This window comes from Hermetia illucens, chromosome 3 (genome assembly GCF_905115235.1).
Source record: "Hermetia illucens chromosome 3, iHerIll2.2.curated.20191125, whole genome shotgun sequence".
NCBI lineage: Eukaryota > Metazoa > Arthropoda > Insecta > Diptera > Stratiomyidae > Hermetia > Hermetia illucens.
In genome coordinates this window covers 175810954-176099311 of record NC_051851.1, presented here as the reverse complement: position 1 = coordinate 176099311, position 288358 = coordinate 175810954, and the positions used below count along the sequence as shown (strand labels likewise).

The 288358-nt window shown below is 43.5% G+C and overlaps 3 protein-coding genes and 1 long non-coding RNA gene across 10 annotated transcripts; 2 read left to right on the top strand and 2 right to left on the bottom strand.

Annotated features, from left to right (window-relative positions):
* Positions 1-24113: 24113 nt before the first annotated feature.
* LOC119652200 lies at positions 24114-25088 on the bottom strand. The gene has a single exon (XM_038056141.1). It carries the CDS (start codon positions 25086-25088, stop codon positions 24114-24116), a length of 975 nt encoding a protein of 324 aa, XP_037912069.1.
* A 57823-nt stretch (positions 25089-82911) lies between these two features.
* LOC119653207 lies at positions 82912-83241 on the bottom strand. Its single transcript, XR_005249650.1, has 2 exons — positions 83101-83241; positions 82912-83034 (listed from the first exon to the last, which is right to left on the bottom strand). It is a non-coding gene; the product is annotated as an uncharacterized LOC119653207 (long non-coding RNA).
* A 10906-nt stretch (positions 83242-94147) lies between these two features.
* Positions 94148-95038, top strand: LOC119652462. Its single transcript, XM_038056629.1, has 3 exons — positions 94148-94389; positions 94449-94621; positions 94682-95038. Exons 1-3 carry the CDS (start codon positions 94153-94155, stop codon positions 95019-95021), a joined length of 750 nt encoding a protein of 249 aa, XP_037912557.1. The 5' UTR covers positions 94148-94152; the 3' UTR covers positions 95022-95038.
* Positions 95039-108838: 13800 nt separating this feature from the next.
* On the top strand, positions 108839-284794 carry LOC119650646 (phosphatidylcholine:ceramide cholinephosphotransferase 1-like). 7 transcript variants are annotated; one of them, XM_038053576.1, is made up of 8 exons: positions 108839-109006; positions 186631-186660; positions 259208-259352; positions 267485-267695; positions 268552-268826; positions 275928-276106; positions 276693-276743; positions 284001-284794. In XM_038053576.1, exons 1-8 carry the CDS (start codon positions 108965-108967, stop codon positions 284154-284156), a joined length of 1089 nt encoding a protein of 362 aa, XP_037909504.1. In that variant the 5' UTR covers positions 108839-108964; the 3' UTR covers positions 284157-284794. The 7 variants fall into 7 exon arrangements, with proteins under 7 accessions (XP_037909504.1, XP_037909508.1, XP_037909507.1 ...); XM_038053575.1 differs by lacking the exon at positions 108839-109006 and adding an exon at positions 120842-122318; XM_038053580.1 differs by lacking the exon at positions 186631-186660 and having other exon boundaries at positions 108840-109006.
* Positions 284795-288358: the final 3564 nt, after the last annotated feature.

Below are 288358 nucleotides of genomic sequence, written 5' to 3'. Positions count from 1 at the left end.
CGTTTATGGCTCGTCGAACTTCCTCTTCGGTAATATCCGCAAAATTCATACCAGGCGTTTGCATGGCGGGTCTCTTCGGCGGTGATCCACTCAGCATGCTGGGCGGGTAACCCCCAAAGTCAACCCCGATACTCTTTCGCTTCCGTCACCGAAAACTGCACTGTCTGGACGCTCTGTTGGGATTTGTTGAGAGATCTGAAAAAGTTCCGCTGGTTCCTCGCGTATGTTACATTCTGGACACGTCTGGAATAATTTTCGCCATACCGTCGTAACCGACTGCATATGACAGACAGTTTCTGTTTTAGTGTGTCCAGAATTTCAACTACGGGTGTCTCAATGGGGATGGCATAGTTCCGGTAAACCCTCTGCGCTATGCCAGTGCTGATCTGAATCAGTCTAGCAATGTCCTACCTTAGTGAGTCCCGCCGACGTTCCAGACGAATTTTCCATAGTGGATCTTTTTGGTCACTCAAACCAATAACACGAAAGCGAATCTTCTGATTGTGCAATCTGACAGCCGTAACTGCACCACAATACACAAGTGATTGTAGTTGCAGCAGCGACATGTCAGCACACAGCCGAGACGCCATCTCATCATTGATTTGAGATAGAATTCCCGGAGTTGCTGATGATGCATAGAGCCTGGGAATACCTGGTCTATGCAAAGGATCCATATCCGAGAATTCTATACACGCTCTTGGGAATTCGTCTCGAACCTCAGCGGAAAGCCCAGCTGGACGATGGAGAGGAGTGCTTCGGCAAGTACTGAAACTGTTACCTGCAGTGCGGAGTGGTGTTGTTGATATCGCCGCCTCTGGCCCCATCGACTCTCGGTTACCAGTTTCCCCGATAACGTCCAACACACTCCCTGACGGTGGCCGGGATTGTGTCGCTGCGAGTAATAAAGCGGTACTCGATCTGCAACTCGCTTCACAGCCACGTGCGCAAATTGCGGGAAACGCTCGACGAATCTTTGGTGCAATAAGGGGCGGTAAGATGGTGTACCCGCCCTCGCCGTTGTTTCGTAGTAGGAGCAGATGATGAAGAGGTTCATGTCTTCACTCCATTTCATCCGCTGCCTACGCGAACCTGCTAAAGTGGTCGCTACAGATTGTGGCGAAACAGCCGCAGCAGGCGGAGCTGTGCTCCTAGCCATCGTGGCGCCTAGACGTCGAACTGCCCCACGACTAGCGGTTTCGACGCCGTGCTGTCCATTACGAGAGCCCGACCAAGCCAAACGACTCCCGCCAGTTATCCGTACCGAACCTCAAATTTCTCCTTCTTCTCATTGGATCGATTTGCATTTTATATTTGCATTTGATGGTATCAACCCGATGACGTCCGCTAGCCTACTGAAAAATCCTCCATCCGAGGGACAAGTTCCCTACGCAACATCGGATGCGCAACGAAGTTCTGGCGTTTATCCTACAGTCGCTACATTAGCACCACCGCACGCTTCCTCCTGTGTATCATCAACGCTCGCCACCGCTGAACCGCAGGCCCTTTCGACCTCATGTCGTCCGAGCGGCCCCCAATTGAACGTCGCCTCGCCACCGAAACAGCTGTTCGTGTCAAGGCTAGCGTACTCCACTACGCCCGACGAAATTCTGGCCTATATCAGAAGCAAAAGCAGCTCAACTTTGTCACCTCTTTCCTGTGTGAAGCTGACGAAGGATGGCTCTTCTGACAGAGTGATAGCTTCCTTCAAAGTGACATATCCCCATGACTTCGATGCTATCGTCCAATCCTCATTTTGGCCACAGGGGGTCTTCGTAAAGCCTTATCAGAGGTCTAAGATTCGTGAAAATTTCCGACCCGCCCGCCTGCCTCGCCGAACTTGAATGATACCAATAACTATACGCTATTTTATCAAAATGTCGAGGGTCTAAGGACCAAGCTGTCGGATTTCAAACTGTCTTCCTTAGCATTCCAACATCATGTCATCTGCATTTCTGAAACCTGGCTGGATGGCAGGATTTTAGATTCTGAGCTCCTCGAAGGTTACTCTGTGTTTCGTTGTGACAGAGACTGCGTTGCGCTTGGCAAGATAACTGGCGGAGGTGCCCTAGTAGCTGTTAAGTCCCCTCTCCGTGCCGAAATCATCTTTTCCTCCTCCTCCTCCTCCTACGATTCTGTTACCATACGTGTCCTTCCACCAAACGTATGTCCCTTTATCATATCGGGTGTATATTTTCCCTGCCTAAGCCCGCCTTCTCTGTACGAGGATTTCTTCAACAGATTATCAGAGGCCCTAACCGTTTTGTTTCCTTCACTTCCTTTCATCCTCTGTGGTGACTTTAATCTTCCTATGCTCTCCTGGCCCGTTACACCTGGCCCTCCCTCCCTCCCTAATAACTCGACCCACCCATCCCTTCCTCTATCCACTTTCATGTACACCTGTAGGGCCCTCCAATTTAACCTTTCTAGAAACCAATTAGATCGCACTCTTGACCTTGTCCTCTCTAACCTTCCTGTACGTTATCTTTCCCAATCCCTTCATACTCCGTCTTACGTTGCTCCTGACGCCCATCATCCTGCTCTCGAGTTCGATGTTCAGATATCCCGACTCCATTCTCCTGTCGCTCGCAAGCATGCCAAGTTCAACTTTCGCAAGGCGAACTTCGACGTCTGAACTCAGCCCTGGCGTCAATCAACTGGGTCCCAATGCTCTCTCCATTTACATGTGATCAAGCACTCAACACTTTCTATACCATTTTATCTAATCTTCTTCCTTGTTACGTTCCCTCCTCTCCTAACTGCTTACGCTCTTACCCCGTCTGGTTCACCACTGAAATTCACAGAAAACTACGTCAAAAACAGACTGCGAGAAAGAAGTTCCTGTCTTCTAGAAACGTTGCTGACTTAGTTTTTTTCAAATCCCTTCGTTCCTCGGTCAAATCTTTAATATGTAAGTCCAGACACGAATATTTGTCCAGCGTGGAAGACTCACTAAAGAGCGGAAATCTGAAACATTTTTGGTCCCGCATTCGCAACTCCCGCTGCCCCGCCCAGTTATCCCCTCCGTCCATTAAATTCTCTAGCTTCTCAGCTAACTCCCCCTAACTATCTTGTGATTTACTCTGCCGCTACTTTTCGTCAGTCTATGTTCCTCCTCCTTCCTCCGAATCCCTCCCGATAGTAGATGTAGCCTGCCCAGCATCGCCTACCATTCCCCTTCTTACTCCTATCCTTGTCGAATACCTCATTGGCGAACTTGATGCCAAGGTCGGACCTGGCTACGATGGTCTTCCGAACCTCTTTTCGATCAAAACTGGTAAGTCCATCTCCCTTCCCCTATCTCTTATTTTCAACAAAAGCCTTGAAGAGAATCATTTTCCCAGCTTGTGGAAAGAGGCTCTCATTATCCCCATTCACAAAAGTGGCGATCGTTCACTTGCCGAGAATTACCGTCCCATTTCCCTCCTCTCCTTCTGTTCGAAAATCCTGGAAAGATATGTCAGCGACTGGTTGTCCGCCCACTTTGGCCAACACATAGTGAAAGAACAACACGGCTTCGTTAAACGTAGGTCCACTGCCTCCAACCTGCTTGACTTTACCAACTTTGTCGCCAAATGTCTAAATTCACGGCAAGAAGTGCATACCATTTACACTGACTTCGCGAAAGCCTTCGACACTCTAAATCACAAGATACTTCTATCCAAACTCTCGTCCCTAAAAGTTCCCACACCCCTTGTTTTATGGCTTGCCTCTTACCTTTCCAACCGATCCTGCCGCGTCTCTTTTGACGGCTGTACTTCCCGCTCCTTCTCCCTCTCTTCTGGCGTCCCACAGGGGTCTATTCTGGGTCCTTTGCTATTTTTATTTTTTATTAACGACCTTCCTCCCCTCCTTACTTGTCCCTGTTTGCTCTATGCAGACCACCTTAAGCTGTTTTCCGCTATATCGTCGCCTATGGACTGTGTTTTCCTTCAGAATAACCTGGACACTCTGGTTCGTTGGTGCTCGACTAATGGTTTAGCGCTAAACGTCAGAAAGTGTCACTCTATGTGCTACTCCCTAAAATCCTCACCCACTTTTTTCTCCTACTCGCTTAACGGACATTCCTTATCCTGCTTAAATTCCACTCAAGACCTCGGAGTCATTTTCGACAATGAGCTCCGCTTTGACACCCATTGCCTCGATGTCATCAATCGAGCAGCAAAATTGTCAGGCTTTATTCTTCGCTCCTCCTCTGATTTTGACTCCATTCAACCCTCCTTAGCTCTCTTCAATTCCCTTGTGAGGAACACCCTCGAGTATTGCTCCGTGATCTGGTCACCCACTCGTAACTGTGAATGTCTTGCCCTTGAAAATGTACAACGTAAATTCACCCATTCGCTCTTCTTTAAGAAAAGCTTCCCTAGTGTGGATTACCCCTCCCGCCTCCGCTTTCTAAACCTTCCCTTCCTACAACAGCGTAGTTCCTATCTGGATCTATGCACATTCTTTAAACTTTCCTCGGGCCTGATGGACTGCTCCGCCGCTGACGAGATCACCTGCCGTCCTGCGTCTTATAACACACGTGGCGCAGATATTTTCAACGTGCCTTTCACGGAGCTCGAAGTCTAGTTTCATTCCCCGATTCCCAGGCTTTGCCGAAATTATAATGCAAAACAGCTTGGTCCTTTTAACTTCCCTGCTTTAAGTAGTTTTAAACGAAGGATAAGTTTTTTGCTTTCTCCTCCTCCTGAGGACAATAATTAATTGGAATTCTTTCTGTTTGTTGTCCGTTAATTAAATAAATACCTAATTGCCAGGTTGAGGGATAGCTTCCTCAGTGAGTAATCTGCAAGACTACAAAGTTCTTGCACTTTCCTCACCTACCCCCTGAGACGCTGCTCTGGCGTACAGCCATTCAGACTGAAGCTATCAATTCCTCCTTCTTTCACAACCGAGCTTGGGACCAGCTTCGGCGGAGTTTGACTTATTTATATTATTATAATTGCCCACCCACTCACATGCATATTGTCTAACTCGTCCCCATTCCTTTTTTATTCTCGTAGCTTTCCTCCTGGATCCTCCACTGATACCATCAAGTAAAAAACTGAGCTATTGAGTCCTTTCCATAGGAAAACCTCCGGTGGTCAAAAGTGCGTCAAATCCTTTAACCATTGTGCCATTGTGTGGTGAGTATCCTAGCTCCAACTATGGATTGTCACAGCTACCACATCTCCACATCCATCATTGACGTGGTATCGATATAAATCTGACAATAATGATGATGTTGATGATGACGGTGTTCAAATCCTTTTGATGGATGAGATATTGGGTTTCATCCGTTACCTTCATTCAAGGAGGATGAACTGTAGATAAGAAAGATTGAAGCATTTATGATGCTATTGTGGGGCTGTTTGCAACGGAATCAAATAGACCAAGCCCGAAGTGTGTGGTTCCACGTAGTTTAGTTAAATTAATGGTAATCAGTAATTTTTTTACTACATTCCGAATTCAAGTTTACTACCTAATAAATCCCCCAATGACATATACAGAAATCCCTATCGAACTCCATACTCATCTTCGGAAAAAGGATAGACAAAACTTTTCGCTCCTTCTGTACATGTGATTGAAGAAGCTTTAAACCCAATTGTGACTTAGCCTTTGTGAAATCTTTTTGATAATCCAAACTATATCTGAACTTTTTCTGTTCCCTACACTATTTTACGATTACGACAAAACTTCCATTGAAATCGTAAATAATTTACACAAAGGGACATCAGACTTTCTTACGACCCTCCAAAGACGACAATAAAACAAAATTCGCTCAGCAGTTAATTTGTATTCATGATATTGTTTTCAATTGTAGGAGTTTTCATTGTCCCAGGCACTAACCCAATGCAGAAAGGATGCTTCCAATTAAAGTCCGCGAAAGTACCGAAATAAAGCATTGCTTTCTCGGCTTCCCTCTTTCATCACAACATGAATGATTCTCTTGCACAATGGGAGGGATCCTCAGCAGTCCAACATTGACAGCCTTTATAACAAAACAAAAAGTGTCCAGCATAAAAGGCAGAAAATCTCCCGGCACTACTCTTCCACTACACCCCCCCCCCCCCCCAATCCACTCGATTGCGTCGCTTCTTTGGTTCGCCTGTCACCTCTCAAAGAGCCGTGATTATATATCCTTTCTGCAGGACTCGCCGGATGGCTTGCTGAATGTAGCGAACGTTTCGACTATTAATGAGGAGAAAACTTTATCACGACATAATGAAACGAATGACGTTATGTCGCTCCACTCATTCATTCTTGTTCCTTGCCAGGTCGTCCTTTCTCCATGGGGTAGTTTGCAACTTTCCCGTGCTTCGTCTCAATTACCCGATACTGCAAATGGCCTGGTAATTACACGAAATTAATAAAATTTACAAATTGATTTAATGACGACCGAAATCGATTAATGACAGACCAAGGACGGTGGAGGGGGTGAGAAGGACTCTACAGCACCATGAAGAGAAGGACAATACGGGAGGACCTAAAAGGATTTTTCGAAATTACTTTAAAATTTCCAAACGACTTGAAATATCTGATCTAACTACAGGAAAAGGACATTAATGCAATGCTATAGCGGCGTAATATCCACGAATAGTTGCAGTAATGAAATACGTCTTAATGAAATTCGAACTGAAATCCAGGACCTCCGGCATATAGTGGACTTGATGAAGATAATTCCGGGCTCTTTGAAAGCAACTCCGGAATGGGAATGATACGAATTTCAATAAGCGAAATTCCATTAGTCATGGCCGAATTTTCCAGCGATATGGAAAAGGATATAGCATTTTCCACAAATGGAGTTTTGATGTTATGATTTATGACGAAAGTAATGGAAACTTTCATCAGCATTAATCAGAAAACATATCAGAACCGAATTTACAATTTGTTGACTTTTAGGCTGTTTGACGAGTTGTTTCGTAATGGATATTTACGGATGTAAAACGTGGCGTATCGGTAATTGAAAGTGGCACCCAATGTGGGTTATTGCAAATCGATTTAAATATGCAATTTTTCAAGAGTTTTTGTCTAATTTGGATTATTACGACTTCTGTAATATAATGAAAATAGGAGATGCAATGAAACATAGGAGAACTAGGCGGCCAAACGACCAGCTTGAGTATCTTATGTTTTATTACAAATTGCGCCCAACGTGGGTCATTTCTGAATTGTCGGTTCCCTTCAATATGTGAGACGAACAGGGAGTTAAGGCATTTAGTGTTGCGGTCCCTTCTCCAAGGAAACGAACCCTTAAATTTTTTTGGGAGCGCGCAACGAGAACAGTGTGACTTGTACGCTTCGACCTCTGCGCTCCGAAAGTCAGAAAAATCACGAATAGTGGTTATCTGGATAGGGAAAATTGCCCGCATGATCTCGGGTCTTAAACTACGACGCGGGGTTTCCACCAGTTTAGCCTCCTTAGGTGGTTGATGGAGTCTGGATACCAACCGACAGATGTCTTTACAAAACTCCGCGAAAGGTTCTCGGTGTTTTTGAGTCCGGCTCGGGATTCGTTTCCCAGAAATCAATGTCTGGCAAACAATCCCGGAGAGCGTTCAGAAGACCTAGACACTGAGCGTCTGCCGAAATTCCTAATACCAATCCCCCGCTTCTCCAGTAAATAATATATAGGAATATTCCAATAATCGCGAAAAGTTCCGTTGTAGAGTCGAATGTGTCTAAGATTCGAGCCTGAAAGGAACTCGTCGATGGGCGAAGATCCCTCGAACCCGTCACCTCTTAGGTCGCAAGAGTTCAGAATATGAGAATCTTTTTCCGACGACATTGTTCCTCGAGTACCACCTGACGAACTAGTTGGGAGAATTAGATGAGCAATGGCTGGACTAAACTTTGCAAGGTTTCTTAAGCATGAAAGAGTGCTGCTCATCGTCCAACACCTCCTTAACAAACAAAGTCAGCGTCGACATCAACCCGGCTTTCAGGTACGATACCGACCGCAATTCCGACGTGTCATATCAAACGGTCCTTTAACGTGGGTCGCTGTTCCAGAAGTTCCTCGTCAGTTGCCGTCTGTCGGCGGATAGGCGGAGTCTTTGAATGTGACTGAAGTCCAGCACTGTCCTTTGACCACCTAAATTTCCAATGTTTCATTACAAATTAGCATCCCCCACGGACATTCCCAAGAGATCCACCAGTCACATCTTGTTGCCGAAAATCCTTATGGATGAGAGCAACCTTTTTAAATTCCTGTGCCTACAAGAATCCAGGATCCCTATGGAAAACTGGGTGATGCTACTATTTCCTAGGGATATAGGGGGACTATCTGAGGAACCGCCTCCTGCTCACGTCGGGGGTGGCACGGGGATCCATCCTAGGGCTGGACTTCTGGAACGCTACAAATGGTAGTCTACTTAAACTCATCATGCCAGAAGAGTCGTGCCAGGTCGGTTATGCAGATGATGTCGCGGCCCTTATTGCCGGAAGCACTGTCGAAAACTCGCAAAGCAGATTTGGCATATTAATGCGACAGGTAAGCGGTTGGATGACCACTCAAGGTTTCAATCTTGCACTTAAAAAAACGAAGTAGTAATCCTAACTAAAAAGAGAATTCCGACCCTGCGTCCCATATAGTTCGGATATTTGGTAATAGAGTCAAAACCAACGATAAAGTACCTTGGACTGACTCTGGAGCTGGAGTTTCGGCGTTAAGTAGATTAATGGCAAATACTGGGGGTCCTTCGTCTAGCAGGCGACGTCTCCTGATAAGTCCAATGCAGTTTGTCCTGTTCTTGGCAAGGGAGTATATCGTAAGCGTCACGTGCAAGTAGAGAGACGAGGAGTTTTGTGGGTGGCGTCTGCGTATCGCACTGTCTCTGAACCGACCGTGATGGTGATCGCGGGAGTGATATCTGCTGCGCGTCTTGCTGAGAAGCGTAAAGCATATGCAAGTGCAGGGGAGAATAGCCAAGAGAGGTGCTCGTGAAGAACGGCAGCACACCTTAGATGAGTGGCAACTCACCGTCACGCCGTCGAGCTTCATAAGGAATTTTTGCTGTGCCTTTCCACCTATGGCATAGTGGAAGGTCGACGATGTAGTTCAAGGTTATAACACAATATTTTTCACCGATCTGTGTGGCCGACGTGCGAGTATTCAGCCGCTAAGTGACACGGTCTTCCACGATACTCCCGTGTGTAGCAAGCTGCGTTACTAGCGATACTGAAAGCCTGTCAGTAGGCCGGGCATGATCCGAGCCCTAGCTTTACATAGCTGCCCGAAAGCGTGGGGTAGCGTAAAAACTCGCTGAAAATTCAACGGCACTACTGAAGCCACCTTTCTGGTTATTCAAGATTCCGACCAATTTGCCAGGCTGGATTCCACTCTAGACAGTATTTCGGAGGGCGGAAACGTTATAATCTACTCGCACTACTTAACAGCCGCTAACTTCAGGTGGCGAATGTTTATCTCCCGTACCAAATCCAGGAGGGTTTATTATTTCATATTAGAATCCGATCACGAAGGCGTTTAACCAGACACCCACAATACGGGAAAAGGGGAGATCCTACAAAGATATTTCTGGTAGTAGGTTGGAGAAGCTTCCACAGGCTAGTTCCAAGCAACCGGCTGGATTCTGCTCCACTGTCCGTTCAACAATAATCACGGTTGTAGGAAATGCTCTGTATTGTTAATTAGGTTACTTGGAGCGACCCTGCCTAGCCTATTGGGTCAGCTTCAATTCCTGGTGCAATTTACCTTCAAAAGAGATATTCGCGTCCACTTGATGCGTAAAGTATTTTAAAAGTTGACCACAATGTTGTCCTGGAAATTGGACCTCCTGGTGTCCGAGAGGCAATCACCCGACGAGGGAACAGATAAGTTCGTAAAAAGCCTGGGAGATAAGGGGATTTGGATGGGATAGACATTTGTTGACGAATTTGAGGGCATGATGGGCTAGGACTGTGTCGATGCGGGGCGTTTGACAGTAGACGTGGAGGATCTGGTTGGAGATGTATTTGGAGCGATTTTCGTTTTTGTAGATGTTGGAGCAACGACGTAGGTTTCTGCGTTCTTTGAGATGGAGTCGGTCGATTTGGTAAGGGGAACTGTCAGACCAGAAGATGCAGCCGAAAATGAGGAGGAGACAGATAAGCTGCTTGTAGCAAAACAGCTTGACTTTCGGAGGCTGCTGTATTTCAGGATTGGGTAAAGGGATTCGAATGCACCAGTTGCACGGGTTAGTACCTTCGTGGTATGTGGGAGGTGGGATAGACGGGAATTCATTGTCACGCCGAGGTAGGCAACTTCCTTTACGGTTGCAATTGCTGCATTGTGGGTTTTCTGGGAAAGGGTTGATATGTTGCTCCTTATTTTCGGCGTCATCTTTGCGTTACAGCAGAATACGATAGTCTCGCATTTCTGCGGATTCAAGGATAGTTTCCAAGGGGTGAAGTACTGTTCAGTATATACAATATTGTTGCAAATTACAACGAAATTGATTCGTAGTTTAGGCCCAAAATTGACACGTTTACGTTCCTCAGAATTTGGCATACGTAAAGAGGTTTCGTTTATATCATAGTTGGCAGTTATCTTTCTCTTCTATAGCCTTTGCCCAATTCAATAGCGGGATCGTTTCATCAAGACCGAATGCGTCATTTTTCTCGGTTACAGATTGGTTGAAGCAGAGCCAAGATGGTCTTAAATCAGCATCTTGCGTATCAACTCGTGTTGTTCAGGCTGCTCCAATTGCCGTGATGCACATTCGTGAGTATAATATTGGCATCCCTATGTTATAGGAACCCTAGACAATCCATGGCTGGGTCAGAGGCTTCCCTGCGGAGATAAGAGAGTGCACTGCTAGGAGGTCGGTCAAGCTAGCTTTGTCATATATGATACGCGTTTAGATTGCGTTTGCGTTGAGAGTCTCACTAGTGAGTAGGCGTGTATATCTCAATCACTGGTCATCGGTGCGGTGGTTTTACGAAAGTATATACAGTCAATCTACAGCCCACTTTGGGAGTTTATTGCATACCTGGGTGAGGTGGTTCCGTCCTTTCCCGACACACTATTCACTCTATGCATGGACTCGAATACGGTCTCCCCTATTGGCATAGCACAATTGTCCACGGCACATATTTTCACCGTGCTATACGGAGAAGGAAACTTTTATTTGAAACGCTTTTGAAGCTGATTTTGTATTGTTTAAATGTTAGGTCAAATGCATGAAGGTCTGAGAGCCTGAGGGAGAGAATCCAAAGGGCCCACCGTCAAAGTGTTATCAATCCTCCTGTCGATGTTGACCAACTTACACCTACAATCAAGGTGTTTCGTCATATAAAGAGCTGTTGAGGCAGTCAAAGGAAGAAGACTGGAAGGGTCTCCTTGGTAAGCATTTTTGGAAAGGCTCTACCTGATATGCAAGGTGAACGACGAGATTTTGCTGACGTGGCGTGATTACCTTATCGGAAAAACCGTTTCCGAGATCCGAGCTTCGGCGTCTCTTGGCAATTGCGTTAAAGAGGGGAGAGATTCTTATTCTACAGTGTTGCGAGACCGAAGAGAGCATGGTGAGCGTGAGATGACTGGTGAGGTATTCAAAACCATCTGGCGGGCCACCTTATCTCATGTTCAGTGTTTGCATGATTAATGTTCACAGGAGAGCTACTTTCCTGCTTTTTGGATAACTGCGATGGTTGTTGTGCTCCTGAAGTCGCCAGAGAAAGATACGGGTAATTCTAGGGTGTATAGGGCTATATCTGTTCTCCCGACCTTTGCAAAGTCCTGAAGAAGATTATAACCCAGTGATTGCGAGTGAAAACGTCCCATCTGGTGTCGGACAGACGTTAAGGCTTACCAACTGGCAGATCTACCAACGACGCCCGGATAGCACTCTGAGAACATACCTTGTAGGAGAAGTCCTGGAGGATCTGCTTTCGGCTGGTCTATTTGCGTTTAGAACCCTTGTGGGCGTTTCATAGTGGCTGTGGTTGTGCCCAAATCTCGAACAAACATCATTGTGGACTCAAGCGTGAAAGTCTGCTGTACAACTCGGGCCGCTTACCTGTTAATTGCAGCAAAGGTTGTAGATAGACCTCGCATCCACTGATATGTATCCTGGGCCTGCACTCCGTATAAACTAGTACCATGTTGTCATTGAAGGCAGGGCTCTGATTGTAGTCTCCGAACCATTTCGTGTCTGAAAACGATCATGGCATTATGCCTACATGGCCAGTACTCGTTGAATCCCCAGGATCTTCATTAAAACTTTACTGGTTACTTCTTAGGTGGGAGTGCAAATATTTGCAAAATTCTGGCGGTTGCAATTTGCTTTTAGTTATCCATTATTTCTTCAACTCCCCCGAATAATGAGTGCGTTAAGTGTGTTAGGGATTATGGGAAAATTATGTAGAAAATACACTTCAAAAAAGCGCGTGCTTTGCGAAATAAAGGAATCTGTCCTGCGTTTTCGTACGCGCACTATTCTATCGGCATTGCACTAGTATAGGCAGATCACTTGGTGGTCTAATCGGGTGATTAAGGCAGGCAACTTCAGCAATAAAAGTCCTTGGTTTCAATCTCACTTGTGGCAGCCTCTGGAACTCTCGACCTGACTCAAAAAAGGATAATAACTCCCGCCGCACACAATGGTGATCATATTGTCAACTAGTCTACGCCTTCATTGTCTGAGAATGTAGATGAACTTAGGGATGCTATTGAAAATGCTAATTCCTCTTTATGAATCAAATCTTTCGGAAAGCCAGGCAGAGTTCAGGAACGCTGAGATGATTTGATCAAGTTGAGAATCCAGTCTGAAATTACCGATGTGACTGGGGACGAATGATATGAACTTGAATCCTGGTACTGTTCCTAGACTTACTTACGGTTGTGTCATACCTGGGAGCAAAAAATGTTGTTAATAAGAATGACTATGATGCCATTTTTTTTTTTTTGGGAGTAGGGTAGGTGAATGCGTTTACGCACAGAGTGTTGGACTCCCGCAACAGCACGCTGGCGGACTACCAGCTAAACACCTCCCTGTCATCAGAGAACTAGCCTGGAACCGTTTGACACATTACTTCGGGCTAGCCCTCCCGCTCTCCCGGCTTTGGGAGCCTTCAAGTCAGGGAATTCCCTTCACCAACGGGAGGGGAGAGGAGGGGAGGAAGGGAGTTGTTAGTTCAGGGAACCCCTTACCGTCCGATCCCTCTGCCGGTCGAGTTCAATCTTCTCCGTAGTAAGAAGAGCGCGAACATAATACGCAATACGATTCCAGCGGCCAGCGCTCTTCAGCATCTCTCTGACAATGTTGTCTGGAGAGAGCTCCCCTGTGTCTGCATAAAGCTGCTGACGGAGGCCGTCCCACCTCTCGCAAGACAAAAAGGTGTGTTCAGCGTCATCCGCCACTCTACTGCAGAACACACAATCAGGAGATCGCGCCTTCCCAACCCTGTGCAGGTAAGACTGAAAACCTCCATGCCCACTTAGAAGTTGGGTAAGGAAGTAATCAATCTCACCGTGCTTTCTGTTCAACCAATCATCTAATTTGTTGATTAGCCGCGCAGTCCACTTGCCCCTTAGCTCATTTTGCCATGAAGGTTGCCACTCGTTAAGGGTGCGTTGACGTTCTTCACGGGCAACCACTTCTCTTAAGTTTTCGCCTTTACGGCGATAGATAGCTTGGCGCTCCTTGGCAAGGAGGGCAACGGGGATCACTCCCGCAATCACCATCACAGCTGGTCCGGAGACTGTGCGATAAGCAGACGGCACTCGCAAAGCTCCCCGCCTCTGCACTTGAGCGAGGCGTTTACGATGCACCTCCTTGTTAAAGGCATCAGCCCATACCTCCGCACCATATAGAAGGACGGACTGCGTTGCTCCCATGAGGAGACGTCTCCTAGTTGATATAGGGCCGCCGACATTCGCCATTAGCTGACTCACGGCCGCGACTCCTGCTGCAGCCCTGTTCGCGGCTGCTTTGATTTGCTCGAAGAAGCTCATCTTCGAGTCGAGCATTAAACCAAGGTATTTAATCGCTGGTTTTGACTCTATAGTCAACTCGCCGATCGATATGGGACGCAAGGTCGGGATTCTCCTTCTGGTCAGGATGACTACTTCGGTTTTTTCCAGCGCAAGGTTGAAACCGTGAGCAGTCATCCATCCGCTTACCCGTCGCATCAATATGCCAAGTCTGCTTTGCGCCTGTTCCACAGTGCGTCCGACAACAAGTGCCGCAACGTCGTCTGCATAACCGACCAGGCGCGACGCTTCGGGCATATCGAGTCTCAGCAGACTATCGTAGGAAGCGCTCCAGAGGTCCGGCCCTAGGATGAATCCCTGCGCTACTCCCGACATGATTTCCATCCTCCTCTGGCACTCTAGCGTCTCATAGAGCAGGGAGCGGTCTTTCAGATAATCCCTCAATATCCGCAAGAGATAGCTTGGCACGTGAAAGGAGTTCTCTAGTGTGCCTAGCATATCTGTCCATCTTACGGAATTGAAAGCATTTCTGACATCAAGCGTTATGAGGAGCACTATCCGTCGAGATCGGCGGCTGTGTGCCCCGGCTCGATTAAACGCATCTACGACCTCCATAACAGCATCCACTGTAGATTTCCCTGTTCTAAACCCGAACTGCCTTGCGGATAAGTCCCCGGCAGCACGGATCGCTTCAGCGAGTCTACCCCTGATGAGCTTCTCGAGCACTTTTCCGGCCATGTCAAGCATACACATCGGTCGGCATGCAGACGGGAGCTCCGGGTCTCCTTTACCCTTACTGATCAACGCGAGTGTGGCCACTTTCCAGCGACAAGGAAAAATGCCCTCCTTCAAGCACCCGTTGAACGCTTCGAGCAGCAATTCTGGCCGTTGGCGGAACATCAGTTTGTAAACTTCCGCCGGGATGCCATCAGGACCTGGCGCCTTCCCGTTTTTCATAGTGAGAACCGCTTCTTCGAGTTCTCCCATTGTGAAAAGGGGACAATCCACGACGCTTTCCGCGCTATTTACATCAACCCGTACAGGGTGTCTGGGGAACAATGCCCGCAAAATGCGGTCCATCTGGTCAGTGCTCAATATGCAGGGCTTCCGCAGAGCCCCGATTTTCCGAGTGACAAGCTTATAGCCAAGTCCCCTCGGGTCATCATTCACCTCATTAACAAGATTTTGCCAGCCGCGAGCTTTGCTTTTATTTACAACACTGCGGAGTCTCCTTTTTGCTGATCTATATTGTGCCTTTATGGCACATGCATCCTCGTTGGCGTACAAACGTTGTACCAAACGGCGAAGCTTATGACACTCCCTCCGAAGGTCGGCAATTTCCGCCGTCCACCAGTACATAGAAGGCTTGTCGCGCCTGGGGCCTCTCCGGGGCATGGAAGCCTCACACGCCGTCGTTATCAGATTCATCCCTGAATTTACGACGGTGTTAGCTGCGACACCACCACCCCCCGGAGTGCCCCCCAGCGCGGCCCTACCTGCTCCAAGAGCTTCGACGAACCTTCCGATGTTCACCCTCGCGACATTCCACACGCAGAGAGAACGTCGGGTTGGTGCTCGCCGGGAAGTAGCGTCAAACACCTCGAACGCAATGTACTGATGATCACTTGTCGAGAAGTTTTCTAGGACTCGCCACCCGTCCACCGATGATGCCAGAGATTCCGACGCAAAAGTGATGTCAGGAATGCTTCCTTCACAACCTGGGCGCCGAAACGTTGGCGTGGATCCGGTGTTTAAAATTACGAGCCCCATTTCCAGAATGCGTTTCCCTCTGGAGTCTGATTGAGGCATGCCCCATTCAAGAGCCCTGGCATTAAAATCACCGCCAACCACGATTCGTCCCTCCGTGCTCGAAACGACGTCCTCCAGAGCATCAAGCCAGCGCTGAAAGTCCGGAATCGACTCATTCGGTGTCAGGTAAACGCTAAAAACGTTACCCCTAAACACCGGATTCAGACAAATCCGTCCCCCCGGCCTTCGGCAGGAACACGAAGTCGAACGTCGTCCCGAACCCAGATGGCAGCGGTGCCCGATAAGTCGAGATACCATGAGGACGGGTCCTAGGACGGTTCCAAGACTTACTTACGATTGTGTCATACCTGGGAACAAAAAATGTTGGTGATAGGAATGATTATGGTGCCATTTACAGGATTATTAGATTAGAAACCCCAGCCATCAGTGATTAGCAATTGACTCACCACCTCTTCCAGCTAAAGGAACTACAATGATTTCTCCTTTCGCCTGTTCATCTGAACTTGATTTTGGCTTCGACATTCCATTGAACTCGTCCACGTCCATTGGGTTAGCGTCACCTCCTTTCATGGTATCTACATAAAAATAAGCTCTTTCTAAAATGGTTATTCCATTTTGTTGTCTTATGTGATTTGGAAACTTCCACAAGTTCCAGCTTTTATGAATATATATCCCCACTCCGCATCGCAGCCCATTACCAAACTGAAACCAACAATCAACTAATGCCGCAAATAAATTCACTTCATACAAAATATTACAATGTGAATGCTGCGGAGTTCCAGCCAACATTACTGAGCATTGCCACACACATTACACAAAACGACTACACAAAACTTCTCGAAAACTTCGTACAAGCATTTGCTTAAAATCCCCATTTGCCTTTCTTAAACATCTATGACCCCACTTTCCATATGAACGTTATCCTTCTTTCTGTGTTTACCGACTTTATTACACTTACGAGTGTTTTTCAAGTGATCATCATTTGCCTCCAGTGTACTGTTTGCATAATTAGAAATGCATCCTAAGTTTCCTTTTCGACTCTCATATTGCAAAGTTAATCCTGCTCTGCTGTGCTGAGCGTTAGCCCGTCCTTGCTTCCTTCGGTCCCAGTCCTGGTCTCAAGTCCTGTGTTTCGGGGTTGCTAATGCTCACAGAAAACTACCGCATGGATAGTGACTATGTAATTTCAGTTGTTCCTTGAGTTCTTTGCCGTCATCCTTGTCAACTTTGTCTCTGAACAGTTTTGGAAATAGTCCTCGTTCCACAAGTTAGCAAAAGGGCTGTTGGGAAAATGCTCAAATCCAGTCTTCAAGTTTGCAACCGTCAATGTTTCCCATGTTGCTGATTTAGTACGCGCGCGAGGTTTGTTGGACTGTTCGTCCTTTTTTGTCTGTTAATCCTATATTGCTTGGGTTGTAAAGCAGAACAAGGATAACCAGTTCCCTTTAGCTAAATGAATTTGAGCGGTAATGACGCTTTGGCTGCAAAGTGGAATGAGTGACAGTTGGGCTAAACAAGTAATTTTAGATTAAAAAGTTGCTGGCTTCGGAATACTGCAATATTAATGAATGTTTACCGGTCACAAGCTCTACGACTCCTAGCTCTATATCCGCACAATATCTAGGGAACGTTTGAAGCAGTATTCTGTCCCCAAATTCAGGGACGGTATTTAAACATTTCAAACCACGTCACTGTCTAAATTGTAGGATCAAAACTCGTCTGACCCCACGTTAGCTTAAGACATGGAGGGTTTTCATCTCTATCCCCTCATACTGATCTCTACATGGTTTTATTCTGCGCACATACTCCACAGTTGATCTTAAATAAAATCTACAATTTTGGACATAAATTTAGTTGAATTTAAAGTTTTTCCAAGCTCTCACCCCTTTCGAGAGAAAGAATTCTAAATGACTCAGTAAACGTTTCATATATTTCGGTAGTCTATGAATGTATACGTAAAAGGATGCGCTATTGCTGGGAGATATCAGAAGATGGAGGAGGTCGATGGAGCCACCGGTTTTGTTAAAGCAAAGGAACTTCCAGTCATGGACATTTTACGTGGATAAATTTACGTGACATCTATGGAAATCACAAGCTAATATTCACATGAAATTTCAATGAAGAGGTAGCTTTTCGATGTTGAAATTGGGAAAAATAAAATTCGGGAGGCGGATCACGTGGACCCGTAGTGAAAATACATAATTTGTTGCTACTAGGGGAGCAGATCTCTCTTTATTATCTTTTTCTGTCCTGACAACTGTTATTAGATTTGGATAAAAAGAAAGTAAAGGGTGCATTATTGCAAGAAAACTCTTGAATATATTCATCCTTCTATCTATGAATATATTCAAACTCCTCTCCCGGAGCGACATCCAACAGCCTCTACCATTACCGTGTGAACTATGACAGTTGGTATCACTCTTTTATTTGGCGGCCTCTCACCGTACGGGGATAAGCCTGAAAGCTGATATGTACTCATTGTCACCCCTCTTCCATTGTATCTGACTTCTGTACTTCAGATGGACAGCCTGCTGATATTGGCACCACTAGGTCGCACTCAAACATTGGAGGTTCATCAGCTATAACATTGCTAACAATTTCTGTCCCTAGTTTTCCTGAGTACCACCGGGCATACTCTGTTGGAAGTGTCCTTTCTGCCGAAAGCATTCATGCTCTCCAAAGAAACCTCATATGCTTCCTCATATCAAGGAGAAGTCGGCTTTCGTTATCCTCATCTATGAAGTCAACGAAAGATAGCTCAAAGTAGTAAGCTCCGACGATTCCAACGCAGTTGTTAATCCTTCCTGCCGAAAGATGCGTTTATCAAACCTTATGAGCACATCAGTTCATGGGTGAAATATCGAGTTAGTCGACCTGGATAGCTGCGCTCCTCCAAATTTAGTTTGCGACGGAGATGCAAGAAACATTTGTCATAAGCATGCAGAAAGTAAGTTACCGAGCTTTCGGAAATCATACTAATTTTACTCATTTTACTGATACACTGATACTACTGATAAAAAATTTGCGACGCCGCCAATTCCGCTCGATTGATCCTTCCCCACTTTTATCAGGTTTTCCACAATAGTCTCCTTCTCAAAGTAACCTCATGATTTACTTGGTCTTACCTCACTGATGTATCACTATGCATTCTCTTCTTTTTCTACTCGTCATCTGTTTTGGGCCACCCGTTATCCCCCCTCACCCTTGCCTTGAAAGAGTTCTTCATTGACAATCACCTGGACCTGGTTTTGATGGACTTCCTAGTTTCTCTCTACTAAATGCAGAACATTTTGCATTCTCTCGGCAAGATATGCTGAAATCTATCATTGTCACTGCCAACGACGATTGCCTCCCGCAACCACTGCGATCACATGGACCACTGAAAGAACTCCTAGAAACACGCATTGGTAAACCACCCGCTAATTCGACACTCAAGAGTGGCTTGTTATATATCACCCTCTCTTAAATCTACCCTTCCCTTTCCTCCTGGTTTTGGTAGCAAAATCTACTTCAGTAGATTCAGAAATTCAGTGTATTAGATACCACACAGGAAACACCCTTCCACCATGCGTGATACAAATGCCTGACCTTAATAGCCTTAGCTTCTGGGCTTTATTTGACCCCAGAAATTTGTTATGTCCAATACATCCACTGATCATCGTTCTTGTCCATAACTTCAGAGGCAGACAAGATATCCTGCTTGATCATGAGCTTAGATCCAACCTCCCCCTGGGAGGGAAAAGGGGTCGTAATTAATTTCAAGGAACGTCGCGCCCTACAGAGGAGACTGCAGAGTCGGAGAAGGATACCTTCTACGAGGCAGTAGAAAGAACCCTCGAAGCCTGTCCCAGATATGATATCAAAATCATACTTGGGGATTTTAACAGCCAAGTAGGGAAGGAGCCCGTATTCAGGCGATACGTTGGCTCCCATAGCTTACACGAAAAAACAAATGATAACGGACTGCGGACTATTCAATTAGCAGGGTCAGACGAAATGGTTGTTGGAAGTACCTGGTTTGCGCGGAAAGCGGTCCACAAACATACGTGGGCCTCTCCAGACGGGACCACTTTCAACCAAATTGACCACGTGTTGATCGAACGCCGCCACCTCTCAGCCTTGATGAATGTCAGAACATATAGGGGGGCCAATATAGACTCGGATCACTATCTCGTTGGCATGGTGCTCCGAGCTCGAATAACAATACCACCTAGAATCCCCTCTGACAATCAGGTGAGAGTGAACACTGAAGCCATCCACAACACAACCCTCCGCGACACCTATAAGAGGGAAATGGATGCCGCAATAACCGCAGTCAATAGAGGACCTGGAGATGAAGCATCAACTAATGATCTTCACAACCACCTGAAGAACGTTATCATGGATACGGCTACAAATATACTTGGCCCCAGCCGCAAAAGGAGTCGGAACGGCTGGTTTGACGATGAATGTAAGCTAGCAACGGAACGGAAGAATGCTGCATACCGAGTAATGTTGCATTCTCAAAGAACGCGGGCACGCGCAGAGACTTATCACGAACTCCGTCGAGCGGAGAAGCGACTTCACAGACGGAAAGAGGAAGCCTGGGAGAACCAACAAGTCAGTGAACTAGAAAAATACAGGGAGCAACCGCACCAGGTGCGGAAGTTTTACCAACAAGTCAGCAGGATGAAGCCTTATACACCTCGATGCTCATCCTACCGAGACAAAGAGGGTAATTTGATTTCCGACAGACATATTGGAGCGATGGGTTGAGTAATTTGGTGAGCTACTGAACAACCAGAACATCGGCGAGTTGGAGGTCCCGCCAGCTGAAGACGACGGACACATACTGCCACCACCAAGTTTAGGAGAAACAGTCCGTGCAATTCATCGGCTAAAAAATCATAAGTCGCCAGGAGCCGATGGAATTACAGCCGAATTGGTTAAATATGGAGGCGACCAGTTACACCAAGTGGTTCATCAACTTGTGCTCAAGGTGTAGAACAGCGAATCAATGCCTGACTATTAGCAACGAGGCATTATCTGTCTCATACATAAAAAGGGAGATATCACACAGTGCAGCAATTATAGAGGTATCACGTTGCTGAGTACCATCTATAAGATATTCTCCACTATCTTGTTAGGCCGGATAGCCCCATACGCCCAGAACATCATTGGCCCATACCAAAGAGGCTTCACTCCAGGCAAATCAGCGACAGATCAGATTTTCTCTGTGCGGCAAGCGATGAAAAAACTGTTGGAATATGGACACCATCTGTTCATCGACTTTAAAGCCGCCTATGATAGCATAGCCAGGGTAAAACTGTACACGGCCATGAGAGAATTCGGTATCCCGACGAAATTAATAAGACTGACTAGGCTGACCATGAACAATGTGCGAGGCCAGATAAAAGCAGCAGGATCACTCTCAAGACCATTCGACATCAACAACGGTCTACGACAAGGGGATGCGCTATCATGCGTCCTCTTTAACCTGGCCCTCGAGAAAGTGATCCGTGATGCCGAGGTAAATGCAAGAGGTACGATCCTCTTCAAGTCCACCCAACTACTGGCCTATGCTGACGATATCGACATCATGGGAAGAACCACCCGAGGTGTACAAACTGCCTTCATCCAGATTGAGCAGGCGGCAATCGAAGCGAGATCTTCGGCTACACATCAGTGAAGGCAAGACAAAATATATGGTGGCAACGTCAGCACCGAAGACGAATTAACCAACAACATCAAACCGCACTGGTCAAACACAAACACGAAGAAGAATAAGGATAGGAGAATACAACTTTGAGACCGTTGACAATTTCTCCTATCTAGGGTCGAAAATCACAACCGATAACAACCACGATGATGAAATCCGCGCACGGTTGTTGTCAGCCAACAGAGCCTATTTCAGCTTACAAAGACTGTTCCGCTCGAAACGTCTCACCATAGGGTCAAAGCTCTTACTGTACAAGACTATGATCTTGCCAGTCCTCATGTATTCCTCGGAAACTTGGGTTCTTAGCAAGAAAAATTGCGAACTCTTGGCCACGTTCGAGAGAAGAATCCTCTGAAGAATTTTTGGCCCCCTACATGAGGATGGACGATTCCGTAACCTACACAATGACGAAATCTACGAGCGATACCATGACCGTCAGGTTGTGGATAAAATCCGGCTCAATAGGTTACGGTGGGCGGGTCACTTAATCCGTATGGATGTGGATGATCCCACCCGCAAAGTCTATAAGGGCAATATCTATGGTAGAAAAAGAAGACGAGGCAGACCCTCCCTAAGATGGAGCGATGGCGTGGGTCAGGACGCCAGACAGCTTTTAGGGATATCGAATTGGTGGACCTCGGCGCAAAACCGGGATGTCTGGAGTTCCTTATTAAGGCAGGCCTAGACCGGATACCGGTTGTTGCGCCGTGTGTGACTTAAAGCGAAGGCAATATGCCACACTTTGCAGGAGGTCTCAGGCTTCCTCTCGAGTGTCGTGGTAATGTCGATTGCCCTTGACGAGTAGTTGATTGGTTTGTGTTGCAGCCACTCGGGTCCGTTCCACCACAAGCCGCTTTTGAGGAGCTAAGAAGCAGTCACTCCACGTGACACTATGTCCGCCGGGTTCTACTCTGTATCGACGTGCCTCCATTGACTAGAGTTGCTCGTAGCCTGGATTTTGCTCACCCTATTTACGACGAACGTTTTCCACCTGGCTGGGTGATTACTCAACCAAGCGAGGACAATGGTCGAATCCGTCCAGTAAAATGCAGCTGTGTCGGCAGGGAATTTGCAGGCTCGCTTCACGATTGATGAAACAATCTGCATAGTAGGACGGCACCGTTCAATTCTAGCCGGGGTACTGACTGTACCTTTAAAGGTGCCACTTTCGTCTCAGTCAGCCACAACCTTTGGATAAATATCTTGCTAACTATTATGATGGGCTGGATCCAACCAAGTGGATCGAATAATCTTGCAGCATTGGATGTAATTATTCGTTTCGTAACTGGCTCATTCGCTGAGATGTAAGGCAGTTTCACTTTAAAGGTGAATATGCCGTCTCTAGGAATCCATTGCAAACCCAATGTCTTGACGGTATTCTCTAGATTGATGTCGACTACGTCAGACGTTTCCCGGTCAGCGGTGTTTACATGCTTCAGAACCTCCTCATAATTCGTGAACCATTTACGAATGCTAAATCCAGCTTTTTTGAGAACGGTCACGATATCGTTTTGCAATTTCGCTGCACTTTCTATGGTCGAGGATCCGGTCAGCAAGCCATCTATATTGAAGTCCTTTTTGATGCTTTCACTTGCTGATGGCGACGTGAATTGCTTGTCTTCAGCGACCTGTTGTAGTGTACGTGTTGCTTGGAAAGGAGCACTGGCGGTGCCATAAGTAACTGTGTTTAGCCGGTAGTGCCTTATTGGACCTTGGGGTTCTGGTCTCCAAACAATTCGCAGTAAGTCGCAGTCTCGACTGTCGACCCCACGTCCAGATATTCCGCCCAATTCCAGATATTCCTTTAGGAATGCATTGTACTGTGCTTTGAGCTCTGGATTCCGTTCGAGTTTTGTCTCTGTCTGGCGGAGGCGTATGATAGCGTCTTTTAATGACGGATGCAGCATGATCGAGGGGTTCATGTCAGGCTTAATCGGCAGTCTGACTATGTGTCGGCCTGACGTTGGATCCCTCTTAGTAGTTCGGATGAACTGCCTCTCGCAGTTTGCTTCCTCTTGGGTGAGGATTCGCTCTTGTGGCAACTCTTCCTGTTCCCATAAATTTCGTATGTCAGCATCTAGCTGTTCGATGCTAACCATACTAATGGAAGGTTCTGCTTCTCGTGTTACTTGGTTGACAGGCCCGGACAGGATCCAACCGATTTTGGTTTTTTGAGCCACAACTTTGGTATGCTTTATCCGGATTACACCATTTTCCAATAGACCGTCATAAACGTCAGCACCCAGGAGGACGTCGATCTTCCCCGGAATGTGATACTATGAGTCGGCTAAATCCTCCTGTCTCAATTCAGCTATCCTACATGGTGTCTTGGACTGGGGAATCTTGTCCGTTATATGTGTTACTACGAAAAAAGATAAGTTGAAACATCTTGTCGATCATTTCTCTTTGCATTGAGCAGATTTCGCTCCCTTGCTGCTCGTTGAATGACTCCCGATGCCGCTGATTGTCAGATTTGTCGCTCGACGTGGTAGCCGTAAGAGTTGCGCCGCAGCTTCACTGATGAACGAACGCTGGGACCCTTGATCAACTAATGCACGCAAAAGGATGAATGTGCCTTGGCTGTCCTTTACTAGAATCCTTGCTGTAGCCAATAGAACAGCCGAAATGTCGACGCCACTGTTGATAGCATTCAGCGATGAGACTTGTTGCTGTGGATTCGGCAAAGTTGAAGATGCAGCTCTATTCGACGATGCTTGGTGTAACATTGAGTTATGCTTTTTTTCCACACTGTTTGCACCTTTTGCGTGATGGGCAGTTCCTGGCTGGATGAGCCTCGTGCAAGCAATTGTAGCACAGCCGCAAAGATGCTACCAGCTCTCCTCGTTTGGCTATGTCCGAGTTAAAAAATGTGTCGCATTGGGAAATTCGATGATCGACCTGGCATACTCGGCAGACGGCTCCTGCTGCTTGTACTGAGTGTGCCCCTACTCTCACCGTCTTGCGTTGGGTAATCTGCACTGCTTCCAGTATTGTGAACCGTTGATACAAGAAGGTCGTGAATTGTTCCAAAGTTGGTATCTCGTTCGAAGAACCAATAAATTTCTGCCATTCAGAATTACTTTCAGTGTCCAATTTTTGTTGTAGGATGTAAACCATGATTAAGTCGACTAAATCTGCTCCCAATGATTCAGTATTGGCACGGAATTGCTCGGTCGTGTCCAATATGCGCTTGTGACATATCGCACTAGCTGGAGTGCTGGTCGGTAAACTCCATATGCCCTTCATGTAGGCATTCCCGATGGCCCTCTTGTTATCGTATCCTTCCTTCAGGAACTTCCATGCTGCCGCATAATTATTCTCTGTTAGAGTGAGGTGGCGTATCAATTGTTCTGCCTCGCCGTTGACCGACGCACGGAGATATTGAAGCTTCTGCACACCATTTAACTTGTTGTTGTCGTGCACCATGACCTTGAATAAGTCATGGAATGCTGCCCACTGAGTGTAGTCGCCGCCGTAGCTGGGTATTTTAATCCTTTCCAGCCTGCATCTGGAGCCTCTTGAACTACTGGACGTTGACTGCTGTCCGCAGCTATGTAACCGGCAATATTTTGACGGAATACCACCGAACATTCGCCCCAGACATCCTCGACCTCCTCGTACTCTTTCATATACTGCGCAAACAGTGCGGCATCCTGAGCCCTCATAGTCTTCACCCTGCCGTGCAAGGCTTCGCAGTTCGCCCATGCTCGCTTTAGCGTCTCCTCTCGATATTGAAAATATTGTAGGTTGTATCGCGTCCTCGAATCCTTCTTGAAGTTCCGAATCAGACGAAGAACCTCCTCTAGATTGTGTCGTTGCTCGCTGACTACGTTTGTTGTGGATGCTGAACCTCCTTGCTCTGCCTGTCCCGGAGCCATTGTATTATGCGGTAGTATCGACGAATAACTGAATGTATAGGATATCTGAAACTATTGGCTCGACCAGATATCCGGCTCGAAGGACCATGTACTAACGGGCAATCCTTAAATTGGTATCTATATCAACAATTCTTAAATTTCTACCAGTATCGCGAGAACTCCGTCAGTCGGTATCTCTTTTATTTGCCGCCCTCTCATCGTCTCGGAATAAGCCTGAAAGGTTATCTGTAACCGCTGCCACCTCACCCCCATCCTTCCATTGTATCCGACTTCTGTACTTCAGATGAGCAGCCTGCCGTTATTGGTCCCACTGAGTCGCACCCAAACATCAGCTATAACATTGCCTATAATTTTTGTCCTTAGTTTCCCTGAGTATCACCGGTTGGAAGTGGTCTTTCTCCAGAAAGCATTCTCGCTCGCCCATGAAATACATATATTGCCTCACATCAAAGAGAAGTTAGCTTACGTTATTCTCACATATGAAGTTAATTAAAGACGGCTGCACCCTGTAAGTGTTTTCATCAAAGTAGGAAACCGGTTATCCCCTCTCACCCTTGCCTTGAATGATTTCTTCATTGACAATCATGATGCCCATGTCGGACCTGGTTCTGATGGACTTCGTAGTTTCTCTCGACTAAATACTGAATTTTTCGCACCCCCTCGGCTAAATATGCTGAAATCTAGCTTTGTCGCTGCCAACGACTATTGCCTCCCGCAACAACTGCCATCGCATGGACTACCTAAAGGACTCCGAGAAATCCATAAATGGACCACCTGCTAGTTGGTCACTCAGAAGTTGCTTGCTGGGTATCTCTCTCTCTCTTGAATCTGCCGATGTATGAGGCGGGGCAATATGTAGAGGTCACGCTGAATAGTGTGGAGGTTTTGATAGAAAAATCTACTTCAGCCTTTCCACTGCACAGGAAACACCCTTCCACCATGCATGATGCAAACGTCTGGCCTTAACAGCCAACTTGTGGGCCTTATTCGAAACTCCGTCCCATCGCAGAAACTTGTTATGTCCAATACCTGCATTGATCAATCTTCGTTCTTGTTAATAACTCCAGAGGCTGCCAAGGTGTCCTGCTTGATCATTAACTAAGACGCAACCTCCCCCTGGTGGTCGCGAATACGTCATTTGAGGGGATTCCCGTGCGTCCTTAGTTCATTATACCTTTGAAGACCGCGAAATTTTCACGGTCAGTACCTTAGTCCTGGAGGTTTCTAGAAATTTTAATGAAAAAAGAGGGGTAGCAGGTGAGGTCACACAATTTTCATCCTGGGCTCTTATGATTTTTAACCTGGGTCCAATTTTTCTGTGCTTTTGGCACCCCGGGCCCAGACTATATCTACGGTGTTGGATGGGAATACTCACTAGTCGTTGTCAGTTAAATTATCACCTGGAGAAGCTGCGAACACTGTCTGCAAGTTGTCAGATTCTGATACGTGAGTGATGAAATCCAGAGTGAGTTAAGGCACCTGGGAGAATATTTAATACCACATGCTAAGTTGAATCGCCAGAAAGGAATGAACCTTTCCAAATTCATGCCCTTTATAGGCTTGATCACGTGACTCAACGTATCAAAAGAGTTGCGTGGACGGACTGCAGAATAGACACGAAGCAGACTTAACATATTGATGCATCGGGTAAACGGATGGATGACTATTCATAGCTTCCGCCTTGCGCTGAAAAAACCCGAAATAGTAATCTTGACCAAAATGAGAGCCTCGACCCGACGTCCAATATCGATCATGGGTTGATTGTAGACGGTTACGTATCCTCAGTTAATTCTCGAATTAAAAATAAGCTTTTCGAAGGAGCTCTAAGTCGACTTATGACGAATCTTGAGGCCGCGGAATCCATCAGGAACGATCTCCTTATGAGTACAACGAAATCCGTTCTGCACTACGAGGTATAGTCTGATATCCTTGTCAATAGGATATACCTTATGCTGAGGAACGCTGGCAGATGGAGTCGCATTACGTATTACGTTCGGATTCTTCTATTTGCAAATAATGAATGGAAGTCAGGATGTTCTCTGATGTTCTGCTTGCCCTCTCCCGTTGCCGGCCGTGATTCAGTAGGCGAATGCTCCAAAGGCCTAATCAGGGCGATCAGACCCGAGTCTGCACGGGGACTCATCTGAAGTGGCGAATTGGTCACGAAACCTTACCAGGGGTATACTGGTACCATGGGAACCGGGAATGCCCCTGGACTCACATACTTCGGGTGAACTCCTTTTGTATGTGAGGACAGCTCGGTTATTTGTGGTTGGCCCCCCTAGTGGGAGTTTCATGGTGGTTGTGGTTATGCTCAAGCGAGAAGAGACCTTCGGGCCTCGACGTGGTGTTGCCTATCAACACGGGTGCCGTACTCCATAGTTCGGTAGAGATTTAGGTAATTCTTGCATCCACCAGTATGAATGCTAAGCCATGCACTTGGCACAGACTGGTACCGTTGTTGCTTGTCTCATCGGGGCTCTGATTGTGGTCACAAAATCAATCCGTGTCTGAAGAGAACCGTAGGATTTAAGTCTCACGACAGGTGCCTACGTAAAACACCATGGGCTTCACTGCCCTCTCCCGTTAATAAAAAAAAAATACGTATCTTGAGTGGAGGTGTTCAGTTGATAGTCCAATAGCTTGACATTACGGAAATTTAACTCGCTATTCTTAAACGCATTTAATTACCTCACCTAGGCGTAGGGATGTTTCCAGAGCCCTTTTTAGTATTCAGATCAGCAATCATGATCACAAGGAAACCTCTCCTGAACTGCTTGTTATCGTTTCATTAAAAGCATCCTTCTCCACTATATCAGAAATCTCCATTGGTACGATGACCCTAGCGTGGACCGAAATGTTACAGTTCAGATACAAACATAAACCAGCTCCAAGGAAAAGGGAGCGCGCGTTGCGATAGCCATCAGCAAGATTTCTGACAGCAAATTGAGGTCAATTACCACAAGACTTTCCGGAGTACAAAAGCATATTACCGCAAGGCTAAGAGAAATATTTTGCAGAGTCTCTCCTCCACCTTGTCGTGGTGAGAATGTTCAGTAAGGAGGATCCTCCAATAAACCAAAGGTGACATCTGAAGCTTAAGCGGTAATCAAAACCTCAAGTAAGGTGCAGCTGCCATGCCAATAGATAAATTGTCACAGGGGTTAAGATCTGGCCGTGAATAGCGAACCCTGGGTACCAGGGACTCCCAGTTTCAGCTAGAATTATCTCGATAAAATGGCCCATGGCAGTCAACTATGAAAAATTAAATACTAAACACTCGATGAGATGATTGAGGGAATAGAGGGTCTGCCTCCCAATCTTGTTGCTCTGGGTTCGGATTCCAGTCGTTATGGGTGTCCGTGTGCGCTTTGCGTTTGTTCCGCTGCTGTAAGCTTATCATTTACACAGCGATAAATGTGATGATAGCAAAACTAAAGTATAGTCTGACTATGTGGATACTCACCAAGGAGTGGCCAGGAAACTCTAGGCCTAGGATCAAACTCTACGCTTATTCAAGTGAGAACCAATCCAGTTGAGGCCCAGTCCTTAACGGACAAGCCGAAGCAGTCCCGTTCTGTCAGTACTCCTGACCTCAGGCTCCGGTCGGCCACACCTGCTGAGACTGAAGTCTTTCCCGTCTTCGCAGCAAATAGCCTGCGCCCAAGCCGTAAGTAAAACAATATCTCCATGCAAAACAGCTCCAGGCGAACCGCCTTCGTGCAAACCGCTTCCTGGTAAACTGTTTTCGGGCAAAGTGCCAATATTGAAGGGAAAGAATCGTCCAGGGCATCTGTGATTAAGGACAACCCAAAACAGCAGCGGTTTTATGACAATCCCAACTCTTCGGCTCAGATGGTTGTAAAGAGGGTTCAGCTAGTAACGGAGAAGTCTTCATTTGTAGCAAACGCTATCGAAAATGATGGATGGGTCTTGTATGACGGCGCCAATATAACCGGTTACGATACTGAGCAGTTTTGGAGAAAACTCCTCCTAGACTGCATCCTTGCAAGGGATTAAACTTCGCTTTAAGTCCGTAGGTGTATTCTGTATAATGTTGCCGATAAATTTTAACGGAGGTAGGAACGAATGGCTCAGACAGGATTACTCCTCCTTCAACAACGTGTGGTAGGGTGTGCGACTAACTTTGGAGAGGGTTTCTGAGATGCCATCGTTTAGAAGTGCTTTCTCTGGCTTCCGAAGGAGGAGGGTAGTGGTGTTTTACTCCTGACACAACTTAATGTCCAGAATAACTTCAGCACCTCCACCTGGATGCTGTTAGACAGCAAAACAGGAGAAAGAAACGATAGCCCTGAAACATTTCTCACTATCGGCGTTCATGAACTGGATATTAAGAAGGTTCAGGAATAAACGCGCTACCGGCTCTACTACGAGCTTGGAACCATCATAATTCAAGTGTCGGCTCCTAAAACCATCTGGGTGGCATTTCCGGACACTGCTACTCTCATCTGTGAGTGGAGAATACCAAACGATGTCAGACTCTCGGATGACAGGCGCATTGATTGCGTAATGGCCATGGATCCACCTCTTCCATTTCGATACACATATAAGAAAAATTGGACGTCGTACAAAACAGAACTGAGCACTCGAGTTACAATCTCTGGTAGCTGCAACAAATCCATTGCTGGAATTGAGAAAACAACCCAGATAATCATAATTTGCATGAGAGAGGCTTTCCAAAAGAGCTGACCACTCAAAACACTACAGAAGGGTAAAACACCATGATGACACTCGGATTTGGGGAACCGGGGAAAACGACAGGAGTGGTCCTTAACTGAGCTCTAAAGTCTGAAGTTGATAATATATTATCCCCGTTGATTGACGTTAAGGTTGGGTTGAGACCATCAAAGTTGCCCTTTCGGAAGTTGAACTTGAGAACATTACCCGTAGTTTGGGCGTCTGAACGGGGAAGCTCGGCATAAATTCAAGTAGGGAGTGGTGAGCGTCAGTTTTGACATAGAGTGATGGGCGAGGAAAAAGAGGAGTTTGGAAAGAAGATATCGAGTAGGCTGCCCAAGAAATTTTCTAAGGTATTAAAATTCAGCGCAGAACAAGTGTTCATGAAGAAAGGGAGCAGATGGGTAGATTGGAAGAGGTTGTGGGAAGCAATAGGAAGGCTAGTACAACTAGACCAATTGAGTATTGGTAGGTTAAAAATGTCCGTAGAGGAAGAAAGGAAGGGAAGGGAATTCGATAGTAAAGAGTTCTGACAAGCTGTCAAACAATTAGTTCTTCGTGCAGATGGGTAGAGCTAGCACTGGGGATGTAGATACAAGATGCAATAAACTAATGGGAGTTAGGTAGGGAGACATGAAGGGCAAAACAATCATATGGTGAGCCAGAGGAGGAAAAGACGAGTTCAGTGCAGAGTTGATTTTTAATTTAAATTTGGACCCCACTAGCAGTGGATGAATACCTTTCGGGGAGCTCAGAACTTAGTATATTATCATCAAGCCAGGTTTCAGAAAAAGGTCGAGGAACTGTATGGAAATCAAATTATTCATGCCATCAAATCATAGCTCTAAATGGTGAAATTGGACCTGGCGGAAGATAAGATCCATAATGCTATATGCCGCTTCCGTCTGGGCGTGCGCAGTGGAAAACACAGTGACCAATAGCGCTAAGGATGTGCAATGCATGTAGGACCATATCTGGTGAGGCAGTGTGCGTCATCGCAGGGATGATTCCCTTGGATCTTCTAGTGAATGAGGCACACTGTCTTCACCAGAGAAGGGGGCGAACCCAGCCAAAGTGACTGCGTGCTTCCGGAAAGCCACTAGGAAGGAGCTCTACGGGAGATGGCAGCAATGGTGGGATAATTTTAGAAAAGGTCACTGGCCCCATGCACTGATCCCGTGGGTTGAGCGGAAGCCTGGAGAATTAAATTACCACCTAAAACAGTTCCTAACGGGAGACGATGGATACAGGAAGTATTTCCATTGCTTCATTCATTGTCCAAGATTCGCGATTGAAAGAGGACCAAGTTAACATGGAAATACCATATCCAAAAACGATATCAGAAATTCTGCAAATTTCTCTGGTGAAGCAGAACAGGGATGGGTAAGACTTTCATTAAAGTGGATTCATTGTATGCTTATATATAACACGATAAAACCGACATTGACAGCAGGAAGCTGCTGACGCAGAAACAGAGATTGGGTTGTCTAAGTATTACTGGAGCAATGAGTAGTACGCCGACTGAGGAACTGAAAGCTATCCTAAATCTACCCCTCTTTCATTTGAAAGTGAAACGGGAAGTAGCCAATCATACCAATACCATTAGCGCGTAGAAAGGCGGCCAATTATAAGGTCATGCGTCCATCTGGAAATTCCTTCGCAAATATCAGATGACACTGATGCGCGCCGAATAAAAGGTTTCCAAATTCGCGGTTGAAAAGACGTACTCCGTCGTAGCAAAAGAGAATAATGGTCCATAAATCGGCCAGAGCCTTTTGAGATTACAGCCTTAATAATCAGGAAGGAGTCATGGAAGTCGGACCGGGCGCGGTCTTTTCGGAAAATCCGGGTATGGAACTGGTTCAAGCCCTCGGAAAAGCGACGACTGTAACCCAGGCGGAGATATATGCCATTTTATCGGTAGTAGAAGAATGTTCGCGGTAAAAATGGAGGGGTTGCAACATTTGAATCTGTTCCAATAGCCGGGCAGCATTATCAGCACTAAATAGGAGCCAGGAGACTCAAACGTCGCTAGTAATGAAGGAACTGACAGACTGGCTCGCCAAGGGTCTAGATGCAAAATGTTGGGGCCAGAACCAGCTTGTGGGATCCAGCCATCCACTGTCAAGTCCGCTCTGAAGGGAGAAATTGCAAGGATTCACGCCACTGAATGGAGAAATTTGAACTTTTACAGGCAGGTGAAAATCCTTCCGAAGGAACGCCCGGTATTTTTGGTGTCCCTTAAAAAGTGGAACATGAAAACCCAAGTAAGGTTTTCAACAGGACACTGTTCCTTCAATTACCGCATAGAAAAAATTAGAGTGGTGGTCTCGGCTATGTGCAGCCAATGTGAGGAGGAGGAAGAGATGGCCTTGCGTTTCGTATGCGGCTTTCTCAGACCTCGCACGAAGATTCGTTGGTAAGGTTTTCTTCAAAAAAGTGTCTACGCGTTCTCTGGCTCTGGAAAATTTTCTCAGATTCGCAAAAGGCTATGAACGTCGTAGGCGAGAGCTCATTGAATAGACGACCCAACAGGGTGATGTGAGGTACCTTGATTCGGAGGTAACAAAAATCGCGGTCTTATTTATCCCCGGGTTAAGTTAAGTTAAAAACTCTCTAGATAAATCAACGTGAAAGGCAAAGTGCACCTCACACCCCTTAGTTCCAGATTCTGCTATTACTAGCCCTGTCCGTCCCCCTATTTACTTTATTTCATTGCATTTATATTATTTGCAGCCCCAATTCAATTAAAAGGCTCAATTTCCTCCCCCATTAATTTAAAGGGAAACCCAAAAATACATTCAATAAAAGCCAAAACGAAAATCAACATAAAAATTCGATGGACCCAGCATTAATGTTAATTTGCTTCGTAATTTGGTTAATTAAATTTATTTCATTGGTTTTATATAAATTATGACTTTGTCACTCGCCTCTTTGACTATCCTCCCATATCAAGGTGCATTCTGCCCATTGTCTGTAGCTCTCTGTCCAAATAATAATAAATTACAATTGTATCGCATAAATTAATGTATCTGTGGACTCATGTATTTCGGTATATTTATACATGACCCATAAATTAAGGCATGTAGCCCGGTTTGGTTTGCTTGACTCATGAGAGCAGACAGGATAAGGGAGCATAAAACGTAAGCGAAACAGATGCAGCAGTTTACCTTTTGGATTATCATGGAATGCACAAAATACGATAAGGGCAGACAGGATGCTCCTCGGAAATCTTACTGAAAACCCAAGACCAGGGTTACAGGAAAGTGTTTGAAATCTACCACTCACAGCAGGAGGCGTCCGGAACAGCGCACCTAAAATCATTAGCTCTGGAGGGGGACAGAAAAAGAAACTGCATATCCTCGTATCCTTTTAACACTTTTTCTTTAAAAGCTGAACTTCCATCCCTTAAAAAGTGCACCGAAATAATTTATTGCAGGCACAATTCAGGCTACTTTCCCGAAGCAGGTTACAATGGTATTTCACAGAAAGTTTTCGCACAGTTTTTGAACACTCTCCGTGGAGAGTTACAAATTAAAGCTACATATCGGGTACATAGCTCCCCCGTGTAACGTGCATATGTATCCGAATACCGTCAGGACAAATGGAATCCAGAGGAGTAGTGAACCACATTTGCTGTTTGCCAACGTGAAAATCCGCGTCGACGACGACAATGCCGTATCTGTGCGAAGCTACCACCCCATCTAGCTGGGATAGCTACTTTGCCCTTTACTGGACATGAAAGGTAATTTATCAAAACTTGGTCAACCGGCAAAACCATTAAGGCTGCTCTTTCATTTCGGATCCGGTATGGCTTAAAGTTGCTCCTCGAGGTACTAATTAAAATCAGGACAATAAATACCTTAAAGGTATCGTTTAATTGCACTTGTGTCCTTCCTAGCTTCCTAGACTTTCAGGGAGAGGAAATTACTATCCAACCACCATGAGCTATTGCAATCGATGAATGTGAAAATTTTTCGATAAGAAAGGGTAAGTTTGTCGGTAGTGTCCTGGAAGAAACGACAAGAAATTGGATGTCTGGATGTAGGGGTTGTGTTTGCTGAAAAGTTAGTTTTTTCAGAAGTCTTGATTTACTTCTGTTGCTGACAAACCCGCAGGACTTTGCGACAGTTTTGCTCGTCCTGAACGCATAGCACTCAGTTGATAGTGGAGTTTGCAATGCATCCGAAAGAAACTTCTTCTGGGGGAAAGTTCCGTTTGAAATCAGGTGGAAGGAAACAGCAAATCAGACGTGAGTGGTTTTTTCAAACTGAAGGTGAGAGAAAAAATAATCGAGTAGTGTTCATGGACACTATAGATAGCAGTTTTTCGTTGACTCCACAGGAACAACATTTTTAGGGAAGATTAGGTTCCATTCGGGTTGGTTGCAATATCCTAACTCATTGCCGCAATTCAAACACCTAGAATGAGCGGTATATGCAAGACCAGGTCTATCCCCTCCCCTGGTTCAGTCCTTGACATAACGTCCCCAATATTATCCAAGGCCTGCTCTACCTTACACCAACACCACGCAGTTTCTTCCGATGCACACTGTACACTTCCCAGTCACCCATCCGGGTAAATCACGCTTTTCTACCACTTAGCTTTCACGTCCTGCATTTCTCCCAACAAACAGGACCTCCCACAAAGGAAATTTATTACTTTGCCGGAAGAAAGATGCATTCACGTGTCTATGTATTTTTCACCTAACAACCCTCTGCACCGATTCAATGCATTGCAGTCAAGGAATTCCTCTGCAACTGCCATCCGTCGTCCTTTTTTTTTACAATACAGGGAACAGTTTGCACATGTTTCATATTGGTATCAAGTCCTGTTGGCAGCAATGAAGTTTTCACGACGATAGTCAAACACAAGTGAAATCGCAACCATCTTGTTTTAAATTGATTGAGAATATGAAAAGTTGTGTGCACACTTCAAGGGGGATGCATCGCCCGCGAGGGTGAAATATGAGAAAAGTAATTGATAAAGAATTCCGTATTTGCCGGATTTACGCTTGATATTTCAAATGGAACGTAGAATATATGGCGCCAGGAGCAAACAAATACACACTTCAAGTGGAAAGTGGCACCAACTTGTTAAGGTCCCATATTCATTTTCTCAAAAGCGAGTATCTGTTAGCACTTTCAAATCTAGGATAGATAGAAATCTGACAGATATTCATGACTCTGGTACCATAAAGGCCACGGACATAGGTTATAAGCCTTTTCATAGAAAAGGTAGTCGAATAGCTCCGCATTCATTTTCGGATTTCGAGATCAACCCTTAGAAATCTATTGACTCTCCCAGCGGAAAATCGTAAATAATAAATACTATCTCCCCCTCGGACACCACCTTGTAGTGGTGGGGAAGCCTCTGGTAGTTTACTGCTACGCTAAGGGTGTCAAAAAGCACATGAAGATGGAAACAAAGGATTGTAACTTTCTAAGTGGTAAGAAGTCGTAGACTTCGTATCCACCCGCGACTTTGAGAAATCAGGTTATGGCCGTGGCGCGGATTTTGGAGACCTCACCAGGTTAATGTTCCCCCACGGAGAATTCAGTGGAAGACAAGCTCTCCGCTTCAGTGGAAAATCTACACCCGTTGTCTACGGCGTGGTCAACCAGAAAGGATAGTACAGCAACTCCCTGGAACCCTGACTACAGTCGGCCTGCCGGTCGACACTGTTGTCAAACTCTTCCAAAAAACGGGCTCGCAGAAAGAAACTGCAGCTGCAAAGGAGAAGGAACTACAGGCTTGCCGGTCAGAAACTCCTTCTCTGTCTCTACCAGGAAAAGCGAAAAATGTGGAAAATGTGAATGCAATTGGTCTTTCCGGTATGTAGAAGCAGATCCATGCCAGTTGGCCCCATTCATCCCAGTTGACGACGACGGAAGGCACTGCGAAAGAAGGGGAACCTACATAAGAGCTCGTCAAATTGGCCTGCAGCATGCCAAAGCCTGTTCGTATTTACTGACGGCAAAGCCAGCAAAGTTGTCGATATATGTTTCTGGTTCAATTGCCATGGGTTCGTTTTAACAAAATCTGTGGTATTGGATTAGTCAAGGGGATTAGGATCTTCTTCGATGAAAAATCATTGAAGTTTCTGATGTCAAAATTATTGGAAGCAACCGTGCTGAGATAATTCTGTTCCCAGGAGGAGGAGGAGTTCCCTAGGAGACTAAGGACTCCTTTGACGATAGAAAACCAATTGGAAACTCTGAACACTGAACACTTTTAGAGTCCTTTGAAGAATTTCCCGAAGCCAACGCGGTAAAACGGTTTTATGGTGAAACCGAGAATTACAAAGACGCAGTAAATCAATCAGACGACTTCTTAGTCGTGCTTGCGAAAGCAATAAGGAAGAAAACTGGTTAGACTTCCGGAACTCACAGCGTCAATACTCCTCTAGAGCATACTGCAAAGAACTGGAAGGTAAAAGGGAGACTTTCAGACTGAGCAGAGCCATTAATAAGGATGATTGGGCCATGTTTGATTCTCTGAGAAAACCGGATGGTACTTTCACGAACTCCACAGTTAAGTCTATGCACACTCTCCCGGAAGTACATCATCCGGGAGAAAGATAATTTGAAATCCAAAGAACATACAACATCAACTAACATCATTTTTGCTGAAAGGTTTGGAGAGACCGGTTAAGCATCACATTCATGGGAAGTCACTTAGATTGCACTCGGTTAATGAAAATCAACATTTTTACCAGCGGGGAAAGTCCTGTGAGTTTGCTCTTCAGATCTATGCGGGAAACAACGGATGCTGGGGATCCAGTTCTTACAATGTCTGCCGATTCCCGGGTCCCCATACATCTGTTTGGTAGAAAAAAACTTATCCTGAAACATGAAGAGAACTGGGGGGCCCCAGAGAATGCATCCCAGGATATACGGAAGTCTTTTACACCAATGGCTCAAAAACAAGAGCCGGAGCCTACCTCTCGCTTTTCTCTTGGGACAATATACAACGGTCTTTCAGGCTGAAGTGTATGCCATCGTAACGGCGACAGCCTGGTTAATTGACGAGCGGTTAAAGGGCAGGCGCATCGCAATCTGTAGCGATAGTCTGCATTGAGCAGTCCTTTAATTACTTCAAAAATCCTTCTGGGATGTAGAAATGTATTGAACTCCAGTTCTAGATTCAATACGGTGAAATTACTCAGGGTACCCAGTCTTTGTCGTGTAGAGGAAATTAACATCTTGGATGTTTTAGCAAAAGAGGGGTCTGCCACCTGACATTCATACTGAACGAGTGCTCCCCATGTTTGAGTACGTTATGGGGTCCCTCGTATGGGGCTGTATCGGCTTCCCGAAGGCATAAGTCCTCACCAGAACGGTGGTATAAACTTTAAGTTCCTCAGGGGTGTGCCCCGCCTGTGACGAGACGGTGGAGGTGACCTTAATTTGGGCACGGTCTCCCGTGGTAGGCGTAACAATCCGGTCCCCACAAGGCCGTCTCTTTTGTGGAGGACTAGGTCGCCAAAGAGTCAACGGTTCTTCCCGTACACCAGCTGAGCAGGGTTTGCAGCAAACTTTTCGCGAGCGGCTGTACTAAGGCCAAACAAAATGAAAGACAAGACCTGTGACCAGCGTGCAAAGTGAATCTTCAAGCATCCCATTGGACTGCGGATGATATGTATTTGCCCCGAGTTTTCTGTCCTCAGGAGTTTTCTGAGCTCCGAGAAGAGAGTAGAATCAACACCAAAGCGTGAAATACACTCTCGACGGAGAGCCTCAGCAGATGACGGGGTTGTTATGCCCTTCAGAGGTATTGCCTCAGGCACCGCCTAAACCGATCGATGATGTCTAGGCAATACTTGTAGTCGTGCGAGTCTAGCAAAGGACCTATACTGTCGAGGCGTATAGTATAGAAGCACCTTGTCGACATAGGGAAGACAACTGCTTGCTTCCTAGCATGTCTAATGACTTTAAACTTTTGGCATGCGATACATTCTCTGACCCACGTCCACGTCTTTGTTTATGGGCGGCCAAAAATACTTGCTAAAGACTAGCTGATTCATTGTCCGAATGCCAACGTGTGCAAGTTCGTGCACAAAGCGAAACACTAGGTCCGTTTTCAGAGATCTCGCAGTAGGTAAAGGAATAATAATAATCGTTGGCGCAGCAATCCAAGTGGATCAGCGCCTTGAAGTGTGTTAGAGCACTTCATTCAAAACCGTAACGATACACTACAGGATTACAATACCCTATAGGAGCTAATGTGGTCAGCATTGCGCTCGCCCGAGATTATTACCCTAATTGACTCACGTACTCAATCACAGCTGAGTCGACTGGTATCCGACGTCAACTGACGATACAAACTCCACTGTCACCAGTGAGATTTTAACCACGACCTTCCGTATGACCTCCTTGCGCTCTAACCTCTCAGCTATTGGGACACGATAGAGGAATGTGAGCCGAATACAGATATCTTCTTTAACTTATATTTGGAGACCGATTGGAGGCTTTGAAGAACCGCGTCATCTTTCTGGTCCACGATGATTACCGAAAACTCGACTGCAGCTGGGATGTTGATCTTGGAGATTCGGGACAAATCGTCAGCGACTAGGTTGCCTTTACCGGGCACATCTTGGATGTCCGATGTGACCTGGCTGATGTAAGTTAAGAGGCAATGCATTGTCGTGATTTTGCCGAAAGGCAAAAGTCGGAGAATTATGGTCCATTAACAAGGTGAACGACCTGCTTTCGAGGGAATATCGGAAGTGCTTAATACACAGCTACGCGGCTAATAATTAATGATCGTATCCGCAGTAATTCCGTCAAGCGGGATTCAACTGTATTGAGAAGAAACCCAACGGTTGCCGGCTTTGATTCACGCTTTGGTAAAGAACAGCGCCTACTGCTGACGCCTACGTTAAGTTATTCCTGGTGATGAGCGACGAGGCAGGAAACGACGATAGAAGTTTGCCATGCCCAAGAACCTTCTAAGGTCTTTAACCGTCTTTGACAGCGGAAATTTTGCGGTCGCCTCTACTTTGACTGGGTCGGGTTAAATGCCGTCAGGGGTTATGGAATCGCCAAGAAACTTTACCTGCTATTGGGGAAATGGGAACCCTGATGTCAACCAAAATGAACCGCCACGAAAAGGCCCTATATAAGCAAAGACTTACGTCTACTTGCCTGTAGCCATAAGTTTCTATGAGCGTGGAGTCGAGTGCCGCTCATTTTAGCTGTTGGAGAAGTGGTTTGCTGGGTCTAGAGACAGGGAGGACCGATACTTCCGCGACTGTGTTCACTAGATAATTGCATTCGCTAAGGGGGTCGAATACTGTAATGTGATGTGTTACTGCGCTTCGGATAGACGTTGAGCCGGCAAGGCCCACTTCACAGGACATCGATTACTCCGTGTGAAGTAGCCTCTTGCTTTTAAAATCGGCCGCGTGGCAGGCTACGTCTTCTTCCAGTGCGCCCAGTATCGCTCCACCACACATTTAAGAATCATGTTGACAACATTCAATTCGGTGCCACCATCTGTAGAAACCCGGATTCCTAGACATGCAAATTAATCAACGCCTTCGATGCTCCTCTCATAAATATTGATAGGGAGGGTGCGCTGAGCCGTTAGACTGAGAACTTTGGTTTTGTTGGTGTTTAACTTCAGTCCAACTCTACTTGCCTTTCTTTCCAAATCCAGAGTCATTTGGCGAAAAGGCATTACCCTGTGAGGGAACAAACAGAAGTCATCAGTATACTCGAGGTGTTTGAGGAAAGATAGCATCGCCCATTAAACCCCTCCATGTAATGACATAAATGGGATAGAGGGTTGCCAGAAGACGATCCTAAGTGGTCAAAGACGACGAAAAAGAGAGAGCTCTCCCAAAAACCGAAAAAATTGACGAAATTTACTGTGAAGGTCAGCTTAAAGCTCCGCTGAGATGTACGGTGAGACGCAGTCTTCGAGGTTCTCTACCTGCCTTGGTATGAACAGGGCATTATATAGGAAATTGAGAGTTTTGAGATTTGAGAGTTTTGCGAGGTTAGAGAAGAATAGGCAAACAGGAAGTTTTCACGTCAAAGAAAAAGTTCAGCGAAAATTCAGGTTAGAGTAAATTCAAATCAATAAACAAAAAAGTAATAAGCGTCTCAGGGGTAGATGAGGAAAGTACAGGAACCCACAAAGTGCGGCAGCGGATTACGTGGATCGAGGAGATGAGCCGCTTTATTGACCACCCTTGCTAAGAAACAAAGGCGGGGCAGTGCAACATCTTACCGCCCCTTGTTGCACCAGAGATTTGTCGAGCTTTCCTCGCAATTCGGGCACGTGACTGTGCAGCCAATCGCAGACTAACGCCGATTTATTACTTGCAACGACACAATCCCGGCCACCACCAGGGAGGGTGTTCAACGTGAAGTCATTGCATAAACTGGTGACAAAGAATCGATGGGGGCAGAGGTGGCGACATCAATAACACCACGCCGCACTGCGGGCAACAGTTTTAATATGCGACGAAGCACTCTTCTTCGCCGTCCGACTGAGTTCGTCACGAATTCTAAAGAGCGTGTATAGAATTTTCGGTAATCGATAATTTGTATAGACCAACTCGTCTGGAACGTCGGCGTGACTCACTTAGGCAGGACATTGCTAGGGTGACTCAAATCAACTCTGGCAATGCCAGCAGACGTGTGACAACTAAAGTTATGGGCGTGTACGGGAACTATGCCATCCCCAATGACAAACCCGTAGTTGAAATTCTGGACACCCTAAAACAGAAACTTTCTGCCATATGCAATCGATTACGATAGTATGACGAAAGTCACTCCAGACGTCTTCAAAATGCAACGGGCACGAGGAACTGGCGGATCGTCCAGAGCAGTACAGTTTTCGGTCATGGAAGTCAAAGAATGCTAGGGTGGATCAACACAGCCGCATGCTGAGTGGCCGAAAGCACCCACTATTGCACTACCCGTGGCATGAATTTTGCAGATGTTACTGAAGAGGAGGTTCGACGAGCCATAAACAGCTCAAAGAACTGGAGGGGTCCTGGTCTGGAGTGGGTGCAGAATTTCTGGTGTCACAAATTTACCAGTACACACAGTCGCTTGGCACCCAGCATAAATCACATCGTTAGTCGGCCAGTGGAATTTCCACCCTTCCTCACTGCGGGAATTGCCCACATTGTCCCGAAAAAGGATACGCCGCAGGACCCCACGGACACAAAACAGATTCATCATCATCAACGGCGCAGCAACCGGTATCCGGTCTAGGCCTGCCTTAATAAGGAACTCCAGACATTCCGGTTTTGCGCCGAGGTCCACCAATTCGATATCCCTAAAAGCTGTCTGGCATCCTGACCTACGCCATCGCTCCATCTTAGGCAGGGTCTGCCTCGTCTTCTTTTTCTACCATAGATATTGCCCTTATAGACTTTCCGGGTGGGATCATCCTCATCCATACGGATTAAGTGACCCGCCCACCGTAACCTATTGAGCCGGATTTAATTCACAACCGGACGGTCATGGTATCGCTCATAGATTTCGTCATTGTGGGCAGAGAGCCTCAGCACTTGACTGTGCTGCTGAATCTCTGATAGATATTGCCTGAGGTAATGCTTGTTGAGTCTCGCAAAGGGCCTATAATGTGTATAGTGTGGAAATGCCCTGTCAAGCTAGGCAGTATGCCTACTTTTTTCTAGCATGTCTATTGACTTGACCTTTGACCTTGGTTCATTTTCGGAGATATCGCAGTAGATAGAGGCATATGAGCCGAATATAGGGAACTCCTTTAACTTATATTCGGAAGCTCGATGGCTCATGGCGATTGCCAAAAAATCGACTGCCGTTGGTCTCATTGTTGTTGATCTCGGAGATTTTACCCAGACTAAGTTGCCTTTAGCCGACACATGTTGAATGTCCGATGTGAACTGGCTGATGTAGGATAAGTGCCGAAGTTTACGAGGGAATGGTTTGTAGGACAAAAATTACAGACTGTGTCCGCGAACAAGGTGAATGCTTAGTACTCAGATAAACAGCTAATAATTCACGATCGTAGGCATAATCGTAGGCGCCATAAGTCCGTTGAGAACGACTCAATTGCTTTAAGGAGAAACCGAAGGGTTGCTAGCTTTGATTCACTCTTTGGTGAAGAGCAGCGCCTACTGCTGTGTCTAAAGCATCGACTAATTTGGCTGGAGATGCAGCTTATTGAGAGAATGCCAAAAAAGTAGAGCCTACCAGCTGCTGCTTGGTGGTTTCAAACACCAGGACGGTTTCTGAAAACTGCACAACCACAAGCGATCCCTTGATTCTAGGATCAGATAGGAAGGCGCTAGTAATGCCTGGTGGAAGGCTTTGCAGGAAGCGACCACGCTTTAGACCCTTCTAAGGTCTTTGACCATCTTTGGCAGCGGGTTGAATGCCGTCGGGGATAATGGAATGGCCTAAAAATTTCACCTGCTATTGAATAAATTTGTATTTGTCATCTTTGAAAATTGGGCAATTTTCAAGGAGGCGTTGAAAAATGCACTCAAGATGTCTCAACTGTTCAGAGTGGATCTCTGGAAGGTTTGTACCGCATTGCATAAGTCAAATGTCATCCGTGTGAACTCGAAGAGTCCAAAAGGAGTATAAATTGCTGTCTTTGGAATATCTTCTCGAGCTACAGGGATTTGATGGTAGGCCTAGGCGAGATGCAAGGCAGAGAAAGCAGTTAGCCAAATAGTGGGCAAAGTTTCAGATGAGTGTAATGGGGTACCGGTTCGAAATAGGATACACCTTCGGGAAGACAGGCGAACCAGTGAAATGCTGGACATTATGCTTAACTAGCTGGGAGAGACTACATTCGGTTATAATGTTGCGATAGTTTTAGAGGAGTGCCCGAATGCGTGGATTGGCAACGTCCTCAAAAATGATAGAGAGAGTTTTGTCATTCGATCAGGTTGAACTTTTCTCTGACAACCAAAGAAATTTTATTTCGTCTATCAGAGACCTGTTCTGCATTTCTACCAGTACCCCATAATGACACAGGAAAACGGATGTCAACCAAAATGAAGCGCCACGAAAAGATCCTCAGCTAGCACAGACTCACGTCTACTTGCCTGTGACCGTAAGTTGCGATGGGTGGGGAGTTAGGTTGACAGGCAAGTAGCTCCCTCCAAACTACAACTTTTCGTTTTCAATGTAGATATAGGGAGCAACTTACCCCTTCATCAGTACAAAGGGGTTAGATGCCGCTAATTTTACCTGCTGGGCAAATGGTTTGCTGGCTCTGGAGACGGGGCGGACTGATATTTCCGGGTCAGTGTCTACCAGATAATTGTATCGCATCCTATTAGATGGTATGTTGATGGGCTTCGGATAGACATTAAGCCGGCAAGGCCAACCTCACACGACAACGATTACTCTGTGTGATGTAGTCCCTTGTCTTTCAAATCGGCCCCGTGGCTGGTTACGTCATCTTCCAGTGCCCTTGTACCCTCCCTCCACACTTCTAAGAATTGTGTCGGGCAACATTGAATTCGGTCCCACCGTTAGCAGAAACCGCGATTTAATTATGTGAAAAGACGAAGTTCTCACGTCAAACAGAGATTTAATGCAAATTGAAATCAAAAAACGAATTAACAATAAGAGAAGGAGGAACTTAAGGTCCGGTAAGGAAAACCAGCGCGAGTCGCCTGATTTGGTGAGTGGGTCGGGTTTCGTAATGGACAACACACCGTCGAAAAAATTAATCGTGTGGCGGTTCGTCGACTAGGCAGACCACAATGACCAGGAGCATGGCTCCGAATTCCCGACTTCCTCGTTTTATAGCATCCATTATTAGAGGAAAGGCTAATGCGAACTTCAAGACCAACAATATTTTTTCCAAGGAGCAGAAGAGCAGCCAGGTCGGGTCAAGAGGTTGCAAAGAGCAACTCATTATCGACTCGGTAGTTGTTGGACTAGTAACGAGATGCCAAAAAAGTATCTTTAGTTGCTATATCGGTTACGCTTCCGACAGCAAACTACACCTGGTTAAGTGATGTAATTAGTCTGTATCGCATTGATCCCAAACTAATAAGGTTTTTGATGCCGATCATGGAAGGCCATATCACCTTATCAGTGCCTTTATCTAAAGGTACCAACACCTCAGAGCATAGGCATATACGCAGAGGCAGTAAGATAAGTTGAGTCCCCTTTGGTTTTACGTGACACTGAACCTTCTGTCAGGGCTAGTGAATGATGTTATAGGGCATGGTTTTCCAATAAAATACGGCCTACGTGTTTATTTATTTATTTATTTATTTAATGAGGACAATACACAGAAAGCAAATTTCTTATTACATATTGTCCTCAGAGAGAGGAGCAAGTAAATGGCATATTTTGCGCTTAAAGCTAGAGAGGGACATAGAGTCAAATGAACCAAGCTGTAGGACATTGTACGACCGGCAAAACCTCGGGATCGGAGAGTAAAAGTAAATCTCGAGCTCGGCGAAGGGTACATAAAAAATGTTCGCATTACGTGTGTTATGAGACGAGGCGATACGGAGAGTAATATCCGAGTTGGCGGAGCAGTCCATCAGACCATTGCAGAGTTTGAAAAGAGTACACATATCAAGGAAAATACGGCGTTGCTGTAGGGAGGGGAGATTGAGGGTGCGGAGTCGTGACAGATAATCAACCCGTGGAAGGTTCTTTTTGTAAAAGAGGGTCCGGGTGAATTTTCGTTGTACAGCTTCAAGAGCGCGGCCGTCACGGATGCGGTAGGGCGACCAGACTACAGAGCAGTATTCAAGGATGTTTTTGACAAGGGAATTGAAGAGTGTTAAGGAGCTCTGGATTGAGGTAAAGTCGGACGAGGAACGTAGGATAAAACCAGACATTTTGGAAGCTCTATTGATGATGTCAACGAAGTGGGAATTGAAACGAAGTTTATCGTCGAATATTACACCCAGGTCTTTGAAGGAGGTCAGTAGTGAAAGGGGTTGACCACTGAGAGAATAGGAAAAGGATGATGGGGAGGGTTTCAGGGAATAGCGCATCCAGTGGCATTTGTTGACATTCAGTGTTAGTTTGTTGACCGAACACCAACGGGCTAAATTATCAAGGTTGGATTGTAAGAGAGCACAGTCCAATGGAGAGGAAACAGAGGCAAACAATTTAAGGTCGTCTGCGTAAAGCAAATACGGACAGGTGAGGATGGAGGCGAGGTCATTGATAAAAAACAGGAAGAGTAGCGGGCCAAGTATAGAGCCTTGGGGAACACCAGAGGAAGGAGAGAAGAAACGAGATGAGTGACCATGAAAAGAAACTTTGCAGGAACGGTATGAGAGATAGGAGGAAAGCCAGGAGATGACTGAGGGAGGGAACTCTAGCGAAGAAAGTTTAGAGAGGAGAATGTTATGGTCAACGGTGTCAAAGGCTTTGGAGAAATCAGTATAAACAGCATGTACCTCCTGTCGTGAATTCAAGCGTTTAGCAACAAAGTTGGTAAAGACCAGAAGATTTGAAGCCGTTGATCTATGTTTCACGAAACCATGCTGCTCTTTGACAATGAGGTGACCGAAGTGCGCGGTCAACCAGTCGTTGACGTATCTTTCTAGGATTTTGGAGCAAGAGGAGAGAAGGGAAATAGGGCGGTAGTTCACAGCAAGGGAAGGGTCTCCGCTCTTGAGGATAGGAATGATAAGGGCCTCTTTCCAGAGACGGGGAAAGTAGCATTCGTCTAGACTTTTGTTGTAGATTATACACAGAGGGAGGGAAATGTGTTTTCTACAGTTAAGGAGGAAGAGATTAGGAAGCCCATCGGGGCCAGGTCCGACATTGGGGTCAAGGTTACCAATGAGGAACTCAACCAAGGAAGGCGTAAGGAGAGGAATGGCTAGTGATTCGGAGGAGTCTGTGGTTATGAAAGGTGTAGAGGGTGAAGGGCTCGAGGGAGAAAACACTGAAGAGAAGTAGGTGCAGAGAAGGTCGCAGGATTGTTGTGGGGAGTTGGCAGTGGAGTCAGCGAAGCTGATAGAAGACGGGACAGAATGAGTTGGATTACGAGAGTTGCGAGCGTGAGACCAAAAGGGTTTTCAGTTACCGCGGGCAAGGGCGGCTTTGACGCTCAATAGGTACCTTTTACGCGCCTTTCTGACCATTGACTTCACAGTAGATCGTATAGATTTAAAGTGTGCGAGGTCGGCGTCATTTTTAGAAGCCCGAAACTTCTTCCTCAGTGTATGTTTCAAGCGCATGTTAATATGAAGTTCCGTTGTGAACCAAGTTGGGAAAGAACGTAGGCAGGGAGGGAAAGAAGGGACATAACAGGAGAGGAGATCAGAGAGGATATTGTAGAAGATGTTAAGAGCTTGATCGCACGATGAATTACTTAATATATGAACCCAGTTGAAAGACGCTAAAGCTGAGTTCAGACCGTCAAAATTGGCTTTGCGGAAGTTGAACTTAGGGGGTTTACGCTTGGTTTTGGGTTTTGAACGACGGAGCTCCGCTTCAAATTCAACCGCGGGATGGTGAGCGTCGGTTTCTTACATACGGGGATGTGCCAGGAAATAAAGAGAGGTGGCGTTCGGGGAGGTTGGAAAGGAAGAGATCGAGAGTGCGGCCCAAGGAGTTTTTGGTGGTGTTGAAATTCAGGGCAGAGCAAGTATACATAAAGGAAGAAAGTGGGAGGGAAGAATGGGAGAGGTTGTTGGAAGGAATTGGAAGACTAGGATGATTAGGCCAGTTGAGCATGGGAAGGTTGAAATCTCCACAAAGGAAGAAAGGGAGGGAAGGGAATCTGACGGTAAGGAGTTCAGACAAACTGTCAAACAATTCTTCATACAGGTGAGAAGGGCTAGCACAGGGGACATAAACACAAGAAACAATGAACGGGAGGAAGTTGGGCGGGGAGACACGAAGAGCAGCATAATCAAAAGGAAGGCCAGAGGAGGAGAAGACGAGTTCAGCGGGGAGTGAATCTTTTATTGCAATTAGGACTCCACCGCCAGTGGACTTACGAGAAGCATCCCGGTCCCTGTCACAACGGAAAGTGGAGTACCCTTCGGGGAGCTCGGAGTATAATATGGCATCGTCTAGCCAGGTTTCGGAGATACAGATGGCATGGTGTTGCTGAGCCAGCGCGGATAAATTGAAGGCCCCCAGCTTGGTTCTTAAACCCCTGACGTTCTGATAAAACATACGGACAGTGAACATGGATCCAGTTATATAGCTCGGCGAGGCAGGCGGGTTGCCCTGAAATTTACCCGCGAATTGGGGCGCTTATACGGCTTTATGAATACACCTTCAGGCCAGAAAGAAGGGTTGCCGAGGACATCAACTTCGTGTGGGTAAGTAACCTTGAAAGATGCAATGACCCGGTCGGTGTTGTCGTCTTTTGTGAGTTTAATGCAGGACAGAGGAGAAAGTAAACCAACTTTACTCCTTATATACTCCAGAACATCGTCCGTAGACGTTGTGAACGCTAGCCTGGAGATGAAGAGCTGTTTAGGTGGGGACGCCACCTTTAACTTGGGGCCACTGGTATGGATGGTTGAAGTGCCAGGATATATGGCGGTAGCGGGAAGCGGAGCTTCGTTGGCGACTGGAACGATGTCAGAAAGTGGGGCGGTTGTGTTCCGATTCAAAACTTGCTGAGGAGGCTGTGGATATTGTCCCTTCGTAGGCGCGATGGAGCGAGACAGGATCGGAGGCTCGGTGGACCGTAACTCGTCGCATGGGGGCCGCTGGATTAGGGGTGTAGAGCCAGTGGAAGCAACCCTGATGTAGGAGGGCATTGCAGGCAAATTCAATACAGAATGAGAGGCCTGGTGCATAGACTCCTGAGACGATGTTGAGGCAACATTGTTATGCACAGTAGAAAGCGCCTTTTCGGAAGCCACAGTCTCGTCTAACGGATTCCTGAGCCGTCGGGAACATGCAGATGACGACGTCGATCGCTGCATTTTTGGCACTGCACCAGTGTTGCGGTTCACGTTTTACGTTACGTGCAAGCTAATACAGTTGATGTACTTAGATGACTGAACTGTATGCTGGACCACCTTGGAAGTCCATTGCGAATAATAGACATGTTCAGCCGTGAGAATCAGATGGAATTTGGATTAGACAAGTGTCGAATCCCAGCTATTTGCAAAGGTCATCACGAACTACATGCGTGACATAGCCTTGGTGACCTTCGCACCCTAGCTGTGACCAAGACAGACAAACACCAAGGAACCTTTACTCAGTTTGGTGAGCTGAAGGATGCTCTCCTGTCCGAACTCCCGCGACTTCTAAAGCGGATACTGAAGTCGCATCTCTCGGGGAAGAATAAAATAAGCCCATTGAATGTATTCGCAGTCCTTTCGCTGGCTTAATCCTTCTGAATATAGCGTGGACGAAAACCGATCTGGATAGCCATAACAGCAATATTGAATAGAAAGACGTGGAGAAGGGGATGAACTATAAGCTGCTGGCTCGGATAATCAAGGACATTTGGCATCTTGAGAAAGTGTGGTTGTAGGTGGTGTACTTCCCCATAATATTGTCAGCTACAGTCGAGTAAGGGATTAGTGCAAACTTCTCGGGAAGTACTAAGGGGACCTTAGTATAGTTTTAGCTTCAGGTACAAGGCTAGGATATCACCAACTTTATTTGGCATTCTTTTCAGATTATACATGCCGCGAGTCTGTCAGGCCAATTAACAATTTCCACACCCCCATAATGGAGCCGGTGGAGTTCATTATTTATTGCTATTCGTTTTATCATAACAATTCCGATGGAATCGGAAATATGCGTTTATTGGGGTGTAAAATTTTGCAGTAAAAATATTTTTCTGTTAAAATTTATGCTGTTCGAAATGTTGTTTTTGGCAATTAACCGTGATATGTAGAATATTTACGTACATAGGCCATTATGTTATGAGAACGATTGTTTTTGTAGTAGTCAAATTTTACCTTGGATTCGTATGCAAATTGTGGGTGTGGAGAAGAAAATGGTTATGTAAACACCTGCATCCATGCATGTAAAATTAATATATTTCGTTAATGACACGGTTCGTTGTTAGCTCTTATCTTTTTTAATTAAGTAATGTATGTATTGCTTGTTATAGGTAACGAATAATGACGTAACCCCCTTCTTAAATAAGTGCAACCTTCTCTGTTCCTACTTCTCTTCCGTGCTTACCCCCTCAACCACTGCTCTGACTATGCCTCTCCTATATCAGACTCCACCGAATCTTTCTCCATTTCTCTCCTTACGCCTTCTTCGGTTGAGTTCTTCATTGGTAATCTCGATACCAATGTCGAACCTGATCGCGATGAGTTTTCTAACCCCTTCACTCGTCACTGTAAACAACACCCCCCCCCCAGGGTAACCACAATATTCCCCTCCCCAAATTCTCCCCACTCAACTATCCTTCCTCAATCATCTCTATCTCTTCCCTTTCGTCCTACTTCTCCTGCAAAGTTTCTTTTCATGCCTACTCATCCCGTTTCTTCTCCTCTTCCTATGCTGTTCCTCAAGGCTCTGCACTTGGCCTCCTTCTATGCTTGTTTTTGTAAATGACCTCCCTCGATCCTCACTTATCTGCGTTTGCTTTCCGCAGATAACCTTAAATTATGATATTTGCCTCTGTTTCGTCTCCGCTGGATTGTGCTCTCTTGCAGTCCAACCTTGATACTGTGATCCGTTGATGCTCGATTAGCAAGTTGACACCAAATGTCAGCAAATGCCACTGGATGTGCTATTCAGTTAATCACTCCCCAAAATCCTTTTTCTATTCACTTGGTAGACAACCCCTTTCACTTCTAACTTCTTTTCAAGACCTGGTTGTAATATTCGATGATAAACTTCGTTTCAATTCCTGGTGCGTTGACATCATCTCGACATTCGTCGATCTTCCAAAATGCTTGGTTTTATCCTACGTTCCTCCTCCGACTTTACCTCAATTCAGCCCTCCTTAACACTTTTCAACTCCCTTGTCAAAGACACCCCTGAATATTGTTGTGTAGTCTGGTCCATCTTCCGCAATCTTGATTGTTGCATTTTTAAAGCCGTTTCATCCGAACTCTCCTTCCCGGGGTTGTAAATCTTTGTGACAAATCCCATTATCCGTAGCAAAGGAATTTGTGCCCCTGTCGGATAAATTACCTCGATGCCATTCCATCGATTCACCTCCGAAGTGGGAGAGCTCACTTTATGAAGAGCAAATGAAATTGGAAAAGGAAGTATCCGATAAAGCTCAGGATTACTCAGGTATCGTAGTCGACCAGGAACTGAAGGCCAAGATGTCGCATAGTTCGGTTGAACTAATGCAATGACTCTATAATCTATGTTGGCTATCATATCACTGGAATCCTAAAGAATCCAGCTGGTCATCCTATAACCCACTCATCATCAGTTTCACGGAGCAACCACCTTCCTAAAATCTTGCTCTATTTAATCAATCTTTGAGTATCCTTCGCAAACTGGATCTGGTGTTTGGTCCTCCTGATTTAAGCTGCATTGTTGGAGTTTACTATTTTTTCAAAGCCAATTTTCCTCTGACTTAATTATCGTTCGAACTGTATTCTTTGAGGGCAAATTTTTAATTTACTGAGATGAGAGAGAGAGCCATTCAGATCACAGAGCAAGGGCGGAACTATCTCAGGAATCTAAAGGAAAAATGACGAAAAGCGCAAGCCTATCAATACATTAGTGCAACTTTACGGAAGTATCCCGTCGGTGCGCGGTTACACCTTTCTATGTTTGCCAGACCAGGGAAAATAAAGACTCGTTTTGGACACTTCAATGCCCCTCACAAAAACTTCACGTGTCCTTTTATCTGATTGATGAACAAAAACCAAAAAGAAATGGGAGTCCGGAAAACTCATAACTAATCGATTGAGACAATCCACGATGAATCACATCTTCCTACGATTCTCCTCCAACCTCAGTTGTCAATGAGGCTTGCCTTTCGGGTCTCCCCAACACTCTCTTTGCTTTGACATCCATCGGCCATGGTAATTGAAGACGTTTTCTTTGTACAATAGTATAGGATCTATAGGGAGCTGGGGTAGCGAAGCAAGATCCTCAAGTTAAAAAATGTCTGTTAGTAAAATGTATTGTCAGACCATTCAGAGGTAAAAAGAAAAAGAGGAACACAGAAATACCAAGTGAGAACTTGGGAACTCAGCACTTGTTTGCTCACTTCTAGTCCGTGAACTAAAATTGCTATGAGAAGAATACCTAGAACATAAAGCAAAGCAGCAAAATAGAAGAAAATAAAAGAAGAGAGAAAGTCCATTAGTTTGAAGCAGAGCCTTGAAAGTGAGTATCCAATCGAGATCTGTCCATCTCCCGGCTGCAATATTGCCCTAGTGGATAACTTGGTCACCATTGCAAGGAATTTAGACTGGAAGGAGCGTAGTACGACCGTACCAAGGACGCTATTAACGAGGGCGAAAAATGGTGTCCTAAAAGGAAATCACGGTTTCGACAACCGCCGCAAAAAGTACTCCAAGTCTAAAAAATTGACCCGTTCAAATGAAATTCCACAATTCTTCGATCTCCATCAATGCCAAATACGGCAAAAAATAGCACTCAGAAAAGCTCGAAAATGCTAAGGGTGAAGGATGTTTTAGAAGGAGTAATTAGGCTAAGCCAAATTACGGAGTAACTACCTTTCATGTAGCTTGGAGCTAATGTAATTGTGCTGTCCAAGATTACCAAGGGCAAGCATAATATGCAGGAAGCCTTGAGGAGCATGGTGACACCCACTATAGTCTACTGTAGTTGGCCGCACGAGGAGGAAATACATCTAAACTAAAAACCGAAACCTGTCATACCAGCAATGTCACAGGTGACCAACGTAAGACCTAAACATAGTTTCATCGGCTTGCACCAAACAAAATAGTACCAGACAAAGATGGGGATCCTCTAGGAAACCAATAGGCACCTATGAGAAGAAAACACTTACAGTTCCTAGTGAACATAACTAGTCCAGTCCTCCTAGCGTTCATCGTGAGTCAATTATAGAGGCACCCATTGTGCGCGAAAGAGACCCAATTGAAGGCGTTTTCAATGTTGATGAATGCACCTAAGGCGTATTTTTATCCGACATTGTCTTCTCAATTTTGGCCGTTAGCTCATGGAGTGCTCCCTCCATGGATTTGCCTTTCTGGTAAGCACGTTGTCTACAGTGAAGTGGCCACTTAGGGATATGTGTATCCTTTATGAACCGATCTACGAGTTTTTCCGGTCTTTTTAGCAGAAAGGAAGTTAGAATAATCGGTCAGAAGCTTTTTGCGTCCATGTAGATGGGAATAAATATTACTTTCGCACACGCCAGCTAGTTGCAATAGCGTGTGCTAGGCAAGCGCGGTATATACTCCGACTATGAAGACCAAAGCATCCACTCCCGCTATTACTAGAGCAGAAATAATGTCCGGATTTGCAGGCTTGTATCTATGGGACGAGTTAAATGCCCCGCTCAATCGTTTTCGTGAAACTACTTTGAATACCACAGCCAATCTTCTTGTTGAGAGCTGTCTGTCTCTGTCGAAAACCTCCTCCCCCCCCCCCAAATGAGTGCACATGAAGCAAATAATGATGATACCTCCCGCTCAGTAAACGTTGATAACCCAACTGTTGGCTACGTTCTTTGAAAGGATCCGCTTTAGCTTTGAAGTTACCTCGAGAGACCTAGCCTCTTCGCAAAAGCTTCTCCGTGGTGATTGGATTCTTCGCACTGAATCCAGCTAGCGACTGAATCAGATTTTAGAGATCGGTTGAGAAGCATCCTTTTCATTCTCCTCTGTTTTGCCAAATCCGGGTTCCACCTTGGTGTTTTACTTTTTTTGGTGTCTTGGGTGGACAGCTCTCTTCGAAGAAGAGCACCATAGAATCTTCTTATCTCCCTATTGGCTATTTATAGTCAGTTTGATCGTTGTGATGTCGCCATACCATAGGACGTTGACCTAGATAGCTTGGAGGTCTTTTGAAACTACCATGTAGGAGCAGGGTCTATCGCTTCCATTGGCATACAACAAATCAGGATGTCGGAAGTTTAAGGCCCTACTTTCCTCACCAACAACCCATGGTTCTTGTATGAGGAATATGTATACATGTCTTACAGCTTTGATTCGACGACTGATAAGTGCAGCCGCCGGTTTACAATGCTGCAAATTTATCTGTGAGATACCGTGGTCTGCACATCCCCTTAGATGATTTTAGGAGTCGACATTTATAATGTGACGGTCCGAAGCCCGTAGTAGAGCCGGTAGCCTACTTTTTCTCGAACCTTCTTAATATCCGGTTGAGGACTGCCGATAATAAGAATCTACTATTGATCCTGTTTTGCTACCTAATAGCATCCAAGTGGACTCCAAGTTGTTCCAGTACTTCAGCACCATTACGCTCCTTTTCTGGAAGCCCGTGAAAGTAGTTTTTAAAGGATGGTAGCTCGAACACCCTCTTCAGGGTCAGTCGCGTACCCTCCCACATATCGTTAAAGGAGGAGCAGTGCTGCCTCGTTTAAGGAAGTATCATGTGATCGGTAACGGTAACTGTATCACATACTAGTTCCGCTGTTTTCGTGGTGAGGAGACATAGTGACAACCATTTTTTGTGCAAGCACTGACAGGGCACATAGGATGATTTTCGCAGTCTCTTCATTTTCACCCTGCAAGCTATTCCCCAAGGGTTTATGTCGGCACCTTCGCGCAAATATTTGAAGCAGTTTCTTTTACATTTACCAATCGCTTTCTCTTTTAAGCGACCCCACAGTTGCCTTTGCGTCACGTCTTTTCCAGGTTTTCCCTTAATTTCGTTTCTCAACCAGTAGTTGGCTTGCCTCCTGGGGAGGAATCACCTTCTTGGCATAGTAGCATCCCATGCTTTCGTCACCCATGAAGTGACCTGGGTGACTCTTTCTATACCCTTACCATTTAGGGATATATCAGGCTCAAGTGCCACAAAAAATGCGTCCACCTCGAAAGCCTTTGTTGCCCAACTCGACAACTCACTGGACAGTCTGTGAGAGCACTTTTAGTGCTTGATCCGTATTTGTTCCCCATGTAGGTTCCCTAGCGGTCACTGTGAGTGCAGTCCTCACTAACTTTCAAGCAACTCTTCTGAGTAACATGGCATTCACATATTTCAGGTTCATTATAAATCTTAGGCCCTTTCTTCCGGAAGTATATGAGATCCCAAGATTCGGGACAACCACCAACGGCTCGGGAAAATGTTTCGACGAGAAAACACATTCACTGTCTGGCTGCCCCATTCGAGGGCCCACACATTAAAATCTCTCGACGTGATTATCGATTAACTTCCTCTTGCATCCCAAGCCAGAGTATTCACTATTTGCTAATACTTGTCAAGTCAAGCTCTAGATGGAGAATAGCAGCTATGTATGTGAACTCCTGCCACTTTCGCTCCAATAAAGCCTTCCACCCGTTGCTCCATTATTTCTTGGAAGCTTGTTCCCCGCAAGCTCATAACACCGTTTGTTCGGTTTGATCCCTGAACCGAATTCAGACACGGCGATCTCGATATGGCCCATTAACTATGGCGACATAAATATCTTTCCCGCGGATTGTTTACGAGAATAGATCCTCTTCGAAGCACCTACCTGCGTTATGTCTTTGGTCTACGCCCTTCTTCCCTTTGCACAATGGGTAATTTGAGTCCGCTCCATAGTCCTTGCTGATGTGTTTCTCCACTCCACATCTCCCGCATTGCCTCGAGCTGTCATCGGTATAGGAACACGCCTTCGCGATATGACCGAAGCCAAAGCATCTAAAGCACCGCTTCGACGCAACCTGCTCCCTAAGGTAACACATAGCCCAGCCTATTCTTACTTTGCCTGCCACTAAGTGTAGCCTCCACTACTGGGGATGGCGGTTTTGGGGCCCACCGTATCGTTTTTACCGATGACTCTTCAAGTCCAATTAACTCGAATTCCTTTTTCAAGGCCTCGCAAACCTCTTCCTTTGTGGTGACCGAATCTATATCCTTGTAAAATATAGAGATCTCCGTCTTGTTGACCCTGATTTTAGCTTCCTGTCCTAAGGACATTCCGGTTTGACTTAACAGTTTGTATGCGGTTATATCCTTGGCTTTCTCAAGTTCCAAGATAAGGTCTGCTTTATGGGACCGTCTAATGCGACTAACACCATCGTCCAGATTGATGGGTTCACGGCATAGATGCGAATGATATTGAGATGAAAAACCGTTTTAGGCGATTGCCCCTGATGTCAATGCAAATATCCTGGAAGCCGAGGCTCAATTTAAGTCATCAGGTAATTAGGAAAAAAGGGAAATTAGGGGGTCAAAATTTCACTACAAGACGCACATTTTCTTTCAAAAGTATCAGATGGAAAAGGCAAGCCCATGTGCACTCTTTATTATGCAAATGTCCCTGGAAAGGATCAGGGGAGGGGGCGAAGTCCTAGCATTCCCGAGTATTTTTCAGGCATCTAATATGTAACTTCAAACATTACCATAATATTTTCTGGAAATAAAAACAACATTTCTACTTAAAACTTTGCCCAACTTTCGGAACAACTTGGTACTTGTACACTTCAACACATCACCGCCATTGCTTCATGCACTTCATTAAGCTCAAGTGCAATTTTTCCAGTTTATTTTTCCAACTGTAAGTGGCTTTTAAAAGTCATTTTCATATAATACCATTTCAGTGCTGTAACTTTTCCTTTTCCAACTCATATTGCACCGCTCAAGTGAGCATTATGGCGAGAGAACAAGTGACGTGACGATTTACGAATTTCAAACAAATGTGCATCCACTCCAACATGACGGTGTAAGGATAAGAAGCTCGAGTTGGGGAAGTTTTCAAAATTGAGACAGTTTTTGCTGTTGCGAAACTGACGGTTGTTTTAGAAAGAGTCAGTGATTTACTTAGTTTGGAGTTCGTTTAGGGTAGTTTAGTGTACGTTGAAATTCCGCACATTTTCCAGCCTTCCAGATGGTCTGGAGTCAAGAAAGCCCCTTTCTCTCTTAAGAGGACTTTCTCATCGTATTGTCCTTTATTTTCTTAATGAATTTTGTTGTCCTTTGCCAAATTCATAAGCCCTGATAAGCGACTACATGTAGACCACCTTATAAAATAGGTTTGATCCTTAGTCCCAGGGGACGTCGCTTATGCTAACTAAAAAATCGACTCTCTCCTTGTAGCTCCTCTACCACTTCAAAGTAAGATTGAAAAAGGATCTTAGACCTTTGACTGTAAGCCTTCCTTGTTGAAATACATTCATTCATGTCAGGATTTTGGCCACATTCCAGATCAAATCTTACAGCACCCGAATTCCTCAATAGCAGTTTCCGGTTTTCGATATATTACCTCCCTCCATATTGCCAGCATTCATCCATATGCAATTCGTAACACTGACTAGCAATTTGTGTGACATCCTCGTGACGCTTTCCGCTCATGATACCAAATAGACACTCCATGTCAGCTCCCGCCGCTCTGCACCAAACGCCAGAAGCTGACTGCTATGCATTCTTTCAATCTGGGAGCCGAAATCAGATAAAAGGAACAAGGTCTTCAAATATCTGCGTTCTGTTTGCTCTGTCATTGTCACCGGCAACTTTTGTTAGCTATCGTCCTGTTTTCCGCCTAGCGTTTCTTCTCCTGTCTCCAACTTGATTCTTCCCCGGCGTTTTTCTGTCGCTTTTCCGTTCTCCTCGGGTTCGGGGGTTCTTTTTTCTTTCAGATATAATTTCTTCCCTCAGTAGTTCTAAACTGCAGTGAACACTCTATTCTGTAGTACTTGAGTCGTTTTCCTGTGCAATTTCTTTTGCAAAAGACGGCTGTGCTGGCTGCGGCTGCAAGGAATAAATTTTCTTGTAGATTGCACACCTTTTCTCGACAGAATGAAATGTTGTCGTTTGTTCAACTACGAAGTGACTGGTTAGTCAGTCGGAAGGAAAGACGACATCGTATGGAATGAGAAATCTAAATTTTTCGATTCTTTTATGAGTTTTAGTGTTGGAAAAGTGTAATGGAAAAGTGTTGGGACAACGTGATTCGGCTTAGCTCCACTCAAAGTTCATTCATCCGCTGGTGCAGATATCCTGCCTAAGTATGGTAGCTAGGAACCAGTGGCTCAGTTTCGATGCCACAAACTTCTAAAGTAAGATCAGATTCAGCCGGCTCAAATCTTCGTAGCCACCCCGTATTATTATCGATGGGAAGCGACTCTCCCACCCTGGAACTAGAGACACCAATGAGGTCCTCTGAGGATGGTCTATCCACTGTCTGTAGCCGGGCTCTAACAAGAGCTAAGCAATCACAAAGGGGGTGCCTGAGTGTTTCCTCATCTTCATCGCAGCTTCGACAACACGAATCGTCCTCTACAGGCAATGCCCCGCGCAGACCTCCGCAATCTAGCATGCATTTGTACTCATTTGGCGCAGGAGCTTTCGCAATCGGTGTTTGTTATAGACGGGCCAAATCCTTATGACCTGGGACCCAGGAGGGTGACTTTAAACGTGGCTTTTCTGCGCGTTTCTGTATTGCCTTACAAGCCTGGTGGATGTCGCCGACGATTACAAGGCCTGACTGGCCGCTTGGGTGTTGGTCAGAATGACTCTATTTCGCTTGAGACTCGGACTATACCCCAGTATCGCCAGGACTTCTGCTTGGAATACCCTGTGGGATCATACTACTCGGCACATTGCGATATCCCAAAAAGCTTCTTTGATCCGTTGGTCCTGTCCTGGTTGGAAAGTCTACAACAAAATTTCTCATGAAGTTCTGCTTATGTGGAAAATGCTCGGAGTACACGAGGTACTTCATCTAGGATATTACTAGGACTCATGTAGTCTGAAAGCACTGCAAGCTACAACGTATTTAATATGGTCTAATAATGCTGTGATTTAGAGGAAGGCGCTCTCCTCTCGTCCTTAAGTGGATATCCAACACAAAAGAGGTGGTATCCTATTGCCATCGGATCCTATCAACAGTTTTACCTTATTTCCTGCTATGGCGGACGTCAAATGTTCCATTTCCTCTGGCGGAGCTGATCAGTCATTACCCATATAAGCCGAGGAAATATACACGTTCTCCGTTCGTGTCTGGTCCAGTTTCACCACGACCAGATTGTTGAAACTTAGGTCCGAATACAGAAAAGCGTGTATACTCTTCCTGGCAAAGACATATACTCTAGGTCCCTGCTTTGAAGCCGCTTGATGGTTCGGTCACCTTCGATCCAGGGTTCCGGTACTAGTGTGACGTCGATGACTTCCTCTAGGAGGAAGCCCAGCAGATTAACTGAAACGTAATTTGAGTACGTATCTGCATTACCCTCAGCATGATCTGCTTAGGTTAGGTCTTTCTCCTCCTACAACCACTCTTTGGTCATGTCAACTAGATGCAGGTGGTTGTCCGTTTTCCCCTACCCAACACAATCACCCTTACGTCCCTGACCCTGAGCTGCAGTTTCCAGTTTACCTCTGCCTCCACGCATTCTCCGTTTATTTGGAATAGAAAATTCTGGCTATTCGTCTGGCGTTCCTCCCCCTTAATAACTACCCAGTCATCCGTGGGAATCCTGGGGTTTTGTAAGCGCAGAGTCTTGACGAGCTCTTTCTTATCCATGCGGATCTTCGGTAGCCAGATACGAGAGACCGGTCTCCCGGGGATTTCGTCGTAGGGGATGACTTTGACCTTTACGCCCTCCCAGCCATCGCTGATCTTAGCCACGCACGAATTGAGGAAGACCCCAGAGAATTAGTCCGCGGATGCTATAACCCTGGAACCCGCGGACCACCTATGAGGAATCGAAGTCCTGGAATTGCCCAGCGCCACACGTAAATGACGTCTGGCTACGTCGTTGAAGGGTTTCGCAGTTCGTGGTTAGTTGGCTGCTTGTTGCTGCTTACCTTTCTGCGGATGTTGGTGCCCACTCTGCTCTGCTTTTGTCAGCCTTTGCTTTTTGTGGACTCTCAATGCCGTTGGTTCCAGATTAGGAGTACTATAACCGGGACTTGATATACATAACTCGACCGCAGTGGGTTCTAAGTTGTATCTCACTAGTCCGTCTGTCGCCTCCCTCACAGAAGTCCCTGCGGTTGGTTTCAGTACAGCGATGCTACGGCTGGTAATGAATGTATTGCCCTCAGCGGCTACTATGTAATGGCTGGGTGCCAGCAGTTCGTCTCCTTCTATCGTGTGTTTTTTGTGTCTTTTTTTATTGGTTTCATGTCTTTATCACACGAAAAGTTCAAGAAGAATGTCCATCCTGGCAAGGCCTGCTACCAAGGTAAGGGTCCTATTTGAAATTAAAAGCCGCCAAAGTAGTCGCAGTTTGCATACCAAACGCCAAACTCGCCATTGGCCCCGCAAAACTCGGTATATTCTGTTCCACCTTCGTTTGGTGTCCTGTAAGCACCTTCCTGGGCTATTGCTCCGGCCCCTCTCGTCTGATCCGCTTGTCCCTAACATATGACCGTCCGAAGATAGTTTCCAGCGGCTACAGCAAGGAGGACGTTCGAGGAGTTGCCGAATTTGCCGAATCTAATGCATAATCATAAGGCCACCAAGAACAAAACCTTGCTAAGTATACTTCAAAGATACGTGTATGCCTGATATTTGATTTGATGAATATCAGCCTCAATTTTCCCCGGTAGAAGAGAATTTTTTTTCGAAAGCATACAGCCTGCAACCCCGTACATTTATCGTTCCACAAATGGCTCGAACACCTATTTATGTGACCTTTCCATCTCCATATGGCAGCATCAAACGCCTTCTCGCTTAAAAGATCACAATCTCCTAAAAGTGCATCGCAATGGTACAGGTGCTAAATGAAGAAGAAGAATCAGGGGCGACTTAAACCAGCATCGGAGCCAATAACCGGGAAGTAGTGAAAATCAGCAGGAGGGGAATGCTGCGAAGGTATCTAAACTCGAATACAAGAGAGGGGAAATCTCGGGGAGGTCAGTTGTAAAGGCAGTTGCTGGAAAACTGGTGTTAACTATGCTAACGTAGTAAATAGCATAGTAGATGGTGCGATACTGGACAAGGCGGACTGGCCTCAGAGCATAGTCACTAACCACCAGGATGGATAGGAAATGGAACTGTCGACACGTGGTCGGGATGAGAATGATGGTCCTTCTTCCCAAACCCACAGCCATTGAGGCGGGGAAGCTTCTACATCTCCTTATCACTCAAACATAGATCTGGAGACACGATTATGCAGAGTTTTTTGAAGCAAAGAGGAAGGGCAAAGGCAAACTGCACATAATCGAGGTGAATGATCGATCCTTGGAAGGATTTTAAAAGCCGCAAGTGCCTCATCAATTACAGATTTGGTAGGTTACCTGTGCATGTGCGCAAGGAGAAACCAAGGGAGGAAACTTCGGAGAACACATCGGTTGAAAACCCTACAGAGGTGCCCGAAGAAATCACGGAGGCCATAGAGGTTGAAACGGCAGATCCGAGCAGGGAAGTAGACCTAGTAACCACAGAAGAGGAAAAGCTGTACGACCTTCTCCTAGACCTTTTAGGGCTCAATTCAGACAGCGAAACGTATAATATAACGTACTATGTCCGAGAAGCAGGATATTACTCACAGATCGGAGAAGAGCAAGCTCTAACAGAGCCGATGGCCAGCGCTAACATAGTGCAGATAAACCTCCAACATTCAAAACCTACATCAGCAGTAATTGCAAGAGCAAGTTCGAAGGATAACATTGGAACTGTGCTGACTCAAGAACCTGAAGAGGAGGGAGCATGCAAGTAATTTGGGATTCCTTTTGTGAAAAATCAAGTGCTTGCATCAATCTCAAAAGAAAATTAAAATGCTTATGTCTTTCAGAGTTTCTAACTAGAGATACTTCCCAGGAGACAACATTCGGATCCCATCGAAATTAGTCTTTGGGCTGGTGAAGTTCTGCATGAGGTAGGCGCTACCAGGACGGATTCGACATTGAGGGCAACTAGTAAGTGGACGGAATAATAAGGAATCCCAGGAATGCAGATTGGGAATCCTACACAAGACAAAAAATAGAAATAGAGCTAGAAATACTGGTGACACCCATTAAAAACTAGCGAAAGAGGTATGCTCCGAAGCTAGATTAAAACGGACAGGGGAGAGCTTCAAACAACCCAAGTAGATGAGGCCTCCCAGCATTACTGTAGAGAGGCATAGAAATCATCTTAGAATTTCTCCTAAGAGTGGTGAACGGCAGCATGGCCTTGGTATATATACCAAAGGCATGGAGACGGTCAAGAGTGGTCTTTATTCCGAAAGCAGGGAAAAGAGACCCTTTTCACCCTACATTTTTCAGACCAATCTACCAGACATCGTTCATACTTAAAACGGTGGAGAAGTTCATAGGAAATAATATTAGAACTAACGTTCTTATGCTCAATCCACTTTATTCCTGTCAGCCAGCTTACCGGACAAGAGGTCAACCGAAACTGCTCTGCATCAGTTGACGGATGTAGTACGGGGTGATATAGAAACAAAGGAAATAGCACCGATTCCGATTTTGGACATCGAAGGGGCATGAGATGCCCTAATACCCAAGGGAGGCGATAACACCCGGGTCTTCCAAAACGGTAGAATATTAGGGAGTAGGCAAATGAAATCCTATTGTCCTGAACACTACTCAAGGTTGTCTATTATATTATCTCCGCTTATGTGGAGCATGGTAGTTGATGAACTCCTAGAAGAGCTAACAAATACTGGTCTAGAGTGACGCTGATGATACTGTATTCATTTGTAGGGTTAAATATGAGGATACTCCATGTGACAGAATCCAATCCGGACTGCGAATAAATAGTAACCGGGGCGGGATTGCCGTGAATAAAAAAATGGGGATGCACCTATATGGCGATAATCCGGGCAGACAGAACGATACTCAGCACAAAAGCCATGGAGTAACACAGACTTCAAAGGCTGGCCTGCGTGTATTTCGGTGGAGCAATGTGAACTTGTCCAACATCATTCCCACAGGGCCTTCTGGGATTGGCTCCCTCCATCTACATATACAGGTACAGGCAAGGAGGGCTATCTGCAGAATGTCCGAGAGAAACAACGAGGCGGAGAGCTCCCTAAATCGAAGAAAAATTGATATTATTTCCAGGCGGTATCCCGAATTATTGATACCAAAGGATATCATGACAACAAGGTTTCACTTCGATACAGGGCAAACTGGGAGAGTACGGCATTGGCATACACCTTAAATCAGCAACTGATTACCTGGTACACAGATGGATCCCTTACGGGTGAAGAAGCAGACCTCGAGGTCATTGGTCCAAGGAAAACGCACATTGAACCAATTGGTAAACCTACTTGCATATTTCAGGCGGAAATGTACGCCATAGAGAAATGTGTCATGTGTCATGTGTTCAACATCAAAAGGAGTTATAGGGTCAGAACGTTGCGTTTATAACCGAGGGCCAGGTGGCTATTAACACGCTTAGGTTCTACCGAGAAAATTCCAAACGGGTATGGGAATGCTTTAACAGACTGAATGCGCTCCGTTTGCTCAAGAAGGTCTGAATACTCTGGGTTCCAAGTGACATTTGGTTAGAAAGCAACAAAACAGCCGACAGGCTGGCCAGAAAAGGAGCAGCGACGCCTCTATACGGACCAGAACCATTCTGTGGAGTCGGAAATGTGTTCATGGCTACTACGCTAAAAATGAAAGGGAACGGCTGAGAGAACCTAAGCGTACTTACCAAGAATGGAAGAGTCCACGGTGCCAAAAAGGGGGAAGGGATTTAAAAGTTGCTTTTTCGCATAATTCTAAAGTCTTCATGATCCTTTTCCGCGCACTCAAAGCTCATAAACATCGCTAAATTGGTCCAATTTTAAAATTAGATTACTCCAGGGACAAAGTACTGTCAGAATCGTTTGGAATCCTGCCAAAACCCAATAAAATGCTGACTTAATCCTCAAAACATCCACTGTATTCCCTACGTAAAGTTACAAAGGCGTCGGGTTCATCCTAGAAAAAAATGTCCTTTTCAAAGGTAAACATTTCATTTCGATTCTATTTTGGACAGGACGCTGTTTTGTCATCCATTCGTGCAAACATAAAATAAATTTCCGTTTCACATCCAACGTAAAGGGAAACTATGCAATTGTCAAGTGCATGGTCGAGTCAATGGGTGGAAACAGGACTTCGAGCTCAAAGCTCTTGGCAAGCTAAGCACATTGCTTAGAAATGAACAAGGACTGTGAAGTCCACCGACATTACAAGGGCCCTTTTCTACTTATAAATTTTCTGCTTTTCCCATAAGAAGACGATGCATTATTACCATCAATTCCATTGCCGTTCTATAGCCATGCATGGAATGCTTAAGAAATATTGGATCTGCCGAAGCGCAAGATGATTCTCCCTGCATAGCACCCACCGCAATATGGGCTTAGACTTCTTCTATAACCTGTCCTTAGGCAAGGGCCGCTCCTAGCCTTGGGCCAGTAGTAACCCTTTTCAAAATCCCCAATCTCTTCGCCGTAACATCATTTTCTTTTCCATTTTCCATTGCTTTACACTCACGTAATCGACCGATTTGATTCCATTGACCAGGAGGTAGGTCCTTATGAAAGGATGAAATTGCCCAGTGGTCATTTTTATTCTTCGTTCCGCAGGGAAGAAAAATGATTTGAAAGCCTCATCGAATTCAAAGGGAATTTAGTGTGATCGTTGTCAGGAATAGTTTTCAAGTCAATTCATTTATCTGTTTAGTATGTCTAGGGGAATGGTCTTGGGGTCGAAAAAGAATAAAAGGGGGGTCTGGGGTTTCTCGCGGAGGGAAACCGAAGAATTGGAAAAGTAGCGGTTAAGGCTACATATCCGTAGGCTTTCGTATAAAATCTCTTGTTCATATTATGATTGAGTAAAATTATTCAAGAATTGGGACCACGGAGAAAGGAAGGAAGAGGAAGAGTCGCTCCATATAACCCTCTAAATCTCTTCTTTATTAGGGTGACTTAGATACTCATATCTCAGCTCCTCTTTTGAACAGTATTAATTGTGAAAGCAATAGATCTGGCCACCACTCTGGGAATGTCATTCAATATACTCAGGACCAACTTCCTCGAAGTCCAATTTTGATTTGCTTCTGATCTGTCACCAGTTGAAAAGGCATTCCATCTCGACGTTATACTGAAGTAACAAAAGACGTTTGCGCTGTACTCAGCACAAACGAATGTACATGTTCACACAAATATATTTCATGTCCAAGGGCTCCCAGAAGAGACCACGACAATCTTAAGAAATTGGGCAAAGATTAAATCGCTCCCTACAAGGCAATGTATTAAATGTTTGCCGAGGACTCGCTCCTGGGGCTCTGGAGCCTGCACAGAAAGACCCGAGCGTTTCTCACGAAATTGCATTTTATGTATTCGAATCACATGTGTGCAGTTTTTCCGGTTCAAGAAATGTAACGTCTTCGCAACTTTCAGTGCATACAAAATCGATTTTTTTCCTCCTTTCGAAAATTGCATGTGGGGACCTCCCCCACTCTCACTTCCTCACTCTCGTTCTTTTCTTCAGGAATTCCTACGGCGCTGCTGGCATCTATATGACATCATATACTACATCTTACATGAAGAAGAGAAAATTGAATCAACAAATTCGAGAAAATGAAAAATAACATACACCATAAGACATTCGTGCGGAAGGTGCCAGAATCATGACTGACTAAGGCAGCCATGCGGAAGAGGTATGCGTGGGAGGGTGGTTGGTTGGAATGGTCGAACGGGGGTAAGTAAATTGCACTGAATTGAATTTTCTCCTACGATATATCAAAAGTCTGGTGGTGGTTGGCGAGCAGATTATCTTCGATTCGATTCAATTGAATCGTGGATGGTCCTTGGTTCCATCGACAGTTCCTTTGAGGGAGCTGTTCCCAGCAACTGTTGGAAGGAGCTTACCTGTCTTTATGATGTGGTGATTTTATGATGTGGATATGGACCAACAGATTCGCCCACTAATGAATGTCTTTTGGGATTGGGATGGTCATGGCAATGATGAAGGGATTATATGTACGTGAACAGTCCAAGGATAAGTTGACTAGCCGGAAGGAATCAGTGATCAATTTATATGTAAATTTCGGTGAATCCCTTGAAAAATCCAGGGGGTCTATATTGGAACTATAAAACTGTGATAATAACTATGACATGACAGCTACTTCGGGAGATAGTTCAACAAAAACCATTGGAAGTCTCAGAGCAGCAATGAAGTTTCTTCTGCGCAGGAAGGTAAACCGAGAGCCTAAGCAAATAAAAGAGATGTCATGCGGCCTTATTTCTTGGATGAGGGCCTAACTACCAACGCCCAAGGAAAGGGGAGGCGGCCCAGATTCCAGAAAGGCCGAAATTTTCACGCTACGATGATGGAAACGCAAGATATTGCGGAAAATCGGCCTCCGAAGAGGCTGGTCGCAATCCAAGAAAATTGAAGATTTTCACGACCCCCAGGTCGACAAAATCGCCTAAAATGCAAAATCGTCGGATTGCCGTGAGCGATATCTCGACCGAACGGGCAGCCGGCCCAGATTCCAGAAATGCAAAAATTTCCACGCTACGATGAGGGAAACGCAAGATATTGTGAAAAATTGCCCGCCAGAGAGGTTGGCCGAAATCCAAGAAAATTGAAAATTTTCATTACCCCCGGGTCGTCAAAATGACCTAAAATACAAAATCGTCGGATTGCCGTGAGCAATATCTCGATCGAACGGGGAGGCGGCCCAAATTCCAGAAATGCAGAAGTTTCCACGCTACGGTGAAGGAAACGCAAGCTATTGCGGAAAATCGGCCGCAAGAGAGGCTGGCAGAAATCCCAGAAAATTGAAAATTTTCCTGACCTCCGGGTCGTCAAAATGGCCAAAAATGCAAAATCGTCGATCGAAGGAGGAGGCGGCTCAGATCCAGAAATCCAAAAATTTTCACGCTACGATGACGGAAACGCAAGATTTTGCGGAAAATCGGTCGCCGGAGAGGCTGGCCGAAATCCAAGAAAATTGAAAATTTTCATTACCCCCGGGTCGTCAAAATGACCTAAAATACAAAATCGTCGGATTGCCGTGAGCAATATCTCGATCGAACGGGGAGGCGGCCCAAATTCCAGAAATGCAGAAGTTTCCACGCTACGGTGAAGGAAACGCAAGCTATTGCGGAAAATCGGCCGCAAGAGAGGCTGGCAGAAATCCAAGAAAATTGAAAATTTTTACGACCTCCGGTTCGTCAAAATGGCCAAAAATGCAAAATCGTCGGATTGCCGTGAGCGATATCTCGATCGAAGGAGGAGGCGGCTCAGATCCAGAAATGCAAAAATTTTCACGCTACGATGACGGAAACGCAAGAATTTGCGGAAAATCGGCCGCCGGAAATGCTGGCCGAAATCCAAGAAAATTTGAAATTTTCACGAATCCCAGGTCGTCAAAATGGCCAAAACTGCAAAATCGTCGGATTGCGGTGAACGATATCTCGCGCGAACGGGCAGGCGACCCAGATTCCAGAAATGCGAAAATGTCCACCCTACGATCACGGAAACGCACGATATTGGGGAAAATTGGCAGCCGGAGAGGCTAGCCAAAATCCAAGAAAATTGAAAATTTTCATGACCCCCGGGTCGTCAAAATCGCCAAAAAAGCACAATCGTCGGATTGCCGTTAGCGATATCTCGATCGAACGGGAAGGCGGCCCAGATTCCAGAAATGCAAAAATTTACATTCTACGGTGAGGGAATTGCGGAAAATCGGCCTCCGGAGAGGCTTGTCAAAATCCAAGAAATTTCAAAATTTTCCTGCCCTCTGGGTCGTCAAAATGGACTGGGAACAAATCATATCTTCTAGCAGCACCCACCTCAGTGAAATCTTGGTTTAAGCGTAATCTGGCTTATCACTGATCTTTCCACTAATTAGTCCCTTCGGCCTAGTCTAGACTGCAATCTGCTTGATTGCTATTTTAAGGTGCAGTTGGAATGATTCAAGAGGGACTACCATACCCGGAGTCAGCTGATACTTTGCCCCGACCTTTTGCTTTCGTCAATGGCATACGATTGAATTCTGGTAGATAGCGAGGCTCTCGCAAATGTTCGCCGGTTTCGACTTTTTGGTGGGACTCGGAGAAGCACTCCCTTTCCTTCTGAGGCATTCACTAATGATACTCTAATAAACCTGCTAATATTGGTCGTGAATATCCAATGCCAAAATAATGCTTACTACGCCGAAAAGGAGCGCCTTCCCCCTGAGTAGAGTCTTTCGCAACATTCCTATACATAGGAGAAGGAGACCCTCTGTTTGGAACTCGATACCGGCCAAGGAAGGCTTCCTAAAGTTGGAACTGTGATCGTTCTAGACGGGCATGCGGCCTACTACATGGTAGTCAACGGTACGATTCTGCCATATCTTCCAGTTTCGTTTCGCCGGCAGGCTTTTGACGCCGTTCACCAACCAGTACACCCCAGCGGGCAAGCCACTTAGGTTCTTCTGACCGAATCTCTTCAAGCACGTCTTACGCAGGGCCAAGCAATGTGTGCCACGCCAGCTCTTAAAGATACGTCACCACAACAGGGCAGAGCTCGATCATTTCCTAACTCCTGAAGCTCGCTTTGATGACATCCACGTGGATTTCATCAAATTTCCTATTTGCAATATACACGTTAGCAGCATGCAGTTTACGACCTGGATACGACGGCCTCCCACCATCTTACGAGCCATATTCGATCATTTAATCTCCATTTTTGGTACGCCTCTGTACATTACCGCTGATCAAAATTCATCCGACTCAACCCCTCTTTGTAAGCGAAAGACGTCCATACGACACCTAACCACCCCCAAACCAACGGAATTATGGAACGGATGTATCGCTTTCTCAAGGCTGTCTTAAAGTGCATCCTCGAGATTCCATGGATCCGAGCGCTTCCGACAGTTCTCTTTGGGCTACGCACCACATTCAAAGAGAATCTACAAGCCCCTCCGGCTGAAATAGCTTTCGGCTCATTCCGAGCGAGTTCATCGCTCCTTAGGAAAAACCAGTGAAAAGGCGTAGACGTTAACGGAGTCCCAAAGACCCTACGGTCCACCTGAAACCTGTTTTTCTCTAGTGGGCAGACGCCCCATTGTGGCAAATTTCACCAGCTTAGCCACCGCAGACCCAGTCACCTCAGTAGTCGCATCCTCTGGCTGTTAATCTACAGCCTTTGGATCTACTTTTGGCTCCATCGGCTCTTCAACAGCACAGTCACAGCATTGCAGCTCCAAAAGGAGGGTCATTTTTTCACTCCCTTCGCCCGATGCGCAAATTATTGGGGAGGGAACAGCTGTGGAGCCGCCAAAGCTCCTACTTCCAGCTTAGTGCGCTCGGTGAAAGCAAACGTTGGTCCCGCGAGGGATTTTCGGCTGCAATTGAATTCGGTCGCAGCGGCCCCAGAAATCAGACACAAATTCTTTCGCCATAATTACGGAGTTTTTATTATCGAACTCCTTTTTTCGCGGAACTACTATAAGGGGGGTTTGCAGCCAATTACTAAAAGTTATAGTAATATACTATTATTAACTTTATTTAAACAAATATCGGTATGGACGGTATTTCGGAGACTTGGCAACATATAGTGGCAGTCTCTTCATTTTTTTTCAAATTTTTCGGTTAGGTAGTTTCTAAGAATGGGTCCATTAAAGGAATGATCACTTTCGACTCCCGCACTCCCCACCTTTCCAACAAATGTTAAAATTTAAGATCGCCTTCGGAAAGCCCTAATCGAGACCTTTCATTTGATACCCCACATGACTATATTTGATTTAAAAAAAATGTACACCCTCCTTTTGCATGTATAGCGACTCCCCTTAGATTCGACATACTTCGACTCACTGTATGGGTGAGCGTTCACAGTTTCCACTTTTCTACCAAATTTGGTGTGAATCGCTAAAACTGTCTCCAAGAAAAATCACGGGCAGGGAGATAGACAAACAGACGGACAGACAGACTGACCGACTTCATGATTATGCAAGGAAGCGGACTCCGACCCATGGGGAGGTGTATACAAGGCAGTCATAGCATCAATAAAGGGTGAACGCTCGGCCCCGGTCACCAATCCCGATTTGCTGCGGGATATCGTCAGTACTCCCTTTCCTTCCCTTCCCACAAACTTCAAGTGAATCGAACTTACCCACTGTCCAGATAGATCCCGATGAAATTGCCGAGGAAGAACTCCTGGAAGCTGCGAAGAAGATTGTCAAAAATAAAGCCCCAGGTTTAGACGGCATTCCAGATAAAGCACCGACAGTGGCCGTCAAAACAGTCAAGGTGGTTCGCTGAAATATTTACGACGTGCCTCAAAGATGGAATTTTTCCGGAAAAGTGCAGGAAACAGAAGCTTGTGCTTTGGGTAATCCTTCGTCTTATAGGTCTATATGCCTGCTAAAAGGCATCGACAAACTCTTCGGACGGGTCATCTTGAATAGGCTTGTACCAATCATAGAAAAGGAGGGTGGTCTGTCATATAGGCAGTTCGGATTCCGAAAGGAAAAATCTAGTGTCAATGCCATCAGCACGGTGGTGGACACTGCGGAAAAAGCAATGGAGGCCAGTAAATATTGCGCGGTAGTTACTCTCGCTATGAAGAATGCCTTCAACACGGCAACACGACTTTAGCCAAACTGGACGCTCCTAAATACCTGGTACACATAGTCGTGGAATTTATGTTACTATTCGAACGATGGAACTAAGACGTATACAGCAACCTGCGGTGCTCCACAAGGATCAGTCCTCGGTCTTCTTTGTGTATAATAATGCATGACGGAACTTCAAAGTTGCAACCGCCCAAAGGAGTGACAATCATTGGCTTTGCAGACGACATCGAGGTGACTATCGTGGCACAAGATATTGATGAGATTGAGGTACTCACAAATGAGGCAATTTTTGAAATCAGGTCTTGGCTGGAGGAAGCTGGTCTGACGCTCGCAGAGCATAAAACCGAGGTAGTTTTGGTCACCAAGCGAAGGAAGCAAAGGTTGATAAAGGTCAGGATTGATGAACACATCATATAGTCACCAACGCTTAAATACCTCGGAGACATGGTTCACCAAAGACTCAAATTCAAGTCCCATTTTGAAAATTCAGCAACTAAAGCTCCCGGGGTGACTGCATTGTTGGCAAGAATGTTACCAATTATAAGTGGACCTAGGCAAAGCTTTCGGCTCCTTACCTCAAGAGTTGTCAGCTCCGTCTTGCTTTATGCAGCTCAAGTCTGGGCACCGTCTTTGAAGTTACAAGCAAATAGAAGAAAAATCGCAGCTTGAGTGCATTGCGAACGTCGTCCGCTTACCATACAACATCAGACGAAGGAGTCTGTGTGATAGCAAGCATGGTCCCCATTGACATCTTCGTGAACGAGGGGCGACACCTCTATGACCCATCATATGCAATCGGTGAGTCCCATACCTATCGTCGGCGAAAAATGGTAGAAAAGAGGGGATGATTCACCTAAAGGACGCTGGACACAGGATTATTCCAGATGTCTCCAAATGGATCAAACGAAGGCACGGTGAGGTTAGTTCCCACCTAACTCAATTCCTAAGCAGACACAGAGGGTACCATGCATACCTTCATCACTTCGACATGAGGACTCCCCTATTGCCCGACATATGTGATGACTTCGGAGGATACGGAGCATGTTGTTTTGAACTGGCCGCGATTCGCCGCACCCAGAGCGGAGAAGTGGATCACCTGCTAGTCTCTGAAACATCTTGAAAGGCGGTGGAAAAATTAATGAAGGCGATCCACAATCTGCTGAGGAAAGAGGAGCTTCGAAGGAGAGTTACGAAGAACGGCACGAGACGCAGTTCGTAACTGATCCTGCTTCGCGACGCAATACCGAAATGGAAGTCCCGCAGGGTAAGCGAAGGAGAAGGAGGTCGTTTTAGCGAGTAGAAGTCTCACATAACCGTATGGCAGGAGCCATTTTCATCAATCCTTTCATCCACAGGATCATCTCTCTCGAGGTCAAAATTCCTGGAGAATTGAGGACTTTTCATCCAAGATTTAGGACGAGACATATATTGTCCCACCGTATTTTGGCTGAAGGGAAAGAAAGTCGCACCCTTTGGGACAACAGCATTCAAAAGGAAGCCACGTTTTACTTGACAGTCCCATTTTGCAGCATAACCTACCAGAGAATACAACTGTGATCGAATGATCTACCAGGAATCTGCTCGTCCTTATCTCAGAGCCACCCATTTCTGCAAGAGAAAATGCGGACAATCTTCGTCCAAAAAAGAAGTTGGAGCCTATGAAGCCTGTCAGAGGAGCGAGGATTTTTAAAAGAAGTGGTTTGAACTTCGTCAGTACAAGATTGTTCCATAGGCAAACGATTGAAAAAATAAAAGGATGAGAGGTTGTCCTACGAATTTGTAATATTACAAACGTTGGATCACTTCGAAGTTGTCTAAACCCACTGTGAGTGATAATTACTTTGTTCCTTCCAATCAACTTCAGCCAACAAATCTAACTCCATTCTATTCCTTTCTAATCAAATTTCATCACTTTTATCCACATTCTCCAATCAAATTGCTGAAATCCTTGTGCGTCCTTGGTCCTTGTTATGAATTCAACAAATCCTGAATACAAGCAAGCAGAAATCGGATTTCGTAACCGATTAAATGAATAAATACTGCAACGCGAATTGTCAATAAAACATACAAACAACCCGCCAACATCAATCGCAGCACCACCTATCAACCCGGCAAACAGGCGACCCCCACCCCAACCCCAACCCTGAAATTACAAAAATGTTTAAACAATTACCACGAATCGAGTTGCAAATGAAGAATTTATTGTCTCGCGGGCGCCGGTCAAACTTAATTGTCGATATTTGCAGATGATATCCACGGGGAAAATCTATTTTTTGCAGATAATTGCTACCCTCCCCTCTCTCTCCTTGTCTGTTCCGTGAGAGGAAAAAAAACCGCTGAATTTTCAACCATATCAGAATAATGTTTGTTTTCGTGGGGATGCAACATATATATACATTGCATCGGGGGTAGTGGAGTAAAGCCATCAGGAAAAGTTTGTAAATTTTCAAATTTTCCGGTATTCACCAGGATTTTCACTGTGTTTGTCCAGTGCTCCTGAGAATTACTGATCATACATATTTTCTTCCACAAAGTGGAAAACTTTTTTGCTTCTTTCTCGTGATTCCAGTAATTAATATTTACTGGAGAAGGAGCGAGAGTTGGGCATCCTGAAAACAAAAAGGAAACAAATTCACTTCGGCAAGATTTTACCTTCCGAAGAACTTTTCAAGGAAATTACCAAGGATTCTCGCTTCCCTGGAAAAACGCAAAGTGCATCAGGTAATCGTTGGGAAACTGACAGAAATCTCCATTTGCAACCATGGTGGCTGCAGTCTTTACCCATTACTTCCACAATTTTCCCGGGAAATCGCAGAACAATCCAGAGCCATTTACAATTCGCTTCTTTCTGAAATCATTTCAACAATGGCAAGCACAAATTCTGTGAATAATAACAAAAGGGAGATTACATATTAAGAATCAAAAAGGAAAACATTGTTTATGACCACCAGCCCAGCATCCTTTCATCTATTCGCCGGCCCTCGCCATTACCGCTTTCACGTGGTTTCCATAAATTTCAATTTGGACAAGTTGCTTTCACCAAACCAACAAACAACGATCTGCCGGTCATCCGCAAAGAGCAGCAAGTCCGTTATGCTTTTACGTAGAGCATATTTCGGTCGTGGCTACTCTTCAAAAGGATACCCCCGCCGCCGCCGTCTGCTCGTCCTTTCGTCCGCCATTCTGTCTATTCAGCTATTTTATGAATTCCCATGGTGCGGAAGCCCGAGTGTGGCTTGGTGACTGAAATTCTGGAATTCATTGCTTCCATCGCAGCTATGCTGCCTGGATCATAGTCGCGAATTGAAGCTGTGAAAACGGCATAATTGAAGTTTGCCATTACACCCGTCAGTCCGGCGAATGGGATAATCCGCCTGTTTAGGTTCAATGGAAGCTGGAAGCACAGTAAATTGGCGGACCAGAGTGGAGCAGGACGAGGAACATTACCAAATACTGTATCGAGTGCAAGTAATTGAATATTAGCCCATTCCTGAGCTGCCTCCACCCTAGTGCTAAACGGGCGAAGCCATTCAATAGGTTTGAAGGGGGTGCAAAATTCCAATAAAATTCAATGAAAAATTGGAAGGAAATGTCATGACTGTGTTGCTTAACTAGGAGGGCATGCGGTCGTGCTAATTGCGGAACATGAAACTTTTAGGGAATTTCTCCTGCACGTTTTCAGAATTTTCACAATTAATGGGATACACACGAATGTTTAGATTGACCATAGTCATGGAGAAGTGTTACCATGAAAAGCTGGATCCATTCGGAAGCTGAATGCGATTTATCTGATGACGGACTTAACCTATGTAACTATGAAGTACGCCCAGCCTATTAGCTTTGAGGCATTCCAAACTGCACAAAACTCCGCCAATCTGTTACCCTAATCAGTGAAAAATCAGGAATCCTTCCTCTAGGAAGCCTAGTGAAAATTGCAGAACCCCTTGAATGCATTTGCAACCCTTATCCTGGGAGTTAATATTGTATTATTCCCGCATGTAGTCCAGATCGAACAGAATGTAATCTGATTATGGCGGACTTGTAAATGCATAAATTTTGATGAAATTTCCAAAGTTAAATGAATGGTTACGAAGCATCATGAAGGGAAAAGTGGACCAGGAGAAAACAGGATGCTATGGTGGATAAAAAGGGGAACTGATTGGATTTCATGACTTACGCATGAGGAATTCTAGCTTAAATTTAGTAGAACGCTCCTAAGATTCTTACTTCCAACTGGAATACCAAACTTAAAGTCTGTTTCCTCCGCTTTTTCCCAGAAAACCTCCTTTTCGAGGCACGTTGCAAACGCTTCAGCAAACGACTTTGGAACTGGTTTAGCGGTGTCTACTGGAGTTTTACTCGAAATTCTTAGCCTGGGGCTTTATTTTCGATAACCTTCTTCGCGGCTTCCAGGACTTCTCCAATGGTTACTTCGGGAATTTCTTCGGGATCTATCTGGACAGTGGGTAAGTTCGATTCAGTTGTAACTTCTGAGAAGTAAAGGGAATGGAAGGAAAGAGAGTACCAATGATATACCAGAGCAAATCGGGGCTGTTTATCGGCGGTGAGCGTTTACACTGATTTATGCTCCCCATGGGTCGGAATCGCTTAAGGCACAGGTCGGTTCCTGCTACATTGGTCGTGTCTCCTGGCTTTATGGTCAACTTTGCATTTCGACATTCCACCAAAGGTCGGATACTCATTTTTTAGTACAGTGGCATGGAAGGTAGGTAGGTAGGTAGGTATCAGTGGCCGCTCCGAGGAGCCCAATTAGCGCTTTGGTGCGCCGTTTTGATGCCACAAACTCCTAAGACCGTGATTGCTCTTATAGGAACAGGGAAGCAGAGTCCAGCTGGCTCGGATCTTCAGAGCCAGCGCGTAGCATTCACGAAGGAAAGCAGCTCTCCAACCCTGCAGCTAGAAATCTCACTGAGGTCCCCAAAGAATGGTTTACCCAGTGTCCGCAGCCTGACTCGAGCCAGAGCCGGGCAATCGCAGAGAAAGTGCATGAGGGTTTCCCTTCCTTCTCCGCAGCTTCGGCAATGCGAGTTGTAGGGTAAGCCGAGCCTAGAGGCATGATCCCCTATGGGGCAGTGCGCCGTGCAGACCGCCGTAATCTTTTGAATGCATTTGCACGCGTCTGGCACAGGAGCTCTCGTGATCGGGCTATGTTATAAGCGGGCCAAATTCTCCTTGATTTGGCACAGCTTGTAAGCCTTCGCCATCTCAGGCCCGCGGCTGCTAGGTAGTGCGAGTAGACTCGGCCTCCGACAGCCGCCAGCGGAACACCGACTGCATTCCCCGAGGGACTGCCAAGAGCAGAGCCTTGCCTGGCCAATTCGTCAGCCCGCTCATTCCCTTCTATGTTCCTATGCCCGGGAACCCAGAGGAGAGTGATCTTGAGCGTGCCGCCCAGATGGTTGAGCGTGTCTCTACACTGCCCCACCAGTCGGGAAGATGTCGTCGTTGAGTACAAGGCCTTGATGGCCGCTTGGCTGTCAGTCAGAATGGCTATGTTACGCTTGGGGCTCGAATCACGCTCCAGCCATCGGCAGACTTCCAATATCGCGAGTACTTCCGCCTGGAATACACTGGTGAAACCTGGGAGACCATACGACTTGGATACGCCGTGTGTATTCGAGAAAACCCCCGCGCCGACTCCATAGGCCATCTTTGATCCGTCCGTAAAGAATACCGTGTCATAGTCTTGCAACACGCCGCCGGTCTTCCACTTTGCCCTGGTTGGAAGGTCCACAGCAAAGTTTCTCGTGAAGTCCGGCTTGCGTGTGACATAGTCCGTGGGGGATGCCCAGATTTCTCGAGGTATTTCATCTAGAATGTTGCTGTGGCCGTCGGACTTCGCTGCCCAGCATCCGGACTCACGTAGCCTGACGGCACTGCACGCTGCAACATATTTGATGTGGTGGTCAAGGGGGAGAAGATGCAGGAGTACATTGAGAGCATCTGCCGGGCAGGACTGCAGAGCCCCAGTAGCACCTGCACACGCGGTTCTTTGAATCCTATTAAGCTTCGTTCTATTGTATTTCTTCTTCAAAGCCTGCCACCATACAATAGATCCGTACGTCAGAATCGGACGCACTACAGCGGTGTACATCCAGAGAACCATCCTCGGCCGGAGACCCCATTTCTTTGCAAAGGTTCTCTTACAGGCATAGAAGGCTATACAGGCCTTCTTAACCTTCAGTTCTATGTTCAACCTCCAATTTAGCTTAGGATCCAGGATTACACCCAGATACTTTACATTAGAGGAAAGAACCAATCTTTGTTCATTCAGCCGTGGTAGATGGAATTCAGGTATCCTTGTCTTGGTGGTGAATAGCATCAGTTGCGTTTTGGTTGGGTTTATGCTGAGTCCGCATCTTGCGGCCCACAGGCACACCTTTCGCAACGCTCCTTCCACGATGTCGCTCATAATGGACAGAAACATCCCTGATACTAATATCACCGCATACACCATCACCTTCATCACGCTGCTTTCCAATTTACGTAAAATTTTGTCCATTACTATTAACCAAAGCACCGGTGAGATAGTACCACCCTGGGGCGTGCCTCTGTTCACAGCTCTGGTCAAGTGGTTGCCTCCCAGATCGGACTGGATTATCCTGGTACTCAGCATGGATATAATCCAATGCGTGAGATACCCCTCCAATCCAATACCGGTCAAGGCTTCCTTGATGGCGTTGGTACTGACGTTGTTGAAAGCTCCTTCTATATCCAAGAAGGCAGCAAGGGTATACTGCTTGTACTGCAGCGACCGCTCAACCGTGCCAATTACCTCGTGGAGGGCGGTTTCTGTGGATTTTCCTTTGAGGTAGGCATGCTGGGACTTAGAGAAAGGCGTTCTCTCCATAATCGTCCTTAAGTGAATGTCCAGGACGCGTTCTAGGGTCTTCAGCACGAATGAGGTCAGGCTGATTGGCCGGAAGTCCTTCGCGGACTCATGACCTCGCCTGCCCGCTTTCGGTATGAAAACCACCCGTGCGCACCTCCAGGACTGCGGTACGTATCCTAAAGTGATGCAGCTCCGGTAAATCTCAACAAGCCACGGCACAACCCTTTCCTGCTGCTTCTGTAGCATGACTGGCATTATGCCATCTGGGCCTGGAGATTTGTATGCGGAGAAGCTGTTTATAGCCCAGCCGATCCTATCCCAGGTAATTACCGATTTGATAGTCTCGCACAGCTGGGGTTGCCGCAAACCCTCCAAGCGAGGTTCTGACTCACAGTCCTCCTCGCTGGAGGGAAAGTGCGTTTGCACCAGCAGCTCCAAAGTTTCACTAGAAGATTCCGTCCAGGAGCCTTCCGACTTTTTAAGGAAGGATGGACTCTTATGTTCCTTGGACAGAATCTTATTGAGCCTCGCGGATTCACTAGTGCTTTCAATGTTCTGACAATAGTCTAGCCAAGACCGCCTCTTGCCGGTCCTGATGGCCGACTTGTACTTCTTTAGGCAGTCCTTGTATGGCTGCCAGTATTTTTGCCTGTAGCAAATGTTGAAGATTTCTCTGGTCAGCTTCCTGAGTCTAGAGAGATCTTCGTTCCACCACGGTGGCAGGGTCTTTTTGCTGTACTTAGCAGGGCACGAGACTTTGAAGGCGGTATCAAAAGCCTTCTCCAGAGTCCCGACCTTTGACTCCAGTTCGTCTGTCGTGCCAATCCTACCAATTTGCGCACCGGAGAGTTTGTTCTTAATTACCTGACCAAACTTTCTCCAGTCGATCCTCCTGGGGTCTCTAAAGGGCTTGGAGACCTCTGCGGCGAGATCTAGACTGAAGAGTATCCAACTGTGGTCAGAGAAGGATCTCTGGTCAGACACTCTTCAGTCCTCCACCCTAAGAATCCCGTTGTCGGTTATTAGGGTAATATCAAGGACCTCCTCCCAACCGTCACAGTTCTCCGAGCAGGGGAAATGAAAGGTTAGTGTACTGCCCCTGTTACACAACGATAGATTTGAAGTAATTATAAAATCAAAGAATGACTCACCTCTTTCGTTGATTTCGGAGCTGCCCCAAAGCGTATGCCTTGCATTTGCGTCGGAGCCTATCAGCAGGTTGGCTTTCTTTTATGATGTGTTATGGTGTTCGTCAGATGTTGTAGTTCTTCTGGCGGAGCTGATCGGTCATGAGCCATGTACGCCGAGGAAATATACACGTTCTCTGCCCCCACCTGCTCCAGCTTGACCACAACTAGGTCACTGGAACTCAGGTCCGGGCACAGGAAAGCGTGCAGACTCTTCCTCGCAAGAATACATGCTCTAGGTCTATCCTGATCAGCGTCTCCTGTGCTGTGGAATAAATTAAAATATTTGCTTTGGAGCCCTTTGATGCTTCGGTGGCTTCCGACCCAGGGCTCCTGTATTAATGCGATGTCGATGTCTTCCTCTAAGAGGAAGACGAGCAGATTAGCCCAGGCACACTTCGAATGCTGCAGATTTATCTGCGTTACCCTCAGCATGATCTGCTTGCGTGGGGGGTTTGTCAGCCCCGTCGGACCGTCGATCGTCATCTCCTCCAACAGCTCGTTGGCGGCGTCGATTGGGTCAAGGTCGTCGTCCGGTTTTGCAGAGCAGAACACTTTTACTTTGGCATTCCTGACTCCGAACCACACTTTATAATCAGCCTTTTTCAGTGCCTCCAGGCACTCCTCGTTTATGCGGAGTAGTACGGGCTGGCTGTTTATCTGAGGTTCCTCCTCCTTTATAACAACCCAGTCGTCCATGCGAATCCCGGGGTTGTGAAGGCGCAGGAAATGGACCAGCTTGTCCTTCTCCATGCGGATCTTCGGCAACCAAATGCGAGCGACCGGTCTCCTGGGAATCTCGTCGTAAGGGATAATCTTGAGCTTAACGCCCTCCCAAGCGTCGCTGATCTTAGCGACGCACGAGCCGAGAAAGTCCTTAGAGGACTGGTCCATGCAGGCTATTACGTGGAACCCACGGACCACCTGAGATGAATCAAAGTGGGGAGTGAGTCCCGGGTGTTTGCCTCCGGTTTCCACGAGATGTTCATAGACCATGCCCGACAGTTAGCCTCAACACTCGTCCACACCTCCAGCGTTAGTTTACCGCTAGCAGAATTGCCATCCGCCAGCGCCACACGTAGGTGACTCCTGGCCACATCGCTGAAGGGCTTCGCAGTACGTGGCCCGCCGGCTGACGGTTGCTGTACAATTTCCTCCGTATGTTGCTTGGCGTCTGCGCTCTTGCCCACTCTGCTCCGCTTCTTATCTTCTTCGACCTCGTCTTGAGATCGGTTGCGTTTTAGAGCGATGGGCTTCGCCTTCTGCTCGTCAGCCCGGCGTTTGCTGTTGTATTCATCAACAATCGCCTGGTATTTAGCGAGGTCTTTTTCATCCCGCTCGTCGACAGTACCGGCCTCCTTATTCTTGGCAATCTTGCTGAGAACATGCATGGCCTTCTGGTACTGGCTCTTGAGCAGGACACCCGTGGACCTTCGCTTCTTAGCCGGTTTTCGGCAACCGACATTCTTGTCGGTTTTCGCTTTCGAGGGATCCCCGACGCTGAGGGCTTCGGGTCAGGAGTACTATGTCTGGTACTCGCTACACCCAGCCTGACGGCAGTGGGTTCCAGGCTGGAAGCCACTAGTCCGTCTCACGCCTCGCTCCGGGAGGCCCCTGCGGTTGGTTTCAGCACAACGGTGCTACGGCTGGCACCGAGTGTACTGCTCTCGACGGCCACTGTCTCCTGGCTGGAGGCCAGCAGCTCGTCCTCCGATGATGCGCCTGGCATCATCGCCTCCTCTTCTATCGTCGTTTTGGTTTTTTTGTTAATTGAGTCCATGTCTTGGTCCCACGAGTAGTCCGGGGAGAATGTCCACCCTGGCTGGCCCGGCCACCAGGGTAAGGGTCTTATTTGAAACTGAAGGTGCCCAAGGTATTCAGAGTTCGCATACTAAAGACCAAGCTGCCCATTGGCCACGCAGCCCTCGGCGTACGCTGTTCCACCTTGGCTTGGGGTCCTATTAGCACCTTCTCTGGTGCAGGGAGGACGATCCCCGGGCTGTTGCTTCAGTCCATCCCCCCGGCAGATCTACTTGCCCCTAACACATGACCAGCAGACAAGCAGATCCTCGTCAGTTGGATGAGCCTACTCCCAGCCCGGCCCTACACACTCTTGGCCCGCCCGAAGACGGTTTCCAGCGGCCACCACGCGGAGGTCGTGTGAGGACTTGCCTAATTATGCAACTTTAACCTGAAGCATAATCAGACCAGGCCGCCGTGGCATGGAAACGTCACATGATTCCTGTATCCTTTCAACAACCTGCGTCACCGTTCCTTCTGCATTTCCTATCCACATCGTCTCCTGCAATACTTTTTCTTCAAGCATTTATTTGTCAAGTTTCGTGGATATCGAAGCGGCTACTGCAGTTTTCTTGATATACTTTGCTCCTGTCCTGTGCCCCACCTGTAAGATGATAGCCTGATGTTCGTTGTGCGTATTTTTCGTACACCTGCCGTTAGGGTCCCTAAAGAATATGTCGCTAACAACCATAAGATCCATCACCGACCCCACATCCTGTCTACGAAAAATATTGACGCAACCAGTACTTGTCAAAGCGACATTCAGACATGAAAATGCTTCGAGCAATATGGGGCCTCTTGCGTTTGCTTCTTTACTACCCCAATCTTCACCCCAAGCATTAAAATCGCTCTAGTATCTAAGAGTAGTTGACTTCAACTTCGTTAGGGTACGCTAGAAAGATATGTCTGTACTCGCCCATAATTGACTGACTCCCCCACGTCCAGGTCGAATTCAGGCAGGAAATTTTGATTGTGAAAACTTTGTGAAACAGCCATTAAGGCACCCAATAAGGGTGTGTATGTGCCCGCACTACAGGCTCACAAAATATGAATAATAGGAAGGAAGTTGTAGCTACCCTAGAAGAACTAGAGTAACTATTGTGCCCCTGTAACCTGTTTCAAACTTCTTGTCGAAATAAAACTTCGTTGTCATTGTATCAGCAATTTCAGAAACGTGTAGAAAGGATGTGAATTTTCCTTTGTTATAAGCAGCTTTTCGTGCCGCTGCGAAGAAGGAAGTGGAATAAGGACCTATCCAACTGACCAGGAGGTCTTCGGCATCGACTAAAAACACCACTATTGACAGACATACAATAACTGCCGGGAAAGGCGTAATTCAGCCATCAACACTGCCAGGACTATTGTCAACATTAAAAACCCCAGCGAGTCTACGGGACTCAGTAAGATTTTCGCCAACTGACCGTTGTCTATAGAGTCGGCGAGGGTTTTTTTTCAAAAAAGCACATTACTATCAGTAGGGGGGGCCTTGCAAGATTCGCCAGTGCCTTTCAGGCGGAGCTACTGGCGATACTGGAAGCATGTGAATAGATGGGATATGATCAGATCCCCAAGTATAGCATACTCATACTGATCGACAGCCAGGTAGCCATTAAGGGTTAGTATTCACTGGCGACATCCTCTAAGCTGATCCGGGAAGTCGGGGATGCGGTGAATAGTCTGGCAGTCATAGAAACATAGAGAGAAATGAGCAGGCCGACGGACTGGTTGCGTTTGGTACCAGCCCAAAGAGACCCTACACTACAAGGCACGGCATACACTACAATTTTCAATGTCGAAGTTGCGGAAAGTAAGGAGAATCCCTCAGGCATTGCCTTTGTGATTGATGCACTCTAGCTAGAGGAAAGATGTGGAACCGTGGTAAACAATTATTCTTCCCTAATTATCTGATATGAAAGTTGCTATCCTTCTTAGATGTTATAGGCTGCCTCTGAACAGTCATGATCCTTGGAATTTGTAGCAACAAAACGGTACACCATATAGACAATTGTTACCCTAGCTTTAGGCTGAATCCTTAGCAGACCTTTGGAAGTGATTTTTGCCCATTGCGCTTGCTTGCGTGACCTTGAAGAACTCGATACTTCTTTTGTAGTGGACGGATATGTGACTCTCCAAACGTTGTCATTTTCTGTTTTTGCAAAACTAACTATTTTTAGGTTTTGTATAAAACAATCTTGTATGCGCGACGTTCGTAACCGCATCTTCCTCACCTCTTCCGCGTTCCTCAGTTTACCCTGGATTGATGCGATCATTGTGTTGATCGCATCCCAATCCTCCTGCGATGTTAGCATTTTGCGGTAGGTGGTCCCAACGCTCCTGAGATATATTTACAGATCTTCCCCTTCCGGCGTTTTTCGTCTGCGGCAAAAGATAAGCGGACTTCAAATTATACATACTCGTTATCTCATCTGCCAAGATGTCAATGGGCATCATTCCCGAGATGATGAATACAGCCTAATCTGAGACGGTTCTGAAAGCAGAACACACCCTTAGGGCTGTCGTTTTAGAGACCGCACTCAGTTTATGAGCATTACATAATATGCAAAACTCCTCATCCTAGACAGGGGTGGCATAAAACAAGATCAAGCTCACCACCCTGGTAATAAGTAGCCTACAAGTATACTGTAGCCCTCTCACGTTCGGCATTATCCTTGCCAAGGCCGTACACACCGTAGATTCCTTGCCACAAGCATTTTGCACGTGTTGTTTAGAAATTAACTTCGAAGCTATCATCACTCCCATGTATTTGTCGGTCGGCTTGGAAGTAATGATGTGATTGTCGATTCCAGATCAGCGCTCTCTAACCAGGCCTTAACAGCACTGATTGCCTTGCAAGAGTTTAACTCAGCACTCTCTAGATGCTTTGCAACTACATCCAATGCTATCATAACCACCATCAAACCAGTTAATTACATTATTGTACAAGATGTTCCACAGTAGTAGGCCCAGTATAAAGCCCTGTGGGACACCCGCGGAGACAACGTACTCCTTGGATGCCTCATCGGTGTTATACCAGAACGTCCGTTCTCGCAGGTAGGTATCGTCAATAGTTGCGAGATAGGTGAGAACAATAATCATGGCTAGGCTCTTTCGTATAAGGTTTACTGTCTGTCACTGTGTCTGTCTGTCTGTCTGTCACATGCATTTTTCTTGGAAACGGTTATAGCCAGGGACATCAGGGTACAAAGGTGGGAACTGTGAATGCTCACAGTGCGTTACATCATTCTACGTCGACATTAAGGAAGGTGCCCCTACCTGCAAAGGGTAGTGTAATTTTTTTCACCGTATATAGTCATGTGGGGGATCAAATGAAAGGCTACGGTTAGTACTTTCAGAAACCGGTTTTAGTTTTGGACATTTATTGGAAAGGTGGGGAATGCGGGGGGTCGAAAGTGATCATTTCTTTCACGAACCCATTCCCAGAAACTAGCCAACCGAAAAATCTGGGGCTCCGAAATTCCCTCCATAGTAATATGGTATAGTAATAACATAGTAAAATGAAATGGTAACAGTTCCCTACTTTTCCCATCACGAGTAGAACAGCTAATTTCATTTAAATCAAACACTTCACACTTCCTCAATATTTTGAAAAGGTTTTATTAAATTTCCATTATTAAATCCATAAGGCTTCTATTTTATTAATTGGAACCAAATATTTCTCCTCCGTAGCTTTCAAAATCTGGATCACCCATGAACTAGAATAAAGGATAATCAGGTTAAAACTCTATAGAATACAATTACTCAAAGGAATTTTCACTTACGTAGGCAATTATTTGATTCAGGGACCAACCGGGCATGATGAAATTCCGCAAATTAGATACGATACATACGTGACCACCTCTGAAGCTAAACAACGACAAATTCTAATTGTGCAGTGAGTGTTATACTTTCTTTTATAGAATTCTATAATCCATTAAGTATTTACGCTGCAAATATATAGAATTACCCAAATATTATATTTTATACAATATTACGCGAATATATGACCCACATCATATAATGCTGAACCATAAAGGGCTATAATAAAATACTATAATTATGCTATAGTTGTGGCTCGTGACATGGATATAGTTTCTGATGTTAGCATCGATTTGCGTACCTAGAACGCTACACTGATAGTGATCCGTACCACCTATGGAAGAGGTACTACTTTTCGAGAGCGTCTAGAGAAAATCAACCCTCGCTAAGCATGCTGACCCAATGACCTATTATTTTTGTTTATGTTAGGTTCCCTGTCACATCTGAAATGTTGCCAAAAACGTAAGCTCTCGCAAAAGGTCATCCATCTTATTTAATATTGGATGTGTTGAACTTTCCTCACAAGGATATCTCAGGCTGTCAAGCATCTGTCTGATCCTTAATATTCCAGAGCGCATTAGACTCAGACCTCTTGAGAGAATACTTTTATTTTTGATAATGCGTATAATACGATGAAAGTTAGGATTGAGTGTAAGGCTCACAAACAAAAGGATTTCAAGAGAAGGTTAAACGCCTGCCAATTGGGAGATGTCAAAAACTAAAGAGTGTCCTAATATAATTGGAGCATCTGTTTCCTAACCAGTTACATTTTATGGAAATCAACATTACTTGAGAAAACTCTCAAGGCTATTTGGAATAATAGATAGGGCTTGATTGTTCTCTGAGCTTTAAGTTCATGTACCCTTCCTTAAACCAATTGATGTCAAATACTGTATATATGCCACAAGGCAATACACTAATGAAATTACGAACCTCTGACCTCACCTTCTACTTTGAAAGAGCCGAAAAATAACCTCTTCGCCAATTTTCCATACTAATCCTACCAGACAGTTGTTACAGTTTTTCTCGGACCGATGCCCTTCCTTGCCATCATAAGGCACGGGAAATCGGAGTACTGCCAAACATGAGACTACTGCACCGCTTTTGTCATACACAGATTCCATCTCATAAGTTAGACAACAAACACTTTCCCCCATATGTTGACCTCGATTGGTGAGAACTCATGCTTTCTTTATGCGTCTAGTTATTTCCACTACCTTTTCTGAAGCCGCACCATTGAGGTCGTGGCCTTCCAATAGCATCTGGCGGTGCAATGGCCGAGCGGATTGAGAGTTAGTTTCTTGAATCCAATATCTCAGGTTCCAATCTCAATTGGTCATGGATATTTATCCTTTTATCCTTTTATCCTTTTATTATCGAGCAGTGAAAGTAAAACTGAAGTACAACCTCATTAAGACTCAAATAAAAAAAAAATAACAATAGAAAAGGGAGATTGTATGGATACCTTGAATTCCACGATGGAGTGAACAAGAAGTATATAAATGCTTTCACGCGAGAACATATGCGGTATGTACTCATATGGATGATCCATTTGCGACTTGGAGTAAACCCTAGGTTGTCCCTCGGAGAGTGTGCGTCTCTCTGCGGCCTCGAGGAGTAACATTTCCAGCTCGACTGCCAGAATGCTCTGTCTAAACATTGAGCGTGGAAACATCAAACCATTTTGGTCTCATATTCACTACTCCGGCATTCCCGCTCAACTATCTCCTCCGTTCATTGAATCCAACGTCTCCTCGGCTGATTCCCCACAACTAACCTCTGATTTGCTCGGCCGTTAATTTCCCTTAGTCTATATTGATTCAACTCCCTCATTTTCCCTCCCGCAAAACGAATGCAGCCTGCCTTATGATTCCAGCTATTTCCATCCTTATCCCTTCCCTAATCACTTACCTCATTGCCAACTCCCACGCCAATGTTGACCCTGGTCACGACAGTCTTTCAAAGCTAATTTTGATAAAATTTTATTTTCCCTTCACCGCCTTCATATTTGGTTCTTGTTAATAAGACCCTCGAAACCGTTTTCATAACATTCGGAAAGACGCTCTCCCCATTCAAGTGTGGCAATCACACTCTTGTTGAGAAATACCACCATATTTTGCTATTCTCCTCCTGTTCAAAAATCTTGGAAAGGCACGTCATTGACTGATTGTCCGCCGACTTCGGCCACCCCATAGTTAGAGAACAACAAAGCTTTACTAAACGTAGGTCCACTAGCTCCAATTTGCTCGATTTCACCAACTTTACGGCCGAATGTCAAAATTTCCAGCAAGAAGGCTATACTATAATATTTGCGTTTATTTTTCCACAGACTTCGACATTGCAAATCACAAGACACTTTTGTCAAAAGTCACCTCTCAGCGTTCCAATATCACTTGTGACATAGCCTTATTAGTTTTATTCGTTATAAATCCCCTCCCCCTTACCTGTTCCTTTTTACTCTATTGGGTTAGCATTAAAAGTCAGCAAGTTTCACTTATCATATTAGAACTCCACTGAAGACGTCGGCCTTAGCATGTTCTTCACAACTTTTCATTTTCGAAGGACCTCCCCAACTTGTAGGGGAAATTTGCAGACATCTAGCTGGAAGATCTCTTAAGCTCCAGCATTTAATCTGACACCTGGCATCATCTTATCCACTGACTTTTCTTCCAAGGATCCATATTATATTTGAGAATGATAATCAATCCTTTTTAGTGTTGCCTTTATCAATGCGTCATCCTTAGTACACGCCTCAGTGATTTCCTTCCGGGACCTCACTTCCCTGGTATTTCTTAAACCCGCCGTCTCTGCTTCCGCGACTTTGTCAATTTTTTGTGGATTTACCCTTCTCAGTGAAAGGTTTTTGCGCCTCTTAGTGCCCCGCCTACACTCCTCTTCACTAATTTGTCCCCCTTTAAAGCATAACTATTATAATATCACCTATGTACCGTTCGCCTGCATTTTTTTCGTCCCCGACTTTCTTGCCTCTTGGAGTTTCCCATATGGATTAATACAATTTTCTCATTTTAAACAAACTTTTTATTTATTTTCGAGCTCTCTATAATTCCATTTATTTATAAACAATGTACAATTTATCCTAGTTAAATATCCATGGAACCATTGGTGCTGTCTCCCCAGTATCTGACCCGTTACTATTCTGGCTGGATTTAAGCATATCAACCAGCTAAAATGGGAAACAATTAGAATACATAAATGATAAATCGAATCACACATGAACTCACATTACAAACAGGCGATAACCATTGTATCACTGAGTTGATAATTTGCTGAAAATCCATTCCAAACAACAGGAAGAGTATCTAATCACTTAGAATCCTTTAAGGAGTAAAGTTTCAACGGAAAAAACCTGCTGTGGGTTGGACAGCCTGCGGATCTTCTTGGTTTTCTAGCAAAGACCCAACATTTAACGACAGATAGGGACTATCTAGACACTTTTTAATGTCCTCCTGAATAATCAAATCTGAGCTAATTCCAAGCGCTATAACATCCCTTTTGTATTCGCTCTTTACTACTAAAGAATATGCACCTTTAATCCACATATTTTATTATCTGTTTCATTTTTTCCACGAAATAAATCTGAAATTGCATTTGCGTTGTAAAACAATAAGCCCTTATGGCATAATAAAAGATGTACGGAATCAACCCAGCGTACGTAGGTTGTTAGGATGACGCAAACGGCAGCATATCGTTTTCAAATTTTAATTTTGCGATGATGACGCACCAATACAAATGAGGGTAGCTTAAAAACTTCTTTTCTTTATTTTCCACCATTTTCCAAGTTACCACAATTTTTTCTAGATTTTCGAAATGAATGTGCGTCTCTGGCATTACCTCCACACCTCAGGTGAATCTTCGTCACTCAGAATCAATCCGTGAAAACAGTGGAAGTGGATGCACCTTGAAGAAGCACACACAGTTAAGAAAACCATCTTCGTTTCTTCCGGTTATCTTTTAATTAGTGCAAATTGTGTCGTGAACCTGGGTAAAAACAAACTCTAAGGACGTCCTTGAAACTATTAGTGACCAGCACAAATGCAGACCCAGAAGCCCTAGTTGACGCACTGTTACTAGTTGACCATGTAAATAGGCAGTTTTAAAAAAACTTCAAGCCTAAATATATCTGCATTTTTTAAAGAAGAGAAGGCTCAAGTGCCGGGAGAGACTAATTATACAGCTTCAAAATGAGTGAAAGATACTTAGAAAGAAAGGACACACAATTCAATGTAGCAGCTACCACAACAGTAGTAACGATTGATGATATTACCGGGAAGCTTGTACCTCTGGAAACCATTATAAATCTGGAAGAAGAAGGCGACCAATTCAATTTTGTCTATCGTCGCAAGTTGAGGAAGGAGCAGCAGGTTAGTCCTAGTCTTATATACATTTCAAAGTAAAAAGATAAGTTGTCCTTGAAAACTGAGGTAAAAATAAACAGGGGTAAATAGTAGACGGACTGCAGTTTTGTCCAGGGCAGAGACAACTTATCAGACAAACTATCAGACCTCATCCCCTGGGGCCAGCGTTACCAAAATGGTTACAAAGTGCTATCTACTTGCAAATGTACATGGAGTCATAAACACGACGTTAGGATATTATATATTTAGTTAAAACCCGCAAACTAAATTTAGGCCTAAACTGCCCGAAGCAGAGCTATATTTTGGTTAGGAATTCCGGGAGTCCTGAGTCCTCAGTCCACTTGGACGATTGGGAAGAAATACAGCATGAGATGAGTTGTCTCTTCACTGGATGAAATATCGTCTATAATCGGATTTTTGCATATTGGGTACTAGTGCTGAACAGATGGGTCAACTGACCAAAAACAGTGGAAGGAAGTTTCTTTCCAATTGGTCCGATCTGTAATCAAGTGAATGTCAGACTAAGAGCGCTCTTAATCCCTAAGCAAAAAATCAATTTTTTGGAGTGAAGAACAAAGGGCCTAAAACTCCTGTCAAGGACATATTCGCTTGGACGATCTCGGTGAAATTATGGGCCAAATCACCGCAGAATACTTCGAGCTGATATTGCTACCAATCCTCAAGGGACGCCAAAAAGAGAGCGCTGCTTATATAATAAAGTTGAAGAACACTCTCATAAACTCAACGGAGCTTTCCGAGTGAAGTATATCATTCGGCAGTAGACAAACTTGCTGGTAACAGACGAAGAAGGAGGAGAAGAAATGCCTTGGATAGTGAATTCAATAAAATAGTAAATTGTTAAATAAATGAAAAAAATACCAACTTAGTCAAAATGAGTCTCAAAAAAAAATGATAACCATCGAACAAATGTTTGAGGAAAAGACTGCAATCAAAACTGCCCCCACCCCCCTTAGAAAGTCCACCGATGGCTCAAAAACAGAACAGGGCTCTGTAGCCGGAGTCTACCTCTCGAATAAAAACGAGAAGTGGGCTTTTCCTTTGGGAAAATATGGAACGGTTTTTCAAGCCGAAGTATATACGATCCTAAGGGCGACAAATTGGGTAATTGACGAGCAATAGAAGGGCAGGCGCATCGCAATCTGAAATGATAGCCTGCATTGAGGGCTGTAATGAAACTAATGAAAAACCGGATGATCAAACGACCATCTTGAATGGACAAAGACGACCTGGAGGGAAGAGCTATCCCAAAAATCTAAAAAGTTGGCGAAATTGACCATGAAGGTTCGCGCGCAAATACTGATGCTCCATTGGAGCGCTAAGCCTCAGTGCTAGCCAGGCTCGGGAATGTTAGGGGGAGGGGGGGGGGGGGTCCTTTGAGCACTAAGATCCCTCATGTATCATCATGTAAAATTCACGTGTCCGTATCGCACTGGATCTTGAAAATATCTGCACAAACGTGGGGATTCGCGAAAGCCTAACGCGTTGAACCAAAACGCGAGCTAAAACCTGGAAATAAAAATAAAACAAGTGGGGAAACGGGAAGCTAGACGCCTCAGGCATGAAATATTTTGTGCAATTCTGTTATAAAGAGATTTGAGTGTGCATTGGTCCCATTAGTATGTACCACGTACCATGTGCATATATTATGTGAGAATATCGACTTTCAAGTGATATTGACATTCAAAGTCTTGAATTTGGATAGAGGCGACAGCTATTTTAATATAGGCACCATACAGTGGCAGCCTCTTGACTTTTTTCAGATTTTTCGATTAAGTAGTTTCTGCGAATGAATCTGTTAAAGAAATTATCACGTTCAACCTTCCGCACTCCCCATGATTTCAATAAATGCCAAAATTAAGACCGGCTTCGAAAAGTACTAACCGAGACCTTTAATTTGATACGCCATATGACTATATTTGATGAAAAAAAATTTACACCCACTTTTGAATGTATGGGGATCCCCCTTCCACTTCCAACCCTAAATTGGACGTAAAAAGATCTAACCCACTATATGCGTGCACGTTCTTAGTTCCCATCTTTCTACCAAGTTTGGTGTCAATCGCTAAAATCCGTCTCCGAGAAAAATGCGTGTGACTGACAGATAGATAGACAGTAAACCGATTTTAATAAGGTTTTGTGTTTACACCCCTTGCTGCGGATTGTTGACCGTAATATATGCCGAATAGTTTCTAATCAGATTATCCCGTCAGGAGTTCTTTACGAAAGGTTGATTAATCGAATCTTCTGAATGTGTAAATTGGGGATTAGTAACATAGCCAGTTCCGTTGCTGCTTCTACTGTTATCATCGAAAAACTATAGCTCTTCATGCGAATCATTACTGTATTGATTCCAAACAGTAGTTGGAAAATAGGTGATTAATTCTTAACAAAAGAAAGACACTTTCTAGCCTTGGCGGTGAAAATCTCCTTCTCACTCACGACTCCCAAGATACTCTCACATATACTCGAAAGCGCGGCTATAATAGTTGCTTATGACATGTTTTTCGAATTTTACCATGTCCAATGCACAGTTTCAAAAAATATAACTCCGAGATTTTCAAAATTAGTATAATTTCCCGCTTGTAACCGATCTCCTTCCTGCAGTAGTTCCCCTTTCACGTCCTTGATCCTTACTCCACAATCTTCGGAAAAGACACTCTCCTCCACCGTCTCTATTGCTCCCTTTCCTCGGACCGGTTCATTCTCTCTTTCTTTCCGGGAGCCTCCTCGTCATCATGTCATGTTCGCTAAGTTCACAATCCCCCGCCGTTAATCAGATATCCACCACTCCCGCGAAGCCACGGCTACTACAGGCCGTTGGGTAGTCCTTTGATCACCTCAAAAATCGTTCAGGAATGCAGAAACTGATTGAACTCTATCTCTAGATTCAATACTTTGGAACTACTCTGGGTACCAAGTTACTGTGGCGTAGAGGGAAATGAAATCTCGGATGCTTTGGCAAAAGAGGGTTCAATCTCCTCCATGCTAGGCCTGAAATCAGCAATTGGAGTATCAGTAGCATTGGCTAAGGCTGCCTTCAAAAACTGACCAGAAGTTTCCCACAATGGCAGGTGGCAGAGCCTAAATGCTGCTAGACACGCCAAATTTTAATACGTGTCCATCTTGTAATGAAGAAGCGGAATACACGGAATATTTCCTATGTGAATGCCCCGCCTATGGACGCATCAGATCACATCCATTAACAGAAATCCTGCGACATGTTGTCGAGTCCGCGATATTAGGGTGGGGGTTTGGGATATCGTGGCCGATGGGCCATCACTACCTTAGCACCCACACAAGTACTTTATTGCTTTTAGGTACCTGAACGTCTGAAGAAAATTTCAAATTAGCGTACTTCCCCAATATGGCTCCACGGGCATCATCCTTCTGATTTCTTTTCCTCAGTTAAACAGCCTCAGTTGTCTCCTCAGTCGCTTCACCATCTCTTCTGTTGTTGTAGAATTTTTGAGGCATAGCCACACAAATTTCGTAAAGGCATCGACCAAGGCGAATAAATTACAGTAGATCTTCTTCTTGGGTGTTTAGCGAGGGATTTTTTTTCAGATTTTGAAACCAGAACTCACGTTTCAAAGGGCTTACGTGCTTAATCTCTTTTACTTAGGTACTGCAACGACGAACAATTCAGCTGTGATACGCCCTCGATATAGTATATTGAGAACGGATATAGTCTTGTCGATCGTCCTATCGTGCCTTCGGGATTCTCTTGATTAGTCCGCTTCGAACTTTCTGTATGCACAACGCCTCAATTTCATTCCGACTTTTCCTGGCCAATGCTCCGTGATATATCACGATTACTTCATCCTCCCGCACTACTAATATTTCCAGTTCGCAGCTCATTAACTTGGCTCCGGCTGGTATGGTCCTCCACCTCGCACAGTACACTGAATGGGGTTTCATACCCTTCGGATCCTTCAGTAATAATGCAGCTCCCTTGCGACGACATACGTCGGTGTCTAGCTCAATCCTCACTGATGGGTGACATCATCATAAGACCAGCTTTCGGATTGGTGGAATCGTTAGTTATGCGAATGATATATATATGAGCACACCTCTTACTGGTACTCTGACTTCAACCTTTAGAAGAATCCACAGAAAGCTACCGATTACCAAGTACTATTGAATGAATTTTCGGAAAGAGGAAGGTAAGGACAGATCGAATCTCCTCCTCTGGTTGGAACCTTCCTCCTTCCAGAAAGGTAATCTAAATACTCTACTCTACTCTACTTATCGGCAGATTAATGCTTAGCTCACGCCTTTTGGTTACTTCCAGTACTGTGTACCTTCTATAGAACACCAGGAACCAAGGGTCTAGATCTACCGCCAAGTTGAACAAACATCTTATATTGCGGTCATTCAAGGAATCAAATATCTTCTTCGTCACTCTCACTGGTAACGACGTGATACAGTTAGTAATATCTACTTTGTTCCCCGCAAAAGAGTAACTTATTGTTTTACCTAAGTGTTACTGCATAGATTTACATTCAAGCCAGGAACAGGAGGTTTAGAGGATCTAAAATAACAACTATAAAGAATAGTAACCAATAGAACCCGCAAACTTCCCACAGAAAACCATATCAACCGGCTAAGAGTACTCATCAACGCTTTAAATCCTTGCATTTTTAGAGCCACATGCCTTTTTTCAAACTCCAGTTATCCTTTCTAAAAATATAAAAAGCTCTACAAAGGTTCAACATTCAGCTCAAATGTCCTTTTTGAGAACACTTCGGTAAAAATAACGAATAACTGGAAAATGTGGTTTGCGCCTGAGAATCCAAGTTCTGAAACTTGCCGAAGGAAAAATATGAAGTTTGATGTGTCCTTAAAAGCTCCTGCAAGGATAAGGGAGTGACTCCCTATTGCGTCCAAATTTACAGAAATCATGTTAGAGAGAGTATCATATGTAATTAAAATGTCGGTCTGGAAACAAACCTGAAATTGGAATAGCTCTAAAAGGAGCAAAAGGGCAAACGAAGGACGATCAGTCTAAGCAAAAGACATTATGCTTGATAGACCAAAGAATAATAATCACATTCGTCATGCATAAGGGTGGGAATTGGCGCACTAAGCTTGAAGTACATAAAAAATTCCGGAACAACAGGAAGCGGTAGAAAGGAGATGTTCACATGTTCTCTAAAAACAGAGTGAGGTTGGATGACTCTACATAGCCCTTCGAACTCCCGAACAACTTAAAGATTTGTTCCACACTACATAGCACTCAAAAATCCTCCTGAAAATTGCAATTGCAATGCTAATTTCTTCTAGTCCCCTAAGTGGGGTATAACGCGTCAACTACACCTACTTGTAATCGCTCGTGGTTACCTGAAATGCACTTTAGTCCCCCAGTTAGAAGTTTGCCAGAAACCGGGTCCCATGTCAAGGAAGCGCAATTTGCGATAGCCGTCAGAAGCAGCCCAACACGGGATTCACGTCTGCTCCCACTTGGCTTTCTAGTGTAGAAAGGCATTGCCATTAGTGTGACAAGAGGGGGATGAGTACTCTCCGGAGTCACACTATGTTATTTCTCTTAGGTCCAGAATGTCCAATCTAAATCGCTGGAATTCTGGCTCAAGTTGGAGCAAGCAAGCATTCACAGAAGCCTCGCCACACTTGTCGAGAAGCATACGCGCATTCCAGAAACTAATCATAGTCCTTTTTCGATAGGCAAAGGTCGTTGCCGTGAGGCCAAGGTTGCAATAAAGTTTCAAAATTTGTAGGTTGCTAGCCCCCTTTCAGTAGCCTCTTGCGACAGGCAAGCTTTGAATGTATTCTTAAGCCCCACGCCAACTCACGGGACATAATTAATATCTGGATGTCGATTAATTCATTAGATACTGTCATTTACTAATCTGAAAATTCACACAAGTGTGTTATCAACTGCGTGACCGAATTCTCCGCCTCTTTAATCGTTGCCACAGGTAGAACCATATGTGATCCTTATTCGTTAACTTCAGTTGTGAGCCATTAGATTCCTTGGAGTTGAAGAATATTGCGTATTAGTTGTCCAAAAAGGGCGTCCAATTTCCACTGCCTGAATCCCTCCCTTCTTCTGCGCTCTGGTCCGTCCCATCCGACAATTTCTCCAAGGTTAGTTGACAGTGACCATACTGTTTCTTCCAGAAGCATTGTTAGTGTCTGTTTCATCTTCCATCCTATCCCTTTTTGCTGTTTTGGTAAAACAAGATATATTTCGATACGTTCTCTACGGTTCTGAGTGTTGGCCGACTATCAAAAACAATGACCGGCCTCTTGCGGTAATGGAGACGAAGACGCTAAGTTGGACTAGTGGCGTGACATTGCACCTTTGAAAAGGATTTGTTCTCGATGATCTAGCAGACCGTCCTGGCCTGTTCCTATTACTGTTTGACCATAAGACAGACGATTCAAATTTTGAGGCCAAAGCATCCGGCTCGATTGAACAATGCATGCTGTTCTAACGCTGAAAGATATTTGCATCTAAAATTGACTAAATGGGTTAGTTAGAGAATTTTAGAACCCAGGCAATGACACTAAAATAATGGAGACACCGTTAAAAAAAATTGAATATTGTTACCAGCCGCTGTGCTGTATCACTGAGGAGGTCAAGAGAAAAACTTCTCAATGCTGAATCCTGAAACAGAATACCTTCCTAACATTAAAATAAGTAAACTACGGAGTGAATTGAAGTATCTGACAAACAACTTCGAACTTCAAATTTTCGAGATTGGCTCATCTATTTTTTACATTTTACTGCCTATGGAAACCGCGAATCCAATTATCCCAAACTACTCAGACGGCGTCAAAATTACAGATTGGGACGTTCGATTACAGGCCTACCCTTATGACTATTGCACAACCGTAAGTTGAATCCTTACCATGGGTTACTTTCTTCTATATAAAATCAATTCAAATTATAGAAAGGTGCCCATTACCGCACTTTTGGAGCTGACCAGAAGTTCCATTTTACAAAGACCACTACGCATGAAGCTTTGGAGCAAGGGATCACCCCAAAGAACAAGAAAGGGGACGACGACACTACAAGAGTTACGCGGAGACCGATGATAAATTTTACATCCTTTCCAGTTATAGAGTAAGTTACCTTCGTTTAGCGGCATCAAAATGAATTATAGCACCGACCAGATGTTTTCAGCACCGAAAAGAGATTTGCCGCAACAATGAAGGAAGCAACTGATTGCAGTCCGTATCGCAGCGACAACAAAGCGAAAATGTATATGACTACCTACAAGCGCAGCTATATTGACCATAGACCACGACCTATCAAGGAACCTGAAGTTATCCCTGATATCCAGGATGTATATCCGCTCTTCAATAGAATCTCCAAGAGTGATTTTGAAGTTATTGGACCAATGGCGCCTCGTAAATTCATGGATGATCACCTCATGCATCCTTCACCTCAGAAGCAACTTTCGAACCATTATAAACAAATTAGGATGGTCTCATATTGTCCATGGTTGGGAACTTATAAATAAATAATTATGTTTGGTGACTTGGAGCCTGAAACCACGACAGAACACGTAAGAGTTTACGGGGGATGTAATTCCAATAAAATGCAACTCGTCTTTTAATTTTGGACTTTCCGAATGAGCCATGATCGTCCTGTTCCAGTCTAACCGTTGGCCTGAGGTTGGTAAAAATTTGTTCTGGTGCGCTTGATTTGAAATAGTTTCATGAAGTCAGTGAAGACTTCCAAATCGAACAGACATGCTTAGTCCCTGTGATCTGGTGCAGAATACCGTATCATACTATCCATGGTCGTAAACTGCTCTGGTCATTTTTACCGAAGCTTTGAATGTCAGTAAAGGTCATACTATGTCCAGGGGCACGCTTGCATGTTGGAGGACTCTTAATCTTGCGACGGCGTGTTTGTATATCTTGGGTATCTGACAAGCCCCAGAAGCTCCTTCCTACTCTATGCGACCATCCTGCTTGTAATTCTGATATTAGGATGACCTTGGACATGAAGTTCATCCGGGGAAGTTCTTGAGGAGCTGGGGTCGATGTATGGCTTTTTTTTGTTGAGGATGCAGGGAGTCCTGAGTCCGCGTCCACTTGGTAACAGATTGGACCATTTGGGAAGCAACTTACTTCATCTCTTATGTTCCACGGACCTCTCTTTTGGGGCTAAACACCCAAGATTTTTAAAAGAAAAGTTCACTGACGGATTCGTCCAGGGCAGAGGCAACTCATCAGACGCTCCCCGTCATCAAGTTGACGCTGATTCAGGACTCCCTGCATCCTCAACAAAAAAATCACTTCGGTCTAGTTTAGGTGTGAACATAAAGGGATTTCACTTCAATACAATTCGCACTCATGTCGTATCTGCGATTATATATAACAAGTCGCGAAACCGGAAGCTGGACGCTTCAGGTACGAAAGGTTTTGTGTATTTCTTAGTACGTAGCACGTAATATATCCATATATTATGTGAGAGTATCCACTTTCGGGTGATATTGACATTCATAGTCTTCAATTTTCACAGAAGCAACAAATTTGAGGTATTATAACTTTGTTAGTAATAGTACGATCCAACAAACTTGGTATGATCATGCTATATAGTATAGCCTATATCACTGCAAAATTTCATGGTACTAGGGTGAACCTAAGGGGGGTTTCCAAACAATTACAGAAAATTGTAGTAATATACTATTATTAACTTTATTTAAACAGATATCGGCATGGAAGGTATTTCGGAGGCCAGGCACCGTATAGTGGCAGCCCCCTGATTTTTTTCAGATTTTTCGGTTTGGTAGTTTCTGAGAATGGCCCCCTTAAAGAAGTGATCACTTTCCACCCCCCGCGCTCCCCACCCTTCCAACGAATGTCAAAACTAAGATCGGCTTTGAAAAGTACTAATTGAGACCTTTAATTTGATACCATACATGACTATATTTGATGAAAAAAATTTTACACCCCCCTTTTGCATGTATGGGGACCCCTCCCCCCCTTAAATTCGACGTAAAAGGATGTAATTCACTGTATGCGTGAGCGTTCACAGTTCCCACTTTTCTACCAAATTTGGTGTCAATCGCTATAACCGTCTCCGAGAAAAATGCGTGTGACGGACAGACAGGCAGACAGACAGACACAGACAGACGGTGCTGTGTGGGTCACAGATTCGACTGGTGGAGCGGCGATATGGGCGTGCGGTCGTCAAGCCATACAATATAGCATGGGTCAGGCGGCTAGAGGCTTTGTGTGGGCAAAAATAAGCGGTATATTCATATATAGCTGTTACGCCTCACACTGCCCGAGTTTCAAGAACTGTTAGACGATCTTGTTCACGATGCAAAGGGACGGAGTCCAAAGGTGATAGCCGGTGGCTTTAATGCGTGGCCTATCGAGTGGGGCAGCAAAGAGACTAACGCAAGGGGGCGGTGCTTATTAGAAGCATTCGCCCAGTTGGATGTGGTTCTGGCCAACGAAGGCGATATAATCACTTATCGGAAAGGGGGAACTGGGTCAATTGTAGATCTGACTTTTATCAGCCCTGCGTTAGCACGTGACATGTCCTGGCAAGTTAGTGAGGACTTCACGTACAGCGACCACCAGGCAATCACCTTTGAACTAAGGATGGAGCCACCAGTATAATGATGTGCTCAACCTTCCGGTTCCGGAGGAGGCTACGGTGGTGGGTTACGCCGATGATATAGCACTGGTTGTGGTTGCAAAGCATCTCGAGGATGCTGAGTTGTACTCAAGCGAAGCAATCAGTGTTATTAAGGCTTGGTTAGAGAGTGCTGGACTGGCACTCGCGGAGGAAAAGACGGAAGCGGTCCTCATCACTAAGCGCCGCAAAAGAAATTACGCCTGCATTAGAATCGGGAATCGTATCATCACTTCCAAGCCAGCCATCAAATACTTGGGGGTGATGATAGACGGAGGACTTAATTTTAAGCAGCACATAGAGCATACTTGTAAACGAGCATCCACCACGAGTATTTCTCTGGCAAGGATGATGCCGAACGTAGGAAGCCCGCGGCATACTTGCAGGCTGCTCATAGCCAGGGTGGTGAGCTCTATCATGCTGTATGCAGTCCCAGTTTGGGGAAAAGCACTGCAGGTTTTAGGCAATACACATAAACTGAGTGCGGTTTACAGAAGAACATCCCTAAGGGTGTGTTCTGCCTTCAGGACCGTCTCAGACGATGCAGCGTTCGTCATCTCGGGAATGATGCCGATTGACATCCTGGCAACCGAAATGATGAACATTTATAACACCAGGTCCATCTCTCCCTTATCTCAGGTGAAAAAAGCCGAAAGGGAGAGATCCATAAGCAGGTGGCAACAGCGATGGGACCAGTCAGAAAAGGGTTGTTGGACTTACAGGTTGATCCCTTCCATCGGGGAGTGGCTGGAGAGAAAGCATGGGGAGATCAATTATAATCTCACCCAGTTTCTCACCGGCCATGGAGGATACCGTCAATACCTGTACAGGTTCAAATTGGACACCTCGCCTAATTGTCCAAACTGCGGGGTCCCAGAGGACTCGGCGCACGTTTTCTTCCAGTGTCCTAGGTTCGTGGAAGAAAGGCGGAACCTGGAGGAAACTCTAGGTGAAGTGTTATCACCGGAAAATTTTGTCCGAAGAATGGTAGCCTGTCAGGAAGACTGGGATGCGATCAATTCCATGGTCGCTGTAATCCAGGAAAAACTACGAAAAACAGAAGAAGTGAGGAAGACGCGGTTACGAACCCCGCGGGTAGACGGAAGGAGACCTAGCTAAAGTAAGCTAACTCCGCCCTGTGATGTAATACCTAAAGGTGGTTCCACGGGGTAGGGGGGGAGTCGGGGGTGGTTTTAGTGGGTAAAAATCCCACACTCTGGCGTGCCCAGGCCAGAGTCTTTTGAAGATTTCCACCTCCTCAAAAAAAAAAAAAAAACGAGACACAGACAGACGGACAGACAGACAGACAGACAGACAGACAGACAGACAGTAAACCGATTTTAATAAGGTTTTGTGTTTACACAAAACCTTAAAAATGGAGTAATAACCACCTGTTGCTGCTTGCGGTCACGCTGCTCCCAGAGGAGAGGTGAAGGTAGCTTGTTATGAACTGCCTCTGCCCTGAACGAAACCGTCAGTGAACTTATAGAAGTCTTGCCAAGTAAGTACTCATCCGTGCTAAAGACCCCGACCTAATCGCGCATAAGGTCAGGGTTTACCTTCGGTCGATCGATGTCTGTGTCGTAGCAACAAAAACTGTTATGTCTCAGGGAATGTCTAGTGCCAGCTATGGTACTGCCACATCCTTCGAAGTGCTATTTGTTGATAGTAAACTGGCTGATGAAGTCTAATTGCCCAAACCTTCTAAACAAAAGGTTCGCTTCGAATTGGACGTAAAAGCCAATGGTATCTGATCAGTTCCTATCGAGCATAACTTTTCTCTTTTAATGGTTAATGTAGAGAAAACAGCTTCGAGTTGGTGGAGGCATAGGGTTGGGTCGGCCTTCCAGAATGTGGGAATTATATCAATAACAGCAGGACTTCTGTTTCTTGAACCACTGCTAGGTTTGGAAGCATATTCAGCCATGGTGAAGTTTCGAAAATTTTGGAATGCCTTCTCTTTATAGCCTGAATAAAGATCGTTATAAGTATGGAGAGAAATACGACCAAAGCCTCAACCATGGCTCAGGTCCTTTTATTTAATAAAGTGACTGTATAATGTTCGAAACTTTAAAAAAAAGTTCATGTTGGATAGGTATGTTTCCCGTCCCAGTGCCCATCGAGTCTCAATAGGTCATCGTAGCCTAAAGCCACAACGGACAATACAAATGATCCCAATGCCATTCATTAAACATTCACACTCCACTAAGGGGCAACAATTTCTAGTGAAAACTCCTCTTAAGGGTATCTAAGAGCCCTCAATTCGGATTGCTAAGGATCCAATCTTTGGTACTAGAAATCATCGGAGCAAACTTAGATTGAGTTTAATTCAGTCGAAGAAATTACCCCAAAGGAGCTACTTTTCAACTCCACATTTATTAGTCCCCCCCCCCCCCCATTAAGAGCTTTTTTAATGTAAGGATGAAAGATTCTGACGGCATCAGAGATATTCACTGCGGACTCCAAATATTCGAAAGACGAGTTCGGCAATCAGTCAGGCAAACAATTGACGAAACCGGTACAAGGTTGAGCTTTTGATGACCAACCTTTGGGCACATCGTTACGCAAACCTAACAAGGCTTTCAAAAAAACCGCCCCAGAAAATTGTCCACCATAAAGACCGGTACCCACAAAACACGATCCAATCCTAGAAGAGGAAATATTTGTCAGGATAGAACTGAAGGACACGGTCAAAAATCGGGAATATTAGAAGCTATCTCTTAAGGGGACCAGTGACCAAGGTCATCGAAACAAAAATATGAGGTCGCCTTATTGGCTGGTGTCCCATTCATTACAGCTCCCTGTAGAAGAAAGAACGAAACTAGTATCCTGAAACTCAACAGGTAACATCCTATCAGAGGTTCTCTGTAGTAACACAGCTGCAATGGGAAGAGCATGTTGGTTGTTTCGGAGACAACTTTCAAACTAAATATTACAAGGATGAATTCGTCTCTTAAAACATTTTAGCGCTATCTGACAACTGTCCACATATTTTATCCTTGACCATCGTAGCTTCAAAATTCGCTGATATATCCATTTTCTGTGGGTGTTAACTAATTTGGGTTGTCAAAATTTTCGGAATTTAAGATGGCCCAGCAATAAATGCCACTTTGTCGATGGATATCGATGGACGTAGGATACAAGCTATGAATAAGTTTTATGTCTATTTTCGTTAACTATTAAGTCCTTCATTAACAGTTATTTGTATATATATAAGTGTTTTTATTTTTATCAAATGTGCGTGTTGAAAATAGACTCTATCTCTGCTGGTACTTCTATAGAATGCAAGTATAATCTTCTGTGTGGTGATCAAAATTGGTAAGTGTTAATTGAAAATTTGATCCATCTTTCCAACACTGCATTTGGGCCGAAGGATTCTGATCCATTTTGCGACGTTTCTGCATCCCCTGCACCCAAGAAAAAATGTCAATCTTCGTTTGATATAGATAGCTTTCCGTCTCGCTAACGCCCTTGGACATTCGAAGGTAAAGCTCGTCCGCCTTCATCTTTATGTGAAAATGGAGAGTAGACACGCTCTAGTGATACACACAAGTCGGTCTTTTAAGTTTCTGTAATTCCTGAACTGCTGAGTTTCCCTGTGTCTGCGCAGATTAACGCCCAGTTTATTATCAATGACCTTGTTATTGTAGCTTTACTTACATTAAATGGGCTTTTCCCTGACCTGGTATGGTTGCTCCAATGGGTTTTCCTCGCCGCGGAACCTTGCCTCTTCTCAGAGTTTTTTTCTGTTTAGGGTAAATTCAGAGAGTTGGTTTCATGTCCTCAGTGTCTGCCCAGCGTAATCTCATGGCGCTTGTAGTTGAGCTCATATCGCGAGCAGAGTTTCTACTGGGCTCTCACGTGGGTAGTTGGACTGCACAGCTCGGACGCCCTACCCCTTTGTTACGGAAGGGTTTAACTCAGTATAAATCAGTACCGCTGTGGTAGTCGCTGTCGGGCTCTGATTGTGGTCTCCAAATCAATCCGTATCCGAATAAGGCCGTGGGATTACCTCACGGGGCCGTGTGATTATCTCACGTTAAACCCCCAGGACCTTCAGCCTATGGGCACCCTTTGGTTGTATTCAAGACACTAGAATCAGCACACATTGGTATACCCTTCTGCCCCTTCAGTTTGTTCTCCACTACATGGGATTCGATATCCAAAATCTATTTCAGAGTCATTTCCTCGATATTCATTGCCCAATAAACACGTTGTTCTTCACCGTTTTGAATACGAAGGATGGTAGCAAAGTTGCTGTATGATGCAAAAGATCTTTTTCAACCCGTTTCGGACTGAAAGCCACATTCACTGACCCCCTTGCTCTTGGTATGCATCTCAAGGGATACTGCCCTGTACCGCCTTCAATGGACTCCATTAGAGTAGCTCTGTAAAGATTCTACTGCCCAGGTGTCCTCTAGTGTAGGATTGGACACTGGGACTCCCGGTTCTATACGTTGTCGGTGAGCTTTTTAGCTATGACCAGCCCCCGGTTCGGTTTCCTCCATTGAAGAGTTTTCTGATTTCAGCTTCCATTTTGGTTAGATTCCTGTTCCTACCCTTGTTGAAGTGACTACCTTAACCGGATAACTGGCCTCATATGCGTCAATGATAACTACATTGACGCTTTCCCCCAAGGCGTCTAGTTTCATTTCGTTCCGTATATCACTTCCCACCTCTAGATTATGGTTTTATTCAGATGTCAAACATAGATATCTCTACCTATAAATCCATTAATATTCTCCCTATTTCATAGATGCCTCCACCTAGAATCTTGTTATTCTGTGATCCGACGTAGAGGGTCTCCCCCTAAATTTTTCAGCTTCCGATTACTTCCAATGGTAATATCTACGACTTTTGTCTGGTGCCAGTCACAAATATTGGCATGTTTTCCGCCTTATTCTAGGTCTAATCTATTGCACAAGATAAATTTAAACAGGTATTCACCTTTTCAATTGATGTAGCTGCTTCCCCAGATCTATTGAATGCTGCGGGAAATGGTTCTCTTGCAGTACTTCACCAATCTTTCTCTAATGAGATCCGAATGTTCTCTCTTGGAAAGAATCACATTTCGAGCCCTCGTGTCGGTTTCCAATGGAGCTTAAGCAACACTGAGTTCTCTAACCTTCGAACAACATTTTAATTTAGGTTAGGGGATGATTAATGCTTTTAGTGTCTCATAAGAAGGTCCTCAAATCTTCTGTATATTCCTTCCCTACTAACTTCGAATCCGCCTCCAGTGTAATCAGTGTTCTTGAGCCAGCATTAGTGCAATCTCATCTTCGGAAATCACCCTTGCGATTAGTGTAGACGCGGCTTTTGCATGATAATGGTTTACCTGGACATTTGAATCCTCTAATATCGGGAATCATTTTCATCCAACGATATAACACCTTCCTGGCTACCTCAAGCCTTAGGAGATCAGGTTCTAGATTGCCCAACCTATCCTCACCAACAGGTAATAGATTCAATTGTTTATTCATCCTTCCCATTCGGTATTCATAAATTTCACCATTCTCTTCAGATATTGGCAGATTTTCGGCTCGATATGCCCTACGAAGTACCCTTCCTTGTGAACATGTATCGGGATATTAGCGAATCTGTAATTGATTTTGGTTGCCTCCAGGGATCGTTTGTGTACTTGGGCGATTAAGCTGTTCAGAAGCTAATCCATCTCTATCGTTGAAGCTTTGGGGAGGTGGACTATCATAATCTGTACTCTGGATTTCATCTTCAGCACATATCGATACTTCTGCTCCCTTTCAGTCGGGAAATTAGGAATTTTGGTTCCATTCCACTCTGGCGTATCCTCCGTCTCGCAATCTACCAGTATCATCTCTTACTTAGTTCTCGATGATTTCCTTCCAAAAGTTGATATTTTGTTCAGAAATGATCAAGGTACATTAGCCAGTCGGATGTCCTTTATCACGCTAGCATAGTAAACACCGAGTTTTCTGGCTCCCACGTTCACCCCCGACCTCTCCCAGTTTTCTTTTTTCTTGGGTTTTAATGACCAAAATGGTATCGCGATGGTGATACGACCATCCGCAGTGGTCGGAGATGACCAAGAGAGAAAAGCTCTCCCAAAAACGTTAAAAAAACTGGCGAAATTGACCATGAAGGTCCGCCTGCAAATTTTGAAGATTCATCGAAGTGCTCCGTCGACACCTGCTTGCACGTCTTTGAGCGTTTCGATCCCTTACGCGTCATTTCACAAAAATTCACGTGACCCTGCCTAAGATGGAGCGATGGCGTAGGTCAGGATGCCAGACAGCTTTCAGGGATATCGAATTGGTGGACCTCGGCGCAAAACCGGGATGTCTGGAGTTCCTTATTAAGGCAGGCCTAGACCGGATACCGGTTGTGGCGCCGTTGATGATGATACCGGTCTTAGTTTTGACATTTGTTGAAAAAATGGGGTGTTCGGGGGGGGGGGGGGGGACCTTTTCTTTCACGGACCCATTCCCGGAAACTACCTAACTGAAAAATCTGAAAAAAAGAAACAAGTGGCTGCCCCCTCCCGTTGGTGAATGGATTTCCCTGAAATGAATTTGAAGCTGCCCAAGTCAGGGAAAGCTCGGGGCTAGCTCGAAGAAATGTTGAAAATGGTTCCAGGCCAGCTCCAGGCTCTCTCTGACGTGAAAGAGGTGTTTAGTTAGTAGTGCGATGGCGTGCCGTCTCGGGAATCCAACACTCTGTGCGTAAACGCATTCACCTACCCTGCCCAAAAAAAACACAAAAAGCAACTTCCCCCCCCCCCCCCCCCTATTGTCTGCTTTTCAGTATTGAAATACTACTCCGCCTGATGGCGCCAGTTTGCATACCGTATGGGGTACCACAGGGATCTGCAGTATTATATGGTCAGGCTTACTTCAAGGACCCAAAAGGGTGACCTCATGTTTGAGCTGAAAAAACCCAACTTGGAGAAAACTGATGGCTTCCGAACTCAAGTTAAGACCTCACTTGAAGAGAATGTCACAGTACGGACCCAAAAACATGAGGTCTACACACAGTGCAAGGATCTCGATGAAGTGACATCCAAAGGAGAAATTTGCACTGCCCTGATGGAACAGTTCAATTTGGAGGAACTTGCCGAAGTCCATTCTGAATTTGCGGAAAGCCTATGGCAGTACACAAACGGCCACATGGCGGTTACCTGTGGACGCAGCGCAGAAGTTATTGGCAGCCGGGAAGGTTCGAATCGGATGGGCTGTTTGCCGTCTGAGAGAGCAGATTTCTCTAAAGAGGTGCTTCAAGCGCCTCGCGTTTGTTATTTCGCGAAGGCATGCCCCAGCGGCATTGATCAGTCCGATCGATACAGAAGGTGTGAGGAGAAAGGTCATATTGCCGAAGCGTGCAATAGAGACCCCAAATGCATTTTGTGTGAGGGACGGGATTACCGGCATATTGCCAGAAGTGGTAAATGCCCGGAATTTAAGAAGGCGCTAACTTCAATGAAAAAACTTCAATCATTGTAGGGTCGCTCAAGATTTACTCGAGCAGACCATCTACGAATCCGAGGTGGAAATTGGCATCATTAGCAAACCCTATAGAAACCATCACGGTGACGGCGATATGGGCATGTAGTCGACAAGACATACAATGTACTGGGGGTCAGACAAACAACGGCTTTGTGTGGACGAAAATAAATGGGGTATGTGAGTACAGTTGTTGCGTCCCACCAAGCCTGACACTACCCGAATTCGAGCAAATGTTTGACAGTCTTGTTCTCGACGCAAGGGATCGTAGTCCAAGGGTGATTTCTGGTGACCTCAATGCCTGGGCCCGTGAGTGGGTTAGCAGAGAGACAAATGCAAGGGGCCGCAGTCTATTAGACGCTTTCGCAAGGGTTGGATATCATTCTGGTCAACGAAGGATGTGTAAACACCTTTCAGAAAGGGGCCTGCCTCAATCATAGACCTAACTTTTGTCAGCCCTGTCACGTTGTATGTCCTAGTGCGTCGGCAAGGACAACACCCACAGCGATCACCAGGCAATCTTCTTTGGACTATGGGTGGAGTCACCGGGCAGAAGACCGTCATGCCCGAAACCAGGAAGCGTGGCAGGCTGGTCCACTAAAGCTCTGGATGAGCAGACTTTCATAGAGGTGTGGTTAGACCAACCTAATAAAGCAGGCGCCTTTACGGAAAGAGCTGTCCATGTGTCCCAATGCATCGGCAAAGAGTGGGACGCGTCCATGCCTAGGAGGTGCTCATTCCCCAGTAGAAGACCAAACTACTGGTGGAATACTGAACTGCCCAGCCTTCATTCAGCCTGTCATCGAGCCAGAAGAGCGGCTCAGAGAGCGGTAGGCAGAATCGACCAAGGGCAAAAGGAGCGTGCCTATAAGGAAGCCCGCAAAACCCTCAAGCTCGCCATCCAACGAAGCAAGAGGGAAAGCTTTAAGGAGCTCTGTTCGGAAGCGGACGTAAACCCGTGGGAGATCGCCTATAGAATCGTGATGGGGCGATTCAGAGGCCGATCATGTCAGCAGATCATGTGCTCTTCACTCTTGTTAAAAATTATCCAGGGGTTATTCCCTCAGCAAGAGGACGGCAATACAGTCAGTCACCAGTGACGAGCTGCTGGAAATCTGCACTAGGATAGGAGATAACAAAGCTCCGGGTCTGCATGGCGTTTCGAATAGGGCCCTTAAGCTTGCCGTGAAATCCAGACCGGACAAGTTCGCTGAGTTGTTCGAAACGTGCATGTTCGAGGGAATATTTTCTAGATCATAGAAACGGCAGTTGGTGCTACTGCCTAAGGCTGGCAAACCTCCAGGTGAACCAACCTCCTACAGACCTATTTGTCTTTTGGATAATGTGGGCAAAATGGTAGAGCGAGTAATCTATAATAGATTACTTCCGGTTGTTGAGAGCCAGGGAGATTTCTCAGATCGGCAGTATGGGTTCCATAAAGCCAGATCAACCATTAATGCCATTAAAATGGTTACTGGTTTGGCCGAAGATACAATCCATGGAAAGGGCAGTACTAGCAAATATTATTAGTGACCCTGAATGTGAGAAATGCATTCAATTCGGCCAATTGGAGCCTAATACGGGTCAACAGCTATTTACGAAAACGGAGGCTTTGGTATGACACTGATGACGGACCCCAGCAGTACGTTGTCTCCATTCACCTTCCGGAGGAAGCCACGGTGGTGGGCTACGCCGACGATATAGCGCTGGTTGTGGTCGCAAATCACCTCGTAGATGCTGAGTTATACTCATGCGAAGTGATCAGTGCTGCTAAGGGTTGGCTAGAGAGTTCTGGTCTGACACTTGCGCAAGAAAAAACGGAAGCGGTCCTCATCACCAAGCGCCGTAAAAAAAATTTTGCCCGTATTCAAATTGGGAGTCATATCATCACTTCTAAGCCTGCCATTAAATACTTGGGAGTGATGATAGATGGCAAGGCAACATGTGCAGTATGTTTATGATAAAGTATCCACTGCAAGTGTGGCCTGGGGAACGTCGGAGGGCCACGGCATGCTTCCAGGTTGCTTATAGGTAGGGTAGTGAGTTCGATCCTGCTCTATGCAGCTCTAGTTTGGGGAAAGGCATTGAAGGTTGCATTTAACGATAAAAAACTGAATTCAGTCTACAGAAAAACAGCCCTAAGGGTGTGTTCGGCATTCAGGACGGTCTCAGATGATGCAGCATTCGTCATTTCTGGAATGATGCCCATTGACATCTTGACAAATGAAATGACGAATATATATATTGCGAAGTCTATCTCTCCTTTATCGCAGACGAGGAACGCCGAAAGGGAGAGATCTCTAAATAGATGGCAAGAGTGTTGGGAACGCTCGGGAAAGGGTCGGTGGACACACAGGCTCATCCCTGCCATCAAGGAGTGGTTGGAGAGACGACATGATGAGATTAATTGTAATCTTACTCAGTTTCTCACGGGGCATAGAGTATATCGCCAGTACCTCTTCAGGTTTAAACTGGATACCTAATTCGATTGTCCAAATTTCGATGTAGACCCAGAGGACCCACAGCATGTATTCTTCCACTGTCCAAGGTTTGTGGAGGAAAGGAAGAACCTAGAGGAGACTCTAGGAGAATCTGATGCGAAGAATGTAAGCATGACAGGAAGACTGGGATGTGATCAACTCCATGGTCGTATCTATCCAGAGCAAACTGCGAAAGGCAGAAGAGACTAGAAAAGCGCGGTTACGTACGCCGTGTAGAGACGAAAGAGGACCAAGCTAAAATGATCCGACCCCGCCCCGTGATATGTAATACCGTACGGTGGTTCCACGGAGCTTGGGGGGAGTCGGGGGTGGTTTTAGTGGGTAAGAATCCCACACGCTGGCGTGTCCAGACCAGTGTCTTTTGAAGATTTCCACTTCCGCAGAAAAAAAGGCTTACCCGAAGTAGCCTTTAGGTATCAGTGAGGCTCCGTTCGAATCCATTCCACTAACTGATTCCAAACTATCTGGCAAGCATAGTTCGCAAAACATCCTGGAATGGGAGAGAGGTGTTTTTTCGACTCCGCATTCTAGATCCGTGATTTTCTGTTAATAGTGTGGCCACCTCCCCACTCACTCTTGGTTGACGAGAGGCTTGGCTCCTGGAAAGTCGTATATTAACCCGCCGAAGAGCGATCAGTTGCCTCATAGGGAGCTATATTCGACATCAGTCTATCTTTCAATCTACTGCAGAACTCCCCTCCCCCAAACAGAGGGAAGGGATTCAGAACTCCAAGGCAAATAAATTTAATTTTATAACCAACCCCCATGACTTGGGAATTGCCTGGCTCAGGAAGGTCATACTATGGAAGCAATGATTTATTGTACTATATACATCCGCAAATAGTCAGAATTAATGACTCATTGAAAAGTGTACATCGAAGGTCAATTCCTAATATTTGTTGCTTTCCACGCGCATCCATAGAAACCAGTCTGCGAAATTTTGAATTCCCTACACCTGTCAAACGTTCCCTCATGAAAATTTCAGAAAATCCTTCGAAACTTACCGAATTTATAAAATCCTTTCGAGACGATGGAAAGGGGGGAAATAAACTTTCAATTTCATTGTCAAATGGAGCTTGGAATTTCACAAAACTGAGGTTTTCCACTGGTGGTTTCGTGACAAGGTTGATTACACAAATCATCTTGACGGGTTAATATTTCATGGGACCGTACGCATATGTATGTCTGTAACCAATTAATAGTAAAACTACAAGGTATCTTCTGAAATTTTAATTAAGATTCAAGCGTACTGAAGCCGGTTGCGTTGTTGCGATGAGTACTCTCTTAAGGAGGGCGACTGGTCTCCTGGAAAAATTCCACATTCTCCAACATTGGTTGAATGATAAGATCAAATATTTAATTGACTCGACTTCCAATAGCTTCCTTTCCACGGAATTCTATCATGAAAACCATAAAAGAGTCGAAGTAAATTTTTGCACGCAATTTTCGTTTCCTAACCACCACGAAGAACACATTTGATATCCGATTAGTATCCGATAGCATGGAGTTATCCTTGAACCCATGCTATTGAAGGGACGACCATATTAAATCAACAATCCACAGTGTGCTACCCCTTAAGGAAAAATAATTACGCACAAAACGTTGAAATGTTGTTCTAGAACTACCGGAGAAGGAACCATGTTGCGACCACTAACTGCTATCCTTGATATAATATATATTTGACGAGGACATGGCGTTCAGTTCGTCGGCAGGTTTCAGTTCGCAGAGTTTAATATTTTTTAGTCTGACTAGTAATTGTGGAGAAAGTGAAGGACTTGGAAAGGATATGTAGTTTGTGAGTTTTGTGTGTCCAAAGAAGGGGCTTTAAAATGAAGTTCTTCTGCCAGTTCTTGGATGTTATAATAAAGATGGTGAGTCCTAGATATTTTCGGATTAACGTACATTATCTGACTGTGAAGAACCTAGTTTTTGATCCTTACGTAATGCAATTTTTTTACGTCATCCCTGATCTCCTGATCCTCAGTCCTTGAATTTCAATAGAACGGATAAATCCCCAAAAGGTTCCGGAAAAATAAAGGTTAGTCCCGTAAAAGTTACTGCTTAAGAAAGTATTTAATGAGCGACGCTTCGTATGCAAAAATGACACCCTTGTTTTTCTTGAAAGCAACCCCGCCTTGTAAACTACTGTGCGTGTAAAAAAGTAACTGCCAATTAGGGTGCGTGAAAATTAACAGCCACTTCATGCTCATAGAAGCCGCGCCACCCTCAACTCTCCCAGAAGGGAGCAAACCTAACCCTTATGGAAATTTCCAGGGAAAACTGACTAACTAATTAGCTACGTAATGACTGTCATTAGTTTTCATGTTTTGATTGTGTCTCCGTGTTCTTCAAAAAAAATTTCATTTTATATTTCGCTCACTATGAAAATTTTAATGTACTGAAACGGAAAGGTGGCTAGGTTGGCTAGAACAGGTAGGACACTACCTGCGAGTTCTCAGTTCCAAGACTTTTTATACGAAGTTAGCAATAGACAGCGTCAGGTGGTTGGAAGTCTACAAAGCAAACTCTTAAAGGGGAGGATATCCCAAGGAATGCCTATCTATGGAATGCGGTGGGAAGTGCAAGGACATTTGAAGGTATGTAATTAGAGTGACGCTGATGAAGGATAATTTGCATATGGGATGTGACTCGCTGGAGTGCAGAACTTATGCATTACTTACAGTTGAAAGTTGAAAAGTTCATGAAATATTCAAGATAAGCGCAATATCCATTGCACTTTCTGACTTGATTTGACCTATAAGCCTTAAGATGGTTGTTCAACTGGCTTTTGACAGTAGATATGATTTCCAATGAAGTTTGCTTTCTGACCTTTTAAGCCCACTTCGAATTTCGTCAATGAACCGGCAATCTAGGCCAATGAAACTTATCACTGTTCCTCCTTCTCCAGTTATAAATAATAAATGGAAATTTTTGTCGTGATTTATCGAGAAAAGTACTTATCTTTCGGTTGAATTTTAGGTTGATATCTGAAGCAAAATATTATGGGGGTGGCACTAAAAAGAACAAAGTTTGCTGTAGGTTTTAATCACTTGAGCCCATAGTCATGATGACCAATCATTTCTAAATATGGTTTCAACACTACAAAGGAAGAAAATAAAGAGTTTTTAGATCGACGTTCAATGGGTTTAATTTAGTCCTGCAAAACTTTCTTAAAGTGACGAAAAAGCTTCGTGCGTTCTAGATAGCGAGCTTACAAGAAGTTATAGCAATGGCTATCATTCAAATTTCTGCATCACAATTTACCTTAACCACTCGGCGAAGACGTTCAAAAATGCACTCGGGATGGTCCAAATGCTCAGATTCGGAAAAAGAGACGACCAAATAGCCGTTTCCGGTACGACTTCGAGAGCTACAGGGATTTGGTGATACGCCTCGACCAGATCTAAGATCAGGAAAACCCGGCAGTTTGCCAGTGGGTGCCCAAGATGATGGATGAGGGGATGCCTGTGATTTCCAAACATTTGGACTGGTGATGACCAGCAACTATTGGAAGGTCTACAAATACTTTATTTCATGAGATTCTCAAACTCTTTCCTTACAACAGTTAGCTTCTGTAGTGAACTACTTCAGTGATGTTGCGATTTTTTTTCGGATTAGTGCGGGGGTGCGATGGTCCGCAATGTCCTCGAAAACAATCAAAAGAATGCCGTTTGCGCAGGTGGAAATTTTTCCTGACGGGTTGAAAGAGATTGCGGGGTCTATTAAGGTTTTTTTCTGCAAGTCTGCCAACAGCCCATAGTGTCAAAGTAGTCTGCTTCTGAAATGGGAGTGCTACAGGTCTACTGGAGCATCTGCGAAGCAGGGCTGTGGAGCCCCACACACCCTCCTTTGAATCCTCTTAAGCTTCATCTTATTGTATTTTCTGTTCAAAACCTGACACCATACAATAGAGCCGTTTGTTACGATTGGACGCAGTACAGTGGTGGACATCCAGCGATCCATCCTCGGTCGGAGATACCATTTTTTTCAGACCAGACATGCTAGAACTCCATAATCGCCCTTAAGTGGATGTCCAGGACGCGTTCACGAAAGAGGTGAGGCTGATTGGTCGAAAGTCCTTGGCGCACTTATGGCCGCGCCCATCCGCTTTCAGTATGAAAACCACTCGTGTGTGTCTCCAGGACTGTGTTACGTATCCTAAAGAGATACCCCTCCGGTAAATCTTAACAAGCCACAGCACAACCCCTTCCTACTGCTTCTGTAGCATGACTAGTATTAGGCCATCTGGGCCCGGAAGTTTATATGCAGAGAAGCTGTTTATAGCCGATCTTATCCTCGGTAATTATCGATTTGATAGTCTAGCACGGCACAGTCCTCCTCGCTGGCGGGAAGTGTGTCTGAACCAGCAGCTCCAAGCTTTCACCAGAAGATTCCGTCCAGAAGCCTTCCGACTTTTTAAGAAAGAGTAGGTTCTTATGTTCCTCGGACTCTTGCTGATCCTTGCGGATTCGCCGGTGGTTTCGACATTCTGACAATAGTCGGAGCGTCGCCTTCTGCTCGTCTGCAGGTGTTTGCTGTTCTATTCCTCAAAAATCGCCTGGTATTTAGCGAGGTCTTTTTCATCCTACTCGTTGACAATACTGGCGTTCTAATTCTTAGCAACCTCGCTGAGAATATGCGTAGCCTTCTGGTATTGACTCTTGAGCAGGGCACCAGCAGACCTTTGCTTCTTAGTCGATTAAAGATCAAGCTCTCCATTGGCCACGCAGCCCTCGGCGTATGCTGTTCCACCTTGGCTTGGGGTCCTCATCTCCTCGCCAGATCTATTTGCCCCTAACACTTGACCAGTCGATAAGCAAAGCACTCGTCCGAAGACGGTTTCCAGCGTCCACTGCCAGAAGGCCAGGTGAGGAACTTTAACCAAAAGCATAATCACACCTTGTCACCCCAAGATAGCGCGGGGGCTCTCCTGGAGCGGTTGCAACCAGAGGGTTTTCAAAAGTTCTGAACCCCACTCCCACTCACGTTTTCGCTTTACGAGACATATTACGTATGAGCGAAGGTGGAGGCTGAACACCGGAGCGGAACCAGATGACCGAATCGGAAGTTGAGAAAAGGGAGGAAAAAGAATTCAATCACGCCTTGCAGAAGCAATAAAACAACACAGCCACACAGAAAAGGACCCGAGCTGAGACCGAAGGGGAACCTCTTCTAAAATCCCTCACCCCGGCAATAGCGGCAATGGTACACTTTTATTTTTGATTTACTTATCTTTTTTACAGAACTTTTAAAATTTGATTAGAACAGTTGAATCAATAAATGGTACGGGCTAACTTAGAATGATAACGTTGCCTAGTTGCCGTCGGTTGTTTCCGTAGCCATTGTCGTTGCCGCTGTTTATATGAAAGTTTCAACCGAAATGATCTTGCCAATGACAGGATTTTATTGGCCAAAGGTGAAGCTACCAGTAAACATCGGAGCTGTTTATGTTTTGACAGAAGTTGTCACTTTATTTGGCTTAGAGGCTGATATGCTCACAAAGCTAGTCACTGACTTGGGTGTCGACTTTAAAACTTTGGTCGAAACGTTGGAAACTATCGAACAGGCGATGGAAGCTGACGATGTAGCAGACTCGACTGGCTTAGCCCCAAAGGTGAATGTCGCTGTACTCGCTGTTAACGTGAGAATGGAAATAAGTTACACATGCATTGAATCTACCGGAAATGACTTTTGGTTTCCGTCCTTTTACATCCAGCACCAATTTGCACGAGCACGTCCTCAAATACGGCCAACATCAGGCTTGGAGGAGCATAGCAGCTGTAGACGTATATGCCGTCTATTTTTGCCCATACGAACCCACTAGTGGACTGCCTCATACTTTCCTGGATGGCTTGGTTCCCGCATGCCCACAAGGCCGCCCCACCTGCTAGATCGGTTACGCATACATTATTGTTAGGGTTTCTATAGGGTTCGCTTATTATAGCCACTTGCACCCCTGATTCATGGGTGGCCTGCGAGAGCAGATATTGCGCGACTCAAGAGTGATTGAGGTGGATTTGGTCGAACCTCATTTTCTCGCTGCACTTAACACCTTCCCATCAGCTTCCCCATCACACAACATGCATTTGGGATCCTTGTTACAATTTTGGATCTGTTTCACCACAATGTCTGCATCGGCAAGACCGATCAACCTCACTTGTGCATACTCTCGGTAGATATCCATACGAAAGATACTTGAAGCATCTTTGTAATGTGATTTGCCCTCCCGACATCCAGCGGCTTACCCGCTGCTTCTGCTGGCAGCCGGATGGTTGCCCTCTGTGTACCTCCATGCGCCTTTCTAAGCCTTACAATGCATCGCTCCTGCAATTCGTGCAGTTTGAACTGCTCCCCTAAGGCAGTGCAAATTTCCGCCTTAGAAGTGACCTCATCTAGGTCCTTGAACTGTATAACGATCACATGCTTTTGACTACGCACGGCAGTACTCTCCCTAAGTAAATTTTTGACTTGGCTGCGGAAGCCTTCGGCTTTGCTCTCTTCGGACCTTTTCAGTTCCAGCATGACATCGCCCTTTTGGTTCCTCCGGATCCTGCTTACATTCCCCCCTCCTTTCCCCCCTAAGTCTTCAAGATCAGAGTCAACTTTCACTCTTCTTAGTATACCTTAGTCTGCATAGGACATACTACCCGTGCTTGAAATAAAGATTGCTTCTGGACGCACCCTCATTCTTTCCTTCTTCTTTTTTGCTTCCTTGGTCCAACCGCCGTATATCTTATGAGACATCGGCTCCCTTGGCGTTTTAGGTACTATTTTCCCGCCTATCGAGGTTCTATTACCCTTCTTCAAGGCGGGTGGAACGCCTTTTTGTTTTCTCGGAACCGGCTGATGTCCTGCTTTTTCCCAAACCTCTTTTTCGTCTGCCCATCCGCAAGTAAATGATTGCGTCGACTGCGTCATCGACGAAGGAGTAATTTTAGGGCTCGCCTTAAAATCTTTCTCATCTTCCCGCGATTTGTTGTGTAGAACCCTAATGGCTTTCACCATATGCTTGATTGCTTGCTGCACGGTGATGAATTCCGACTGCTCAACAATTTCCGCTTCAAGCACAATAAAGGGTGGCTCTCCCAGGTCGGACTTCTGCTCCGAAGCCTTCATTCTTCTTCCGCACATTTTCTGGCGTCAACGGGATTCCTGTGGTCCAGGTCCTTATCCGCCTTGGATATTGGGGGAGATCTCATAATCGTTGAGCTTCTCCTAAATGGATCCGCCTCTGGATACTGAGCAGCCTCCTCTTACTCTTTATGCTTGGATGCGATTGGTATCATTGCGGCTTTTAACGACCAACGTTGTCCCTTGGGCACATCCTTCTGCGCGTTTGTTATGGATGTCTTAGGGATGATTTCCTCGGTTTCAATACTTCTGTGTCTAAGCTGCTAGTAGCATTAGATGGTACGATGGCCAAGCTGTCCACCACATATGCACTGCAGTCGAGGGATATCGACGACCGGGACCCTGCTTGCCTACTCCCAAAAGCCGCAGGTACTGGGGTTCCAAGCCACTGCACCGTAAGTTTATACACTTTCTCTTTGTCCATATTGGTTTACTAATCTGGGTAGCCATTTTTATCCACGGGTGGGCGTTTTCTCCCCCCGACCTTGTGCTTAAACGTGTCCACATACGCACACCTTCGAATGCGCACAAGGACATATTCATACGCATCCGCCAGCGTTCCCTTTTCCGCACGAAGGTACGCTCCTGATGGGAGATCTGGCAACTCCTCACAGGCCTGTCTGTCTGCTTGTCCGTCTGTCTGTCTGTCCGTCGTCACACGCACTTTTCTCGGAAACGGTTGTGACGATTGACACCAAATTTGGTTGAAAGGTGTAAACTGTGAAAGCTCATGCATACAGTGAGTTCATAATTCTACAACGAATTTAAGGGGGGAGTGGTGGTATATGCAAAAGAGGGGCGTAAATTTCTTTCATCAAATATTGTCATGTGGGGTATGAAATGAAAGGTCCCGGTTAGTACTTTCTGAAGCAGGTCTTATTTTTGACATTTGTTGAAAAGGTCGGGAGAGCGGAGAATCGGAAGTGATCATTTTGTTTAACAGATCCATTCTCAGAAACTACTCAACCCAAAAATTTAAAAAAAATCAGAAGGCTGCTACTACATACTTTCAGTAGTGATGTTGCGATATTTTTGGAGGAGTGCGATAATGCGATAATGCAATGTCCTCGAAAATGATCAAAAGTGTCAACCAAAACGGATCGCGAATTTTGCAGTATTTAGGTGTTTGGAAGGAATGCTGAGAGCACCTCAGGGCCCGTGCCGATCAGGAAGCAACACCTTCTCGAATGGTTGAAAACTGCACTTCGAGTAGCCTCCACCAAGATATCTACCGAACCTAGCTTTTTGTTGTATTGAAATTGCATCCGGTGGTAACGACAAACTGTCATCAGGCCGATGATGATCCTGGCGTGCGACTACCAAAACACCCTTATCGGTAAGCAGACCTCAAGCGTGACTGCGATCGTGATCTACCTCCCGACCTCAAAGTACCTAGAGTTGCCGTCAGTTTGAAAACCGCCACAGGGGGCCGCCTTTTCCACCGTTTTCTCTTCACGAGACATATTGCATATGAGTGAAATGGGGGCGGAACACCTTTCAGAAAGGGCTAGTTGATTTGACCTTTCCTGTGGCTGTCTTAAAACATATTTCTCGCGAGACTTCCGGCGGCTGGCGTTATGATATCATGTCTTTACATCGTGCCATCTCTTAAGAAGCCTTATGAATTTTCCGCACATGAATCAATTGGTCTTCTTTGGGAGTCCTGACTCCGTATCTACTTGGGGACGGACCAGGCCACTTGAGAAGCAATTTACTTTTTCTTCTTGTGGTCCACGGATCCCTCTTTTTTGAGTCAAACACCAAAGTTTATCAAGAACGTTAGCTGACGGTTCCGTTCAGGGTTGAGGCAACTCATCAGATGCTGCCTCACCGCTACCTTGAGAGCAACGTGACCGAGACAGGTGGTAATCGCACCATTTATGTATAGTCGCAAACACGACATAAGTGCGAATTATATTGAAATCATAGCTTATTTGGCCATGTCTTTCCTATGTCCACATCTTGTTGCTGAGGAGCAATCTATGGATCTAACGACTCTGTCTCATCTGATCACATTTTTGTTGCCACCTGCTCAACTGTTTCTCCCTTTCAGCATTTTTCATATGCCCATCAAAAGAAGAACAATCATAGATGCGTGTCATCTTATCGACTAAAACGTGAGCTTTAATCTATTGCTTGAAATACTCCTTTTGATTCGCTGGGGTCTCTTCAAGCTTCATTGAAGGCATGCTGGTTCACCTTCTGATTAGTCCGACCTAGGAATCTCCGGATAGCTCATCTGACCGGATCGCACCCCGACTGAAGATCCTGCAGTTCATTGCTTTACCAAAAGTTAGGCCTTGTAAAGGAGAAATTATAACGTCTCGGCATGAAATGGAAAACTCTCTCCGAGGGTGTCCCTAGCATATTATCTTGATCTATCCATACATCTATCAAGTTTTCGCTTGTCAATTGCTGTCAATGTGCGGTGTACTTCATCATATGAAAGACTCTCTCCGGGGGTTTGCCTAGCATTCTATCCTGGTCTAACTATACTCTATGGAGTTATCGCTTGTCAATTGCTTTCGCAGACCAACCTCACGTTCTCCTCATTTTTAAACAAGCAGGTTTCTTGAGTATTGATCACGGAGAGTGAAGTGTTGCCTGAATTTCCAGGACATATCGCGAGCTAGTGAAGGACTAACAAAGGTTAGATCCATAACCGAACCGGACCTAATTATCCGGTGACCATTAACCTGAACATCGTTACCTAATATGATGCCTAACTATGCGAAAGTCTTCAAGAGACAACGCTTTCTTGCATTCGTAAACTGGCTTCCTCATTCTGTGGCTCGTGCATTGAAATCACTAGCGATGACTTTTGATCTCGGTTCTTTTGCATCCAAGGCCAATTTGATCGACATGTCCTCGAAATCAGCCAGCTTGAGGCTAAGAGGTGCATAGCAACTATAGACGCGGGCACATTATTGTACGGGTTTCTACAGGGTTCGTTTAATATAGCCACTTGTACCTTCGATTCGTGCGTTGTCTGTGAAAGCTGGCCTTGGGTGACCCTACAGTGATTGAGGTTGATTTGAATCAATCTCATTTTATCACTGCATTTAGCTTCTCTTGGTCTCAGGACACTTGCTGCTTACAGTGATATGACCGCTCTCTAGGCCCTCCTTTTTGACACACAACATGCTTTCAGATCGTTCTTATAATACATTCCCGAACAATATGACCAATTTCCCCAGAACGCCTGCATCGGTCAAAGCGATCAATCTCACTTGAGCACGCTCTCAACCAATGACAAGGGACACTTGAAGCATCTCTTTAAAGAGGTTCACTTTCTTAGGCAACAGACTACCCACCCATTGCCGACTTTTCCGACATCTAACAGCTTGCGCGGTGCTTCCATTGGTAGCCGAATGGATGTCATCTGTTTGTCTCCATACGCATTTCTAAGGTTTACAATGAATGTCTCCTGTAAGTCGTGCAGCTTGAACTGCTCCGCTAAGGCAGTACAAATTTCCGTCTTAGAAGTGACCTCATCTAAGTCCTTGCACTTCATAGTGATCTCTAGAGCTTTTGACCACGGACGACGGCACTTTCGCCAAGTAAATTTTTGACTAGGCTGCGGTAACCTTGGGCTTTGATCTCTTCGGACCTTTTCAGTTCCAGCATGCGATTTCCCTTTGGGTTCATCCTGCTTCCACACACCCCCTCCCCCGCAAGTCTTGAGGTCAAAGCCAGCTTTCACTCTTGTTAGTATATCGGCGTACGCTATACTACTCGTGCTTAAAATAATGATTGCCTCGACTGCGTCATCGTCGAAGGAGTAATTCTACGGCTCTCCTTCAAATATTTCTTCCCGCTATTTATCGTACTGAATCCTAGCGGCTCTCACCACGTGTTTCATTGCTTGGTGCACGTTGTGTTTATCTTTGATGAATCCTGACAAATCAACAGCAGCTCCAAGCAAAATGAAGTATGACTCTTCCAGGTCGGGCTTCTGTTCCAAAGCCTCCATTCTTCTTTCCGCACATTTTCTTGCATTACCGGGATTCCGGTAGACCAGATCATTTTCTGCCTTGGATATTAACGGAGATCTCATAGTCGTTGAGCTTCTCCTAAACGGATCCGGCTATCGATACTGAGGAGCCTCCCCTATCTCTTTATGCTCGGATGCGATTGGTGTCACTGCGGCTTTTAATGACAAACGTTTTCCCTTGGACACTTCCTTCTGCGTGTTTGTTATAGATGTCTTAGGGATGATTTCCTCAGTTTCAATACCTCTTTGCCTAAGCTGCTAGTAGCATTAGATGGTACGGTGGCCAAGCTGTCCACCACCGAGGCACTGCAGTCGAGGGATATCGACGACCGGGACCCTGCTTGCCTGCTCCCAAAAGCCGCCGGTACTGGGGTTCCAAGCCCCTGCACCGTAATTTTATACACCTTCTCTTTGTCCATATAGGTTTACTAATCTGGGTAACCTTCCCATAGCCATTTCTATCCACGGGTGGGCGTTTTCTCCCCCCGACCCTGCGCATAAACATGCTCACATACGCACACCTTCAAATGCGCACAAGGACATATTCATACGCATCCGCCGAGCATTCCCTTATCCGCACGAAGGTACGCTTCTGATGGGAGATCTGGCAACTCCTCACAGGTCTGTCTGTCTGCTTGTCCGTCTGTCTGTCTGTCCGTCCGTCACACGCATTTTTCTCGGAAAGGTTGCGGCGATTGACACCAAATTTGGTTGAAAGGTGCAAACTGTGAAAGCTCACGCATACAGTGAGTTACATAATTCTACAACGAATTTAAGGGGGGAGTGGTCCCCATATATGCAAAAGAGGGGTGTAAATTTCTTTTCATTAAATATAGTCATGTGGGGTATCAAATGAAAGGTCCCGGTTAGTACTTTCCGAATCTAGTCCTATTTTTGACATTTGTTGGAAAGGTGGGGAGTGCGGGGGGTCGAAAGTGATCATTTCTGTTACGGCCCCTTCTCAGAAACCACCCAACCGAAAAATCAGAAAAAAATCGGGAGGCTTCCACTATATGGTGGCCCGACTTGTCTGTTGTTTTAAGTCGGCTGAAACGTTTTCTCGCTTAGGTACAAATAAAATGGTTCTAACTTTAACAGTGGGGAAACTCGTCTCTCGACTGAGAATGGGATTCACAGCAGGACTTTTCCAATGTTTCGCCAAATTTGGCGATGTTTGTGCTAATCTGCTCATCGATGCTTCTGACAATTGTTATCCTAAGTTTCATAATAATTTCTTTGCAAACTCTATTCCAAAATGGTCTGACAAATGTGAACCTGGTTTTTGATAATACAGGTTGCTCTGCCCGCAATGTGGGTACAACCGCCACCACCACCATGCAACTCCCACAAAAAAGGGCCAACTACAAATAACCGCGCTGTGAGGACATCCCCGAGGAATTCTCTTGGAGCATCTGCTGACAGGGAGCCATCCCGGTTTTCATGTTACCAGATAACCTCCGGTGAGGCCCCGTGATGAGAGCCACTTTAGATGAGTTAATGCAGATTCGGGTCTGATCGCTCTTCTGGAGTGCGAGGGGACGACACTTCCCAACGGGTTGACCATACATTGGAGACATGGACTTTCCTGATAATTGTCACAAACAGATATTGGTAGCAAAGCTCTCGATGGTTTCTTTTGAAGTATGGTCTGTTTTGCGCTATTTTGCAACATCAGCTTCAAAAGCCACTAAAAGCACGTACTTATCATTTGACTGGACTCTGTTCATTTTCCAGTCTTCTACCTGCATTTTATTTAGAAACGGTTTTATCTACTAATCCTACTCTAATATACTGGACCCAGCGTCAGTTTTGACCAACTGAATTTCTTACCAGATATAGACTCGTGCACCCAAAATTTCTCTCATAGAATAGCAGAAAAACTTTAGTCCTTGAAGTGCCTAACTTTCGGTTTTGACTTTTATCTATTGCATTATAATTCGTCCCCGCGGAATGTTCAATCATCTCTGGGCAACGTTCGACTGGATCATTCAATTACGTTAGCGCAAACAAGGCTGCTGACAACTTTAAATATTCGCAAGTGTCCTTAATTAAGTCTCCTTTATCTCCATAAGTTACGAGTATCTGAAGTTTCGGGTAAAGATTGCTTATGATGGATATCTCTTCATTTGAAATTGTCTCTTTGCCACCTGGAAATGAAGGGGACTGACATTTCTATTAGGGATTCATGTCTTATTATACTTAATCTTGGCTCTGAATTAAATCTTCTGTTGTTCCCTTAATTTACTAGAAAGTTAGTTGGTTTAATTAATTTACTAAACCTTCCATAGCTTCTCAAATTGTGCTCGGTAAGCACTGGAGCTTGACGAAGCTCCACTTCACATTGTTCGTCTACCAACCACTAGAGAGACGCACGGTCCCCATTACTAAACTCACTAAGTCCCCCATCAAGCGCTACCACCTGTTTTCGAGCTTTTCTAGTATGCGCAAGCCCATTTCAAGTTATTGGTGAGCAATACAAGAAGAAGAAACAGAAAAACACGACAACTTAAAAAAACACGAAATAAGCAACTTTTAGGTAGGAAAAATTGAGTAAAGCCAAAAAGACATTGCTCTGCACTGGGTAACTGGGGCCACGATATCTTTCGGTGGAGCATCGACGTTTCAAATTGAGTGTGTTCAGTCAGTTTTCACGAAGTTGCTATAGAATTGAGCGGTGGCTTCAATTAAAGGTCAATCCACGGTACAATTGAACGCGCTAGCCAGTTGGAGTAGGGTCGAAGCTGGGAAAAGCCACTAACAAAAAAAAAAACGCTGAAAGGTTGTAGTGAAAACGTGCACGCTACACTTTCAGATCCAGTTAGCGGGAGTTGATGTCTTGTTTCGGTTATTTACTAGCTTTTCGAAGAGTTCTGGATGGTGGCAGTTTGGCACACATGCTTTGTTTTAGTTTGGTAGCGTCGTGAGCGGGTCAGCATTTCCGTCGCGGGTTGTGTGCAGGTGTAAAGTGCAAGAAGTGTCGTCTGGGCTGGTGTAACCTACCAACATGCTAAGAGGGATAATATGATGACTTTCGGTGCATTGTTTTGACTAAGCGAACTAGTTGACTCCAGCGTATTCTGCTGATTTCCGACCCTAAACCAGCGTCTCTTGATACGAGAATATCCAGCAGATGGGTTCGAAGGCCAAATTTTCGCGTCGGGATCATAAATAATCGGACATTCTTAAGTGCAAGGAGAAGGGGAAGGCAGGATTACAGACGCTTTAAGGACCCAAGGACATCTCCAACCGATGACCAATTAAACTTCTTCGCTGGTCATCCCGTTTACACCAGTTTTTCGAGGGTGATGACATACTAAAACGTCATCTCAAGGACGCTAGTCTCCTACCACCTGTCAGCTGCATCAGCCCACTACAGAGCGCCGGATCAGCAAACGTCACATAATGTACCCTTCATAGGAAGTTCAGAATCGGGAGGAGAGGAAACAGGGGCCCAAAATTCTGACATAGTTCCCGCGCATACTCATAGCGGAGTCTGCTGCCTCAGCGTGTTGCCAATTGTCAACATAGAGTCCCATCGATGCTATTTTGTTCTGGAACGCCTGTGTATGTGCAGGTGCGATAATTTTTTACCCTATTTTCTGCCTCACTATCCAGTGCACGCTCATTCAACCGTTTAGCGTCGGTACGCGCTGTATGAGTATCAAAATAAACGATAAAGTCCGATAACAACAATACAACTTGTTGTTGTTGTTTATTTCTGCCCTATCGTTTTACCCTCGGTGCAAAGTTAGTATTACATAGCAGGAGTGTGGCTTTGCGGTCAAATATATATCGGATGGTGTTTTCGCAAAACGGATGAGAATTTCGTACGGAGAACGTTCAGCGGAGCGTGTCCTTTTCCACCCATATCAGCTGTAAATGCATTGGTGGAGTGATTTGCGTGAGTGCCAGTTGGGAATCTAGAATACTCGTCGCGAAGGTGGTGCAGTTGCAATAGTCCTTGATACGGGATTTTCGGCCAGATTATCTGTTGCTATCCGACAGAGGAGAAAATGGCTGAAAACGAAACAATCGGACCGAACTGTGATGAGAATCATGTAAGTAGCGAATTTCCTTTTATAGCCATCCGAAATGCTTCTGTTCGCCAGGACCCAATATCGGTTAAGTTAACAATAACATCCCCCGATTGACGCCAAAGGAAGTCCTAGATTCTCTATGCAAGGTACCAGACTACAAACGTCTACAGAATCATGCACTGTATACAAACGAATAATAATAATAATTATTGCTTACATTACTGGATCCAAAATCATCCCCCTCAATCCAATTGAAACGTGCTCCGGTTCTTGGGTGTATTTTCCCGATTTTCCCCAATAAAATGCCAATAACAAATCAGAACATGGCAATTTCTGAAGTGAATACTCGTCAGCAAGTGAAAAAAAAAAGAAAATTAAATTCTTTGTGATCTTTTTTTCTGCATTCTTTGGTTGAGAAAGTTTTTCAATGTTTATGAAAAGTGGTTCAAGGCTTAACCGCCAGCGAATGTAATTTATATTTGCAGAGCAATTGCAAACGAAGAAATGTGTAACAGAAATTTTTATGGCCAAGAAGTAGGGAAAATAAGTGAAAAATCTGTAAATAATTACTGGAAATTGTGGTGCAGAATGGGTCATCTAAATGGGGTGTGTGGACCTTATATGGGGGCGCATAAAGGACTGTGTTGCTCTGAAAGGGTTCAAGGTATTTTTTTTAGACAAAGCGGGTCTGTATTTGGGATTAATCCACATTTGAATGACCATGAATTGGTGGTGAAATCCAAAGTTGGTTCCCCAACAGTTTCGATTTTCCTACCCAGATACAAGTATCTGTGTCTTGTTTTTCAACCATGAACCTTGGTAGTACTCCCGCGTTAGTCATCCCAAATTATGTTCATATTCGCCTTTCACACGATGAGATGCAAGATGCCTATGATATGTGATGACGATGGGGGGCCTACCTTTAACTTGAACAAAATTGAGCCGTTGTAAATAAAACTTGACCAGAGCAAGAGAGTATGCTGCAACCCGCACCAAAACTCCACTTTCCTCTACTCCAATTTTTTTTATCGCCTTCAATATACCGTATTGAAAGATAAAGATATTATTACCATTCATATATTTTACATTTATACTTTTATTGCACCTTCTGTTTATCTCAAATTATCGCAGACCATTAACTCATGAGTAAGACTCACTAATGCCTCGCAATTCACCACACACCGCATATGAGCCCCGCAGCTACTCTAGGGTTAATTGTGCTTTAATTAATTTAAATTAAAGCTGGTGTTTCGCCTACAAACTTTATTTTGATAAATAAGTCTATGGCATAACTTAAAGAGAACAAGATTCACCTTGAACCCATAAAACAATAGTCAAAATTGCAAATGACCGTAAAGAGGTGAGTTTCATAATTTCCGGTGATTCACCGATGTATTTCAAGTATTTTAGTGGAGGTCACTGATAAATCGTAGTTGCGTTTGGAGGTTTCGGTGTAAAGCATTGAAGCATGAACCCAAAATTTAAGAAAGACAAAATACTTCAATCTTTTTTTGAACTCGAGCCTCTAATTGATATTCTAAAGTCGTGAAAAGCCTTAGAAGACAGTAGGAAGTATGTATCTATGAAGACCAAGAAAAGCCAAAATAGAAAAAAACCCAAAGACATTCCAGTAAAAGATATACCAATACAGGGTCAGGGTTAGCTGTTCCGAATTTTTACTTAGTGGAAAAATACATTCCCTGAGTCTTTAGGGACTCCATTGCAGTTTGGACAATCGGGAGAGTTATCCATTTTAAATATATAGAGGTACTGGTAGCATACCCCGTGACAAACTAGGTGAGATTATAATTAACACCCCCATGCCGCCTTTCCAACCACTCCTTCTTCTTCTTTTCTTCAGCCTTCGTCCCGTTCACAAGCAGGGTCGGCCCGTCATGATTGGTTTCGCCATTTTATTTTATCAAATGCCTGATCTGGAAGCAATCTCGAGGTTCCTAAATCCCCCTCCAGCGTATCAAGCCACCGTTGTTTCGGCCGGCCTTTTGGTCGTTTACCAGCAACTTCGACGTTCAGACCAATCTTGGTAAATTAATTCTCGTTAGTGTAAATTACGTGAGCATACCATCGGAGGCACCTCTCTCGCAGTTTTACCAAGATCGCTGCAACACCATATCGATCATGGATATCCTCATTTCGGATGTGATCAAAACGTGTCACGCCACTAGTCCAACGCAATATCTTCGTCTCTATTACCGCAAGACGTCGTTCATTGTCTTTTATAGCTGGCCAGCACACAGAAACATAGAGAGCGACAGGATGACGTCCTGACGCCGTCCATGCGTCAAGAACCCTTGCCCATTTCTCGACAGGACCGGGGCCCGTCCTGCCGCGTCGACTGAGGTACACGCCCTAGCATTTTTCCGAGGCTTATTACTCGGTCCAATCATCTTGTTTCTAATGACATTAGATGCATTTTCCTGACCGGCCTGTCGCGAAGCCTGTCACCAAAAGAGATCAGGTAGGATTTAGACAGTGGAATAACTCCGATTATACTTTAGTTATCTCTTTCCCTGATCTTAGCATTTCATTTTTGTTTTACTGAGGATAGTACAGAGTACGTTGCCTCAAACCCTCCTCCTTTACCTGGGCTTGGGACCAGTATACTATGTTAATAGCATGGCGGAGTTTAGAGGCTTCCAGAAATTGTCTTTCATAAACTAATCTATTTTCCAAAACCAAATCTCCGCCCAGATACCAATTAAATTTTGTGAATCTCTGGGTTGCTATCTATTAGCTTTCGACACCATGCTGTACATATCGTTTCTAAAACTTTATTAAAATCGAATCGTTAGGCGCCTGCCTGCCTGTCTTTTTAAAGTTTTATGTAAAACAAAACCTTATTAAAATCGGTTTACTGTCTGTTTGTTTGTCTGCCTGTTTTTTTTTTTTGGAAAGTGGAAAGCTTCAAAACCCGTCGACTCCAGCCAGACTGTTATATGGCACTCCTACCCACTAAAACCACCTTCTTCTCCTTCCACTCTGCCCGCGGGACTTCCGTACGATATTAGGTCGCAGGGCCCGATCAGAATTTATCTTGCGCTCTAGTTCACGCTTGTGTTCCTCACTTATTCCTTCTTCTTGATGACTTCCTCCTGTCTAAGCTTCGATCACTTTTTCGACTGCGGTCCATATTTCCACCAATATACTCCCCAATTTTAGCTTCTTATGCGACTCTTATAAAAGCGAGCTTCAGGTATTGAAACAGTACGTGTGCCTCCTCTGCTATGTCCGGACACATTGGATAATATGGCGACGGGCCATGCCCAAATCGGTAGAGGTACGTTCGATAACCTCCGTATCCACTCAAAACTTGCGTTATGTCGAAACGTATTTCGCCGTGGGACCGCCCGATCCACCCATACGATCCTGAATGCCTATCGGTCTTTCTCCGAGTCGTTCCACCTCTCCTGCCACTCGGCGATAGTTTCACCCCCTGCGGGCTACCGCCGGCGGGTAGAAGATTCTCCAGTGAGATACGGTCATAAGGGCATTGTCTTCCCCTCGCCAGAATGTCATTTGGGACCATCCCTGCCATCACACAGGCTGCTTCGTTGTATATTGTTCGAGGGACGCAACATGTTCGGAGCGATATGCAGCTCAAATTTTTCTTCTACGTACTTTCTTTTCCGGCGCATCTGTCCACACTGGGGCTGCATATAGTAGGATCGAATTGACCACCCTTGATACAACGAAGCGACGGCTCCGCCTTAGGCCACCTATATTACCCTAGTTGCTGCACTCTCCACAAGCAATTTGACTGTAGGCTGGGAATGTACTATCTGCGTCTCAGCTTTGATCTTCATAGAAGTACTCTCCTTTTGCTTAGCGATAAGTACCACTTCCGTCTTATATTCCACTAACGATAGTCCTGCATTCTCCAGCCAACTAAAACTGTTTCATTGGCGTACATCTATACTTCTTTGAGGAGGCGTGCAACAAACGTCAACCCAATGTCGTCGGCGCAGCTGATGGTAACCACGCCGATTGGGAGATCTAACGTCAGCACTCAGTTATACATAATTGTCCACAAGAGTGGTCCTAGGATGGACCCTTGTGGAACTCCGCATGTAGTTTGGTATGATTTAACTCCTTCATCTGATTCGCAGTACAGAACCCTACCGATTAAAAAATTGGCAATGATACGCACCAGGTACTTCGCCACGCCTTCGTTGATTAGAGACTCGAGTATCTTGCTCCATCTAGCGGAATAGTGAATCACGGATGGTGGAAAAATACTTTCTCTGGGCCCTCTAAGGCTCCACTGGGACATAGTTTGGACAATCGGGTGCATAACCCATTTTGAATTTGTGCCAGTAAGAAACTGGTGAGATTGTAATTAACCTCCCGATGTCGTGTCTCCAACCACTCTTTGGTGGTAGGAATTAGCTTGTATGTCGACAGACCTAGTGTTCCCAAAGCTACACCTAATTGCACATGACATTTTTTATCCGCATTAAAAGAGAGATGGACAATTGGTCTTACACCGGGAAATAACTCCTGCAAGACCTCCTGCAAAGGAAAAAGTTTGCCATCACACTGGGTGATCTAAATGCGAAGGTTGGCTTTGACAACAACTTACTTAGAGTAGTAATAACAACGGCTAAAGGTTTGTAGGCTACTGCAACTTTTACCACTTCGTCTTCTGTGGTTTGGTTGGTTTGTCTGACTGCCATCACCTATCAGGTCGGCCCTATTTTAGACTTACAAGTTGCCTTCTAAACAAAAGAACTGCTAATATCGCTTACTTCCACTTGTCGTTACTACGTCCAGCAGAACATAGGCCCAAATTTAATATGGGCTGTCTCTGTGATCCAGCAGTGAAAAAAATTTCCTTTCTTCACAAGCTACACAAATTTCAGCAACCCCCCTGAGAATATTGATGATCATTGGGCCGTCATCAAAGGCGCCTTTGCCCTTGGTGCAGATGAAGTTGTCGGTCAAATGCAAAAACTACGTTACGAGACCTGGTTAACTACAGAAACATGGAGGCGGATCGAGGAACATTATTGTTAATTGGTTACGAACAGAGATTAACATAACGCCCTGAAGCTCCATTACAATGAAAAAGACATAAACATAGTGTTCGCCCTAAAAAAAAGGAATTCCACCGTTGCATTGACGAAGGAAAAAGAAGCAGCTATCGTGCCCAGCCAAGAAGATGCCCATCTTCATCCTAAAGTCTATGATAGAGCTTCCTCTGGCTGACATGCATTTGACGACCATTACTACTTTCGTTCCATCTAATCTAACATTTATATGTAACACTTTTGTGCAACATCCTTTTCAAGGTAAGCATTGTAATGTTTGAGTGGAAATAGGAGGATCAGGTCGATCATCCTAAGTGACCGACAACGACTTAGAGGGCAGAGCTATCCCAGAAATCGCGACAATCTTTTCACCTTTTCTCCAACAAAACGACTTCTTTTCTTTTCAAAACAAAAACCCAAAACGACCTTGCATTCTTCCACCCCAGCTCTCACTTTTTTTTCACTCCTCCGCCAAAAAAAAACCCAAAAAAAAACTAAAAACTTCACTGCTTCTCCTTTCCGTTTTTTTCACTCTCCAGTCTGTCCCCTTTCGCCTCCCCTTTTGTTCCTCCGCGCACCGTTTCATTTGCCGCTACATAGCCTTCAACTCTCGCTAGACAATGCTGCGGCAACATGCCCATGCGCCTGCGGATGCGGCAAATCATTCGCCTCTTGTCAAGATCAATTCGCCCGAATGCATTCAATAATGTGCAATCTGCGGCGAACATTAGGGCAATTGCACATTATTAAATGGATTGTTTAAGCAAATTAATTAAGAAAGAGCCGAATGAGATTCCGCTCCCGTCGCATAGCCGCGGTCACTACAGGGCAGCTGGGTTTTCGAGACCCGCTCGAGGAAAGACAGCTGAGGACCAGTGAGGCAATCACTGCTGATAGCGGCTGAGTGTTGCGTGCTTACGAGGAAAGGCAGCCTGAGATCCAAACCTACGTTAGGCCTGAAGGTCCTTCGTGTGAGCGACACCCAGGTTTCGACCGTCCATGTCCTCCAGCTCGTATTGAACCGTTCCGACTCGACCGATGACCTTCGCCTTCACGAACTTCCGACCCAATTTGGCATTGTACCGCTTTGCTGCACTGCTTAAGTTGAAGAGCCGCTTATACACGACATCTCCAACCTGAAATTCACGAGCTCGGGATCGCAAGTTGTAACCCCTTTCCTGTGTCTTTCTTGCCTGGAGGATGCGCCCCTGAACCTCTGCTCTCAGAATAGCAAGTTTATCCTGAGAACAGACCTCCAAGGTCGCATCAGGCAAGGGGTTCAGACGTCGTAAAAGGGCGTAGGTACTCCCATGGGTGACCATGCTTTGCCCAAAAACGACGTGATAGGGTGAAGTCCCTATCGAGACGTGTTTCGGTGAACGCCAGGCACAGTTGATGGATGATAGCTTGTTATCTCAATCTCTTTGATCGGGACCGATATAAGCGCGTATAGCAGCCAACAGTGAGCGATTTACTCACTCCGAGGCGTTTGCCTGCGGAGAGTATAAAGCGGTGTAAATGTGTTGAATGCCATACTGATTCAGAAGGTCGCTGAAAGCCACGGATTTGAACTGTACCCCATTATCAGACGTGATCGACTCAGGGATTCCAAACACATGAAAGATTCTCTTCTCCAAGTATTCAGTCAGCACGTTCGTGGTAAATCATTTAATCGACTCCACAAATGAAAACTTCGAGAGAGAATCGAGAACGACTATTGCTCCGACATTTCCGGCGCGAGATCTGGGGTACGGGCCGATCAAATCGATATACAAACGTTGAAATACCCGATCGGAGATGAGCGCTTTTCCCATTAGAGGTTGGAGCGTTTGGTTGGGAGCTTTCGACGTCTTGCACGTTTCACAATTGCGGATATAGTCCTTGACCTGAGAAACCATTTTAGGCCAATAAAACTACAACCGTAGTCTACCGAAGGTTTTACCAACCCCCCTCATGTGCACTCAAAGGATGATCATGGGCACGGGTGATCACCTCCATCGTCAGCTCCTCCGGAATCCAAAGCTTCCAAGCCTGTTGTTCCTGCAGCTCATCTCCTGAAGCATGATTGCACACCTGCAGATCAGGGAGTTTGTTGGAATTCTCCCTAATACGCTCTATCAGTTGCAAATAGTCCGCAGACCGAAAATGTGCTGAATCAAAATCCACGTCTGCGTTGTTCAATGCCCATCTGGCCAGTCTGCCGTGAAGGTCGGACTGGTTCATCAGCCATTTGAGCGAAGCGTGGTCAGTTACCACTTCGAATGTGGTGCCTTCAATATACGCTCGGAATTTGCGCACTGCCTCCACCGCTGCCAGACATTCCTGCTCAGTGACAGTGTAGTTTCGCTGAGGCTGTCTAAGCTTCTTCGACAGATACGCTATAGGAACTTCATGTCCCTCCTCTGTCTTCTGCATCAGCACCGTTCCTATATCCACTCAAACCATTACAGCATGCATACACATATACGATTCCATTCGGTTCAGTTCATTCTAGGTTGAGCTTAGTTCGCTGCCTGCATATGTAAAACGGTGTTTAGGTTTTAATTCAGCGTCTATTCGATACCTAATTGAAACCGTATACAACCAAATGCTCCCAAAACACGAATAGGTTTTATCAAGTTACAATATAGTGCGAATTCGTATGCAAGGAACAAAAAGCTTCCAAGCTTTCGTCAGTACCTGCCTACTTCGTGACATTGAACAACGAAGAACTTGGTCACAGGCACAGGCCTGGCGCTCCTACACACTGTTATTGGAAGACGGAAATGGTAGTGGATAAGTCAGACATCATTAAGGAGGGGCGACAATTCCATTGCTGAGAGTGGAATGCACTCACAATATGGCCGCAAAGTGGGTCGCCCCACTTGGTGCAGAACAGTAGAAGTTTAGTGGAACCGTATATTTGTGAAAGAGTTTCATTCAGATTAGTTTGTTAAGGTTTGGTGTAAAACAAAATATTATTAACATCAATTCTCTGTCTGTCTCTCTGTTTGGGCATCACACGCACTTTTCTCTCCGAAACGGGTTCACCAATCCAAACGAAATTTGGTGGACATATGAAAACTTTGAAATCCCACGCATACAGTCAGTTACATAAATATAGGCGGAGTCTAAATAGGGGCTCCCCATATATGCAACGGGGATGTGAACATTTTTTTCACCTAATGCACCCATGTAAGGTATCATATTAAAGGTCTCGATTAGCACATTCATAAGCAGCTTTCAGTTTTAACGTAAACTCCAAAATGCGCGAGTAAGAAGCCCAAATGCGCATATTTAAAGTGAGGCAGGACTCATTTTCTGAAACTATCCAACCCAAAAATCTAAAAAAAATCAGGACCGTGTGCTTGTATGAAATCTATGCCTCAAAATATGTCTGTCTGTCCGTGTGCCTTTCTGTCTGTCTGTTACACCTGAATTATTCCGAAACAGCTGAAGTTATTGTTACCGAATTTGGTGAAAATATGTATTCTGTGAATCCCTTTACATATTCCAAATGGCGCCATTTTGTATTGAGCTTAAGAGAGGGCTCTCCATTCATGTGAAAGGAGGGTGTAATTTTTTTCACAGAATATGGTCATGTGGGATATCAAATGAATGGGCCCGATTAGTACTTTTCGAAAGTGATCTTATTTTTGATATAGCAAAAAACATAGGGGAGTAAGGGGTGTGAGTCCTAATAACTGATCGTTCTACATTGAGTTTCTTAGTTGCCAATCATATAGAATTATCGTCAGTATAAGAACGAGTTAGACTTCGACTGAAGTGCTGAAAATCTCTGTTTTTGCCATCTGAGCATTGCATAGGTTCCAGGTGACGGTTGAGAGGACTTACTTCCGGCTAGGAGGTAGATGTTTCTGCCATATTCCTCTTGAGTTTCGCTCTTTATCAGATGTTGGATTTCAGCCGGCGATAGATTTTTTCCTCCCGAGTTCTCTTTAGTGTAGCCTCGATTGAAAAGCTCGACAGGCAACAACATTCCCACATAACATTTGAGTCAGAACAGAAGGGTGGAGACCTTGAATTTTCTATGGAATGTTTGGCCCCTCCCTATATCTTAAACATATAACAGATGTTGCAATCATTATTTACAGATTAACTTCAAATTGCAAGTTTACCGATATCTAGAGTCGACAGAATATATGGCTTACTTGCCCTGCTCGATGGGAGCTATCTATCACATTTTCCAGTCTTGTTTACTAGAAACCAATAAACCAAACAAAATGCTTCCTTATCTGTTCACATGGCCCCATGGAAGCACTTGATTTAACCTGGGATATTTGCTGAAGAGTAAATATTAGTAATAATGACTCAAGCCCAAGATTAGCCCAAGATAAAGGCTAAAATATTTATGGTCCCAGAAGAGTACTCATGTCCGTTTCGAACCTATTGGATAAGCCAATGGAGCTTGCATCAAATGCATTTTAAAATAAGATAAAAGTTGCAGAAAAATCTAATAATTGCCTTTAATTGAAAAAGTGAAAATCAGGTCAATTTTCCAATTTCATAAGCTCCAATTGCACAACTTGGCTCTCAAACTGCCAATATTTATCGCCACAAATCGTCATGAATTTTATCTCCAAGAAAAACTCAACTCAGCAAAGCAACAACCACAAAGTAAAAGTACGCGTTGATAAGAAAACATTTTTCCACATAAAGATCGATTTCATGCCAGCCCGACTGCCATTTTGAGGGGCTGACGGTGCAAGATGTATGACCCATTGTTGTGTTGCAGCAGCATCACAATAAGAAATCACAAAAACAATACATCAGCTGACTTTGATGTGAAAAGGTGGCGATAAGGCTGGTTTAGGGGGTCGCACCACCACCAATGTGTAAGAAGGCCACTGTGAAAACTGGTGTGATGTCACGTGTAAACAGCGGATGGGGCTGTAGGGTTGAGGGTGGATTTCATGTATCTACGTCGCCCGGGAAAGATGATAGTATCTTTGACGACATCACTCTGGAATTTGGCTAAGTCAGCATCATGAAGTAGTCACTCCGTTTCAGGCGTTTTGTGGCGCTAATTGGGGTGATAAAATTCAGCCTTGGATTGATTGTAGTTAGCAATTGATTAGAAGAAATTTTATTAAATTATTGAGCCTTGTTAAGAGATTGCGAGCAGACGGTTGAAACAGTTTTTAATGATGCACTTTCGAAATATCGCGCATGGGCTCGAAGCAAGGCCAACATCACTTGCAATAGACGAGTTTTAGGCAGGGGAATGGGTGTCGAATTCCGCCAATCGACGTGACGGACTTGCTTCTAAACAAAGTAGCGCATTCCGTCACTACGCCATCATCTCATTGCATGAGGTCATGCATATAATTTTTGGACCGTTCTTAATTGGATCAAAACTAAGGCGATGTTCTGCTCTGTATCGCTATGACTTCATGATTCATTTAAATATGCACAGACGACTATGGACTATTCTAGCCTCGTGACTAAAGCCTGGTTCTTGGAAAGAAAATTGCTTTGGCAAAATCCGATAGTGCAAGTGAAGCGAGATATTGTGTCCTTGGTCATATATGGAATCATCGTCGCTATTGCCCTCGCGGATGGACTCCCATTGGCTTTATCAGTAAATAGTGATTCACTGATTCATAGCTGGACTAGCCATGACGATTCTAGGGACCGACTTCAGTGATGATTTCTCCGTACTTGTTTGTATTGAACTCTGTCGCCAAAACACCAACCCCTTAGATTTATAGATACTTTGAATTTCATAATAAATTATTGTCCGAAATTCCCTCAAACTAAGACACCCCACATTAATCATTTAAGCATTTCGAGATGAAATCTGTGTGTGTGACTCATCACCACCTCGCAGAGTCAGCCCCAACTAAACTGAGCGATATGAACAAAACAAGGAGACTACGTCATACATTGAGCCAGCTCTGTTGCTTCCTACGAATGTCGAGGAAATTCTTGGTCAAATACACGTAATTCTGTTGCCAACACGAAGCTCCCACCACACTCTGTCCACCGGAAAATGATGGAGTGAAAGCTTGAAATGGGAAAATAATGTGATGATTCCGATGGCGACATACGCTTCAAACTCAACAACGGACGCGCCAGTATCTGTTGAAGCGACCAAGCTTTCCGCTGAAAGATACCCCCAATGTTATTGCTTTAGTTGGGTGTTTGCTCCATTATTTAATTCTGTTCACACAACCAAAAGAAAATGTTGACAAGTTGGAAAAGATGCGGTAATGACTGCAAACATGGAGACGCGCCGGCATTCTGGTGTTACTCCTATGATGTCATTCATTTTATGGGTTATTTGTATTGGGTCATACGTTGCTTGTCTTCCTTTCCTCATTATTGGACGCGAGACATGATTTGACACATATTCTGAAGAAATACTATCGCTGTAGCTCTTAAATGTACCAATCAATAGTTGATAGAGATCGATAATTGAGGAACCATGTAGTAACTGGCGATAAGGGATGTTAAATGGTGAGACACCCAGAAATATGTACATAACTTTAAAAACCGTCCCAATCAACTAAAATCTAGTCTTGCCTGGTTTCTTTCTAGCACTTTCTCACCCGCCCCGGTTAGTTTTTTTTTAGCAACATTTTATAGATTCAGCGTAAACTAGTTTTTATCGTCCAACTGCCTGACTGACTACTTATAAAATTCAAATTTGAAAAAGACCAGTCGACCTCAGAACAGATGTCTCATCAACCGTCGTCGTGAGCCACTGCTATGAATAATTTTAGCGCAAACAACCTGATAAATAGCGGCGATACTAGTAACCGCAGATAGGGCTACTAATTGGCGATAAGATACGTTAACCATATCCGCCAAAAATGTATCAAAATCCCTCCCTAAAATCAAGCTATTCTGGTTACTCACAAGGCGTGTCAGAGGAAAGCAATAAGTCATTTCACTGGAGTCTTTCCCGGTTTTATGCAGGTTGATTGCCTCTTTAGGTTTGGGAACAAATTTGGAACAGTATGTCTGTTTCTGGCTTTTTAAGGTCCTGAACGGGTTAATTGGCTGAAGTATAAGCTGAGCCTATTTTAGACGCACCGTGGAGGCTTTTGAGAATCCTTGTGTCAGGGTGTCTCCAAACAAAATGGCGTCGGAAAAAAACGGCCAAATATGTTCTAAACACGCGTCATATTCTGTCCCAAAGAGAAGCTACTCTGTCAACTCCAAGGACTGAGATCTGATCCCGACGGAACTCTTTATTTCTGAAGCCTCCCAATTATTATTATTCTGTCTGGGAAGTCGCACCGCGTCCTTGAAGAACTATTGTGCCCCTTTTACTGGTTATAGTGTACCTGTTGATCATAGTATCTCAAGCAGGCCTGTAACCGTTAGGAACTTTAGTATGTTCCCCACTTCCAGATGTTTCAGCTTTGCATCTGGTATTAAGTGTTCTCCCAGATGTATTGACCTACTTTCCACAAGTGCCGGACACTGTCCCAGGACGTGCATAAAAGTTTCGTCCTCCTCCTCACAGAACCTGCAGGCAGTGTCCGTAGATATCCCTAGCTTCCCTAGGTGATAGTTCAGCCGACAACGACCAGTGAGAATTCCCACTATGATTCGGAGGTTCTTTTTGGTGAGGTTTAAGCAATCCTTTGTGTGCATGGGTTCGTATCCCCCAATAAGCACCCTGGACAGCTCCATCCCTGGTAGGCCCGCCCAATATAGTTCTCTCAACTGTTTCTCTTCGTTTCTTAGATTCATAGCCATGAAACCGTTTCCGATTCCACAGAAGGGTTCTGGCCCGTGTAAAGGCATCCCTGCTCCCTTCTTGGCTAGTTCATCCGCTGCCTTGTTGCCTTCCAACCCAGCATGGCCTGGAACCCAAAGTATCCAGACCGTGTTGAACGAGCCGAGTGTATTCAGTCTCTCAAGGCATTCCCATACCAGTTTAGAGTTCACCTGATTGGACCTAAGTGCCTTGACCGCTGCTTGGCTATCGGTGAGAATAGCTATGTTCTGCCCCCTGTAGTTCCTTTGCAGATTAAAGGAGGCACATTTGTCTACGGCATAAATTTCCGCCTGGAATATGCTAGTGTACCTGCCCATTGGCTCAAAGTACATTTTCCTTGGACCAATGACACCGGCACCCGCTCCCTCTGCTGTGAGGGATCCGTCAGTGTACCAAGTAATCAGTTGCTGGTTTAAGCCGTATGTCGCAGCCACGCTCTCCCAGTTTGCCTTGTTACTCCAACGTGTTTCAAACTTCTTATCGAAGTGAAACCTCGTTGTCATGTTGTCCCTCGGTATCAGTAATTCGGGATACAGCCTAGAAAGGATAACAATCTTCCTTCGATTTAGGCAGCTCCCCGCCTCACTCATACTACCGGCCATCCTGAATATTGATCTCCTTGCCTGCATCTGTATGTGCAGATGGAGAGGAGTTAATCCCAGAAGGACCTCTAGGGATGCCGTTGGGCATGTCCTCATTGCCCCACTGGTACACACGCAAGCCAGCTTATGTAATTCCCTGGCTTGTGTGCTGAGTTCGGTTCTTTCTGCCCAGATTACCGCTCCATAGGTTGGCCTTACTGTTGCAGTATATATCCAAAGTAGTATCTTCGGGCTGCAACTCCATTTTTTTCCTGCTATGGATCTGCAAGTTATCAGAGCCCTCGTGGCTTTCCGACAAGTGTTTCCGACATGTGTCTTCCAGAGTAATTTTTGGTCTAGCGTGATTCCCAAATATTTGACCTCTGTTTCTCGTTTCACCTCCATATCATGTAATGTTAATGAAGCCTCCCTAAACTGCACGCATAATATCTTGGATTAAAGGGTTGGTTCATTATATCACTTGGCTGAGTACATTCAGATGCTCACGCTTCGCAATTTATCCATTCGGATGCAGGGAAGGAGGAGTCCCTGTTCGGACTGACATGTTTTTTTTTCACCAAGCCGCGTTCATGCCAAAACTTCCTAAGTTTAGTATGTATGAAATTCTTTCCAAGAATCATCTCTATGGACATGGATTCATTTAGAGACCACAACCAAAGCCCCCCCATGACCAGCACAGCTGGTTCATAGCGAATGCAGGCCCAGCCCAGAACCGTGAGACATGCAATCGATGCGAGGCGTATCTAACACTCCTGTCGTAACCAAGGGGTACGTCTTCAAATTTATACAGCACTGCACGCTTAAGCCAACAAGGATACTGCCCGTGTTATGGGCACAACCACCATAAAACTACCACCAACATACCAAACGCAAAAACACGGTCAAGAACATATCCTTCAGGAATTTTTCCGGAACAGATGCTCTCAAAAGGAGTTTCCATGGTACCAGATAACCTCCGGTGAAGCTTCGTGGCAAGAGCGATTTTCAGCGACTGGTTGTCCGCCTACTTTGGCCATCGCATAGTGAAAGAGCAATACGTCCACTGCCTCCAACTTCCTCGACTTTGCCAACTTTTTCTCTAAACGTCTAAGCTCACTGCAAGAAGTGCATACCATTTATATTGACTTTACTAAAGCCTACGATACTGTAAATCACAACATACTTTTATCTAAACTCTCGTCTCAAAGCGTTCCCATATTTTATGGCTCGCCTTTTACTTTTCCTACCGATCCTACCGCGTCTTTTTTGACGGCCGCACATCCTCCTTCTACCCCCTCCTCTGGCATCCCGCAGAACCTATTCTGGGTCTTCATTATTTTTTATCAACGACCTCTCCCTCCGCCTCCCTTATTTGTCCCTGTTTCCTCTATGCCGACGACTTTAAGCTGTTTTTCACTGTATCATCGCCTATGGACTGTGTTTCCCTTCAATCTAATCTAGACACTCTGGTTTGTTGACGCTCTGCTAATGGTTCAGAGCTAAACGTCAGAAAGTGTTACTCTATGTCCTACTGGCTTAAATCCTCATCTACTTCCTTTTCCTACTCTGTTAACAGGCATTCCTTATCAAATTCCAGTCAGGCATTCCGTATCAAATTCCAGTCAAAAGACTTCTACAATAAGCTACGCTTCGGCATCCATAGCGTCGAAGTCACCAATCGAACAGTAAAATTTTCTTTGCTCCTCCTCTGATTTTGACTCCATTCAACCCTCCTTAGGCTTTTTCAACTTCCTCGTGAGGAATACTGCTCCGTGATCTGGTCACCTTTCCGTACCCGTGAAAATCTAGTCCTTAAAAATGTGCAACCTTAACCTTGACCTTTCCGACGTCAAATGGGAGTCCCCAGTCACTAAACCAAAATCCCTTCTAGGGGGCCAAGGGCCTACAAAAGAAACATGGTCCTGTACGACCGAGGATTACTCTTACCCTTATCTAGTAACTTCAGGAGCATAATACCTCTGGCAGCCTTCTAGAACGCAGGGAAATACTCCTCCCGTAATGATCAATCATACACACACTGAACCGGAAATGAAATGGCCTCCCATGTCACCAGTCTTTTGGCTCATCGATTTTTATAGGAGGAAACAGAACGCATGTAAGCGCACCTAAATTGGTCAACACAAGAGCATTTCGACCACGCGCTATGCGAAATCTCTTCTTGAGACGTCGGACTACGAGACGGACGGAGGATATTCTTCCACCAAGTGCCATGCTTCGGGACCTCTGTCCGGGTTTGTTTAGCATGCATTCATTCACGCTTATTCCAAAGAATCTGCCTATTCACATTCATTTTCCTATTGATGAACAAGATCTCAACAGGAGCATGGTCACTAACATTACAGGAGCTCTCCAAAGTATAAATATTTGGCGGCACGTTTAAACAAAAAAAGTCGTACTTTGGCACTGTGGCAAGATGTGAGCGCAAAAATCTTGCTGTGCCACATATCGGAGACCCCATTCGCGTCCATACCTAGGATGAATGGAGTTCCGTCAAGGCGTGGAACCAACTCATCCTGGTACGCGGTATACTGCTCCAAATCATCTGTGAGTAGGGAGTACATTCCTAGGCAAAACCATCGTCCCAAAAGGCCCCTGATTGAAACATATATGCCCTACTTAATAGTGAAACTCTCAACACAAAAGCAATCTAGGCTCGCCTTGGCTCTTGACTCCCTAGCAGTGAACATCCGCATATCTATAAGCAACCCTCTGACTTAGCCATTGACTGCCCAGGGTTCCTATAAAATGGGGGCACTAATGCTGTGCTCCCGCATGACTTGGCCGACAACGTACATCACAGCAGTTGCTCTAGTGCAGTTCAACTGTAGCTGTCGGGGCGACATGGCATTTATACGTAGCCACCCTTGCGGGGTCAATAGGATTCATTGTTTTGGGACAAGGCCATATGCTCACTCTGCGAACAATGACCACACGAATGGTCTTTGGCGCGACAATCAGCCCCTCTTTGGTCGAAAGCAAGGCATCCAAAGAATGCAGGGGCAGATCATACGACCTAATCCTGCAGGCGAACTACTTTACGTACACTCTCTCAGTGAATGCAGGTTTTTCATAACTTCAGATATCCCCTCTAAGACAGCATTGCTACTGCCTCAAATCCCGGTCATATTGGGAAACTGTTAATCTTTGCCTCCTTTCGAAACCTCCTGAAAAACATCTAGCCCACTAAGCTATTCTCACGAATCATCAGCACTGATGCAACAATACACATCATACATGCTAGCACGATGCCCCATCTTTTCGGTCCACTTCCATCCCCAACCCATGTTCGGAGAACTTTACCTTTTTACAGTCCTTTTCGGGAGGTACCCTTAAGCCCAGTGTTATAGAGTTGGCGATTACCAAAACTCGAACAAAATTTGGTTACATACATAAGTCGTTGACGCCACCAAAAATCCTCAAAGGTAGATTTCTACGAGAGAGTTGAGGATGGTATGACCTTGATTGCTTGCAAAGAAAGATAGGGTGGGAAGGTCTTAGAGTTTTAGCACATTTCTTGAGGGCTATATTTAGGATTCTGGGTAGTTGATTTGTTACCGTTGCGGGAAAAGATGGCGAATTTGACTATCTAGCGGGGGACTTAGATGGGAAAGCAATACAGCCGCGTGGCCTAGAGTGACGGGATGGGAAAGTGTAGGAATTTAGAATGGTTGGTGATGCGATTTGTGTCAGATTGACGAACGGATTCAGTCAGATATGTGGAGGATGGTGTAATCCGCTTTTAGAAAGACATTCGCTATCTCTTTGGCACTGTCTTCAAGGGATGCATTATGGTGGCTGTTCGTGTTAAGCTAGATGGGAGCATACGTGTGAAATTTTGCTGAAAGGAATATCTGACTGAATAGGATAGCTCTGCTGTAGACGAGGGAAGTACCTTGCAGACCACTACTGCCTTATTTTCCTGGGTTCCAAAACGCTTAGCTTTCATCTTTCGAAAATTGTTTCAACCTGGGCCGTAAAAAAACTTCGATTCCGACGTGAAGATTATGCAAACAACCCTATGGCCCCCTCTGTTTCATTGAGATTTCTCTCCTGGGCTAGAATTACCAGGCTTTCCACCCCTCTCTGGTCAGGCCTGATTTTAATTATTGGAGCTGGTTATTTCATAAACCAAAGGTATGCCCATTGGGAAAAGTTAATAATAATCAGTGTCAAATGATGTCACTGAATCCAACCAACACCCTCTCTTTGTTTGGACAGCGAATTGTTTCTAAATTTGTAGACTATTGACCCAACTTGATTGGAAATTAGTAGATTATTGACCTGCAAATCCTTATCCTTGTTAGTCCTTTTATATGGTATGGAAGTTTCACCGCGAGTAGAATTTTCACTCCAACCTTAAAGGGGGAGACTGTTTGCTTCGACCCAAATCTCCTTCTAGCTTCTTCAGCTTGCCTAGAAAGGACCCGGTAACCTTTCCATTCAATAAAAACGGACATGTCCATAAACTTCCTAAAAAACCCTACTACCAGCCCAATTACCAGAACACCATCTGCATTGCCATTTGGCCTGCAACCAGCAAGCGTACACATAGCACGCAATGTCCTATTCAATGTCCGCAGTGCCCTTTTACCTGTCGTGTGTCAATGTCCCTCAGGTGAAATTGGCGTGTTGTACATCATTTTTCGAGGTGTTACAATAATTCATATTAACCAGTGACGATGTCGCATAAATATCACTAAATGCCACTTTCGCTTTGTCGTTGCTAATACTATTAACGGCATGGCTAATTACGCCATTGTTAGACGAGTACTATGGGCTTTGAGGACTCGCAGGCAAGTTTATAGACCGGCGAAAAGACAGGAATAATTAGGACGATAATATTTTATGATGATTATTATGAAAGCTTTGAAGGAGTCGGTTTCCGGTTGTTGTTAGTCACTAGCAATGGGAATCGGACACGGTTTATTGTTGTGCGGATTAAGAGCGGAAATTTGGGGCAGTCTAATTTTTGAGTTCTATTTTACACGAAAATTAGTAGAATATCCTTGAAGATGGAAGGTGAAATGTTTTACTGCCAAATGGAAATAGATAGGGCCATCAACCCCTGAGTAAAGTGTAAGCGAAAGACATACCGCTTTTTGATCACCTACTCCTTGATATCACCACTCATAAATCGGTTTTACAGCAATGAAACCGTAATCCTAATCAGCACCTTTATGATTCCGCTCAAACACTGGGCATGGGCGCTCTCTTAGCTAGAAGTTTCTGGAAAACGCTCTTTTATCTCCCATCTCCATAATGGCTGAACCTTCAGGAGTTGAGGAACGTTTTCCGCCAGAAAGAATGCCCGCAACTCTTCACTCCTTCCTTCACAGTGGCAAGCGTCCATTAGGTCGTCATTCCTATGTCCATTGGGACGCTTCATCTAAGCACAATGACCCGCACCGGTCTTAGTCTCTCCTCCTCCCTCTCAATCCTTGACTATATCACTTATCACTTATCGACATTTTCATTGCCTTGTTAAGTCCTTGGTTACCCCAAAAGTATTTACGTCAGCGAAAAATTTGGGCCCTTAATGAAGAATGTTCTCCGCAGTGCTGTTTTACTTTTTTAAATACTAACAGAAAATTTACTGTCATAACGTTGATCGACGATTTGGAATTAAAAGCTCATATTGACTGCCTGGAGGAGGATTGATTAACATGTCTGGTGCCGCTCACTCCTTCATAAAACATAAGCATCCTCACACCCTCTTTTTATTTTTACTACTTTTACTTTAAGTTCCATTACCATCAAATTTAATACTCTTCAAATGATAAGCGTACGGATGTTGGACGTGCACGAAGACAAACACAAACATCCATGACGCCACCAGCGTTCGAATATGAAACAGAAGATCAATAGGCTGACGCTAAATTAAATTGGACATTGCACTGACGATCGTCCATTTTGTTGTAGTAATTCTCAAAGTCGCAGGTCGTTTAGCTTTCGTTCTGTGTCCTGATAAACCTACAGTGGACTGTCATCGTAGTTGTGGAATTATCGTCGTTTTTTTTTTAAAACTTTAATTATCGATATTCCTTCAAATTTTGAAATCTAGGCATATCTCTCTTTCAACTGCCTGACTTACGAATATTTTATCTGTAAACTATAGTTCTCTGCTTACAGGTATTTTTTTTTCTTATGTCCGTGCAACGACACCCTTATCAATAATTTTTGTCATCCTTCACCTGTCTTTTGCCTAGGCCAAAGTCTAGCTTGTTTGGGTTGCAATGGCAAAGCGCTAAAGCCTCAACTGCTAGAGGCAAGTCGACGTGACTGGGTGTGCCTTGGTCCTGTTGAAAAATGGCAAGAGTTTTTGAATTAACGACGAGCAACTTAAATCGGAAAGTGATGCCACACTGTATCTGTAGGCTCGTTATCCGCATGCTAGCCGCTTAAAAAGAGAAACTTGCGAAAGCCCTCCCCGGCAAGACGCACCGATCTCTGGGCACTATCAAAAACTCAGTGGTATGGTACAAAAAGTTATTCATAAACTACTCTACGTACTAGCATACTAGCTGACAAGGATCATTTTCATTTCAGGCATTCATTGTGTGCTCATAGATTTCGTCGTTATGTAGGTTACGGAACCGTTGACCCTCACGTAAGGGGCCAAAAAATTTGTTTGGAGGATTTTTGTCTTGAACGCGGCCAAGAGTTCGCAGTTTTTTTGCTAAGAACACAGGTCTCCCAGGAATACATAAGGACTGCCAAAATCATTATCTTGAACAGTAAGAGCTTTGAATCTATGGTGAGACGTTTCGATCGCAACAGTTTTTGTAAGCTGAAATAGGCTCTCTTTGCCAACAACCGTACGCGGATTTCATCGTCATAGCTGTTATCGGTTGTGATTTTCGACCCTAGACAGAAGAAATTTTCAACGGTCTCAAAGTTGACCACAGTCACGGTTGACCAATGCGATTCGATGTTTCTCCTTCTTTGGCTTTTGGCACTGATGCTACCAACATGTATTCCTCGTCTTGCCTTCATTAATGTGCAGCCCAAGATCTCGCGCCGCCTGCTCGATCTGGATGAAGGTAGACTGTACATTTCGGGCTGTTCTTCCCATGATATCAATATCGTCAGTATGGGACAGTAGTTGGGTGGGCTTGAAGAGGATGGTGCCTCTCTCATTTGCATCTGCATCGCGAATCACTTTCTCCAGGGCCAGGTTGAAGAGGACGCAGGATAGAGCATCCCTTTGTCTTAGACCGTTTTTGATGCCGAATGATCTTGAAAGTGATCCTATTGCTTTTATCTGACCTCACACATTGGTTAGGGTCAGCCTAGTCAGTCTTATCAATTTCGTGGGGATACCGAATTCTCTCATGGCCGTGTACAGTTTTACCCTGGCTATACAGGGATGGTGCAACTGGTCCATATTCCAACAGTTTTTCCATCGCTTAAAGCATAGGGAAAATCTGATCTGCTGCTGATTTGCCTGGAGTGAAGCATCTTTGGTATGGGCCAATGATGTTCTTGGCATCTGCATTCTCCTCTGTTGGGGCGTGACTGTTTATGGGGCTTATAACAGCAGGTTTCATTTTTTGCCTGACTTAGAAGCCTACTCCGAGCACATGGTTTACTGGATGGCCGTCAAAATATATGGTGTAATGACTTTTCTCCAAGATATCGGTCCCTGTCCAGCATATCCCTTGCAACGTTGCTACATTAGCCTTATATTGGGGCAGAGTATCGGCTAGCTACTCTGCATCATTCGGTCTGTACATCGTTATTCCGTTGTCGTTGCCGGATTCGTCGTTTTAAAATCCATCCTGGTCGAGGCTTCTTCCGTATCTTCATAACCTGAAGCACCAGTCGGTACAATTTGTCCCGTTTTTAGGCGAGGGATACTCGCCTTCGTCCTTCTCCACCTGTAATTTCTCATTAAGAAAGAACTCCCAATACGTGGAAGTGGAGATAGGGTTTGGTAGTAGAGCCGCTGGTGTTCGTTCAGCCGGCGTTTCCCAGATTTTATGCTCCATCGTGATTACCAATCCACGTTTCGTTCTGGGACCTATACTACCCTTTGGCCGCCCATGTGTGGTTTAGTCGTCTTAATGACTTACCTACGGCTGTTCTTATGGCAATTTCTCTGTTTGATAGCTGAAGCGGATGAGAAATTCGTTATTTCTCATCGAAGCCATCCAACATTTTCCTTCTGCTACAGGCTAGGAGGCTGGTTTCACCGTAATTTATCATAAGATTTTCCTAATGATAACAGCTTTACCTTACACATCGAGTCTGTCCCGAATTTCTTAGCAGGAATTCTCGTATAGTAAGAACTGATATCAGTGGTGTAATATCAGTGTGATGACATCAGTAATTATGACAGACCTCCCGCCTGTGAACATCCTCTGTGTATTACTGCGTCCATTGCTCACCACATAAGTTTACTTGAGGCAGGCTACCTTCCAGCAGCAGTAATTTAGAAACAGTTGTTCCCAAACCATATCTCCTGGCCTCTGACATATTAAGCTAGGGTATCAGAAGCCCTTGATACATCCACTAGGATTACGATAACCACCTCTTTATTGTTAAAACCAATTCCAATCCTTGATACTAACTGATGTAACGTTGCTTCCAACCATATCCTGAGCCAGCTTGCTGTTTGGTAGAATATGAATCTTTCTCCCAAGTATTCTTCAACTAAATTGTGTAAAGTGCGTGAGGAAAGGGACCAAGCTTACGACCGAGAGAAGTAGGAAACTCTTTCCATAGGCTAGGACAATCGCATCCTTCAAAGCTATTGTTAAAAAGGAATACATGAATCAATGGAAATGCAGTTTTTATTATAAAAGGGTTAGAAAAGGGGTCAGGATCGGGACCGTCCAGGTTGGCAATGAGGTGCTTGAGTGAGAAAGGAGCAAGAAACAGTGTTACAGAAAATATGAGGCCAGGCTGCACCCACTCGGGAGAGAAAAAAGGAAGAGAAAGCCAAGTTATACACAGAAAGTAATTACAGGGTAAGTCACCCGATAATCCAGGTGATTCAAAAAAGGATCCTGTAACCCTTATGAAACTGCTAGAGGACTGGAAGGTGAAACCCTAAATAGTTGAAGTTTTCGCATTTCAGTGTGGCCTCTTGGATTTCATTGTCGGTGATTTAGGTCAGTTGTGAAGTTTTCCTGGTTTCCGCAAGACTTATATTGCTAAACCTCAAATCATCTTCTGGGCCTAATCGCGGGCACTAAAGCGTGGTGTGTTCTGCTTCTTTAGGTTCTCTCTCGAAATTTACGGCAGAATCGGCTGGCTGAAATCGCCAGGAATTGCCTCGTTTCAAAATCAGAGTTTGGATGTTATGACCGTTTTACTATCCCCCCTCCCCCCTCTGGTGCAACGTTTGCAGTGACTCTATTCTATTTGATTAATTCCCTTTTTGCTATACGTACCGTCTGCCTTACTTGCCAGGAGATTCATTACGACCTTTTTTGTAATAACGCTCCCTTGTTCCAATTTGCCGTAGAACCATCGATATTTTTAACGCTACTAACGGGCCCTTCATAATGTACGAAGCGCTTCCTCCTCCCTCAGGGATGCAAGCAAAAGGTTAGAACGAAGCAGGTCAGAAATGAGCGTTTTGAGGTCATATCTCGGCTCTCCAATGATGATATTCGGTACCAGCTCTGGGGGCAGAAGCAGAAAAGGTTGCGTAGGGTAGTTTTATATATTGTTTATAATATACGGTCTAGTATGATTTCGCTTGTTTAAAGCACTAACCTTCACATGCGTACGTAGAAATTTGTGGAATGTCCTTCACCTGTTCGATAGCGGGGATGTTTCTCCACAATTGACCTGCAAACGAGTACCTTCAAGCGTTGAATTTTCACTGAAAACGCCCTCGTCTTGATGAAGATTCAATTCATGAACGAATCTAGAACGCTCTGGGAATCGCAGGAGGTCAGATACAATAATTTTACTACGACTTAAGCTTTCGAAGGCACATATAAGTCCTTTTCCTCATCAGATGTACGAAATCTTCGGCTCTTATCTGCTATACACTGCCATAATCTAATTGAATTACTAAGTGGGCTGCAGAAATCGATATACTATGCCAGCGAAACCTTCTCATTTGTCGTCTGAGAGAGGAGGCAGAAAATAAGGGAACTGAACTCTTCACTGGAACAGATTGAATCTTAAAAACTTTCAAAGAGACATCCGGTTGCCAAGTTTGCATGCACATGTAGGTGAGCATAAAGTTGAATTGTATTTGGAACTGGTTGGCTTGTGCTAGAATTTTCCGTAGCCCCCGTTGTAATTCGAACCCTCTAGCCTTGCGAACATACCTACAGCAATTAGTTCGTTTAACTGAGAACTTTGTGCTGAAAAATGTCTCCCTAATGACATTAGCAGTGTCCTTGGTAGGATTGTGTTCCTCTCAAGCCAGAAAACTTAAGGAGAAACAGAAAAATTCTTGAAATTCTTTGCATACATTTATCGATCCCCGCCTAGAACCACTGCACTTTCGCAACAAACATTTCCGAAACCGGAACTACCCTTCAAACCGCCCCCACCCGCCACCAACTAAGCAAATTTATCGAAATCCTATAGCGAAACTACTAAAATGAATCAACGTCATTCACACAAAATGACCTCATTTAATTAACCCACACTTGTCCCATTTAATTTCAACGGTCATATCGACATTTTACCTTAGTAACCTCACAACGACGTATCTCCACCTGAATGCCTGGCTAGCACGCAATTTTTACTGAAAGTCATTTATTGAACTCGCCCTCGTCAGCATTGGTAGTCGCTCTAGGGGTGGTGGAAACCAAACACCTTACACACTATGCATTAGCAACATATTGTGCAATAGTGAAGCGAAGAAGGACACTGGGACAGGAAGTCTGACAATAGAGCAAAAAATAGAATGCCTTGAGAGGTTTCTGTGGCGAGTGTCCTGCGGTTGCCAGTCTAGAAAGCTTTACGGCTATGAGAGCTGAAATAAAGGACGAATGGGGGTGCTAGAAAGTTTTTAGATTAACAAAAACTTGATAGATTATGATGGAATTTCCGTTGAATGAGATGTTTCTGGGGCAGCTCCGTGCAGCACAATTGTCTCTGAGTTCCACCGACATGTCGGTATGGAAATTCCTTTCATATTATTTCCAGGTCTGCGGTTTAATTTCTCAATTCAATATTTTCCACTTCAGACAATTGTGGGGATGAAAACTTCGTGTTTCAGGTTTCATGAAAAATTCATTATTCGTTGCTTCTTCTCCCCTGAAGCAGTTAATGTTCGAATCCTTACTATTCCTCTTCCGTCAACACAAAGGCGCGGCTCTTCCGTCCCAACATTCCATCGCATTCGTCCTCTTCCATTCTATTTCCGCAAGCAATGTGGCATGCTCTAAACTGCAAACTGTATCGCGGAAGAGAGCCTGAAAGTTAGTCATTGCAAACTCTATCAGGATATATGGATTTATAAAAAGGATATACGGAGAGCATATTGTGTGCGTGACTGAAGCGGTAATCGCTCAAAATGGGCGTTGCATTTTAATGGCTGACGTCTAGAAGATAAAAACAGAAAAGGGGGGGGGGGAATACAAAGGACTCTAACGATTATAACAATATCTGAACATCGGGATCCCCTTCCCACCGTTCTCAGTACTAAAATAATGTTGTATCCCTCCAGGCACCACCTTTTGTCTTCCTTATGTGAATCGATAAAATGTGACATTATCGTCGCAGGATATTGCTCAATGTCAAAACGTGTGACGATCAAGAGGGCTTGGCTTTGCGTTATAGGAATTAGGAATTGTGGTCAAGATCAACAATGATAGAATCCTTTTTTGCTGAAATAGGAACGCGGAAGATTGAATTGTTTATAAACGAGAAAGGTCACACGCTAGGAGTTGAGTTTGAACATGGCATTTGGAAGTATGAGTAATTCTATAATCACCGAAATTAAATGAGGAATTCTGAGCTTTTAAGTCAATTTGTGGCGAAGGTTCTGTTAGTGGGAAGGAAAGGACATTCTACAGAAATCGGATTCAGTCGAGATGTGCTGTAACTATCTTTAAATTAGACCATTCGCGTCATAGTTGCACCTGCACTCTTGAATGATTTAAACAACAAAAATAATGGCCGATTCAGATACACCCTGACACCCTCGATGGATTTTTGGTGTTATGTTCATGAAGGAACCAGAGGCCTTTAGAACGTCCTTGTTATGGACTTTTAAAAAGAGGGGGCAGAAAAGGCTAGAATGGTATGTAGGTAGGCACAAAAATAAAAACGGTAGAACTAATGGTTTTCCCAACTTCTACCACGGAGGTAATGGGTAGCATTTTCCAGATTTGGCACTTCATTTTTCAACAAATGCCTGCCTAATGCATGCTAAGTTGGACAATGGAAGTCAGCAGACGAGAGAATGTGAACGGTGAGTTCTCCCAACTGTAAAACAATGATGAGTCGACTGGTCCTCCTGGTTTCCGGCTGTGCAATAGACTGACAGCTCTTGGAACCGAAATTGAGACTCAGATCGGATTGGAAATACAATGAGGACCGCAGTAACGGAAAAAGGATTACGAGTTTGGAACTTGGAACGTGTGCTTCCTCTTTAGAACTGGAACTACTTGTGGCCAAAAAAAACTGAATGATTAGGCAATATAGGTTTTGTCCTTCAAACGCTCAACATTTTTAAACGCATCTATAAGAAGAAGACACAAGCAACTCAGTAGAAGAAAAATTCCATAGTCGTCTGGAGCCAGCAGTTAATTCATTGCCTCGGAAGATGTGCAACGTGATATAATACTCGACAACTTCAACGCAAAGTTTGGAAACGAGCTGGTCCACCGCCAAACTACTGAGGGCAACAGGCTCTACTATATCGCCAAAGTGAGCGAAACCAGACTCGAAGAATTCGCTCAGAACAGAAACATGGCAATCTTATTGATTTGATTTAAAGCGGGATCCACGAAAAAATCGTGGGCCTCATCACATGGGACCATGTTTATCTAGGTTGATTATTCGGGATCCTTGATGTTCATTCATACCTCGGTGGTCACACTTATTCTACCACCTACAATCGAAAAACTCGAGGATGCACTTAAAACGCTCAGAAACAACAGAGCTCCGAGTATGGTTGGAATGTTGAAAATATGAGAAGGAAGGAGTATGGGGATAGCGATCCAGCTCCATGAGTTCTTAAATCCTGTTTGATCTGAGAACAGGAAGCTGTTCCCGAAGATTGGAAGAAAAGTGAAATTTACCTAGAGAATTCCGAAACCGATGGGAGGGCTCAGTCCTCAGACTCAGTTTCCGAAATTTGAGGACCCGGTCGCTCAACCGAAAGGACTGGAAATGAAAATATCGAGAGGCAAAGGGCAGACATGGGACTCTAATCCCGCAGAAAAAGAAGAAAACGTGTCTCTTGATTACGCCCTAGTCACAGTCCTTAATAAATTGCCAATTACATCATCTTTAGCTTTACGGGAGATTTCCTGGCCAAGACCAATTTACGATGGCAGCCCAGTATTTCTTTTTAAGAATTTGTGTAAAAAAAGCCTTACTAAAATCGGTTTATTGTCTGTCTGTCCGTCCGTCTGTCTGGCTGCCTGTCACATCTTTTACCTTAGAGACAGTTACTCCTATTGATACGAAATTTGGTGGAAAAGTGATTCCCATTGCATATAGTGAGTAACATAGTTCCACGTTGAGTTTAACATGGAGTCCCAATATATGCAAAGAGGGGTGTAACATCTTTTTTCACTGGGTATATTCATGTGGGGTGTCAAATGAAAGCTCTCCATGACCACCCTATCTTCCAAAACCGGTTAGTCATTGGTCGCAAAGGCGAGGAGTGCAAGGGTCTGAAAAGGGTCAGCTACTTCAAAGACCCGTTCTCAGAAACCAACCAACCTCCCTGTTCTGTAGCAATACAATTAAATCACGCGTCCGCTGCCCTTTTAGATCTTCGGATGTATCGCCGAGGAGACATGTCTAATCCTGTAACTACCCCCGTAACACGCGGGACTAACGCATGGGTCCAGCGGTTTTTACCAGAATTTTCCAACTATTACTACCATCTACAGTACACCTCTTTCCTAGAAATCTGCTGTCATCTTCTCCGCAGGTAAAGGCAATACCCCCATTCGCTAGAATGTTCAAGTGAATCATTTCCACGATGACACACTGCATCACTGGATATTTTTCTATATCCTTTAAATTACCTCAGCGCAGTTGGTCGGTATGTCGCACTCCCCCTTCTGGACCATGTTGTCTAATGGCCCCGACCAGACAGGAGCCGCGTTTGGTAGGTTGGATCTCACAATCCCTCCCATGCTAGGCATCATCTTTGCTAGAGATAGATTAGCCTTTACTGACTTCTCTCGGGCATGGCCGAAGTGCACCTTGAAGCTCAACTTGGCACCACCCCTAGGTATGATCGATTTTGAGATGATCTCGTGATTACCAACTCGAATTTTCTGAAATTTGTAATAAGGACACCGCCTCTCAACCATCCGTCTGCCATATCCATAAGATCCAGTAGTTTAACCATTCGTAACCACGTTTTGAGGAAATTCTGCAACTACAACCACCGCTAGGTTACCTTTAAAACCAATCAACATAGCCTGCTCTGCCACGCGACGATCAAGCATTCCACCATGCATTATGTTCCACAGCAGCTGCCACAGAAGCTTTGCGAAACATCTGTCGCCAGAGCGCACCCCGTCATCCGTTTCGTTTCAAAAATGTCATTCAGTTAGGTAAGTCTCGATTGTCCGTACTAAGTAACCAAGGACAAAAAGTTTAGTCAAGGTGCCTTCAAACGGCCATCCCCGTTATCCGGATGAAAGACATTTCTCACATTTGCAGTTTACAATGGCCGAAGTCTTCTAAGCCAGATCCACGACCGTAGAACAGGCTCGCTGTAATCCATACTGCCATTCTGATAGACCACCCGCTATCTCGTCGCACAGGAACTTCCCACTCTCTACAACATATTCCCTACTATCTCGAAAAGACAGACGGGGCAATATGAAGAAGTGCGTCTGGTGGATTTTGGGGCTTCTGCAGCAGAACCAACCTCTGCCTCTTTCAATGGGCGGTAGACGGTGTTTATAACATTCACCATTCAAATATGCTTACGAACGATGTAGGCCTGATTTTAGCATCCAATTTGAGGGTTTAGTTCGGAATCCCGTTCAATCCTCCTCCTCCAATTCGTTCACAGATCTCTCGTAATTCCTCCTCAGTTATCCTGGGTATCGAGAGGACGTCCTTTTGAACCGTCAGTTAAGGTCAGCTTTCTTCACGCTGTAGGAAAAGAATTGTAATTATTTTGCGCCAGAGTCGCGGCCATGTCACTTGACCACGAATCTTGTTCATCTTATTGTAAGCCCTACGTCTTCGTATTTGCCTCAAACCAGAGGTACCGACAGCAAATCCACTTACTTTTTTGGAGTTTTCTTTTAAGGGTACTAAGAAGATTTCGGTATTCTCTCTCCAGCTCCAGATGTTCTGGCTTCCCTGTTCTCCTTGCCAAAGGCTCGTCGTTCGCAGGCAGGTCCCACCTGAAGTTTGGTTTCCTAATGTTGTAGAAACGCCGTCGCGACATTGAAGACTGTCATGCTATAGTTATCATTTGACATAACTTGCTCACCTTTGCCAGCACCGTTCTCTTTGGTGTGCGAGTTCCTTCCAGGGCTGCCCGGAATGTCTCCTCTTCGAAAGTCTCAGTGTACTAGAAACCTATCGAAAGTTTCTCATTTCTGTTACGGATTCGTCTGTCACCTCCTCAGTTTGTATTGTCGAAAAAAGTGGCTTAGTAGTCACTAAGGGTGTAGTGTTCACTTACCCGCCAGACGACCCACCTGGCTGACGATATACTGAGCTAAGTCAAATAGACGATCGAGACTAACCCTCAAACTAAAAAGGTGATCCAAAGTTCGAAAGTGCAATGTTCAAGTCCCCAAAGGTGGTGTTCGTCACTCGGATTCCCCACACCACGCATGGAAATTGCATTGAATAGTTTCAGGGCTACAGGCTCTAGCGGTCAATACCAAGGCGCCTTGCGTTTGAGAATACTGCGCAATTTTAGGCAATGTAGGTGGCTTTCCAGGCCAGCTCCCGGGAATGCTTCTGGTTCTTGTACGGTTTGCCCTCCCAATGACCATATCGCCGCGTTTTCCAATATATCATTCACTCACGTAGCTCTACCGTTATACAGTCTTGAATAAATTTTCGGTTGCATCATCCTTCGTCCTGACAGAAGTTAACTGGTAGATCCCATTTCGTGTTAGTAATGTGGTTCCTTATAAAAGGGCTATATCAAGGACATATCAGGAAGACTTCCGACTGGATACCATTTTAAAGAAAACTTGCGTTTCTGCAAGGATTTACTATAGGAGGACTCCCTTTTCTGTCAGGAGGTTCTTCATAAGTACTCGCGCTGGAGGAAGAAGGCAAAATATGTCCCTCATTGATCTTTTATAGTTACCATAATCGGAATTTATCATTGTAAAAGATCCGTGCAGGAAGCATTTTTGCTTTCCAGCCAAATTTTTTGGTTCATAGTTTGTGTCATCAAAACAGCACACCGCGAAGCAAACTAAGCTCCAAGGAGTGGTGCCTGAAACCTATCTAGCAATCGTCAATTCCAAGGATAACTCATATGAAAACGCCAATTTAATCCAATATGAATGGAATTGAATAAAGGAACTTCAGGACACAAGCACTTTTGTGATATTTGTCAAAACCTTCAGCCTTGTCAAACAGGCTAGGATCATTCAATGTATCCATTTGAAATTAAGTCCTTTTGCAGGGAAACCTTAAAGCTCTCAAAGAAGAGAACACTTATTGAAGAAATGTTCCCACATACATATTTTACGAAGAGTGAGGATGATTGAGCTCCTACAGCTATACCACCCAAAATAGTAGAAAAACAGCGCAAACTTCTGGGAAGGTCCTGCCAGGAACTGACGAGTATGACGTCCAGCCCTTTGCCCTACATAAGTCTTTATAATAAAGAGGTTCCCTCCAGGTCCATTTCCTCAGGGAAAGAGAAAAGGAAATAGTAGGTGGGCCTCATTTTGTTCACCCTCATTTTTTTCACTCTCGGGCCTGGGTTTTCACATAATTTTCACCCGGGCCCGGGTTTTCTCTTTACGACCCTGGCTATACCAAGAATGGTGTTCCTTGAGAGTTCTTGGCTTTGGACTTCAACTTGGTCAATATATGCGCATGGGATTGATGAGTTCATTGCGTTAGTTGCTTCCCAGATAAGGTCTAGGAATTGTCATCTCTCCGGCTCAAAAAATCCCTCTAGATCCTTAATCATTCCATGTCATCGCGTAGAGATGAAATTTTCTGAAGTTTCTCTGAATCACCAAAGATTTCGAACCGTATCCCTCAGCTCCCGCAAGGCACAGTTGACAAAACTCGGCCCAACCACTTCGTCATCGATCTGACAAATATAACAAAGAATTTACGGAAGTGACATCATCAAGTGTTTGTAATCGATTCGTCCGTTTGATTGACAAAAAAGTTGACTCAGTGATTTGGTTCATATTTTCAGGGGGTGGTAATCTAGGTCGTTTAAACTGAACGAAATGAACAGATACACTTGGCTCAAATGAGAGAATGTTTTAATTAGCTCTGATATGCCAAGAAAATACACAATAAACAAAACCGGCATAAAAGAAGTAGCCAAGTCTTAACTGACGACATTTTCAAACACACACGCTTCATTTGATCTCACTCGTTTTGGTTTCACCAACTTACGCAAACTTTCTATCTAACCTTTGATCAAGACTACAAAAATGCAAACTGGGAATCATAAAAACTTTGTTTACGACAATTATTTTGATAGAAAAAAATATCAAATTAATTTGTCATTTCCAACGAAGAAATGCTGATAACCCGAAAGTATCGCTGATAAGAAAATGCATCTGGAGGAACATAGTAGCGTAAAATGAGTCAAGATCAACGCTGCATTGATGCTTCTAAGTTTTAGTGCTTATTAAAAAATTGCGTTAATTCTGGACAAATTTGATAGTACTGAACTGAACAGACGGAGAGTTTCCACATTTTTCCTGAAAATTTTTTAGATAACCCAAGCTGACACCGCCTTAAACTTGTCACATAATTGGTCAATCCACGCGTTCGGTGTCTAAATTGATCGATATTCACACAAAAGCAGAATAGATTTTTTTGAGACTTTCATAGTATATGTTCGCGTTATCACCGGTTTTATCGTAGATACACATTTTGATTTGTTATCTTAATTTTGACTTTGACGATAGTATTAAAGGTACGCGAGTGGAATACGTACGCTTGAACTTCTAAGAGCCGTGAAATGGGCCTTAATCGATCGATTTGTGATTACTTGAAAATACCAAGTCGTCCATCATCTTTTTCAAAAAGTGGTTTCCTCAAACGAATTGAGCTTATTGAGTATCTATTCCGGTATCACTAGCGGCCTGATTATCGATAGTATAAACGGATGTCCCTTCAAGTCCCGAATGCGTCATGGATACATGTGCTCGACCTTTTGGTTACTCCTTTCTGCGGTCTTTCGTGGTGAATTTGTATCAGTTAAGCCGTAATTGAGGGTCGTCCCCACGTATTTGCTGAGGACCATGAGACACCAGTCTGTAAGGAACCAATATTAAGGTTATCTGATGACTTTGAAACCAGGATAGCTCCTCCTGAAGATCCTTGTTTGGACTCTGGTTATTTCTAATTGACCTCCTTTTGGAAACTTTCGAGAAAGTTGCGGCTATGACCATATCATGAACAGATTTCCTCAAGGACTCAATGTTGGGAGACGCATTATACAACTCCTGGCCGTACCCTTTCAATTAATCTTTTTGTACTACTCTATCTGGATCCGAGGATAGGGAGAGGATCATAGATTTCAGTTTACACAGCAGGTGCTCACAACATATTTGCCACGCTCCTGCAGGCTCCTCACGTGCGTCGCGATAAATGTCATGATAAAATAGTTGAAGGATAGTGACATGGAAGATAAAGGGGATCAAAGAAGATGCTGTATGGAGGTCCAATGCACCCCAAAAAGTAAACAGGAGATAGATACTTTCTTTATGTGAACCCTCTTATATTTGGGTATCGACTGTAATAATAATTTTGAATTTGCCATGCGAAAAAGGTACATATCCTGACAGGTAGGACCTCTGGAGCAACCTAAAGATTATATATGAAGTGGTTAGCATTCCTATTTCTGCTTTTATTTGTTTCCGTGTAATTGTTTGAACTGCTTTTCTGTTATCATATAAATGTTGTTGATAAGGTGAATGTTTTCCAACAAAATGGCATTCATTAAGAATGTGACCCATAATATTATATTTTCCTGGACGAAACGAATTATATTTAATTTTGTGTTTTGACAGTTGCATTATCAACAACGAACTTATAGAATTATTTAACTTTCCACAACCTTGTTCTTAACACTGTTCGCTTTTCTATAACATGAAACGTTGGTTTTACTCGTTCCCTCAAATCCTCTTTTATTGTATTTGCCAAATTTTTGACAATCGTGGCATTGAAAGTGAGAGGGATAAGTCGGTATTACTAAATATGGAAAATCAAGGACCACAAGTATATACCCGACTTCCTCATTAACACGAAAGAAGAGAATTTGGCCTTCCATAACTTCACTAATAATATTGGGCACTGCACCAAACTTTCCAATATCATTACTTTTTCTGACTCTAAGATGAACTTGATGGAGATGTCCAGTTTACTTGCAAAGGACATAGAAGTAAATTGTTATTAACTTTATTTCAACAGATATTGCAATACAGAAATCTCTGAGAACAGATTTGTCAGATTTCACTGTGTAAGGGTCCCCTTATAGTCCGGATTGCTGAGTGGTTAGACCACAAGGCTGTCATACGGAAGGTCGCGGTTCAAATTTTACTGATGGCAGTGCGATTTGTATCGTGATTTGAAGTTGGATACCAGTCAACTCAGGTGTGGATGATACTTGAGTCAAATCAGGGTAATAATCTCGGGCGAGCGGAATGCTGACCATCTTGCCTCCTATAGGGTATTATAATCCTGTAGTGTACCGTTACGGTCTTGAATGAAGTACTCTTATACAATCCTAGGCCCTGATCCAATTGGATTGTTGCGCCAATGATTATTTTTAAGGATCCCCTTCAACTCAACGTAACATGATGCCATTCACTACATGCGGAGAATGAAAGGGCAAAGTTATCTACCGATTATTTGCCCCAAACTGCTAGACGAAATCTTAACGACTCCTTTCTCGCAAAGTATAAGGGCTGCTAAACTTGTCACTCTCCATATAAAAGGTCCTAACACCTGCAAAGGAAAAAGCAGTTTGAATAGTTCCTCCAACAACGTTCTTAACGCAGCAGTCACCGCCTGCTTTAAAGAAAAAAAAGCATTTCATAAACAGTGGTAAGAGTAGAAGCTAGTACTCATCCTTTGGATGAGCCTCCATCTTGCAGGCCGTCTAAATAAGACTGGCAAATTATTTGCATTTATAAAATATTCTCCGCTACCCGTACACCCAGAACGTCATTAATCCATACCAAAGCGACTTCACTCCAGGAAAACCAGAAACAGGTCAGATTTTCTCCCCACGGCAACCATTGGAAAAACTGATGGAATATGGACGTCAGTTGCACCATCTTTTCATGAACTTCACGGCCGCCTATAATACACAGCTATGAGAGAACCCGGTATACCGACAAAATTAATAAGACTGATTTGGCTGACCCTGACCAACGTGCAAAGCCAGATAAAAGCTGCAGCATCACCCTCGAGATCATTCGGCACTAACAACAGTCTCAGGTCCAAAAAGGAGATGCCCTATTATGCGTCCTCTTTAACCTAGTCCTGAAAAAATTAATCCTCCATACAGATGGTAATACGAGAGTTGCCATCCTTTTAAAGTCCACCGAACTACTGGCCAATGCTGACAAGATGGACATTATGTGAAGAACAACCCTAGATGTGCAGTCTACATCTAGGCTCTTGCGGCGCAAGATATTGAAGTGCACTAATAAAGGTTACATGAAGTACATGGTGGCACTGGTACTGGTCAAACGAGAACGATAAAACAATTATTTCTCCTATCTAGGGTTGAAGATAACAACCGATAACAGCTATGACGATGAAATCCGCGCGCGGTTGTTGACACCCAATAGAACCTATTTCAGCTTCTCACCATAAGGTCAAAAATCTTACTGTACAAGGCAATGATTTTGTCAGTCCTCATGGATTCCTTGGAGACTTGGGTTCCTAGCAAGAAAAATTGGGAACTCTTGGCCCCTACATAAGGATGGACGATTCCATAGCCTCCATAAAAATGAAATTTATGAAGGATACCACGATCGTGTGGCTGTGGATAAAATCGGACTCAATAAGTTTCGGTGGGTGGGCCACTTAATCCACATGGGAGATGATGATTCTGATGCCTACAAGGGCAGAACTTATGGAAAAGAAACAAGATATGCAGGCCCTGCGTTAGATGAAGGGATAGTGATTAGACCATTACGCCAGCCACCTTTCGTAATGTCGGCCCAAAACCAGGATATCTGCAGTTCCTTACTAAGGCAGACCTTGACCGGATTGCTGAGCCGTTAATGATGAAATTATTTGAATGGATAATTTATAACAGGCTACTACCGATTGCCAAAAAGAAAGGTCGTATTTTGAAAAATAAGTTCGGATTCCGAGAAATAAGATCTAGGACAAGTGCAAACCTAATGACTAACAATGCTTAAGACGCACTTAAACAGGACAAATTCTGAGTAGTGTTGACACTTGATCTGAAAAATGCCTTTAATTCTGACAGGTTGTCCAAAATACTGGCTGCCCTAATAAAATGAGATGGCCCAATGTATCTATAGCATATACTTACCGAATTCTTAATCGATATTACTCATACCAAACAATATCTGACAGTCCCTCAAGGGTCCATTCTCGGCCAGGTCTTGTGAATAATCATCTATAGCTACTGACGCTAGATGCCTCCAAGACAATGGTCACCATTGGTTAGTGGATGATATTGGACTGACAATTTTTTCAAGCCTCCTTGAAAAGACCGAGGCTTTCACAAATGCAACAAGTGTCAATAATAAATTCTGGTTGGAGAATGCTCGCGGAACACAGGAACTATTACTTATCACTGAGCTGGGAAAGCGCACGCCTTTGAAGAATAAAGTTGGAGCACAGCGCAGAAGTATTTTTGGAGAAACGATCGATCAGAAGCTAAATTTCGAACTACATGTGGAGTGTCCAACAACCAAACCATAAACACCGATGCACTGATTGCGAGAATCTCAATGGTGGTCAGCTCGATCCTGCTATATGCAGCCCGTGGGCGAATGCATTGAAAACAGAACAAAACGTGGAAACAGAAAAAAATGGGATCTGCATATCGCCTAAGTTCACTCTGAATATGCTGTACTCATCGAACAATATCTGACGAAGTAGCATTCGTGCTAACGTGAATGATTCTGATTAGTTGGGGAAAGAAGGACATTGTCTTTATAATTGAGAGATGGCCATCGGAGAACCTATTCGTCTGACTGGCACGACAGGTAGGACGAATCACAAAAAGGCCACTGTATCCATGGAATCATATAAGATATTCTGTGAAGCATCTAACAGTCCCATGGAACAGTAGGTTTCCATTTAATACAGCTTTTGAGCTGACATAGAGGTTATCAAAAAAAGCTCTATTTATTTGTTCACACAATTCAGATTATTGCCCGAAGTCACCGAACGTTTTGGAGGACGCAAACAGTATCCAACACACAAGACAATAACAAATGAAAAATTCCACGTAAACATCTAGGCAGACGGATAGGCAGAGTGACGAACGGGCGGCTGAACAGTTAGGTAGACAAATATTTACTTGACTAAGCTATTTGAAGGTTGCCTTTTGGAAAGGACACGATACGGATGAGAGATGTAAGCAGTACACTGTCACGGCAGGACTACCGCAGTGCCCAATGTTAGGTCCAATCCTGTGAAATATGATTTGCAAGGGAGTCCTTATCATTTCCGTGCCAAATAATCGGTTTCGCGAATGATCTAACCGTGGCTGTCGTATGAAAACAGCCTGATGTTGAATGAAACCATCAGAGCCATAAAAGTGTGAAGATAACTCAGCATAACTTTGCGGAACAAATCACGGAAGCGGACTGAATTACCAATCGTAGAAAAATAAGTACGATGATCAGTCACCTTGATGGCCAAAGATCAATTTCAACGTTTGAGAAAGCGGGAGACACCAGTGTAACGTTATCACTGGTAATGCCTAGAGTTCGCTCTACAACACTATACTCAGCACTGGTCTGAGAAGAAGCTCCAGAATTGGGCGATCAGAGGAGGGTAAACATGACTCACTCCTTAGTGGCTTAAAGAGTGTGCAGCACCTACAGGACAACCGCAGGCGAGGCAATCTACGTTATTGAGGGAATGCTCTCGTTTCACATTCTAGCAAAGGAGACACGAAGGGATGAATCTACTTGAAAAGGGTACAGAATACCGAAAAGTATCTACGGAAAAATGGCTCGCAGATGGGTTACTGGTATTGATGAGATGATTCAGCGATGACTAAACGATATACACTCTCACTTGACCGATTTTTTGTCAGGACGTGGTGGTCACCGGAAGTATCTGTACCGATTCAGGTTGAATGATTCTCTATTTTGCCCTGGACGGGATTACACACCTGAGGACTCGGAGCATATCATGTTCTGATATCCATGATTTTACTCAGAGGGGAGAAGCCTGGAAGACCGCAGGAAAATCGACCTAAGGTCGCCAAACATAAATCGGAGGCAAACCGGTGCGCAGTGAACTCCATAATCATAATTCGCAGGGAAAAAAGAGTGATGCGCGCAAGGAAGGCGCAAAGCACAAAATGCTTGGTTGCTTAAAGCGCACTTGCGTGAGGAAGGAGGAAAGAGAGGAGGAGGATGGTTTTAACTCTTTCTCTTCACTCCTTGGTGAAGTATAGGGCAAAGGTGGTTTTAGTGGATGAGAATTCCACACACTACTGCAACCTGGCGCAACAGTGTCTTTCTAAGATTTCCATCTCCAACCATTAAAAAGGACAATTCAATAAGGTTTTGTTTAACAAAAAAAAACGTGGCTAGCAGTTGCGGCCACAAGGCTCCCTGCGCAGAGGTTGCTTTACTCTGGAATCAACCATTGTTTTGATAGTTTTGTGCAAAACAAGTTTCATTTGTCGGATCCTTATTCTAATTTTTCATTAATTATGTCGTCGGAAATCTATCAAATGATCCTCTAATATCCGTAAGAAATAGCACCCGAAATATGAAATAAATTTTCTGGTATGCCATCTTACGGAAATTTAAGGTGTTTCTGACATCAAACGTTATGAGGAGCACTATCTGTCCATGTCGGCGGCTGCTTACCTTAGCTCGCTGCACAGCATCCATGACTTCGGCAACAGCACATGCTGATCACGGCGAACTATGCCACCTGTCAGCGCCAATGCCCTCCTTGCTCCAAACAATGTACACCTCAGCAGTACTTCGACGCTACTGGTGAAAAACCATTTCCTAAACTTCTGTCAGGATACCATCAGGACCTAACTCCACCTCATTCTCCAGAGTGTGAACTGCCTCTTGAAGTATTTCCATTGTGAGAAGCAGGCGGTCCTGGACGGCTTCTGCACTTAGGTGCAATCGTTCCGCCCGGAAAATAAGCTCATCTATGCTAGGAATGTCCCTACTTTTCTTTCTGGTTTGCTTTTGTTGAAAATTCTCTCGATCCGCAATATAGGTAGTGCGCCGCTTCGTTATCTAACCACACTTTATTTTTGGCTCAAATTTCAACTCTCTCATCGCCTTTTCAACTTTTCTTCTTGTTTGTTTATTTGCCAAACAAACTGAGTTTTTACCTTTCGCGAAAAGCCAATTGTTACGGAGCATCCACGCTTTCAGATGAGTTTCCCAGGATTGCAACTATTCGTTTGTTAAACAATGTTTGAAATGCATATCCAGTTTGCCGCAAAGCCAGCAATAGCATAACGAAAATCTCAAGAAATCAGACGATAAGGATTAGTGGGTTTAAGAAATGAGTAATCTGAGAAAGTGTAATGCTCTTCCAAAGGGTTCCTTTGGTGGGGACCTTTGAATAATCTATAAATTTTTAAGAACATGAGTCCTCAACTGAAAGCCAAATGGTTAACACTGAGACCCGGAAGCATTTGATGAATGGAATTAACCAACTAAGGTGCGCCCAAGAGGTGAGCCTAAGACTGGGGCACGTGTAAGACAAACGATATTTAAAAAACAACCTTTAATGGTTGCCTTTAACCAATTCACATTTAGTACCGCGCCAATGCCATTAACTAATGAACATCATCGGATACTTATTGATATTCCATAAGAGCCAACTACACCGCGGAATACCAGCTGCGCTTGCTTCCAAAACTGCGCAATTCGAACATGTCATGAATTCCAAATTAACATTTCCATTCTCTCCGGTATAAGTACATAATCGGAATCGTGCACTCTTAATACTAAAAATATCTAAACATCTAACCAGAATTGATGACTCTGTTGAACACAATTGCAATTCAATAAACAACAAATAGAACGGACGTCATCCCGCCCCCACATTTTCCCCAAAAAGTCTACAAACTCTCGGTAGCCACTTAAAAGCGTCCGCAAACCCATTACAATGCAATTTATCACAATTAATGCATGTAATTCAGAATTAATTGCCATCGAAATTAGCCACGTAAGACGTAATCAAGGAATATTTTTCCACAAGATTGATCTGGGGATGTTTATTTATTTGAGGGTGGGTTTGCTGGTAATCTTGGTCATATCGATGTGATGGCCAAAGGCTTATGTAATATTCTAGAGAGATATCGGTGTTGGCTGGAGTAATGTGAGCCAGTTTTACAAGGTTCTGTGCTTGTTTGGTCTTCCCATCAACCAGGCTAGATACATTTTTAATGCAAAACTAAAAATTTGCATAACAATGCAATAACGAATTGCATTTCAGAGAGTGCATTTAAGTGTGAAGGTTTCTAATGGCTTAATGATAGCAACAAATAGCAAATTATGCGCTATAAAATTATTAATGAACTTTATGGTCCCCAATCGTAAATACTTTATGATGTGTCGAATGAAATTTCTCAGGAGATTTTTAAAACTTTTTGGAATATTACGCGTTCATCTATTTGATAAGATGTTTTAAATTAAACAAAGCTAATAAAGTAATAACCCTCGGTGACATTGGGGCTAGAAAAAGGACTTCCCAATTTGCCGCAGCAATGCATGTACGCACAAAGCACCGGACTCCTGTCTCAATCAGACTACCGGCTAAAAATCCCCTGGAGTGTCCAAGACTCTCTCTCTCTCTCTCTCTCTCTGAGCAAAACCCCGTGAATTCAGAGAGCCTCAACTACCCTGGCATCGCTCCTACCCACCTCCCTCTTTTTCGTCTTAAAAATGCGTTACCACTCGGCTCCAGGTGTCTTCGCTCTGCAGCATGGTCTCAATTATGATGTCCGGCGATCCAAGGTAACCTTCCATCGAAAGGTGATGGCGATAACGCTCTCAACTTCTGCAGATGAAAAAGGTGTGATGGCATTATCCATCACGTCTTTGCAATAAATACAGCCGGGAGACCATGATTTCCCGATTGTGTGCAGGTAAGATTGAAAATACCGATGTCCAATAAGCAGCTGGGTTAGGTAATAGCTAACCTCACCCTATTTTCGATTGAACCACGGCCGTAAGTCTCGATTCTGTTTCCCAAGATCACTGCCATGCGGAAAGAGTACTGACTCTTCCTTCACAAGCGGCAGCTACCTTATTTCCACCGCCTTTCCTGGGGTATATAAGCGTTCACTCAGCATCATGAAGATCGATCGCAATAACACCCGCTATCACTATTACAACTGGCTCCGAGACAGTACGAAAGGCGAACGCAACTTCCAGAGCCTATCATCTTTTTACTTGCGCTAGGTGCTGACCTGGTACTGGCCGCATCACCATTCCCAGTGTGCGTTGAGCTTGCTCAACCATACGTGCGGTAACCAGTGTCGCAACATTCTCCGCATATCTGACCAGATGTGATTTATAAGGCATCTCGAGTTGTAGAAGGCTAGCGTACAAGGCGTTCCAAAGGTCTAGACCAAAGCTAGATCCCTGGGTCGCCCTCATTGTTACCTCCATTCTGTGCTGTCCTTCTCGGGTCTCGTAGAGTAGAGCACGGTCCCTTAAATAGTCCCTCAACATCCGCAATAGGTAGCTTCAAGTATGGAAATGATTTTCCAGTGCCTCAAGCATGTCGCACCACCTCGCAGAATTAAAGGCGTTTCTTACGTCGATGGTCACAAGGAGTACCACTCACCGACAATGGTGACTGTGTGTCTCTGCCAGTTTGACCACTTTGACCACCTCCTCAGTGGCACCAATTGTGGACCCCCTTGCTCTAAAATCACATTGTGTTGGTGAGTAGTCTTCCGCAGTACATGTTGCATCAGTCAGTCAGTCGGTCGTAGCTTGGTAGCTTCACAAGCAGCTTCTCCATTGTGTCCAACATGAAGGGTTTTTTCAATCGAACTCGCGCCGGAGGAAGCACCACCATTAATTGTTCTCTGGGTCTCGTGATCATTCTAAAACACGTGAGACACTCGTGGACAGTCTTCCGTATCAGAGAATGTCCTCCTGTTATCCAGTATTCCAGTCATAATGTGGTCAAAGTTTTTTGTACACCGCCATGTAGTGTTTGAAAGTGACCCCCTTGAGTTAATAACTTTGCTAATATTCCGTTTTGTAGGATCGCAGGATGCTTAATTTCTTTTCCCAGGAATGCATGGTATATTTTTTCGCCCACCTTCAGGATACCCTCTCAGTATCCATCCAAGGTGCAAGTGGCTGCAAAGGACTACAAGAAGATATTGATTGGATTGTCGAAGTTGATCTAGCTCTGCGCCAAAGGTACATTGTGTATCCAACGCCTGTAAGACCTTGTCTCGTGAGGAAGCTGCGGTGTTTAAATGTGGGTTTTCTGGAATTATGTATAAACCTTAAGCAATATGATGTTCGCATGGTTTGCAACGTAAACCTTCCACATCCCTGAAGGTGATTGTATCCATCCCAATATGACTGTCGAGTCCGTCCAACAATACTTTGGTAGGTTTCGTCAGGATACCGAATTCTCTCATAGCCATGGCCTTTTCCATCGTTGGCCGTACAGAGAAAATATCTCGATCTTTTCCTGATGTGCCAGAGTGAAGCCAATGATGTTCTATCTGACCTAGCAAGATAACCGAGAATATCTTATAGGCGGTACTCAACAACGTTATACCTCTATAATTGCTGCACTGTGTGATATTTCTCTTTTTATGTATGGGGCAGATAATGCCTCTTTGCCAGTCGCCAGGAATTGATTCGCTGTCCGACACCTTGAGCATAAGTCGATGAACCACTAGGCCAACGAGATTGTGATCCGAGTTTATCTGTTCTGACATTCATCAAGGCTGAGAGGTGACTGTTGACTGTTGAAATCTCCAAGTATGATTTTGATATCATACTTGGAACAGGCTTCAAGGGGCCGCGCAATTGCCTCATAGAAGGTATCCTTCTTCGACTCTGCAGTCCCCTCTGAAGGTGCGCGAACGTTTATGAGGTTTATATTTCGAAATTTGCCTCGAAAACGCAGACTGCATAACCGATAACGGCAGGTTCCATTTTTTGGCTAACTAAGAAACCTACTCCGAGCACATGATTTACTTGATGGCCACCATAATATATGGTGTAGTGGCTCTTCTCCAGGAAACCGGTCCCTATCAAATGCATCTCCTGCAACGCTGTTACATCGGAGCGCATTCCATGAGAAAATGCACAAATCGTTATTCCGTTGTTATTGCCGGGTTCGTCGTTGTGTCATCCGTCCAGCCCAAGGCTCCTTTTGTGGCGTAACAAGTTGTTTTCCGTGTTGGGTTGTCAGCCCTATCCAACCCCCAATCTAGAGGACCAGTTGGTACAATTTATCCCGTTTTTAGGCGCGCGAGACTCGCCTTTATCCTTCTCCGTCTGCAGCTTTTCGTTAAAAAAGAGCTCTCAGCGGTCACCACGTGGAGGTGAAGATAGGGTTTGGTAGTAGAGCTACTGGTGTTGGTTCAACAGGTGTTTCCTAGGTTTTATGCTCCATCGTGGGTACCAATTCACGTTTCGCCCTGGACCTATACTACCCTTTGATTCCAATGGGGTTTGTTTGTTTGTTTCCCCCTCGGACTACCCTTCCTACCCTTTGACCAGATAAAAATAACGCAATCGTAACACAGAAGATTCCAAACGGAGAAATCAAAGACCTTTTCCAGCTTCTCGGAAACTTACTCCTAGAAGATCTTTGGTGGAAGATCAATAGGTTAAAAAATATTTTTACATTTCATTTTCCCCAACTACCCACTTCAAAAGATATTATTATCTCAAAATTAACAATTCAATTAAATCAACAAATGCTTGATCCTTTTTTTAGCCATTCTTAAACAATTTCCAAAAAATTTATTTACATTCTTAGAATTTGTTTGTTATTAAAAGAAAACTTGTTGAAATGCCGGACGAGATAGACAATTGGAAAATCAGACGGGAACAGGCAAAAATCACATTAACAAATTTGCGTACTTTCGCTTTTCCTGAGTGGAATGATGAAAAGTAAGAGCACTTCTGAAGAAAACAGTCTGGGAAAGAAAAACAGTTTTTCTTCTTGATGTGATAGAGGAAGCGCCTCGAAGGTGGTTTATGCTGATTTACTTGAAGAGAAAGCGATGATTGGTATACGATGTTTGGTGGTTTATTAGTCTATTCTCGGAAAATTTTCGCGTGATTTCCTTCCTATGCTGACCTGAGTCATTTGTTTAAGTTCTTAATTAGAATTTTTTTTGGAAAAGTACATACGTTCATAATGGATCATGATATCCCCGAATACAGGGAAATTTATGTTCATTTAGCATGCATGCATGTCTATTTATATTTCCTGACATTTTCCGAATTTAGCACCCCATTGTCGCCGCGTTACTCGTATAATCAGCCGAAAGCTCTTCACATTTGCCAGTTGTAAATAGAAACCTGCTGTTGTTCACCCCTTCATGTGGCCTGACACGGGCTGAGCACAATTAGCTATCAATGTCGTTCCCATGCATAACCATACAATTTCCTTCAACAAATAATAATTAGAAGCTTTTTGTGTTCAATGACAACAATGGAGAGCGTAGCGGTTGCCGTGTCGAATGATAAGCGACATATCGGTGTCCTGTTGCTTCGCTAAGGGTACAGTTAAGTGGTGGTTAGATTGAATCGTGTCTGCAGATATATTTGTAAGGATTCAGGCATCTATTTTAATTGCGTAAGATGGTTTTTGTTCAATTGATGATGATTAACACGCTTGGAGAAAGTTCCACTTGTGTCCCAAAGGAATCTTAATTTAGAAATCGGAAACCCATTAGAGATACAATAGCATAAATTAAATTTCTAGGGCTAACTTGAGCTTAGTAACTAATGAAAATATCTTAATATATATTACTTTCGTGGAATAACTCCTCAGGTACTCCTTTTAAGGTTTTGTGTAAAAGAAAACCTTATTAAGGGGGTCATCCCATGCAAAGGCCGTTTTTAAGGTTTTGTGTAAAACAAAACCTTATCAAAATCGGTTCAATGTCTGTCTGTCCTTCTGTCGGTCTGTCTGTCCGTCTGTCTCCCTGTTTTTTTTCCGATGGAAGGTGGAAAGCTTCAAAAGCTACCGCAGGCTCCTGCCACACGGTTATGTGGGACTCTTACCCACTAAAACCACCTCCTTCTCCTTCCACTCTCCCCGCGGGACATTTTGTATTACGTCGCGGGGCTGGATCAGAATTTATTCTGCGCTCATGTCAACATTCGTGTTCCTCTCGCGTTCATTCTTTCCGATGACTTCCTCCTGCCTAAGCTTCTTTCCGATGGCTGTATTCACTTTTTCAACTTCGGTCCATATCCCCTTGGCTTTCACCATAAGCTCCATGATATTTTCGGGTGTAAAGTGCTCCCCGGTTGTAGCTTCTAATGTCGCCCTTTGGGTTTCGAATCTGGGGCAGTGAAAAAAGACGTGTTCTGCGTCCTCTGGAATGTTTGCACACTGTGGGCAATATGGCGAATCATGACGCCCAAATCGATACAGATATGCTCGATAGCCTCCGTTTCCGCTCAAGAATTGAGTTAGGTCGAAACCTACTTCGCCGTGAGGTCGCTCGATCCATTTCCGGATATCCCATATGATTTTGTGAGTCCAACGGCCTTTTTTTGACTCGTCCCACTTCTCTTGCCATTCCGCGACAGTTTCAGCTCATGCGAACTGTCGCCGACGGGCAGGAGATTCTCCGGTGAGGTACATTCGATCATAAAGTCGTTGTATTTCTTTCGCCAGAATCTCAATCGGGATCATTCCTGCTATCACGCAAGCTGCTTCATTGGAAATTGTTTTGTAAGCGCAACATATTCAGAGTACACTTATGCGGTACGCAGCTCCAATCTTTTTCTTATTTATTATATTTTCCAGTGCATCTGCCCATACTGGGGCTGCATACAGTAGGATCGAACTGACCACCCTTGAAATAAGGAGTCGACGGCTCGGCCTTGGACCACCTATATTTGGTAGCATTCTCGCAACCAACGCTCCGATATTATATGCCTTGGTTGCTGCACCCTCCACATGCAATCTGAAATTCAACCTCTGGTCAATCATTACACCTAAGTACTTAAGCGCAGGCTTGGAATAAATTGTTTGCGTTCCAACTTTGGTCTTCATGGAAGTGCACTTTCTCCGCTTGGTAATAAGTACTACTTCCGTCTTATGCTCTGCGAGCTGTAGACCAGCATTCTCTAACCAGGATTTAATCTCATAGACTGCTTCATTTGCATAGAGCTCGGCTTCGTCGAGAAGGCGTGCAACAACCGTCACACCAATATCGTCCGCGAAACCAATGGAGGCCACACCAGTAGGAAGGTCTAGGGTCAGTACCCCGTTATACATAATAATCCACAAGAGTGGCCCTAGGACAGACCCTTGTGGGACTCCGCATGTCGTTTGGTAGGATTTCATTCCTTCATCACCCGTCTGTCTGTCTGTCTGTCTGTCTGTCACAGGCACTTTTATCAGAAACGGCTATAACGATTGACACGAAATTTGGTGAGAAGGTGGGAACTGTGGACCCCCAGACATGCAGTGAGTAATATCCTCCTACGTTAAAATTTGGGTTAGGTTTCTTGAAGAAACACATGTACAGCCTTGGCGTCAATTCTTCTCCTTTTAGTGAAATCATTCGAACCTCTTTCGGACCGATAAATACGCGCTTTATTACGGCCATCGACATAAATCTGGCATGTGACTGATCACGTGTTTAACACTATAATTTCCGACGGATTACGAACATCAAAAAATCACTTTGCCCATATATTCTATACTATATGTAGATACAACTGATGCAAAAAAATTCGGCAGATCCGACACACGGGATGACTCCCTTAAAATCGGTTTACTATCTGTCTGTCTGTCGGTCTCTCTGCCTTTTTTTGATCGCTGGAAGGTGGAAAGGTTCGAAACCTATGGCTAGCTCCTACCATGCAGTTATGTGAGACTCTTACTCACTAAAACCATCTCCTTCTCCTACCACTCTCCGCACGGAACTGCTATAAAGCTATTGCATCGCGGGGCTGGATCAGTTCTTAACCGCGGCTCATTATTGATCCCTCCCTTTCTTATTTTCTTCGCATTTCTTCATGCCTTAGCTGTTGATGAACCGTTTTCAACTCAATTACATGTTTACATGTTTCCAAGCCTTCTTTGACTCCATATCTGCGATCACCTCCAGCCTAATTCGGTGCGTGGTAAACCTAGGACAAGCAAATATAACATGCTCCGTATTCTCGGCCATGTTACAACATCTTGGACAGCATGGTGACTCGTCCTGTTCAAATCGATGTAGATAACCTCCATGTCCACCTAAAACAGCGTTAACTCACAGCTTACTTCCCGATGGCTTCTTTCAGTCCATTTTCAAATGTGCTGAATGATACAGTAGATCCAGCGGCCAGTTTTTGTCTCCTTCCATCTCTTTTGCCATTCTGCGATGGATTCCTGCTGTAATAGTTGCCGTCGAAATAAGCTAGATTCCCCGATTGCATTTTGTCGTAGAGACACCTACCTTCATTCGCCAAGATATCCATGGGGATTGTCCCTGCTAGTATATATGCTAATTCTCCTGATGTTGTTCGATAAGCACTGCATACCCGGAGTGCACTTAGTCGATACGCTATTCCTAGTTTTCCGCAGTTCGATTCGTTTTCCAGAACAGCTGCCCGAACTGGAGCTGTGTAGAGTCGCACGGAACTAACTATCCTTGAAAAAAGACGACGTCGACTTTGTCTTGGCCCACCAATGTTTGGTAGTATCCTTGAGATCGTTACAGCAATGGAAGACGTTTTAGTTGCAGCGCACTCAATGTTGAGCCTTTTGTCAATCACTACTCCCAAGTATTTAAGCGACTGTTAGGAGTAAATTATTTGCTCACAAACCGCAATTTTCACGGTTGTGTCCTTCCTTTTCTTGCTGATTAGCACTAGTTCTATTTTATGTTCAGCAAGTGATAAGCCGAACTTTTTCAATCAGTTATATTCACAAGAAGTTCATTTTCTGATCAACCCTGACCACTATGCCTTTATGTGTCAGTTGCTAACCAAGCTTGGTCTTCATTAAGACTTTCTTTCTTCGTTTGGTAAATCTCAGTTTACTTATCAGGATTTAATATACTAGAATACCCCTTTTCTCTTTGAAGCATTCTTCCACAATACTCGTCTGTGTCTGTGTGTGGTGGAGAAGAAACTATAGCTTCTGAGCACACAGGCCGTGATGGCCCGTTGTACTCGACATCTCCATCTAACGAATTATCCCGAATTCGTTAACATATCGCAGGATTTTCGTTAGTAAATGTGATGCTACCCGTCGCAACTGGAGAACATCGGCACCGTGACATTCACAGCCTCGAAGTCTCTATTTAGCCTTCCAGTTCCTCGCAGTATACTCTAAAGGAGTCTCGTTTCAAACGGCTAACGAGGCTCCTATATTCATGCTGTGTGTTCCGGAAGTTGACGGTTCAGAAGTCGTCCGGCTGAGTTTTGCAGTTCCCGTCTCCACGAAGCCCGAACCATTTCACCGCTTTGGCCTCCGGAAATAAAACAAGCCTCTTGATAGCATTCTAAAAATGTACAGTTGAGAGCTTCCAATTCACCTTCAAACGTCAAAGGAATTCTTAGTCGCCAAGGAGCTGTACTTTATTGCCAAAGACTTTGTCCAATACGTTCTCCTAGGATTCCGTCATTGTATTGCAGACTGTTCGGCGGCAATGATCAGATTGAATTAGGCATCGGTGATCTGATAGTGAGACATCGTCTACCACCCGTCAGTGTCTAATCAACCCTTAACATTTTTGAAGTACAGACAGCTAGGTCAATTTTTTCACCTTTTCTCGGCGCCACGAACGTAGGGGCGCACCCTACGTTTGCAGTCATGAGACCAGCTAAAGTGATGAAATCAAATAGCTTCCCTCCCCTGGGATTGCAATTTCCTACTGCCCCAACAAATATGTTGAGCATTTACATCGCATCCTATTAAAAGTTTGAGACCACTTAATTCTGCATACCCTAACAGATCCCTTAGTTCTTGTGTCGGTGGAGGATACAAAGAATCATAGACTAAATAAGTGGTGGCAGCTCTGACGTTTTTCATCTCACCATTAATCTGGTATTACATGATCGCCGTAACTAAGTCCTGAGAACAGTACTGTCTCAGCATGGTTGCCTCTAACCGTCTTGACATCAAGACACAAGCTTTCATTGCAGAAGATCATAGCTCCCTTTACTGATCCAATACCACAGATTCTATTAAATCGAACCCATTACTTTTGCGCCAGCAAAACGTAGGGGCAGCCCTGCCGCTTTGTCAGCCTCGCTTCCAACAGATAGGAGTAGGCTTTGGCATGCTGTGGGATAATTTGACCAATCTTTATGATTTTCGATATGAACTTAGCCTAATATGTAATGGAAAACTGTTAGAAGCGTATGCCACGGTCCGCGTGTGACGGGGTTTCCCCCTTACCTTACTGCCACAGACTCGATCCCCTCGTCTTTGATTTCTCTGAGGAAAAAACCGCCCTTAAAAGTACAGCAGCTCACATGTCCTCATCCATGAAAGGTCTCGTCTCATTCTGCATAGCATTCGTCTATTTTCCACTTAACACCTTACCTGCTCAGTTCCGTTCACGTCTCTGGCTTCCCTCTTTTCCGCCTGTTCCGTAAATGGTGTAGAAGAAGTTACGGTAGATTAGTTTAAGGTGGGATTCACTCTGTAGTCCCTTTACCAGTGCGAACCTCCATGCATGTGTTCCGCCACTGTATGCACTACCATCGGCGTACAGCTCCATTGAGGGAGAGCGCACCGAAGATGCTGAAATTTCGAAAATATTGTGTGAATGGAAGACCATCATTGTTTTTTGCTCTCAAAAGGGAGAGTATGCTCCACAGTTTCCTGATATAATTGAATCTCAATCTATCTAGGGAAAAGTGAAGCACTATATGGTGACTTCCCCTGAGCACAATAAGACTCTTTTGGCCCAGTTCGTATGCCAAGCTGAAACCGTCCACGTTTGTAGATTTGTCCTTCCAGGTATTCATGAACTTTACCCTTACTTACTTTTCTGTTCTTCCAACATGCGAATGATGCTCTCTGTCTTCCTTCCGGCCTCGGTAAGCAACATCCGGCATGGTCTGTCCTGCGTAGCACAGTGTTCATGACAGGGAACTTGAGCCGACCCCCAGAACTCAAAGCCAGGATTACTTGCTGAACCCACTTTAAGGCAGGCTCAACAGTGCACTCCAAATGGAGAAACACATCGCGAAAATCTTGATTCTTAAATCTGGGCTTCGTTCCAGGCTCGAGCATATTTTTCCACAGATATTCTCGGAGGATAGTAAATTGTCCTCCTGACATTTAATTAGCCCTGCTTGGAGGAAACTCTCACGGCAGTAGTAAGAACTGAGGCCGTAGCTTGAGCATTTGTTTTCTTCCTTCCTGCCTTCGTGTCCGTATTTCTATGGGAGGGACTAGCTTTATTGGGATCTCTCTCACTGATTTGGTCAACTACGGCACGCAGGTCCTACTCCTCATTCCCAAGGAGCTTCCTCTTCCTTCGCAGCGCCTTCTTCTACCGCCGGCTTGGGAACTTTCCAGGTTCATGTTATCCGGGCCGCTTGGGTACATTTCCACATACCGGCGTCCACGTCACCAGCTTCCCTTTCTTCGGCTCCTTCCGGTAAGGGTGAAGGAGAAGGTTCTGAAAGGCAAAATTCAACCTGTAGTCCCCACTCCTTAGTGGCCTAAGTTCCCTGCTGCCGAGAATTCCTCTTCCGTTTCCGGGTAGATGTGGGCTGTAGTACCGTGGACGGGCCGGCCGTAGTCTGATTCACAGTTTCTCCCAAGATGAGAGTTTTCGTACTTTCTTTTCTGGCTAGCTTCCCTCAGTGTAGTAGTAAACTACTACAGGCTCCCCACCATGACAAGATGATGTCCAAGGGGTCCCCAGTGGTCACTCTACAGATTGTGGTGACGCTTTACAAGCACTGTACCGCCTATGGCTGTGTATCTATTTTAGGCAATCTTTCCCATACCATGAAGATTTTTGAACGCATTCTTGACAACCGTATTCGCGAAATCGTTGAAATAACCGTGAATCAAGCCGGATTTGTCAAGAACTGCGGAACTACTGACGCAATACACGCTGCGCGGTTACTCATGGAGAAACACCGTGAGAAGCATCGCCCTCTTTACATTGCCTTTCTGGATCTAGAGAAAGCGTTTGACCGTGTACCACACGAACTCATCTAGTATGCTTTACGACAACACTTCGTGCCAGAAGAACTCGTGCACTGGGTTCAATTGCTCTACCACGATCCGAAAAGTAAAGTTCGAAGTATGGCGGGTGTATCCAAACCGCTTCGTGTCTCTGTTGGAGTTCATCAAGGAAGTGCCCTCTCACCACTCCTCTTTGTTCTTGTTATAGACACCGTCACACGGGATATCCAACGTCCAGCGCCCTACACACTGCTTTATGCAGATGATGTTTTCCTAGCATCTGATAGCAAAAATGATCTCGAGCAACTTGTTCAAAAATGGAATGATCGCCTCATGCAACACGGTCTCAGACTGAATCTAAACAAAACTGAATTTTTGACGCCCGATCCCCATGAAACAGGCACAATCACTGTCAGCGGCAGTGATCTGCCCAGAACTGAGCGATTTAAATACCTCGGGTCAACGCTATCAGCCAATGGAGAGCTGCGTTATGAAATTGCTTCACGCATTAACGCAACCTGGATGAAGTGGCGTTCCACAACTGGTGTCCTTTGTGATCGACGTATCAACGAACGTCTCAAATCTAAAATTTACCGCAATGTCGTCCGTCCAGTCGCTCTCTATGGTTCTGAGTGTTGGCCGACCATAAAAGACAATGAACGGCGTCTCGCGGTAATGGAGACGAAGATGCTACGCTGGACTAGTGGCGTCACAGGTTTAGATCACATCCGAAATGAGGATATCCGCGATCGTTATGGGGTTACATCGATCGTGGAAAAGTTGCGAGAGAGACGTCTTCGATGGTATGGTCACGCAATTCGTGCAAACGAGAATTCACTTGCAAAGATTGGTCTGAACATCGAAGTCGATGGTAAACGACCAAAAGGCAGACCTAAGCAACGGTGGCTTGATACGCTGGATGGGGATTTGAAAGCCTCGAGATTGCACCCAGATCAGGCATTCGATAGAGCCAAATGGCGAAACCGATCACGATGAGCCGACCCCGCTTGTGAACGGGACAAAGGCTGAAGAAAAAGAAGAAAAAGAAGAAGTTATGTCAGAAACATCTTCGAAGTTGGTCTTATTTGAAATTACACATAAAGGGTGCTAATTATATCTAGCAGAAATTCGGGTCAGTTTCTGGCTTCAATTGAAAACGTAGCCACCTTATATGCTGCATTTCATGCGTCAGTAAAGGCTTCTTTATTCCATCGCTTGATGTACCAGACTTTACTTCTCAAAATGGTTACTTATAGTTCTTCTACGCTTTTAATCGCGAAACTCCTAGTTTTAAGGCAGACTCTCGTGCTTACTTGCGTTATGCATCTTTTCTGAGCCTTTTTAGCGTTTGCGTTTTTTAGCAGCGCTGCCTCCTGCAGTAGTACTTCTCAAGGATGTTCAACAAAGACCTTGACGTCTGTCTGTTTGTATGAGATAGAAATCTTCAAATGTCACTGGTTTAGACAAGCTGCCGTGTAGGATTTCAGTAAAGCTACCTTCTTGTCTCTCTTTTTCTTTCTGTAACCACCAGCAGATTAGTAAGTTATGCTCCAACCAGGTCCGCTTTTCTGCTCAGTTTCTCAGTTTGTTGTATGGATTCGAATATCCGATATTTATTAATGCGATATTCGAATGTATCTCAAACTATCGGATTAGGTGTTCCATATAAATCTATAGAAATACTCGCTCAGTGAGAAACTAACTAAGACTACAAATACCCCAGTCCATGCTCGCTGGTAGTTGGAACCATCGCATAGTTCTACCAACTCTTTTCGAGTGTTCCCATTGCTGTTATCATTTACCTTCAAACCTTTCACTTCAAACGATTTCCATTATATAAAGTAAGTTGCCAGTTGGCATCATTCCCAAGATGACTAATGCGGTATCATTCGTGGCGGTCCTAAAAGTGAAGCACATACTGCTGTCTTTTTGGGGACCACACAATATAATACTGCCCTTCCTTAAACTACCTCTGCATAAAGTAAAATCATGTTGATCGTCCTAGAGGCAGGCGGTCTACAAGGAAGGGTTTTCCTTTTTTTGGCTACAAATTAATTTACTGAACAAATGCCATATTTTGGGTGCCGGTTATTCCTTTTCCTCCCCCCGCTGGATTGCTTAAGGACCTGTAAATACTCGCTCCGTGGAGTCAAATTAGCGTCGTTGTGGACCTTTTTGATACCAGCGCGGCTTAGATTTTCAAAACTACAGGTGACGCTCAAAATTGAGCTTTGAATTTAGGTACAGTAGTGTTAGTCTCAGGGCCCGATGACCGGTTTGGAAGTGATGATATTAGCCCCAATCCCGATACAGGCATACCATCTCTTACAGTGAGAAGGAGCGGTCCTGCCTTTCCTTCACAAGTGTTATTCTAATACTCTCCAAAAAGCCCCTACCGTTGCAACCACCGCATTTTACAAAAATCCGCCGATCGTTACCTACTATTTCGTCATAGCAACTCACTACCATGGCTTACTTCGGTACCAAAATATTGCATGCACAAGTATGATATCAGGGAATAGTAAGCCCTGTGGGAACTCAGTAGGGACATTCCTCATTTCGCATCCATCATCGGTATCGAACCAGAGCCTTCTCCTTTCTTCGCAACTGTCAAAAATAGTAGACAATTGAAAATATCAATTTTTACTAGGGTCTTGCGTATTACCCTCCAATTCTTCTTCTTCTTTAGCATTTCTAGTTTGAGTTCACTCCCTTTCTCAGTCACAGGCTTCATTCGTGGATATTCAAAAGGTTCTTAAACTTCCGTCTAATATACCAAGTCATCGCTGTTGTAGTGCGGCGTTTGCTGTGCCACACGCTAGGATTGGAAACGTACAAAGCGAATATCGGGTCTGTAAACTTCAAATGCTAAGAGCACCTATCCAAATTAGGGAATAAAAGGCGTTACCCACTTCAAGGGACAGTACCCTGTAATATGTGCTGAAAAATCCGCATTTTCAACCGATCCAGTAGTCAGTTAGATGACGTGGATAGCTAATCTGTCTTCCAATCTCCTAGGCTTTGTAAATCCCAGGCATCCTGGATCAATCTTCTGTAAATTACCCACTTCAAATTTTCCGCATAGTAGCTGAACGTAATTTAAAGGTTCTGTCAACTTTCCTTTCTGCAAAAAATCTAGAGAACATTTTAGGTCTACATTTCATGACGGGTTCAAGGGCCACGCTTGTTCATCAGGACAGCTATTACAGCCCTTTTTCTGAAGTTGTTACTAACTACTTACTAGCTAGTTTCCTTTCTTTCCGCACTATTAGACCATTGGGGTGTTCATTTTCAACTTTACCTTGTCTTCCTCTGTAAAGGACCCTAATGCCTCTGATTTTTTATCTTAAACTTGTTATGAATTGCCCTCGTTATTTTTTTTTTTTAAATGGAAGGTTACCTATTCTTGCTCCAAGTAGTGCGTGTGACTCTTAGTAGACCTAATCCTTTCATCAACTCCCTTTGATCCTAAAACTATGCAAGAAGCTCCCTGATCTGCATCTTCCCACGCTATTTGTATCGGGGAGGATGCCAAAATTAAAAAACTTTTCTTGAAGATGAAGAAGAGCATCTTCTGAACTTGGAGTTTCTCCTGTAGATCCTATGCACAAATGTAGCGAGTGTCATAAGTATTTTCATCGATTAGCACCCCCTTCTTGTCTCATCTTTGAGTGCAATTATTGCGAGAGTTCTTCGTAGAGTCAAAATTCTTTTGAATACATCAGTTGAGGGCTGTCAACGGATGAGAGGAAGAAGGATTTCAACTGTTGAGAGCTCAACTGTTCACTCCCGAAAATTGTTAGTACTGAGATTCAGAGTTCCTGCACCGAAATGAGAGTGGGGTGTCCTTGTCTTTTGTTTTGATTTTGTGTTCTGAATTTCTTTTTCATAGCCATTTTCGTTCATGCCCCCAAGATGTGTGCAGTCAGCATATAGTACTACATCATTAGGTATGCCTCAGCCCGCCATCTGATTATATGTACATCTCCCCACTAATAACCGCCCATGGAACGTCTTAAGCTATGCAATACCAACTCTCTCTCCAGGCCGATATTCTGCTGTAAATTCGGTAGTTCCAGTAGCGAAATGGTAATCCATACCTACGAGTCCTGTCTAGTACGGCCGTAGAAGCTAACGTTTAGCCGTAGAAGCTACTATTTTGCCGTAGAAGTTTTCGTTCAGCCGTATCAACTCTCACGTCTTCTCAGAGATACTGGCCTGATATTAATCCATTTTTCCTTAGGTAAGGCAAAGGATGGGGGGCTGGAGATAACTAGTCCTGGAGATTTTTAGGCTCCCATAATAAAATACCGCTGAACTTGCACCAATCAATGATAGCGACTACCTCTAGCTTGACTTTATAACAAGATTACGGTTGCTTCCTTCTTGTGTTCCTTCAGATCCAGTAGAAACAACAGGGTAACGATTACCGTAAATATTGACAATATTCTGAACAATAAAAATTTTGCAGTTTCCGGAACACATAGTCCCATGACTGCCCAAAACAGCTCTTTGTTCCTCAGCTAAGCCAGATTGCCAAGACCATGCCTTGCCCAAACGTTCATATCAACATAAATCTGTTGTATTACCCAAAACATGGCTGTTTTCGAGCTCTCTATTTATTTCCAATCAGCACTACCAATTCTTTTGCTTTTACATAAATCAAGATTACGAGAATAATAGCCCAAAAGTTCTGGAAAGATTCTCCCATATCCCATCAGCCTGCTGAAAGATCTGTACCACGAAAAACAACTTCTGGAAAATTCATTTACAGAACTTCCGTTGTGAATCGTCCGTTCCTTTTCAACCCCGATTTATTCAACCTGGGAATAATTACATTTCGAATATCAAAACGGAGCGGAATGAATACGAAATGTCTAGAGGGGCGGCCAGAGGAAGGAAGGTTAAAGTCGATGTAAATATAAATTTCGCACATATGCCTGGTGGAGACGTGGGCCCATCTGATAGTCATCACCATAGTTTCCTACCGTATTCGATGCTTAAAGTCAACCTGTTGCAAGCGAATAATTTGTTTATATTGCGCTTCCATCGTCAATAAGACTTTCAAGATTGAATCTTTGGCACTATTGGTAGGAGAACTGAGGAATGCTTCGAGGAATCTTTGAAGGATCGAGCGGCGGAGAGCTGCCTAGGAAGGATTTGGGGAGCAGATAAAAATAGGATCCCATAACAATCTCAAGACTATACTAACAATCAAATAATCAACGACCACCCTGACCTTCGCAATAAAAATGGTTTTTTATAAAAAGCAATGAACATTCACCAAATTCTTAGCTTGAAAAGACAAATGACTCTCATTGAGTTTCCCGGCCCAGTTGCTCCAATCTCTCAATCAAAGGTCACAAAATGAATTCTTTATTAGAGCTGGATTTGTTAATTTCGTAAAAGCAGACCTTGCACTCCCCTACACCCGGCACCCACGCAATTACATTATTTTCGACAGAACCAGTCAATGCGCGAGTACCTGATAAATACACTTTCCACTCATTAATTGACTCCGGGATAGAAAAAAAAGACCCAGCATTGCCGTCAGCAAACGCAACTAGTTGGAGACAAAAATAGATACTTTTATTTTTAGTACAGTTTTCTAAACTAATGTTGATATACGAGTTTGGCTATAAGACTCGTTCGGATTTGCTCACTCCAGTCGCACTTGCCCTTCATATCTTTTTCGTCCCCAGTACGTAGGCTAGGCGGCCCGGCACGGATATTAAGGATTCATGTCCATAAACACAGAAACACAACCTATCATTCCATGGCAGAGTAATCAAACCGTGTCAATCTAGACATTAATAATAATAATGTGTGTACGCATTAGTTGCATACCCCAATAAATCCTTGAGTGGCCCTCGAACCGAATTAGTCAGGGTGGAATATGATATATGACGTGAGCGGTGTCATAGCTTCTCGGTTTATTTGTCAACGAAATTGGATGATTAAAATGGGAAATCGAGGGCGACCTTGTGGATTTTTGGTGGAATGAAGGCATTTTGTGTTGACGAGCCTTTTATATCTACTTGGGATGCTGGGACATTATAACGAGTTTTCATTGAAAAGTCCATGATAGTGTTTTGACGCCCTCCCTTCTTTCGTTGTTTTTAAAATAATTCACGTGAAGACGAACACGCTGAATTGCGAGACTCCCTTTTCGCTGTGCCTCTAATTTACTCCAGGACGGTTTGAGAAGATGACCCTCTCTTGAAATTGTCCAGCAACGATCTATATTATTTTGGCCCATCACAGATGACGAGCAGGGAGGGGGTTGTAGAAATCCATTCTATGCCACTGCCTATGGTTATTAAGATACATCCGAATAAGATTTTGCCAGAGATCACATGGCATATCTTCACTTAGACCACTTGACTCCAGATAAACAAGCAGGTGAAGAGTGCCGCATGGGGATACATATTCGGCAAAGGACAAACAATCCATTTCCCTAACCTGAGTAGAAAAAACTTATGGCAACTCGGCTGAACAGACCCAGCTGGCTTCGAACTTTGCCACGAGAGGCAGCATCATCGGTAAAAAGAGATATCGAGACGTCATCCGCAACAGCACGTAACCTTCTAGTTTACTTTTAGTATTCGCGAATGGTATAAAGTGGTTTGTATTTAGAAAAACTTGCCCGTGTTTCCTTTATAGAGGAATTTGTACACGTGGCGATGCAAATGCTCCCTATACTGGTGACCCACGATGACTTCGGAAAATGAAAGTTACATGGACGCAAACTAAGTCAAGCACGAAACTAAGCAAGAATCTGCCGAAATATGCAGCATGATCGCCCTCCAGCTTTCACTGTTCTGGCAAACGCAACAAGCATTATAGTTTGCGCGGTCGAGGTCGTTGAAGAATTGGACATGACCGGCTTAGCGCAGTTGGCGAAGATCGTGGAAAATCACCCAGCTGCAGTGAAATACTATATACTATGATCAAACAACTTCTTTTAGCCGTATTCGGTGCAAGTGATGAGGGAGCAGACTCAGGAACTCATACATGACTTAGAATGGGGCGACCAGCGTCCAACGCAACTCCTGCGCAATATGAAACAAATTGTAGGTAGTAGAGTCTCTGAGGCATTTTTGAGACCTCTATAGTTAGTGTAGCGTAGCGTCTACCAGTAGGAATACAATACTGACAGCTTCAAATACCTCGTCCCTCTAGACGATGTGGTGACTGCAGTCGACCGCACCGTAGAGCTCAACAAGCAGACCATAACTTCATCGCACAACCCACCCAAAGCCAGCCGGCAGCAATCACAGAAATTTCAGTGAACTTGCTGTCTCGACATGTTAGCGGATGAAATGGTTCAGAGATCAAGAAGTATGAAGAAAAACTGCTTAAAGTCAACCTAGGACTTCAAAGCGTTTTTAACTTGAAATTCCAGAAAGCAGATCTATCGCGACCAATAAAAGGTGCAGATTCTTTTACGACACTATTGTTAATTGGTTGATCTGAAAAACAATATTGACAGTTTGCGGAACCAGAAAATTCGATGACCTGGTAAGAAAATATCCAGCGCTAATAAACCAACCGACACAAAGCGGAACCACCCAGTTCAGCATCACATAACCACCAGAGGTCAACGTCTCCTTGAGACCAGTCTAGTTCTTAACGTTGAGAAATTCAAATTTCTACAACCGTAGGTGAGGCTTCTCGCACACCTTGTTACCCCTGAAGGCATCCAACCGGACCCAGACAAGGTGCAAGCGGTTTCGAGCTTGTCGCTTCGAAAAATCGTTAAAGATCTCAAAAGGTTCTTAGGCATGTTAAACTTCTAAACATCAATCAATCCTTGACGCCTTCTTGTCCAGGCCGAATACCAAAGACTTCGGCGTGATTGTGTGGTTTCCCGAGGCTGTCCAAGCGTTTGAGACCACCAAACAACAGCTGGTGGATGCTACACTTCTGGCATTCCCTCAGCAAGATGCACCCCTAGCCGTATTCGTCGATGCCTCAGACATCGCCGTTGGTGCTGCTCTTCACCAAAAAGTGAATCAAATCTGGCAGCCATTGAGCTTCTTCTCCAAACAGCTTAATCCAGCTCAACGAAACTACAGCACCTATGATCGTGAATTGCTCACCGCGTACCTCGTAATTAAATACTTCCAGTATGCTCTTGAAGGCAGATCGTTCACGTTATTCAGGGACCATAAGTCGCTCAATTTTGCTTTGAAGCGAAAGTCTGACAAGCGTCCCCTCGCCAACTACGGCACTTGATTTTTATCAGCCAGTTCACTGCCGACATTCAACACGTGTCTGAGGAAGATAAGGTGGTTTCTGATACTTTGTCACGCGTTGCAGAGGTCAAGATAGCCGCCACGGTCGATTTTCCAGCAATTGCCGAGGCGAAGAAGGACGACGCAGTTCTTCAGAGCTTGAAGACTAACGCCAAATATACACTCAGGGAGTCCCCAATGGCTCAACATCCAATATATACTGCGAGATCTTAGACAAGGGACATATTAGGGGTACCCATAAGTAATCCATTATTTTTAAGTAAGATATTAAAAATTTATTAAAACTTTAATATTTTTATTTCTTAATCAATTATATAATCTCCATCATTATCAATAACAGTTCGCCATCTGCTGCGAAAATTTTCAATTCCATTCCTGTAGAAATCTGCCGGCCGTGAAGCAAAATATGACTGAAGGTGCCTTTCGACGTAGGTGACAGAGTTGAAAGTTTTATTTCGTAAGGAATGTTCCAGCGACCGAAACAAATAATAATCCGATGGGGCAATATCTGGTGAATAAGGTGGATGAAGTAGAACTTCCCATCCTAACTCCTTTATTTTTTCTTGCGTGATTCTTGCTGTGTGAGGCCGGGCATTGTCATGTTGCAAAATGACTCCTCTTCTATTGATTAGAGCTGGCCGTTTTTCAATTAGCTTTGATTGAAGTCGTTCCAATTGTGAACAATATGAGTCTGCTGTTATCGTTTCGCCTGCTCTCAATAGCTCGAAGTGTATGATTCCACTGCAATCTCACCAAATTGAGAGTAAAACCTTCCTCATTGTCAATGTTGGTCTTGATGTCGGTCTTGGCGCCTGATTTGCTGAAAGCCACTGTCTAGAGCGTTTTACATTATCGTACAGGATCCACTTTTCGTCACCAGTTACGATCCTGTTTAAAAATGGATCTGAGTTCAGTCTCGTCAATAAAGATGTGCAAATTGTTCGTCGCTGGTCCTTATTGCTTTCGCTTAATTCATGTGGAGTCCAAACACCTTGTCTACACTTTTTGCCGATTTGATGTAAGTGTCTTTGTACGGTTGACCAGGTTGATTGTAGGCTTCTCGATAATTCCTGTATGGTCAATCTCGGATCTGCTTCCACTAGCGACTTCAGCGCGTCTTCGTCGAACTGTACGGGTCGGCCACTTCGCGGCATATCATTAAGGTCATAATCACCTGCGGCAAATTTTCTATACCAACTTTGACACTTGTTAACTTCCAACACTTCGCCATACGTATCGCAAATTTTTCTAGTCGCAGCAGCTGCGTTCAAACCAGCGTGAAAATGAAACAACATGCAATGCCGTATATGGTCCTCTGATGGTACAAATGCCGCCATTTTGTCAAAACAAGTTTAATCTTGCTATGCACTTGGTTACACGTTACTCACTACTTGCTCTACTTAAGTTCACTGTAAATTAGATGTTATCACTTTCGATGTTAGTACACGACTGATGACAAATTACTCATCCTCAAATAATTGATGACTTATGGGTACCCCTAATATATTTCGGTCAATTCCTGAATGGAACTATTTCACACCGTTCACGATCTAGCACACCCAGGCATTCGGAAGATAGATCAGTTAGTCATCGCGAAGCATTCCTGACCGTCCATGAACAAAGACATTAATTTCTGGGCCAGACATTGCATCACATGCCAGAAGTGCAAAACAACAAAGCATGTGGGGAGAGGTAGGGCGTTTCCACACATTTCAACCTTGGCCCTTTGCGCAACTCGCACGGTTTCAGGTATTGTTTCACAATCATCGAAAGCTTCACACGGTGGTCTGAGGCAATACCTCTGATAGACATTACTGCACAATAGTATGCAGAGGATCTCTGTCGAGAATGGATTCCACGCTTTGGTGTGCCCGCAATTATAATGACCGACCAAGGAATATCGTTTGAATCCTCTCTTTTCTCAGAGTTGAGCAAACTCTTCGGCTTTCAGCGCCACTGGACAACCGTTCACCACCTGCAGTCCAATGGCGTGATCGAAAGGTGGCGCAGGACGCTGAGGGCCGCTATAATGGCTCAAGACAACCCCTCTTGGTCGCAGGTTCTGCCACTCGTCGTTCCTGACTTCCGAACAGCGAATCGCGAAAAGTTTGCTGCAAGTCTCGCGAAACTGGTATACGGGGGGAATCTGAAACTCCCCAGCGACCGTGTTCTCGACGTCAGGTCAGGCCACAACGCTACCGGTCTGTTGCGTCTGCTCAAGGACGCAATGCCAAAACTGAAGCCGCCACCACCGTGACTGACGTGCCCAGGAATCTGGAATACTGTACGCACTTCTTAATTAGGATAGACGCTCCTCGTAGGCCGCTGCAGTCACCTTATGAGGGCCCTTGTAAGTCCTCATTATTATAGCCTCAACGTCGGTACCGGGACATAACCAAACGGGTCTCCTTGGCTCGGCTAAAAATCCTTCATCCAGCAAAAAAACGCGACCAGGGTGAGAGCCGCACGAGGCGTCCGCTTTGACTGGCGGCAGCCAGGTTGGATGAGCTGTGCGTCTGGTTCCCCGCTGAAATCCCCCTTTGGTTTCAGCTGGGGGTGGAGTATTGAGGCGCAGCGAACAATTTGCGTATAACACGCGCACAAGTGCGAATAGAATTGGCAACAACATTGGAAAACCATTTTTGACAGCGTGTTTTTCGATGTCAGTTCGAGACGGAGTTCGAGACTAGCACGAAGAGGAGAAAGAATCTTCGCTAACAAATTTAAATAATGTCAATTGACCTAAATTAATGAAATTAAAAAAAAGTGTAATTAGAGTCTTTAATTTATATTAAATGACAATAAAAAAGTAATTTTAATTACCCAACCCTTCCGGAAAACTGTTACCCCACCCAGAAACAAACGTTACCGTTAAACTGGTATCACAGAGGTATCTTTGGTCATCTGTCAAACTCAATTACAGGGATTAGACGCGTGGTTGCAATAATTATCAGCGATAAACAGTGAGTCGTAATGTGACCGCACCAATTGGTACCTTTGTGCCACCATCATCTAGATTCAAGCACGTTAATTTGGATCTTATCGTTATGCCTTATTGCAAGGGGCGACGCTACTGCCTGACCATGGTAGGCCGTTTTTCACGTTGGCCAGAAGTAGCACCAATCTTCGATCAAGAAACCATCACAGTTGGCAGAACGCTCCTTGATGGATCTCCATATGGATCTCTTCGGCATACCACTTCCGATCACCAGAGATCAAGGAAGACACTTTGAATCGAGGTGTTTTCAAGAACATACCATCCGCCAGCTAATGACATAGTCAAACGTTTTCAGTGTCAGCTCAAAGCACCAATAAGATGTCACAATAGCCGCTGGACGCCGGAGGTATTGCCTGTCGTGCTACTAGGCATTCGCGCAGCTTGGAAGGAAGACTTCGGTGCAACTGAAGCATAAATAGTGTATGGTTAGCCATTACGCCTCTCAGGCGAGCTTTTCAACTTACGGTCCGACAACGAGCAGGTATGCACGTCTAATTTCACCATGGAGCTAAGACAGGGTTTCCAAATGTCAACATGACAGCAGAAGAATCTTCATATTCAAAGGCCTGGTGACAAAAAAAGCCATGTCTTCATCCACAGCGATGCTCCAAAAGAGATACTTCAACATCCGTACCAGGGCCCATATCGGGCGATCAGTAGAATGGATAAGTTCTTTAAAGTTGAAGCTGCCAGACGTATCATTACAACGATATCGGAGAGAACCCAGCAGGAAACCTCCTTGGGAATGCTCACTCCCGAGGGAGACATCCCAAAAATTGTTCAATTTTCCGTTCAACAACCTGAAATGACAAACTCAACGCAATCTGGCAGACGTTCAACTTCTGCGGCCAACCTAATCTGGTAATTCCGAGAAGCTGTTCTGTGATAGCTAAATGTTTTTGGGTCTCAAAAAAGACAAGTTTGAGAAACCGTTCCCGTTCATCTCTGAATTTAAGCTTTTATCTGATAGATTTCCCATTGAATATCTTTTATCCACGGGACTATGGTTTCAACCAAATTCTACTCCTACTTCCTCCACCGAGAATTTTCAGAAAAACCAAATACCCACGATTGTTACTCTGTCGAAAATGGCTATTGATTTCAAATTATTCTAGCACCCGTCGTGGGTTAATTTGATTTTTACTAGCGTCATCGACAAAACGGGTACCCATAGCGAAGCACGTAATATCATTTAGGACACGATTTTTTCTTTCCCAGAATTTTCGCATCATTAATGCTGAGTTTCTCCTGTCCTGGTTGGGGTATACATACTTGAGAGCCTTACAAGCTAGAACGCTAGCCAATCGGAGTTTTATCGTATTAAACATGAAATTTTCCCATTCCCGAACGAAAAGGATATTGATTTGGTGAAAAGGAGAGCGGAAAATAGCAAAGTGTTCAACCACAGTACGTAGTAGGGAAAGCGTATGAGGGTTGTCGATTGTTGAATAGTCTTTCTTCTAGCTCTTCTAGGCTCTGGTGAGCTAGGAACTAGGTCCTCCAATTCTGGGATTCCTGCAAGATATGACGGTGCCTGGTTAGCTTTTCAAACTTTTTCCAACTCCTATTAAAGTTTCATTTCTGCCCAGTGCCTTCCCATCTCAATTTCCCTATTTATTAATTTAAACCTCCCCCGCCAGTCAACCCTGTCCACTGAGGGGCTTTTATCAGAAATCTTCAATATCATTGAGTTTTTATGATGTCGACCCTGGTCTGAATGATTCCGCGTACAAAAGCCTCACTAGAAAATACGTGCAGGCACTTCACGTCTGAACGACAGCTGAACAACAAAAGGCTCGTAAGGAGCAAATAATAGTTGGGGACAGGATGGCAGTAGTAGATGAAGACACGTTCCTGTGTAAGCTACCCACCATGACCCCGTCTCTTGTAAACCGAACTGATGACGGGAGTGCCCTAATTTTCCACTTCACATTTTCTCTCTGTTCTATCGCTTTTGTTTTCCTACCTGCAATTCCACATAAAACCTTAATTTTCCCCGGGAAAATTGACTTGAAATTCTTCTGAGTGAGAGAGTGAGAGTTTCGTAAAAATTATGGAAACTACCATGAAATATTATGACCTTAGAAAACAGGTGGGTCGGGTCGGTCCGGGCGCCCTAGGTGTAATCAACATATGACAAAGAATTCCAAGACGGAACACCAAATTGCTTGAAAAGCCACTCGAGGTTGGGAAAGGTGGTCGTGGAAAACTTACTGGCCGTGGAGTATATTGGTGAATTATGTATTTCTCTAATGAGCAATGCAATAGAGAATATAATGGTAATTTTCCAGAAAACTTGTTGGGGTTAATTATACGCAATCACAGAAGAGCGGGGAAATTATATTTTCCGGACATTAGGAGCGAACAGCAGAACTTGATAATTATATAAATTAGCGAAATTTTCAATCTAAAAACGACCTCGAAATAAATAACACAAAAATTACTGTTGATGGACAAAATGATTTTCTTTTCACTTTTCCAGTTTATGAGCTTTCCCTCCATGCACTCCGTTCACTTTGAAATTTCAAACGAAGCTTCATGAAAATGCGATAAATATTAATACTACGAGCTTTACGTTATATTCTGTTTGGGGTTGAAATTAAGCTTGGATCAGTTACTTACTGACATTTCCTGATAACGTTGGGAAACGATAAACCGGGTATTTCCCTTGTTTCGCGCCACAAACAGAGTAGTGATTTCCATCTCTTTCGTGGAGATAAAATTTTTATATAATAATGGCGAGGGAAATATTTTTTATGGTTTCAATTGATGGACATTTTTTATAAATAATTTCTTTTTTCCATTTTCAGGTGAGTTTCTTGCATGCTGCATATGAATATGTAAGTAATATTTAAATGAAACCCCCTAAGAGCGTTAAAGTCCAGCTTCATTGTGTAGCGTGGTGAATTCATGTTTCAAAGTATCTTTTCCAAATTCTCCTCATGATTGAAGCTGCAAATATCCATTTAGTAGATAAATTCATAGACACTGCCGTGAGCGTAGTAACAAGCCCTCTCATTCCGTGTTTTGGCTTTGTGTTTGCCCCCCTGCTGTAAGTACAACATTCAGTGTAATAGAGAAATTTAGCCTAGTTTCGTTTAGAATAAAATAAGAATATCTATAGTTCACACAACAGCCAACAGGAAAATACTAATTTGAAAAAGATTGTGTTCTGAAATATATATGGTTGCCATATACCCCTTAGTGGGCTATTACGCGTCAGCCAATTATGGGTGAGCCGCTATCCTGACTCGAGTTCTTCTCTCAAAACAAAAAGGAAACGTGGTCGTCTACCGTCAAACAGTAGAAAACAATAATTTATTTCTAACAAGTCTTGAATGGAATCTACCAGTCCTACAATGGCGGACGGAACAAGAATTGCGTGCGTGCTCTTCGGTGGTCAAACTCAGACTCGTCCGTGCTGCGTCGGTTTAGCTGGTAATGCGGCGGCGACGTCACGTTGTTCCGTCGCAAAGCGGCAACTTCACTCTAGAAAATTCCACACGCAGTTGCTTGCGCCACGACGGTGGTGTATCCAGTTCAGAGCCCGGCTAAAGTAGTTGCTTGCGCCGCGACGGTGGCGCGTGTGTCGCATTTGGTTCAGATTCCATACATCTAGGCTCCATCATCCGTGATTACCGGAAAAGCCCTTCAGGTTATTCCACGACTTCCTGAGATGTCTACACTCCTTTTCTACTGTTTTGCTCTAAGTGGCTTTAGCTATCCTGGGCGAAAGGATCTCTGCGTGACTATGCGATTATCGCCCTCCTTATTTGTGGGCTATCTACCGCCAATGATACAACGCAGACAGGTGTCGACGAAGTTTTGAAGAATTGCTTTTTACGTGGGAGATAAGCGAACGGCTATGCACTCTGCGCTTGGGAGGCAAGTTTAGAAATATAAGCCTCATTAACGTTCACGCCCCTACAGAGGAGACTGCAGAGTCGGAGAAGGATACCTTCTACGAGGCAGTAGAACGAACCCTCGAACCCTGCCCCAGATGTGATATCACAATCATACTTGGGGATTTTAACAGCCAAGTAGGGAAAGAGCCCGTACTCAGGCGATACGTTGGCTCCCATAGCTTACACGAAAAAAACAAATGATAATGGACTGCGGACTATTCAATTAGCAGGGTCACACGAAATGGTTGTTGGAAGTACCTAGTTTGCGCGGAAAGCGGTCCACAAACATACGTGGGCATCTCCAGACGGGACCACTTTCAACCAAATTGACCACGTGTTGATCGAACGCCGCCACCTCTCAGCCTTGATGAATGTCAGAACATATAGGGGGGCCAATATAGACTCGGATCACTATCTCGTTGGCATGGTGCTCCGAGCTCGAATAACAATACCACCTAGAATCCCCTCTGACAATCAGGTGAGAGTGAACACTGAAGCCATCCACAACACAACCCTCCGCGACACCTATAAGAGGGAAATGGATGCCGCAATAACCGCAGTCAATAGAGGACCTGGAGATGAAGCATCAACTAATGATCTTCACAACCACATGAAGAACGTTATCATGGATACGGCCACAAATATACTTGGCCCCAGCCGCAAAAGGAGTCGGAACGGCTGGTTTGACGATGAATGTAAACTAGCAACGGAACGGAAGAATGCCGCATACCGAGTAATGTTGCATTCTCAAAGAACGCGGGCACGCGCAGAGACTTATCACGAACTCCGCCGAGCCGAGAAGCGACTTCACAGACGGAAAAAGGAAGCCAGGGAGAACCAACCAGTCTATGAACTAGAAAAGTACAGGGAGCAACCGCACCAGGCGCGCAAGTTTTACCAACAAGTCAGCAGGATGAAGCCTTATACACCTCGATGCTCATCCTGCCGAGACAAAGAGGGAAATCTGATTTCCGACAGATTGGGCATATTAGAGCGATGGGTTGAGTACTTTGATGAGCTACTGAACAACCAGAACATTGGCGAGTTGGAGATCCCGCCAACTGAAGACGACGGACAAATATTGCCACCACCAAGTTTAAGAGAAACAGCCCGTGCAATTCATCGGTTAAAAAATCATAAGTCGCCAGGAGCCGATAGAATTACAGCCGAATTGGTTAAATATGGAGGCGACCAGTTACACCAAGTGGTTCACCAACTTGTGCTCAAGATATGGGACAGCGAATCAATGCCTGAGGATTAACAACGAGGCATTATCTGTCTCATACATAAAAAGGGAGATATCACACAGTGCAGCAATTATAGAGGTAACACGTTGCTGAGTACCATCTAAACGATATTCTCCACTATCTTGCTAGGCCGGATAGCCCCATACGCCCAGAACATCATTGGCCCATACCAAAGGGGCTTCACTCCAGGCAAATCAGCAACAGATCAGATTTTCTCTCTGCGGCAAGCGATGGAAAAACTGTTGGAATATGGACAACAGTTGCACCATCTATTCATTGACTTTAAAACCGCCTATGATAGCATAGTCAGGGTAAAACTGTACACGGCCATGGGAGAATTCGGTATCCCGACGAAATTAATAAGACCGACTAGGCTGACGCTGACCATGTGCGAAGCCAGATAAAAGCAGCAGGATCACTCTCAAGACCATTCGACATCAACAACGGTCTACGACAAGGGGATGCCCTATCATGCGCCCTCTTTAACCTGGCCCTCGAGAAAGTGATCCGTGATGCTGAGGTACATGCAACACCCAACTACTGGCCTATGCCGACGATATTAACATCATGGAAGAGCCACCCGAGACGCACAAACCGCCTTTATCCAGATCGAGCAGGCGGCGCGAGATCTTGGGCTGCACATCAATGAACGCAAGACAAAATATATGGTGGCAACGTCAACACCAATAACATTCTTGTCAGCATTTTATTCTCGGTCTCTTCGAACAACCGTAGGTATTCTTCCTCGTCCTCTGAAGAAGAAGCCTCAGATTCGTCATGTCCTTTATCTGAGAAACAAGCTCCTTCACTGTCCTCAGGCTCGTCCTCTGAACAACTATCAGGGCTCTCTTCGCCTGAACTGAATCCTGAACCATATTTCAAGGTGTCCACACCAGAGGTCGATTGGAGGTATACGGCAGTGATACTTTTCTCCTTATCTCTTTAAAGAGGTTGGTTCCGGAATGAGAAAGTTTCTGCCTCTTTACTGTTGCAATACGAGCCCTATATCTTCTCAAAGCTTCACTGTAGGTTCTTTTCGAGGTTGATACAGTATTTGACGCCGTTGATTTGCAGTCCTAAGCCCCTAGTTATTTTTATTCTGTGGGCTTTCCGTAGCGTCTTTACCGCTGACCCTTGAAGTCCAATGAAGTCGAACTCCTTTTTCAAAGCCTCGCGAACCTCCTCCATCTATATTGATGCCTGATTCTCTCGGATAATGCCGTATCGCCTACACTCTTCCCCTTGGGAGTAGCATTTCCATTCACGAGGGCGTGCGCCTGTGAAGAATCGAGCGTCTTCTGAACGGGCCCAGAATCGCTTCCACTCCATCCACCGCGCTTGGAACATCTAACAACCAGAATAGGCGACTTGACTCGGGGTCTTCTGGTTTGTTACTAGGAAGCAGCACCAGTTTCCGCTGGGCATGGAACATTCCTTCTTTTAGGCGCCACGGGAGCCATTGGCGAAAACGCATAGTCTTCACCGCCAGCTTCAAAGATTTTTAAGAATGCTAACCTGAGGACCTGACTTCAGGGACTGGTTTTTAAGTAAAGTTGGAAGAAGGATATTGCGCTGCGCTTGACTGGCAAATGCTTTGTACTACATCGCTTCAAAAAATGGTACAGGAAAATGTGCTACCCCTATATACAGGCCTACATTGAGGTCACTGCACCTGAAATTTGTTAATGAAAAACCAAAAAAAAATTATTTCTTTCATGAACTTTATTTGAAAAAAAAAACTAAAATACGTTAAATAAGTAAAAAACCAAATTATCAGCTACACTTCCATGGCACGATCGCCAGGACACCATCCGTCCCTTTTTCAAGATCTACCATCTGGATGCTCCAATAACATTCTTGTCAGCATTTTATTCTCGGTCTCTTCGAACAACCGTAAGTATTCTTCTTCGTCCTCTGAAGAAGAAGCCTCAGATTCGTCTTGTCCTTTATCTGAGGCACAACCTCCTTCACTGTCTTCAAGTTCGTCCTCTGAACTCTCGCTCTGGCTCTCTTCGTCTGAACTGAATCCTGAGCCATATTTCAAGGTTGTGTCTCGCCTGCTGGCTCCCTGTTTATGCAATTCATAGATTTCTTCCTCGTCAGAATCCAGTAAGACTGTGCTCTGAGTTACGAACTCATCGTCTGATGAAAAGTCTTCCGAGGAATCTATGTCATTTCCTGAAGCAAGTTGATGTGAGGCATGCGACCTCAATGGTGATCCCGGGTAACCTTCAGTGTCCTTCCCAGTGGTCTGCTGGGTTACGTAGTCATCGTCGTCTGAAAAACTTTCGTCGGAATCATCCTTTTCCAAAAGAGGTCGATTGGAGGCATACGGCAGTGATACTTTTCTCCTTATCTCTTTGAAGAGGTTGGTTCCGGAATGAGAAAGTTTCTGCCTCTTTACTGTTGCAATACGAGCCATATATCTTCTGACTGTGTTTCTCAGAGCTTCACTGTAGGTTCTTTTTGAGGTAGATACAATATTTGACGGTGTTGATTTGGGTGACTTCTGCTCCGGAAGACTGGTGTTTTTAGCACGTGAATCCATGTTATGGCTTAGTTCAAGAAATATTTTTAATTCCAAGAAATTGCTCAATTGTTCAAAGTAAGCTGAAGACTGATTGAAATTTGAAATGCATCCTTTTAAATAGGGAAGAAATATAATTGGCTTATACCACTTATAGTCATTATAATATCCCTTAATTGGAGCTAACATGTCCAGGCTAATGTATTTTTAATTACATTTTCTTGCCTGGTGATCCTTAAAAGTTCCTTGTGCTAAACCAAGATGAAAGGGTTCTCAAGATTTGGAATATTCTCCTGGAAAAATATGAATGAAGTATTTTTTGGCAACCCACTTATCTGAAGAAAGAAATATGGGAATATTAGAGACATAAAAATCCTTGTGGACATGAGGATGGACGATTCCGTAGCCTACACAATTACGAGATCTTTGAGCGATACCATGACCGTCCGGTTGTGGATAAAATCACTATAGGCCCGGATTTCCCCTTTATGACCCTGCTTATGCCTTTGGCGTTCCTTCAGAATTTACATCAATTTCGGCAACATGATCACTCGTAAAGGTCTATTTTCTCTATAAATCAGGCTTATTCTTCGATGAATTTCTATTCTGTTGTTCTGCTATGCTTCCAGAAAATGAACCTTATTTTCCCTTAGCCTTTGCAAGGTCCAAGCAAGGTCAGTTCGTTTGGATTGAATGTGTCATAGAGGTTTGATACATACTCTTTCCGCAGCGAATGATTAACGTAACGTGGGAGCATGGAACGTAAATTGTGTATTATTTTCGTTCCTAGGTTAACATGTATCAAATTCCACTTGACTTTTTTTAACAGAACCTTGATCATCAACAATTTATACAAATATTAACACATAAAATCAATCAGCAAAAATGTAATATTCAATACAATTGATAGGGTGAGCACGTAGGTCATTCAATTATTGGTGATAATATATTGTCTCAGAAAATGGAGTCCAACTGTTCGCATGCGATCGAAGGTTCAATTCTTAGATTGTAACTTTGATTGAATAGATAAATTCATAATTAGAATAAAACAACAATATTGCCGAAGAACTGCTCCATAGGAATAGTTCATTCAGTCCCACTCGAACTGCTACCGCTGCTGGGTCCTAATTATTATTATAAGATATTACTCTCGGCAGCAGGGACTGTCATTTTTAAGGTCTTGTGTCTGTCTTTTTTTTTCTTTGAGGAGGTAGAAATCTTCAAACGCACTGGTCCACACCAGCGTCCACTAAAACCACCCCCGACTCCCTCCCTGCCCCGCAGAACCACCATAAGGTATTACATCACGAGGCGGAGTCAGCTCACTCCAGCTTAGTCACCTTCCTTCTATATGCGGCGCAAGAGACCGCAATTTTCTCCTCTCCTCTGCCTTTTGCAGTTTATTTTGGATAGATACGATCATGGAGTTGACCGCATACCAATTCTCTTGATATGCTACCATTTTCGGCACCAGATTTTCTGGTACCAGCACCTCTCCTAGAGTCTCCTCTAGATTCCTCCTTTCTTCCACAAATCTCGGACACTGGAAGAATACATCCTCTGGGTCCTCTGGGACTCCATCGCAATTTGAACAGCCGGGTGAGGTCTCCAATTTCAATCTGTGCCGGTATTGGCGATATCTTCCGTGCCCCGTGATAAACTGGGTGAGGTTATAATGAATATCGCCTTGTGGTCTCTCCAACCACTCCTTGCTGGCAGGAATGAGACTGTGAGTCCACCGATCGTTTCCCGAGCGTTCCCATCTATTTATGGATCTCTCCCTCTCAGCGTTCCTCATCTGCGATGAGAGAGAGATTGGCTTCACATTGTATATGTTCGCCATTTCATCTGCCAAGATGTCAATCGGCATTATTCCAGAGATGACGAATGCTGCATCATCTGAGACAGCGCTGAAGGCAGAGCATACCCTCAGGGCTGTCCTCCTGTAGACTGCACTCAGTTTGTTAGTGTTGACATGTGTTGACATCCGCAACGCCTCCCCCCAAACTGAGGTCACATGGAGCATGATTAAGGTTACCACACCAGCTACAAGCAACCTAAAGGGATACCGTGGCCCTCCCACGTTCGGCATCATCCTTGCCAGGGTCATACTTGCAGTGGATGATTTGTCGCAAACATACTGCACGTGTTGCCTATAACTGAGCTTCCTGTCTATCACCACCCCCAAGTATTTGATTGACGGCTTGGAAATGATGATTTGATTTCCGATTCTTATACAGGCGTAATTTTTCTTCTGGCACTTAGTGATGAGGACCGCTTCCGTTTTTTCCTCCGTGTCAGACTAGAGCTCTCTAGCCAACTTTTAACAGCACTGACTGTCTCGCTTGAGTATAACTCAGCATCTTCGAGATGCTTTGCGACAATAACCAGAGCTATGTCGTTGGCGTAACCCATCACCGTAACTTCTCCCGGAAATGGAAGATTAAGCACATCGTTGTACATGATGCTCCACAGTAGTGGATCCAATATGGAGCCCTGCGGGACACCCGCGTAAACAACGTACTCCTGAGGTCCGGCATCGGTATCATACCAGAGCCTACTTTCAACTAAAAAATTATCAAGGATAGCGGCAAGATAGGCGGGAATAGTAACTTTCGCTAGGGATTTGCGCATTAGATTCCAATTCGCCGCATTTTCCCCAATGTCCAAAAGGCATATGGGTCTGTATGAGGATGGTTCACCTGGTTGTTTACCAGACTTAAGCAGAAGTACCAACTTCTGCCGCTTCCATACCGCTGAAAATATCAGCTCGGACATGCATGCTTTGAATAACCCAGTGAACGTGTCTGATCTTGATTTCACGGCAAGTTTAAGGGCCTTATTTGGTACTCCTTCCAGGCCCGGTGCTTTACTATCTCCTATTGTACCGCAAATTTCCAGAAGCTCGTCTCTGGTGACTGAAAGAATTGCCGTCACATTTATTGGTGGCTAGAATGTTTCGGTGCCCTCCTCTTGCTGGGGGAATAACCCCTGGATGATTTTCAGCAAAGTGGTAGGACACCTCCTAGACTTTTCGGGCTGGATCTTCCTGATCCATACGAGCTAAGTGACCCGCCCACCGTATCCTAGTGAGCCGGATTTTATCCACAGCCTCTGATGGTCATGGTATCGCTCATAGATTTCGTCGTTATGTAGCCTACGGAATCGTTCATTCTCATGTAGGGGCCAAAAATTCTTCGGAGGATTCTTCTCTCGAACGCAGGCAAGAGTTCGCAATTTTTCTTGCTAAGAACCCAAGTCTCCGAGGAATACATAAGGACTGGCAAGATCATTGTCTTGTACAGTAAGAGCTTTGATCTCTCACCATAGGACCGTTTCAATCGGAACAGCTTTTGTAAACTGAAATATGAATGGCTGCCAACAACCGTGCGTGGATTTCATCGTCGTAGCTGTTATCGATTGGGATTTTCGACCCTGGAAAGGAGAAATGATCAACGGTCTCAAAGTTGTAGTCTCCTATCTTTATTCTTCCCGTTTGACCAGTGCGATTTGATGTTGTTGGTTGGTTGGTTTTTGGTGCTGATATTGCCACCATATATTTTGTCTTGCCTTCATTGATGTGCAGCTCAAGATCTCGCGCCGCTTGCTCGATCTGGATGAAGACAGTTTGTACATCTCGGGTTGTTCTTCCCATGGTGTCGATATCGTCAGCATAGGCCAGTAGTTGGGTGGACTTGAAGAGGATCGTACCCCTCGCATTTACCTCAGCATCAGGGATTAATTTCTTCAGGGCCAGGTTAAAAAGGCCGGATGATAGGGCATCTCCTTGTCTTAGACCGCTTTTGATATTGAATGGTCTCGAAAGTGATCCTGCTTCACTTTATCTGGCCTCGCACATTGGTTAGGGTCAGCCTAGTCAGTCTTATCAATTTCGTCGGGATACCGAATTCTCTCATGGTCGTCCACAGTTTTATCCTAACTATGCTATCATGTGTGGCTTTGAAGTCGACGAAAAAATGGTACAACTGATGTCCATACTCCAGCAGTTTTTCGTCGCTTGCCGCACAGTGAAAATCTGATCTGTTGCTGATTTGCCTGGAGTGAAGCATCTTTACGTGGACATCAATAGGGCAATTTCCTCGTATTAAGGAGGCTAGCTGTCGGTAGTGCCTTGAAATTAATTCTAGGCTGCATATCGGTTTTAAGGATTAGAAGGGTGTATTCAACCAAGCAGGTTGAAGTTGAAGACCTGGAAGTCTAGAATAAAATTGCTTCTACCGCAGTGCTCATCGACGATAAATTTACCGGAGGACGAAGATAGGCCTGTAACTACCAGGAAAGGATTTTCGTTTTGTTTGGAGCAGATGAGATTTGTGTCCATTTTCAGCTCGCTAGGAAGAGGACGTTCAAAAAAGACCAATGATTAATGAGAATTGTCAAGAAAAGACCGATTTTTATTGCAGAGGATTGTCTTAACATATTATTTTTGCGCTGCCTAACGGAATTTGCAACCGCGGTTTGCTTGGCGAAAGTAATTATTGAAATCGAGCCAGGAGGCCTGGTTGGAAGAAGCGGGTGCTGCAAGAGACCAGTTTGGTTAGTAGTCTGGGAGAATTATGGCATGATTTTTTTTTACTTCGACTTCACAGCTTTATTCATGCATTTAGAGTGCGGACGGGTGGGTCTTGGGAAAATTTTTCGTAAGGACACTTGCTTTTCCAGGAGAGGAAATGTTTTGGGCAGGAGATCATTATATCTGTTAGTTTTGCCAAGTCGCGGGGTGATTCTTCGAATTTCCCGGTATGTGTTTCAATTTAGTTGTATATTAGACAGATGGTTGGGGTGCTGGATGGTATATAGAGTGGGGACTATTTCACGGATTGATGTACCAAAATCGTTGATCTCGTCCTTTATCTACTCCTACGCAGTCTGTGCCGTCTGCCATCTGAACTGTTTCAGTGTACTGACAAACTGTGCTATGTACTGTGTAGGAGATTAGTTGACACACCGTCAGTTGGTACTCCTGAAGTCAGATGCCTTTATTGGTGATGGGCGGATGGCTCGGTTAGAGAGTTCGATATTTTCGACTCCCTAATCGAGCCATACGTGCACCACCACTAAAGATAACAATGGATATCGTTGCCGCAGTTGGAACGGTTCTTAAGAATGGGAACGTGTTTGGATTTGAATCCTTATATTGTAGGTTATAAGCGCCGTGCTGAAATCGAAAAATGTTACCTGCCACCTTAAAATTCCACTAATCTCCCAGAAGCTAGATCGGAAAATTTCCTTTTCTTAAAAATCTCTGCACAGCCAACTGTACCTACTATAAACACTCTTTTATCCCCTGATTTCTATCAAAGTAATGGGATAAAGCAAAGGAATTTCAAGCACTTTTCGGGTTTTTTTTTTTTGGGTTTTCCACTTATTTTTCGAAAAAGAATTAGGTGGTGAGGTAGGGTCTGATGAGATGCCACTGCCTGAACGAAACCGTCAGTCAAGATTTTTTCTTTACTTTTAGGTTATTATTCCAAAAAAGACTTCCAAGAAACTGAAGTGCCAAGTGCCAAGTAGAAACCGAAAGTATGGTTTATGGGCACTACTATCAAAAATTAAAGAGCGGCGAAGCTAGGTTCAAAGTTTAGCCCCAAAAAATAGCTCGAGCAACTAACGTCGGCACCAACTCTATATAAAACACTATGGAAACCGACTCATCGTAAAATAACTGCTGATTACCCGTTGGATGGGCTATTCCTCATACGTCAATTATCCGGCGTTTTCACATTCTCGGAGAGGTTAAGTAATGCTATAGAGACATGCCTTACGATCTGACAGAACAATAAACTCAAAATCGTACCAATATTTGCTGGACAATCCCCGTTGAAGATGTTTTATTCACCAAAGCGTGTCGTGTTACGAAGAATGGGTCTATTTCAACAATCTAAACGATCCTTAAGAAATAGGGTAACTGGTAGTCTCAAACGCTACCGATTTTTAAGAAAAGTCTTATTGTATCTTTGATTCATTTCAAAGGTGTCGCCAGCTAGTCAAATCAGACCTCTCCTGAACACAATTTGATGGAATATTTGCTAGGCTTTTTGGAAACTATCCCACTCTGGCCAGCTGTAAGCGGTTTCTTTTGGACCAGGACAGCAAACAAGTCCATATCGCTGAACGAACCAATGGACAGTTAGATAATCTTGACGCAATTCAGTTACTTTAACATTGACCAACATATTCCGAGTCTTCCGCCGTCCAACTACCACCTATTTCAATCCATGGTCCACTTTTTTCGTGGGTCGGCTTCAGCAGTTTGGACAAGGTCAAAGAGTGATACTGCGAGTTTTTTGCTTCTAAAGACAAGGAGGTGTATCGCTTTGTCAACTTTCTGCTTACAACGATAGATAAAAATAGTTCACCTCCCGATTCGTTACAAGTGAACCCCACGTTGGGCGCCAATTTAGTAAAGTGGAATCTCGGGGTGTAATTTGAGGTGACTATCACCAATTGCTTTGGCAAACCCGCATTTATTCGCAGGATGACCTTAAGGATGTCAATTTAGCAGTTTAGATTTGCAAAACCTCGAGGTGCGTTTATCTTCTCAGTTTTTTTGTGATGCTGTACTTGGCCAAGATTTCGCTGAGATTACCGCGAAAAACTTAAGCCGGGATCAAAGAAATGAAGGCATCACTCCCTTTTCCTTTTCCCTTGGCTAAATATAAAGTTTGTAATCAACGAATAGGGTGGTTGACAAGGGTAAAGTTACAATATTTCCCTCGAAAGGACAGCTCCAACGAAATACCTCTCGAAATGATCAACTTGAATGATCATTTAATCATACCCCAAACCACCTGTTGATAAGAAATGTATCCCACGTTGGGCGCTGTTTTGGAAGAACCTAGGAACAAGGGTGACTATTGTCTATTACTTTGCTGAAGCCGGTACCCCACGTTGGGCGCCATTTCGGAAAAACTTAGGGACAAGGTTGACAATCGTCTATTACTTTACTGAAGCCGGTACCCCACGTTGGGCGTCATTTCGGAAAAACTTAGGGACAAGGTTGACAATCGTCTATTACTTTACTGAAGCCGGTACCCCATGTTGGGCGCCATTTCGGAAAAACTTAGGGACAAGGTTGGCAATCGTCTATTACTTTATTGAAGCCGGTACCCCACGTTGGGCGCCATTTCGGAAAAACTTAGGGACAAGGTTGACAATCGTCTATTACTTTACTGAAGCCGGTACCCCACGTTGGGCGCCATTTCGGAAAAACTTAGGGACAAGGTTGACAATCGTCTGTTACTTTATCGAAGCTGGTACCCCACGCTGGGCGCCATTTCGGAAAAACTTGGGGACAAGGTTGACAATCGTCTATTACTTTGCTGAAGCCGTTCTCAAGTGCAAGTGGACCTCTCCTAGCTCCACGATTATCAAAGGCTTATCTCCATAATTTGTTTCGACTTGCTGTATCTGAAGTAAGGTTTCCGTCAAAATGCCGGATAGAAAACACAGATATCTCTCCCCACTTTTTTTATCTAGCACGAACATCAGGCAAGTTATCTTATTGGTTCTTTTTTATGGCATTATTAATGGAATTATACCTCAATTCGGCTGTTTTTAGATCGATACTCCCAAGCGATAAGTATTTTTTGCGTTATCCCCTAACGTTCATTCGCTACACTTTCGATAAGTGCTAATACCAAATGAACCAGAAAAAATTAACTCCAAGTACTCCACTTCTAAATTCATCAAATAATTCTCTTTTCGAATCCATTATTCAGTTCTTCATTCTAATCATCATCACCATCACCAAGTCATCAACGTGGAGGCAAAAGTGGATCGTCAATATTCACCGAATTAATTCTAATTAGATAACAGCATTGCAGACAGACGCCTCGTTGGATATAGCCACTAGATAGCGTGCTCTAAATTTAATTATTTAGATAAAGTGTGGCATGCGGGCTGTGTAGTAACTCCGCGGTATCTACTCGCCGGAAGACGCCTAGTGCAGTGTTATTGCATTATTTGGTGTGGCACTAATCTCCTCCGTCGTACGCAGTCAACTTTGAATTTAATCCAACTAATTCGCTGAGTTAGTGACGCTCAGGTTTTTGTTGGTGCCATCTTTTTCAGTTGTATTACTTCTCCAAAGTATGCGCTTCTATCGTACAAAAGTACTTGGATGAACAGTTGGGTGTAATGGACTTTCTCTAGATGGTTTAGGTCTGCTTGTAAGTGCTCCTTGTCGCTGGGTCTAGTATTCACTATTCAGTTATTCATATTCAGTTCATATTCGTACGTAAGTACTTTCTGTACATGGGGGGCAGTTGCGTCATTGTTAGCGCTAGAAGGAGAATACCAGAACCAGAACCTGATCCAAGTAATTCCATTGTAACAAGTGACTAGCCTGACTTAGTTGCTTGAGCTTCTCAACGGTTTTAAGTGCAGAAGTACCCGCAAATAGATACTTCCGAGCACGTAGATACTCTGAAATCTCAGAGCAGTGACGCAGTGGAACGGTTAAAGATAGTCAGATACCACTGCTTCGGTGATAAAGTCGTTCCGGATCGCTCAGCTGTTTCGCGCAGATAAGGGGAACCCAGAGTCTCTCGCTAGTTTCGAAGTATCTCCAATCAACTCTTATACAGTTTGAGCCAACGCGCCTCCTGCAAAAGTGAACGCGCGTTCTAAATATACACTCGGCATGGTAAGCAAGGTTGCCTGTAGTACACCCGCGTCGGCTTCCGAACCGATCTTGTGCGCAACAACAACAAATATAGGAAAAACTGGTTTCGACACGGGGTACACACAACACACCGGCAGAGATACAAGATACTATACTGATGGCGTGAAATCCACTTCAGTATGTAGCTAAGACACGGTTCGGAGTGGTTGTTAAGTGCATGTGTACCCAAAAAAAAGATAGAATACGTTAAGATTGGCTAATTCAGCGAGTTGCTGACAAAGTTGCTGAATATACTTTTTGTCGATTTTTTTTTTATCCATAGAATATTAAAATCGTCATTTCTGCCCGATCGGTGCGTTCGTTGTACTGGTCGATTCGTGCATACTCACCGAATTTCCGCGAAAGATACTTATACTAGTTGGGTTCTCACCTCTCCTGGGACCGTTGCAAAAATACACTGAGATCGCTAAACGCAGTAGTGAGTTGCGATCGCATCGGTTAGGGGTTGCGCTTTGATTTGTTGGATTTGCATACTAAGGGGGCCTCTAGGGTCGCTAAATTTTGTGGCTCATTCGCTCTATGATTAACGCGTTTTAGTGTTGAAAATGGACAATAATCGTGGTCTGAGTCGGTAGATACTAATTCACAGGGAAGAGGTGGAAGACCTTACAAAGGGAGAACGCGTACGTAGACAGGTGATCGCAGCAATATCGTTAGTATCTGCCATCTCGACATGCAAGCGCACAACCCTCGTCGCACATTGAATCTTCTTCAAATGCAGTTTTTATGAGCTTTTGCTTCTTTCTCCGGACGAAAGTGAAGATTTTTTTTTTTTTGTTAACTTGAACGTGCCTCACTAGATACATCGCGTTTCAGATAGATGTTTTTCCGCAGTCGTCTTAGTTTCAATGCAGAATCTCCGAGCAAGTGATCTCTTTCGATGAAAATAATACGGAAAAGTGGAAGAAAGGAATGTTTCCGTGAAGTTAATTGGAATCCTAAATCCGCCGTTAATGAGATATCGTGTTCCCATTGCTGTTGTTGTTAGCATACTTATCATTGGCTGTTAGTTGTATTGTGCTGCGATCAGTGTCTTCCCAAGTTTTTACCATTCATAAAAAAATCAGCCGGAAAGTCATGGCACCTGGCAAACGACTGCAAAAGGAGCTGCTCAATGTGTTCAACTATCGAACTTGTTTCAATTGTACCAGTGCACATCGGCGACAGGAGTACGAAGTATGTAAATGTTATGTTTGTTGGTTGTCATGTTTTAGACAGTTTAAGGACTTGATGTGGTTTTGTTGATCCAGTTCGGGAAACAATGTGTGGAAACTAGGAGACCAAGTGTCCTGTTTCGGGAGATCCTCCACTGCCATAATTGACGAATGGGCCCCAATGAATCTGACATAGAACTTAGCCCCGAGGCAATTCTCTTCAGTAGAACTAAGCGATCTACAGAAAAACCTAAAATTGACGCGCGTAAATTCTAAGAACTCTAGTCTTTCCCCTATCCATATCCACCTATTTTAAGCCTTAGCAAAATAAAGATGACGGAAGTGTTCTGCCCAAGCAAAACTAGCTCACTAGATCTCCGCTTCTCGGTACGTCTGTTCGCCCCCCCTCCCCCAAGATACAGAAAAATGTTCATCCCACCAACATGTCTCCCAGCTTTGATTCAGTTTATTTCTCCGGTACATCTGTACCTCAGACGAGCCAAATAACAAGACGACTCGCAAAATCTGGCCTGAGAATTCAATAAAAATAGTTAGTGACTTGCTTAAATGTCGCATTTAAGTCAACAAAAAGCAGACGGCAATAAACGCACACACAAACAAAACATTTATCTGTTAGATCCTAAAAAGCCAGATACAAGATATAAACTATTATAAATACTAAAAATTAGTTTGTTTGTGAGATATCTTTCTGACAAGACCTGGATTCGTTCAAAGTGGGATGACCAAAAGGCAACAATATTGACCGAATGTTCTTGAATTTATTGTAGATTGCCTGTGTATAGGTACCCAGACTCTCTATCTTTTCAGTAACAAAGTGAGAGACAAATCAGATGATAGCGAAGAAAAGTTGGAAGCAGCAAAGCTTAATCATGCGCATGAGTATCTTTTTGCTTATTATGCGTCACAGATTCAAAATTCATTTTGATGGCACAGCAAAAGGTGGTTTGTGTTTTATTCTGATCCGTCGCTGGGTAGCAAGTAAATGAAGTGTTTCACTGACGCATTTGCGGAATGTTTCAAAGTCAATTTATCAAGGCTAAGCTGGCAGGTTTCAGATTAGTTTTTTTCATAGACATGACATTTTTATACTCGAGCGACTAGAAAGCAGAACCGAGAATTTCCCATGAATAATGGGATCAAACTCGTTTGCGCTGGTGTCTTCTAGCTATGAGAAGAACCACCTCAGGGGTAGTGACACCTCTAACAGAGAGCAATGCCTTGAGACAGCACACTATCTGCCACTACTACTTTCCATTCTGCTTACCTTTCCACTATGAAAACACCACTGGCCCTATTTGTCAACCTAGTGGCCCTATTTGTCAACCTAGCGGCAACCCCCTATTTCTGTGCAGATATCATGATTAAGATACACGAACCTGCGACTCTTCCACATAATCCATGCCGCGTAGTTCCACCATCAGCTCCAACTCTGGCCGATCACCTCAATATTCCACCAATACAATTCAATATCATGGTCAAATTCCTCAGGTGACCATTCAGTAAAAGTAAACAAAAGCCCAAGTTACATAACAATTTATGGAAAATTTATTCAAACGATATATTTTGAATAAAGTGTGTGACGTTCAATTGGGTGCACATCGAAGACGTGATCAAAACGAATTATTCAAAAAGATGCGTGGAATGAAATTCAAAGGCGGTGGCAGTGGTCAGAGCGAAGGTTTTTGCAGAGTTTCATGACATTTTGGCGTCATATGTAGAGTAACAATGAACGGACAGGTGCTTTTAAAGATGAATTTAAAAAAAACTGCAGCGTGGTCACTCCTGGAATTAAAAGCTTCAAAGTGGTGTCCTACAATAGATACTTGATTAGATGAGCACCAAATTCCGCAAAAGATTTTTACATGCAACGCTTGCTTTTACTTGGTATTAAGCGCCACAGCCCAACTATTTCAACTCTTCTTTTTCTTCAGCCTTTGTCCTGTTCACAAGCGGGGTCGACTCGTCGTGATCGGTTTCGCCATTTGGCTCTATCGAATGCCTGATCTGGGTGCAATCTCGAGGCTTTTAAATAACCATCCAGCGTATCAGCCACCGTTGTTTTGTCCTGCCTTTTGGTCCTTTATCATCGACTTCTATGTTTAGACCAATCTTGGCAAGTGAATTCTCGTTAGCGCGAATTACATGAACATACCATCGAAGACACCTCTCTCGCAGCTTTTCCACGATCGGTGCAACCCCAAAACGATCGCGGACATCCTCATTTCGGATGTGATCAAATCGTATCACGCCACTAGTCCAACGCAACATCTTCGTCTGCATTACCGCAAGACATCGTTCATTGTCTTTTATAGTCGGCCAACCCTCAGAACCATATAGGGCGACAGGACGGACGACATTGCGGGAAATTGTAGATTTGAGACGTTTGTTAATACGTCGATCACAAAGGACGCTACTTGTGGAACGCAACTTCATCCAGGTTGCGTATGTTCGATATTCTTCCACAACCCCTTTCTTTCGCTAAGCTACGTTCTGTCCAAAAACCTTACACTTCTCCGTCACTATTGACCGCTGTGAAGCCGTGGATAGTCCCACCATTTAACGTGGTGCACTATTTCTCCAAACAGAAGTAAAATAATCTCAGCCATTAACTTACTTCGGGGAAATAAAGCTGTCACTTTTCTATCTACGGTCTATCTACGAAGCTATTCTTAGCAGCCCCTCAAGTTTCTGCTGAGCTGCTACTTTCACTTATCCAAGAACTAAAAAATTGGGATAATTGTTAAGGTTCTGAAGAAGGCAAGCTGCTTTGAGTGTGAACATGAAAGGGGCCTGTCGCAAAGATAATAGCCAAAGCGATTTTGGACAGCCTTAAACAACACTTTGAAGGGTCGATTGACAGAAAACTGCCTGGTTTCCACTCTAGATCTTCCTTTGTTGATCACAAAGGCTCTAACTTTGGATCCTCGTGGAATAGTGTCCAGACTTTCGATTCCCGTTCCACTTCCCGCTTCTCGATTTTGCCAGCTTCAACAAAGGGTGAACCATTGCAGAGAAACTAGTAATTATTATCACAGGGGCATTGGCAGCGCACAATATTCCGTGCTGCATCGAGTTAAACTCTTTGGAAAATTTGAAGTCGACATTACCTCAGGTCAGGCCTATTCAGTGTAGTAACCGACACCCATCGTTCAGAGAGCTCAGTTACCTTGTCGTCTCTCCCAAGCATCTCTCTCTTTTTCACCATAATGAATGTCTTGAGTGCAACATGCTACCTTACTGGACGTGGCGATGGTATTTCCATCTGCTATTAAAGAAAAGGGTGTGGGTGGCTCATCCTTGCAGTTAATGTGATTAGGTGACTGTATTTTTCCGATTGTCTACAGGTAACATGGAAAATATCCGTGTTCGTTGAGCAACTGGGTAAGGTACTAGTCAACCCCACCGTACTTTTGATTGAACCTCAGTCGCATATCTGTAGTGAGATGCACGGTCCATCTATCCCTTGATTGTCTTTCTCAGGAGCGCTACCATGCGCTGAGAATACAGGCTCGCTCTTCACAAGCGATGCAAATACTTTTCCTTTTCCGAGGTATATAGGTTTCCGCTTCGCAGCATGCTGGGAGCCAGAATGACCCCTATTATCATCATTACTGCCGAAACCTTGTTATGCGGAATGCTGAGTCTGCTTGGAGAACCATATCTTCGCATCTCTCATCATGCCGAGATATTTCACTGCCGGTTTCGACAAGACAATGATTTCTCTAAACTGAATAGGAAGGGCTGTGGCAACCCTTTCCTCGGTCAGGACGATCACTTCGGTTTTCTTCAGAACTAAGTTGTCGCATCACTATTCCCAGTGTGCTTCTCACACCTAGCATCACAAGGAGCATCACAAGCGATGGCGGCGACAGTGTACCCCAACCAATCCCATCACTTGGACCACTTTTTTAACGACATTAATTGTGAACCACCTCGCGCTTAAACCATCTTTTTTAGGTGAAAATTCTTCCGCAACACGTATTGCATCAGTTAATCTTGGCTTGATAAGGGTCTTAGGCAATTTCCTTACTATGTTCAAGATATTGAGAGAACGGTACACTGACGCTGACGTACGGTGCCATGTGAGTTCTGGGGACAAAATCTCCTTTTGGATGACGGTGTCTTTTTACTTTATTTTTTTTACTTTATATTTATATATCTGGGTAATGTTGCCTCTGCCGATAATGACACCGAGTATCAATAGCACTAGATTAAACTGTAAACTATAGACAGGATGCTTTTATCTTGCACTCTCCTTCTTCAATTTGGATTCAAATTATGTGTCGAAGAGATGTTGGGGTACCTTGCTCCTTGTTTCTGATATTAAAAGACGCCTTTTCCATCAGAGCCTATGTGATTTCAATTGGGTCTATTTCCTTTGCTTTTGATGATGACGACGGGGTCCGTACAATTTTGGAAGGCGTAGAGTCTTTCCGGACTCTGTCAGACTCTTGAGTTCTTTTCGGCAGTCAACCTCCTGACAGAGTTAGAGTTTCGTCTTTACGCGGACGATGCCTCGTCGTAAAGGAACTACAGAAAAATTGTTGTATCCAATCTGTCGCTCCAGGATATTGATAAGAGATTGCTGTTATGCTCTCGAATATCAATTGGAGGGGGTGTTGGTTACTGGTGTTGCTACTGGTTACGGCTGTTACTGGTTGAACGCCGCCCCACCATTATCGTTTTTCGTCGTCCATCATCAGAACTAAAGAACCGGGTTTGGGCTTGTGATCCTCATAATGTCACTTGACAATTCAATAGAAACTTTAGGAGAACTCCTTCAGAACATGTGGTAGAGTTATCATTGAACTGGTTGATTAAGCGCTTGCCTAATTTCTGTTAGATTGTTGAGTGAATATTTGGATAATACTACTGGAGCTACGCCGATTAGAAAATGATCCGGTGCTAGTGCGTTGAGATCTTGTGGAAAATCAGATAGCGCACCTATCGGACGTTAGTTTCCTATAGCTCCGATCTGAGCTGAGAACATAGTGAAGACTCCTTAACTCAGCAGAGCAGAGCTTCCCCAACTACTCGTACTAAATTAACACATGATACAGGCTGCTGCGAGCACGATAAAACTGATTGAAAATAAACCATCAAATCTCCTTACTGAGGACGCCAACCTATAGTAGTGGACCTCCGACATTGGCCATTAGCCGGTAAATTGCAATTATTTTAGCTGCAGCTTTGTCTACGGTGTTCCGAATCTGCTCGAAGGAGCACATTTTCGTGCTAACCGTAATGCCGTCAGCTTCAAAAAGACCACTTCAGTTTTTTCCACAGCTGTCGATAATCGATACTCAGATATCCACCTGCTGGTTCATCGCATCATAGTTCCGAATGTACACTGAGGGTATTCGTCCCCAGTACCGGAACATCTTCCGGGTATTCGACCAAATGCGATTCGTCAGACATCTCGAATCACAGCAGAATATCGTATACGGCGTTCCAAAATGATCGGAAAAATTGTAGATCCCCGAGTACCTTCCGATGTAACCCCCATTCTGCGCTGTCCTTCCCAAGTCTCGTTGAGCAGGACGCAGTTCATTCAATAGTTTCTGATCAAGAACACTATACACAGGAGAAGCAAATCAATCTAGGGGGCACGGAATGTCATTGCTCATTCAAGGGGTAGGGATAAGGTAGCTAACTGGCTCGTGGCCCTTGTGGCTCATGTATAGATGTGTCAGTGTTTCGATGGCACCTAGACGGTTTTCTTGTGTATGTTTCCCGGGAATATATAATGCTGTGCTTGCAGCTATGAGCTCGCACCAATGGATGCAACATAGGTAATGCTTTTCTTTCACCACACAAATTCAAGCAATGCGCCGGGAGACGAACTTCATGGGAATAGTCTCCTTATCTCTGACTATCCTAGAATACGGAAACAATTTGCTAGCGCTTTGAAGATGCCACAGCTCTTCGTAGAATTGAAGTTTCTTACATCTCGGCTCAACAAGTCCCACCTTCAATTATCAGCACCAGCCTTGCAATCTTGCAGTGGGAAAGAAAGACGCCCCCGTTGAAACCGCTGAATAGGAAATCCGACTCATAAATGAATACAAATTTCAGCACTTTGCTGGGAATATCATCCGGTCTGGTGTTTTTTGTCCTTTATAGGTAACACCGCATCTCCCAGTCACTTTAAGTGAAGACCGAGCACTCCTCCTCTTATCGACAACATCAATTCGGTTGGAGTGGACAGGAAAAGTATCCGCAGGAGTTCTTCCATGTCCTCTGCTTCTATTGAACAAAGTAATAAATAAGCACCAAGTTTTCTTGTAACCAACTTATACCCGAAGCCCCATGAGTCCCTATTAATGCCACCGGCTAGCTTCTGCCAGCAGCCTACTTTTTGCCTGTGACGAAATTTTATTTGGCTCCCTTGTATTCCACGTATATAAAGTTACCTGATCTTGGCTTCTTGGGTGTAATGCAATGCACCAAAATCGGAGGCAGTTCCTTGGTAGACTTGCAATTTCAGCCGCCCGCTAGTACACAGGTAAATTTCCGTAACGGAGTCTCCTACTGGGCTGATACCTATTAAAAGGCAGAGCATTGAAGGCGTTAACTAACGTGGTTTCTGTCGATAGTAGACTTCATCAAACTTTGGACTATAGATGGGGTGTTTTTCTCCAGTCTTCTACTTCTCCAGTTCAAGTTCTAACTTTATTTTGATGAAAGTTTGTGGTACCTTGTTCCTATTTCTGGTATCCCAAGTTGACTTCCTCTTAAAACCTTTTTCCATCAAAGCCAGTTGGGTTTACTTCCTACGCTTTTGGTGACGCCGAACAGGTAATTACTCCTTTGAAACTGGAACCAACAAACGGATCATTTGACCTTAGGTTACATGGCATTTGTCAGTTTTGGCAATTCTATGATTGGATGACTCCTTGGACTAGTATTGTAAAATATTTTGGAGCTTCTGTTGAATTGGTGGGCGAAACGTTTGATAAAATTCTGATAGGGTTATTTAGCACAGTCAAATAAAAAAAATGTTGGAACCGAACCAGTGAGAAAGGAAGCTGGTGTTGAGACCTTGTTGGTAATCAAACAGTGCAGATAAAGGACATGCCTTCGATCAGAGCTTGAGCGTAATGACGCGATAACATACTGGAACCTTACCGCCAGTATTCTATAAGAATTTTCTTACTTTTATTATACATGACGCTCCACGTAGAAGGCACCCTACCCCAGTAGACTTCGTTTTCAATTTGTCGGATAAAGATGACACCAGTCTCTCAAAATTGCTTCCGGCTGTATTCCACACCTGACTTCTGGGTTGAACAATTCTCTCTCTTGTGAAGAATTCGTTTGCCTCACTTCCATCCCACCTTGTAGAATATAGTTTCCCCCCCTTTTTCCTGAATAGCTTGTCAAAAAAATCTTGTCGTTTTTGCAAGCGTGTTTAACTGTGTTTTGAGGGTGAAGTATAGACTTCACTGGGGAAGCTTCTCAGATAACCATGAAGACGCGACCACGCGCTGGAAACTCTCTTGTCCTGACCTTGGCTAGTGTTGTATTTCAGATTTTATCCCTCACAGCCCCTACAATATAAGGGATTTTTTGATTGGAGATGAAAAAGTTGCTATGGCTAATAATGTCTGAATGGTTTGTTTTGGACTTCTAGCATGAATGAAGAGGTGTTCGCGTTTCACTTCGTGGGACGAGGTTCGTTGAAAATGAATATTTGTTTGTGAAAAGGAGCAGGAAGCGTGAGCTTCATCATCATCATCAACGGCGCAACAACCGGTATCCGGTCTAAGCCTGCCTTAATAAGGAACTCCAGACATCCCGGTTTTGCGCCGAGGTCCACCAATTCGATATCCCTAAAAGCTGTCTGACGTCCTAACCCACGCCATCGCTCCATCTTAGGCAGGGTCTGTCTCGTCTTCTTTTTCTACCATAGATATTGCCCTTATAGACTTTCCGGGTGGGATCATCCTCATCCATACGGATTAAGTGACCCGCCCACCGTAACCTATTGAGCCAGATTTTATCGACAACCGGACGGTCATGGTATCGCTCATAGATTTCGTCATTGTGTAGGCTACGTGAGCTTCATTGTCTCAAATGCTACAGGAGACGACAGTCGTTCGTAAAATAATGTTCCCAAACGTAGATTGAATGTGGGATGCGTTAATCGAAATCTGATAACACTATTTCACGCAGCAACTTTCTCCACTGTACTGCATCACCCCCGTCTCACTAAGGCATTCAGTGTCTGCTTGACAGATTTACGAAACGAAGTTTCCCATTACTAGATACGTCGTGCGGAGATATGCAGAGTTGTTTAGCGAGTCCGTAACCTGTGTAAACAATTCAGTGAAAGTTGTATGAGTTTACGATGAATAAAGAAGCGAGAAGTACCTAGTTTCAGACCCCCATCAGCCCATCAGCTTTTGCAACAATGCAGGAAACAAGGAAGAAGCCAAAAAAGGTTTGCTGGCAAAGGTATGGCGGCCATCTTTCGGGACAGGAAAGGGCTGTTGTTGGTCAACTTTATTCTCTCCGAAACTACAATATAATATGACTGGTATTTTGACAGTCAAAGAAACCTTCGACGGGCTACTCAGAACTCCGCCGAACTCCGGAAATTACTTAACGACAACGCTCGACCAGACATGGAGACATGGAGACTGCTGATAGATTTCGGATGGGATGTCATGGCCCATCTCCCTTACATTCTTGACCTGGACCTTGAGCTCCAAGTGATGTCCGCTTATTCCTAAAATCAACAAGACACTTAGGAAAAATGCGCTTATACACAACGTTGGTTGGATAAAGAGGATCTTATCTAGGTGGTCGATCCGCTTACACTTTTTTTAAATTTCAAGGGTTGAAGTGGTACTTAGTCAGTAGACAGGGGAAGCAATGTTTGATCGAGGGGGGGGAGCAAAACGACCTTCTGAACGCCATCGCGGAGGAAAGCCGGGGTGCACCTTTCGCAGTGCAAGTGCAAATCAAAATTGAAACGCTTCTTGCCGAGATATGTTCTTTAATTTTTCAGACATTGTACGACCTCCCCCTCGTCACGTATACTATGGCTTAAAAATAGCAATATTTTTCAAGCTCGTCCGAGTTTCAATCGCAGTTGGTCATGGATGTTTGTATTCATCTTTGTGTTCGTCCCCTATTGCAGGCTTATCCCTTGTAGTCTTCAAACACGTTCATTCCAAGTATCTTCTCAAAATTTATCTCTATAAAGCGCAAATTTGCCGCGTCATATACTGAGTTTGAAAGCAATTAACCAGGTTTAGCTTAAATGTGAATTCCCAGAAAAAGACGTGCGTCATTTTCACTAAAAATTACCGTAGATTATTTCAAATTCAAATAGAAGATAAGCCAAAATACAAAAATTTTCCTAATTTGATGAGTAAGAAACCTGCATGGACGTGGGATAGGCCCAATTTAAACAAAGACAATAGAGCCCCATTTGAAAACTTTCTACGCTATCATGTGCATGTGAAACAATAAAAACCCAAGTTTAATTTCATTATTATTATCATTATTCCGACTATGAATCACGAGCTTTGTTAAAAGGTCTCTCACTCCATAATGTAAATGCCCCAAGCGCTTCTACCTAAGATTCTTCTATGAATATATGAGCGTCAACTAAACGGGCGCACTTAGATGACTCCGAAAGGCCGCTATTTGTACTTTTTGTGCTGATAATGACAATATTTAACTTTCCAATTTGACTGTTATTTATATATATTAGCCTAGTATGTAGCCCGAAAATACAATACATATATCAGTGCCAATATTTAAGCAAACGATGAATCTGATCGATAGACGTATGTGACGAATAATAATCGATAGCCCCCTAATGAGCTCAGTGTGACTGATTTCCTCCTCCCTCCCCAACTTCAATGCGCATCTCCTGTTTTATTTTATTGCTACAATAAAAGCCATTATTATCAGTACAGTATTGATTGGATTTATCACTCAGTTATTTTCCAAGCTTATATACCTGAGAGCGTCATCTGATCACTGTCTGATAGTATCAGAGAAGATAACTGGTCGCACTTTTTGAAAATACGTATATATATTTACCGAGATAAGATGCTTTATTGGAAAAGTTAGATTATATCACGTTTCTGATGAAGATTTGTAAAAAGAGTACCTGGAAGCGGTGACATTAATAAAAGTTAACCCAGAAACGCCCAATAATTACCCTTTTATTGCTGCTGGCAAAAAAAAGATATGATTATGCCAGGTTAAGTACACCATAAATTAGGGACACGCATGACACGACTGGAATTCGAACCCGGGGCTCGAGGTCAAGAGACAAAAGAGTCTTCTTCTTCTTCAGTCTTTGTGCCGTTCAGAAGCAAGGTTGGCTCATCTTGATCGGCTGCGCCCCTTTGTTATATTAAGGCCTGATCTGGAGGCTTTCAAATTACCAGCCAGCGTATCACGCCACAGTTATTTCTGCTGGCCTTTGGTCGTTTCCAATCGATTTTGATGTTCAGACCAATCTCCGCAAATGAGTTTCCTTCAGCGCGGAATACGTGACCACTCCATCGAACACGTCTCCCTTTTTTCTCGAATAGTGCAACCCCATTTTGTTCACGGATATCCTCACTTCGGATGTGATCATGGCGTGTTACACCACTAGTCCAACGCAACATTTTCGCCTTCATTATCGCGAGGCGCCGTTCATTGCCTTTTATAGTCGGCTAACACTGAGAGTTGAATAATTATCCCTTCATGCACCATTATACAAGCGTAACTATCGTCCCGAAATTATCTATTTTTAGCACAATTAAAGGCATATATATATGTAGTCCCTTTTCTCTGTATTACGTGTTCAATTAGAATAGATTTTCGTGCAATCATCTTCTACGTTCTTACATATGTATATTTACTTCACTACATTATCTAAAATTACTCACGACGTTGCATTCCACCTAATTATTGTAAAACGGGCACAAATCAGATAAGACAAATTTAACAATGCTATCATGTCATATTCTGTTCATATAACATGCATGTCGCTCGTTTTGTCATACTCATAACTGCTAAACGAATTCACATCTTTTATCTAAAACTTGCAATTCAATGTTAGATTTTACCATCACCTACGATTGCGACAATGTGTACTTATCGAGTCTTTCTATATTTAGGGCAAACACACATTTTACTCGTTTTGTTAAAATTATTGAAAAAAAGGCAAATACATGCAATCATGAGTGTGTGATAATTTTATGATGGGCATATGATAGTTAAATAGAAACACGAGATTGGAAAAAAGTCACAAGTTTTTTTCCCAGAAAGATAACAGACGAACGAGGAATCTGTTACTACATGACAAACGGAGAGGAATATTTTTATGTCTCAATGCGTGAGTGAGACCCACGCATCTCTGGGAAAACCACAATCATCATCACCAACGGCGCAACTGCCGGTATTCGGTCTAGACCCGCCTTAATAAGGAACTCCAGACATCCCGATTTTGGGCCCTTATCCTACGCCATCGCACCATCTCAGGCAGGGTCTGCCTCGTCTTCTTTTTCTACCATAGATATTGCCCTTATAGACTTTCCGGGCTGGGCCATATTCGTCCATACGGATGAGTGACCCGCCCACCGCAACCTGTTGAACCGGATTTTATCCACAACCAGACGATCGTGGTATCACTCATAGATTTCGTCGTTATGTAGGCTACGGAATTGTCCATCCTCATGTAGGGGGCCAAAAATCCTTCGTAGGATTCTTCTCTCGAACGCGGCCAAGAGTTCGTAGTTTCTTTTGCTAAGAATCCAAGTCTCCGAGAAATACAGGAGGACTGGGAAGATAATTGTCTTGTACAGTAAGAGGCTATGGTGACCCTATGGGGAGACGTTTCGAGCGGAACAGTTTTTGTAAGCTAAAATAGGCTCTGTTGGCTGTCGACAACCGTGCGTGGATTTCATCGTCGTAGCTATTATCGATTATGATTTTCGAGGAGAGGAGAAATTTTCGAATCCTGTTGCCCGTCCTAAATTGACAAAAGATGCGATCGTGATTTTCAGTCGTCGGGTAAACTTTCCGGCGGTGGTGTCTGTATCATCGTTAGAGAGAATATTCCTTTCGCTTCTATTAACTTCTTATACGTTCGTCTTTATGATTCACTTAAAGATCATATTGCCCCTCCGAACTGTCTCCCTTTCATAACAGCCTGCATGCCCAACTTAGTCAGATATTGAAGTTCCAAATTTATCGTTCCGCTGTATGACAGGTGCCTCAATTAGCCTTCCATTCTGCGAATTTCATAGCCTTGAATAGCTTCTTTCAGCAATAGCTTGGAGAGGAGAGATGCATAATTTATCATGCAACCAGGCTATCCTACCGTTTTATAATGGACTTGCTGCTTTTATTCCCTTGTCGTCTACCTCTACGTACGAACACTCTGTTTGAGTTTCTGCTGATACCCGTGAGACGCTACATGCGAAACACTAGTCTCAGTTGCCATTCCCCTCTTCATTTAATGCCTAAAATTGAGTCAACTTTGTAGTCTTAAGAGTGCCTATTAAAACTTTAATAAAGGAAAAACACTCACAGTATTTAGTGAGGACTGTTGACTCATTTGAACGTCGGGAATTCAAGCCAGTCTGGTCACTCACCCGCACTTCTCGTTCCTCGCCCACTCTTCCCGTTGCTATATTTAATTCGCCCTTTTTATTGGTAATTTGTCTGAATCTGCGTGTGAACTTCTCCTAGATAATTCCGTGATAATTTATCCTTTTACTCCTTTGCTCCACTTTTTTTTTCAATGTAGATGATACTTCCATAGCCAGCCCCAGCACATCTACCAGTTCTCTTCTAAATCCTGCCATTCCTCCCTTTGTCAAATTTCCTGTAAACAGTTCAGATGTTAACGACGATCGTGGTCCTGAGGGCCTGTCAAATCTCTTCTTCAAAAAAATATGAACCTTCCCTTCCTATTTCTACCATTATTGATAACAATTTGTCTCAGAGTATCCTCCCAACAAATAGGAAGAGGCTCGTATCATTCTTTTTCATAAAAACAGTGATGTTAAACTGGCCGAAACCTATCGCCCAATATCTTTTCTTTCCTCGACCTTCAAGATCCTTGACAATTATGTAAAAGATTGGCTCTCAGGTCGTTTTGGTCACTTTATTGTGGAGGGACAGCCTGAATGTCAATCGAAGCGCTCAACTGTCACTAATTTGCTAGAGTTTGAAACTTTCTCACGAAGTCTCTAAAAAATGCCCATACTGTCTATACTGATTTTTCCAAAGCCTTTGATTCCATTGACAATTCTATACTTCTCAGCAAATACCGATCGTCTTTCCTTCAACTGTTCTTCTCTCCTGGTTACGATCGTACCTAACCGGTATGTCATATGCAGTCTCCTTCAGTGGTTCTATGTGACTCTTTGTTCCTGCATCCTGCTTTCCCTAAACCTGTATTCCTCGCCCGTTCCTATTTGAATTCCTCATAAATGCTATTTCTTCCTTTTAACTTGTCCCTGTCTTGTATATGCTGACTATCTAAAATTAAAGTCTGCGGTTGATTCCCCTACTGAACAAAGCTGTCTCCAATCAAACCTTAACACCTTATCTCTATGGCACACTCAGAATATGTCAGTACTCTGACACCTATTCGTCTCTTTCATGATCGACTTTTAAGAACGATTGAGTTTCACAAGGTTTTCGAGGTAACAGTTGATAGCCAGATTGGTTCTAATCTTAATTGTGTTGAGCTTCCTGAATGTCTTTCGTTCTTGGTACCAATTCGTGAGTATCCACTTCCCTGTCATCCTTTTCAATTCCTTTGCCAGCAATCGTCTCGAGCATGCACAATTGAGAATGCCATACAATAGAGCCAATTCAGGACTCATCCTAATCGCCTAATATCCCTTAATATGGCATCTGTGCAACACTAAACAACTTTGATAGACGCTTGCATCCTAGTAGTTGCCTGGCGTCTATGCCATAACCTCATCTGAGGCAGGGCTGGTCACGTCCACTACTTCTATCCCAGATATTACCCCTTCAAAGTTCTACCTGAATGATATCCATAGGTAGGGAACCAAAAATTCTCCAATGGATCCTTCTTCCGAACGTGGTTAGAATCTAGAAAATTTGATTTGATAAGAACCCAAATCTCCCAGAAATTCATGAGGACTGGCAAGATAGTTAATTTGCACAGCAGGAGCTTTGACCCTACGACTAGACTTTTTACTTCACTGTTTTTGAAGTGTGGAGGGGCGAATAGTGACTTAAATATTACGAACATTTTACCAAATGGGGATCATTAGCATGAGTAATAAGTTCGCGCTCCTAGGGATAATAAAAATGAAATTTTAAAAGAAGCTTCGCGAAGAGATGTAGGCGCTACTAAGTGAACTAGATTGTTGGAGTACTATCAATTCATTACGCTGCTCTGGGCACTCGAGAGGGGCAATCAAATTATTCATTTGAAGTGGCTCTTGATCGTAAAAGTGCAATTCAAAACCTAGCCGCGTCAGATGAAACATTTTTACCGGTGATGCGCCTTAAATGTCTACATACTCGTGACAAATTAAACGCCAGCTATTTGGCGAACTTAAATTTTGACTCAGAACTAATTTTGTCGGTACTTTCTTAGAAAAATTCACCTTCAACTTGATTCAAAAGTAATACTTTTATAAGCAATGGTATTAAGAAACGAACGCCCTTACAATAACCCATGTTAGCAAACAATATTTTGGTCGTAATTTTTTGTCCTGACTTGCCCTCAGTCGGGTCATTATAAGTTCTTATGTCTTGCCTTGATAACTTTTGGAGAGCTAACTTTCACAAAATTAGATACAATTACTTCAATCAGGGTTTTTCCCATTTTATGACTTTCGTTGCAAGGATCGTAATAAATCAAGAAGCGGTGAATGAATTCCTAATTCGCTTTGTGTGGCCCTAATATCTACCTTGTCAAAGCAAAATGCACTGTTTCGTCAGTCTCCCAAAAAAATTTTTAATCGGTCGCATCTTACCGACTGATATACTGATCTTTGATTGATTTTTTATATTCTAAAATCGACTGCAATTCCTTTGCTATTGTTTGTAAAAATACTCTCCGCCCAACTGTTTTAGCGTCTCCAGTTCAGTGTCCTCTGACATCCCAGTTTTTTTCGAAAAAATTCTGTCACTCACTTAATCATCACCACCAAAACTGTCTCAGACGCAAGTTCACTTGCCTCACAGTAGATGTTTCTAAGTCGAGGCCTTTTACAAAACTATCAAATGACTCCACCGTTCATATAGTTGCCCAAATTACCAGCAATAGCATAACACCAACAATACTCAATCAATCTTGCTGAGATTCAGTCCATGATTTTCTTCTTTTTTTTTCTACTTTCAAGAGATAGCTTGAGCTTTTCTAATTTATCTGTTCATTTTGATATCTTTTTAGGGAACATAGGTACATATATTATTTAATACTTCTCTCTTAGAACTTACATAATACCATCATTTAGTCAACAACATTTTTATTGGGGAAGAACGTAAAATTCGATAGTACGTTTGCACGCGCAACTATTAGTCAAATACTTATCACTTTTGAAGAAATCTAGATAGACAGAAGCTGATAACCAAAGCTTATTCACGTCATATCAACTATCTGCTCTTTCTTATCAGATACAATTTGGCCCCAATTTGAGATCGAATGTAGGTACATATAATACATATAACTGAACAAGATACTTTCGTATCTAAAAAGACAAAAGACTAGTTGTACGGGACGTACCTACAGATAAAATTACACATATAAACGTGATTGTCACGTAAATGGAAAATTTATGTATAATAATTCATGTATTTTTATTATCTGGCAGATGAACACGTCAAGTATCACTTGATAAAGTTAGCAACTTTGATATGTACATAGTACGATTACTCGGCAAAATTGTTCAGTACTCAAACGTTAACTTGGACTGCGGTAATTACATCGTTTTACTGGTAAGATAAGGACCTAATAAAATCAAGGTCACATTATGACTTCAGTCTAGATACTTTATGATTGCCTTTTTTCGAATGAAAAGTGAGTGCAGTGGAAATTAGGGGCGAATGGAAATCACATAGTAACTATCTGGGACAAGCAACTAAAATATTACCTTTCCTCTAACGTACAGTGCAACAATCATCCATTGTGTTGTAGTTTTTCGTTGATGAAAGCTTTCAGATTTTTGCCAAGATGAATTTTTAGATAATTTCGCTCTACTTCTGGGAATAGTCTGTTCTTTATATGGCAGTAGTTTTTGTGTCTTTCGGTCTTTTAAGAATTGATTTATGACATGCTATGGAAAATTTGGGGAATTGCTGTAATAAAATACGAAAGGCATTAAAGATTGAACTCCTTCTTGAACTCTAGTCGAGAGCCCACATATAAAATGAATAATCTGAATTTTCATCCTTCTGAATCAGAACTAACCTTAACCTTATGAGCAGCCCATGATATACCTCTCATGTGAATATCATTACATGCTAGAGGAATTTTAGTGTCATGACCCACCAAGTCAGGTATTTAAAAAAGTCCTTTCGCAAAGATAAAAATATAATATATTTTCGAGGTGTGATCAAAAAGCTCTAGGACTTTCTCAATAATTCTTTATTACAAACATTTACAATTGTTCTACTTTATCACCTTCAAAATACTCCCCTTGGGAGCGAGTACATTTCTCTCACTGGTGTGTCCACTGTGTTTCATGCATCCCGAAAACTCATGCTGTTCAGCTGTTCCTGTTTTCCTTGATCTCCTCTATCGGAGCCTGGTGAGGAGCATTGGGGGAATGGGGAAGGGTTGTCATCGAGGTTTTGGCAAAAACTCCCGAATGAGGAGCGCAATGTTACAAGCCGCATTGTCGTGGTGGAAAAACCACTTGGCTGCTGCCCACAATTCTGGACTCTTCCGGCGAATCTCTTCTCGTAGAGTTCTCAGCGTTTGGAGGTATCGGTAACGATTAATTGTCTCACCTTGTGGGAAGAATTCATGATGGATGACATAGTGAGTATCCCTTTAGCGGTTAATCTCACTAGGTCTTAGTGAATTTTTTGACTTACACTGGGATGACTTTGGTTTCCACGCCACACTCCTCTGACATCTCTCGAATCGTCAAACGACAATTAGAACACACAAGGGCATTCATTTTGGCCACATGAAAGTCGTCAATTGAAGTGGAAGGCCTTCCTAAACGAGGGACATCTTCCGTTGATATTCTGCCTTCCTATAGTAGAACCGTTTAAACCACTCGTGACACCGTGAACCATTCATCACTTCTTCACAAAAGGCTTACTGCAGCATTTGAAAAACAGGTTGCTCCTCCTTCATGTCCATGACGAAAAACGCTGAACAAGAAAAATAGACTTCATTAAAACAGTTGAACGATCGGTTTGGAGAAGGTTAGAGCTACAAAACAAAATGGAGATTACTCAGGACGGCTTCCGCTAAAAAATGAGCACCGAGTCAGCTGTCAACGTTAACGTGAAGACGCGAAATTTGAAAAGTGTAGATTGTTGGTAGAGAGGGAGCTTACCACCGCAACGGTTTTGGAAAAAAGGACTTTCCTCTTCCCCGTGTATACTGCTTCCTGTTGCCACCACATCCTCGCTACTCTCTACATGGATATTGCGAGCTGTTCTTTAGAGTTCGGATGCTGCAATTGTGCCAGATAAGCTTCACCCCAAAGTTATGAATGCTGACCGCACAGTTAGTTAGCTAGAAGTTTCGTCGAAATTAGTGCTGCGTATAGTAGAAGGGGGCTGTTCAAATAGGAAGCAAATGGCAATAGCCTTCTCGGCCATTTGGGGCCTCCAATTTTAGGCCTCAAGCCAGTTAGCTTGGTGCTCCTTGAAAGTTAATCGATGATCCAAGAAAACATCAAGGTATTTGATAGACGACTTGATTTCCTTAAAACTTCCTTCAACTTACGACTACAAACTAAAGCAGCCTCCGTCTGAGGTTTTGCAAGCTATAGCTTATGTGGTACCAGCTATGGCTCGACCGAAGTCCCACAGTCCCAGATAACATCCTCAGGATGTTTGTCCACTAAATAAATATAGATGGTTGTATAGTGATGAGCGTAGTACCGATTCTTAAAATAGTTCGCCGGTTATTAAAAATCAGGTAGACCTTTGTCACTGTCATAGAGGAGCTTCCCATAAGCCAAATATTTCCTGACATTTTCTTGAATATACATACGTTGGTATGTCCAAATGGCTTAGGGATCTTATAATATGTTGCTCTTTGCTTTTGGATCCCACTAGGCATTTTCCGCTTCCTGTGGCAGGACCTTTATCGTCACACCCCGCATCCTTATGCAACATGCATTAGGGGTCTTTCTCACAATTCTTTGCCGTCTCAACTTTGCGGGAGATTTTGTGATTTCTGCTGAAATTTTGATTGATTTCTATTATTTCTTTGCTTGCCTGGGTCAATTCTAGTCGAAGCGTTCCGCAAAGTACTTTATCCATCTTGTAAAGAAATGGAAAGTGTTAAGATCGAAGAGATTGGGGCAACAACTTCGAGATTTCCATTCCGTGCCAGGGGTTCGAATACTCCGAACCATGGATGTTTGGCATTGTTTGAAAAGAGGGTAGTACCTCGTGGACTTGTTCGTAGGCTAACGCACAAGTGGCGGTACTAGTATTAAATCCATATGATTTCTAGTTAACCCTAACCTTAAAAAGACACGTTTACAAATTTGACAGCTGTCGGACTATAAGTTTGTGCGATAGAGCATTTTGAATGAAGGAACTTTTGTTAGTTTGAAGAAAATGGATAAAAAGGAATTTCGTGTGTTAATAAAGCATTGCTTTTTGGCAGAAAAAAATACTGTTGAGATCAAGGCTCGACTTGGTGAACATTTTCCGGACTTTACACACGTTGAGAAGTGGTTTGTCAAGGGCCTGTCACCTTTCAGCTCAGGAATTACTACTTCATAAGTTCCTCCTCACTGGTTCAGCATCTGCCTTACGTCAGTAGTGTCTTTCACAACTTTTCCTTTACCGAAGGTATGGATATTTTCATTAATGTCTGCCCCCTGTCATTTGGAGCTTTGGTTTACTACGCGGTACCTACCTTGAAATCTCTTTCGCCTGTATCTAATACTAGTTACTGAAATATTCGTTTATAATCTTCGCTTCCACATGGTAGTGAACCTCGTTAATTTTGTCTTTTAAAAATTTATTAGCAAGTACTGGAGGTACCTCCTCGAATGGATATATTCCTATCGACCAAATTGTGTAGCTGCCAGTTTCATAGTTGGCCCAAATCGTTTTGTATTTTCCTCTTGGTGGTTCAATAATAATCGCCACGTCCATATCAAGCTCTTGTACTGACTGGTTAAAAATATCATTTGCGGCCTCTTAAGGGATCAGGTTTATCTGAATAAAACTGATTTGCCCCTTACTTTTAGATCTTACTCAAACAATGAGGATTTTCCGTTTCCTGTGACGTGGCCCTTGTTATCAAGTGTAGCATTTTTCGACTATACTGTCGAAGCTCCGTAATAACATTTTTTGACTACGTCGTAGTATACAAGGATCTATTCTTCCGAATTTGTTTCAGTTCAATAGTTGGCAAAATCAAGGGCCCCTGAGATTGCTCAAAGCAACCCCATACGATGAGATTTCCAACTAACCCTTCACTCAAAACTGCGCTCTAGCAGGAGCAAGATCATCCACGGTCTACGTTTTCACATACGCACGATCTATATGGACTATTGCTTCAGCAGGAAGAGCTGCAAAAGAACAACCAGTCTTTTTTACACCTCCTACATGGAGAGTGCCTGGAAACCCTGCAAAAGGCGAAATATAAAGGTTCACTATTAGAAATCAGGACAGAGTCCAGAGCCTGTACCCTTCTCAGGAAGCGTTACTCTTTTGTCCTTGACTAAGAATCCGGCAATCAGATAAAACTGGACTCGATAGGAAAAGAAGGCTTGTATGTCTCCTCAGTTTATATGGCTTGCCACGGATCGGGATCTGCAAGGAAACCACAACCTGTTTATAGGCTACGAAGCCAACGCAAGTCGCAAAGTTTGCATTGAAAAGCCCAGCGGCATCTTTGACATCTATTTAAGAACGATTATGAAAAAAATCGCTTCTTTGCAACCCTCAGCAGGTCTACTTGAAAGATTCAAAAGGAGTATTCAATAATAAGGTCGAAGAAATGTCTTCCGCAATGGATAATATCTGTGCTGCAAACTAAAGTAGTCCAATCGGATTTAGAAAGCGATTATTTAGTCAACACCATGACTAGGGGGATAGATCAAATTCTAAGGAAAGTTGATTGCGGCAGGGTGGAGATGGTGGTGTGATATTGGTTTCAGGGAAGTTACCCACCATTTTACGTGACATTTACCGGGAATTCTTTGGCAAAAGTGTGCCTGTGGACATATCCAGGGCCAATTTTTCTCCATCCTCTGTGAACCTCGGCCTATGTCTTAATTAGTCCTTTTTTGGTGTTCTAGACCTACAGCAATTAGTACATAGTCATAGTTCCTCCGTTTCTTCAGCTGAAATAACAAAAGGAGAATGCTAGCAAGGAGCCTAGTGAAGTTTTCTCTAACACGCACATATCCAAATCGTACAGTCTTCTAGGATATACCAACGTATCCCAAGCGAGATGCTAGCAATATGGGAGGCTTATCGGCTTTTGAAGGATAATCCGACTGCCAAGTGAAGTATAGCTTTTTTGTGGCCATAAAAGCCTTAGAATGGCCGTTGACATTCTCTAGACTAGTGAGTCAATGCAGGGATGAACTTGGCATATTTTGGCAGTTTGTTCAAATTCTCTATCCTCCCCTCTGTCCAGCTGTGGTTTCCCTCTGTTCTTGGCCGGACTAATTTACTTCTTGGTAACTGCTATGCAGCGTAAAATCTAATCGCACTGCTTGTCAGCCGCTGACTCTTGGTTGGCCAGACGTACTACCTGATAGATCGAGACTGATTCATTTCTATTGAAATACCAGCGGTGAGGAAACCTAGACTTCCAAGAACTTCTTTAACGTTACCTAGATCTAGGTGGCACCAGACAACAAACGCAAAATAAACCGTTCTTTCGCGACCCCTAAGATATCTGTATACTTTCTACATACCTTCTTTTTGAATATGGAGAATGTATTCCCTATATACCTTCGCAAGCCTATAAGGGAATCCCACCGAGGGACTACCCCGTCCAAACTTCAGTTATACGCATAGTGGCAAACCGAAGCGACAACCTCCGGAATTATAGTAACGAACAGACCACGGTGGATAGGTTTAATAACAAAAGTATGGGAAGGACACACGAAAGCTCTACTCTGCACTTTCATATAGATGCATCACTGTGATTTTTATTCAGATTTTTCGGTTGTATAGGTTCTGAGAACGAGACCTGTCTCACTTTTTGGAGCATAACCCTCACTCCCCTAGGTTTCATTTAATATCGGGAATAAGATCAGTTTGGGAGCAATACTAATGGAGCCCTTTCATTTGATACCCCGCATGACCATACTCTGTGAAAAAAAGTCCCCTTCGAACTCAATACAAAATGGTGCCACCCGCTGCATGTAAAGAGGCCCACAGACCATATTTTCTCACCAAATTTCGTGACAATTAGTTCAGCCGTTTCCGAGTAAATCACGTGTGACAGACAGACATTGAACCGATTTTAATAAAGTTTTGTTTCACACCAAACCTTAAAAAATGGAACAATATGTCCATGTCCGCGAGGTACTCAGTTTTAACTTTACACAAATAAGTTGACCCTACAGAAGGACGAGTTTCGCATAATCTAATTTGCCAGCAAGGACACGATAATTTGCTTCTTTTTTCGGATTATGCGAAACATTTCAATTAATTTTTTCTGATATTTCTTTATCTCTATCTTTTATGTCGACGAGGCTTAGTCACTTCTGCGGGGCCAATCGCTTCTCAAACACCTCACGACCCCGGATGTTTTGTCAATGACTACTTGCCCAGTTATTTTCCATTCTATTGATATGCATAACCAGAACCAGTCCCTCCCTTGATTAAGTTAAATTTTCAACTCATCACCATTGAATCTAATGCGAAATAGATTGTACTGCATGCGAATTCGTGGATTGCAAAAATGCATATTTGCATGTGTTGTTGATGCACTTTTCCTTTATGTAATTATCACATTCTACAAATGCATGTATGTAAATGCGTTTGAGGGTAATTAACATAGTAAATTGTTGCAAATTTTGATACAACCCTCGTTGTCTTTTATAGTGTGTAGCACGTTACACTTGTTAACGCACGTAGTTGCATCTTTTACTGCAATCTTGCAATATACTCTTGTTATCGTCATTTAAATACGTGTCAAACCCCACATGAAACGCATGTTCATTGTGTTGGAAAGCCATTTATTGTTGGATGTTGACACAGCAGTGAAAACAAGCAAGAATTGATTGTGGGGTAGAGATACTCAGAAGAAAACAAGAACCGCTGGAAGACGATCAATCATCACAATGCCTCAATATATGGTTGTAATTGAACGGAAAATAAAGATGAATTGAAAAGGAAATTGACTTCAATAGAACATTAATTAAGATTGGTGGAGACTATATGAGTTCGTGTGTATTTGCTTCATGCTTGAATGCGACAGGGCAATTTTGCAATATGAAATTACAGATAAGTATACAGATAGCGTTAAGATTTTTCTCAGTAGATTCTATTTGCAAATTTATAAGGTTTTTTCTTTCAACTGCTTCCAGCAGCATGCTTACTACCCAGGCTCTCCTTTCCATTGCATAGTACGCACTTAAGATCTCTATAACATTCCTGGGTAATGCGACTCATTTTCCTACATCCTCTGAATCGGTCAGAAAAATCAACAGCACTTGCATACGCCTATGCCAGATGTCATACAATGGACACTTCAAAGAAATCTGTTCTCTCAGTTGACAGGCTACCTATCCAGTACGGGCCTTTCCAACGACCAGCAGTCAACACATGTCTTTTTGTGGCTTACAAGGGACGCCTTCTATAAATTTTGTAGCATAAACTGTTCTGCGAAAACTAGGCAGATCATCATCATCAACGGCGCAGCAACTGGTATCCGGTCTAGACCTGCCTCAATAAGTACCTTCAGACACCGCAGTTTTGCGCCGAGGTGCTCTAATTCCATATCCCTAAAAGCTGTCTGTCATCCTGACCTACGTCATCGCTCCATCTCAGGCAAGGTGTGCCTCGTCTTCCTTTACTACCATAGATATTGCCCTTATAGACTTTCCGGAGTGGATCATCCTCATCCATACTGATTAAATGACCCGCCCACCGCAACCTGTTGAGCCGGATTTTATCCACAACCTGATGGTCATGGTATCGCTCATAGATTTCGTCGTTATGTAGACAGATATCTACTTTCAAAGTGGGTTTCTCTAATTTCTTGCATTGTATAGCGATTTAATGATTGTGAGCAGCATGTCAGAACTCTCACCAACGCCTTTGGCTTTACTCTCTTCAGCCCTTTTTGGTTCCAGTAAGAGGTCCACCTATTCGTTCTCCGTATCATGTTGACATTTCTCCTCAAGTCTTTGAGATCAAAGCTAGTTTTTACTCTTCTTAGAACGTCTGCGTAGGACTTAGTATCAATGCTGGAACTGATGATTGCTTTGGGCCGGATCCTCGTTTGCTCCATCCTCTTCTTAGCCTTTTTGGCTGATCCTCATTCTAGCCATTATGCACTTTCTGAGTGAATATCGGTGGTGCTAGTGGTTCGGGCGTTATTTTCCCATCTTGAAGGCTTTAACCTCTTCATTAAGGTGGGAGTCACGTCTTTTTTGGAGCTTGTTGGTATTCTGGGTGCTCCTCCCGATTTCCTAAACCCACCGCCACTTTGGGAATATGCAACAGTGTGTCACCTGCGTTGAATGTCTTACCACCGCAGAAGTAATTGTAGGATTTGCCTTCGATTCTTGATCGTTTGGTCCACGTTGAAATTGTTTTTAATAAGTTCCGACAGGTCAACCGTTTTGGAAACAAACATAGTGAAGGATGACTCTTCTAGGTCAGAATTCTGTTCAAGAGCGTTTTTCTCCAAAGCGACCTCCATTCCTGTTTCCGCACATTTCGGGATGTTTAGGGAGCTTCCTTGGTTCAAGTTTCTTACCGGCTTGGATAGTTGCGAATATCTTGTAATCGTTGAACTTTTCCTGAATGGATTGCAGCCTGTCAGACCCAAATTACTCGGAAACGACTGAACGGTATTGTCACAAAATGGTGAAAACGTGTAGTCTGTAGATCCCTTTGTGTTAAGTCTAAAGGGTTTTTTTTTAGCTGAATATTGTCCCAGAAGATGTATTGAGGTTTGGTTATCCTCCACGTAGAATCTGTACTATTCATTCCTACTAAGATTCTGAGAGTGAGAGATTCTGTGTGAGCGCTTGAGTTCTTATCCCCGTGGACTGTTCCATTCCTGGTAAGATAGCCCAGGACAATTCCCTAAGCCGTTGCTTTTCATTCCTTAGGGTCATAGTCATGAAGCCCTTTTTGATTAAACATAAGGTTTCTGCTATTTAATATAGTGGCTTGGATGGATTAATACACAACCCCGCCCTCCTGCTCCTGTAATTAATAATTCTCAATCCAGTTTGGATTCTACCGCACTGGGGTCCTGCGGACTTGTATTCCTATCCTAGGGGATCATCAATAATTATGCTCCACATTAGCGGTGATAGTAGTACCACACCCCACACCCTGCGGAAAATCTTGGGTTTTGTTCTTCACAATAGAGTCTGTTGGCACTTTTGTGTGTTTATTTGTTCTGTCCCTGTCTATAGCACCGCGTAATAAATCCTTCAGCTGATACAGGGGAATTCCAGTTGACCGTCCCGCCCGGTTAGCATACTGACATAGACTTAAGTGACAACGCATTAAAACGTTAGTTCTAATGTAGTTGTTAGGACAGATTCTAAGGTGATTTTAGGCCTTTTTGAAGTAGTGCTGGGAAAGCGTCATCCGCGCCGTTTGTTTCAGTGGTTTAACTGTTCCCCAAAGACGGAGAAGATGTGATGAGATCAGCGGTGGGCATGCGCATTGTGGCAGACAACATACGAGGGCCTGGAAATAATGAGGAATGGCCCGCAAAAACTACTAAACATCGACAGGGGGAAATTGGCAAATCAAGCCTTATCAAAATGATCACCTGAAGTACCAACAACCACGTAACTCTTTAAGTGGTTCTTAATGAGGGGCATAACTGGGATCATAATTTAATGACTATTAGCAAAATGACTTATTTATTGATGTATCTTATTACCGAAACTAGGATGTCTTACCATTGATTTAGTAGCTGAACACTGATGAAAGGAGTAATTAGGTCCTGAACTAAGTTCGTATATCTAAAATAAAAATTGTTTGTAAAGAAGGAGAAGCTACTTGCTTAACTTCTAGCCTTAATATTCCTTCTAGTTCAGAGTTGCCCTCAATGCCGGGTCTGATTATTCTGTGGTCCGATATAGAGGGTTCATACCACACTTTTCAGTTTTTAACCAGGTCGTTCATTCGAGTATACCCTAGAGTAACGTCTAATACCTTTTGCTTGGTGCTGGTCGCGAATGTGTAGGTCTTCCCTATATTGTATATTTCTAGCCTAATGCTAAGGTCAAGTTCCTGGAGATACTCACCTTTTCGATTGGTGCTGCTGCGTTCTCAGAACGTATGATGGGCTCTAATATCGCTCTCGAGATGAAGCGGGAATGCCATCCTCTCGGAGAACTTTACCGGTCAAACGCCGAGTTCCGGTGAAATCAGAACGTCGCGTCGTCTCCTGAGAAATAGTCCGAAGCTAAAATTGCCCCCGAGTTCTTCCTCCAGCTGACAATAAAACTTGGACGGCCACGAGATCTACTGTCAGAAACTCTGAAAGACATACATATTTTAAATTGCGTTTAAGAATGGTGCAGGCACTTGGCTTTTCCTTTACCTTTGGACTATTATAGTGTTGGCCATTGGTTAGCATTTGGCACTTTGAAAATAAGGAAACCCCAAAATTCCTCTGAAGCATTACCTGAGGCAGAAACGAACACTTTATGAACTTTTCGAAAGTGTCCATTCTCCTGAAAGTGTCCTTTTTCTGCCTTCAGCCCCAATAATTAACAAAGGTATCCGTCATTTCGAGAAAACCAAGGAAAACACTTCAATTGCAAATTTCTCAGAATACTACATAATATACTCGCATTAGAGTGAATATGACTCATAAAATACACAAGAATATACTCACATATGTACATGGCGCAAACTGAACATGCCACAATAATAAATAACTCAACTAACATTTTTATGTAAATACTTGTCAGTGACTAGCGTTTTCATTCTCATTAGTTTTCAAAGGAAACCACATTCTCTTCATTACTATGTAAGCATATAAGACCAGAATTGAATGTGCTACTGTCCACCATATTTAACATTTATTCTGAAAATTGTTTTAAATCAGGTAACCAACCTGTCTAAGTGCAAGTTCAGATGTACTCGTGTCCAATATGACCATGTGGTTATTTAGTGTTCAATGCTAAATCGAATATCTACGTGATTTTCACTGAATTCATTAAAACCATGAAAAGATATTGATTCGTTTTTATAGCTCTGCATTAGAAATAGCAATTGATAATGGTATTAAAAGTCAGGAATTGTCTGCAACCATAAATGGATGCAGAAGGAAAGATATGGTGGAATTTATGGTAATAAACCCTGATTATTGCGTCTTTTCACTTGTTTTATTATCAAAATAAAAAAATAAATTCATGAAATGGTTAAGTTTGTTTCGTCTTTAATAAAGTAAAATATCAGGGAAAATAGTGGAAACATAAACAACATTTTCCAGGATTTCCAGGATAATATTTAGTCATTTTCGAACTATTACAAATAGTTTCTCCTTCATAATAACGTAGTTTGCTTTGAACCGTACCTTTTGAATTCAAGAACGCGAACCCTTCATTCATGTTACTTTGGTAGCTCCATCCGTTAGTCACCTACTCAGAAAGTTTCTTCTTTTTCTTCAGCCTTTGTCCCGTTCACAAGCGGGGTCGGTTTCGCCATTCAACCATATCTAGGTATGACACTTGATGGTAGGCTCAGCTAGGAAAAATAGAGGCAGAGACAGATGTATAGATTGTTGAGAAAGTAATGTGATATCACATCACTTTTTGAGAAAAATGATATTACAAAGCAATATCACAGACATCACCTCGCATTACCCTTCCCAGACATATAATGTTGTCTCATCAACATCACATGTTACCAAATATCACTTATCAATAGAGTGATATTTATCCTGAATTTATGACTTTCATATCGTCAAATATATGGTGGCGCCAAATAGACAGGAATGAAGAATGAACCTTTCTCGCAAGACAAATAAGAAAAAAATGTCCATGCACTCTATAGTAAGATATTTTCACATGCAAAGAACAATGAAACATGGTTTTTGTGGACGAGCATCAGTTATCACTTGTTCTATTGCATTGTTCGGCATTTTAAAGAATCCTCATAGTTAGTGCATACAAGGTCGAAACCATTTTTCCAGGCCAAATCCTTGGCTGAAACAAGGAATCAATATGGATGTATCAAACCATTCATTAAAATATTACTTAGACCAATATTATGCATACATCCATTAGTAGCCAACACTCATTATCAAGCGATGAGATTACAGATTTATAATTTACTAAGCGAAGAATCTGAAGATTTACATGAATCCGAAATCATTTTCCCAAACGAAAACCAGTCCAGATGCTTTGTTCTCTGTTCTTTGTTCTCGCCATTTGTACTAGGAAAAAGGATGATATTTAGTGATGTTTGGTAATGTGATATCACATCGGCATAAATATTACCAAAATAGACGTAATAACAGTAATAATTATCCTCATTTCCCTACTGAGTGATGACATTAAGTGTTTTGTGATATTTGGATTGCGTTCGCTGATGATAGTCCAATGTTACACTTTAAGCTAATATCACTTTCGTGATACTAAATCACATCACCTACCCTTCAGTATTTGCTATCAACAACAAGTTATTGATTTATAAACTCATTTTTAAAAGTCATCAATTTTTGCTCTGTATCAAGGAAACTTGAGAGTCGCTCAATCTTTTTAAATAAACTGTTAAGGGTCAAAGGACCTTACGATAGATGATTAGCGAGGAAATCAAAAACTTGCAATTAATCGGAATTAGCGGTTATGTTCCATTGTGAATAACTTTGTTCAAAAATTATCAGATAGCAGAATTCTTGCGCGAGAAGACTACACAAAAGTGGTTCGTCTCCTGGCGCCATGTAGGCTGAAGAAAAGCATTGCAAAGCATTGATTACACAATGACATTCCGTGCCCTCGAGAAAGTTGATTTCCTCCTCCTGTGTAGATTTTTCTTGGTCTGAGAACTCCGTTGGAAAGCGTTAAGCTTACTCTGATAAAGAAAAGAACAAACTACCAAAGTTCTACAGTAAAATTTACACAGGGTCTTTCCTCTAAAAATGTTAAATCAAAATATGAAAAGGTCGCTTTGGAATGGATAGATCTACAAAAATATCATTAAGCGAGATGTGCTCCTAGTGGGTGAAAATTCCACTCCCTCAAGACACGTTAATTTCGGGATCGGGATTTTAAATATTTTGAGCATCCGTTGTAGGACCCTAAATGACTTGAAATTAAAGAATTCACATATGGATATAGATTGGAGACATATCCAGTGTGTCGATTCAGAAGTTTTTTTAAACATTTATCGTATGGATGTATTCAAGCAATGTTAAGCTAGGTCAGCAAAAAACCTTATCAGAAGTTATCTAATGCGATAAGAACCGAGGCGATTCTCTGGGAATCTATGTTTCAGGGGAAATCTGAGGGTCCATATGCTTTACATTCATTTGTTTTCATGATTTTACAGTACTTGTTCCAGTCAAGACCATATCGGGGGTGGTACGATGCACTTTATTTTTCGGACAGCAACCCTCCTAATTGAAACAGAAGTGCTACCGATCATTACTGACATAAATGTTGCTTACCAGCATTCAGTACCATCCAGACCACTGTCGTAATGGCTGCAGAGATTTGTCTGAGTTCACGAATTCAGTCCTTATTACAATGTCAACTACTTCTTTGCAAACGCCGTCCATTTCATTGTTACACAATCACTTCGATGAGTAGTATATGGCATTTAGAGCTTGAAAGAGACAGTGTATATTTCGTTTGCACAGTTGAGATTTTACCCTGATCAACGAGCCAAGCCCGCTTGTGAACGGGACAAAGGCCGAAGAAAAAGAAGAAGACTCTTTATATGAACGTATGTCAAGTTTCATTTCAATTTGTCAATTCATTCTTTGTTTACAAGCCATTTAGTATCGACGTATCAAAGTATTTTTTACAATGGAAAAAATCAAGTATTGTACAATGATTAAATTTTTTGAATTTTTTGAAGGTTTAAAAAAGCAAAGGAAATTTATGAACGAATGTTGAAAGTGTTGTCTTCAATTAGTACAGTATAAAGATGGTTGCTGAATGTAGACGTGGTCGTACAAGCCTTGAAGATAATCCTCGTCAAGGACGTCCAAAAACAGCAACAACACCGAAAATTGTAGAAAAAATGCAGTATATCGGAGATATTGGAGATATTGGAAAATCGTCGAATGAGGCATCTCATTGGGGAGTGTTAGCAATATTTTGACTGAAGGATTGGGTTTCAAAAAGCTGTGTGCACAATGAATGTCGCATTCGCTAACAATGGAACAAAAACACATTCGAATGCGATTTTCTCGGGGACATTTCAAGCGTTTTCGAAGGGATAAAGAGGATTTTGCGGGTTGATTCATCACTATGTATGAGACTTGGGTCTATCACCATGATCCTGAGTCAAGACAAGAGGCAAGGAGCGGAGTGAACCGGTTCTTCGGCTCCGAAATGAGTTCCGATTTCCAAAACCTATTCTCTTATTATTACATAGATCATTAACTTACCTATCCCAGAATATCCTTCGAAAGTTTCAAAGCGAAATTCGGCTTCTTCTAGATGTTATGAACCTGGAAGCGAGCGCTTATCGGGTATAGGCTCAGGCTCGAGTTCCCAGGATTTAGTCGCTTTATTCCTTACGTAATTTTTTAAATAGCGTAATCTTGTAAATAGCGTATTTATAAATACTTGACGTCAGTGGTTTCTACGAGGGCATTTGGATTTGTTGTAACTATATTTTATTAGTAATTAAGAGTGACAAATATCTTCATATCCTAAGGAAGCGTTTTTCCCAAAATGACGTTTCTCACATTTGCGGAAATTCTTGCTCAAAAAACTAGTAAACCGATTATGTGAAATGAGGAGGTATGATTTTTTTAAAGGTACTTTCTCCGTTATTTCTAGAAAAAAAGTGGTGAAAATTAAGTGCTAACAAGACTCCTGAAATACCGATATTTGCAAGTCCAAAAAATTATTTCAAATAATGTAATCACTAGAAATACCGCGAAATCACAATTATATAGAAAATAAATTAATGATATAAAATTAAAAGCTTTTTGGGTTCAAATGAACATCGGTGCCGCCATACGTCCCGCAATTGGTGAACTCTAGTTGTGACCTTCACAGCGGAATAATTACATTCAAATTTTTCAAAAACATTATATAATGTCCAAATTTTATTGAATTACAATTATTTTTTTTTTCTAAAAAATTCCAGAAACCTGCCTGAAAATAGGCCTTCAAATGTGGTTTGCCTCCTTAACGGATTTCACTGAGGACTTAATAAGCATAACTGGTGGCCTAGTCTTTCTTCGTTTCCTCACCTTTTTTTTGGTCCTCTGCCCTTCGTGTCTGCCTTAATTTTACGCAGAGGTGTTTTATGACGTCTCACTTCGCGTCTGAAGGCTCTTTCAGATGCCTCTTCCTCATTTTGTTTTGCCCAGTTCAGGCTATCTAGGATCCATTCAGCACTTGCGTTGCTTTTAGTGGCGAGCGTGGTTGCTTCTACTTTTCGCGCATCTTCTGTTACTTTCTGTATCCACCTCTAGTACAAAATTCGACCCAGGAGCTCCTCCATCAGATCATTTTTCACATCTTTACTGACGTTTTTCTGGAGAAACATCACAGACTACATGCGCTTCACAACTGCCGCCCATTTCTTGATAAGCCTTTCCTCTTCGTTCTGTTATCTTTATTCTCTATTGAAGTTTCTACCAGTGCATCGTATGCAGGGAGCAAACAATGGTCAGGAACGAATGTACCTACCCTCGTTGCATGAGGTCTGACCTACGCTTAGCTGATCCTGGAGCTAACAGACGGTTCAGCGTTCAGGGCAACGCAGTCTACTAATACCGGCTCAATGCACACTACCCAATCACGGTCCCAAAGGAGCTGGCTCCTGATAAACGCCACAAATACTACTTTGGCAAAGCTGAGCTTATATCACGTGAGAAATTTTCTCGGAGCTACTACTTTGGACGCAGGAATAATGCCAGCTAGGGAGAACGCCACTCGTTATGGATCGCTAGCGACCCTTGACGCCCCTTTAAAAATACAATTTAAATTCAACTTCTTCCCTCTATTGCAGTGAAAATTTTTTCAAACCTGGATGTATTTCAACGGTATTGCGCTGATAAGCGTTCATATTTCATTAGCTTAGCAAAAGATATATTTCAAAAGGATGCGAAAAGATAGGTCCTAATTAGAAACTATTTAGTATGATAAGAATCTCGATTATCCGGTGAGAGCCGTCGTTGGGACTTAAACTAGCTTTTAACTATCCGTATCTTAGCGATCCCTTTTAATATGCCTGTTTCATCCCAGTAGATAGTTCGCCTAAGGAGTAAGGGTTGCGACTTGGAGGCGCCCATATGAAAAACTATTCCTTTTTTTCGATAGATATCTTAGCCTATCTTTCATCCTCCACAACGATTTCTGTTTTATCGAATAAATAAACTTTCTTTGTCTCTTTAAATATATGTATTGCGATTTGCGGCCTTAAAAGGTATACATGGATTCTTACTTTGGGGGAGGAGGCCTCAGCCTCCGATTGGCAAAGATATGATACGACGAAGCCAGTATGGGAAGGTGTCCTTATCCGAACTGACAGAAACAAATGTAAAAAATGGTTCCCGAAATACCGGTCAATAAAAAAGCTTGTCAAAAACGGAAAAATCTTTAATTAATTTATATATAGTAGCTTATCGCTAGTACACCATACAGTCTGCTATTTTACAATATGTTTCCTATATTGCTTGTATTGCTGATTGTGGTGGTAGCCACTCCCCCCCCCCCCCCCCCCCCCTCCCCGTTTGCTCCTTCAACACAAGCAGCATCCATAACTCATCCTTTGAACTCCATAGCAGTAATAATTGCTACTGAATTAAACAATTATTACTGTGACTTAAGAATCATTCCTATAACATTTCAAGTACTTCAATGCAATAGTTCGATAGATATTCAGTCCAAATAAATTATGTACATTAAAAATTAATGGATATGAATACCATCCCCCCCATCCAATTATTACGAAGGGAATCCATTTCCAATAATTGGAAAAAGATTTTGATTGCGTCTTCCCTTTTGACCCTTTATTTAAAATTTATTCGGAACAAACGGGTTTTTGACCTTTTATGTGAAAAGATTGTAGTATAACATTTTACCTTTCGAGAAAGGTAATAGGGACTAAATGATAGTAGAACTCTTTTAGGGTGGTCAATGGCTTGGATTCAAGTGAATGGATTATTATCACATCAGAAACTGAAGTGCAGGCCTCAGCAAACATCAAAATATAATCAGTAGAAACAAAATAAGGTGTCTTTTATGGTTTCGATTAATTACTAAAGTTATCGGCTCCAAAAGCCCTTTAATCAAAAAGGATATTTCCCTTTCTGTTTGAAAGTTTCTATTTTATTTCGGGAACCAATTGTAACTTCTTTGTTAATTATCTTGAAAAGAATTCACAGCCTACAATTAACATACATCCTTTGTCACTAATTCCAAGTCATCAACCAGGAAAATACTCTTTTCTTTTGGAATTTTGAAAATTATATAATAACAATAATCCACTTCAGTTCGCTATAAATAGCCCCACATTGGGCGCCATTTGTTTGAAACGCGGATGGCCACGTCTGGTCACATCTAGCAACCTAATTCATTACAAATAGTACCCAATCAATCTATTTCTATTCAAAATAAATTATATGTAATAAAAATTAATGATTAGCCACTATAGTTGATTAGATGGAGGGAATGAACTACATATAATTAGAAAATAGTCCTTTTTCAATAAGGGAGTTTTTATAGAAGTGCTTCATAAGCTTTATTTTTAAATCGAAATAACTATCCACCTATATATTTTATGGCCTCGAATTAAATGTTTTTTTTTTTTTTAATTTTATTTAAAACAGATACAATCTATACATCTATCAATACATGTATTCTCAGTTTCCGTTTCAACGAAAGGGAAATTTCGTTGAATTCTAAAGCTGTTCTCTGCTTGGACTGTTGATCCGGAGGCAGCTTCGTGAGCTCTTGCCGTTGGAGTGCCGGTGGGATACTCTTTCGTTTACTGATTAAGTTGCTGATGGTCTCGTCACTGAATTCAGTTAGTCTGTCAACCTCAAAATATGATTCATCTCTCTTATCACTTCCTCGGAGGAAATCGAAGGGATAAGCATGCGGTGGATAATCTGACTGAAAGAGGTGCTGATGAACGTGGTCCAAAGTTCTGGGGGTAACGCGAGGCTAGATTCGTTTCCAGGTTGATCATGCAAATCCCGCTGATGAATAGGGAGAGGGGGTTCGCCGTCGGAGCTCCTTTTAACTGTCTATAATACACTATACATTGTGCAAGTCATCCGGACTTTCTCGAACTAACTACTCCTATGGACGATTACATGCTCCATAAAATGCACTTATTGCCAATAACTTTGTCGAATTGAACCATGTTTCCAAAATGAATTCGAACTATTTGCAACGTTTCTTTACCGTGACTTTTGTAATGACAAAAGAGAAATTGCGATGGTCTATGATCGAGCCCAGCGTGGGGCGCCACATTCCCTAGGTCCAGGCCCAAAATTGCCTAGGTTCTGGTTATTTCGGCCAGCGGTAGCTAGCCTATTCCGGCTTACAACTTCGATTTTATCGCATAGAGAAACAACAGTTTCTCTTCTTCTTCATGTGCACTTGACTTCATTCACCAGAAGCAAGTGCTCCTAAGCCTTACTTTTCCTTTTCCACCTCATAGAGTAGAGTTTCTTCCCTTCCTTGATAGTATGCCACAAGGACTGGTCGTTTGTTGTGCTTGTCTTTAAGACTCTCGTAGGTGATTGCCTTCTAGTAATCTCTGGATCTACGGGTCTTTGCGGCTATAGGCTGAAAGGCATTGCCGTCCGAGCTTCTGTGAAATGTCCTTCCCTACCTCTATGTGGAACAGCTGAGATAGCTTCGCTTCTCAAATTGGAAAATTAAATATTTTTTCTTTTTTATCGGGATGAAGTGACGGGTGAGATGAATCTTTGATGGAATACGGAGGTAGTTGGGTAGATGCTGGGTCATTCTGTCCTCAATAATTCATCCATACTTTGTTCTCTGATTTCAAACGAAGAAGATTGAATTCTCGCGATCCTTTTTGCTTGGTTTTGGTTACCTACTACTCTGTGACGAGGAGCTACTCGATTGGTATTTCTCCGTATATAAGCACTTTTCTCGGAAGTTTTTCTGCACACATGTTACAACAAAATTTATGAGGTTGGGATGGCATTTTGGTCATCCATGAGTTTTGTGATGCTCGAATAAGAGAGTTGACAATTTTAGGGGATGAAGAGTCTTCAAGATTTCGTTGGAGTGATAGTTACGTTGGTTTTTGATTATGTTCTGAATTGCTAATTTTTCTCATCTTTTCGGTTATTTTCACAATTCACAGTTTTGCTAGGTTTCTTTCGTTAAGTAATCTCAGTTGTTTTGTTCGTCCCAAAACCGCTATTTTGGGTGATTTTATTATCACTTATGTGATTTTTAGTTATTTTCATAATTTTCGGTTAAATTTATTTCAGTTGGTATTATAGCTTTTTCTTTTCCTTGATATTTGCCATTTTATCACGTTCCTAGATTCTTCTCGTTTTTATATATTTCGGTTGATTTTCTCGGAGTTCCTTTTGGTCCCTTCCGATTTTAAGTAATCTTCAGTCTCAGCAACGTATTCTTCTTAAAATTCACATGGCCTTCCCTCCACGCTCCCTCCAGGTCAATGGAAATCTGCTGAACTTGACCTATCAGCACACCGCGATGATTGATGGTCGAATGAGTCCACGAGGAGAGATCCTGTGGGTTGGGTTGATCCTTCCATGCAGGATGCGACGAACGCATATGTCGCTCCTCGGGTTGAAGGGTTGCTTCGAGAGCGATTGCCTGCGCTTCGAGCCTCGAACACAGATACGCACTCGGCCCATCAGGCACCACAACATCAGCCGGCTTCAATTCTTGTCACGCATATAGGAGACAGATGTGACGATAGAGAGAACACACATAAATTTTATAAAAAGGAAGATCAAAGGTTTTCTTCTCCTTTTCCGCTTTTGTTGTTTGTTATATTGATTTTGCATTTATTTTGCTTTTCTACATTATTTTTATATTTCTTTCATTTTTTTTTGTTATTTTTGGATTTATTTTATTATTTTCTTTTTGATTGTTTGCCTTCGTGAAGAGGACAGCTTCTGTCTTCTGTCTTGTGTCTTCTGTTTTCTGTTTTCTGTTTTCTGTCTTCTGTCTTCTGTCTTCTGTCTTCTGTCTTCTGTCTTCTGTCTTCTGTCTTCTGTCTTCTGTCTTCTGTCTTCTGTCTTCTGTCTTCTATCTTCTGTCTTCTGTCTTCTGTCTTCTGTCTTCTGTCTTCTATCTTCTGTCTTCTGTCTTCTGTCTTCTGTCTTCTGTCTTCTGTCTTCTGTCTTCTGTCTTCTGTCTTCTGTCTTCTGTCTTCTGTCTTCTGTCTTCTGTCTTCTGTCTTCTGTCTTCTGTCTTCTGTCTTCTGTCTTCTGTCTTCTGTCTTCTGTCTTCTGTCTTCTGTCTTCTGTCTCTTTCCTCTGTCCTCGATCCTCGGTCCTCGCCCTCTGTCCTCTCACGTGATTTTAAATAAAATATTCTGCTGTTCTTTTTATATTATTTGTGGCTTAAATAGAATATAATCAGTGGCTTAAATATAATATAATGAATCCCATCTAACTTTCTTTGATTTGAAGACTTCCTTCTTCACTCCCCCTCCCTTTAGTCCTGCGAAACTGTTACTAGGGACATCCTCCAAAATTATGGCCTGAGGATGACAAGAAAGAGCGGGAATCTCACAAATCATCCGAGGCAGAGGAAATATCGATCGAAGATGTGATCCGTCGTGGAACCTCTCTTTCGATCACGGCATTCGGTTCTGGAGTCTTTCGACTCCGACTGAGCCGTTTTTTTTATTTTATTGTCGGGTTGGGTTTATTTCGGTAGGTGTACGCGAATTTTCATGTATTTTCAGGATCCAGTGCAGACCTACGCACCGGAGAGGACACGTGGTTTTTTGTGAAAGGATATGTGTGGGGTTGAAGTACTCAAAAGACTGCCCCTCCCCCTTCATAAAACTCGCGACCTTCGCTAGCACAGAGGCATATAAGCACATGTCGACGGAGCACTAAGATGGGACTTCAAAATTTGCGGGCGGGCCGTCACAGTAAATTTCGCCATTTTTTTGAGGTTTTTTTGGAATAACTTCGCCCTTTTGGTCGTCTCCGGCCACTCAGGATAATCGTATGATCATCGCAATCTCTCTTTTGTCATTACACTCTATTTATGGTGAATTTCTAAGCCATACTGACCTCAAAACAAGCCAGCCACAACCATCAAAACGGCTGTTACAGCGAACAACTTTACCAATTTGATGATCTCCGCCTCTAAACAGAACACTCATTGCCCTCAAGGTTTGTCAATTTTATGGAACGCGAAACTTCAGAAATGTTCAATGGATTTTGTAGATATTATTAACAATATAATTTTTAGTGAATAAAAGGCAGAAAACATTTACCACATATCTTGCGCGGGTGTCGTACAGTTCTCAACAAATCTGTATATTTGATATGGGGCTGGAACCCACATTGGGCGCCATTTTGCATAAGTTTTTAAAATCTAAATTCTATGCAAAAACTGACAAACCAGTAATTTCAAAGGATTCCCTGAAGTACTTTCTGTTAATCCCTAGGTCTGCGGTGTGAAAAGCAATATATTTTGCCTTTAATGTCTCCAAGATTCCCTTGGATGTAGTTGGGGTCGTACAATTCAAATTTGAGCCCTTATTTAGGACCCTCCGGCATTTGTTTTTCTTATTTCAATAGGACTGGAAAAAAATTATTATAGGAGATATTTCCAGTCCCTATTTTTCCTCGTATACGGCATAACAAAATATCGGCAATCTTCATCAATGTGCAGCAGATGATGTGAAGTGAGTCTCTCGCAGCTCTCAAGGCCAAATCAGGTCTCTTCTGTCATAATTCATATTTTTTTTTTTAATTACAATCCACTTGAAATTTTCATCAATATCTGTCAGTAAATTAAAAAATTTTCCACAATCTTTTGTGCTCAAATGGAATGCTACTATAATACGTACATATCCCATCTACACCAATTGAAATCAGTGAACAAAAAGCAAAAAACATTCATCTCCATTTCTTTTCATCGACATGCAAAACTTAATTCATTAATGGATTGAATTGAGTGCTGCCTTGCACAATACCGGCATATCTTCATTTTGCACACCATGAAATCGATATGACCCGAATAATGGGTTTTGATTGGCTTTCATAACAATCAACTGGTTAAAGCTGATGGGGATGGAATGGGACCGAAGGTGGGAGCTTACTAAAAAGGAGCTCGAGAAAACTGATTTAGATAGAAAGTGGGAAATACGACTTCCTTTCAAGTTTGTGTCGAATAAAAGGACTCTGTTACTGAAGGGGATATCTCGTGTTCTCCGAAAATTAATTGGTAATGAGATGTCCTGGATCAGTGTCATGATTACTAATGAGTCGTTTTGATATAACCTTCTAGCCGTCTCTAGTCTTCCTCAATTACTTTGATCATGAAACACGACTTTATTCTGTATTCATATAACCAAATTGAATAGAATCCTCCATTTCAATTCCAGCAAATTACAACCTAACATCTGACGAATCAATAAGCACGACGAACTCTTTTCAGTTCAAGGCTACAAATACTAGCCTCGGGTAATTATTCAAAAGCCAGATGAAGTCTTCTCTGAGCTTGGCCCAATAAGGTTGTGCGGACCTCCTCTATTATTAATGAGAAATCGTGACAAAAAATATTAACTTGATTCACAACTTATTACAAGCTCTCCTCTACACACGGAGCATACCAATTCAAGAAGGTCACCACTTATGTAGCGTCGTCTTACATACCAACGAAAGAGGAGGAAGTCAATCATGGAAGTACATTTAGCATAATTTCGCATGTAGCCCCCGTTGCTGAGGCCAATAACCTGAAACCTAAGATTTTTATTTGTATAGCAGCCATACATGCCCACTTATGTTCGCCAAGTCATGTGCAATCACATCCTCAATATGTTGAGAAAGTCTTTCATGCTATCTGATTGAAGCAGAGTTGACTAACCTGGTCGTCAGTCAACCAACTAGACAGTGGGATTTATTTGCATAGTTTTCGCGACTCGACCGACAATTGCATTGTGGTGCATACTTGCATTGGCGTGGTGCATATGCATGAGCTCAGAAAAATTTCACTATTGGTCACAGGCAGATGAATCTACCAGACAGAAGCCCCGAAGAGACAGCCTCGCTTGCAAATTGGATCATCAGTTGTTTGTGCTGCAAATTGCAATCATTAGTCAGCAAACTCAATGAAGAATGCACCACGCCATGGTGGCGTACTGCATATGTGAAACAGATAAACAACAGAATAATTTCCGAGTAGGCTAGACAATGGAATGTTGGGAAGACTGAGTCGAATGGGGGCCGAAAAGCGGGGAGTCGTTTCAGCTCTAATGCAAAGGGAGTAGTAGAGTAATTTTATCTATGAAGGAAGGACCCATGGAATACCAACCCTTATCACGAACATCTGGTTTGCCAAACATCACCTTAGTCTTTAATTAAAAGAGTCGAATTTGCAAAAAAAGATATCAAAGAAAGGATGTTAGCAGTAACTTTCAGATATAGATTTATCTGGCGCCAAATCCATCTGCATTGACCAATAGCAACATCTGCTGTCCCCATCAAACATGGACAGCAAAAACAATCTACTATTCCCCGGGAGACTCCATCATAAAACTGTCAATAGTAATTGTTCGCGTATCTTTAATTGGTAAAATTTGCTGCCACACGGGGGGTTTCAAATCGAAATCGTTATCGCAGAAATTTGATTTTATTGTTATCTGACTAAGCAATAAATACATATTTGCTTTGATTGCGATTTTTTTTTTCGTAGAACAAACATTTATGTAGCATTTCCTGGCAACAGAACGCGTTTATCGTTGCAAATGGCCAAATTGTACTATCTGGATTATTTGATAAAGCGGGGTTGTATTTTTTGGTAGTCAACCCCGAATGGAGATTATTTATATCAATTTTTTGTATGCATATCATGAGTGTTTTTTTCTAAAATTATTTAATAAAGCGAAATATATTGCGCTTTCGAGGAAATTTAGATTAAACTTAGAAAATCGAGAGCCAAGAAACTCTTGGTATTTAACTCCCTCCGCAATTTTGGGGAGATAAGAATTTCATAAAAAATTAAATAGGAATAAAATAGAAATTAAGCTTCACTCCAGTAATAAGTTATCAAGAGATATACATTGCATGAAGGCTTTTACCGGTTTTACGATGAAGATTTGGGGAACCTCTTTTCCTGAACAATCAAAAGATACGTTTATCGTTCACTTCCTTCTTGATTGCACTAAGTTCGTTATTTTAATTATCACAATCCCTTTTATCACAATTACGTACAATTCTTCTCAAGTAGGACAAACTCCAAAGATGGCCTTTCTCTGGCCTGCGGACGACATTTGAGTGACTGATTGTGACTGTTAACAAATGTCATTTTTGACATTTGTCACCCCAATCTCATCCCAGCCCGTCAGCTGTTTTTGCGGCCATTGCATGCAACGGGGGAGACAGATTCATAATGGCGCTTCGGTTCGTACCTCCGATGTGCCGCCGCAAAGCTATAAATAACAAATCCTATTGCATGAAACGTCTGGTAGCCGAGGCCCAAATCTATTATCTAAAGAAAACTACTCGCAAACACTCAATTATCTAACCATTATTCAAGCGATCCAAACTATATGTTAGGTCAAACCTTCTAAATCTTTTTCAACAGTGACTTGGCGGTATCAGCGTTAAATGGCAAAACCACACAAACTATACCGTTTGGGGCTATCACCAGGTTTTGCTCAATCTCATTTTACTGAACGATATTTCCCGGATTCACGTGATGAACCCACGAAAATTTGTCTTGGTGATGAGATACCCTGTCGTAATCAACGAGAAAAAGGAATAGAGGTCAGAAAGCCATGCTTTGTTTGGAATCGCAGTATTAAGGCTATTGTCAGAAAATTTGATTATGGAACTGCCACAACCCCCCTGAGAAAAATTACGGCCAAATTCTAGGCGAAAAGATGCGTTACTCCAGCCGAATCTATTCTGACTGTCAGTCAAATAACGGAGCGGCTTGATATGAAAATACCCCCAGCTGCTTCTTAGTTTTGGAGCTAGAGCCGGCTTTTCATATCGAACCATCTAATGTAATTTCCGCTTTTAAAGGCGAAGTGAAAGTGCCATCAAGTGAAAAAGGAGTCCAAGTCCGCTACATGAACTTTTCCAGTGGTGCATAAAGACCTTAGTAGGCTTCCCAAAGGTACATTGCTTCCTATACCTTCACCTATAAAAAATGAAGGCTATCTGCAGTCAATGCGGAGTAGAAGATTAATCTGACCTTCGCCTCGCTTACTCAGACTTCAGACGAAGGTACTTCAAGAAGGTCTTTTCCAATGATGAATGGGAAAACCCTCTATCTATAAGGAACGTCATAGTATGCACAAAAGTTTTAAACGGTTCGCAGGTGTGAAGCAGCTTCAATTGAGTTCCAGAGGATAGTACAACAGCTCTACTATACGCGGCTCTAGTAGTTCCCTCTGATTCTTCAGTCTACCTGCCTTCTGCTTCATTTTAAATGCTTTCAAAGCCGTTTTTTTGTAGAGCTCTTAGGACATTTCTACGGGAAGACCATAATAGAAACATCAGCAGCAAAGTGATGTCATTGGTAAGAGGTTTCCTACGCTGATAGAGGCTTCGAAAGCGTTTGTTGTGAGCCTAATCTGGACTAAGTCAAGGCTGCAAGGCTCATACTACCATGGGCTTATCGTTTGCGTTAAGTCTACTAACCAGGATGTCGAGAAAATAGCTCAGTGAAAGTTGAAAACCATTTCTTTAAGACAATAAAAAAAATTCCATTTATTTCACTTCCGTGCTTGGACAAATACAATTAATTAGTTGTAATTCTGCATGAGAGGGAGAAGAGTCGGACCATCCTTTTGCTACTCCTGAAATAACCGGAAATATATTGAGAAACGAGTAGTCTTTGAAGAAATTTGCATTGAGGCTGACCAACTGCACCAGAAATTCTGAACAACGGTCCAATAAACTACTCTCAACTTGTGGACCACTTCTAAGTAGAAAAAAGTCGTTTATGAAGCGCTTGTTTTTTTTGGTTTTTTTCGAGAGTAGGGTAGATGAATGCGTTTACGCACAGAGTGTTGGACTCCCGCAACAGCACGCTGGCGGGCTACCAACTAAACACCTCCCTGTCATCAGAGAACTAGCCTGGAACCGTTTGACACATTACTTCGGGCCAGCCCTCCCGCTCTCCCGGCTTTGGGAGCCTTCAAGTCTGGGAATTCCTTTCACCAACGGGAGGGGAGGGGAGGAAGGGAGTTGTTAGTTCAGGGAACCCCTTACCGTCCGCTCCCTCTGCCGGTCGAGTTCAATCTTCTTCGTAGTAAGAAGAGCCCGAACATAATGCGCAATACGATTCCAGCTGCCAGCGCTCTTCAGCATCTCTCTGACAATGTTGTCTGGAGAGAGCTTCCCTGTGTCACCGTGCTTTCTGTTCAACCACGGGTCTAATTTGTCGATGAGCCGCGCAGTCCACTTGCCCCTTGGCTCATTTTGCCAAGAAAGTTGCCACTCGTTAAGGGTGCGTTCACGTTCTTGACAGGCAACCACTTCTCTTAAGTTTTCGCCCTTACGGCGATAGATAGCTTTGCGCTCCTTGGCAAGGAGGGCAACGAGGATCACTCCCGCAATCACCATCACAGCCGGTTCGGAGACGGTGCGATAAGCAGACGCCACTCGCAAAGCTCCCCGCCTCTGCACTTGAGCGAGGCGTTTACGATGCACTTCCTTGTCAAGGTCAGGATTCTCCTTCTGGTCAGGATGACTACTTCGGTTTTTTCCAGCGCAAGGGTGAAACCGTGAGCAGTCATCCATCCGCTTACCCGTCGCATCCATTTACCAAGTCTGCTTTGCGCCTGATGAACAGTGCGACCGGCAACAAGTGCCGCAACGTCGTCTGCATAACCGACCAGGCGCGACTCTTCGGGCATATCGAGTCTCAGCAGACTATCGTAGGAAGCATTCCAGAGGTCCGGCCCTAGGATGGATCCCTGCGCTACTCCCGACGTGATTTCCATCCTCCTCTGGCCCTCTAGCGTCTCATAGAAGCGCTTCTGGCAGGAATAAAAGGAATCAAGAACTTGCATGTTAGTAAAAGTATTTTTAAAAAGGACATCATTGAAATTACCGCCAAATAATCTGGGTTCGCCAAGAACTGTGAAACTGCTGATGCGATATACACTGGAAGTTGCTAATGAAGATATATCGTGAGAAATATTACCCTCTTGTCCTAGACACCCGCTTGTACACTACACGAACTTATATTGTACACTCTCCCGTAATATAAGGTGCGAGAGAAAGTCGTGCGATGGTTAAACTGATTCTCCGTGCTCTAAATAGCAGAGTTCCAAATATCAAAGATATATAAAAACCTCCCTTGTCTTTATTAAGGTTCTCCAAGGAAATGATTTCTAACAACTTCCTTTTATTTTTGCCATGAACGTTGCTACGTTGTGCGTCTAACTTTCAGTTCCCTACACACTGGTCTATCTAGATGATGTTTTCCTAGCGTCTCGCAACAAAACTGATCTCGAGCAGCTCCTTCTAAAGTGAAATGATCATATGAGAAACCGGTTTGGTTACTAGGCCCACAGAAACTGAACGAGTTTGGTATCTAGGACTAATGTTCCCAACTAATGGTAAACAGCTTCACGCATAAAGCAGCGTGAACGAAATAATGCTCAGAAAATATCAATGAATAACTCAAATCCAAGTCAGCAACTGACTGTCTACCAAAACAATGAACGCTGCCTCGCCATAAATCGCTTTGGTCGCGTCTGAAATGAAGACATACATACATCGAAATTTCGAGAGAGGCGCTATCAATAGCATGGTCATGCAATCAAAGCTGACGGTTTAATCGTCCAAAACGATGAAAACGACTCGGAGCCCGACTAAAACAGCAAAGGTTTGGTACGCTGCATGGTGATTTTAAAACCTCTCGATGCCACTTTCTCACATTGGAACTGAACTTTTTGAAAGGTTCCTTCAGGTCATACATATAGTAGTTGATCTTCTTGTAAAAGCCACGTCCTACCTGCAATTGTTCAAAATTGCGGGAGAGAGCTTGTTAACCTAGACTAGAAGTAGTGCTTCCTTCCCAGAATAATAAAATGTGTAGCTTGAATTGCTACCTATGGCAAAGACCGAATCATCTGTAGCAGTAAAACTAGCAAAGTGATAGCTTCGTGATTTTTTTTCATAACTGAGAATTGAGGCATTTTGAAGTACTAATCTAGAGACAGGGAGTACTAATCGAGACCTTTCATCTGACACCCTACATGATTATATTTAATGAAAAAAATGTACAGCCTCTTTTTGCATGTGTGGCTCATCGTAATCGGTTTCGCCATTTTGTTCTGTCAATGGCTTGATGTGGATACAGTCGTCAGGGTTCCAAACACCCTCCAGTGTATCAAGACACCGTTGTTTCGGCCGGCCTTTTAGTCGTTTCCCATCGGCTTCGATGTTCAGACTATCTTGGCCAGTGAATTCTCGTTATCGCGACTACTATCGAAGACGCCTCCCTTGCAATTTTTCCACGATCGGTGCAACCCCGTATCTGTCGCTGATGTTCCCATTTCGTATGTGTTCAAGGCGTGTTACGCCACTGGTCCAACACAACATCCTTGTATCCATTATGGCGAGGTGCTGTTCATTGGCTTTTATAGTCGACAAACACTCATAACCATTGAGGGTGACAGATCTTATTGTGGATGTTGTCTGGTAGCCATGGTGCCGGATTAGTGCGTATTACATTTCATGTTTGAAGGACAGTTTAAATGCTTGCTCTTCTTTCTGGACTAGTCTAGTCTGTATCTCTATTTTTCTTGCTTATAAACCTCATTTAGTTGGTGTCTAGCTGCGCTCAAATCATCATCGAACGTATCAAGTCATTCCCCATCGACTTCGATGTTCAGGCCAATCTGAGGAAGTCAGTTCCCATCAATGGTCATAACTTGTTCCAACGCAACTCTTTCTAAATCATCGTGAGGCGACATTAATTGCCTTTGATAGTCGCCAAGCACTTAGAACCATAGAGGGCGACAAAATGGACATGGCATTTTGAAAATGTTAGACCTGACAGCTGGAGTTTGAGATGAATGGATTCTTAACACCATAAGTTTGTGGAGTCGTCCTGTGAGGCACGTCCAGGAAATAAGTGCGCTGGGATTCTCAGGGCCATATGGAAAAGGCTTTTAACAGTTTGACAACAATGCCGTGTGGCCTGCCTCTCCCTTCAAAATGCCATTAATTTGGGGTTAGTATGTTGAGAAATCTTAACCCAGGATCAATAATAATATAATAATAATCGTTTGCGCAACAATCCATATTGTATTACGGCCTCGAAGTGTGTCGGAGCACTCCATTCAAGACTGTGCCCATAAACTAACGGATTGCAGTACCCTGTAGGAGGCAATATGGTCCGCATTGCGCTCGCCCGAGGTTATTACCCTGAGTTGGTTCAGGTATTCATTTGCAGCTGAGTCGACTGGTATCCGACATCCAGTGACGATAACAAATCCCTTGTTGCTGTTAGATTTGAACCGCTAGCTTCTGCTACGACAGCCCAGCGGTCTAACCACTTGACCCATCCGCACAACAGGATCAACCTTTGCGAAAAATACCAACCGCATTTTCTACCAAGTGCCAAATCCGTGCCGCCATCCCTTACCTCGTTATGAAGGCAAAAATTCCAGATTGTTCGAATATCTGACTTAGAGAAACAATCCCTACGCGGCCAGATGCCCTGAAAGCTGAACGCCTAAAAAATATTGAGAAGGACAACTCAGAATAAACAGGGAGTATGCTGGCAATGGGAGTCTGCCTGCTGGACAACCATTCCAAATTTCGCATAGCCAACGCCATGAAGATACTCCTCTCACTTGGCGCCTTCAGATTACTATCTATTCACTACCCAAAGATATTTCATTAGTTCTTCCTTCTAATTTTACTTCCTTGACGGCCTATTTTCTGGCATCCATTCCTTTGTAGTCTTGGCATTAAATACACTTAGTGACAACCACAGAAAAATGATGCTTCTGTCATCGGAGTTAAAGGGGTAGTACCTACGAACCTCGCATTCAAACAGTTTGTGCAATGTGCCAGTTTTTGGCGAAGGATGCTGAGATCCTGGAGGGTTATTGCATACCTTTCAACTATGTATATAGTGATATGTCAATAAAACCTATAATCAACAGGAATCTTAAGGAGTTCTTTACACGCAAGTGTTTCAGTCTGGCATCTGATATTTAGTATTTCCAGATACATAAGTCCTGCAGATTGCCCCAGAACATGTATGGGAATTTCATCACTCTCCTGACAGCAACAACAATGTTCGCAGTATCTCTAGTTCATCACGTGGTAATCTAGCGGCCAATAATCAGTCAGTATTCCTATTATGATCCTAGGGCTATTCTTGGTGAGGTTTGAACAATCCTGTGAACATATATCCCGCCATGAACACCCTGAACTGTTCCACACCTGGTAGATTCGCCCAGTATAGTACCCTCAACCTTTCTTGCTCCTTTTCTGGACAGCTTATCCGTTGCTTCATTGCCTTCTCACCCAAAATTACCTGGAACCTAGGGTGGCCAGAGTTCATTGCGCGTGCGAACCGTACTCAATCTGTTTAGACCTAAGTGCCTTAATTGCAACTGACTGATCACAAGCGCAACGCTTTGCCATTATAATGATGATATCCCCAGAGCATGGTTTTCTGCGAATGCTGCGTATGGTTATTGGGTGGATTCTTGAAGGGGGTGGGGTTTCTAGCTGTGGAATTTAATTCTCTCTATTCAATTGAATACATAAATGGAACAAAACATCTGTTTTTGCTTCCGCCAGGATATCATTGAGTTGCAGATCCCGATATTACAAGTAAAAACCAAAATTTCGTTTAATTTACCAGGATTCTACCTGCCCTGAATGGATTCTAGCTTTCCTAAGTTAAAGAGCGGCTTTTTCCGTTGTCTGTGATTACTCATATTTATTAGGTTATTGCACATGAAATGGCCGTTTTGGCAATGAAGTGAAGTTAGTTGCGATTTTCCTGTATCAAACCACCACCAGTTGGCGCTGTTGGTGTCGGATAATGAAGTATAAATACTCCTACATTTAATCAAGGAGTCATTTCAGTTTTGACCATCGTTGTGAGAACAGTGAATGAAAAGGAAAAAAGGATGGAAAAGAGCCAAGAACGTAAACTTTTTCTGTGTGAGGTCAAACTCGGTCATAAACCAGCGGAGGTGACCAAGCACATTAACAGCGCATTTGGAGCTGATACGGTAAGTGAACGAACTACATGGCGGTGGTTCGAAACATTCCGGTCAGACGACGTAAACCTTCAAAGTGAACCACATAGACATCCAGGATCACCGATTGACAACGTCAAGCTGCGTTTGCTAGTCGGATCCGACGCAAGTCAGTCTGTGAGGGGCATTGCAGAGAAACTGGGGGTACAATATTCGACAGTTTACCGGCACTTGCAACAACTTTTCAGTTCTTTACTCTCCTGCAACAGAAGCGATCCCTTTTTGCACTGAACAGTGACATGTGATGAAAAGTGGATATTATACGACAATCGTCGCCGATCAGCACAATGGCTAGACGCTGATGAGCCACCGAAGCATATGCCGAAACCGAGCCTCCATTCGAAGGAGGTAATGGTGACTGATTGGTGGTCTACAGCTGGAGTTATCTACTATTCTGGCACCTGGAGAAAAGATAAATGCACAGAAATACTGTGCCCAACTCGAGGAAATGCACCAAAAATTGAGTATTCAACGGCCGGGATTAGTCAACAGAGATGGTGTGATACTCCTTCACGACAATGCACGACCTCATGTATCCAGAACAACGGTTCAAAAGTTGGACGAATTGCAGTATGAGACTCTGCTTCATCCACCATATTCACCGGACCTTTCGCCAATCGACTACCACTTTTTTAAACATTTGGATAATTTTTTGGCGGAAAAACAATTTAGTAATGAGGAGGCTGTCAAAATTGCCTTCGACGAATTTATTAACACCCGACAGTTGGACTTCTACGAAACTGGCATACATATTCTTGAATCTCGCTGGGAGAGGTGCTTTGAATCGACTGGCACCTATTTTGATTAAATAAATAAATTTTTGTAAGCTTTCCCTACAGAAAGGGCAGTTTGGTTCGATTCCCATCCCCCCCTCCCCTCCATTTGACAGGTGTGTTTGACAGGTATATCTTGGCAGTAGTTGATCTCAGAAGTTGGTTTTTGAAAACTGTGACAGCGGGGGGTGTTCCACAAACTCTATTGTCTGACAGCCCAACAGATAAATGCTAGCTTAAGACTCCTAATCTCAAACTTAGATTGAAGTCGATATACTTTTCTGGAAATGTTTCGATTTGCGATAAGAAAATGAATAAGGATCCTCAGGATTATCTCCGGGGAGGGCGTTCAGGTCCAACCAAACATAGATACATGGATAGATTCTGAGGAGCCTGCTCACATTTCCGTATTAGTTGATGCTGACATACAACCACGTTCAATGCAGATTTTCATCTTGTATCTGCATGTTAGATTCAAAACAGATTTTTTTAAGCTGAGGCAAATCAGCTGGTGTCGATTTATTTATCTCCGATGAGGGGAACAACTGGTTCCCGAAATACCATTTATTTTTATTTTAGCCAATTTTTTTCCGTTTGAAGCTAGAATCCTTTGCTTCCCATCGCTCCGTTTGGCAATCGTCTTTTATTGGCAGTAGTATGTAGTCCTTAGATACTGTTCACTAAAGTAAATTTTGCTTTCTGCGCTAAAACAGATTTGTCGAATTGGATCAACATGAACCAGGGCATAGGCGGCATTGAGGGCCATTCATTTAGTCTAAAGTTGGAAGAGTATTAATTGCGTTGTTACTTTACAAATCCATCAGTTTGCTTTCCTTCAATGAATACCCCGTGAAGGCTTTATTTCACAATGCTCAAATCCCCTGCATGAATGCATCTCCAATTGTTTTGACCTTGACAGCATCACTACAATTAGCGATCGAATCAACTACCAATTGGCTAACATTCCACAACCGCAAATTATAACAAATAGCCAATGAAATAGTCGCTAAGCTCAATATCTATCTAAAGATACTCTGTTCCCATGGGAGCTGGATATAACAAAGTTGACAACAATTGGCCTTATAAATATATCTTTAGCGATTCATGGGGAAGCGCGCTCTTTGCTATTATTGCAATTTCCAGCAAAATCAACTCGCGAATTAAAATTACGTAACATATCGACTTTGGCAATAATATGAAGGTCAAAAGCAATGAGCAAAAAAAAGGTTGAATGCTTGTAATCGGTGGTCCGTTAATGAAAAAGTTCCAGAAGAAAATCTTAGGTTACAGAGAAGAGAAGAACGGAATGGAGGCTTCAAACAAAGGCTTAGTTTTTTTATTTGTTGGACCTGGAGACGTGTCAATTTGAGGAAGTTTAAGGGTAGGTTCAAGATCAACTCAGACTTTTGATAAGGATTTTGAAGAAATGCTATGGATATCCCCTAGTGAAATCTGCGAAAAGATCCTTGCATGTAAGTAGGTAACGGGCCGTAGTGGTTGTAAATAGAATTAAATTGATAGGAAGCTGAACCATTGCTGAAAACTCACGTCAAGATTATCTAAGGGAGTTCGTGGGAAACTGTACTCCGGTAAACCGCCGCTGTCTGGTCTATTATGGGGATGAAAAGTACTGAATAGTTATCTAAGATATGATACTGAAAATATTTGAAAAGAGACTTGAGGGAGGGCCTATTTTGGGACAAGAAATAGATTTTGCCTCAAGGGTTTGACAGAGGGAAGAAAGGAATGGATAGGGTACAAAATATTTAGAAGAGAAAAGAATCTTCGCAACATTCAAGAAAAATTCAAAGGACTCCCTTGTCACATTTCCACTTTTTACAACTAAACCCAAACCAACAGCTTAATCTAAACTGAAACCTAAGACGCAGGAAACTTCCAAACAAAAAACATTGAATCACGAACTGGTTTCCTCCATAAACCCGTCTCATAGTACCCAACCTTCCAAGCGAGCTGCTGCTACGAATATTGCATAATTTACGAGAATTACAAGCAAAATTTTTCAGGCCATATGAGATACCCAAGAACGTAGTATACCTGGCTGCGTACCTGCCATTATTCACCACCTTGATGGTCACTGCAAACACCGCGCAAGAGAGCTCTTCACTCCGGACAAAGTGAGCCGTTGAGGGAAAAAACCATAACAATTTATTTAAAAACAAGAGTGAAGTGCGAAAAAAACCGTCGACCTCTCCGGGAGTTTACAATGAAAATGGCCCCGAGATTTATGGAAAATGTAAATATTACTTTTATGGAAAAGTATGATTGTTATTTTTACAGCATTCACTTGGATTTCAACGAGGGTTTCATTCAATTTAACTTTTGTTTTGCTGATCATTCTGTGGTGTTGGGCGTTGATCGTACTCCGTCAATGAGTGCATTCGACTTCAATGTGAGGTGAATTGTGCCTAGATTTCGATTGAAGTTGTTATTTCTGAAGATTTATGAAAGTGGGTTAATGTTAATTGGAGTCGGCATATGTGGATTTTATAGTTCAAAGCTAGGTTTTGAGTGCATGCTCAAGTTCAAAGCCACAGGGCAACGTTCTTGAGATGAGATCATTTTGAAGAATGTTGTTCAGATTTTTTAGCAAGAGAGACTTGTAGCTGTCTAGAGAAAGGTCAGACCCTGGTAATTCAGCACCAAAAATATAAAGAAATCATACCGCCTGCATAAGAATTTTTCGGATGAATTTTTTGAGTCATATAAAAAAGTGCGTGTGACAGACAGACAGACGAATTATTGTGGGAGTGATCCCGATAGACATTCTGGCAAGTGAGGGGCGCTGCCTGTATGACAAATGGAGAATCAATTCACTTGGAAAGGATACAGAATACCGAAAGGCGGCAAGGCAGGAGGCGCTGGAAAAGTGGCAGCAACGGTGGGATGACTCACGGAGGGGTCCTTAGGCCCGCACTTTAATTCCCTGTATTGATGAGTATGACCCAATTCCTGTCAGGGCATGGTGGTTAAGGAAGTATCTTCACCAATTCAGGTTCGATGATTCTCCATTTTGCCCAGAATGTGGTTGCACACCTGAGGACCCGTAGTATGTCATGTTCTACAGTCCACGATTTTGCTCAGAGACGAGGAGCTTGGAAGACTCTATTAATGCGAAAGCCGATAGATCCTACCGACTGCGCCAAAATGTTAATGCTAAGTACTGCCACCATGCACCTTAGGATCTCTGTCCCAAAGTGCAGCAGTACTTTTTTGGTTTCACTAGTTTCCTTAGCTCATATACTATTATGGGTGGCCCCAGCCTCATCTGAGTTTTACCACATCCTGTCACTACTCTTAGATCAAATTAAAAGTAGACCATTATCTATTATTATGTACAACCACAACCTTTGGTTATATATAGATTTATACAATCTAAAGTAGGCCAAAATCTAACTATTGAATGTCTGGTAAGCTGACGAGGTCCATTGGACGAAATCGCAGCAACTACCCTCGGCTCAAGGCCAACTGGAGTTGCAACGCCTTGCCTAAAATAGAGTCTCCGACATAAAGGAGGTTAGAATCGGCTTCGAGCCAACTGTTAACCTACTTGTCCAGTGTAAGAACTAAGACCCTAAGGCCCTTTTCCTATCCTCGACTCGACTTTTATTTTAATTCTGTATTTGCTATTGGGTCTATTGGGGAGTTCCTCTTCATTACTTTAACTGCTGCCGAAAGTCAACGTATTTTGGTGGAAGTTTATAGTGAACATGCTTTAGCTGAGCGGACGTGCCGAAAGTGCTTTGCACGGTTTCAAAGCGGTGATTTTGACCTTGAAGACAAAGAAGGTCCTGGGCAGCCAAAAAAGTTTGAAGATAAATATTTTGAAGCATTGTTCGATGAAGATTGTTGCTAAACACAAGAAGAGCTCGCAGGATCTTTGGGAGTTACTCAACCAACCATTTCAAAGCGTTTGAAGGCAGCGGGATACATTCAAAAGCAAGGAAGTTGGGTGCCACATGCACTGCAGCTAAAAAAACGTGGAAAGACGATTTTGCATGCCGAAATACTGTTGAAACTCCACAAAGGGAAGTCATTTTTGCATCGGATTGTTTCTCAAGCGCAAAAAGTCATAGGTGAAACCCGGCAAACCAGCCAAATCAACGGCAAAGCGAAGGTAATGTTCTCTATTTGGTGGGACCTGAAGAATGTGCTGCATTATGAGGTGCTAACACCGGGTGAAACCATCAATGGAGAACGCTACTGAACGCAATCTGTTTGAAGAGAACAATAGCCGAAAAACGCCGGCTATATGCGATCAGACATGAGTCCATAATTTTCCATCATTGCAACGCTCGACCTCATGTGGCGAAACCGGTCGAACACTATTTAGAAAAGAGCGAAGTTTGGGAAGTTTTGGCTTACCCAGCTTATAGCCCCGACCTTGCCCCGTCCCTGTCCGTCTTTGGTCGCTTGGGAAAAGCTGGTATGCAGTAGTGATATCTTCCAATTCCAGGATTATCTTAGTTTCTTAGTTACTCTCTGACAAGTAGTCATAGGAACCCAATTTTCGAACGAGGTTGATAACTGTTTCAAGAGCTGAGTAATAAGGCTTAAAATTGCGTATAAATAGGATTCAAAATCGGGACGACCGTCGGGGTACTGGATTTCCAGCTTCAGTGATTAATGCCCAACCATAATTTTAAATGAATCAAGTGCCCAAAAAAGGTGATAAGTTGGATAAGATTTATTGACTAAAACAATAACAATTCCAAGAAAGAAACTAAAAAAAATTGACTAGAAAGATAAGAAAGAATGAAATCTGAGAAAAAGCTTCCACAATAGTCAGCATCCATAAACGCAAAATCACGAAGAAATCTTATCAAAGTGATTCGGGAGCTAAAAAACTGGATCATAGCCGGAAAAGGCGAATACAAGCACGTATATGCAATTATGCAAGGGAACTTAGTCTGTTTGACTATTAAAGAGGGAGACAGAAAGGGAACAAATGAATTTCTAGATCCAAGAGCCTAATCAAGAGATTGACAAAATAGTCCGATGTTACCAATCATTCGGAAGGGCAGAAAAGCGAGAAGGTGGGCAAATCGTTGTCAAAAAGCTAGCCTACCATCATTGAAGGGCCGAAATATTCGAATTGTACCTTGCGAAAGCTTCAAAGTAAACTGACCATAAATTCTCCAAAACAAGCAAAACTCCGTGGTTCAAGAGTATCAGCTACCCTGGCATCTTTCCTTTCCATCACCATATTTTGCACCTTAAGAATACCTTAAGCGTAGCTCTGCGACATGAACTCAATTATGGGGTCCGGAGACATTTCCCACTCTTCCATCGAAAGGTGATGGCGATGGCGCGCCGACCTTCTACAGAAAAAAAGTGTGGAAGGTATCATCTACCATATCCTTACAGTAAAAGCAGTCAGGCAACCGTCATTTCCTCACTTCACCGTGCTTCCGATTGAACTAAGACCGCACGCCTTCATATGACATGCCGCTCATCTACCCCTTGATTTTCTTTCCTACGATTGCTGCCATGCGCAGACAATACTGGCTTCCTTTTCACAAGCGGCGGTTTCCTTATTTCCCTCACCATCTCTGAGGAATATAAACCCTCGCTCAGTAGCATGGAAAACGGTCGAAGTAACTCCTGCCGTCACTATTATTGCTGGTTTCGAGACGGTACAATAGGCAGACACAATTCACAGAGCTCCTCGCCGTTGTTCTTCTGCTAGGCGCTTGGCATACTTCGAAACGTAAAGAAGGGCGAACTGAACGTTGGACATTAGCCCGTAAATTGCAAACATTCTAGTCGCCACCTCCAAAAAGCTCATCATCGTTTCTATCATGGAGGTGAGGTATTTCACCACCGGCTTCGACAAGATCATATTTTCACAACCTTCAATAGGGAAGACTGTGGAATCTCTCTCTTTAATCAGGAGAACGACTTTAGTTTTCTCCAGAACTAGGAAGATTCCATGTTCAGCCATCAATTTGTTAGCTCACACTATTATTCCAAGTGTATACTGAGCTTGTTCAACAGTGCGTGCATAACCAGATGTGATTCATCAGGCACCTCGCGTCATATAAGACTATCGTATAAGTCATTCCGGAGGTCCGGATCGAAACTAGATCCCTGAGCCGCCTCCATTTGCAAGTAGTTTCTCGCCTGAAGTATAAAAATGATTTTCCAGCGTCTCAAGCATATGGATTGGAAGCATTTCTTGCGTCTAGAGTCACAAAGCACACCAACCGCCGAAAGTCGCGACTGTGTCCTTCAACCAGTTTCATCGCTTGGACCACTTCCTCAATCTCATCAATTCTGGATCGCCTCATTTCGTCAGTAGTCGTGGCTTGATGAGTTTCTCAGGGCAGTTCCCGGCTGTGTCCAACGTACTGAGAGGGCGATACGCTGAAGGCGCCTCAGGCGGACTTTGTCCTTGTTTATCAGTACAAACCTCGCAATCTTCCAGCGGGAGGAAAACCACCTGCTGTCAAACATGCTCTGAATACGTTGAGTAGCATGTCCGGCTTGAACTCGCATGCAAGTCCTGGTGCTTTTTTGCCTTTCATGGACCCCTCTAGTTCCTTTACAGTACAAAGTTGGTATTCCTCAGTACTCACCCTCGGATGAGGTAAGCAGGAGGAAAGACCTGCACGATTTCTTTAATCTTCATTCCTTCCATGCAACAAGGCGATTGATAGGCACCGAGTTTTTTTTGGTAACCAACTTATACCCGAAGGTTTATGGTCTCCTAATAACGTCGCTGATTTGCTCCTGCCAACAGCGTGCTTTCTGCCTTTTGATTTCGTGGAGGAGTTCCCTCGAAGTCTGAGTCAGTTCCTTCGTAGACTTACAATTTCAGCCGCCCAAAAGATCGGTTTAATATTGATAAACTTGTGGAGGCCCCCTAATTTAGATTAGTTTGTCGGATAAAGATACATCTGTGTCTCTCCAAGTGCATTTGATTTCGTCTTGTAAGATTTGGTTTGCGCCTGACCTTCGTTTGTGTTGCATTTGAGGTTTTAAGTATCACAAGGAGACTTATCAGTTGGAGGTTGAAAGGTTGCGCCGTCAACGCTTTTGAAAATTGTGTCTTCTTGAAGTCTTGAAGTCTTAGCTGATCTGTCACGTTCCCCTACCCGATTACCTTATCTAATCGCAATTGAACATTTTTGGGAAGAACTGGCCCTAGGATTCCATCATTTTGTGAAAAGTATGCGGATTTTTGTAAGCAACTATTTAAAAAAAAAATTTTAGCATTTGAGATCTCATGGAATATGAATTAGAATACAAACTATACGCCCCATAAAAGATAAGCATAATGTACTCGCATCTTATTCTAACTTAGAAACTTTCTGGGGATTCATTTCTAAATTTCCGAATGAGTAATCTTTTAAGAATTTAGTAAAAGATAAAAAGAACCAATGGTAATTTTCAGGCCCGAGAAAATTAGTAAATAGTAAAAAGTTCTTTTGGTGTGGTTATTCCTCGAATTGATTACGAAATGTTAAAACAATTACAATGTTTAGCGGACGTTACTTAGCTCCATAGTATTTAATGCTATTTCTGGTGAAAAGTATCACTTACAAAAGCAATGGTTGGAGAAAAATAAACACCCAATTTTTGAATATCTTTGAGAATGACCAGACCGGAAATATTAGTCGAAGACCCCATCGTACTTTGTGGGGTTGCATCTTTTGTTTCGGTGAATTGCTATTTGTTTCTACTAAGAATCTCAAGGCTGTACACTCCATGTTTTGATGATGAATAATGAAAAATTCCATTAATGAATAAATATCCATAACCTGTGGATTATCTGGATGCCAAAAAATACCTCTACGATATAATACATCAAAAACTTTCGATTTCCAAATCAATCTCTAGAACAATTAGCGTGATTATCTCCTTCAGATGAATTGCAAAATAGATTGTACGAAATGACATCATTCAAGAAAACTAAGAAGAAAATAAAATGAACAAAAGTCGAGCTGATGTCAGCTGCAAATCTCAATAAATTCCGCTCTCAACCATTCACTCCTTCCAAAAATGCATGAGTCATCATCACTTTAAATCAAATATAAACCATTTTATGTAATTTTTCAATTTATATCTCATTGTTATAGTAGGTGAAAGACCAACCAACTCCAGCAGAATTCATTCAATTATATCATGAATTTCGTGTTAAATTGTACTCGCAAGTGCTTGTGCACTGATTTTGAACAATAACTCACTTAAGTGCATGAAAATTGAATTTATTTTCCTAATTTTCAAGTGGAATTGATCTCCAGCACGATTAACGATACCAAATTTAATATATTATTGCGTAGGAGAATTAGTAAAATGGTTTGAGAAAAAAATATGATGAGAGTGCAGTATTTCGGTGCTATTATAAAAAATAATAGAATAAAATAAATATTTATTTTAAAATAGATTTATTTAAAGATCAAAAAATGCAAGAATAGAAGACAAAATGTCGCCATTATAACGGACTCAAAATAAATTATATATCTCTTGTCACTTCTTTGTGGAGCATAGCACATCTATTTAATCAAAATAAATTGGAAGCAAATAAATAAAACGAATAAAAAAATATCTTGAAAAAATTATATGCATGAATTTTATTCCACCTCATAAAATTTGTAATAATTTTTTTAAGATTATTCCTCCATTTGTTTTCGCAATAATCAACAAGTGCTATTTCTGAGTGTTGTCTCCATTTCTCTACTTTGTTTGAAATACCATTTCAATCTCTCATTCATCTTTTAATTATGCAGTCATAAACCACTTTATGCCTCAAGATTAATCAATGTTTGTCTATCAAGTCATGATTTTCCTGTAATTAATCTTCTTCGAACTTATTTGACTCATTGACAGATAACTCCTGACTGTCAACATTGAGGTAGAAAACTGATATAAATTTTGAGATTATAAATAAAATTGTGAGGTGAAAATTGCCGTCATATCGAAGAAAATACAAAAATATAAATGGCGCAAAACAGTCTGACGTAGACAGACTACAATTAAAAAAAAAAAAAATGAAAACAGAAAATAAATTCAAATGCTATTTGTGTCTGAAAGATACTTGCAGACGATACTATTTTGAATTCAATTTTTTTTTCTTAGATATTTCTTATTTGTTTTTTTTTTTTCATAAATTAGCCGTTGTCTAGGGGCATTGAATCGTCTCTAAGGAACGTCCGTTGTTTATGGTTTAATTTTATATTTTGGTGATATTCATTTAGTGTCCATTGCTACCAGACATTCATCTTCAAAGTTATAGATATATCAATTATCAATTATTATAATTTGTTTGGAATAACAAATTTTAATTTGGGTATCTGAACCTGCCGATTGTGTGATCAAAGCTGAAGGGCGATCTAATAGTAGTAAAACAGCCCAGAATATAATTTTATTGACTTTAAAATGGGAGCTTACCTACGATATTCTGTATTGAAAACGGATTCAGTTTATTTAATGTCACTTTTCGTCTGCACATGAGGAAACAAAAAGTTTATCTTTTCTTTTCTTATTCAAATTAGTGAAACTATTTATTATCCTTTTTGAATTGTCACTCATTCTCGTACGTACTTGTATCTATAAAACAGTAACATCAGTGTTCCCTGTATAATTCTTATGTAACAATCTAAAGTTAATTTCCATTTTTCGTTTTCCGTAATTGTCCGAATATCTGTTACAAATTTTACATTCTATAGTATTTGTATATGTATATTGTGCACGTACATATTGTAATAAAAACAACAAAAATCTTCACCTTCATCTAGAAATTATCTGAATAATTTCCAGAAATAAGTACGAACGCAATACAAAACCAAACGGTGCTGAAATATTTATAAACATGAGTTGAACAATTTCTAACTTTTCAATAAACATCTGAAACTGAAAAAAGATAAATCAAAGATTTCAGATTCCATCAGTTCAAATAAATATACCGCTTGCGTACGTGCTGATTTTATATAAATAACTTTTAAAACAAGGAAAAGATTTTGGAATAAATACAAAAAAAAAGATAAAAATAAATAAAAATAAAAAAAAATTCTAAAAAATCTGATTTAATTTTCTTTGTTTTCTATTTTTTTTAGGAAGTACCTGAGGAAAATTACAACTTGCCATACCATCAAACAAATAATGTTGTGCCTGGCGAAGCAGTAACAGTAAAAATTGATGTACCAGTGCCTTTACGTGAAGAACCAAAATTTCCTAAAGAAAAATGGAAAACATTTGTTTGTAAGTATCTCTTTTTCATATTGATTGATCTACTCTCTTCTATTCAACAACATATTATACATAACTATGAAAAGGGTTAACTCCATTTGATCTAAAATTCTCGGTGACAGGATACGGACCAAAAGTGCCTAAATTTTGAAGAAAAAAAATGAATAGTTTTAAGATTACTTCCATTAACAGTTTATCGTTCGGATTACATCTCCATTAAATATTAAATCTTTTGGAACTCTACTTTACGCAAAAGCAGGAACCAATCTTTTGACTTATGGAGTTTGGCCGGAAACTAATTAAAAATTAAGACAAAAATTTGTCAGAAAACTTAGCTATCGCTATCGAAGTTGCGATGATCAGGGTTTTTGAAGCTCTGACTGTTGTCAACTTCTGTAAATATAACCCTTCGTCCCCCCAAGTAACATTTTATAAATTTGGGTGGCTAGGATCTGGCGTATCTAGGTTTTGATGGAGATGTTCCTTACGATCCAAATAATAACCCATGGTGCGGGGTAAATGGTGCCAGAACGACTTGCAAACCAAAAAGAGAATACAAATAAAAAGGCTGGATTTCGCGACGGCGAGACGAGATTGAATAGTTATTTAATACTATCATTTCTCTTCAAAAAATGGGAGGACCAGCTTTTGGAGCTGACCACCTAAAAAATTTGAATGACCCCTCTTGACGTTTTATGAGAATTGAAGGAGATAGATATATTAGGTGTGTGAAAATGGCTGCTCGTTTTTAACTCATGTTCCTTTATTTAAAAAAATATTAATTATTCATAATATTTTCCATCGTTTGTTATAACCTTGGCCCATCTTTTTGGCAAGCGTACGGATTCCGCGACGGGAGAACTCCTCATATTGTCTGGCGAACCAATGAGATACCCATTTTTCGCCACTTGCTGCAGGCTTGAAACGCTAGTTAGCAAATCCGTGGGCTATCGACCGAAACTAATTGAACAATGTCTGGTGAACGCATCCCAGCCGAATATTCAAGACTTTATTACATGCAGTCTTGCATTATGGGGCTGGAAAATGACCTTGTCGTGTCTGTCCTTCTATTTTCACGTTTGACCAGGTTTGAAGACCTCGTGGTGGATTACTCCTTTCTGGTCCCAGCAGAGCAATACCTTCTTACTATGGATGCTCCTCTTTGGCTGGGATGTTGATGGCTGATCCATGATTTTTTGCTTTTCGGATTGTCGCGGTAGATCCACTTTCTCAGACAATTCAGGTGGCACTCGTTCCCTTCCTTCTGAATCTTTCCCATTGCTTTTAGACGGTATACAATGGATGATCGATCGACCCGCAATGCGTTAGAAAGCTGCTCTTGCGTTTTACAGGAATCTGCACTCAATACTGCTTGCAATATTGCATCTTCGTACTTCCTCTTTGGACTTTGTCTTCTACACTGAAGTCGCCATCTTTGAAACGCTGAAACCACTTTTGGCACATGCAAACTATTGGAGCATGATCGCCGTACGCTTTTAAAACCATTCGATGTGGCGCAAAACTTGACATTTTCTACACGGTTAACACGATAAAAAAATAAAGTCAACCTTATTAGATAGCTAACACATAGGCTTTTCAAATGTGGTATTGCCAGATGTACAGTTCAAACCGCTTACTTAGATATTGCCATCTATTCGCAGTGCGAAAAGCCATTTTCACACATCTAATATATATGGTGGCCATTTACTCTTCGGTGGAGTACAACGCGTCAACCACAGCTACGCACCGTCGTTCGCCGTTACCTGAAATGCCCTTCATCACCTCCACGATTTCCTGAGACGCTCGCACTCCTTCTCTACTCTTCTCCGGTGTCCTATCAACGGCCACTTCCGTCTTCCAATCACAGTACGCGCAAATGCCAGGCCTGTGCGCCGACCATGTTCTTCGTTTAGGATAGTGTCAGGCCAGCGCGCTCCGATGATGCCATGGGGGCAGGTGTTCGTAAAGGTTTGGGGCTTTTGAGTAACAGTGGAATTCACTTTGCATATGATACTCCTATATAGCAACATAGAACACTGGCACAGAACAGTCTTTACTTGATCTTGATGTTGTAATAACTACATCTCGTACTGCTAATGCGTTGGTCAGTGCCGCCGTCGGCAGAAACTGTGGCGAATGTTGTTAATTCGAGTGACAGATGCCACCACCGGTGTTCTCCGTGGCGTAGTAGACCTTGACAACTAATTGTACAAAAATAATTGAATATGATGATTAAGTTGCCTACCATCGACCAGACCTTAATAATAAATTTAAATTTTGTGACATATTATATAAGTAATTTTAATTGCCTATAAAACCACACTTTCTAGATATATAAATTGATCGACTCTCCTAAGCCCCACTAGCCTAATTCACTTAGGGCCTGAATATCTAGCTTATATCGTTGCAATTTCCACTCAAGTTGGAGAAAGCGACCATTCTGATGACCCATGCTGCCGTTGTCGAGAAGCATGCGTACATTCCAAATACTAATCATGATCCTAGCCGTGAGGTCAGTCCCTATCCAAAACATTGTTGACGTTTCGGTAGCAATAAAGTTTCCAGTTACTTTGAGTAGGACTAAAAGAAGGATAAAAAAGGATACTACCGTAAAATTAAAATTACACTTTAAACCAGCGGCTCTCCATATCCTAAGTGTTAGCATATGGGGAGCGTATAATCATCTCTTACAAAAAATCTCTTCATCTTCTTCCCGTGAAATTCGGGGAAGCAACACAACCCGGCAATAATTTGACCATTTCTTTTAAAGCGGCCTTTTAGCATAAAAAGATGTGATTTTCACTACTTGAATTAATCAATTGTTGTTGGAAACCCTTTTCCACCCTTTTGCACCTTTAGGGAAGTGAAGAGATGGTAATCTGAAGGTCCCAAGTCTGTGAATGTGGAGGTGGTTCAAAACGAGTCCAGATGATGTGGATGGCATTGGCAATCTGGGGGTTGTCAACGTCGTCTAAAAACCATTCCCTACGGTCTTGAGGGGTTTAGTACCCTTCCTTGCTGGGCGTGCCTCGTATGCAGAGTGTCCCGTTTATGATGGTATAAATAATGATAATAATAATGGTGGTAATAATACCATTTGCTTGAGGAAAATTGGTCCATAGAATAGGCACTCTATCTTTTACCCTTATAGAGTTATAGCGTTTTCGTGAAAAGTGTCAAAAAGCTTGCTGCTGCGCAAGGTAGCTATCCGCTCGTCAGTCATCCTGAGATAATGAACTCAATTGCATGACATCACTATTTGCCATAAGCTAATGAATATTAGCTACTGTTTCAGGTCAGGATACCTCGATGACACGTTTTAAACACGAGTAATAGTGGAGGTCATTTTCCAGGTAATACAGCCATACAATCATACAGAGAGAAAATTGGCACGAAAGAGCCTTAACTTTATTATGTTAATGTTTAGATATATAATTAATATAAACACAAATACTTGCTTAATTCTCCAAATCCAGAGGTATTTGAGTATGATTAAGTGAGGAAGCGAGCAGGTATCAGGAGTCAGGGTTTGAGGAAAGAGTACCTCGTCCGCTAAACGCTTCCATATCCCTCGCTTCTCAGAAACGCCCTTTTGATGCAGAGCGCTTCATATATATTCTTTGTAGACTAAAATCAGGTAAAGCGGTCTTAACTAGACTAAAATCAGGTAAAGCGGTCTTAACTCCTCAGGTATCCAAAGGGATTCAGAAGATCCGGAAAAGGAAACAGCAGCAGGTAGAAAGCTAGGTTAAGTCAGTTCTACGTGAAGCTTCTTCAGTACACAACCCTCATTACCACAAAAACAACCCGATTCCATGTTGTGATGCCTTTGAGGGAAGAAGAATTTATTCAAATTTCCTTAGTTGTCACAAATCATTTCGCTATTCTGCCCGTGCGGTATCCTGTGAAACTCCTATGATTTCCACCCGAACATTATAGCATAGAGGCTCGAGTTATGAGCGTCAAAGGACCTTTATGACCAAGTAATCTCTCTTTAAGGCTTTGCATACAACAAGATCCTATTAAAATCGGATTGGTGTCTATCTGTTTGTCCGTCATCTGTCTATCTGTGATGTTCAAATTTCTCGGAAACCGTTTCATATAATTATGTAATTAGGTAACTCAGTGAGGATGTTGAAAAAGTTCATCCCAAAAATACAAAATTGCTCATAATATGGGGCAAAATAGCTCATCATGTGGAGCACGATTGCGAGAAGTTTCGCGGAATTCCTGCCATTGTTAACAAAGTTATAGTAGGTCAAAGTTGTCCCTTTTCCCTAAATTTTATTTTTATATAAGATGCGTAAAAGTAGGGAGTTTTGTGGGGAAATAAGCAATGCAATAATTAGTGGTTGGAGAGAAAAAATGGTACGTTCTTATCAGTTCTATGGGGACAGGTAAAGGAGAGTTCATCGTTTTTTCTAACATTCAATATCATAAGATCCTTTGCAATTATAAGCAATACGATGCTCCCCAATTGAAGTGATCGCCAAAAACGGTGGACGTGTTTGTGTCGTGGGGTGCAACCCCGATGAGAAATTTGACCCCAAAGCGAAGGAGGTAATGGCGAGGGATTCATCCATTTCCTTCGATCTACTGAACAGTTCGGTTGAAGCGAAAAATAAGTCGTAATGATCCTGACATGATGACCATATTAATAGAGACCATCAGTTCGGCATTTTATTTTCTTTTCCCTTCTCCTCCCTCGCCACGATTCACGACCCACCTCTCGAAGTGACTATTTAGCAAAGAGGAAGCAAAGATGGACCTGCAGTTAGGTGTTTCCATATCTGAACAATCAAAATCTACCTTTTCTTCGTTTCTTGAATAGTTCCACCCTATTGGTCGTTAACAATCAACTAAGATACTCATTTCATATATCCTCAACCTTAGGAACTATTATAACTTACTGTGCCAACAACTTTTACCAATAGTGTCACTACTTGTAGATGGATACGAGCCCCACAAGCAGTTCGCATCTAGTTGTCATTATAGCACTAGAGTTTCTTCTTTTTTATTTTTATTAAAATCGGTTTACTGTCTGCTTGTCTGTCTGTCCGTCACACGCATTTTTCTCGGAGACGGTTCTAGCGATTGACACCAAATTTGGTAGAAAGGTGGGAGCGCTCACGCTTATAGTGAGTTACGTCCTTTTACGCCGAACTTAAGGGGGTTGTAAATTTTTTTTTCATCACATATAGTCATGTGGGGTATCAAATGAAAGGTCTCGGTTAGTACTTTTCGAAGGTCTTAGTTTTGACTTTTGTTGAAAAGGTGGGGAGTGCGGGGGGTTGAAAGTGATCATTTTTTTAACGAACCCATTCTCAGAAACTACTCAACTGAAAAATCTGAAAAAAAATCACGGGGTTGCCACTATATGGTGCCTAGGCTCCCAAATACCCTCCATACCGATACCTTTTCAAATAAAGTTAATAATAGTACATTACCATAACTTTTAGCAATTGACAGGAAAACCCTCCTTAAGTTCACCCTAGAATTACAAAATTTTGCACCAATGTAGGCTACAGCTTAGAGCATGATCCTACCAAATGTGGTGAAAATCTCACTATTACTAACAAAGTTATACTAGGTCAAAACTGTCGTTCCTCAACAAATTCAACACTATGAATGTCAATATCACTTGAAAGTGGATATTTTCCGTAATATATGCATATTTTACGTGCTACATGCTAACTCAAATCTCTTTATAAAAGAAATACACAAAACCTTTCATACCTGAAGCGTCTAGCTTCCGGTTTCCCGACTTGTTTTTTGTAACTTCCATATTTATGTGAATCATCCAATCATTAAATCTACAAGATTTCGGACCTACGTTCAGGAAGAAATTGCCAGAATAACGCCTGCTATGCTTCCAAGAGTCATGATATGGTTTATTCACTGAATCGAGAATAAGGGACGTCATCTAGTTGATTTGGTCTACATGACTATGGACAAAAAAAAACCATTAAAAAATTTCGGAGTCATACAATGGGTTTTATTAAGTTTTGAAAAAAGGAAGCTATTGTTCATGATAGGTGCAAAAGTCAAAAGATGGATGAAGACGGCTACGGTTTCGTACCAGGGAAGAAGCAATTCATCAGACGCTACCTCACCTCTGCCCTGGGAGCAGCGTGACCGAAGCGACTAGCAGGTGTTACCCGCCCACTTTTATAATTCGGAAAACATACCAAGGGTCGAATTATATTCAACGTAAATCCGCCCACAGTTCGGACCAAAGTTTGGCCGTTGCTAGATAATAAGTGCAACCCCATATCGACCCTGGATGTCTTCATTTCGGGCGTGATCGTAAAGTGTTAGGTTAGTGATCTAGCACAAAACCTCCATCATTGTAATACATTTTTGAATTGAGATGTCCGTTAATGCATTGCTACCACTTCATCCTAGTTGGGCTGATGCGTGAAACACTGTTCATCGTTTGTTGAGAGCATTGATTTGAGATACCAGTCACATATAGGAACGTCGCTGTCATTGATAGTGAAAGTAGTTGCTTCGGTGGGGTCGCTCATCAAAAATTCTGTCTCTCGACTTTTGGGAAAGTTACTCCAGATTAATTTTGTTGTGAGACGCTCGCAAAACATCGTCTGCAAAGGTCAATGTGTAGGACGTTGGGCCTTTGATGTGCCACGTGACAACTTCCTTCAAAAAAACAAAGAATAGTGGTGGGAGGGCGTCAAGGTGTCAAGAATACGCCCAAAAACCTTCATAATACCGAAAGACAACCAAAACCTCCAATAACAATAGATTGCAGAGGTCAATGCGTCTGAGTGTTGAGACCCAGTACTTTGCTTTGCTGAACTCAACTGCGATGCTGATGATCACTGGGAACATCTTCTGTGTCATAAGGGAAATATGCAGAGCACCATAGTATCTCTTTATCTCCCTGTTGACTTTTTATCGTTAGTTTAGCCAATATGGTGCCGCCATCAGAGGGAGGAGCAGGGCAACCTGAGCCACTCGTTCTTGTTTTCGTCGGCAAAGTTTAGCCGTAACATTTTACGGCATACAGTTACCGACTCGAAGCGAAGCTTAATGCCTTGAGAGCATATAGTCCTTACAGCTAGGATAAGCGTCCTCCTAAGCTGTTCGCACTGCTCAGTATCAGAATCGAACGAATTAGTGTCGTCATACAAGATACATCCATCGGCTTCGTGCCTTTGTGTCGAAGAGTTGGGTTCGTCCGAGGATCGCTGCCGATTCGGTTTCCCCTTGGTCGCTGGTGCCCCGAACGATCCTATCTCCTGGCGCCAATTGGAGCCCGCGGCGAGGATTGCTGACAGAAGGGGCCTACTTCGGCTCATGCGTTAGAAATTGGGTTCCTATTAAATTGGTTCCCACTTGGGTAAGTGGAGAATCTGAGTTTAGACTTAGGTTTTCCGTCGATAAGCTTTGAGTTGCCCCTTCCCTCGGAGTTGGATCGTCACGATCGAGATTTAATTTTCGTTTATTGAAAGGCTTTTTTTTTGTGGTTTCTCATGGCTGCCATGGCCTCAGTTTTATCAGGGAAAGTAAGTCGATCTCAGCAGAGCCCCTTTTTGCCGAGATGAGGCTAGTTGAAACTGGGGGTCGCCTGGTACCCTGAGTTAAGCATTTACGGCCACATTTTAACCCAACTCAGCCCTCGGCATGGTAGTCACATCTTGGCTTGGGGTTTTGATTACCGCTTGGCTTCAGGCGTCACCTCTCGTTTCCTAGAGGATCCTCCTTACTGAACTCCCTAACCATGACAAGGTAGGTAATTGTCGAGGGTGCGGCATTCGAGTATGTCAAATATTCGATCAAATTTTATTTCAATCAGTACAGCCACTTTCGAGATAAGTACGTGTGACAGACAAACGGACAGATAATAAGTCGTTTTTAATCAGATCTAATTACGCAAAAAAATGGCGATAAACGAACCATTTACGTCAACGACTGGGTTCTTCATGTTATACCCAAAGGGATCAATGAAATTCTCAACTTTCTATTTTTTTCGGGAAAGATTATTTGGATATAAAGATGCTTCCGGTGTTAACAACAAGATTAATACCAACTCTGAAACACAACAGTTATAAATTTTATATCTGAAAAAAGTATCTTACGTTTCTTCTTATATTAACTGTCTTTTTCTCATTTTATCTTTTCAGCATTTCTAATATTAGCAGCAAATTTTATTTTGGCAACTGTGTCCTTATCTCTTGTACACGAGAGGCTACCGGATCGAGAGGTCTATCATCCGTTACCCGATATTGTTTTAGATAATATAACTCCACAAGAATGGGCACTTAATGTTAGCGAAGTTCTTATTATGATAGTTGTTAACTCCTGTATATTATTAATAATATTTCATAAGCACAGGTGAGTACTGTTTGAAGCTATTATAGTCTTTACGAGGATCTTTAAGATTTTTCCAGTCTTTATATGTAAATGACTGCAGTTTTGTGTTGTTATATACTCGTAGATTCATAGTCAAAGGACTTCTAGTCCTGTATTGATTTTTCCACAAAAAACTATGTTCGCGAATATTTTCCGACCCCGCAAATCGTCGCTGAAAAGTGTTGAAAGTGCCTTTTGTGAAAATCAATGATTCAAGGACTATCAAATAATAAAATTGTAGTGACAAGACCGAGGATTGTATGTACACACTGACAAGACATGAAATCCTTTTGAAACAGAACCGGAACTCGAGCTGCCTTTGCACTTGATCCTTGAATCTTTGGTTAACCTTCAACTTCTTTCAGTAGTGAGTGGTTAGAGATATTGATTTTCGGATAAATACACTATGACAAGCATTCTATCATCAAACAGTCTCGAGAAAATTAGGACGTAGCAAAATATGTCCACATATTGGAGTCCTTTTTCAAACCGTGCCTTAAAGCGCTGTACCATCTTCTGAAGTCTTCTGAAAAATGTGCTTGCATAAGTTGAAGTGGAAATGAGATTAGACAGGATAAAATCAAATCTTTTTCCGAAAGTGTATCTATTTCAATTTAATTGCTGAGAGGTGATAGCTGACGATAGCAGAGTTCGATATTGCTCCTTTTTTCAACCCTTGAACAAGCTATTTTTCAAGGTGCTAAGCAGAGTGTACCGCAGTCATTTAGGCAAATTGAAGTGTTACGACACTTGCTTATACCAAAGGTTATTCTGATGCTAATCTATCTTAATTACTCCAGCAATTACATACTTTTTTTCTAAACATTTTCTCTTTCAGATTTATTGTAATGCGCCGCGTGTTTCTCATAATGGCCGTACTGTATTTTATGCGTTCGATAACAATGTACGTTACTGTTCTACCGGTTTCCAGTACGACATACTATTGTAGTCCAAAAGCGAATTCAACGACTCCCCTTGTTATTGCGAAGCGGGTGTTTCAGCTGATATCCGGTTTTGGACTATCTATAAATGGAAAGCACACATACTGCGGTGATTCGATATACAGCGGTCACACCGTGATGCTAGTCTTAGGATATCTAGTTATAGCAGAATGTAAGTATCTTTTAGCTGTAGATGCATTTGTAGAATTGAATGCCTCAAAAGGCGCATTCCTAATCGATCGTTAAGATTGTTGAGCAAATGTAATTGCGGCGGAATAGAAATGCATGAATGGAGGACTCGGGTGCAAAGGGGGTGGTAGTTGGTCAGCACTTTCCTGAGACGATTGCATAATAATTTCCTGCGAATATTTTATTTTTTTTAATGAGGACAATACACAGAAAACAAATTCCTTATTACATATTGTCCTCAGAGGGAGGAGCAAGTGAATGGCTTATTTTATGCTTAAAACTAGGCAGGGAAATAGAGTCAAAGGACCCAAGCTGTAGGGCGTTGTAGGACCGGCATATCCTCGGGATCGGAGAGTGGAAATAAATCTCGAGCTCCGCGAAGAGGTACATAAAAAATGTCCTCACTACGTATGTTATAAGACAAGCCGATACGGAAAATAATATCCGACTTGGCGGAGTAGCCTATCAGATAATTGCAGAGTTTGAAAAGAGTACAGATATCAAGGAAGATACGGCGTTGCTGTAGGGACGGGGGTTGAGGGTACGGAGTCGTGACGGATAATCAACGCGTGGAAGGTTCTTTTTGTAAAAGAGGGTCCGGGTGAATTTGCGTTGTACAACTTCTAGAGCGCCGCAGTCACGGATGCGGTAGGGGGACCAGACCACACAGCAATATTCAAGGATGTTTCTGACAAGGGGAAGGGAATTGAAGAGTGTCAAGGAGGGCTGTATTGAGGTAAAGTCGGAGGAGGAACGTAGGACCATCATCATCAACGGCGCAAAAACCGGTATTCGGTCTAGGCCTGCCTTAATAAGGAACTCCAGACATCCCGGTTTTGCGCCGAAGTCCACCAATTCAATATCCCTAAAAGCTGTCTGGTGGCCATCTCTCCATCTTAGGCAGCGTCTGCCTCGTCTTCTTTTTCTACCATAGATATTGCCCTTATAGACTTTCCGGGTTGGGTAATCCTCATCCATACGGATTAAGTGACCCGCCCACCGTAACCTATTGAGCCGGATTTTATCCACAACCTGACGGTCATGGTATCGCTCATAGATTTCGTCGTTATGTAGGCTTTGGAATCGTCCATTCTCATGTAGGGGACCAGCAATTCTCAAAGGATTCCTCTCTCGAACGCGGCCAAGAGTTCGCAATTCTTCTTGCTAAGAACCCAAGTCTCCGAGGAATACATGAGGACTGGCAAGATCGTTGTCTTGTACAATAAGAGCTCTGACCCTATGGTGAGACGTTTCGAGCGGAACAGTTTTTGTAAGCTGAAAAAGGGTCTGTTGGCTGCGTCGTAGCTGTTATCGGTTGTGATTTTCGACCCTAGATAGGAGAAATTATCAACGGTCTCAAAGTTGTATTCCCTTATCTTTATTCTTCCCGTTTGACCAGTGCGATTTGATGTTGTCGGTTGGTTAGTTTTCGGTACTGGCATTGCCACCGTATATTTGATCTTACCTTCATTGATGTGGAGCCCAAGATCTCGCGCCGAATGGCGCCTGCTCGATCTGGATGAAGGCAGTTTGTACGTCTCGGGTCGTTCTTTTAATGATGTCGATATCATCATCATTGGCCAGCAGTTAGTTGGACTTAAAGAGGATCGTACCTCTTGCATTTACCTCAGCATCACGCATCACTTTATCGAGGGCCAGGTTAAAGAGGACGCATGATAGCGCATCCCCTTGCCGTAGACCGTTGTTGATGTCGAATGGTCTTGAGAGTGATCCTGCTGCTTTTATCTGGCCTCGCACATTGGTCAGGGTCAGTCCAGTCAGTTTTATCAATTTCATCGGGATACCGAATTCTCTCATGGCCGTGTTCAATTTTACCCTGGCTATGCTAACATAGGCGGATTTAAAGTCGATGAATAGATAGTCCAATTATTGCCCATATTCCAACAGTTTTTCCATCGATTGCCGCAGAGAGAAAATCTGATCTGTTGCTGATTTGTCTGGAGTGATGCCTCTTTGGTATGGGCGAATGATGTTCTGGGCGTATGGGGCTATCCGGCCTAGCAAGATAGAGAAGAATATCTTATAGATGGCACTCAGCAACGTGATACCTCTATAATTGCTGCACTGTGTGATATCTCACTTTGATTCGCGGTCCCATACCTTGAGCTCAAATTGATGAACCACTTGGTGTAACTGGTCGCCTCCATATTAGACCAATTCGGCTGTAATTCCATCGGCTCCTGGCGACTTATGCTTTTTTAGCCGATGAATTGCGCGGACTGTTTCTTCAATACTTGGTGGTGGCAGTATTTGTCCGTCGTCTTCAGTTGGCGGGACCTCCAACTCGGCGATGTTCTGTTGTCTCGGCAGGATGAGCATCGAGGTGTATAAGGCTTCATCCTGCTGACTTGTTGGTAAAGCTTGCGCGCCTGGTGCGGTTGCTCCCTGTACTTTTCCCGCTCACAGAATTGTTGGTTCTCCCAGGCTTCCTTTTTCTGTCTGTGAAGTCGCTTCTCCGCTCGACGGAGTTCGTCAAACCAGCCGTTCCGACTCCTTTTGCGGCTGGGGCCAAGTATATTTGTGGCCGTATCAATGATAACGTCCTTCAGGTGGTTGTGAAGATCATTTGTTGATGCTTCATCTCCAGGTCCTCTGTTGACTGCAGTTATTGCGGCATCCATTTCCCTCTTATAGGTGTCACGGAGGGCTGTGTTGTGGATGTCTTCAGTATTAACTCTCACCTGATTGCCAAGGGGGATTCTAGGTGGTGTTGTTATTCGAGCTCGGAGCACCATTCCAACGAGATAGTGATCCGAGTCTATATTGGCCCCTCTATATGTTCTGACATTCATCAAGGCTGAGAGGTGGCGGCGTACAATCAACACATGGTCAATTTGGTTGAAAGAGGTCCCGTCTGGAGAGGCCCATGTGTGTTTCTAGACCACTTTCCGAGCAAACAAGGTACTTCCAACAACCATTTCGTATGACACTGCTGATTGAATAATCCGCAGTCCGTTATCATTTGTATTTTCGTGTAAGCTGTGGGAGCCAAGGTATCGCCTGAATGCGGGCTCCTTCCCTACTTGGCTGTTAAAATCCCCAAGTATGATTTTGATATCACATCTGGGACAGGCTTCGAGGGTTCGTTTTACTGCCTCGTAGAAGGTATCCTTCTCTGACTTACAGTATCCTCTGTAGGGGCGTGAACGTTAATGAGGCTTATATTTCTAAATTTGTCTCGCAAGCGCAAAGTACATAGCCGCTCCCTTATGTTTTCAAAGCCGATAACAGTAGGTTTCATTTTTTGGCTGCCTAAGAAACCTACTCCGAGCACATGGTTTACTGGATGGTCGCTATAATATATGGTGTAGCGGCTCTTCTCCAGGAAACCGGTCCCTGTCTAACGCATCTCGTGTAACGCTGTTACATCAGCCCTATATTGGGACAGGGTATCGGCTAGCTGCTCAGCAGCATTCGGTCTGTACAGGGAGCGCACGTTCCATGAGACTCGCCTCAATCCTTCTCCGTCTGTCGCTTTTCGTTAATAAAGAGCTCCCAGCGGTCACCACGTGAAGGTGGAGATAGGGTTTGGTAGTAGAGCTGTTGGTGTTGGTTCAGCAGGCATTTCCCAGATTTTATGCTCCATCGTGGGTACCAATCCACGTTTAGCCCTGGAACCTATACTACCCTTTGACCACCAACGAAGTGGGATTTGAAACGAAGTTTGTCGTCGAATATTACACCCAGGTCTTTGAAAGAGGTGAGTGGTGAAAGGGGTTATCCACTGAGAGAATAGGAAAAGGATGTTGGGAGGGTTTAAGCGAATAGCACATCCAGTGGCATTTGTTGACATTCAGTGTTAGCTTGTTGACCGAACACCAACGGATTAAATTACCAAGGTTGGACTGTAAGAGAGCACAGTCCAACGGAGATGAAACAGAGACAAACAATTTAAGGTCGTCTGCGTAAAGCAAATACGGGCAGGTGATGATGGAGACGAAGTCGTTGATAAAAAACAGGAAGAGCAGCGGGCCAAGTATAGAACCTTGGGGAACACCAGAGGAAGTAGAGAAGGAACGAGACGAGTAACCATGAAATGGAACTGTGCAGGAACGGTATGAAAGATAGGAGGAACGCCAGAAGATGACGGAGGGAGGGAAGTCTAATAATGAAAGTTTAGAGAGGAGAATGTTATGGTCAACGGTATCAAAGGCTTTGGAGAAATCGGTATAAATAGCATGTACCTCCTGTCGTGAATTCAAGCATTGAGCAACAAAGTTAGTAAAGACCAGAAGGTTTGAAGCCGTAGATCTATGTTTCATGAAACCACGCTGCTCTTTGAGATGACCGAAGTGCGCGGTCAACCAGTCGTTGACGTATCTTTCGAGGATTTTGGAGCAGGAGGCGAAAAGAAAAATGGGGCGGTAGTTCACAGCAAGGGAAGGGTCTCTGCTCTTGAGGATAGGGATGATAAGGACTTCTTTCCAGAGACGGGGAAAATACCATTTATCTAGAATTTTGTTGTAGATTATACTCAGGGGGATGAAAATGTGTTTTGTGCAGTTAAGGAGGAAGAGGTTAGGAAGCGCATCGGGGCTAGGTCCGACATTGGGGTCAAGATTACCAATGAGGAACTCAACCAAAGAAGGTGTAAGAAGATAAATGGCCAGAGATTCGGAGCAGTCTGCAGTTATGAGAGGTGTAGAGGGCGGAGGGCTCGAGAGAGAAAACACTGATGAGAAGTAGGTGCAGAGAAGGTGGCAGGATTGTTGTGGGGAGTTGGCAGTCGAGTCAGTGAAACTGATAGAAAAAGGAAGAGATTGAGTGGGATTACGAGAATTGCGAGCGTGAGACCAAAAGGGTTTTAAGTTACCGCAGGCAAGGGCGGCTTCGACGCTCAATAAGTACGCGTCTGACCATTCTGACCATTGACCTCACAGTAGAGCGTATCGCCTTAAAGTGAGCAAAGTCGGCGTCATTCTTAGACGCTCGAAACTTCTTCCGCACTGTATGTTTCGAGCGAATAATAAGAATTTCCTTTGTGAACCAAGTTGAGTACGAGCGTAGGCAGGCAGGCGAAGAAGGGACATAACAGGAGAGGAGATCGGACAGGATATTGTAAAAGGTGTATAGAGCTTGATCACACGATGAGTTGCTTAATATATGTACCCAGTTGAAAGACGTTAAAGCTGAGTTCAAACCGTCAAAATTGGCTTTGCGGAAATTGAACTTAGTGGATTTACTCTTGGTTTTGGGTTTTGAACGAGGCAACTCCGCTTCAAATTCAATCACAGGGTGGTGAGCGTCAGATTTAATATACGGGGATGTGCAAGGAAATAAAGTGAGGTGGTTGGAAAGGAAGATATCGAGAGTGCGGCCCAAGGAGTTTGTGGTGGTATTGAAATTCGAGGCAGAGCAAGTATACATAAAGGAAGAAAATGGAAGGGAAAAATGGGAGAGGTTGTTGGAAGGAATTGGAAGGCTAGGATGATTAGGTCAGTAGCCATCAAGGCCTTGAACTCAACGACGACATCTTCCCGGCTGGTGGGCAGTGCAGAGACGCGCTTAACCCTGGGCGGCACACTCAAGGTCACTCTCCTCTGGGTTTCCGGGCATAGGACAATAGAAGCGAATGAGCAGGCTGACGGATCGGCCAAGCAAGGCTCTGCTCTTGGCAGTCCCTCGGCGAATACAGTCGGTGTTCCGCTGGCGGCTGTCGGGGGCCGAGTCTACTCGTACTACCTAGCAGCCGCGGGCCTGAGATAGCGAACGCTTACAAGCTGTGCCAAGTCAAGGAGAATTTGACTCGCTTATAACATAGCCCGATCACGAGAGCTCCTGTGTCAGACGCGTGCAAATGCATTCAAGATTACGGCGGTCTGCACGGGGCACTGGCCCGTAGGGGACCATGCCTCTAGGCTCGGCATACTCTACAACTCGCGTTGTCGAAGCTGCGGAGAAGGAAGGGAAACCCTCATGCACTTTCTCTGCGATTGCCCAGCTCTGACTAGAGTCAGACTGCGGACACTGGGTAAACCATGCTTTGGGTACCTCAGAGAGATTTCTAGCTGGAGAGTTGGAGAGCTGCTTTCCGTTGTGAATGCTACGGGCTGACTCTGAAGATTCGAGCCGGCTGGACTCTGCCTCCCTGCTCCCATAACAACAATCATCAAAACGGCGCACCAAAGCGCTAATTGGGCTCCTCGGAGCGGGCGCTGATACCTTCCTATCCTACCTAGCTCAGTGGAGCATGGGGAGGTTAAAATCTCCGCAAAGGAAGAAAGAGAGGTAAGGGAATCTGACAGTAAGGAGTTCAGACAAACTGTCAAACAATTCTTCATGCAGGTAAGAAGGCCAAGCACAGGAGACATAAACACAAGATACAATGAACGGGAGGAAGTTGGGCGGGGAGACACGAAGAGCAACACAATTAAAAGGAATGCCAGACGAGGAGAAGACAAGATACAATGAACGGGAGGAAGTTGGGCCGGGAGACACGAAGAGAAACACAATTAAAAGGAATGCCAGAGGAGGAGAAGACGGGTTCGGCGGGGAGTGTATCTCTTATTGCAATTAGGACCCCATCGCCGGTGGACTTACGAAATGCATCCCGGTCCCTGTCACAGCGGAAAGTGGAGTACCCTTCGGGGAGCTCAGAGTTTAATATGGCATCGTCCAGCCAGGTTCCGGAGATACAGATGGCATGGTGTTGCTGAACCAGCGCGGATAAATTGAAGGCCCCCAGTTTGGTTCTTAAACCTCTAACGTTCTGATAAAACAGACGAACAGTAAAGATGGATACATATATTCCATGAGATACTATTCTATTGTCAGGGAATTCCACAAATTATAGTCATTTGGAATGTTTAATTGTTGAATTTGCTTAAACAATCGGTCATACTATTATTGATGTCGTAGAAGGCTCTTCAGATTTGAATAGGCCGTTCAACCTAAGAAGTTTTAAGTGTATTTAAACTGGAACTTTTCAGGTCATCCTTCTAAGTGAAAACATTTTGAAATATCTCTATCTATTAGAGTTGTTTGGCATTCATTCGCCATTCTTTCAGTTGCAGTCAGTATCTACAATTCACTAATTAAAATTCAATTCTTCGTGTGTTGATAGACTCGCCAAGACGATTTTATTTACTACATTGGACCGCATGGGCAACAGCGCTTGCAGGTGTGATATTTGTGTTAATTGCACATGGTCACTACACGATCGATGTAATTATTGCCTACTACGTTACAACCCGCCTGTTCTGGACGTACCACACGTTAGCCAACAATCATTTCCTGTTGAAGGTAAGATACAATCACATTTGTTTACATACAAGATAGATTGACTTGAATTTTTCAACAATTATATCTAAAAATTTTACTATAATCTCTTTTGTCCAATCTATCTGTTGGCCTCGTTAGCATCTGTTCCAACAGTTTTTGAAAAATTACTTCGAAAAATCCATTACACGCTTCAAGTGCATTTTTAACAACCCATCTCACCTCCATGGCATCATCCATCCAGTTTTCGTTGAACATGACTAAAACCCAGATAAACATCATATTCGAATGTATCTCTTTCAACTTAAACCTTACTAACATTTCTCTGTACATAAAATTAGAGCGAATAAATTTTATTTCATGCTCCGTTGCTTATAAAACCATCGACGTCTGACGAAAAAAAAGTGTCCTTGTCGAAAACGATCCATAGGAAATGCAATAAAAATCCTAACAAGCGAATTAGTCAAAGCAACGCTAAACTATTCACATCCATTGTATAATCTGAAAAATAAACTGAATTTAGATAAAGATAAGAAAAAGAATATCAAAAACAGAATAAGATACTTCCGACCTCGCTACAGTGAAACATTGTTGTACGTTCTCTTTGCAGAAACGACGAACACTTAGAGAATGGCCATTATTGATGTGCAGCACGATTGTGGTCAGTATTAGGGAAAAGACTTTCAAAGAAATGAGAAAAGGATCTCTAATTATTTATCTATTTTTTTTGAATTTTATCTTTTTTCATTTCGTAATTGAAGTTGTTTTGCTTGTTTTATGATTTTCACGAAGCGTATCATTTAAATTAGTTAGGAATCGTCATCATTTTCGTAGCCATAATTGGTGGAAATGTAAAACATATCCATGGGCTAGCACATCTCATGCCATCATCTAAATAACGGCTGAAGATATTATATAAAAGATAGTTCTTTATTTAGAAAATAACGCAGTATAAAGCGGAGATTCTCGAAAAAATCATAGGGCCTACGCCAAACGCATTCATAATTCATTCTGTTTGTGATCCTCTATTAAAGCGTTTTTTTTTTCAACTTTTGGGAAAGGACATTTGCTGTAATGATTAAAGTTACATTTCAGGGGGCTTTTTCGCAAAATTACGATCCGCTACGTCTTGGCTATCTTCGATATCGATCTTACTATTAACATAATTCTTGCCCGCTTGCCATCGTTTTGTGCGCTGACTTCCACAACACTTTATATTGACGCGTCCTTACTCAGTTGTGGCGAACTTTATTCCTTGTATTTACTAATGGAGCCTTATCACCATTATATATTATTTTTTCGGCTTGGTGACTGGTCTAACACCATCAATTTTCTTATTGAATACATCCTGGATTTAACATGGTTAATCTACCTTTTCGCGCCCCCCACCCCATGTTGATGCAAAAGCTATTGGCTTAGTGGTCTATGAAGGTCTACCCGCAAATACTGAAGCTTCGATCCTGAAAAGAAACTTGTCGATCGGCGAAGACCCTTTGGACCCATCATATCGTAGGCCCCTCGAGTTCAGGGCATGGAAATTTTTGTCAGGGGACAGCGTTCCTCGAAACCGAACTGACGAACTAGCTGGAAGAGTTGAAGGGGGTGATGGCGAGGAAAGCGACACAGTAGCAGGTCTTGAACTCTGACTCTCACTCAAGAAGATCGAGAACCCTTCGCAAAGTAAGAACATCCGTCGGTTGGTGTCCAGACTCCATCAACCGCCTAAGGAGGCTCAACTAGTGGAAACCCTCCATCGTAACTTGAGACTCGAGATCATACGGGCCATTTTCTCCATTTAGATAATCATTATTCGTGATCTACGAGTATGCGTAGAGAAGTTTGAAAATCAGGAAGACCAACTGGTCGTGCGTGAAATGGTAGGGGTGGCCGGTCCAAAAAGCCAGCTGTCGGAATTGGACACCGCAGAAACCTCCAGCGAAAAGGTCCAACAAGATTCTTCTGACTTTCGGAACGCAGAGATGGAAGCTGTTCAGTGGCAAGGTTCCGAGACCGAATTGCGTCGGTTCTGTTTCAGCTTCAGGGTTCGTTCCTCTGGAGAAAGGGGTCACAAAATTCAATAATAATCATCACAACACTAAACGCCCCAAATCTCATACTGAAGTGATGACTTACCCAGATTGGGTATGGGAATGCCTTGAGAGACTGAATACACTCGGCTCGTCCAACAAGGTCTGGATACTTTGGGTTCCAGGCCATGCTGGGCTGGAAGGCAATGAGGCAGCGGATGAACTAGCCAAGAAGGGAGCAGGGATGCCTTTATACGGGCCAGAACCCTTCTGTGGAATCGGAAACGGTTTCATGGCTATAAATCTAAGAAACGAAGCAAAACGGTTGAGGGAACTATATTGGGCGGGCCTACCAGGGATGGAGCAGTCCAGGGTGCTTATTGGGGGATACGAACCCATGCACACAAAGGATTGCTTAAACCTCACCAAAAAGAACCTCCGAATCATAGTGGGAATTCTCACTGGTCATTGTCGGCTGAACTACCACCTAGGGAAGCTAGGGATATCTACGGACACTGCCTGCAGGTTCTGTGAGGAGGAGGACGAAACCTCTATGCACGTCCTGGGACAGTGTCCAGCACTTGTGCAAAGTAGGTCGATACATCTGGGAGAACACTTAATACCAGATGCAAAGCTGAAACTTCTGGAAGTGGGGAACATACTAAAGTTCCTAACGGTTACTGGCCTGCTTGAGATACTATGATCAACAGGTACACTATAACCAGTAAAAGGGGCACAATAGTTCTTCAAGGACGCGGTGCGACTTTCCCTTAACAGAATAATAATAATACCCAGATTTTACCCCACCACCCATTGTTTCAAGAAAACCGATGCTCCTGGTTCTGAAGCCAGTGCGCGTAAGAATGCAACAATACCGAGCCGCCAGAGAACGGATCTTCGGAGTAGCTGAGATGGCGACGAAGAAGCCAAAGCGCTCAACCCTTCGCCTATTTCAATTTTGACAACGAATAATGTGCAACCGTCGTTTTTCCTACTCTGCCGTTCTCAAAAGCCAGCCTGCTAATGATATTCGCCCGTATGGGGATGTCACAGTCTTGGGTGAGCGCGTTTCAGGACTGATCGATACCAGAGCCACAATAAATTATTTAGCTTTAGATTTCGCCCGACTAGCTCAGTTGATAGAGCATGAGACTCTTAATCTCAGGGTCGTGGGTTCGTGCACCACGTTGGGTGCCATTTGTAATGAACTGAAGCGATGGTCAAATAACCATCCTGAGTGCCAAGGTAACCAAGAGGGAGGAGCTATCCCGAAACCTGAAAGAAATTGCCTTAGTGGACCGTGAAGGTCTGCCCGCAAATACTCAAGCTCCATCAAATAGATATTCAAATCGCTCGGTTCTAGACAGGTCAATGCCGCTGACAGTGATTGTGCCTGTTTGATGGGGATCGGTCGTAAAAAATTCAGTTTTTTCAGATTCAATCTGAGACTGTCTGCATGAGGCGATCATTCCATCCGACAAGTTGCTCGAGATAATTTCTGTTATTGGACGCTAGGAAACATCAGCTGAATAAAGGACTGGAAGCAGTTTTGACACACCCAACACACTTCGAACTTTACTTGCGATGCTTCTCGCGGTGTTTCTTCACGAATAACCGCACAGCGTGTATTGCGTCAGTAGTTCCGCAGTTCTTGACAAATCCGGCTTGATTCATAATTATTTCAACGATTTCGAGAATACGGTTGTCAAGAATGCGTTCAAAAATCTTCATGGTATGGGAAAGTAACCGGATCGAAGGGTAATTGGAATATTCTGCTGGACTACCTTTGTTATTCCATATTGGCACTGTAGTACTTTCTTGCCAGTCAGATAGTGTTCTACTTTCCTGTATAACCTGATTATTGAATTCATTGAACCACAGTATTGGGTCCTAACTCTTCGCTCAGATGCGATGTCGTCAGGCCCTGTTGCCTTCCCCGATTTCATTCGTTTTACCCCTCCCTCGACTTCAGTTGCGCTGACAGGTGAAACTGCTCCAAATATCAGCCATTATTGTGGAAGCGACGGTCGGTAAGCAAAGTGTACGTTTGTGTCGGTTTTTGGCAAGTGGATACAGATCTCTCTCGTCATCCTGAGTGTCCCAGTTTATCGTCACGACTCCGTCCCTGCTAAGGCAATTGCCTTTGAATGATGATAGAGTAAATACACGTGTACCCTTTTTAGATATACCACAAACTTATAATCGTCTTTTAGCAAAATACTTTCAAGGGTTTCCCTGACTTCGCCTCACAACAAATTAGATACTTCTAACTTTAGGTTTCTTTGCAGATTTTTCATTTTCCTCAAAGTATGTCTGAGGTTTCCACTTTTCGCAATGCTTCGATTCAATCTCAACCCGAGTGAAGGTTAGGCAAATTCACTGTTTTACAAATAGTTAGGTTTTATGTTGGAATGTGGATCGTGACACTGAACCCTCCCTGTGCGGGTACTTGATTTAACAATACCCTTAAAAACATTTGTTGGTCCATCGCCTCCCCCATGGTGCACGCCATTCGTAATGAAAGACGTTTATAAATGACCAAGTGACTTGACGATAAATTGGTGGCTATTGATCAAAGTAAGCAGAATCTTTGGCGATTTTATAAAAGCTCATAAACTCTACGCTCCACTATGTAAAGTATGAATCTATTTGTCTCATCTTGGGTCAGGGCATTAAATTGCCGCTATTTGCAACGTATGTTGTTTTTTTTAGTACACGGAGGTTAAAAGACACGTCCGTTCCAGCTCCCCCGCACACGCCGGGGCTACAGCGGGAGTGTATGGGACTCGCACCCATTAAAAACCACTTCTGGTCTCTCTGGCCCCAAATGGGGTAGAGAAACATCATATGTTCTGCATCCCTCAGTAATTTGGCGAATCATCCAGGCCAAAACGGTATAAATGTTGCTTATAACAACCACCGTGTCTCGTGAGGAACTGGGTTGGGATAGTTGGTTTCTCCGTGTCGTCAATGCTGCCCTATCTGAGATAGTTCTAATGGCACTGCAAACCCTTCCGCCTGCTTCTATCTTTGAGAGTTTGCGAGCGCCTCCGCCCATACAAGTGACGCGTACAGTAGAATGGATTGCACCATCTCAGTTAAAAGCAATCTTCAGCACTGTTTCGGCCCACCAACATCTGGCAACATTCTTGCAAGTATCGTGGTGGTGCCAGCTGCCTTTTGACATGAATACTCTAGGCGCTCCGTAAAATTCAGATTGGCGCTAATTATCACGCCCAAGTACTTGATAGCCGACTTAGAGACGACCATGTACACACTCACTTCCACCTTTGCGGTGTTTTTTTCCCATGGTTCGTAATTAAGACAACTTCCTTTTCTAGCCAGCAATTGACCGCTCTCACCCTCTGGGTGCTCTGCTGCAACAACTACAGCCAGGTCATCGGCAAAGCCTACTATCGTAGATGAAAAGCACAAGCACTCTATTATACATTACATTCCGCAGGAAGGGACACTGTTTCGAACCCTGTGGTACCTCATCTGCGACTTGTGTTAAGGGCTCTTCTGTATTCTGGGCAGTTGTTGCTGCCTGCAATGAGCCGATGGTCCACCTCCTCCTTTCCTTTGCATAGTGGGCAATTTGGGTTTGCTCCACAGTCCTTGCTGATGTCTCCGATGCCCTCTGCTCCGTATCTCCGGCATAGCTTCGAAATGTCATCGGCACAGGAACATGCCTTCGTGATATGAACGAAGCCAAGGCATCTAAATCACCGCTTCAGCGGTAAATGCTCTCTAAGGCGACACATAACGCAGCCTACTTTTTTACTTTCCCAGCTGTCAACAGTTTGTGTGCTGTCTCCACTGGTAGATTGATTATCGCGGTTTGTGTCCCACAGTAGGCTTTTCGTAGCGTCTTTACTGCTGGTTCGTCAAGTCTAATGACGTCGAAATCTTTTCCCAAAACATCGCGTACCTCCCCTTTCTGGTAAGCTCATCTATATCCTTGCATGCTATAGAGATCTCCCGTCTGCTAGCCCTGATTTCGACATGCTGCCCCAAGAAGTTTTCAATTTGACTCAAGAATTCATACGGCATTATATCCTTGGATTTCTTGAGCTCCAGCATAAGGTCTCCTTTCTGAGACCGCCTAATGCGGCTAACATTATTTCCCAAATTGGTAAATCCGGGGTTTGCCTCCCCTCTCTTGAGAATGTCAGCATAAGACCCTTCGCCACGCTTGGAGATGTTAATAACCTCCTCTCGAACCCTCCTCCTATCTCTCTTTTCCCGAGGATTAACCTTACATCAGCCTTCCACATCCTCCTTGGAGGTTCGTACACTCTCACCGGAATTTCATCTACATGAGAGTCAACACTAGCTTGAGCAGTCCTTCTTGGTTGCTCCATTTGCCCCACGTTAGGCGCCAACTCTGTTACGTACGCATCAACTGTGGACCTACGTTGGGCGCCAATTCTGTTAAGATGAGAGTCCAGTGCATCACCTTGGTAACAACACAGTTACCGCGGCTGTCAATGAACCAAACTCCCCTAACAGATTTGCCAGCCGTGAACACCAACTGCGTGATATAATTTATCAGGATCCAAGCTTCCATCGCTTACGAATACTCTGTTGCCTAAACGAACTTAGGAGGATTTCGTTCACTAGGTGAACATCCTTTTGTAATTTCGAGTTCGATGCTCAAAACAGGGCTCTTCAACGTATTCATCTGCATAGGCGGTTGAAACTATTGCCGAGGTCAATGGAGTCTGAGTGGAGGATGTAGAAAGAAGTAGAATGGACCTTGTACATTCACTTCCCTATCCGAAACTCAGGAACTCCACCTTTTAAATATTTGCCGAGGAGTTAGCTTAAATTATTGACTCAACATATTAAAATCAGAATTCATTGACGCGTTTTGTTCATTTTGTGGGTCTGTGTAGGTTTGGATCGTAACTTTGAGTCTCGACCTGACTAGTCAAAGTTGGGAGGATGGCGGTGCCGTCACTCCATTCCTAGTCTGGGAGGGACTTAGGTCTACGATTCCGGGAAGATTCCTCACAAAACGTAGGGTTCCCCCGATTATATTGGAAGCGACAGGGGACGTCGATTAGATAGGGGTGGGCCGCTGCAGAGTCATCATATCAACTGACCCCCCATAAACAAGAAAGGAAGACGGTGGCCACTCGTCACGTGGATGCCAAAATCAGCTCAGAGCTAATCCTTTTCTGTTCATCCCGCGCGCGTTAAGTTTTTGTGATTTAGTCCCCTCCCTTATAAGGCCGTCTAGCAGTTTAGCTCCTTTGCGAATAAAATCTTCGGTAGCATCACTTCGCCTCGAGACTTCACGTCTCTAATAAAGTAGTTTACCCCAGCTGGGTTTTATTTGATTGGCTCCTGAGTGAAGGCACATGATTAAATCTGTATGCCCTGCAGGGAGATAATATGTGAGAACCAAGAACCCCGGTCCATATCTCACCGAACTGCTAGTATTCGTGCCGGCCGGTTCCATATATTATCTCGCGTAGTCAGTGTTCACGACTGGCAAACCTGTTAGGGGAGTTTGATTGGTTGACAGCCTTGGTGACCGTGTTGTTGTCAAGGAGCTAGAACGCTGGATTCTCATTGTAATAGAATTGGCGCCCAACGTGGGGCCACAGTAGTTGCGATACTCATTATAGTCGTTGGTTATAGGTGTTATTACATAACATGCATTTTCATTATAACATAGGTAGCTAGCTACTTGAAAACATTAGGAAACAGTTGTAAAATAGAAGGTATTAACACCTAGGATGTATAGTAGCGAGTAATTGACCAGAAAATGTAACCCTTCTTCCATATATCGTAAATATATTGCAAAGGTACTATCTTAGATTGACATATGTATGTCAAATTTCCTTCAAGTACTAATTCTGAAAATTCGTTTTCTATTTCAGCAATCGGGCAGCAACAATTACATAGGTCGCGAATGGTGGTACACCTACTTCAAATATTTCGAGAAGAATGTTCGCGGCCCAGTACCAAGACAATACGAATGGCCACTACCCTGGCCACGACAATTCCATTCCAAATTGCCGAATCGTGAAAGTTAACAAAACGCAAAAGTCTGACTTTTAATGGAATCAACAACATCCACCACCATCACCGCCACATCAACCGAGCACATTTTTAAGAATATCAATTTTATAAGAGATCACCGTAGATTCCACCGTAACCACTACAAGCTCCTGATGCCGGAACAACAATGCCACCATCATTCAGATACATTTCAACTGCAACAGCAACAACAAATCAATGAAAAAGATACAAACTATTATAGAAGTAAAATTCGTACGTTAGTTAGTTGTATAGGGTTTAATTTAAATAGCAATTTGAATGTAATGCGGATAGCAAGTAAGGGCAGTTCGGGTCCCGGGGCTGGGCGTGGCAAGGACAAGCGCAAGGACGACGCCAGTCCCCGCCTGGAGAGCGCCAGGAGCAATGTTTGTTACTCGAAACTGAACAGTAGCGGCAGCTGCCTGAGCAACTGCAACGAGAACACCAGGAACTTCGTCAAGGACTATTTGCTTGTTTTCGGTAAATACAAGACCTTCAAGAATAGTTAACAAATTGCTGGTACACCAGGAGAGGTACACCGTCTACTACTAGGAATACAATATTTAATAGAGTCCTTCGAGATGCGCATTTTTTGTATGTTGCTGATAGGAAACAAAACATGAAACAAATTCAATTTTGATATTAAGTGAAGGAGGAAATTGCTGTTAGTATTTTGGTTGTTTTTAAACTAGAGGAGGAAGCACACAGTTTTAAAGAAATGTTAAAGGAAACATATATATATTCTATGAAACCTTACGGTCGTAATATTTTTCTTCATTTATTTATGCCAAAAAGACATTTAAAAAAAAATGTACGGATATTGTGTACAAAGCGACAAACTATATTTACAACAGAGAAAAAATAAACTAGAATATCTAAAAATTATACTCGAATAAAGTAAAAAAAAAAAACAGAAATAATAATAAATCATCGTAGAATTGTCTAACATACGTTTTGATATGTCAACAGTTGAGAACGGGGGAAAGTAGATTATATGTTTACACATGTGTTTTTACAACTGATTTTCACCCATTTCCACTTCACGGAAGTGTTTCGTTTGTTTTGTTCTTTTCTTTTCACTTGTGAGACATGTTCAATGGATTGAATGAATGTTTGTTATGATTTGTATATATTCATATATTTTGTTTGATATAGTTGATTTTTCTAGTTTTATTTTTATATGTATTGAAAATAAAATGAAAAAGAATTAATAAGGAAAATATTTTGAGTTTTTTTCTGGCTAATTTTTGTCTATGTTATCTTTAGATACTCTTTTTTTATTAGAGAATAAGATTTCTTATTTTTATTTCTACAATTCGTATGTGGCCCTATGACAAACCATTTTGAATTTTATGTTATTATATTCAATACTTGATTATAATTTTTAATATTATTTTATTAATTTAAAATGCAATTAAATATACTGGTATAAGCTAGGTTACGATCCAAATGTTCAAAATATAATAGATTGATTTGTCTTATTCGGGCAGGTATTAATGCCCAAGCTTAGAGCCGTGGTAAATGTTGTTGACAAACGAAATTTCAGTTTTGACGGTTGGATTTCGGTGGAAAGATTTGATGAACCCAGTTGCACTGGTTTTGATGCTCTCCATGAAATTAAATCCAATCTTTTGTAATTGGTTTCTAGTTTGGTAGAACAGGTCGAAATGGCATAGTCAATTCTTTGCAATTATTGCCTTTATCATCCAAACAGCTAAAACTAGACATTATCAGTATGACTGGGATGAACTCTTCTTCTTCTTTTTCTGCAGCCTTTGTCCCGTTCACAAGCGGGGTCGGCTCGTCGTGATCGGCTTCGCCATTTGACTCTATCGAATGCCAGACCTGGGTGCAATCTAGAGGCTTTCAAATCCCCATCTAGCGTATCAAACCACTGTTGTTTAGGTCTGCCTTTTGGTCGTTTACTAATCCTCTGTTTCCTGTTTGAACTCTTCTTCTGAGTAAAGTCTCCTGCTTTGTAATCACCTCTTCTAACCGTTCGGTGCCATGTCTGAGGAGAATTTGTGGTTGTTCAATTTAGTCATTGCTTTTTCAGATGTGTGTGCATTATCGCGGTTGTAGGGCAATTTTTAAGATTTGGTTTTCATGATACCCCTTAAGACTCTCATCTGAGTGGCAACAAAGCCACCTTTCTATTAGAGACTCTAAAACAATACATCCAAAGTACGTCGCGGTAGTCTGGCAAGTTCTTCCATGATTTATTTCAACCGTGCCGAATCAAAGACGTTTTTCCCGTCGAGGTTTACCATCGCACAACATTTATTTCCTTCAATAGCCGATTTCGCCAGATTTCCTATCTTCGTCCTTTATCTATGGTACTTCACCGGCGTTGATTTGAACGCTCAGAAGGCCGTCAGTAATATTTTGAGAGAATAGGACGTTTTTTATGTCGTTCACCGACTTAGGACATCTAGTCGGTGAGCAACGCTTTGCCTTGATTGATGACATAACTGTCTTGTATGCACCACCTCAAGGGTCAGAGTCAGCTTCTCTGCAGAGCTGCTGGAAATGCATGGTTTTCCTCCTTGCGATGGAGGTTTGGAGTTTTTTTCTGACAATCTTATGCAGTTGGTGTAGCTCATTATATTCTGAGCTGTTTCTGCGGTTTCGCATTACCTACTCGTATTTAAGTATTCTTTGCGGTAATCGTTGATTTCATCATTCTATCAGAAATTTGGTTTTCAATCGCGTCATAAGCCAACTGGATTCGCTCCAGAACCTATGCAGCCATATCCATCGCATTCCGAGGTAAGTTTATCGTCGGAACTTGAGTATCTCCAAAAGCTTATTCTTATAATATTTGCCTTGCTGACAGATTGTAAATCCAGTTGAAACCGTAGAACTTCGCATGACTCAGCCTTGATGGTGATCTCGTCCAGATCCTTAAACTTGATGGTAACATTTTCATTACGTTTAAGTACCAGCAATAATTTTTCTTTCTTCGTTCGCCTGATACGCGTTACGTTCTCCTGGAGATCTTTCGAAGAAGAATCCGCTTTAACTGTGCATGAAATCTCCGAATAGGTAAGCTTGCTTTTACTAGTAATAACGAAGGAGTCGGGTCGGCCCCTCTTTTCAAGCTCTTTCTTGTTTTCAATCCTCATCCAAGTTGGTTCCTCCAATTTCTCGTTGGCTTACGCTGCGACGTTTAGTCTTTCTTGAGGTGCCTTCTCTGTCAGTTTTCGAAGCGCTTTGCTCTTCTTTCTCTTCGAGGCTTCTTAAATAACCTCCCCATTCGATTCGCGGTATTCTGATGGAAGCTTATTACTCTGAGGTCCTTTTGCTACCATCTTGACTTTACTGAGAGAGAGAGTTACTTTGGTAGTTTGGGCTGCAGATTCTACCGTATTCTGCTTACGATTCCCTCCTTCCAGTTTTTGTCTTGCTTTGATGTAAGTAGCTACCACAGCCGGCGCTAGCTTGAAGTGGTTTTGGTTCATTTGTATCGACCTTTTTTCCTTACCGCATCCAAGGCTCTCCTAAACACTGGCCATCTGCTGCTGCCTGCAACGGCCAACAATCGAGGCCCCTTTTCCCCTTGCAAAGCATACATTCAAGTTCAACCTTGTACTCGCTGAACATTTGACTTTCCCACCATATTTTCTGCATCTTTTTGATGTGTCAGAGTCACCGGTGCATTCCGCCGCTACGTTGCCAAATTCCAGGAATCTAAAGCAGCGCTTAAGGGGCACCTGCTCGCTCCCTGAGTCGGCAAACGACCAAACCTATTTTTAATTTACCAATCGCCAGCATTTTGAACGCTGCTTTAGCTAGTAAACTTATAGTTCCGTGCCTCCGTATCCTTCATCAGTCCTCTGATTGCAGAATCTTGCAAACCAAGTGGCCCAAACTGCTTTTAAGGCATCGCGGATATCCTCTTTGGTCGTGATTTCATCAATGTATTTATATTGTATCACAATCTTTTGCTTTCTGCTCCCGTGATTGTGCCACTTCCCCTAAGGGTGTCTCCAACTTACCGAGGAAATTTTCAGCCGTATTGCCCGGAGACCTCTTCAGCTCGTGAATCGAATCTCCTTTTCAGAAGCATCTGATTCGGTTGACGCTTTCTCTATCAGCAGCTCCGAATCGGATTTGACCTTCCTTTAGATGTCGGCATAAGTCATATGACGTTTTTTCGAGATTATAATCAATTCGGCCCGTAATCTTCTTTTACGTG

Excerpts from the sequence above, each read along its gene's own strand:
- LOC119652200 (XM_038056141.1), bottom strand. The coding sequence starts at position 25,088 with ATGGGCGAACTGCGAAGCCTTGCACGGCAGGGTGAAGACTATGAGGGC.
- LOC119652462 (XM_038056629.1), top strand. The coding sequence starts at position 94,153 with ATGCTGAATCCTGAAACAGAATACCTTCCTAACATTAAAATAAGTAAA. Across the intron at positions 94,390-94,448 it reads CTTATGACTATTGCACAACC|AAAGGTGCCCATTACCGCAC; the intron begins GTAAGTTGAATC and ends TTCAAATTATAG. Across the intron at positions 94,622-94,681 it reads ACATCCTTTCCAGTTATAGA|CACCGAAAAGAGATTTGCCG; the intron begins GTAAGTTACCTT and ends AGATGTTTTCAG.
- LOC119650646 (XM_038053574.1), top strand. The coding sequence starts at position 201,284 with ATGGCACCTGGCAAACGACTGCAAAAGGAGCTGCTCAATGTGTTCAAC. Across the intron at positions 268,827-275,927 it reads ATATCTAGTTATAGCAGAAT|ACTCGCCAAGACGATTTTAT; the intron begins GTAAGTATCTTT and ends GTGTGTTGATAG. Across the intron at positions 276,744-284,000 it reads TGATGTGCAGCACGATTGTG|CAATCGGGCAGCAACAATTA; the intron begins GTCAGTATTAGG and ends TTTCTATTTCAG.